The 272735-nt window shown below is 34.9% G+C and overlaps 1 protein-coding gene across 1 annotated transcript; it reads right to left on the reverse strand.

The window, feature by feature from the left end:
• Window positions 1-23424: 23424 nt before the first annotated feature.
• On the reverse strand, window positions 23425-215212 carry AGMO (alkylglycerol monooxygenase). The gene is made up of 13 exons (XM_042927345.1): window positions 215014-215212; window positions 213001-213131; window positions 201809-201960; window positions 94071-94174; window positions 79359-79454; window positions 59664-59730; window positions 56729-56794; window positions 56558-56637; window positions 53186-53320; window positions 51137-51253; window positions 41661-41743; window positions 31065-31170; window positions 23425-23601 (listed from the first exon to the last, which is right to left on the reverse strand). The coding sequence occupies exons 1-13, from the start codon at window positions 215134-215136 to the stop codon at window positions 23425-23427; spliced, it is 1437 nt and encodes a 478-aa protein (XP_042783279.1). The 5' UTR covers window positions 215137-215212.
• Between the last annotated feature and the right edge of the window lie 57523 nt (window positions 215213-272735).

Consider the following 272735-nt stretch of genomic DNA (forward strand, 5'->3'; position numbering starts at 1 on the left):
AGCTGAGCAAATCACTTCGGAAAAGGGGCAGATGAGAAGCCTGATTAAATCCACCCTTACCTGCAAAATAAGCATCACCTCCTTGGAGGAGAGCTCTTTATAGTTCTGCCAGGGGAAAGGGGAGGGCCAATTGCAACCCACCTGCTTACCCAGCACAATCTGAAATTTTGCTAGCAAGCACTGTGAAATCTCTTTAGCAGTCTCTGTCCACCTGTCTCTGAGTGCAGCGACTGGCTGAGTCCTACCAGCTGTTTCTTACATTTACCAGATTGCTGGCCCTTTTGACCGCGGGCAGATAAATTAAGGCACCTGGGCTCCACCTTCCCTGCTTTGAATAGCAAAAGGAAGCTACTCTCCAGTGGATACTTTGCTCCAGCAATTAACTGAAGAAACCGATTAAAGGCTCCAAAGCAGACATAATAGAGGATCTGGGGTTGTAATTAAACAACCAAGTGACTTGGGATGGCTACAGGGAATATATCATGAAAATTTTATCTCCCGTGGAGAGGACTGTTTTCTACGTGCTTTAGAAATACTTTGATATATGTGAACTTTTTTTTTAATCATTCACAGAAATTTTAATCTGATTTCATCTTTCCTTCTCTATGCAGCATTTTTTTTTAACTGAGTGAAATTCACATAACACAAAATTGATCATTTTAAAGTATACAATTCAGAGGTGTTTAGTGGACTATCATACAACCAACACCTCTAGCAAGTTTGAAAACATTTTGATCATTATAAAAAAACAGGTCAATTTTTGTACATTCATAAGATAGGCAAATATTTAAATTATATCAAATTATTTTTAATTGTAGATAAGAATAACATAATTACATTTTAAACATTCAAATGAATAGTTACACAAAATATTTTGTTGTTACATCTCTGCTTTTCAGATTTGGTAGCTGTGAAGCTCTGACCTTCTTAGATTATCTATTTTGAAGGTCAACACTAATGGATATGTACTTTCAAAACTCTTCCACATATATATATACCTCTTCCCCACTGTGGTCCCTACTCAGGAACCAGAAGACCTAGAACTTCCACGCATCCTCAAAATTAAACCAGCTTGATTTTTTTAAATTATTTATATTAATTTATTTATAAAATAAATTTATCATTGAGTGTGTAGATGAAAGAAAAAAATGAAGAGATGAATGAAGGTTAATTTCAAAAAAGAGTAGATTTCATGAGCACCTACACCAAATCTTTCATTGAAAATGTAGTGTACAAAATGAATCATTTTCACCTACTTGCACTGCCTTTAAGTATTCACATCCATTAGATCTTTAATACAGATCAATGTTTGAGATAGGAAGTTGAAAACCAACTGCCAGATAAAGCATTGAAGGACTTATAATGATGCCAAGTTATTATCTAATCTGTTCTCTTATATGTAAATTGGTTAGAGTGCAGTTTTTAAGAAGTCGATGGTAACTGGTGGTTCTCAAATAGAAACTGTTTCAATCAGAAATAATCATTATAGGGGTACCTGAGTGGCTCAGTGGGTTGAGTGTCTGACTTTTGATTTCAGCTCAGGTCATAATCTCACAGTTCCTGCGTTTGAGCCTTGCGTCGGGCTCTGAGCCAGCGATACAGAGCCTGCTTGGGATCCTCTCTCTTCCTCTCTTTCTGCCCCTCCCCTGCTCGGGTGCTGTCTCTCTCTTTTCCCCTCGCTCAAATTAAATAAATTAATTAAAAAAAGAAATAATCATTATAGAGATTAATTATATTCAAATAAATTCAAATAAAGTAATATGGATTAGTGCTGAAATTATTTCAAGTTTGCATATTTGTGGTGAGAAAGGAAACCAATCCTATTTCTCCAAACTCATCAACTCCCATGGATCTTTAAATGATGTCTCCCAAATTTATGTCTTCAGTTTAGACAACTCCTATTATTTCCAAACTTGCTTTCCACACATAGATATAAAGCCGACAATTAGATGTAGAAGTCTGAAGTTCAACAGAGAAACAAGGGAAGGTTACAAAAATGTTATATAAATAGTATTCAGGAGGCATTTAAACCTGTGAAACTGAGTTGAGATTATGTAACACAATGAAAGCAGGAAAGAAGACTGAGCCCCAGGGAACTAACTACAGGAGTTGAGGTTTGGAAAAACAGTTGTTTCTAGCAGCTGCAAAGGAGTGGCTAGTAAGGCAGGAATAAAACTTGTAAGAATGCATTGCTGTGGAAAATAGAAAAAAAAATGAGGGAGAAGGGAAAGGTCAAGGTTGTTGCCTTGAAATTAAACTGAAGTGAATTCATAAATGCCTACACTGTCCACCTAAGGAATGTTTATTCACCTTAAAATCCAATATTAATGACTTTACTGGCAAACTCTCCTCATCCCGTATCATCCCCCACCCTTGTCATTTAATCAGACCAGGCTTTACGTCAACCTTATCATATTTCCTTCAAGGTTTTATGCAGTTTCATCTATAAAAGTGCTGAAAATGGGTGTGTTTTAAGGCAGGCAAGAGATCTGGTCTTGCAGTCCTGATCAGACTTAAAAAGAAAAAAAAAAGTTTATTTCGTGAATGTATGTGTTTAGAAAGGAATTGTGATATGTGCTAATATTCTCAACATAGTTGTCATTTTTTTTTTCCTTTATTTGGGAGTGTAGTATAGAGGCAACAGTGCAGACAGAAAAGAGGTTTGAATTCTACCCTTATACCTTAAATAATAAGACCCTGGACAAGTTAATTAACTTTCTAGACCTCTATTTCCTCATCTGAAAAGTGTGGATATATGACCTAAAAGGCATTGTGAAGAGTAAGTAAAAATGCACACTTAGAGTGGTGTAGACATTTGATAAATATAAGTGGCCTTCTCTTTCATGGATGTTTTGCTTTTGTGGAATCTCACAGGACACCTAATAATAATTATAGAAATAGAAATTTACAAGAAATTTCATATTTTCCTACAGCAATTACTAGAACCTAAGTTATATATGATATTCAGTCAATGAGAACTTAAAGACTCTTTCCTTCACTACTATTTCGTCCAAATTGGGGTTTAAATATCAAATTATAATAACTATAGATATATATATTGTATCAATATTTAACTCATTTCCCATCCGAAAACCAGTATACATATGATATGAAATGTAAGGCAGACAGTCCCAAATTTTTGGTTTAGAAAATTTTTAAGTGAAAAAGGGCAGGGAGTGAGCTAAAAGAATCTTCAGTAGAGTCAGGTTTACTTTTTGGCATTTATGATATCTTAGTCCTTCAGGGCTTCTTACTATCAAGGAAAGAAATAAATTCAAAGGATCAGATTACAAAAGTATCACAAAAATTTAGAGTCATATACACACTTTCTTACGAACTTCTTGCTTCACCTCACTGCTGTTAGATTTTTGTTTGTATATGGTTGCAAATGACATGAGTTTCAGTTTCTGCTTGCATTTGGCGGTAATATTAACCACAAAACCTCTGCAAAACTTGTATTTCATGTTAGTGCTTGCCTTTCAAATCACAAAAAGGGAAAAGAGAAATCCATTTATTATTTAGTACCAAAATAGCAGAAAAATTTGTTCTGGTAACAAGTCCTAAATATAGTTTAAAAGTTGAAATTCATACTCATTCATGCACACATGGGAAATGTAATTTAGAAAATAATCTTTCCTTCAGCTATTCTTAAAATTCACTGAAAGATACTGGCTATCATTTTCTTCTTACAGATTTGGGGATTAAAAAAAGAAACAAGTTGGCAGTCACTGGGGTTGATACAAATAAAGATACAATTCCAGGCTTAAGGATAAATCAAGAATTTCTTGATAACTCATTTAAAATATAATACATATTTTTGATCATTGAGATATCTAAAGCACGTATAGCAGTATGTGACACAGAGTAGTAGCTCAATGTTTATTAAATAAACAAATGCACATATATAATTTATAATTATATAATTAAAATATTTATTATAAATATTTACAAATAGTTATATTACAATATCGTGTATGTATGTATGTGTGTATACACACACACACACACACACACACAAATATTTATGCCCTACTTTCCTTAAAGAGCTTGGGCTTTCTCCAACACTAAGTTGCAAGAATGGCTTATTTTGCAGTGGATTAAAGTTTCAGATCTAGAATTAATGTGCATAGTAAAAATATCTTACAATCTGAAATTAGGAATATTAATAAATATTTTCTTTGCTTTTGAAAAAAAAAAAAAAAAACCTTTGTATTAGCAATACTGTAGGGTTTCCTAAATGATATGATGCTTTTTCATGGGTTGAATAAATCTCTAAACTTAAACCATCTCTCTTGGGGCGCTTGGGTGGTTCAGTCAGTTGAGCATCCAACTCTTCATTTTGGCCCAGGTCATGATCCCAAGGTCATGGGATGAAACCCTACTTTGGGCTCTGTGCTGTGTGGAGCCTGTTTAGGATTCTCTCTCCCTCTCTCTCCCCAACTTATGCTCTCTCTCTTTTTAATAAAATAAAATAAAATAAAATAAAATAAAATAAAATAAAATAAAATAAAATAAAATAAAATAATAAAATAAAATAAAATAAAATAAAAAACTTTCTCATCTTTGTATCTGAATTGAATAGTTCTTACTCTTTTAAATCTTAAGTTTCTCTGGTGAGACTGTCATTTTCTTGAGATGCACAGAGATAAATTACCCTAAAATTCTCAGTTTCCTGATTCTATGCCTCTATCCTTAGACTGACTATCCTAGTTGAAGTAACTGTCATATCTTACCAAGATTATTAAGTAATCCCTAATGTGTTTCCTGTCACTCACCCATTCCCCACCAATTTCTTCTTTTCAAAATCATTTCTGTGATCATATCAAAACATGAATCTAATGAAAAGGCTCCTATGCCTAAACTCTTCTATGGTATGCTCGTAATGCCCTGATGACAAAATCACAAACTCTTTAATGCGCATTCTCTACACATCTTATTCTGCTGCTGCCCTTCTGCATTTTTCTAATACTCTCCCTTGCCTTCCTTCACACTCAGGTAACACTACAGCCATTAAGAACCATTGCTGATTATGCAACACAACAGGCATTTGTTTTATCTACTGGCCTTTGCCCAAACTGCTTGGTCCACTTGAAAGGTGTTCACTCACAGTCCTTCAGTTGGTAAACTTCTACTCATGCTCAAGATACACATCACCACCTTGGATAATCTTATCACACACCATACCTGTATTATGTATGTTATTCTTCTATGTTCCCTCAGAGCACAAGGTGTATAACTTTAACATAGTATTTATTGGGGCTCCTGGGTGGCTCAGTGGGTTAAGCATCCAACTTTGGCTCAGATCATTATCTCACGGTTCATGAATTTGAGCCCCATGTCTGCCTGGATCCTGCTTCAGATTCTGTGTCTCCCTCTCTCTCTCTGCCTCTCCTCCACTCACACCCTGCTTCTCTTCGTCTCTCAAAAATAAGTTAAAAACATTAAAAGCAAAATAACATAGAATTTATTAAACTCTACTAGAATTACTAGTTTACTTGTTCACTTCTTCCAAAGACATTTTAAAAACTAGAATAATGTCTCATTTGTCATTTCCCCTAGTATCTGCCTCAGTACTTGGTAGTGATGATGCTGTTATTGTTTTCATCACCAACAACAGGTAGCATTTGTTATCTGTCATATAGCAGAAATCACCCTAAGCACTTTACATACAATATTTCATTTAATTCCTGCAACAATGCTATTATTATCTCTAGAAAACTTGAAAACTTGCTTACCAATATACACACAGCTGGTAAATATCAAAGCCAAGACCCCAACCAAGATTTGTATGAGTCCAAACTTTCTGCTCCTAACCATTGTTAATAATTCCATCACAAAGTTGGATATTTAATATATTTGTTGAGTATGTAACTGATGGATTTATTAAATCAAAGTGAGGTGAATGAAACATAAAAGTTTTAATAATAAAATAATAATTCTCTTAAAAGTGCTAATATAATTCTTGTTGAATATAGCTAAATGTTATTCTTATAAATCAAAGACAGTATCATTCAAATAGATTTTGTTGTCAATAGGAAGAAAAACAATAATCATTTTTTGGTAGATGTAGTAAAAAAATATGTTAAATTCAAGTAAATTTCAAAACCCATCAATAGTATTCTTTGCCATATAAAAACTGTACATTTCAAACTGGAAACAGACATCTCCAACTGCATATACTGTATATTAGCTTTCAATCAGCAATGTAAACAATGTAATATAAGCATTACATAGACTCTACATTAAGATAAACCAAACCACTTTTGCCATGACATGTAATCACTCAAATTCCATAGGGAAAGAGGTAACAGCATTATTTGGTCTAGGTCTCAAGTACTTTATTTAGTAAATAACTTAGGTTTTGTATATTCATTTTTTCATAACACCTATTTCCAACATTTAAACCTTACAAAGTGTTTCAAGCATTCTGGGCTGAGTATTCAATGCTAAAACATGACATTTGTTAATCTTCCTTCATCAGGCAATTTTTATTTGACAGTTATGGGGAAAATTTAATTACTCAATCTTGCTTAACACCTAAATAATACGAGAAATATTGTATTGTTAACCTTCCTTATATTTCAAGCCTCCTCATTTCTTTTAATCACAGTTATAAAAATAAAATAAAAAATAATTTTACAAAGTTATATTCAGAAAAATTCAACAATTTGATTTTAGCCAAGATGCTAATTTGTAAAGTTATTCAAGGGTTAAACTCAGAAAAATGAGTTGACCATATGCAGCATATGGCTTTGGAAAATAGTTATTTTAGTGTTGATCGTAAGCAAAAAAACAAAGTTGTCTGAACTGAACTGCACCTTATTATTTTTTTAATTAGATCCACTTGTTTAAATTAAAAGTGCATTTTCAAGCAACTTTAAATTTACACACTTTTATGCATTATACTTTTTTCTTATACATTTACAGAAAAAAATACTCTTTGGAGTGTCAATACAGGTACTTCTAAAAACATAGCTAGTACATTCACATGAATAACACTTTAAAACTTTAAATCACTTTAAAAGATTCTATGAAAAGCTCCTTTTCACATCTGTGCTCCTGCCATGCAAATCTTCTCCTCAGAAGATTCCAATGTTACTGTTTTTGCGTGTGTGCATGTGTATGTGCATACTTCCTGACAAATTTTATGCACATACAACCACATATATATGAATATTAAAAGACCTAGATCCAGGCCCTGATTCTTCTGTAACCATGTAACTCTGGACAAGTCATTTAATCTTTTAGATGCAGTGCAAATGATGATGAGATTCCAATTCTAAAATGGCTCAAATGATGGAAGCCAACGACAGCAGTTTTTCCCGTTAGTTATTTTCATTCCAAGCTTAAACATCCTTCTTTAATAATAGGAATTCTAGTCATTTTCTTCTATGATACAAAGTTATAGGGACTTGCATGCTATCTGTAACTTCTATTTGCCTATCCCACTCAATATCTATGAACAGAAAGAATCTAAATCCCGCCTAGATGATCCTTCATGGACTCAATCTCTTCCTCGTCTCCAATTCATTAATGTCCTAAGGGAATGCAGGCTCAGGATGGCCAAATCTTTGAATTTTTCAAGAGACACCATCAATCCAGGTCCTTAAAGTCTCCTGATTTAAAAATCTTTGTAACTTATCAAATCTTAAATTAAAAACAAATACCTCTGTGCAGGACAAACTAAATCTAATCCAAGGGTTGGATTTAGCTTATGAACCCTGAGTTTCCTGCCTGGTAGGCACCTAAAATAAATAAAGTCCTTTATTGACACCACTGTGATACACGAGGGAGAATATTGGTGGGATATTAGGTCTATCTCTATATAAAAAGTGACTCCTTATAACTTCTCCTGTCTTTAGTCTTAAAAAGTAAAGTTCATTCACTCATAGTTCTTGCTCTCAATAGTATTTCCCAAGGTTAACTATTGCTCTTTGTGACTTTTGTTATTCCAGGATACCTTTGATCTTCATCATGATGTTTTCATAATAATTTTTATTATATATATGTTTACATATTCTATTATATAATATTAACCACATTATATGATATATGCTATTATATAACAATAGAATATTCTGTGCTAATGTTTGATCACAAGTGGGAGTAAATAGAATTCCCCTTTCCCTATAATCCAAAGAGAATAAGTAACCATTTCAAAATCTAATATTTCAGCAAACATCCAGTGACACAACCCCATTTCTGAAGGATACCTAAGCTCATTCATCTACGCTTTGTCTTTTGACAGAATTCCCATCATCAACACACACTTATATACAATTAAGGTTAAATACATGCTACCTGGAATGATTTTGGCCAGGAAAAAAGCAAGTGAAATTCCACTGAATGATAGATAAAACTGCCACTGTCAGAATAAAAAAAAATGAGGATCAGATGACAGAAGGTTTTATGAAGAGAGTAACAAGAATTTCAAAATTCTACATAAAATTAATTGCACTGGAATACATTCTATGGTTATTTGGGAACAAGTATTCACACATATGTTATTCCACTACAGGCTTGACTAGATTTCCTTCCAATTGCTGCTTTGTAACACTTGTGCACTTGTACAGAGAATCTACTATTTTAGGGCCATTATTACTTGAGTTAAATATGAGTCAGCATCTCCCTGCTTTTCACTTGAAGATTTTCCTCCGGAATAATGGAATAAGCCAGAGCTAACAGTACCACTACAGTTGGAAATAAGTCCACCATTTTAGTTGGGGTAGGGTTGAATTGAAAGTAAATGGAGGGGCGCCTGGGTGGTTCAGTTAGTTGAGCATCCCACTTCGGCTCAGGTCATGATCTCACAGTTCCTGAGCTCGAGCCCCACATCAAGCTCTGTGCTGACAGCTTGGAGCCTGGAGCCTGCTTCGGATTCTGTGTCTCCCTCTCTTTCTGCCCCTCCCCTGCTCATGCTCTGTTCTCTTTCTCTCTCTCAAAAATAAATAAACATTAAAAAAAAGAAGAAAGTAAATGGAAAGCGCATGCAAATTTACCCAGGCCTTCAGAAATCATCTGAAGATTATTTAGCAAGCAGCAAAATAATTTTTAGTGTCAGTAACAAAATGGAAGAGCAAACCTTAAAGTTTCTCTAAATTATCTGCCTAATGCATTTTGATGAAATACTTCCACATGCTTACTGTAAATCACTAATGTGTCTCACACTAAGTCTTATTTCTGTGATACCCTTCCAAGGTGGATTTATAATTAACACTTTATGAGAACAAACTGAAAGATATATATGTCTCTGGTTGCTTTTCCTCTAGACACATTGACAATAACTTAATCTTGCTGAAGGTTGCTAACATCTCCTATTCAGAGCTACTATCAGTTTTTGGCACAAGGATTTTTAGCATTCTTCAAGCTTTCTATCACTCACATCAAAGGTACTGGCATTAGTATTTCAATGTCTAATGCTTTCCCAGTCACAGATTTGTTCCAGGCTCCACTCTGATGATCTGACTCTGTCACTGGCCTAGAAGCCCTGTGATCTTCATCTTTACCTGTAAGGAACCTTGTATGGAACATGGATTCACAGCAAGTAAACTGTTTTTTGTTTGTTTGTTTGTTTTTTAATCTACTTTGGAGTTTGGAGTGATTTTGTAGGTTGAAAAGGGCATGGTGGTGATTACATGGGGGTTCATTTGAAGTCCCACAAAACACAATGAGGATGTCTACTGTCCCATTCCCATCTTTTATGTTCTCATATACTGTGCACTAAAACATCTTATAGATTTAACTCTTCATTTCTCAAAGATCCTTTGGCATCCGCTCTTCTTAGTAAATTAATTATGACTATAAAACAATACCAACTATCTAATGTTTTTTAATCACACAACTAGTATGAAACCTTACACAGTGAAGTAACTTTAGAAATCTACTTAATTCCCTCGACATAACAGATGGTGAAACTGAGAACCAAGTGACTTCCCTCATGTTAATTCGTAACAGCCATGTGTCTGGAATCTGTGTACATTTTTTTTCTCCAACTCATCACAATAATTTAAGTACTTGTACAAAGTTAGGCCAAGTCACTGCCTTTGTACCACAAACACAATTTAAGAGATACTACGTTCTTGTGCTACATACTAGATCAAAATCCTTGTAAGTATTGAATTTTGGTAAAAATAATACAAAAGACAGCCAAAACTGTATGGAAAAATCCATATTCACTTTTAATCTGCATCAGCCAATTTCTCTGGATCCATTATGACAGCATGTAGAGAAGATGATATGACTTAAACATAGACTTAGGAGTGACAACTGAGGGTGTCAGGCAGTAATTCTCTACCAGCTAGTTGCTTCTCTGAGATTGTATGTGCAAATCCTTGAACGTGTAGTCTCACTTGATATCTACAAGGAAGCCTCATATTTGAGAGTCAGAAAGTGTACATTGCTGCTGCTTCCCTGGAGAGAATGTTTCAACTGTCAACGCATTTAATACCAAGCAGTTGGATTTTTCTCTTAAATCTGAACATATTTAGGAAAAGCTGGCACACAGGATGGTTCGTGTCAGTGAAAAGGAATGAACAAATTAAAATTAATCAACTTGTCCTTTCTATAAAAATTTGATCACAGGAAAGTAACTTCCAGAATTTTGTTAAAGACTGCACATACTTTTTTTTTTGGTTTTACTCAACAAAAGGACGTTTGGCTCACCAAAGACATGCAGAGCATATGAAGGGCATGGAGAAATATAAATGAGGCATTATATTTTAAAGATGGCAATTAAAAATTGTTCAGCATTGTTTTTGGCCTAGTTGCTGGTATGCTACTTTACTAAGGAAACTAGCAGGCAAAATATGTCTTTTTAACCTTTATCACATGAAGCATGCATGAGACATCAGATATTCAAAGTAATGAAAATTGTCAGCCTACTTAGAGTTATTCCATGCATAAAATAAATTGTAGTATATTTTAGGCACATTGATAATACAGTAATCTATTCACTTAGTTTTGCTACCTAATAAATTTCAATCTAGAACCCATACTGATTAATGGGTAAATGTCTGCACATGTAGAAAGAGCTCTAATAAAAATGGAAATTTGAACTTATCTGTATTTCCTTTAAATATGCAGATACTACCAGAGAGACACAAAATTCTCTCTTCATACCTTTCCACCACCACCATATAAGTAGAAATGACAACACTTTAAGGGGAAGGAACAATGATTACATAAGTAAGAGGTATTTCTGGGAAATAAAATTCTATATTTAATGGTCACCCTCTGGGGAAAAACAAATTTGATAATATTTCTTGAGAGCTGGAGTGAAAATTTTAATGATAAAAATATTCCTTGAAATTGTCTCTGTCTGCTTCCGAATCAGCAGGAGAAACAAAAGCAGACTTCCAGGAAGCATATGACACATTCAAGGAAAGAAAAGGCCATGTGCTTGAAAGTGCCAGGTGATAATTTGAATACCTGGGTTGTTACTATACTTTTCAAGGTGGCTTCAGGAAAATCATGTCATTTCTATGCTACAATACAACTGTATTTTAATAGGACACATAAACATAAAAATAAATTTATGGCATATTATCAAATAAACATTAATAACAGCTTACCAGACAGCTATATTTAAAAAGAAAAAAATATATTCTTATTGTAATTTGTGATTAAAATCTTATACACATATAAAGCTAGAGAGAAAGAGTAGGCAAACATATTACACAATATTAATTCACATTATTTTCAGAAGATGGGTCTGATTCCTATTAATCTTCACTATCATTACTTGTCAGGAAATGAATATGACAGAAAAAATAACAGATGCTTTTTTACCATTAACCTCTGATATGGAGACCCTATTTCCAGTATTTATAACCATTTGACACAATCTATTAAGGCAATGGTGCAATTCTCCCAATCAGAGCTCTCCAGTGTGGATAAAATATCTATCACTGTGGATAAAATAAATATATAATCCAAATTTAACCTCATGTTCAAAGGCATCTAAGAGGGTCTCCCAACATGTCTTTCCTATTTTTAAAACTTTTTATGATGGTAAATAAACCCTGGAAAATTCCTTCTTAGATTTTACCACCTGAAACCGCAGCTGTGGGCTGACACTATCAAAGCCTCACAACTCCAAACTCACGTGCAAACCTCATCAAGGGCAGACATTTCTAATTGATTCCAGAAGTATTTCTTTTGCTGAGATCAGGGGGCAAAGGAAGAATAATGAGCAGCTTTTTAGAGGGAATTGGGGGTTAGGGTGTTGAGGGGAGGAGGAGGGGAGCTTTTAAAATCTCAGGCTTGGCCAGAAATGCATAGCAATTTTACGGTCAATTGGCAAGAGCATCTGGAACCAGGCATTCTGGCCTCGTAGTTGATGGTAGTGAAACCAGCTTACAGGCAACAGCAAGCCCATAATGAGTCCCTGTCATGTCCTAGTGGAAACCACCTTGACGTTCTGCCAAATATCCCTGCGCCTTTTTCTCAAGGTCAGGATTCCCCTTAGAGCTCTCGTCTAGTATGTGAAATCCTGTCCACCCATGGATCTTAACCTATTTTAGCCATTCCTAAAGGCAACGCAAAAACAAAGTCTAAAAATTATAAATTGCACGTGTTTAATTCCTTGCGTGCTGACAAGGCTTTATATCACAAGGCTGTGTTTGCTTTCATTTGGGGGATATATTTCAAACGCAGCGGGCCATCTTGTTAGTGCATGGAGAGTGTCGGATGCTCAGGTCATAAATCATAGCACAACGCGTGGCACACTCAGACTACAGCAGGCAAAATGCGAGGCTCTTTGTTATTTCAAATGTAGGACAGGTGATTATAAAAAGGGGCAGAGTTTCTTTTTTTTTTTTAATGCCAAGCAGAATACCGAGGTGATGTGGAAACAATTTCTTAGGAGTAAATGATGTTTACCTTAAGCTGCTGCTCGTAATTCACCATGCTGGCCCTGGTAGATTACACCCACAAATAAAGTCTGAGAGGACACCCGTGAAAAATGCAGAGCGATATGAGTGGACAGGATGGAAACTGGTTCAGTGGTCAGAAATGGGCCATGCAAAGAGCTGGATTTCTAATATTCCTAAATTTCTATTTTTATACAAACAATATAATCAATAAAGATTGTATCCATTTTAGATCTCACTGAAAATTACAAAATTCGCAATGTTAAACTAACATGTTCAACCTGCTTGGTCTTCTAGCTAAACTACTCTTGGCAAAGAATCGCTTCCGGTTTTCAAACAAGAAGAGCCAAACAAACAAAAAAAGACAAAGAACAAAAAGCAAAAACTAAACTGCCAGAAATGTATTTATTTAAAATATTTTTTAAAAACTTAGTATTTTCAATGTAAAATTCTCCTTGAAACACCTGTATTGATGATTTCAGGATAGACTAATCAGAAATATATACAATTTTATATATTTATATAAAATATATAATAAATTTTATTATATACATAATTTTAATAAAATAAATAATTTTTATTATAAAATAAAATAAGTTTATAAAATAAAATTTTGTATATTTATATATTTATATAATAAATTTTATTTATTTACATAAAATATATAAAATACATATAATATTAAAATGCAGAAAACAGCTCCTGATGGTGAATATGTCCTTCAATCTAAAGTATTTGCTAAAGCAATTTCACTTAGTGGATGTCCATGCAAGGGCTTTTCAAATAAGGACACAGGAAAAGAGATGGATGGGTACAAATATAAGATATAGCTATGTCTCATAATTTTAACCATTTTAATAGGAAAAGATGATACATAAGAAACTATCATAGATTAACAGTTTCTTCTATGTAGATTCAATATTTTAAAATCCTAAAGAAGAGACAATACATTTCAGGAATTGTATTATATATAATACATTATACAATATAATGTATTATATATAATACATAATACATATACATATATATACACATACATATAATACAATAAAATGTATTATATATATACATACATATATGTACATGTATGTATGTATATATATATATGCTGTATTAAAATAGTATTTAATACAGATACTATATTAAAACAAAAAAGCAGTACTATATTCTAATATTGCTTCATTTTGGCTACTACATATTGTGTTGCTCATAGCAAGAGAAAGTAGTTATTTTTAGAAGAGTAATGGGAAGTGGACAGTATTTTTTTTAAAGGGCCATGTATAAATCACCTCAAAGAGGTTATTTTCACCTGTTACTTAGCGTGCTCCTCACCTAATACATTAGTTATTTTCCTGTCTTATAGGATAGTACATGGTATGAAATAGAAGATATGTGCGATTATGAATCAGATTACACACATAAAGCTCTTTGCACAGAACTTGGAACAGAGTAAACATTTGTTAATTTTATGTGATGATAACCCCTGAAAAAATATCTTTAGATACTAAGAATACTTACAAGGATGCCAGGGAGAGTGAAAGAATGAAAATATTTTAAAAGCGGCAATGAGAATTGTTGAGTTTAAGGTGAAGGAAAAAAGTGACAAAGCTTTATTACATGAACACATGACAAAATCTCAACAGGAATTTGCTAAAAATTTCTAGTATTTGTGTCTTTTATGCTATACCATGAATTTTGCATTGGTTTTGCTCAAAATAAAAATCTCTTATGTCATATAAAAATATATTCTCAGTAAGATGGAATCATGTATATAGGAGAATTTCAATGCATTTTAGAAGTTTTGCTATACTGTACAGATTTTGGATAACTCTTAAATTTGAATATTCTTCCCTACAAAAGGATAGGGGAAATCCTGCTCTATGTATTTAAAATTGATGTAGTCCATAACCTTGCTAAAGAAGCCATGATTGTGGAATGAATCTTCAAATTTTATGTTAGCTTTATATTTCTACATAAGTATAGCCTTGATTCATAGCCCTGTTCAGGAGTTATGTACATATATAATGATGGTTCTAGGAGGAATTAGAGCTAGATGTATCTATAGAAGATAGTAGATATAGATACATCTATAGAAAAATGTTCACGCTTTTCTGAATTGCTAATAACAAATTATTTAGTAGTACCATCTTCGTATGTGGAAGTCATATACTATTATTTGCCATTACTCTATGAAATGAAATCCACTTGTGTTCAATTTGGGACAATGACACAAACTACAAACTGGGAGAATATCCATTTTACAAATATAAATGAAAAAGGATTGGTATCTTCACGTATAGAATTTCTAAAGAGTGGGAGAAGAAAATAACAAAATAGAAAAATGGGTAAATGACATGACAAGACATATTACAGGAAAAGAAACACAAATGGCCAATAAAGATGAAGTAATGATTCACTTTAGTGGAAAACAGGAAAATGATAATTAGAAATACAATGAGATACTTAATCCACAGAAGAACAAGAGTTAAGATAATGCTGGCTTTGGTAAGGGAGTGTATATGTTGGTAGTGGTGAATTTTATAACCACATTGGAAAACTTGACATTCTCTTAATGTAATCATGCCCATTTCCTGTAATCCAGCCATCTACACCTACTGTGTAACCCAGAGAAACACCGTAAATGCCATGTGCACTAGAAGATGCCTGTATGAGTTTTCAGTATAGCATTGTAAAAATAAAAGCTAGGAACAAACACTAGAGAATGGGTATTTTAATATAGTTGTACAATGAAATACTTTATAGCAATAAAAGTGAAGGAATTACAACTATATGCAAAAAAAGGATACATTTTAGAAACAAAACATTCAGTAAATTAAAGGAAGTAGCAGGAAATGATATACAGGATGATACCATCTTATTGCACTCATTTTATAAGACTAAATCAAATACTGCTTGGTGATAAATTTAGAAATACATGAAAAAAATAGGGTTTGTTTAGAAAACACATGGAAATGATAAGAACTAAGTATAACATAAGAGTTTTGCCTGTGGGGTGTGAAATAGGGGGAGAATCATACAGTATTAATAATACTTCACTGACATTGTAATATTGAGTTTTAATTGAGTGGTTTTAATTTCATTATCTTTTAAAACTATTTTCTATAATTATAAGAAATGCTAGAAAATAGAAAAATAATTATGAGTTGATATGAAGTATTATTTAAAACTGATGTAACTACTGCCCATAAACACAAACTATGTACAGTTGATAAAAATATTTGACGTCTGAATAATTTTAAAATAGGTAAGTCAAAAATGCTGTATATCATGAATATTCATAGGTCAGTATGTGTGTGTGTGTGTGTGTATGTGTGTGCACGTGTGTGTGTGTGTGTGATTTTCCCCTTTAATCCATAAATATGTTTATGACAGTTACCACATATTTCATGAAAAAAATGGGTGCAGTCTGTTCTTTGCATTCATAATGTGACCCGAAATAAAACCGAAATGAATCATCTGAGATGACCTCAGACGAATATGTTTACACTCTGTGATATACTAGTCACCATGAATTTAAGTCATATAAAACCCATATGTGGTAGGTTGAATAATGGCCATAAGTTCACATGTGCCCTTTTACAATTGACTTGACTGTTCTTCAATCAAGAGATGGAGTCTATTTCTCTACCTTTGAACATTGGCTAGACGGGTCCAATGCTGTGACCAATGGAATGTGGCAGAGTGACTTATTTTGAGTTCCAGAGCCTTGGCTTCAAAAGGTCATGCAATTTCACGTTCCTGAAATTGCCATGTAAGGACCTGGTCTGGCCCACTGGAGACTGTAAGCTTGTGTGGAAGGAAAATAAAGGTGCTATTGCCAGCCCAAACTGAGTGTCTTCAGGTGACCCATGTGACTGTCCAATCCAGCTGCCTCCTCCCCTAAACATATAGCCCAATAAGTGAGCCCAGGATAAAGAAACAGTGGAGTTGACATATATTGGTGAGAAATAATAAGTAAGCCATTAATTTTGTGTTGGTTGGTTATGCACCAAAGATAAACACCAAGGAAAGCTGAATTTTATCAAAAACAGAAAGAAGAATCCATGACTTGGATTCTAAACCTTCCTTCACTTTCTGATTCAAGTATTCTGACCAAATATTTAGGTAGCAAGGGGCATCTGATTATACATGCTTTGTCATCTGAAGTCAAAACATATTTAATTCAGCATTCTATGTAAGGTTAAAATTCCAGCAATTTGCTCTCCTCCATTTTGGTGAGTAACAGCTATGTAACAGGTGCTACCAGTGTTTCTTTAACATTTACTGAATAAATAATAAATGTTGAAAAGTCTTACTCTTGTTGCTGGCTGAGTATTGGCTTCCAATTCTATACAGAAAATGCCTCAGGTGGCAAACAGTCAAACTTGGTTAATGTTTTTCCTTTTTTTTTTTTTTTTCCCCAAAAGATCTGTCCAGGCAAGATAATAATATTGAAAAGGTAACTAAAAAGAAGGCATGACAAATTAGATTCCAGAGTTCAACAACAAGGAGGATGTTTCCTAAAGGTCAAGATACATTCTAATGGTGGTACTTGATATGATTTCAGTTCGAACCCTGGAGAAGGTTGCTAAGGATCCGTCCAAAGATATTCTCTTTGGATGCAAGTGGGATTTTCTGCACTCCAAACTGAGTCCCCACCCAAGGTCCCTCCGATCTAAAGCATTGCTCCCATCACTTAGCAGGGCCTTTTGGTGCTTTGAAAAGAATGCACACTATTCCCAGCTCCTGAATGGCTCAAGTCTATGTGTCCTCTGACACTGAATGTGTCCCTAAGGTTGATCTCTAGGACCCACAATCAGTGACTATGAGACAAAAGAGTACCTCTCTGTGAGTTTTCAGGTTATTTATTTACCTTAATTTCACTTGTTTGTTTTGACCTTACACTTCAATATGACACTTAATATGACACTTAAAATAAAACAGGAGTTGGGATGGAAACATGAATATCAGACATGATTTTGACAAGAGCATTAAGCCAAATATTCCCATATTGCTGAATAATCACATTTAATGGCATTTTTATCAGGATTTAGTTTTCAGATATGACTTTTGTGAATTAGGCTTATTATTTTTACTAGTATTTTTATTTCCAAAATTTATGACCTTTTAAATTGGGTATGTCAGTGCCCGGGTGGCTCGATCAGTTTAGCATCTGACTTTGGCTCAGGTCATGATCTCGCAGTTTGTGAGTTCCAGCCCCATGTTGGGCTCTATGCCCATAGCCCAGAGCCTGAAGCCTGCTTCAGATTCTGTGTCTCCTTCTCTCTCTGACCCTCCCCCACTCATGCTCTGTCTCTCTCTCTCTCTCTCAAAAATAAACATTAAACAAAATAAAAAATAAATAATAAATTGGGTATTTCTCTTTCTGGGTATTTTTAATTTTATGGTTTTCTATTACTATTGTGAAAATTTTTCCATTTACAATGAATGTATTTAAATTTTAAAAGATGAGATAATTAAAGAAAAATATTGAGATGAATCAAAGTGACTTGCAGATATATCATTAGTTGTTTTTTTTTCTTTTCTACAGAAGTAGGTTCTTTCCAAGAAGTTCCTAATCCTAATGAAAAAGGTTACACAATCTTTCTCATGACTCTATCAGAAATAAAGTAAGCTGCTGTATATTACAGCCATAATTTTATTTATCCATATATTCTTTTTAATAGCTTGACTTCCCAGATTGAGGAATGAGCCAGCTATGGGAAGTGAGTATGTCTATGAATGCTTCACTTAGGGCCTTGGAGGTTATGGGAAACGGTTTAGATTTTATTCTACGTGCATTTAAACCTATTTAGCAGTTTAAATTAAATTTGATCATGGTGTTATACATATAAAATATATTGGAAAGTATCAAGAATAAAGTGATGAATATTTAGGAGTGCACTGTAGTAGACCTAACAAGATAAGCTAGCACTTTCAATTAGGATTGTGACAAGGGGGATGAAGTTGAATTAGTATCTTAGTGTAGAAGCAACAGAAATTGCTGAGTGTATGTGGGTAGCAAAAGAGAGGGTTAAAACAAGAATGACTCCTGGATTTATGAAATGAGCAAACGTGTCTATGGCACCTATTTATTCAGATGTAGATCTACTGAGATGGAAAAAGATGTAGGAAAAGGCATGAAGAGCTCACTTTCACACATGCAATTGTATGATGTGCCTATGCCATTCAAGAGAAGATCTTAAATAGGTAATAGAATTGTGAGTCTACAGATGAGGTTAGAGGTCTGGTCCAGGCATGAAAATGTGGGAGTCAACACAACATCCCTAGTGTCCAAAGAAGTAGAAATGAGCAAGGGTGGATAGAGAAGAAAGCAGGATCCAGGCCCTAAAGAATGCCAACAGTGAGGTGTGCCTGGGTGGTTCAGTCAGTTAAGCATCTGACTCTTGACTTCTGCTCAGGTCATTGTCTTGCAGTTTGCAGGTTCGAGTTCCAGATGGGTTTGAATCCTGTCTCTCTTATATACAGGATCGTGGCCTTGGGCCACTTACTTGTCTTCTTAATGTCTCAATTTCCTCATCTGTTAAATGTGACTTAAAGTAGCATTTTCAGTATAAAGTTGTTGTATTTAAGGAAATAATATTTACAAACCACTTAGAATACTAACTGCAGCATTTTAAAACTAAAATTACCTATGATATTTATTGGTAAAAATTTAAATAAATGATGACATAACCAAAAAGCTTATATATGGATGTAGTTTAACTGAAGCTTTCTGATTATTTTAGTAATAAATCTATAAACAAAAAATCAGCAACTAAACTCCTAGTTCTGTTCCTTTCTTGCTAAGCTAGGCAGATGACATGATTATCTATGCAGAAAATTGGAAAGGATCAACAAAACACTCTTAGAACTAATAAGTGATTAGGGCAAGTTTACAGTATACAGCATTAATATAAAAAGTCTATCATTCTCCTACATACCAGGAATGAATGGAACTTGAAATTTAAAAGTGCAATGCCATTCATATTACAACTAAATAATAATAATAATAATAATAATAATAATAATAATAACAACTCAGGTAATAAATCTAACAAAATACTGTATGTACAAGATCTATATGAGGAAAGTTATAAAACTGCAAGAATGAAATAAAAAACTAAATAAATGGATAGATACTCCCTATTCATGGATATGAATCCATACTGTCAACATGTTAAGATATCAATATTGTCAAGATGTCAGTTCTTCCAACTAGATTCAATGCAATCAACATCAAAATCCCAGCAAATTATTTTGTGATATCAACATACTGATTCTAGTTTACATGAAGAGGCAGAAGACCCAGAATAGCCAACACAATTTTGAAGGAGAAGGAAAATGCTGGTGGACTGATACTACCTGACTTCAAGACTTACTGTAAAGCAACGTTGATCAAGGCAGTGTGGTATTGGTGAAGGAAGAGGCAGTTATATCAATGGAACAGAATAAACAGCCAGGAAATTGATGCACATACATATAGTCAACTGATCTTTGACAAGGGAGCAAGTACAATGCAGTGGAGCAGAGTCTTTTCAACAAATGGTGCTGAAAGAAATGGACACACACACACACACACACACACACACACACAAATGAATCTAGACAGACATTACACACTTCATTAAAAAAATACTCAAAATTTACTAAAAAAATCACAGATTTAAATTAAAAAATGCAGAAGTATAAAATTCCTAGAAGATAATATAGGAGAAAACATAGATGATCTTGGGAATAGTGGAGCGTTTTTGTACATAACACCAAAGACACAATCCAAAGAAATAATTTATAAGTTGAATTTTTTAAATTAAAAACTTCCACTTTGCAAAAGACGGTGTCAAAAGAATGACAAGACAAGCCACAGACTAACAGAAGAGATTTCCTAAAAACACATATGAGGGACTATTATCCATAATACACAAAGAACTCTTAAAACTCAACAATAAGAAACCTACCCAATTTTTTCAAATGGGCCAAAGATCTTAACAGACACCTCACCAAAGAGCATATGCAAATGGAAAATAATCCTAGGAAAAGATTCTCCACATCATCTGTCAACAGGGAAATGCAAATGAAAACAATGATGTATCACTACACACCCATTAGAATGGCCAAAATCTGGAACACTGCCAACACCAAATGCTGGTGAGGATAGGAAGCAAAAGGAAATCTCATTCAGGGATGCAAAAGGGTATGGCCATTTTGGAAGACAGTTTGAGGATTTCTTACAAAACTAAACATACTCTTATCATATGATCCTGCAATTGTGCTCCTTCATATTTGCCCAGATGAACTGAAATTTATGACTACACAAAAACCTATACAGGAGTGTTTATAGCATTGCTATTCATAATTGCCAAAAGCAACCAAAATTTCCTTACATAGGTTAATGAATAAACTGGTATACACAAAAAAAATGGAAAAAAATAAACTGGTATGCACAAAAAACAAAATAAAAGGGCTGTGCATCCATAAAAAGACATGGAGAAAGCTTAAATGCATACTACTAAGTAAAAGAAGACAATCTGAAAATATTTCATACTATCTGATTCCAACTATATGATTTTCTGAAAAGGCAGAACTATGAACACAGTAAAAAGATGAGTGGATGTTAGGGACTAAGGAGCACACAGATAACAAGCAGAGCACAGAGGAGTTTTAGGACAGTGGAAATACCCGGTATGATACCATAATAATAGATATTTGTTACTATACATGTGTCCACACCATAAATTTTCAACACCAGTAGAAAACCATAAGGTAAATTATGGACTTTGGGTGACTATGACGTGTCAACCTAGGTTCATTGATTATAACAAATGCACCACTCTGGTAGAGGATGTTGGTAATGGAAGAGGCTATCCAGGTGTAGGGGCAGGAGGAATATGAGAAATCTCTTTCTTCCCCTCAGTTTTGCTGGAAAACTTCAATTGCTCTAAAAAAATAGTTTTAATTTTTAAAACCTCATGGTTTCATGACATCAGTTCCATTACTTTATAGTGACACCTCAAATAAATAGAAGCCCCTGGACTCTGACAGCACAGCTGGGGGAAGCATCTCTCCCATCCATGGTGTGCTGCTCCCTGTCACTGCCAACAGCATTCAAGTGTCTTTAACTGAAGCTTTGACCTCTCTCTGGTTGTCCAGACCTATCTCTTACATATTTTTTTTTTCTCAGTTTCTATTACAAAGCTGTGAACAGGTAATCTTGGCTTAAAGAACAAAAAGACTTCATGATATAGGATTAAAAATAATATATGTTCACGAAGGAATGCATTAATCACAAAGAAAAAAAAAATCAAGTCACAACACATAAACATAACCAGTAATAAACGGTGGGTGTATTTTCTGAAAGGAACAGCTTTGAATCCAAATGACAGCCCTGCCTTAGTTTAAGCTAGGTTCTCTTTTCTGCTTATTATGGATCTTTGATAAGAAATACAATTGCTGAGAAGTCTGTTTTGCTTGCTGTTTGCTATGAGCATTGTGAGACCTTTCCTGATTGTAACCCGCTGTGTAGTAGAATGGGCTGTAAAACTTCCTAAATGTAGTCTGATATGTAATGGAATGAGTGATTGTACATAAACTAACTGGCATTTCTCGCTTCTGTAAACCTGCTTGCTCAGCACATTCCTCACCTACCCCCTTCCCCCTTTCTTCCTCCGGCCACAAGTAAGGGACAAAGCCTTCCCGCCAAAGGACAGACAAAGGACGCCCAATCAGAGAACAACAAATGTCCTTACTTTAAAATCAACTAATCAGGCCCCTCATAATTTGAAACCTCCCCTGTGCTATTTGTCTCTGTCTATAAAAACGCTATACCAACCCTGATCGTGGCCTCTTGCGTCACCGGCGACGAGTGCGCAGAGGACCAGGTTCGAACCTGCAATAAACGACCCTTGCCGCTTGGCTTTGACTTATGACTCTGGTGGTCTTTTGTGGGAGGTTTTGGAACTTCAGGCATTACATTTTCTTACCATCTACTTTCTCTGCTTTGAATTGTGTGTTTGTGCAGAACAGATTAATAACTCTACCAGCAAGAAGATAACTATGAAATCAATAAACATAATCCTATCAAATAAAACTGAACCCGGTGATCTATCCCCATTTCCGGCTTTTCCTACCAGATTCTTCCCATGTCAGTTCATGCGTAACTCCATTCTTTTATTTCCTCACACCAAAACCACTGGAGTCTTTCGTTTTTTTTGTTGTTGTTTTCCCATTCTTCTCATTTGACCTGTCAGCAAAACTTACCTTTTCTACTTTAAAATTCCTTCCTGAATCTGACCACTTCTCACTTTCTTTGGGATGCCAGCTTCTCTCACTTGCATGTTTACAATAGCATCCTAACTGCTATCCTTAGTCCTCTTGCTACCCCCTTTCATTTGTCTTCAACTGAGCCATCAAAGTGATCTTAAAATGTAAGTCAGCTGATACACTTCCTGTGCTCAAACTCTCTGGGTGGAATCATTTCAGCTGGAGTAAAATGGATAATAACAAGACCAAAAGGAGCTATGTGGTCTGACCTCTGCTACTGCTCTGACCACATCTTCTACCACTTTCCTTCTTGCTTATTCAATTCGAAACATGTGCGGTATTCTAAGAACATGCTAGGTACATCCCGCCTCAGCATCTTTGCACTTGATGTTGCCTTTATCTGCTCTTCCCCAGGAATCCACATGGCTTTTGCCCTCATATCAGGTCTTAACTGAAATGCCACCAGCTTTTGCTAGGTGCCATGTTTTAGAAAAATTTTGCCTTCTCCATCTCTAATTTTTCACCATAGTACTTAGCATTATCTAATAAACCATATACATGAATATAAATATATGTGTATATGTATATAAATGTTTGTCTGAGTTACTGTCTGCACCCTCCTCAATTATCGCAGACAGAAAGTAGGGAGGCCCATAGTCCCTACCCTGGCTGTATATGACCTGTCAGCCTGTACAATCCCCTCCCCTGGAGTGTAGGAGAAGCCTCTGACTTGCTTCTAGTCAACAGAATGTGGCATAGATGAAGATATGGCAGATGTAATTAAGGTCCTAAATCAGTTGTTTTTCATTTGATAAAACATAAGATTATCCTGGAGGAGCCTAGGTTGACCAGCTGAAAGCTCTTAAAAGAGGAGTTGAGCTCTTCCTGAAACAAGTTCCTCCTTGCTGGCTTATGAAGTACACAGCCATGTTGAGGAAGCCCATGTGGCATGGACGTACAGGCAGCCTCTGGGACCTGAGGGCAGTCTCCAGTCAAAAGCCAGCAAAAAGCTGGCGCCCTAAGTCATACACCTGCAAGGAAATGAGTTCTGTCAACAACGTGAATGAGTTTGAAAGTGGATTTTTCCGTAGTTGAGCCTCCAGATGAGAACACAATCTGGCCAATACTTACCTTAGATGCAGTCTCTTGAGACGCTGAGCAGAGTTCTGAGCAAAACTACTCCTGACCTCCTGACCCATGGGAACTATTAGATAATAAATGTGTGTTGTTTTAAGCCACTAAATTTGTGGTAATTTGTTACACAGCAATCAAAAATTAATACACTGATTAAAATCTAATCTCCACAAAGACAGGGCTTTTGCTCTGTTTTTACTGGGGCAGGTGTTCAGTAAGTGTTGAATAAACGTTTCTGCCTGCCATTTAAAGCATTAGGCAAGCTGGTTCTATCTTCTGTGGGCATTTTTTTTTTTACCTCCTATCAGGATCCACACGTTGGGCTGTTGTTACTAGGCTCCTCTCATCACTTAAACAGTCCATGGTCTCCCCTGCTTCCAGACTTTTCACTGTAGTCTCCCTTTAGTCAAGGTACATTCCCTCCATCTTCCTCCCTACTTGTCCAAATTCTACCCAGCTCTTGCACACATCTTCAGCAGATACAAATTGGTTTACCAAGCAGCAGTGATGTGTTTCTATTTTAATGATTTAAACTAAAAACTGGAAATTAGATTTTACGTTTTTTCCAAAGTCTTAATTCAAAGTTTGGGGTGCCTTGGTGGCTCAGTTGGTTAAGTGTGGGACTCTGGCTCAGGTGATGGTCTCACGGTTCGTGAGTTCAAGCCCTGCATTGAGCTCTGTGATGACAGCTCAGAGTCTGGAGCCTGCTTCAGATTCTGTGTCTCCCTCTCTCTCTGCTCCTGCCCTGCTCTCACCCTGTCTCTCTCTTTCTCTCAAAAATAAAGATTAAAAAAAAATTTAACAAAGTCATTGCACGTTCTTTTGGAATCAACTCAAATTATTTGGCCAATAATAACCAGATATTCTCAGGTTTATTTTTTTTCATTTTTTGTAATGATCTTGTTTTAAAAACATTATTTTAAATTTGTGTGTGTAGTTTGTGTATGAATGCATGTGTATAATACACATGTATACAATTATTATTGATAAGATTCATTACTTAAATACCAAGTATTATGCTAGATTCTATTGACTCTATTGCCTTTACTCCTTGAATACCAAAACAATCCCCATAGGATGTTTATTCTCCTTTTTGCTGAGGGAGCTAAGCTAAGAGAGCTAAGATGTGGTTGTTCTAGAAAAGTTCCCGAAAGCCGCATAACCATTTGGCAGAGCTGGGAATGACACTTAGGTTATTTGACTTCAAAGCCAATGCTTCTTCTAGTACCTTAACTATCTCTTCAATTAAGTAAGAAGTTATATGAAACAAAATACACATAGGATCAAAATATCTGTAAACAGCATTTGCTATTATCTTATAGACCTATACACTTACTAAAAATAGCTACTCATCTTTGACTTTGCAATCTTCCTTTTAAAGGCTCATCAAGTTTATACATTTTTAAAGCTACTGATGGAAGACAATTAAACAACCACAAATTCACAGGCATATATTAGAACAAATTACACTTGGCTACTAGAAAAAAAAATGTGTGTGCTGTATGTTAGTGAGAAATGCATGAATAAAATAATGTTTTCTGTCAGATTTCCTGTGAATGAAAAAGTTAAAAAAAAAGCATATGAGTTGGTGCTCAAAATATTAACCAACCTAGCTAAAGAAATGTACAAGGATATGGACTAACCACTGCACACACTAAATAAACCACTATGCATTTGTATAGCAGTTAGTTATATTTATAAATAGCCACAGCACCCCTCCCTTACTTCATATTCTTGCAGATAGAAGCTAAAGAGAATAGTAGGATCATTCTCATTTTAGTTTTTCGATGAACCCCCATACTGTTCTCCAGAGTGGCCGCACCAGTTTTCATTCCCACCAACAGTGCAAGAGGGTTCCCCTTTTCTCTTCATCATTGCCAACACCTGTTGTTTCTTGTATTGTTAATTTTAGCCATTCTGACAAGTGTGTGGTGTTATTTCATCATAGTTTTCATTTGTGTTTCCCTGATGATGGGTGAGGTTGAACATTATTCATGTATCTGTTGGCCACCTGGATGTCTTCTTTGGAAAAGTGTCTATTCATGTCTTCTACCCTGTTATCCAGCAATTGCACTATTAGGTATTTATCCAAAGGATACAAAACTACAGATTCTACAGATTCAAAGGTGCATGCACTCCAACGTGTATAGCAGCATTATCAACAATAGCCAAACTATGGAGAGAGCTCAAATGTCCATCGACTGATGAATGGATAAAGAAGATGTGGTATACACATAAAATGGAATATTGGTCAGCCATCAAAAAGAATGAAATCTTGCCATTTGCAACAATGCAGGTGGAGTGAGAATGTATTATTCTAAGCGAGATAAGTAAGTCAGAGAAAGACAAATATCATTTGATTTCACTCATATGTGGAATTTAAGAAACAAAACAGATGAATATATGGGAAGGGGTGAGGAAGAGGAGAGAGGAAAATAAAGCATAATAGATTCTTAATGATAGAGAACAAACTATGGGTTGATGGAGGGAGGTGGGTGGGAGATGGTCTAGATCCATGATGGGTGTTAAGAAGGGCCCTTAACAACAAGCCCCCCTTGTTGTGACAAGCACTGGATGTTGTATGTAAGTGATAAATTATTCAATTCTACTCCTGAAACCAATAACACACTGTATGTTGGTTAACTAAAATTCAAATTAAAAAAAAAAAAGCTAAAGGGAGTAAATCTTCCACAAACAGGTCACAAGATCAAATTTAAATTCTACTTTGTACTTCTGCTCAGAATTATAACTACCTAAGCACTGTTTTATAACCTAAGTACAAAATAACATAAGGTTCAATTTTCCATTCTGTGTGTCCTTGTGTGTATGTGATTAAAGTTGTAAGTATAGCCAGCAGCGTGTTTGCTTAGTGTAGAAGGATTGTTATCATGCAAATCTATGGCATTTGACTTACTTAATGAAGCAGTATAACAGAAAGCCTCCAACCAGCCTTCTAGATAAAGAGAAGAGTCACAGGGCTACAAGTTGATGTTGCCAATAAATGCAACATTAATTTATAAAAGAAGGGATTAATTGCTTCAATGACACTGATTCTAAAGATAGCTTCAAAGAAAAATGATGAGAACATTGTATCCCCATAGTATAATCACTGCAAGTCAGTAACCCCTGATTCCTATTGAATGGAGTCACTCAGGCCATTTATTAGGCTTCTAAACTCCTTATGTGGGCAAAGAATAGTTTTATTAATACTATGATAAATGGTAAAAATTCATGTAAAGTTCTAAGAAATGTGAGGAAAACACAAATTTAAAATTAATAATTAAGAATATAAAAACTGGGGTGCCTGGGTGGCTCGGCTGATTAAGCGACCAACTCTTGATTTTGGCTCAGATCATGATTTTACAGTTCAGGAATTCAAGTCCCACATCAGGCTCCTCACTGACCACGCAGAGACTGCTTGGGATTATCTCTCTCCCCTCTCTCTCTGCCCCTGCTGTGCTCTCTTTCTCTCTCTCAAAATAAGTGAAATAAACTTAAAAAAATTATTAAGAATGTAAGAGCTGATAACTAGTTTTTTAAATTTTGAATTTAAATTAAAAAGTAAAAGAATTGATAACTAGTCTTTTTTTTTTAACTTTAGAAAACGTGGAAGAAAAGGCTGCTTCACAAGTGAAATGCTGATCATAAAATACTTGCCCAGTCTTTACCATATAGTTATTGACCTCCAGTCAGAGAAGACTTATTCAGTGTTAACCATGGAAATTCAATCATTAATAATAAAAATGATGATAATACCTTAATAATAATAGCAGTACTAATATTTTAAATGATAATTATAGAATAATCATATTAATATGAACAATGATAATAACTAAATTGTATCAAGGACTTGCTATGTGGTACCCTTCGTGCCATTGAATTTATCCACAAACCATAAGAAATAGATAGTATTAGTACACCATTTTAAAGAAATGTTTAATAGGCATATCACAGTCAATGTTTACTCTTGAAGAGTGTACATGTGTACCTAGATGGGCAGGAATGGGTTCTGTAAAGAGTAGGTGAATAGACTGAAACATTTTGCCATTATGTCTTCCCTCCTCTTCATTTTACTTTTAAATCACAGATAATTCAGAGGTAAAGTATTGAAACCATTAGTCTTTTCAAAACATTTTTGTAGTCAAATTAGTAAGACCTTTTATTTTGGTCTTCACATTTCTCAAAGTACTTTTGCTTCATTGTAAAAATATCTTTTATCTAAATTCCTTGAGGTGAATAAGTATTGCTATCATTACATGGAAGGAAATGTTGCTAGATAATTAAGAGCTACAATGTCAGACTGTCTGAGTTTGTATCCTGACTTGTTCAATGCTTAATTATATTAATTCAAACTAGTTTCCAACCTCTCTGTAGCTCAAAATTTTTTCATTATACAAATAATAATAGTAACCAGATCATGAGTCACACTGATATATAGATCAAATGAAGTGATAGGAGTAGGGCATTTAGAACATAGTAAAATCTCAGTGTATGTTAACTCTCATTTGGCAAGTAAACAACCTGAAGAACAGAGTCCAATGTCATAGAGTCAGAACTAAAAATTCATAATCATGACTTTTAGATTCCACATTACTGCTCCTCTATATCCACCATGCCAATTGTTCCCAAACTTGACTTTTGGATCCTGAGGCAAACCAAAGAATTATTCCAAGGGATCTTCAATTTCATAAAAGTGATAATAATAATAGGATATAATATATATTAAGCTTGTACTGTATGTTAACTACTATGCCAAATCTCTTATACAGATTTTCATTTAATCCTCAAAATCCTATTAGAAATGTATTATTACTTATCCATTTATAGATAAGGAAAGTAAGTCTAAGAATATTTAAGTTGATAAATAACTGTCCAAGGACACAGTAATAATTTCCTGGGTTAGAAATCAAATTCAGTCAATGTGGCTTAAAAGCTCAAATCTTAACCACTCACTTTTACCTACTGACTTAACATAAATAAATAAATGGACAGCATCTCACCACTAAAATTCATCATATTCAAAAGTTGGACACACCACACTGTCCTCCACTATCCCATCACCAAAGAACCTCAAATGCAGTGTGGTTCTCCAAGCATATATTCCACTTGTTTATACCATGGCTGCCTTAAAGAACCCACATTTTCTATTTGTTTCTGGAGCATTTAAGATAAACTACTACAATATACCCAAGAGTAGATTCACTAAATGGTACTGATTTCTTTCATACCTATAATATCTGTCCTCATGCAGAGTGTGAAAATATATACATATTTTTGGCATGTATATTTCCAAATTTCATTGAATAAGTGTAATTTAAGCTTCATCATTTTGCTTGAAGTTGTATTCTCAAGAAAAGTACATAATACATAAACTTTATTTAGTGCCTATTTAGATGCACAATTTATTCAATTAGATGATATCTAGTATCCTGATACTAAGATTTTATGTTTCATTTTTTAAATTTGCATGACTTTTAAAGTAGAAAATATATTCAGGTGGTGCAGAAATTTTAAAGGTAGTAAAGAATATGAACTTAATGGAAAATCTTCCTCATATTTCTTAATCCTAGTCATATAATTCACCCTCCCACAGGCAACCATACAGTAAGTTCTTATTATCTTTCCAGATATATTTACATATATTTACATTATATATATATAAACTTACATATATATATACATATATACACATACATATATATGTGTATATATGTATATATATATGTATACATATATACACATGTATATATGTATATATATGTATATACGTATGTGTATGTATATATATATAAACTTATATATATAAACATATAACGTGTATATATAAACTTATATATATAAACTTTTATAAAGTGTATATATAAACTTATATATATGCACATATATACATATACATATACATACAGATATATATGTATATGTATATATGTATATATAAATTTCCCCTTCCTCATTTTTATATTCATATGCCTTCTGTGGTGGTGCCAAATTGTTTTCCAAAGAGCTTGTTCCAATTTACGGTCATTACTAATTTATAAAACTGCCTGTTTTAGTTTTTCCATCAATACTGGGAGAATATTTGCATTTATGTTTCATGCTTAAATAAGGTTACATATGCTGGGCATGTTGGCAGGCTGATCAGCACCAAAGTTAAACAATATAAACCTTAATTTAAAATAATAAAGTTATGTGCATTAACTCTTTAGTGATAAGAATAAAGATTTTGTTAACACGCATCTAAGATCTGAAACAATAAATATATACCCAAAAGCTTTTGGAAGTTCTTGGAAGAGAAGTTTTAATCATCACAGAAGGTTAAATTATAACTTAAATTTTTCAGTTGTAGAAAAATCTCAGTGACATCAGTGATTTTATTTCTATAGAATCATTATCTTTTGTGGGCAATTGATAAGATGCTTTAATCACCTTAAAAACCTAAGAAGAAAAAATCTCAAATGGCAGGATCTCTGCCGAAAACTTTTTAAAAAATTATTTGTTTCCTTGTTGAAAGCCAACTATGTGACTGAATTTTTCCTCATAAACATCACGTAATATAATTTGTCCAACAAGTCTATGAGGTTAATGATATCACTACGTATTTAAACACCAGAAAAATGAAACTCCACAATATTAACTAGCTCCAGGTGACACAATTAATATGGTATGATAAGTAAATGAATAGGTAAATGTTTCCCATAAGTACTAGTCACAAGATAAATAGACAAAACACTGTTGAATGAAAAGATTAAACATATGATAGCTGTATAATTGTGCTAAGCCACCTAAAAAAATATGTCTTACCTCAAAAGCAAATGACAAAGAAGGAGTGAAAGGCTTCAGATGACCAAATCTACACAACATTAAGAACACCAAGCAACGGAAAGTTTCCAGTACAGCTGCCTTAGGTCTGAAATAAATATCATTGACATGTATTAGCTTTAATATGTTCTTTGTAGGTTTACATGTTATAATTCATATGATGAAACACATTTTTTTCTAATTTTCAAGAAATACACAGTATGTTAATGTATTTAAGGAGCATGTGCCTCTGAAGTTGTTTGAAAACGGCCATCACACTAAGAAATAAAATGCATTTTCTTTTTAAAGAAAATCAGCTCCTAATCAATCTATTGCTTAGTTTGAGCACTGATGAGTTAGGATGAAGCATACACTCAATTAATAAATAAAATATCAAAGAACTAAATTTCTAGGATCCAAAGTAAATGAGACTCCTGCCACTCACTAAATACTTTTATACTTCATTCATTTCATTTCATTTTTATTTTTTTTTTAAATAATGTCGATTATTTATTATTGAGAGAGAGAGAGAGACTGCACAAGCAGGAGAGGGTTAGAGAGAGAGGGAGACACAGAATCTGAAGCAGGCTCCAGGCTCTGAGCTGTCAGCACAGAGCCCGACGCGGGGCTCGAACTCACGGACCGTGAGATCATGACCTGAGCAGAAGTCGGCCGCTTAACCGACTGAGCCACCCAGGCGCCCCATACTTCATTTTATTTATTTATTTATTTATTTATTCATTCATTCATTCATTCATTCATTCATTCATTTTTTACTTCATTCGTTTTAAAAATGACTTGCAGGGGTGCTTAGGTGGCTCAGTGGGTTAGGCTTCCAACTCTTGGTTTCGGTTCAGGTCATGATCTCACGATTTGTGAGATGGAGCCGCATGTCGGCCTCTGACCTGACAGCATGGAGCCTGCTTGGGATTCTTTCCCTCTCTCTCTGTTCCTCAGCCCACCCCCCTCTCTCTCTCAAAATAAAAAAATATTTTAAAAAAGAGAAAAAAAATGACTTGTAAGGAAGATTTTAACTCTTCTAAAATAATGAACTGTCAATTTCTGACATATTGGGAAAACGGATAATGTACGATTGTGCCTAATATGATAGGTAGCACAATTATAGTCCTTTGTTATCTATTTTGTGATGTTCATTTTTTGTATGCATGGTATTCTTAAAATTCAAACTCTAAAATAAGTGAACTAAGCATGTTTATGTATGTGAAACAGCATCAAATATCAAGCACAGGTAAGTGTTTACAAATTATCTTGTAATGATTGGAATGAACAGCTTTTTTTATTAGCATAAAATAAGCTTCTTATGATATTCATTTGTTGGATAAATATTTTTTGTAACAGGTAAATAGTATTGTTATGACAAGTGAATTTTTTGACTAAAATATTCTTGAATTAATCTCATAATACAGACATATTGTTTAGTTAATTTAGATTATAATGGTATAAAGAAAAAAAGTGAAGAAAATATAAAGTAGTATATTTATTTAACTTAAATATTTCTTCTGCATCTATTTTTAATTTTTTTAATGTTTATTTATTTTTGAGAAAGAGAGAGAGAGAGGGAGAGAGAGTGTGAGCAGGGGAGGGGCAGAGAGAGAGGGAGACACAGAATCCAAAGCAGGCTCTAGGCTATGAGGTGTCAGCACAGAGCCCAATGTGGGTCTCAAACTCATGAACCATGAGATCATGACATGAGCCGAAGTTGGACTCTTAACTTACTGAGCCACCCAGGCACCTCTGTTCTGCATCTATTAATTATGACTGTTTCTGTAAAACGGAATACAAATTTTTATACAAAAGAAGATAACATTTTTTCAAGTTTTTAAACTCAGTTAAAACAGGGTAACAATTTTTGATTTTTTGTATTCAAGTAATGTGACTTATCTTTTTGTGAATAAGATATAAAATCAAATTAAAATTTTTCTCCTTGTAAAATAATGCTATATAATTGGTATAAGCTATTTTTTAAAATTGGTATCTGGGTAGGTTCCAAGGGAAAGAAAAGGAAATTTCTATTTTATCTTATTTACTTTTTTAAAGTTCATTTATTTACTTTGAGAAAGAGAGAGAGAAGGCACAAGCAGGGGAGGAATAGAGAGAAAGAGAGAGAGAATCCCAAGCAGGCTCTGCACTGCCAGTGCAGATCCTGACTCGGGGCTGGTCCCACAACCATGAGATCATGACCTGACTGAAATCAAGAGTTGGATGTTCAACCGACTGAGCCACCAAGGTAGTCCATAAAATTTCTATTGTAAAACACAATTAATTTCTATTAATTATATTCTATTATTTGCTTTTTAATCTTTTATATTGTGAGAAGAAATCTACATATAAAGAAATATATAAAACAGAAATGTGCAATTTGATAATTTTTAACAAATCAAGAACCTTGTAACCACCACTCAATATCAGCACCCCCAAAGAGAACTCTTACCTCCTCAGTACTTCTACCTTCCCTCTATCTCAGAAAGAATCAGTACCCTTTTATGATAATCATATTCTCTTTGCTCTGTTTTAAATTTATATTTTTACCACATTAGCATAAATTTTTAAAAGTTCCTGTATAGGTGTTTCTTTTTACTTTTAATAAATGGGATTGTATTGTATGCACTGTGTGTATCTAGCATCTTTCACTTAGTGTTAATGAGATGCATCTTTGACGTTGCATATAGCAGCAGGTCATGCTTTTCACTCTTGTATACTGTTCATTGCGTGAATATACTGATATTCATGCATCGATCTGCCTTGTAAAGGACATCAGGACTGTCGGCTACACTTGTTTATTATGAAAAATGTTGTCTGAACATTCTTTTCCGTGCCTTTAGACTTCCAGGTAATATTGTTTATATGTTGAAATTTAGTAAAATCTTCAGTATTTCAAGTTAGTTATCACAATATAAACTCTCCCCTCAGTGTGTGAGCCCTTCATCAGTAGGGACTGTCAATACTTTTAATGATAGTCATGTGGGATAAAAGGTGTTTTCTACTCATAAAATTTGCAAACAGCATCTCTGATTTGAAGATTTTATTTTTTACTATCTTAATGAGGGTTAATTATTGAAGAACTGACTTTCTTAATGTTATTATAGTCTAAGTAATCAATTTTATCTTTAGGAATAGGGATTTTTGTGTACCATTTAACATTTTTACCTACTTTAAGGTTATAGAGATACATTACTATGCTATTTTCTGGAATATTGGTTTTCCATTCACTTGTAAATCTACAATCCCCTGGCCCCAGGATTAACTTTTTATGGTGTGAAATATTTGTCAAGTTTATTTTTCTTATTCCTATGTGGAAATCCAATGTTTCCAAGACCATTTATTGAAAAGACAGCCTTTTCCCATAGCTCTGCAGGGACACCTTTGTCACAAATCAAGTATGTATGTATATATATATAGATATTTCCTAGGTTCTCTGTTTTAATCTTTGTGCCAATAAAGCATGTCTAATTACTGTAGCTTTATAATAAATCTTGATAGCCAGTAGTGCAACTATTGCCATTTTGTTAAATCTCAAGACTGTGTTGACTATTACAGGTCCTTTTCATTCCCATATACGTATGTCTTAGAAATGCCTACCCAATTCCAGAAAAAGCCTTTTTACAATTTTAATTCCAACTGTATTAAATATGTAAGTCAATTTGGTGAGAATTGTAATGTTTATGAGACTGAGCATTCCAATCTTTGAATATTGTTATCTCTCCATTTATTTAGTTTAATTATTTTTCATAATATTTCAATAGTTTTACAATGTTCTATAGAGATATTTTACTCATTTTTTAAGTTTTTATTTTAATTTCGGTTAGTTAACGTGCAGTGTTATATTAGTTTCATGGGTACCATAGAGTGATTCAACACTTCCATACATCACCCAGTGCTCATCACAAGTACACTCTTTAACCCGCAGAACCTATTTCACCCATCCCCACTTTCCACTCCTCTCAGGAAACCATCAGTTTGTTCTCTATAGTTAAGAGTCTGTTTCTTGGTTTGTCTCTCTCCCTCTTTCTTTTTTTCCCTTTGCTCATTTGTTTTGTTTCTTAAATTCCACATATGAGTGAAATCATATGGTATTTGTCTTTCTCTGACTGACTTATTTCTCTTGGCATTATATTCTCTAGCTCCATCCATGTCATTGCAAATAGTAAGACTTCACTCTTTTTTGTGGCTAAATAATATTCCATTATATGCATATAAAATATATCATTATATATAATATATCATCATATGGAATATGTATTATTACATATATAATATATGTCATTACATATATGTAATACATATCATATCTTCTTTACCCATTCATCAATTGATAGATTGCTTTAATCCATTTTGAATTTATTTGGTGTATGGTGTATGTTTCATTCTTTTGCATGCGGCTGACCAGTTTTTCCAACACCATCTATAGAACAGATGAGTTTTTCCCAATGAATATTCTTTCCTGCTTTGTTGAAGATCAATTGACCATATAATTATAGGTTTATTTTTGGGTTTCCTATTCTGTTCTATTGATCTATGTGTCTATTTTTGTGCCAGTACCATACTGCTTTGATCACTACAGCTTTGTAATATAACTTGAAGTCCAGAGCTGTGATGCCTCTAGCTTTGTTTTTCAAAATTGCTTTGGTTACTCAAGGCCTTTTGTGGTTCCATATAAATTTTAGAATTGTTTGTTCTAGTTCTATAAAAAAAAGAGTTACTGGTATTTTTATAGGGATTGCAATGAATGTGTAGATTGCTTTAGATAATATACACATTTTAATAATATTTGTTCTTCCAAAGCATGAACCTAAAATATCTTTCCATTTCTTTGTGTCATCTTCAATTTATTTCATCAGCATACAGTTTTCAGAATACAGGTCTGTGTCACCTCTTCGATTAGGTTTATTACTAGGTACCTTATTATTGTTGCTGTAATTATAAACGGGAATGTTTTCTTAATTTCTCTCTCTGCTGCTTCATTATTGGTGTATAAAAATGCAACAGATTTCTATACATAGATTTTGTATTCTGTGACTTTACTGAATTTATCAGTTCTAGCAGTTTTTTTGTTGGAGTCTTTCAGGTTTTCTATATGGAGTATTAGGTCATCTGCAAATACGGGAAGTTTTACTTCTTCGTTACTAATGTGGGTGCATTTTATACCTTTTTGTGTCTGATTGCTATGGACTTCCAGTACTATATTGAATACAAGTGGTGAGGGTGAACATCCTTGTCTTGTTTCCGACCTTAGAAGGAAAGCTCCTAGTTTTTCCCCATTGAAGATTATATGAGCTGCAGGTCTTTTGTAGGTTGCCTTAATGATGTTGAGGTATGTTCCCTCTATTTTTATCACTTTACGACACTTTTTTTAAAGTCTATTTCTTTATTTTGAGTGAGAGAGAGAACGTATGCAGGAGGGACAAAGAGAGAGGGAGAGAGAGAGAATCCCAAGCAAGCTCTGCACTGTCAGCATGAACCATGAGATCATGCTCTGAGCTGAAACCAAGAGTCAGACACTTAACCAGCTGAGCCACCCAGGCACCTGTGAGGGTTTTTATCATGAATGGATGCTGTACTTTGTCAAATGCTTTTTCTGAATTTATTGAAATGATCATATGTTCTTATCCTTTCTCTTACTGAGATGATATGTCATGTTGATTGATTTGTGAATACTAAACCACCCTTGCAATCCAGGAATAAATCTCAGTTCATCGTGGTGAACATTTTTTTAATGTATTGTTGGATTCTGTTTCCAGTATTTTCTTGAATATTTTTGAATCTTTATTCACCAGAGACATTGGCCTGTAGTTCTCTTTTTTGGTGGAGTATTTATCTGGTTTTGCTATCAAAATACTACTGGCCTCATAGAATGAATTGGAAGCTTTCCTTCCTTTTTTTTTTTTTTTTTTTTTTTTGAATAGTTTGAAAAGAATAGGGATTAGTTCTTTAAATGATTGGTAGAATTCCCTGGGAAGCTTAGACCTGAACTTTTGTTTGTTGGAATTTTTTTATTATTGATTTGATTTCTTTGCTGGTTATTAGTTTGTTCAAATTTTCTATTTCTTCCTCATTCAGTTTCAGGAAGTTATATGTTTCTAGGAATTTATTTACTTCCTTTTGGTTGGTCAATTTGTTGGCATATACTTTTTCATAATATTCTTTCATAATTGTTTGTATTTCTGTGGTATTGTTGTTATTTCTCCTCTCCCATTTGTGATTTTATTTGAGTCCTTTCTTTTTTCTTGATAAATCTGGCTAGAGGTTTATCAATTTTATTGGTTTTTCAAAAACCAGCACCTGGCTTCAATGATCGGTTCTATTGATTTTAAGTTTCTGTATTATTTATTTTAGCCCTAATCTTTATTATTTTCTTCCTTCTGCTGGTTTTAGGTTTGTTTATAGTTGTTTTCCTAACTCCTTCAGGTACAAGGTTAAGTTGTTTAGTTAAGATTTTTCTTGCTTCCTTAGGTAAACCTGTATTGCTGTAATTTCCCTCTAAGAACTACTTTTGCTGCATCCCAAAGGTTTTTGAACCATTGAGTTTTGATATTTATTTCTTTCCATCCACTTTTTTCATTCCTTTGTTATTTATTTTTTTAATTTTTTAATTTTATTTTTTTAAATTTACATCCAAGTTAGTTAGCATATAGTGCAACAATGATTTCAGGAGTAGATTCCTTAATGCCCCTTGCCCATTTAGCCCATCCTCCCTCCCCCAACCCCTCCAGTAACCCGCTGTTTGTTCTCCCAATTTAAAAGTCTCTTATGTTTTGTCCCCCTCCCTGTTTTTATGTTATTTTTGCTTCCCTTCCCTGATGTTAATCTGTTCTGTGTCTTAAAGTCCTCATATGAGTGAAGTCATATGATATTTGTCTTTCTCTGACTAATTTCGCTTAGCACAATACCTCTTGTTCCATCCACGTAGTTGCAAATGGCAAGATTTCATTCTTTTTGATTGCCTAGTAATACTCCATTGTGTGTGTGTGTGTGTGTGTATGTGTGTGTGTGTGTGTGTGTGTGTGTGTGTGTGTATCCTATATATATCCATCCCATCTTCTTTATCCATTCATCCATCTATGGACACTTGGGCTCTTTCCATACTTTGGCTATTGTTGATAGTGCTGCTATAAACACTGGGGTGCATGTGTCTCTTTGAAACAGCATACCTGTATCCCTTGGATAAATACCTAGCAGTGCAATTGCTGGGTCGTAGGGTAATTCTATTTTTAATTTTTTGAGGAACCTCCATAGTGTTTTCCACAGTGGCTGCACCAGCTTACATTCCCACCAGCAATGCAATAGAGATTCTCTTTCTTAGCAACCTCGCCAACACCTGCTTTTGCCTGAGTTGTTAATGTTAGCTATTCTGACATGTGTGAGGTGGTATCTCATTGTGGTTTTGATTTGTATTTCCCTGATGATGAGTGATGTTGAGCATTTTTTCATGTGTCAGTTGGCCATCTGGATGTCTTCTTTGGAGAAGTGTCTATTCATGTCGTTTGCCCATGTCTTCAACTGGATTGTTTTTTGGGTGTGGAGTTTGATATGTTCCTTATAGATTTTGGATACTAACCCTTAATCTGATATGTCGTTTGCCAATATCTTTTCCCATTCTGTCGATTGCCTTTTAGTTTTGCTCATTGTTTCCTTCACTGTGCAGAAGCTTTTTATTTTAATGAGGTCCCAGTAGTTCATTTTTGCTTTTGTTTCCCTTGCCGCTAGAGATGTGTTGAGTAAGAAGTTGCTGTGGCCAAGTTCAAAGAGGTTTTTGCCTGCTTTCTCCTCGAGAATTTTGATGGCTTCCTGTCTTACATTGAGGTCTTTCATCCATTTTGAGTTTATTTTTGTGTATGATGTAAGAAAGTGGTCTAGGTTCATTCTTCTGCATGTCGCTGTCAAGTTTTCCCAGCACCACTTGCTGAAGAGACTGTCTTTATTCCATTGGATATTCATTCCTTCTTTGTCAAAGATTAGTTGGCCATACATTTGTGGGTCCATTTCTGGGTTCTCTATTCGGTTCCAATGATCTGAGTGTCTGTTTTTGTGCCATCTATGCACTTTTTGATTTCTTCTTTTATTTCTTTACCTATTCATTGTTTATAGCATATTATTTCACCTCCATGTATTTGTGTTTTTTGCAGATTTTTTCTTGTGGTTGACTTCTAGTTCCATACCATTGTGGTCAGAATGGGTACATAGTATGAGTTCAATTTTTTTCAATTTATTGTTGCTTGTTTTGTAGCCTAATATATGATCTATTCCGGAAAGTGCTCCATGTGCACTTGAAAAGGATGTGTATTCTGTTCTTTTTTTTTTTTTCAACGTTTTTTATTTATTTTTGGGACAGAGAGAGACAGAGCATGAACGGGGGAGGGGCAGAGAGAGAGGGAGACACAGAATCGGAAACAGGCTCCAGGCTCCGAGCCATCAGCCCAGAGCCTGACGCGGGGCTCAAACTCACAGACTGCGAGATCGTGACCTGGCTGAAGTCGGACGCTTAACCGACTGCGCCACCCAGGCGCCCCTGTATTCTGTTCTTTTAAGATGGAATGTTCTGAATACATTTGTAAAATCTATCTGTCCCAGTGTGTCATTCAAAGCCATTGTTTCCTTGTTGATTTTCCATTTATATGATCTATTGATGTAATAGGGGTATTAACATTCCCTACTATTATTGTATTATTAGCAACTAATTCCTTTATTAACTATTTTTTGTAATTTTTTAAAAAGCTTATTTATTTTGAGAGAGAGAGAGAGAGAGAGAGAGAGAGAGCATGAGTGGAGGAGGGGAGAGAGAGAGGGAAAGAGAAAGAATCCCAAGCAGGCTCTGCATTGTCTGCACAGGATCCAATGCGGGGCTCAACCCCATGAACTGTAAGATCATGACTGAGCCAAAGTAAAAAGTCAGATGCTTAAACAACTGAATCACCCAGGCACCCTTGTTTTATGTATTTGAATGTTCTCCTGTTGGGTCCATAAATATTTACATTTGTTACATCTTATTGTTCAATTGTCCTCTTTATTGTCTCCTTTATTATTATATGCTGCCCTTCCTTGTTTCCTGTTACAGTCTTGATTTAAAGTCTCTTTTCTTGGAGTGCTTGTGTGGCTCAGCTGGTTAAGTGTTTGACTCTTGGTTTCAGCACAGGTCATGATCCCAGGGTCATGGGATCAAGCCCCATATCAGGCTCCAGACTGAGTGTGGATCCTGCTTAAGATTTTCTCTCTCTCCCTGTGTCCCTCTCCCCAACACATACTCTCTCTAAAACAAAACAAAACAAAACAAAAAAAAACAAAACAAAATAAAACAAAACAAAACAAAAAACTATACTATTGGTATTAGCTTATTGCTACCTCTCATAAGTATATGCAACCAATAGAATTATAATCTTTAAAATGTGAGATCCTGATTCTTCGGATCTGGGTTAATTATTTCAGAGGAAACTGTGACCTATTTTTCCATTTTATTAGTTCATGGCTCTGTAGGTACTTTACTTCTAGTCTAGAAAAGTAGGGATAGAGAGCCCCCCAAAAATAAATTATAAACACAAGTGTTTATAGGTGCATGTTCTAAACCATCCCATTAACCAGTATGTTCATTTTGATCTTGATGATTTGGTGATTGATAAAACTCCAGAATCTGCTGTTATTCCAGAACACCAATTAAGCATTCCTTGGGAAAGTAACATAATATTTAATATAAATTAAGCATGTGTTTCCTGGACTTTTATTTTTACAATTTCCTGAAAGTAATGGTATTGGTTACCTACTTAAACAATTACACTACAACAAAGATAAGATCTCAAGAATGACTGAGTTTGTTTTGTTTTGTTTTGTTTTGCAGTTTTTCACCAAGTTACAGTATATGTAAACTGTAGAATACGTGAATTTGGGAGTCACATTGCTTGGGTTTCTACTGTGTTCTATCTCTTACTATCTGTCTGTCTGACTTTCTTAGCCTATAAAATGGGCTTTATAGTAATTCTTATCTCAGGGCATTGTTGTAAGAATTAATAACATATTCCATGGCACATATTAAGTGCATAAAAATAGGTATTAGTGTTAGTATTAATATTTGATAAATTCTAAGTAATAATGAATAGGTATTTTTCTACATACTTCCTACCATAAATGCATTTTAAAATTGTGCAAGTGAATGCATTTTCTCACTAGGGTAGTATTTAAAGCAAGATTCTTTAAATATGCTGTGTGAGGGAAAGGACATACACTTTAAGTACATAGCACACACATTCTGGCATATATGTGAACTATTCAATGGCAAAGGAAAAGTACCCAATATGTTTCATATTTTATTAATTACTCAGAGTTATGGTCTATGTTTTGCCAAATTACTCATTACACTTATAAGTTTTCTTTAATAACCTTAAAAAACCTAAATCTCATTTAAAAGGCTTAGATTGTAAATGCATTCTTGATTTTAAAAATTGGATAAACTACACTGTTTAACAACATACTGTGAAATTATAGTTTCAACTTTATTTTTTAATAACAAATGTTTGATAAATATTGAAGTTTCACATATATTTTTAAGACAACATTATAAACTACACAAAAGGAAAGAATCTCACTTCTTACCTTTGATCCAGAAGAAATCCAATGGAGGTCAATGTCAGAATAATGAAGCAAACCCTCAGAAGGAGGGTAACTTGTGATAGTGCCTGTCAAGAAAATACAGAGACCAAAGATTCTTTAGGAGAGTTATCAAAAAGAACATTAGAACTTAAAGCTGTCAAGAAAACCAGCCTCAAATTTTATTTTATATTACACCATTTGTCACTGGCATTTTTCAAAAAGGCTAATTATGCAGCAGACATTTTGGTTTACTTAATGTCATTTAATTATCTTGCTGAACGCTTGGGAGAATCAAGTGGACACTTCCACAGAACTATTTTGTTTAAAATATTCTTTCTAAAAATTCTCCTTTAAAGGTATGACTGTCATAATTCTTTGAAACACCTGTGCCCCACATATGGAGAAATCACTTACATTTTTATGAATAAATAGCACAGTCCAATAGTTATTTTTATTATCACAAATTCTTTGTGGTTTCAAACCCAACACTGTTTTTAATACAGAAAATATTTAAAGCAGAACGTGTTTATGCGTGCCAACATAAATGAAACGTATTGCACAAATATATATTCATATTGATGAAATCTACAGACTTCCTATGTACATGCCAAGGGTTATCTTTTCAATTATTGTAATAAAACATTTTAATCATAATTATAAATGAATTATGCATTTTGTTTACATGTCAAAATTTAATAATAATGTTTATTGAGCATCTACTATTTTATAGCTTCTATGTTATATGTTTCATATATTTCAATTCTTTTCTTTAGTCCCAACAACCTTACAGATAAGGTATCATTATATCTGCTTCATATAAGAATAAGGTAACTTTTCCATCATCACATAGAAATAAATGACACCTCTGAAATTCAAAATACATTTCCCTGACCTCAAAGTATGACAATGGTGGAATAAATATGAGCAACAAACCTAAACAGTAGGGGCAGAGAGGTTGCAGAGCTAATATTTAGGGTCAGATGAATACTGTTTTCATGTGAGAGTGGATATGTAAAAGCAACAAGTCGGATGCGCACCCCTTGAATGATTCCCCTACTCACTGATGGTGTTTATGTTGCATCTTAATGAGAACACCAGAAGTGTGACACAGCAAAGTGGCTAATAGAGTTATCAAAACATGCAAACACTCTTTCTCTGCTTTTTCATGAAATACCTAGAGGTAATTTCAACTCATTTATTAACTAATATATATACCTACAAAAACTGCATCTGTCCACAGTTTTAAACAGTAAGCAAAAGCCATCAATCACAAACACTGTTCACGTCCAATACCCCCTCTCCACACTGCCTTATACATCAAGCCTGACCTCACAGCCAACTTATAACACCTCTCTATTCAGTATCGTATGCTTGGATGGTACCCGGAATTGAAAGGGATTTAAAAGCTTCCAAAGCAATAGTTTCCTAGACGAGTATTGATGAGTAATCAAAAATATGAATAAAAAATATCGATTTGTTTTGGAGTATGGGGACTAGGTAGGTATCAAATATAAGAGGGAAAGCTCAGTGGACACCAGAATGTTTTAGTGGAGAGCTATAGAGTGCTATTTGGATATGTGGAATTCAGCAATGACTGCTTTGGGACAATGCAGCAAAAGTGCCAGGAAATTATTTTCAGGGTGGTAGAAGTAACTAGGTCTGTTTAAGTAAATTAATGGCTGTTTAAGGGATATGTTCTAAATGCTCCAAGAGCTTCAATTTCTACTTAGAATAAAACTCAAAAGTCCTTACTCTGGCCCATACATAACACATCCCCTTACCATATTGTCCCCTAGTAATCTCTCTGCCTTTCATATCACAAATTTTGTTCTTCTTTCAACATGGCAAGCATCCTTCCCACTCAAGTCTGTTTTATTTACTGTTGCTTCTATTGGAACAACTTCCCCCAGGGATCCTTAGGATTCTTCATTCCTTCATTTCACTGAGGTACTATTCAAATGGACATCCTTGTTTGTCATATATAAAATAGCACTTTTTCATAATCATCTATAACCTTATTTGTTATATTGTTCTCCATACAACACTTTTGTACAATTATACATTTATACACTTATCATTTCTATACAATTGTAGGTTTGTCCATTCTTTTGTTTTTGTTGTCTGTCCTACCCCACTAGAATGTAAGCTCCATTAGAGGTTATGTTTTGTTATTCACTGTTATATCTCAAGCATCTAGAACATTTCCTGGCACATAGTCAGTACTCAAATATTTTTCTTGAATGACTGACCAAATGAATGAATATTTTATTATATTTTTGTTTTAATGTCCATGTCTTTGATATTAATAATTTCTTAAATTATCAATTGGTTTAGTCAATACTTTAATACTTTATAACATTAAATATATAATTTCCTATCAGTGTTTTAGTTTATTAAAATTAAATTATATTAAATGAGTTAAAATTTGGTATTTCATAAATTAATATTAATAATTTAATATCATATGTTAAGTGTTTCAAAGTGTTAAATATGTTAAATATTAAATCCTTTAATATTTATTTCATTCCTTAAAGAACAGAATTGTCCTAAAGACAAGAGTCCACTTCTTTATTTAACTTCTAAGGTTTTCCATAGAGCATCATTTGATAAGCTAATTAAGGCATATAATCAATTAGTTATATCTAATTTCTACATATTCATTTCATAAATGTTTATTGAGCATGTGCTAGCCATCATAGTAGGTATGAGTTTAAGAAAGTGATCAAGATGGACAAAATCTCTACCCTAGAAAACATACTGCTTTAATCCCTGATTATATGATCATAGGCCAGCTATACTAGAGCAAAAAGGGAAAAAAACTAACAAACACATAAAATAGGATGGATAGGCTTTGACCATAAACAGTTAGACTCCGGTGTTTTAAACAATATGTGAAATGACTTAAAGACTGTTAGTTTTTTATAACAAATAAAACTTTATTTTTCATTGGGTTAAATCTCATTTCACACATTCCACTACTGGTAAATCTTTTATGTAAAATATTGCTGTCCTAAAATGCTAAGATGGAATTATTCTAAATTAACCTTTGAATGCATTATAAGTTTTTATCACACACACAAACACAAAAACATACGAAGAAGACCATAACTATGAAAGTTTTATCAAGCAAGGAATTATTTTTCCTCTTTAAAAGTTATCTTTCAAATCAGCAGTTCAGTTGCCCTTATTTCCATTGAAGTTTCCTAGTGCAGCAATCACTGTACAAATTTGTATGCCTGAAAAACTCTACTTCTGTGCAACTTACTTTTAAGGAAAAAACAAAACAAAACAAAACAAAAACAAGAAAACACCTCAGAAGCAGCATTAATTACATAGGAATTCTAGTAGAATTACATGTTTGATTCAAACTGCATAATCAATGAGCTGTGGGAATCCTTCCTCTGCTCACAAATATAAAGAAGAAAGCTTTTTGCTTGTTGACTGGGGATATCACCCTGTTAACATTACATGGAAAAACACTGTTGATCAACATAACTACCTTTCATACTTCCCCACCTGACAAATCTCACAGAGGGAGGTATCAGCTCCATACACTGTGTCATAAAATACTCCTATGCCTCTATGTAAACAAACTCTTTTTTAAAACTTTGTTGTTTCGTCAAAAATGCTTTGATAATATTTTCTATGATTTTTTTTTCAAAGTACTTCAAAATGAAGATGTCTGGATTTTGTGATTCTAACAAGGTAGTACGCTTTTAGGAGTTTGTCTAAAAGGTGTCTGAGAAGAACCACTAAAGTAATTATTTTGATTCAAAATGCTTCTCTTCCTAAACGTTGTTATAATGAGGTCAGAATCGCCTAATACTTAAACCTTTGTGACTTGTGATGTGAAGGCAGCAGACTGGGTTTGCTGGCACAGCTGCTAGTCTGCCTCACCCAATCTGTGACTGTGGGCTCCACCTTCTAGATGCTGTAGAAATCCACAGAAAGTGCCAGTCAAGTCCAGTATACCAGACCATGCATGGGAGAAAACCATGGAGGTGAGAGAAGGATTAGTAGGGCTTGTAATATTAGAGCTTACTAAGGACTGGCAATAGTTCATGGCCAGGCTGGATAACCTCACTGGGCACTGGGTAGAGAAGACAGAAGGGTCTTGACTGAATATTGGTTAATCATTAATCCCAGGGTGAGCAACCTCAGAATGAAAGGTCACACAACAGTTGCTGGAAGTAGATCTATTTTGACACGATATCTTTCTTAGTTGTTCAGTAAAACTATTTGGGGGATCATTGAAACTACTCTAAATTATCAGTGTTTGCTTCAAGATCTCACTGAAATCTGTACACCAACTTTTGCTATACTTGTGATAGAAAACTCTTATTATTTTTTTCACTAAGAAATAAATGGAAATATAAGCTATATTTCTTTCAGTTATTCCCCAAAACACAAAAGAAAACAGGAAATGTTAAAGGATAGTCTCAGAAAGACAAATTTTCTTTTCATGAGGATTTCTTTTATTAAGAAAATATGACTCCTCAGAACTGTGTATTTAGACTTTGAGTTTCCAAAGTTAAGTTAAAATGTCTAATTTTTACACATTTTTCATAAATAAAACTAGGATCTTAATTCAAATTATAAGAAGCTTATGATTGGATTTATTATTAGTATTAAAGGAGCTACCTGATAGTGATCAAATTTTGGGACAATACTAATAACATGAAGATATGTTCAATTTCATAGTTAATATTGCATTATTTAATGTAAATTATGTTTTTAATGTGTGATTTCTCACTTAATTATAATTCAATTTAGTGTACAAAAATTATATTTTTCATTGGAACTCACAATGAGCACTTTTCTAAGTTCCTGAAGCTTATGTTCATCAGACAGGTAGTTTTTTAAAATATCCTTCCTTTAATACACACATATTACATTATTTCATAGCTTTCAGTTATAACTGATGCTCATTTTGGCTCACATTTCTTTTTTTCACATTACTTCAGTTACCACCTAAAAACTTTAGGAAATTAAATTAAATCTCAGTGGACTGCACTGGAAGAAGAAATTAGACACTGGATACTGACCTGAGAGATTTCATGTAAGACCTAAGCTAGATCTAATTTGTGCAAGTGACACTGTAATACAAGAGTACAATTAGATATATCGACTTTATTCAAAGAGTCTCTTAAAATATGTCAACATGAAAACTTTAGTTACAAAACTGTAGTCCCCATAATATTTTACAGAATACAGCATACAGGGGAATTCAAAACTATAAAAATCTGTTTCCAAATTTATATTGGATATTCTCAGATGCCTCATTAACTTGAAATATATCATCAAATAATCTGTTAAAACCTATATGCAGTAACTTTATTACACATTCTATTATAAGACTGTTAAATATTCAAATTCTTTTGAGTGTGTCTATTATTTGAAAGGATAGCATTGCTTTTACAGTTTTACTTTGGAAACATGCTAGTGTGTCCATATTTTCATTTCAAACGTGTATTCATGATATCACCCCATGAACTGGACCCTGGCAGCTAAGGAATTGATTTCCCAAGCATTACTAAACCAAAATCAACAGAGAAGTCTGTGGGTCATATCACTAAACTAAACACTATATATTTAAATGTATGCATTTCAAGTTTCAGCAAGAAAGGAATGTGCCTTTTACACCTTTGTGGTGGCCATCAAATTGCTTTTTTGACTCCCAAAGTTATTTATACAGAACTTGCACACATAAAACAAGTAAGTATTTATCTACTCTGGTATATGCATAAACAGAAAAGGCTGTGGGACCACAGCAGGGCCCCCAATTACAAGTCAGCCACAACTTTTCTATGTGATTATTGGCTACAGTGAATCTGGAAAAAAAATATTGCTGTTGGATGTTAATGTCTTCATATGCTTTTAAACATCCCTGAGACGAGAATGGCACTACAGAATCTTGCAAATAAGCAACCTTTTTTTCCTAGTTGCACAGCATGTTTTTAGCAAAGAAAAACATGTGTGGGAAACAAGCAAATACACCTTTCAAAATTAATTTGTGTCAGGAATGAAGCTATTTCCAACTCTAATTTCAGTCTGAAAAGGATTTCAACACTTGGCATTTCTCTTTGTCAATATATCTATACGAGTTTCTGTTTTTTATGGCAGCAGAAAAATCTTGTGATGCCTTGTTATAAGTTGCATCTTTTAATATACACCGGGGCTAGCCTCATTTCTGCCCAGGAAGTACTCACTCATGCATATACCCTGAAATCTCTTGGTGAATTTAAGAGTTTCTATTTAAAAATCAAAATGGATAAATTTATTTTTTAATTGTTTTCAATGTTTACTTATTTTTGAGAGACAGAGAGAGAGATAGAGTGCAAGTGAGGGAGGGACAGAGAGAGAGAGGGAGACAAAAATTCTGAAGCAGGCTCCAGGCTCCGAGCTGACAGCACAGAGCCTGAACCCAAGAACCTCAAGATCATGACCTGAGACGAAGTCAGACCTTAACCGACTGAGCCACTCATGTGCCCTCAAAATGGGTAAATTCCTAATTGTGTTTCTATGAATTGGTATAATTTATTTTGGGACTTTGTTTAGTGCAACTAAAAAAAGTTCAATTAACACAAACTATGCTCGACATACATCAAGAGTTAGATATTTAGATATTTAGATGTGGATGATGTAGCTTTTCTTCTGGTTTCATTCAACCATGGAAAACTCTATGAATACATACATATTTCAGTAATTATTTAGGTAAAAAAACTAAGATAACAAAATGGAAACTAGAATTCACTGTTTTTTTTTGTTATAATCAGTAAAGTCTATTAAATATTTTCCTGTAGGTTTTTAAAAGTCATTGTTTTTGTACAGAGAGTACATATGAACTTAATCTATTGTCACTACTTGTAACAATGTTTGGTTATTAATTTTAAATGCAAAAAAACACAAACATGTATGAATAATACCAATTAGTAAATTCTTTCAATAATGATAAAAGGTAAAATGGGCCTTCCTTAATATATAATCTAGTAATGGCTATAATTACTTTTGGTAAATCTATTTTATTAGCAGAATACCCAGACACACACTATTGGATGCTCAGCCAGAAAATATCTGCCATTTCTTCTGTTCTAATACCATGCTGATTTTGTGCAGATATAAGGAAGTAATGTGCTCAAGGGGAAAGTGAGCGCTTTATCCCCAGGGAATTAATTATGCTTGGTATAATTCATTCATGGTTAATTCATGAGCTGGTATTAGTTATTGGTTCAGTGTGGACATGTGAATTAGTCTTAAATAATGAGACATGAAAGAATATTTGCTGGGAAATATTCTGGGGCTTTTTTTCCTCCTTCCTCAATAAAATGAAATTTACAAGATGTTCTAGAAGAAGTGAACTTGCTGCCTGTGAATACAGGATGCCTGAAGTTTCTGTAATTATCTTATGATGATGAAAGTCAAGCGAATTATAGAGAAGACTTTTTGGAAGCTCTACATGTTTGAACTGATGAACTAACAAATCCCAGGAACACTTGCCTCTAAATTTCCAGTTATATTTAAGACATATTTAATTGGATATTCTGTTTCTCAGAGCAGCAGATATCTAAAAGACATTCATGCCATAGACAATTTAAGTGAAGGTATCCTGCAAGAAAGTTTATATATTATCATGTATTTTATAAGTGTTTAAAGCACATTTTTTTGAAAACCATTTTAAATCATATATTTATATTTATCAGTGAGAAGGATTTATAGATATCTAACATTTGTTACTTTTGTCTACTCAATTTTATTTCCTTTTTCCTATATACTATCATCTAGTTCTTTCTTCTTCACTGACCATGAGGATCCTGTGGAGTAGACCCTGTTCTCCCATTAATGGAATGATAACACTGACTGGTTCAGGGACAACCAGATGAACCAAACCATAACATCAGACTCCAACTTGTGTCCTTAATTTCTGCAGTTCTTTGTTTGGTGGCATTTAAAGCTAGAGCTGCTGGTAGCCATCTTGTCACCATGAAGGCTGAGTCTATAGGAGAATCTGCACTGAGAAAAGTACAGCTACAAAGAAAATGAGAAAGTTCCTGGTAACATTATTTGACTCATTGCATCAGCACTGCCTGAAGAAGAAATAGTCCGAACTCTTCCGTTACAGGAGTTAATAAATTTACCCTGGGTTGAGCATCTGTCACATACAACCAGTGAGTCCCACCTAACACACTCAATAACCTACTTCAAGTAGACTTCTTTCTTGTAATTCACTGTAGAAGATGTATGGAGTATTTGTAATTGTTCCAGTGGCATTACTATACTAGGAATAATAAAATGGTGTGTAATTATTAAGAATGATTCCGTAGGGTTTTATATTAAATTATTAAAAATAACCCTCTAGTGTACCCATTTTTTCCACATATATTATTTGATAATTTCTATTACATGTAGCATTTTAAAAACTGATATCTGTAAATAGCACAAATTTGTTCTTTGAAAAAAAGTAATTTATTTTTCTTGAATTCATGGTCTACTGATCCAATTTATAGTCATTTAAAGTTTTTTCTGGATTTTTGCATCTTTTTTGGACTTTTCCACACTATTCTTTATGTATGAAGATAACTTGTCATGTTTTATTTTTATCTCATTGTCTTTAATCACTATATAATGGTTTTTTTTTTTTTTAAATAACGGATGACTCTATTAATACACTAACTTTCTCTTGATTTGGCTTCAAATTCTTAAATAGATCATTGACTTTCTCATATCTGTTATCACATCTTTGTGTTCTAGAAGTTTAATGTGATTATTAAATGTGCCTTATCATTTTGATAGTCTTGCTTTTTAGATTTTCATAATTTTAATTTCTTTTTAATTTCATCTTCTGTATCTTCAAACATACTAAATTTACTAAATTTATATTCTCCTTCAATTTCTAACATCTGTTATTTTTGAGAGTTTGGGTCTGTTGTTTGTTGTTTCTGCTAATGCTTTGTCATGATGGCTTGCTTTCTCCCAGAATGTTCCTGTGCTTTTTAACTGAGTTCATAATCAATGGAACTTTATCTGTGGGAATACTCTGACACTTGGGTTTAAAGGGATTGCTCCAAGCATGCTTTGAACATGGGTCTTTTAGACACATGAGACCTAATCTGAGAACACTTTAAATTAAACTCTTAGTTTAGGTTTATAAATTGATGGTTAGTATAAATCCCAGACCCATATCTGAATGAGAGTTGGTTTGTGGTTAAAAATTCTCAAGGAAGACTTTTTATTCTGCCTCCCCAAAGCCAAGTCAATATCAATAGCATATAATTTGATAGACAGTCTACACAAGAACATTTTGGGTATAACTAATTTATACTTAATAGTCTAGAAAAAAATAATTTACCTGTTTAAACAGGAGATAGTACCAACATTAAAGTAGAAATTACAGAAAATAATAGAGCACAACTATAAAATGGGGAGTTAATTTTCATTTTCAGATAAAGTGACAGATAATATTCTCACAAAATTTTACTTACAGCTTTATCTGCAAAGGTCTCTTCATAAAATGCTAGCATCAAAGCAAACTGTACAACTGCATATATCCTCAATAGATGAGACACCGATGATGAAAAGGGAACTTCTTTCCCGGTGACCTAGGAAGACAAGAAAGAAGCTTTATTTTGCTCCCTGGCTTATTCTACTCATTGACATTCACACCAAGTAAAGAGGAGATGTGTAAAAGAAAGGAAAAGCTTTGCTACTTTTTTTTCCCAAAATTACTCACATTCTTTTTCATTTTGATAGAAAAACATAAAAGTTCAGAAACTTGTTTTTCATTTCAGAAGCATCATGATTATGATTTAGTCTACTTTATAACAAACTGGTATAATAATTGATTCAGCAACATGTACTGATGACAAATACAACTAAAATGAACATAAAAATATGAATACAGAAATATGTCTAGAATTATACATGAAAGTAAAGAAAAAGAAAAAAATGGAAGGTGATTTTTAGTAGTGGAGATAATCATGCCTGAAAGGGAAATATTACATTATTGGAAACAACTTTCCTAAATTACGGAGTTTCCAAAAAATACCACAACTCTACTTTTATAATGCAAATTTAGGCATAAATATGACTTCAGAGTATTCACTTTGGATTATCTATTGAAAAACAGAAAAAATAATAAATGGATCACAGCAAACTAAACTTTTTAGAGCTAAAATAAAGCAAATTATTTTCATCTATATCAGATTAGCTCATTGTTACATAACTGATTTTGAACATAACTAAAAATATCTGGGAAATTTCAGCAAAGCAGCTTCCATAACTGGATGAAAAAACATCCTCATTTGGATCAAGAGTTTTAAAAAATAACAATATTAAAATAAAAAAAAAGATATTTCCTTATAATATTGGCTAATTTTATACTTACAATTATCTTTGAAACCAACAATAGCTTACCCTTTCTGTTGCTTTCAGGTTACTATTAATGACAGTTATTTTAATAAGGAACCACAATATATATCCTGAAAGGTTGAAAAGAAAATCCTTTTTTTCATCTCTATAAGAATTCCAGATTGAAATTGAATTTTTCATTTGGTTTCCAGGGTTTTAAATCTCCACCTCACTTATTTTTGGGTTTTAATGTGATTTCTGAATTTAATGCTACTGCTGTACCTCAGAATGAATAAGGTTACGATCTAATCTAATAACCACATCATCTTGGTGTGGCTTTTGACCTTCCATTCTAGAGACTTCATTTATTTATTTTTTTTAATTTCAGTATAGTTGACACACAATGTGACATTAGTTTCAGGTATACAACTTAGTGATGTGACAAATTCATACATTATGCTATGTTTTCTACAAGTATAGCTACCATCTATCCTGGTATACTGTTATTACAATATCATTGACTATATTCTTTATGCTGTGACTTTTATTCCTGTGACTTATTCATTCCATAACTGTAAGTCTGTACCTCCTACTCCCCTTCATTCATTGGCTGTGCCAATTTAAATTCCCACCAACAGGATACGGGGATTCTTTTTCTCCACATCTTCACCAGGACTTGTTATTTCTTGTCTTTTTGATTTTAGCCACTCTAACAAGAGTAAGGTGATATCTCATTGTGGTTTTGATTTGCATTTCCCTGATGATTAGTGGTGTTGACCATCTTTTCATTCTTTCATGAACAAAATGAAAGCTAGACTGAAGCATCTTTAAGGCTCCATCTCTAATGTTTTAGGATTCTGTGACCCAGTAACATACGTTTGTGTAGTTTTTGCACTACATAAAGCTTCTTTGCTGTAGGTTTGAGTGGATCTGAAACCTAGCCTCTGCTGCCCTGCCTCCAAACCAGGCTCCCCAGTAAGAGGCAGTGTCATCCTGGGAGAAGGCCCTCCTCTTATCCGCCCCTAGGTGGTACCTACTCAGTAAGTTATGCACCACAGGGCTGTATCTGCCGAAGGGAACATCTTTTTTTTCAGATCTTCATGAAGTCGACATACATATAGGCTGGCTGTCGACCTGACGATATGATACTAATCTTTACCATCACCAACATGAACTCTATTTACCTCTGGGATTTCTTCACTTAGTCCAAGTCTTGGTTTACCTGGACTCCATCCTGGTCCTTTAAATAGGACAGAAAACTTATTGAAGAATCCAGGTGTGGCCCAGAATGTAGTCCATATGTAAACTAAATGGTGGCACTAGAAGAACAAACATAGAGCTTATTTAAAAAAGGAAAAACTCATAACAAAAATATTAAGTACAACTAATCATACATTTTATTTTCTTTATTTACTGTTCAATGACATTTGTATATTTTTTTCTGTAATATACAGGTTATGTGTAATGTGGTTAATGTCGATTAATGTGCAGTTGCATTCCAAATTGTAATTCATTCTATTCATTCTGTGTCCTTTAAGTGTGTTCTTGTCAACATTTCTGAAGTGCCACAAAATTATAATTTTGAAGTTAAAGAAGAGGACAATTATTTAGAAAACAGCACAATAGAAAAAAAAATGAGTTAACAGCTTTGCTTCCAATGGAATTAACCAGCACCTTGTGAACTCTACATCCGCATCTAATGATATTCTTTCTAGAGTCTTGCTAAATGGATATTAAAGTTGAACACAGAAACACACAAATATTAAAAATAGCCCTTTATTTGCTGTATTGAGTTATAGACAATCATATCATATTTAAGGAAACATATTCAAACCCATTTCTGCATCTTTTAGCAGGAATCCACATTCTTTAAGTAACACATTTGACATGTGCAGTACTTAAAAGTATGCTCACACATGAGAAGTACTCAGTAAATATCAGCAATTAGGGTAATTAGACATATATTCCATACATGTGATAATAATGCATCATAGGTTAAAAATAGTCCTAGAGGTTGTACATCAGCTACAGATGCTAGAAATGAGTTCTATTAGAAGTGAAGTAAAAAATTAATGTACAAAGAAGTTTTGGCTCTATGGGAATTTGTGGTCTCATTGGCATTTTCACTGTCTGTTAAAAAATTTAAACTGCTAGGATTATAAAACTGGTTTTAAAATTGCTTGAAACATTACAATAAGTAATGAAGCAATTAATGAACAATGTAGGGTTTAGTGGGGCAGATTTTAAAGTGAATAGAAATTCCAGATGGAAATTTACACTGGGGCTTAATAATAATAATAATAATAATAATAATAATAATGATAATGATAATAATACAAAACTTACTGTGCTTAGGAATTATAACATATATTAATATACTTATCTGATCTGTTATTTTGAAAACTGACAACATTTCATTGGTCTCATTGTAGACATAGCCATGAGAAATACACGGTGACTTTTTAAAATAAGGAGTACTTTCCCACTTATTTGCCTTCCAATGCCCTTAAAGTCCTGAACTCCAAATGAGAGCAAAGTGAATGTCCTATACCCAATATACAGGGGGGACAAATCTCTCTCCACCTAGTGGAGGTCATCCTCTGTTGCTTTTGATACGTCTGAGGGAAAGGTGAGAAATTTAGCTGAATATAAAGGAATACCAGCGAAAGTAAGTATACGTTTTTGTAGGTTCAAGAACTCCTATTTCACTCAACATTGGCAATATGACATTTTTGACAATGTGAGAGTCTAGAAGCCTAAGTCTTGTACACAGTTTTGATAAGGAAGTTTTTATATGAGGACAGAGGCCTGGGGAACTGAACCTGACACAGATTCAGCATCAGCTCATAAAAAGTCTAATCATCTGATTTTTGTTTCCCCCAAATCCTGTCATCTAACTCCTTGTGCTGCTAGTGTTGTGCGTTTTTCAGCCTCTCATCTGTCTCAGCGATGATCCCCTTGCCCTCATCAGGAGTGTATGCTCCCATATCCTTGCTACTTAAGGATCAGAAGGAAACAACAGGTTCTGCAGCTCCTGAGAGCTTGTTAGATATACAGAATCTTGGACACACCTCAGAGCCAGTGAACAGAATCTGGGCTAAATTTAGTAAGATTCTTGCATGATTCATACGCACATGAAGTTTCAAAGGCTCCTTTCCAGAGGACAAAGGCCAAGCTTTTAATGTCCTTATTACAGAGATAAGACTATACCAAGTGAAAAGGTAGTTCTCAATGTATTACTTTTAAATTAATTTCAATTCTATAAAGTTTATTAAGAAAGTACTCTGAAATATTTGCTAATGTTCTCCTGAGGATATAACTTTAGGAATGCCCAACACAGAGAGAGGGAAAGACAGAGAGACAGAGCTGGCCTATAGTTGAGAAGGAAGAAAATGAATAATCAGCTTTTCTCACTTGATAAAAACACCATTCATTTGAAAAGTGGAGGCAATCTGTGACGGCCTTTTCTATGAAGAGGCAGTACAGTGTAAAAGTTAAATTGAGTTAAGCAAGTCTTGGGCTTGGCCTGCAACACTCCTTGGTTATGTCTGAATCTGACAAGCTGTGTATGGCTGGTTGAATTATTTAAATCCTGGGAAATTCAGCCTCACCCACTAAAAAACGAGGATTAAAAAGTATCTCTATGTCATAAGGTTTGAGTAAGAGTTTCATTAAATATGCACGCTGAGCTGCTAGCAATATCCTGTACATAGTAAAAGCTCAAGAAATGTCCATTTATTTTGTTATTTTAACTTCCTTAAAAACTTTTAAGAAATAGGATCAGAGAGCAGACCTGACGGGAACCTGTAATTACCGCCCTTCCCGAATGCTATAATCCCAGTTCTATGTACAGAGCTGTCACTGCCTGACCTCTTCAGCTTCTCAAGCATTCTTATCTTTTTCTCATTTGCTAGTCCCTAACCCCAGGAGTGTTTGTGGTGCTCTGCTGCTGACGGATCGGAGCTTCACAGACATTCCTCATTTCTCTAGTGCCAGCCATTGAGATCAGTGAACAACCAATACCACATGTCTAACAGAAAACTGGTCTGGGGCTACAAGTCTTAGCAGGTGAGGTAATGTGCAGACCTAACCAACTCGTAATAGCTCCTGACATTTAGGTCCAAGTAGAATAGGGCAAAGGCCTCATGTTGAATTTCTAACCAGAGTCATGCGGCCTTGAAGCAAATATTTTTCTTACTGTGGTATCAGCCTTTATAATGCATTTACTACTGTTCCTTCTGAATCCATGAATATATTTCAGGTCTATTCTGAGAAAGAATATGTTTGCTTGAAGGGCTATTTTTGAAAAAAATTCTCTGTAGTAGGTATATTTAAAAGTTCTTAAAATGAGTTGTTTTCAAACACATTTTGCCCAAGTTAATTCAAGATTTTGCTTGAGTGTCAGAGTTACTTCTGGCTTCTTTTATGGTTAAAAAAAAAATTCTTTTCAGGATAGTGTGAGGTACTTTCACCTTTCAACAACTGATCTTTATTTTAGCTATAAAATTTGTGAAAGGATATAACCAATTCAGAAATAATAAAATCAATTACATTACCTGCACCATGAATGGTTCAAATGTATTAATGGGATGTGTTAGACCATATACAACTTTTTCATTTTCTGCCTCGAATGTCCCTGGAAGATAAACATTAAGGATATGATCTTTGACTTTCTATGAGCTTAGGAGGTAAGTTAATATTTTTATGTTCACATATATTTTACTTACCAAAAATTCTATCCCATATAATAAGAACGCCAGCATAATTTTTGTCAATGCAATAACGGTTTCTGCCTATGACACACAATATTAAAAGAAAAAAAAAGGTTTTGAAAAATGAAGTTATACTTTTGAAACATCTTATTGTATTTTAGAACCCATTCACAAAATTAAGACTTATGCAACAAAATGATTTTCCTAAGAATCTCTTTTCACTGACAACATCAGATTATTTGCTAAGTAAATTGCTTTTTTATTTTATTTTTTTCCTATTGAGTTAATTTTACCAAAATGACCAGAGAATTCCTTAAAACTACATATATTTGGAATTTCCCCAGATTTCTTTTTCAGAGAGTGAGAGAGAGAGAGAAAAAGAGAGAGAGAAACAATGTGTGTGTGCATACAGGGGAGGGGCAGGGGAGAGGGAGAGAGAGAATCTCGAGCAGGCTCCATACCCAGTGCCAAGTAGGATGCGGTCCTCAATCCCATAATTTTTTAAAAAATGTTTTTGCCCTTAATTTTCCAGTTGTTTAGAAATCTGGCATAATTCTGAGTAATTTTACTTTTTAAAATTTTACTTTTTACTATCAAAGAGTAGTGTGTCTGGTGGCTCAGTCAGTTAAGCTCCCAACTTCAGCTAAGGTCATCATTAAACTGTTCATGAGTTCAAGCCCTGCAGCAGGCTCTGTGCTGACAGCTCAGAGCCTGGAACCTGCTTCATATTCTGTGTCTCCCTCTCTCTCTGCCCCCTCCCCACTCCCGCATGCATAGTCTCTCTCTCTCTCTCTTAAAAATAATCATTAAAATTTTTTTAAAAAGACTATCAAAGAGTAATAATTAAAAATTAAATGGTCCAGAAAAAGGCAATAGGGAATAAGATAAATAATATATGTGTATTCACATTTGGTTGATTTTTTTTAATTTTGAAATGAGTTGCTATCTCTACCTCTTCTCTCTGAATCTTCTCCAGGAAAAAAAAATTTCTACTTAGACTGAGACTTTACTATTTATTTTAATCATGAAAGACATAAGTGAAAATTAAATTACCCTTAATTATTTTTATTAACTATTAACTCAAAACATATATATTTTTCTTCCAAAGTATTCAAATTATAATTTAAAATGTAATAGTTGGGCATTGTTTCTTTAATAATAAAAAATGCTTAAATATGTACCCCCGTATTCACATAAGTATAAATCAAAGGAAAAATATTAACCTATCAAGCCACTGCTCCAACAAATTCAACTGTCCTCATGTGTCATTTCTTTGTATGCCTTCTATATACGTTAATATATGTTTGAAAGTGAAGACACACAGGACAACCTCTCCAGTCCAAAAGTAGTGTGGGTCTGGCTACACAAACGCACAACCCATTGCTATATATGGGCTAAACAGTGGTTCTTAGTTGGAGGAGAGAACATCTTGCTTCTCAGGGGACATGTGGAAATGTCTGGAGAATTTGTTGAGAGTCACAACTGGGAGGGGATATTATCTGCACTTAGTATGCAGAAACCAAAATCCTACAATACAAAGGGTAGCCCCATTCCTAACCTCCCACCTCCAAGTGAAGAACTATCTGGCCCAAAACATTAATAATGCTGAGGGTAAGAGGTGCCTCGGTGGCTCAGCTGGTTAAGTGACCAACTTCGGCTCAGGTCATGATCTTGCAGTTCCTGGGTTGGAGCCCCACATAGGGCTCTTGCTGACAAAGCCTGAAGCCTGGTTTGGATTCTGTGTCTCCCCTCTCTCTCCTCCTCCCCTACTCAAGTTGTCTTTCTCAAAAATAAAGAAACATTAAAAAAAATAATAATAACACTGAGGGTAAGAGATGCGAACATGAAACAACAGGAGTGGGAATGTGCTCCAAAGCTAAACAGAGAACACTAGCAACTATGTCTTCTTCAGTATGGATTTATTCTTCTCCACTCCTTATGTTTCCTTTACTGTGAAGGGAGTCCCAAGAGTATAACACCCTTAGTCTCTCCAGCTTCTCGCTAACAATTCTCCTTGGGACCAGGAATGTATGTGGAGTTTGGAAGAGGAAACTGAGCATGTGCAGCCTGACCCCACCCACTTCTTTTCCTTTTGAAGGGAGATGATGGGACTTGTGTTTCTGCTCTTCTCCCTGCCAGGCAGAAAGGAACCCACCCCTTGGGAAGGCAGGTCTGCAGTTTTCCAGCGCTGCCTGTGATGCCTGCAAACTTATGAAAACAGAACAATAGTATTTATTATTTTATTACTGTCTTCCTTTTCTCAGCACTATGTATGTAAGATGTATTCAGGCCATCACAAGTTGCAACAGTTTGGACATGTTTTTTTTGGTATGTAATTCCCCATTATATGAAAAGTCTACAAATTTATCTGTTCTACTGCAATAAGCATTTGAATTTTATCTCTATTTTTTCCATTACGTAAAATGCTGCTATGCACATTCTTATACAGGTCTTTTGGTGCACACATGTAAACAATTCTATTATGTCTTATGCTGGTATCTTTAAACCTTAAGCACTAGTCACATGGGATTTTTTTTCTCTGTCATGCTAATGCAGTTCACAGAATTTAGGCAAAAAGTGAATTTCTGCCTATTAGGCTTTCCTGAAATCGCAACAATTTTCAAGACCAGAGACTTTCTGGTTGTATATAGGAATGACCCTCAACATTGGGTCAGGTGGTACCTTCAACATAGAAAGTGTGTATCCCCTCAGCTGGTTAAGTTGTTTTCCACTACAACTAAGGAGATCTAGACAAAAAGGAAAATCCAAACAAGATTTTTTTCCCCTCCAATCATTGCTTTGGAAAAGAGGCTTGTCCATGTACAATGGAAGACATGATACCTATTTATACACTGAATCGTGACTATGTTGAATAACTGGGATGAAAAGGTACAAAATAATAGTATTTTTAAAGAAATGAATAAGGAGAAAAAAGGTCAAATTTCCTTACCATGATGAACCCGATGATGGCTAGGAGTATTAAGAATCAGTTCCAAAGGACCAAGGTTATTAATGATCTGTTTAAAACAAAAGCAATATTTATACACAGTTATCGATAAATGTGTACGTATATTCACATTAAATTTCCATGTGGGTCAAGAGACATTTCAAGTTTCAAGGTTGACTTCAGAATCAGAAGAAGTTTCTCTGCTTCCTGGGGTTCCTATGAAAATAACAGTAATCTCCTAACTCTATTCTGGGAGGCAGTACAGTAAAAGTTAAGAGTGATGCTGCCTAAATTCAGCTCCAGGAGCCTCCGTTTATTGCTATGTGATCTTGGGAAAACAACTTAAGCTTTTTATATTCAGTTTCCTCATCTTTCAAATGGAAATATTAAACATATCCACATAATAACATTCTGAGGGTTACAAACAGTACGGTATTTATATACCAACACTGTCAAGGCACACTTCTCTCACGTCTCCTGTCATTTCATGCTCTTCACCCTTCAACTATGTCTTTGTTGATTAATGGTAACAGCGCATCACTAAAGAAGGGAAGACGTCATATTACATTTGCTTTGCGGTTAGTTGAGAGTTGGTTCACCCAATAATCAGCCATGTTACCTACTGCATTAGGGCGATTCTGCTTATTCAAATAGAATCCTTAATGGTCTTTTACCTGTAGATGTACCATCTTTAAGTCCAATTTACAGGCACAATTAAAAGACAAATGTAGTGGAGCTTTTCAGTCAGTTAAGTGTCTGACTTCAGCCTGGGTCATGATCTTACAGTTTGTGAGTTGAAGCCCTGTGTAGAGCTCTGTGCTAACAGCTCAGAGCCTGGAGCCTGTTTCAGATTCTGTGTCTCCCTCTCTCTCTGTCCCTCTCTGCTCACATTCTGTCTCTCTGTCTCTCTCTCAAAAATAAATAAAGATTAAAAAACATTTTAAGTCAAATATATAAAGGGGTATTTTTTTCTCAATTAAGGACCCTTCAGAATGTGGTCTATAACTCTTTAATGTTATCTCTCAAAATTTCCCAGTGAGAATCCCCATGCCAGGGTCTGCAGATTCCAAGCAGTGTAGGAACAAGGTAGGTGTCATAAAAAAGAGCAGGTCATATAAGACATTTGATATGCTACATTAACTGGAAGCAATATTGGGAACTCTTTTAATTTTGATTACATTATTCTTCCATCAATTATGGCAGATACTAGAATGTTTACTTGAATTATGACCTAGGTCAATTTGTTTAGAGCCTACTAATGACAAAATCAATACATTGTTATATTTTAAGAAATTACTCACCAATAGAGTTACTTTCCATTTATAGGATATATGAGGAAAAAGAGGTAAGTTAGATGATGCTTAGGGGAAAAACATTCACTGACAACGATGATACTTGAATTGGCAACGAGTCAGTGGTACGAGGAAAAAATAGAGAGATGCGACTGCTTAAGATAAAAAGATATTTAAGATACGTAACAACATACTAGATGTAGTATGATGATCTTGTGAGAATACCAATTTGAACAAACCAAACATAAAAGACATTTTATAGGCAATGCGGGATAAGAAAATGATTATATAGAGGGTATTACATAGTAAATAATACTGCTTTTATTGAAAATTATAATGGAGTTTTGTGTAGGGGGAAGTAACTGTTTTTTTAGAGTTGTATAACTGAAGTATACATGACATGAGATCTAAGTTTCGCTGAAAGATGTTTGGCAATGAAAAAAGAAAAAGAAGGATAACTAATGAAAATGAATCAAAATCATAATGATTTTTTGATTGAAGTGATGGATATACATAATGCACTCTATTTTCTACTCATCTAAACGTTTGAAAAAATTAAGATAAAATTCTAAATAAAAGAAATACTACTCTAGTAATACAAAGTAATGTTCAGTTACCCAGTTGAAAGTATTAATAGATCTCTAAAGTCCCAAACAGATTTCTAGATTGCAACTCTTTATATAGCAGGGTTTAATGACTTTTGGGCAATCTCTGACACTAAAACACCCAGTTTAAAGTTGCTGTGCAAATGTGAACAGCTGCAGTAGCCACACTGTCCGCAGCTTGTGGGGTCCTATACTCTTGAGGTAAAAGCTGCAGCAATGTTGCCACATGACAGTGCTGCATCTCTCCATAGGGCAGGTGCCACCATCATCTCCTTACTAAACCCATTGTATACACATCTGAACGCAGCAGCCCTTGATTTCCATCCTGTTGCCAGGCTTCTAAGGGATTGTCAGTTTTCATTATGCAACAGACAGAAATGTTTACATGCAAAGGATGTGTAATATTTCATGTCCTATATTGATTTAACCACCCTCCCTCCTTCTTTCTTTTCTTTCTCTCTCTTTCTCTTTTCCTTTCCTTTTCCTTCTCCTTTCCTTTTCTTTCTCTCCTTTCTTTCTTTCTTTCTTTCTTTCTTTCTTTCTTTCTTTCTTTCTTTCTTTCTTTCTTTTGTTCATTCGTTCTCTTCTAGCGTGGTGTTTTATCACCATTTTTAAAGTTATTTCCCTGAAAAATATATTATGAACCCGAAACAACAGAATTTTTGGATAACTCAGAACAGAATTCATTTATACGCAAAGAACTATCGGTATTTTTTTTAATTCCAGGAGTTCAAAATACTGTGAATATGTATAATATGTATAAGGATATCAGACTACATTCCTATCAAATCAGTCACAAAAGATATTATCCCACAAATACAGTACTAACAGCCAGGGATTGGGAAGGGAGTAAGTAGAAATAACCCTGTATTTTATTGGACTCCATTGCTTTGTACTTGGTGGAAAAATATTTGTTAAGAAGAAGGATGGTGATGGATAGAGAACAAGAAAGTGGGGTTTCTCAGCAGTCAGAACATTGAAATCTGATGCTCAGTTCAAGCTTTGTATCTCTGGCAGAATACCAGATGGGAAAGGAGAAAACCATTTTATCCTTGTTTGTCTCTTTGGTGCCTAACATATGTTACAAAAAGAGACAACAAAAGGGGGTGGAGGAGACTATGGTGACCAGCTTCTGCTACCCAGATGCATTTCTGATCCTTGGTCTTGGCGTGTGTGTAGCCAGATTTAAAGCCACACAAATGGTGAGTGCATTCAGATGGCTGGAGCCTTGGCTGAGTGCATTATTTTTTTAATGTCAAGCACTTTTCCTCAAAGAAAATCTTTTGCTCCTGCAGGCTAAAGCATGGTGATATCAATATTGAAAGTCCCCCCCGCCCACTTTTTTTTTTTTTTAAGTTAAAAGCCAAGTACAACACAGGCAACCACAGTCAAATTTCCTGGTAGTGCCTATGAGTACCTTGGAGCTGAGGAAGACCACCTCGGGTGGGAGATGATTCATCATTCAGACAGCCCAGTCAGAACCTCTCTTGTAGAAAACGCTTCTGACTCAGTCATGGAGAAGTCATCAATAATTAATAAGGTTTGAGCATAACGACTTAATTATCGCCCACTTTTGCAAATTCAGTCATTTAGCAATTCAACGACACCTAGCTTTGAACCACTTCCTGAAAATATGTTACTGTGGAAATAATTGCAACTATTCTCATTTTTAGGTAGTTATTTTTTATCTTGCTTTTTAATATTTAGATGAGTTAATTTAAATGATGGAATTTTCTAACATAGAAGACTTAAAAACAATATAGTCCAATAGTCTGTTATTTAAAAAAAATTGACATTTGGAAAATTTTAATTATCAGTCCAAGTCAAACAGCTTGGAAGAAGTGCTAAAGTCTTCTTCATTTCAACTCAGGGATTTTCTGTTTTCTATCAAATTGCTTTTAAGAGATACAGAAATAGTTCCATCAAATAAAAGCAATTTAAACTTTTAGAAGTGTCATGGAAAATAACTAAATGCTTTTTTCCCTCATTTCAGCCAAAAGAAATCCAGGTATTTATAAAGAACCCGACACTTCAGATTCTAAACTGTCCCCTCATGGGATTTTAGGCATTTCTGGTGTTTCTTAGATTTCCAAAACAATGATCTAAGTCTTGTATCCTTGTCGTTTTCTTTCAGAATTTTATAACCTGAGAAGCATGGATACCTAGAAAGGCCATCGATGGGCTTCAGAAGGTCAGGAACACCCTAAGTATTATACCAAATTTTATGAATATGTGCCAGTGGGTATTTTTTTCTGGGAGGAAATTGTTATTTTCATCATATACTCAGAGGGATAGATGAGTCCTAGGAGGTTATGAGCCCATGTTGCCAACAAAGGTCTTTAGATTATTTCCTTCACCCTTATTTATAGTGTTTTTAGTTTCCATATTAATAAAACTTGGATACTAATTTCTCATCCAAACTTCGGAAACAGTGACTTAAACATTTTTTCTGCCTATTTCTTGAAATAATTATTTCCCAAAAAACTCATTTCTTGGGCTGTTTTTACTTGTACAATAATAAGTTATTATAAATGAACCAATAATAAATAAAACAATTTTATAATAATAAGCTACTTCAATTCTATCAGTGAAATTTTATCCAGCAGAAGAGCTCTAGGTCATTTGCTAGACTGGTCACATATTCATTTTTCTCCCCACAGTTTATGGCAGGGGTGGGGAAACAGAGTTAAATATAAAATCAGGAGAATAGGAGCCATAAGACACCGTCATCTTTTCATTAAGTCATTTCCCCTCATCAAAAGTAAAATGAATTCAAATGAAAGGCCTCTTACAATGAACCAAATAAAGCCCAAAAGATGTGGAATTCAAAGCTGTTTAAACTCTTCATCAAGACCCATTTCCAATGTTCTCTTTCTTCCGCCTAAAAGACCTTAACCTCCTATCTCAACCTGCTGGAATCCTGATCTTCCTTTAAGACACACCTAGATTTTGAAACATTCTTCTTGATTTTTCCAATGAGAATTTTCTTTGTCTTTCTCTGAATACATATTGAGGCATCACTAATTTTTATGTCATGCTGTTCTGATATCTAGTTATTCATGTTCACTTCTTATACAATATTGAAAGTTCATTGAGGACAGAAACTCTAACTCAAGCCTCTTTGCTTCTCACAGCACATGCAACACTGCCTTGCATATAGTGACTGTCGAACAAGATTATATTGATAAATCCCCCTCACTGCCCTCCATGCCCTTTCACCTTTATATCAGTGGTTCTCAAATGGGGATGATTGTGCTTCCAGGGAACATTTGGCAATGTTTGGAGATACTTTGGGCTGTCGCAAATGGAGGAAGTGCTACTGTAATTTAGTGATTAGTGGATTTTAGTGCTGCTAAACATCCTACAATGCACAGGACAGTACTCCAAAATAAGAATGATCTGCCCCAAAGGTTGATAATCCCTTCTGCTTCATAGGTATACATGTCTTGCTGCACCTCAGTCTTTTTGTTATTCAGGAGGGAAGCATTGTATAATTTTTGTCTTCCAGTGTGGAAACTGGAGGGAAGGGTGCATTAGCGAATTCCCAATCTCTAGAGACCAAACATGAGTCTGGAGTGCCCTTGGCGATTAAAGCCCGGAGAGCGAGTCCAAACAGATCTTTGATCTAGTGAATTGGAAAATTAAGATAAATAGCTAAAATGAAAGGGCCAAAAACTAGTAATAACAACAAACAAACAAAAACTAAAAACATATACAATCAGAGAACGGATAATGGGAGAGTTGAATTCCGGTGATCATTGGCAGGTGAATTTCTTGAATTATTTTTATGTTCTCTCAGTACAGGTTTGTGAGGGCTTCAGTTTCAGTTGAAAGGACCCAGAGATAGAAAATTTAATTCCCATATCACCAAATGATTCTGAAATGTCTTTTTAGAGTTCTTACGACCTTCCTCCCCACTTGCCCTGCAGTCACATTTTGAGTGAGTTGAATAACTCAGAGGCCTAAAGGTTAATGAAACTTCCATTGTATCTAAGTTACCAGTGGGAATAATATTGCTTTAGAAATTGATAAAGTGACTACATGTGGTAAATCAAATAATTAAATGCCTGCTATGAACTGGTTGCAATTAATTCCTTCCACATTATAGCTCTCAGGAGTTTTTTGATTACCTTACATCCCCTGAAAAACATACATCTGTAGGTCTTTCCAAATGAAATTGATAAATCACTTAGAGTTGAACTCTGTAAAGCATCAAAGTAAATGTTCTAAATTAATGTCCTGTCTGAAATTATTTCTTATAAAATTAACGTATTCTATTCTATACATTTCTTAGGTGTTTTCACTGATTGTTCTGATAGGGGAACATTGACTGGTTAGGTTTTTGTAGTTCAATTAAGAGTGCAGAAATGATTAACTATTGCACAAGGTGGAGGGCAAGACTTGCTTTAAACAAAAATTCAGTTAATTCAAAACAAAATAATTTTCACTTTATGTATTGTGTGGAAAATTGCCTCTTCTCACCTCACTCTATTAATGTTGGAGAAGAGACTTTCAAAATCCATTTTAAAAAGAAACCTCTCAATTCTATTCTTTTGTCAAATTTTAGCATACTACTGGAAATGTCACATTATATTTCCAACTTACAGTTTTTCTATATGCTAATGGATACTAAAAATACTGGGATATATTATTGAAAGGCTAATGGAATATTTATAACCACTTACTTTTCAGAAAGAAACAATGAGCCTATAGTTAATTATAAATTTATTTCCAAATAAGACATGCTTACAAATATTCAGGCTTCCTGTCTGAGAGGGAAAAACCATAATAGGGAAAATATGTCCTAGGAAGCATATGTTTTACAGAATCCTCATTAACAGTGAATGTGCTAACAATATGATAGATGCTGAGGAGCGACTGGGTTGTGGGTGAAGTGAAATGAAATATCCATAGTAGGAAAATGCCTGTATTCAGATGAGCAGAGGTTAGAGTGACACCATTGACTCTAACTAGTCTTCTTTAGACCATCATACATGACTAATGCTTCATAGACCTATTCCACTGTGGCCTTCTGTATTTCACTGAAGTCAGTATTTAAGGGAAATACTAAGCCAGTTCCAAATACCTTTATTATCTGATGTACAAATCATTGTCATATTATATTTAACTAAGAATGATATACTTGACATGCAATCTGAAAATGGCAAAATTTCAGGTAAATTAGTCACAACGTTCAATGCAAACAGACACTAAAATTAAATAGACTAATAATTATACCATGATTAGTTGTTTATTTCATGGCAATTTTCCTTCCTTGCTCCCTCTCTTCCTCCCTCTATCCCTCCTTCCTTCCTTTATTTTTTTCTTCCTTCTTTTATCTATGTATCAACTAAGCATGTCTGCATGTACATTTAGGAATAAAAAATTTGAAAAATCTTTTATTTGGAAAGATCTTCACAATAACTATAGGCTCTTGCATATCTTTGTGAAAAGTAAGTGGTTATGAATATTTCTATGACCTTTCAATTATATATTCTAGTACTATAGCCCCATTTATAGAAAGAAAACCTGATGGACAAATATATTAATGCATACACATAAATTTATCTTTATTAAATGTTTATCATATATATTAAATATATATTTGAATGCCAATCAACAAGTATCTTAAGTACCAAATTACCAATAAAGATTTTGTATTAGCATTAGAAATAATGTTTCAGATTATTAAAATCTGTATGTATAAACCTTTTTCAAAGTTTCTTATTACGAGATAGTCACATAATAAGCCAACCAAGTAGAACCTTGTCAGCCAGTCCATTCATTCTGCAAAGATTTATTGAATTTCTATGGACCTTACTAGGTTTTAGAAGTAAAAATAAATGAACTGATGCACAGGCACTTCCTCCAGGAAGCTTACTTATAGTCCAGGGGACTCTTCAATGGAAAGGTAGAACTATTTCAGAAGAAAAGGTTTTGTTTTTTTTCCTTAAAAAAATTTTTTTAATGTTTATTTATTTTTGAGAGAGACAGAGTACGAGTGGGAGACAGCAGAGAGAGAGAGAGAGACAGAGACAGAGAGACAGAGAGACAGAGAGACAGAGAGACAGAATCCAAAGCAGGCTCCAGGCTCTGAGCTGTCAGCACAGAGCCCTATGTGGGGCTCAAACTCAAGAACTGTGAGATCATGACCTGAGCCAAAGTTTGACGGTTAACCCACTAAGCCACCCAGGCGCCCCGGGAGGAAAAGGTTTTATAGAAAGTTTTCTTTTTCAAAAATTCTGTATAATTTTGAGAAGGATGAGAAAAATCATTCATTTTTTTCCTTCCCAATTACCATTGCACAGTAAAAATATTTGAACTTCTAATCAATTTGAATTTATAATGGGCACAAGATTACCTAATAAGAAGCAAATTGAGTTCCTTTTCTAGGTTGGAAGCTAAAAATTACCTTTAGTAAAAACATATGCTTTTATATAGTTCCTACTGTGAAGCGTTGCCAAAAATCCCATTGATTGTTTGCTTCTGGAAAATGCTGTAGAGAGTTTTTACTTGTTCATAAGCTTCTTCAATTGACTATACAAAAATCAAAATAACCTATGTGAGGTACATTTATTTAATAGGTATTTATTCAGTACTTATTTTATGCAAAGTTTTGTGTTAAGATCCTTTGAGAGATCATAGGGTAGAAGAATGGAAATTACGACTGAGTGCCAGTAATTTAACTATTTTTTAACTTAAAGGTACAATGAGTAACAATGTCATTTTAGTGTTTGAATATATATAGGAATATGATTTTTGCTATCAAGAAATTTTATAATAATTCCTCACTGAAAGTTTTAGGAAAGAATAAAATCCATGAACTACATGAACTACAAGTTACCATGTCAAAATAATTTTACTTTTTGCTCTTAGTTGATTTTTAAACACTCATTATTCTCCTTGTTAAAAACTTAATCAATCTGAACATTTATGGATAAATTTATATTGTAGAGCATCTGGTGATGAAATGTAAAAATAAAATCTTAATTACCTCCCCCACTAGTTCTGCTATGTTAATTCAAGACAACACACTCAAGTATTTAGACAGATGGTGGTGGCGGCCATATTAACCTCTGATTTCTCTACAGGGAAGCAAGAGAAAGCAGAGCTCTTAGGATGTGTGCTTGTCTGCCTAGTTTCACACTTTGAAATCCTTGACAAATGCTGATTTATTCACAGCCAAATGTTTTCCTATCTGATTAGGCAGCTTTCTACTTCAGTAAGCATGTAATATGGAGGTAGCTGAATTTCCACACTAAGGAGTGAAAAAACAATATTTATAGTTTCGAAATAAAACAATCTGGAGGAATCAGGACTGTTGGGATCATAAAAAGCTTCATAGGGAGTAAATTTCTGATGAATCTATACCATAGGGTTAAAGAGTTAAAAACTTAGTGTTAAGAAGAATGAGAGTAGGCTATGTTTATACAATAAACAGCAGTTTTAAAGGACTGCATTTATAATAAATTATCTTGAAGGCTGAGTCTTGTCATTTATGATTGTATTATTCCTCAGACAAGAGGACAGGAGCTAGACAAGTCAGCATTTTATTTGAATTCATCTCAGCTTACATGTTAAATAACACATTTGACTTTTCCTTGGAAAAAAATAAATGCAACTAGCTACTGAAAGTGTTCCTTCAAAAAGAGGTGGATTGCAAGTGACTTTCTTTTTTTAACAAGACCAATTAAATTGACAGAGGGGAAATTGGAAACATTCATAAGCATAACCATATGAAACTTCACTCTAGTGTAACACAATTTTATATTTACCAGTTTGGATTCTCAGGGAAAAAGAACCACATTATTATCAATAGTAGTAACATTATGTTAAAAAAAAATGTTACTGACCATGTACCTGGAATTATCTAAGTACTAGATACTTCCATCAATAAAACTTATAAATCTGCACTGCAGAGTTTACAATCTCATATGACAGATTTCCTAACTATTACCCTTCATCCATTTTGGTCTGTTAAAAAATATTTGCAAGTATTAATCTTTTAAAGTTAAATGTAGAATGGATTTTCAGTCAGTAGATAGAAGCTATAAGTATCTGTCTTAAGTTCATTTGCCCTGTTTTCATGTGCATACTTTCCTTCTAAGAATAAGCTCTTCTTGTCCCTTCAGGATTATTATTATTTTTTTAAATTAGTACATCCTGTCTTAGTTCAGGATACTATAACTAAATACAATAGACTGGGTGGCTTCAAAAACAAACATTTACTTCTCACAGTGATGAAGTTTAGGAAGTCCAAGATCAAGGTGCCAGAAGATTCAGTGTTTGGTAAGAGCTATCTTTTTTACTGTATCCTCTCTCTCATGTCTCTTCTTACAAGGGTACTAATCTCATCATGAGGATTCCATTCTCATGACCTGATTGATTACCTCCTAAAATCCCCCTATCCAAATATCATTACATTGGGGATTACAGTTACAACACATGAATGTGAAGGAACAAAATCAGTCCTCTCTGATCTTTACTATGAGTACTTTTTTCTCCTCTCTTCTCCAATACTGTATATATTGCAAAATATCTAGTTAATAATATCAATTCATTTGTTAATAGGGTTCTAAAATCATCACCATAAAAGTCTATCATAACCATCTATGTAATTGATGGGAGGGACATAAGCTAATGTGAGATAACAGAATGGAAAGATTAAGAGAGACCAAAGAGCTGCTTAGGAGGAAAACAAGTGTATAATACATATTTTAAGAGAGTAAAAGAAAGAGCTATTAAAAACTGTACCAGAAAAAGGAGCACATATTAGGATTGTTTCAGGTAATCTGGGTCATCTCTAAGAAATGTAAAATCAGTGATACCAGATTTCAGAGGAGGAAGGGAGAAAATTGTTTACCAGGCTTTGAATCACATATCTACTACTAACTAGCTACAACACTAGGCAAGTTATTTAACCTCTAAAACTTCAATTCCCTCTCTTTGAATGGGGACAGTAGAATTACATGATGATTAAATCTTATGAAATACTTAGCATAGTGACTGACACATGGTCTGAGCTACATAGGTGCTTGATCTTAAAAGAGGGGACAGTTTATGAAGAAGGAATTTGATTTGGGCCTTAAAGAATGTATAGAATAGCAACATCTAGAAAATATGAAAGGAGAGAAACAGCAATGGTACTATATCAGATTCATTTAGAAAATGGAAAATAGTCTAGTTTGAATGAATTGCACAGAATGGAAAGCAATGAGATGTACACCAGGAAATCTATTTGGAAGGCAGTGCATGAGAAACATAAAATGAAAGCAATTTAGACTTGGCTCATCAAGCAACTGAACATCACCAAAGGTTTTTCAGTAGTACTAGCCTCTGAGGATAGATTAATTTGGTCCAGGAAAGATTACAACTGAGTTCTGTCTTGACTAACCAACAACTTCATCTTATTTCACTGTGCCATAAGAATTATTTGTAAAACCTGTTGCCATCCATCATGGTACACTGACAAAGAACCAAATAAATATATCGTTTGAGGAGGAAGTAATGGCCAAAACATAAGTAAGCTCTGAAGCCAGCTGTGTTGCCTTATATAAACTGTAGAATACCAATATTCTTAGCTTTTAAAAGGATAATGTTTGCTCACAAAGTTGGCAAGTATAAAAATTTCAGTTTTCTAAAATTGTCCATTAAATTTGGGATAGTTTCCTGCTGCATGTACTTCCACATGTCCCCTTAATATAAAGCCCCATTAACTGAATTTATTTGAACTTATATTCATTCTTTACAAGCTATAAAAATTGAATTGACGTTTAGTGATTCAAACTATTTTATGAAAATTAAATGAAACTTTTTGCGTGGCCTATATTGGATGTTTAATACATGGTGGCTATTATATTATGACGTTAAGATCAGAAATAGATGAGAACAAGGAATCTGGAGCCTGACTACTTGGTACAAAGCCCAGCTTTGACACTTACTAATCCTGTGACTCAGGACAAGTTACTTAGCATGCTTAGTTTGAGGAAATAGTATTACTTATTCCATAGACTTGTTATAAACATTTAATGAAATAATATCTGTTAAAATGCTTGAAATACTTTTTGAAAAAGTGAGTGCTGGATAAGCATATGATATACCAAATGAAATAAATAAAAAAGTCAAGCCAAAATTTTATCTCATCAAGTTTTTCCTTGGGACACATCAGACCAATGAAAAATATCAGTAACTGAGAATTCTTTACTTGGGATGACTATACCTGTTTATTCTTCTAAAATTCATTCATATAAAAAATATTTTTAAAGTTACTTTTCCTTCATCCAGAATATTGTATCTCATTGTCCCAGTCTTTAATTCTTTTTTGTCCTTGTTATTACATGGAAGATGAGGAATACAAATGGTACTCAATGAATGTCTGTGGGATATAATAATTGAAATATTTAAAAAGATACATTAAATTTGGCTAATTTCATGATTTTGCACGTTGATTAGTTTCTGAATTAGAAAAAAACCAGAAGATAACAAAAAACCTGAATAATACATTTCATCATCAGAAACTCAAACTCATAAAGATACATATTTTTCTACACTAATTTTTTGGCATTATTTCCTTAAATCTAAAATCCAACTGCATTAGTTTATATTAATAATTCATACTAACCAAAATATGGGCTGCATCAAAATTATGTTATAAAATGTGCATGAATAATCATGATGATGGCTAGGAATGATTAGTGAGTGACATACAATAAAATAGGTACCTAGAATGCACAAAAGATAACAACGTTAATAGTACTATAAACATCTAATTGATTTATTAGAACATGAATTATCTTTTTTTTTAACACTCACAATACTGTGCATTGTTATCTTAATTTTACATATGAGGGAACTGAGGCACAGGAAGGTAAAGTAAACTGTCCAAGGTCATAGTAATAGTAATGAATGAAGTTAGGACTTGAACTAAGGGACTCTAACCCCTGAGGCCTCAAAAGGAAAGCACAGTTTACATTATGCAAATACTTACTTTTAATTTTTTTATATTTTTTTAGGTAAGCTCTATGCTCAACATGGGGCTTGAACTCACGAACCTGCGATCAAGAATCACATGTTCTATGGACTGAGCCAGCCAGGTACCCCTACATTTATTATGTTTTAAGAAAAGCACTTAGGATGAATAACTTTGTGTTATAATTTTCACGTTTAGGTTTTAATAATTATAGTGTGTAAAATATTCAATAATATCTTCCCAAGTGTCATCTTTATGCAAAATAAATAGTAATTTGTTAATGAAAAAGCTTTGTCGTCTAGTTAAATAATTCCAACACGTTTCCTGCCTACTCAGTGGGCAAAATAACAGCTACGGAAACTTGAGATAAACTAAGCATGTTTCTCTATAACCAGGACTTAAAATTCATGTTATAAATAGTATACATTTTATTCTTCCTCAGTGATTTACTAAAATGATAGGATAAAACAGATATACCGACTTAGAATAAAACTACATTTTACACAACACTGGCTCTTGAGTAGATTCCGTAAGATTTTGAAGAACAGATAAATACTGCTAGACTTCCATGAAAAATCATAATGTGGGATACAAAAGGGCAATAAATAAACCACTCTATTAGTTGTATAAAGAAGTCAGATCTTCTAAATCTCTCTCCTCATGCTGCTACCAGTTTTTTGCTGCTATAAAGTTCCATTTTCCTATTCTTCTCTGTATCTCCAGGCTTCTGCAAACTTCTGATTCCTATTGTCTCTTCAGTTATGTTGCTTCATAATTCCACTACATATCTCTTAAGCTTTCTAATTTTTCACATTGCATTCTTGGAGTTCTCCTATATTCTAATTTCTATTGATGCTTATTCTCATAATTGTGTCATTCATATATATATGTGTGAGGAAAAAAAATTCTGATTGGGACAGTTATATGAGTATAGTGTTGCCAATGAGAAGAACTTGTTTTCCTCATACCTTACCAACCAAATCTCTGATGGCAGCATTTGTGCTTAGTGAATATAGTTGGCTTAGTAGGATTCTAATACATAACTGCCCTAAGGCATGTTCTGACTGCAAGGAGAAGGGGGTGGGAATGGGAGATGCTGAAAGAGAAAGTACCAGTCTCACCCAGCTAGGATCAGAAATCAAAATTTGAGACCACAAGAGTGACTGAAAACCCAAAGGTTTCTCTCCAATAAAGAAAGGACCTAGAGAGAGAGAAGCCACAATACTGGCACACAAGTCTCCTGACTCTTGAATTAAGACTCTTGGCTGATTCTTATAATATTCATGCAAATATTCATGCATAGGAAGAGGCTCTAAGGAACTTGCTGAAAAGCCAGGAAGGTAAAAAGCTAGAAAATTGCTGACAATGATTTAGACTGCTGCCTCATGCTGGTAAGAGAAAATGTAGAAAGCAAATCCTACTAAGTTAATGTGGCTTTGAAAACACCTTGGGGGGGCGCCTGGGTGGCTCAGTCAGTTAAGCGTCCAACTTCGGCTCAGGTCATGATCTCGCAGTCTGTGAGTTCAGGCCCCGCGTCAGGCTCTGTGCTGATTGCTCAGAGCCTGGAGCCTGTTTCACATTCTGTGTCTCCCTCTCTCTCTGCCCCTCCCCTGTTCATGCTCTGTCTCTCTCTGTCTCAAAAATAAATAAACGTTAAAAAAAATTAAAAAAAAAAAAAAGAAAACACCTTGGGCATTTCATTGATTACACACACACACACACACACACACACACACACAAAGATAGTTCTTGCCCTAAGATTAAAGGCCACCAAGGATAAAGAATATGCCTCATAACTAAAGACCATACTAAAAGACCCATGTCCTATCAAGTGGAAATCAAAACCTCCAAAAACACAGGATAATTAGTTAATTTTATTTCCCTGCCTCCTACAATAAAAATAAGAAAAGGTCAGAGGAATGTATCAGAATCGAACATCGCTACAACAAATGTGCCATGGAGATTGGCATGTAACAACAATAATAATATACTAGACATACAAAGAAGGCAGATGTGATCCATAACAAGAAAAATAACAGTCAATTGAAGTAGACTTGCACATGACTTGGATGTTGGAATTAGCAGATAAGAATTTTAAAATTATAATTATAATTAATACTTAAAGGAAAATACAGCCATAATGAATAACATAATTTCAGCAGAGAAAGAAAAACTATTTATAAACATAAATGGAAATTCTAAAACCTAAAGCATAATATCTGATGTGAGAAATCCACTGAATGGGCTTAAAAGTACATTAGAGGGAGCAGGTAAAAAGGTAATTAAACCTGAAGACAAATTAATAGAAATGAACCAATCTTAATAAGAAAGTGAAATTTTAAAAATTACAAAGCAGTACTGATATGAATCAATATCAAGTAATGTAATAAACATGTAGGTATTTTGAGTCCCAAGAGAGGAGAGAGAGAAAGGTATAGATATAATGTTTAAGGAAATAATAGCCATTTATTTTTTTCAAAATTTGACATAAAATATACTACCTGTGAACTCTAAAAGAGGCAAAAAAAAAAAAAAAGATACAGACTATATGACGTAAATAAAGGAAATAAAGAATAAAACTATCTACTCAAAAACTACATAATTGTCCATTAAAAAATCGTGGAGAATTTTTAAACAAATTGTTTTACAATTGTGCAAACAATACTTCCTATAAAGCTATAATACCCAATAATGTGAAGGATTGGTATAAGAGGAAACAAATCCATAGAAGAGAATAGAAGTCTAAAATTAAAGCTAACTAAAAAAAAAAAATAAATAAAAATAAAAAATAAAAAAAAAATAAAATAAAATTAAAGCTAACTATATATGGTCAATTTTCTTTTCTACAAAGGACTTAGGTAGTCCAATGGCTAAATGCAAGTATCTAAAGGGTGGTATATTAAGTGGGTATTTATAAAATAACATACCCCTACCAAATACCATATTCTTTTAGAAAAAAATTTTTAATGTTTATTTATTTTTGAGAGAGAGAGAGAGAGAGAGAGAGCATGAGTAGGGGAAGGGCAGAGAGAGAGGGACACACAGAATCCTAAGCTGTCAGCACAAAGCCTGACAAAGGGCTTAAACTCACAGACCAGGAGATCATGACCTAAGCTAAAGTCAGACACTTAACTGACTGAGTCACCCAGACACCCCCCAAAATACCACATTGTAAAGTTTATTCAAGTATATGAAAGGTCCAAAAATAAAATTAAAACTCAAAAGATTCCAAAAGAAACCTTAGGATAATTTCTTTGAAAGTTTATGATAATCAAAGACTTCTTAGAGAAAATACAAAAAGTAGACAAAAAAACACCTGAACTCACCATTAAAAAAAATAAATTAATCTTTTCAAATTAAAGCTTCAATATTTTTCAAAAGAATTCGTAAGAAAATGAAAAAGCATGCTACAAACTGAGGAAATACAATTGAAATACATGTATCTGACATTGCTTTATACCCAGAATTTATAAAGAATTCCAAGTCACTTAGGCAAACAACTCAAGAAAAAATAAAGGCCTGAGAGGTGGCTGGGTGGCTGAGTCAGTTAAGCATCTGACTCTAGATGTCAGCTAAGGTCATGATCACATGGTTCATGAGTTTGAGCCCCTCATAGGGTTCCATGCTGGCAGTGCGGAGCCTGCTTAGGATTCTCTCTCTCCCTCTCTCTGCCCCGCCCCAGCTCTTCCTCTCTCAAATAAATAAACTTAAAAGTAATAATAAAAATAAAGGCTTGAACAGGCATTTCATTAAAGCAAATTCATCAAAGTCCATCAAATACATGGAATGCCATACAACATCGTTGTTATTAGGGAAATAGTATCACAAAAAGAAAGTTCTCTGCCCACCTTAGAATGAGTAAAATTAATGCTTGTATTTCATTCTAATCCTTATCTCCTAGCCATCCCAAATATCTCTCCTCTAGGAAAAGAGTTGATTACTCATGTATACTTCAACAGACATTTTATGCATATGTGAACATATAAAACACATAGTTGTTTTCCCTTTTTTAATAAAAATAATATCCTTTGGTATGTGCCTCTGTTTTTTGGACATCTGTCCATATTAGTCCATAAAAAGATTGCTCATTTTATTTGTAACTGCATCATATTCCATTTAAGGGCTTCAGTTAAGCACGATAAAAATCCTTGAGTCGTATGGGTTCAAATATTTAATGCCAAAGAATTATTTCTCTTTTATATTTCTTTGCCCAAGGACCAACTGATGTGTACATGAACAATGATAATAAGTAAACATAATAAATAATGATAAGGTAATGGATAATGTTACTACTGCTATTATACTGTGTAGATCATCTAATATTCAAATATCATCTAAAACCTCAAAAAATTATAACATTCCACAGTTATTCACTTTAAAACATACATTAAATAATAAGTTTTTCTACTTGCCCTGAGTAAACTCAGAGGAAAAGAATATAACTGACTATGTACTTCGGACACTTTGGATGAAGGAACAATAAACAAAAATGTAGGCAAAAATTAAACAAGAGAGTACAGTTTGTAGCAGAAGGTTTTATAACTCTCAGAAAAGAGGAAGGGGATAAACAATATTATCTCTCCATCAGAGTAATCCAAAATTAAACAGAAAATTTCATCATAAACTCCTCATTTTGTTTTATGATCTTTTTATTCTCTCATATACAATATTTCAAAAGCATGTTGTCAGTCTTTTGTTTTTTGTTGTTGTTGTTTTTTACTTTCTCTTATCCTAACCTAATTGCTTGAAGTGAATGAATCTGTCCTCACTTTTAAAAAATCAGTACCTTTTTAAGACCAAATCTCCCTCCGAGTGAAAACTGATTTTATGGATGTCCGTAGCAGTGAAACAACTGAATGAATCAAACCTCCATTCAGGAATGTTCAGGGCTTTTTGGCCACCAGTGTCACGTCAACTATGGCTTCTGTATTGCTTATGTGAATGGACTATTGTTTCTGTGTATTGAACTTCCAAAAACTAGGGCAAGCATTTAATTTTTTTAAGTTAAGTCTTCTCCCCACTCCAGTTCTCCATGTCACTTGCCCCTCTGTCCAGAAACAGCCACTGTTACAAATCTCTTGCCTCTACTTCCTGTATGATTCTGTTATTTAAATAAATGGTAGTATGCTGTCTATAATAATAAATGGAATTAAATGCACAGCTGTAAGAAATCTTATAAATGTTTTCACACCTAATAATATAATTTAAAATTTCAAGACCCAAACCTTAATTTCAGAAAGTGTGTTCTTGTTGTCTGTGCAGCTCAACTGTAGAAATTATGCATTGTATACTACTTTCAAAACTTTGAAGTATAACACAAGTGAAAAGTTGTAATGCATTGCTTTTGAGTTTAGAAATGAAGCCACCTGGAGGCTCTGAGTGTAAAAGAAATGTTTCACCAGTGGCTTTCCACCACTGCCTCTTTACATTCTGAGATGGAACTCAAGCTCATAGACCTCTCAGAGGAACACAGGAAAAGGCGGAAGTTACTTAGGCACCAGTGTTCTGTATTCACAAACTAATACCTGACCCAATACGTGGCTTGACCTGGAGCAGAGCTGCTATAAAAATGTAATTCTCCTTTAACCCCTCCATGTAAATCATCAGAAAGCTTTCCTTTACTGATTTAAACAAATTTGGTCTTTGACCTCTACAGTCAGAATTGGCCTCAACAACTCTTTCAGACAGTTGTAGTATTTGACTATTTGATGTATGTCAACTGCCATAAAATGCAATGCTATTTCACCACAGATCTTCAAATAATGTCACATATGTCCAAAGCCATAATAACAGTCTCTTTACTCCAAGTAAATCAGTAGCATGAATACTGCAGATTAATGAAATAATGTACTTTGTGTATCAAGCTTTGGTATCTAATGCAGCTGTTATTTGCTGTATTGTTCAACCATCTGCAACACCTGTCAATGTGTTTCCTATGGAACTTCAAAACACACCCAACAAATACCAAATGCTTGAAAAGGTTCTCATGTACATAAGCAAAAATTTTTCTAGGTCTCTGATTTCTGGTATTTGACAACCAGCAGAGTACAATAGCTCATAAAACAATCAGTTGCTTAATGATCTATCTGCAAAAATTCAAATCTGACAATTTGAGATACCACAGACAATCCAAGAAATTATATATGCTACTTTTCTGGGGGGAGAAAAAGCTAAACGTACTAAACATTCTCTAAATAAATCCTAAACTCTAAAATAAAGCAGGATTTCCAATCAAAAGAGTTTTCATAATTTCTTTAAGAGTTAAACTTTTTTCAGAGCCCCTACTAACTGATATGTATGTGTGTAAGTATAAATATGTAAATAAAAATGTATCAATATTATATATTTTAAATAGTTAAATATTTTTATTATTATATAATAAATCATATTATAAAATAAATATTTTAAATAACAGTTACATTCAATAGATAAATTACATATATGTATATATTTATAAATATATAAAATTATATATATATATAAATTTATATATTTTAGTTGAAATGAATTTCAACATCTTTGGGTAAACAATGTTTAATAAACTGTAATACAGGAAGATACTGTATTGAATATAGTATTAGAATGTTTTGGTACTTAATAGTTCAAAAATTGTTTTATTTAATTGAGACCAACTGGCCTCATTGCTTCTTATAAACTTTGCAATATATATTCAATATAAAAGGAATAAAAATGAACAGATGTTTCTCCTTAAAGAAGGCAGACAAAGATTTTTCTTACACAATAAATCAGCTGCTAGTGGATTTCCAGGACATTGCTTCAGGCTAACTATTTAGGTATAGAACTTTAAAAACAAAAAAGAAAAAAAAGTCACCTCTGTGTGGATCCAAAATTGGTAGAGAAGATTGAATTGAAGATGAACAGCATATACTGAAGGTGGTATGAAGAGGGCCAAGGGAGAGTAGAATATCTGAAAAATTAAAAATTTAAAAATTTGCACATCTTATTTCTCAACATGAAATATACTTTTACTAATGATTGAATGTTATGAGTATAAACTTCATGAATACATCTTATTCTTTAGCAAATATGCCTTATTCTATATATTTTATTGCCACATTTGACTTTGCAACATTAATTTTCCACAAGGTGATAAAGTTACAGACAGGTAGAAGCTAAGTTCACCAGACTTTTAGTCCGTATTTAATACTAATTAAAATAGCATACATGGTGTGTTATTTCCTTAATCTTGAAAAGGTTGGATGTGTTTCCTGGGAGTAAAGAGGTTTTTCTTATACACAGAGATACTCACTTTAGTTGGAAAAAAAAAAGTATCCTGTGCCTTTATGCATTGATGGCTCCCAAACTGTATTATGGCCCAGCATGCTGAGTAATGAAATGAAATTCTATTTTGAAAAGGTAACTTCATATAAGAAGTTTTCTCTTTCAAATATGGTTTTATGTAGTTGATTGAGAGCACGATATGTCCTAAATTTTTTTAAGTGACTAAGGAAGAAGCTATGATATGATGCCATAGTGGAAATAAATTTTAAAGGTCCATATTTCCTAACAGACGGAAATGCCTTTGCCTTAGGAAAACAACTTATGCTTAAACCGCAGAACTGGTTAGAATCAACTAATAGGCACAGTCTGCTGTGTTCTGCTAATGACTTTGATCTCCAAGAGTGATTTCATGTTGTAAAAAAAAAAAAAACATTTAATTAAATGACATGCTAAACAAACAAATAAGAATAAAAAGAATTGTACTTTCACTTTACATTCCGGATTTTCTCGAGTTAATATTTCCAGACAACTAGCTATTTTAAAAACATTTCTTCTGATTATTACAATTTTATTTCTGTTAAAGCTTTTGTTCTCAATTAGGCCAATATCATTTCAACTGTGTTTAGTTTGATTGTGAATTTAAAACTGGACATTTACAAAAACCATTCCCAGTTTTGTTTTGAACCTTAAGTCATGAAAAATCTCAACTGTCATCACAACCAGGATCATTTTTATTATTTATAAATGTATTATTAAAGATGGATTGGATTGGTGAGCAACAAAAGAATATTGGGCTCTTTTTTAAGACATCCATTTTAAGTCTTGGATCTACTGCAGAATCTCTCCGTGATGTTCACATAGTTCTTAAACCTCTTTATACTTTAATTTTCTCATTCAAATGGTGAAGGAGAAAACCATTTGAAACTTAGCCATCGTTTTGGTTTCAAAAGATTTATGATAGTCTTTTTTGACTTATTAAAAATATATTCAAATAGATCTCTTACAGTAGGTTAATAAAAAATTTTTGAAACACATATATAATGCATGATTTAAGTATTCTTTTTTTTTAAAATAATGTTTATTTACTTTTGAGAGAGAGTGAGAGAGATAGAGGTGTGAGTGGGGGAGGGGCAGAGAGAGGGACACACAGAATCCCAAGCAGGCTCCAGACTCAGCTGTCAGCACAGAGCCCGCCCGCCCCAGGTGCCAAACTCACAGACTGCGAGATCATGACCTGAGCTGAAGTCAGATGCTTAACCGACTGAGCCAACCAAGCGCCCCTATGATTTACGTATTTTAGGTTAAAGACTATTTTGGAATCTTGGAGTTGTGAACAAAAATGTAAAACAACTTAGGTTGGATGTTTAATAAATAGTTTTATTCAGAAAGAGAGTGCATACCAGGTGAATATTTAGAGTCATTATAATTCCCCACAGTGTGAATAAATAGTCCTTTGAGATAACAGCTGCTGTGGAAAAAGGGATTCTAGGATCAAATAAGTTGTGAAGTGCTGAGTTAAACAAGTTAAATTTGTTTACCACAGGACTTCTCGGAGCCTTTACCATGCTAATGTGAATCACAAGTGTGTTAGCTCATTAAATACTTCTCTTATTTATTTATTGAGAGAGAGAGGAGAGAGAGAGAGAGGGAGAGGAAAGAGGAGAGAGAGAGGAAAAAGGAGAGAGAGAGGAAAGAGGAGAGAGAGAGGAAAGAGGAGAGAGAGAGGAAAGAGGAGAGAGAGAGAGAGGAAAGAGGAGAGAAAGGTGGAGAGAGACAGAGAATCCCAATCAGGCTTCACACTGTCAGCACAGAGCACAATGGAGGCTCCATGTCAAGAAATGTGAGATCACGACCTAAGCTGAAATCAAGAGTGGGACGCTTAACCACTGACTGAGCCACCCAGGTTGCCCCATTGAATGCTTTCTTAAGGAATTTCCCACAGGATTAGATTTCCTAAAAACACATTTGATGAACCAAGGTCTCAAATCTTACAAATCAGTATATATAATTATCAGAAAACTGGAAAAATGAGTTCAGCATGAATTCCAAAAAAGGAAACTTCTAATAAGAAATATAAATACATTAGGGCACCTGGGTGGCTAAGTTGGTTGAGCATGCGTGACTTTGGCTCAGGTCATGATCTCACAGTGTATGGGTTCAAGCCTCACTTCAGGCAGGCTCTGTGCTGACAGCTCAGAGCCTGAAGCTTGTTTTGGATTCTGCCCCTCCTCTGCCCCTCCCCTGCTCACTCTCTCTCTCTCTCTCTCAAAAATAAACAAACATTAACAACCAAAAGAAAGAAAGAAAGAAAGAAAGAAAGAAAGAAAGAAAGAGAAAGAAAGAAAGAAAGAAAGAAAAGAAAAGAAAAGAAAAGAAAAGAAAAGAAAAGAAAAGAAAAGAAAAGAAAGAGAGAGAGAGGAAGGAAGGAAGGAAGAAAAATACAGGACAGGGAGTAAGTCTCATGAACCACATGAAAGTTAATTTCGTTCTAATTTCTAAAATGAAAGCAGCCTAGCAAATGTCCAGGTCTGAAATCCCTCCCTCATCTTCTGTACCTCACATCTTCACATTCCCAAATCCTCTGTAGTTTTTAAAACCAACTTAAGTGTCAGTTCCATAGTAAAGCCTGAAATGATACTAATTTAGGAGAAGAAATTTCTCCTTCCTCAAAGTTAAACTCTCAGTACCTGGGTCAGGGAACATTATACCATTTACCAAAGAAATCCATTTCTGCCATGCGCTCACCATGTCACTCTGATTCCAAGTCTCGTTAGCTTTAAATTTGATTGTCTACCCTGGGTTATTTTATTACATTTTAGTGGAAGTCATATACAACAGGTTCTTAAAGGAGAAAAATAATCCATACTTATGTGTGTGTGGAAAGAATGAGGATAGTCCTACAGTTGACCTTTGGTTACTGGATGGAAAATGAGTGGGTTTTATTCTGCTCATCACGTGAACAGAGCAGCCTGGGATTGTGTGAAGGGTACCATGAAGTAGGACACTAAGGGGAACTGTAAGTATCTCTGCCTTGCTGAAAGTGTTGCAGAGTGTGTCCAGAGACTAGATTGGACAATGGGGTTCACTGACAGATCTAAGGGAGTCTGTGAACCCCTTTAATATCACTACAACAAAACATGAGCTTGTGTGCATGGGGGCAAATGTAATTTTCTGAAGAAACAATCTATGGCTTTCTTCAGAGAGTCTCTGGTCAATCTCTCTCACCATCACAGCCAAATGAAAGTAAAAACAAATGATAATTAGATGTTAGTCAAAACCAGGAGGCGAGGCTTTTAATTCCATTCCAAGGAGACTAGACTTATCCTAGATCGTGAGAGAGCAGTTACATTTTTTTTAAGCTTGTGAGAAATATAAAAATAATTTTGAAATCTAGTTCACTGGCCCAATGGAAAGTCACCCACATTTAACCACAACAGTAGCCATGGGGATTAAAGGGCATACAAGAAATCTAAGGCTTTGGTAACTATTTAAACATAGATGAGAGGGACAAAGGAGTATCAGAAGACCTCCAGATTTGTGGCTTGTGTGTGGCTTGTGTGTGATAACTGCTCACCAAGACAGCAGACAGGAGGAAAAAGAGGTTTATAAAGTTCAACTTAGGGAATGCTGTGTTGGAGTCTTTGAGATATATCCCAAGGAAGCTACTGAGTAAGCAAATATGTTCTGCAAATATCAACTGAATTGAAAAATGACACTGGATTGGACAGTGGAGAAGTAGGCTTGAAATCCAGACCTCAATAAGTTTAAAAATGATTCAAAGGAGTAGATGAAATAGAGGTAGGGATTATTTACTTCTCTTTTTCAGAAAACAAAGAAGGAGAGAGGTGGGGATATTCTTTCAGTAGAACATGGATGAGCGAGAAGATTTTATTTATTTTTTTAGTGTGAGAGATATGAATATATTTTTGGTATACTCAGAAGGAGTCAGTTAAGAGGAAGAGGGACACATGCCAAAAGTAGCTGGTCAGACAAAGTCCAGGACAGGAACTCAGACAGGAGCGATGTCACCAATCTGAGAATAAGACCTGTTCAAAACAGGTGAACATTTTCTATAAACCTAGAGACAAGAAAGTGTGTGCACTTGTGAATTCACAAATCTTAACAAGTATATCTAAAAGAAAGTAGAGTGAGGGAAAAACAGAAAAACTCACATTCTCTGTGAAGTTTTAAATATGGTCACTGGCTGAAAGCAAGGGGCATCAGTGGAAAAGAGACCTTGAGGAGACTGAAGAGTTCTGGAAGGTCTTCTTCCAGGTAAGGAGGAGGCTCATGTTTGGCGCTTGGTGAGCAGCACTCAACTGATAGCTCAGCTCTGTCTGGAAGCCATACGTGGAGGGCAACGAGCTGCCAGCTGGTGCTACAGGGCGCCCACAGGAGCTCAGCAAGCTGGGTGTGGGAATGAAGTACGTGGGCAACCGGATTCAAACACAGCTTGGGGATTTCAGGACAGATGCAACAGAAGGAGGCAGACTGTTTTCCAGAGTCAAAGAAATTACGCATTTCAGGTTGGATGAAGTTGGAAATAAAGTCGTGAGGCATGAAAAACTGCAAGAAAAAGCAAGGGTCAAGAGCGGAGAGCTGTCCACAAGTAAGCTGCTAAATCAAACGGTTAAAGTTAAGTGTATAATTACTTTGAAAGAAATGGAAAAAAAGAAATTGAGCTCCAGGATTCATGTCTATCTTATTTTAATAAAGTAGTTTGGATCGCCTGGGTGGCTCAGTCAGTTGAGCATCTGACTTCGGCTCAGGTAATGATCTCATGGTTCGTGGGTTCGAGCCCCATGTCAGGCTCTGCTGACAGCTCAGAGCCTGGAGCCTGCTTCAGATTCTGCTCTCTGCCCTCCCCTGCTTGCACTCTGTCTCTGTCTCTCAAAAATGAATTAACAACAACAACAAAAAAAATAAAGTAGTTTAACTTTATTAGTATCTGTACTTCTATAGTTGTCATTGATTTTTATAATGCTACTTTAGAGAAAAAATTTTCCTTCATAGTTGATGAACTAAAGATTGAATCATCAAGTACACTTGTCCCACATTCCCAAAATCTGGGATTAGTTATGATATAGAACCAAATCTTCTGGTTGCAGATAGAGAACACTGATCTCTTTCCTAAGACACATCCACTTAAATTGTATGTATGGAATAAGCACTTGTGTTTCTACATAGGAAGTCCTATTTTAAATAATCTAGGCCCATCTTTCTGTTTCCATCACTATCCTTTTACCCCTTTTGCCTTTCCCCATTCCACCTTCTTATACATCCTATATTTCAGCCATACTCAAACTTTATGGGTTGAATCGTGTTCCCCCAAAAGATATGTGAGACTTTATCCCCCAGTATATCAGAATGTGACCTTATTTGGAAATAGTTTCTTTACGGAGGTAATCAAGGTAAAATGAGGTAACTAGGGTGGGTTCTAATCTACTATGTCAGGTTTCCTTCTTAGGAGGAAATATGGACACAGAGACAGGCATGCACACAGGAAGAACGCAAGGTGAATATGAAGGCAGAGATCAATGTGATTCATCTTCCTGCCAAGGAACACCAAAAATCACCAGCAAACCACCCTAAAGTGAGAAGACAAGCATGGTACAGATTCTTCCTCACAGCCTTCAGAAGTAATCAACCCTATAGTACCTTGACCTCAGGTTTCGAGCCTTCACAAGTATGACCCAATAGATTTCTAAGCCACCCAGTCTTTGCTACTTTGTTAAGTCAGCTCTGGGAAACTAATACATATACCATGCATTTTACTTGCAATTCCCTAGGTTTATTATACTTTTTTCATAATTTTGTGTTTTCAGTGATGTGCTCCTTCTACATTATATTCCATTTACAACCTCATTCGTGGAAAAATTTTATTCTTCTTCCAGACTGAGCTCAGGCATTTCTTCAGTGATGCTCCCCTTGACCCACCATGGTTCTTAAAGCAGACACTTCTCTTTAAAACCTTAACAATTTGTATTTATAATGACTATTGCCTTACTGAAATCCCACCAAGGAAAGCAAGCACCTTAAGGACAGAGCTCATGTCTTACTTATGTCTCTTCATATGCTCAAACTTTGCCACCATGACCAGCTCTGCCAATCAAGAGTGTATATGGAAAAGAAAAACAAAACAAAAGAAACAAAAAAAGAGTGGATGCACATCTCAAAATAAGAACAATTATACCATGTAGAGGAAGTTGAATAGTTTGGCCAATTTTATATTTTTTTAAAGTAACAATGAGATAATGCTGCCTTTTGTAGAGCTTTCCACTATGAGTCTTCTTACTTATCCACGCTAAACCCTAAAATGACTATCAAATTTATGTAAAATGAAACGTCAAGTATCAGATAATAATTTTATCTTTACCAAATTTTAAAATGACTTTGGTAAACTACAGAATAATTCTCTTTTCCTGATGCATGCTAGAATCAAGACTCTAAAACTGGTCAAGACACAGAGAGCAAAGGGCTTAATTTATTGAATATGTGGACATGAACTTTGTCTTATATGCTGTCTTTGAATGGTGGTTGAGTGTGGGGAGAAATGTCTTGGAGTTCTGAGGCAAAGTCCTGAGACATGTTTTGTTTCTTTACTGCATGGGGGGTTCAAGGTATGCTTTCCATCTGTGACATATGAGTTATGAGAATTTTATCCCCTGTGTATTTGACTGCATTACATCAAAGTTGTTAGTTTCTTGTGTCTTTATTTCTTCACATTTGTCTTTATATAATTCCAGCTCTCACATATTGAAAAATAGCCTTTGTTTATGAAGTTTGGCAGAAAGTACGATGTAATAAAAGATTTGAGATTTCACTAACAGTTCCTCTGTAGTCTTATATGTAATATAAAAACAATATTATATATGTGAATCATACTGCTATAGTTCAGAGAATTTCCACACTCATCATTTAAGGTAATCTTCAAAATAACAATATAGGAAGCAGAGCAAATATTAATTACCCCATGTCTAAATATTTTTTAATGTTTATTTATTTTTGAGAGAGAGAGAGAGAGAGAGAGTATGAGGGTGGGGAGGGGCAGAGAGAGAAACAGACACAGAATCTGAAGCAGTCTCCAGGCTCTAAGCTGTCAGCAATGAACCCACTGTGGGGCTCAAACTCACGAACTGTGAGATCATGACCTGAGTTGAAGTTGGAAGCTCAACCACTGAGCCACCCAGGCACCGCTTAATTACCCTACTTCATGTACAAGATCACTGAAATGCAAACATTAATCAGTTGGTTCAGAGTGGCAAAGCTAGTTAATAACTGAGCTAAGACTGGGACTCAGAATTCCTTATTTCTGGTAAATTGTCCCCTAGTGTTTCTTAGATGTAAACAATATGTATTTTTAAATTATTGTGCTCAAAAATAATATCACCATATATTTACAGATTCCCTAACTTGTGGAAGAAAAGTTTTCATAAATGGATATTATAACTATATTTATTTCCTCTGATGGTGGATAAAATTTACCTCTTTTTAGATTTCTAATAAGCTATATTTTATAAATTCTTATTATATTGATTATAACACTAACCTAAAAATTAAAACAATTTAAATGATTGAGAGATACTACAGAGTTAAAAATAAATTACTCAACCTAGTCATTTAAACTACATGCATTTATCCTTTATTGACTATGCTTTTAAGAGAAATATTAAACTCATTAAACGCAGATGTTAGCCTTTCCCATGCTCTAGCTTCATATATGAAACAAATATGTCAAAATATATTTTATTCAAAAAAGTAAATAAGTTAATCTCCCTATCTATAATTTTTGGTGATCTTTTAAATACTTAAATTATTTCACTCATTTGACTTACTCTAGTTAATGTAGCAAAATAGTTCCTCTGACACATGTATTTTGACATCCATAAAACTTTTTTTTTAATTTTGTTCATTCACATAGTATACATTTATTATGCACTGACTGCAACAGGCACTTTAGAGATAGTAGGTATATAGCAGTAAAAAAAACCTTTTAAAGTTTACAGACTGGCATGAAAGGCAGTAATGCAAATAATAAGTGTTATAATAGAGATATGCAAGGGTTTTATGGACAAAACAAAACAAAACAAAACAAAAAACAGCAACCTAGGCAAAGTTAGAAAGGATCTAAGAAAGGAGTGAACTGAGTCCCGAAGGATGAAGGAATCAGGGGTAAAGGGGCAAAAATTTTCCCGAGAGACATAACTGCATGTGCAATGACATATCAAGACACTACGACATGGTATATTTAGAGAACTGAAAATTAATTGTTCATTGAAGATGAGGTGACAATAAGCGATTGTGGAAGATGAGATTGGAGACAGAAGTGGGACCAGGTTTTGACTCCATCTGCATGTGGTAGGAGTCTGTGAAATTCCTTTCTCAAACCTAGAGAGCAATTTAGCTTGTTCAGAGCTGGCATTCTGGAAAGCTAAGAATGGGTGATGTGTTGAGGGATTAAGAATTAAAAAATAAAGAATTACCTTAGAACCAATTTAAGATAGTATTGGCTGAATCATTGCTCTTTATGATGCTCTAGGGGTCCAGGAATCAATGGCTATTGCTGCTAGTTCTAGGGGGTTTTGTTTGGTTGGTTGGTTTTTGGTTTTTAAGAGTTGTTATATGATCCACAGTGGCTCTATGAGAACATAGGTACATACATATAATTATATTTTTAATAAACTATTCCATAATAGTTTCATCTTTCTTTTTAAAACTTTTAACGTTTATTTTTGAGACAGAGAGAGACACAGCATGAACAGGGGAGGGGCAGAGAGAGAGGGAGACACAGAATCGGAAGCAAGCTCCAGGCTCTGAGCTATCAGCCCAAAGCCCGACGCGGGGCTCGAACTCGCGGACTGCGAGATCGTGACCTGAGCTGAAGTCAGACGCTTAACCGATTTAGCCACCCAGGCGCCCCAATAGTTTTATATTGTACAAGAGTTGCAAAAATAGCACAGAGAGTTGTTACATACTCTCCACCAAGCCTCCCTCATTAACACATTACTGAGCTGCGTGGCCACAACTAAGAAACAAATTGGTACAATATTAATTAAATTCCACTAAACTGTACATCTTGCTTAGATTTTACTAGGTTTTTTCTACTTTTTTTTTTCTGACTTAATATCTTGTCCAGGAGGCAATATTACAAAGTATTAATATCTTATATTCTCTTCTGACCTGTGACAGTTTCTCAAATGTCCCCAGTGTCTCATTTTACACTTTTGAGGAGTACTGGTTAGGTATGTTGTAGAATGTCCTTCAATGTGGGTTCAACAATGGTCTTTTCTCATGATTACTCTTCGGCTATGGGTTTTGGTGACAAACACCAAAGGGATGAAGGGCCATTCAATAGGCCATTGTTATCACATCTTATCAAAGGGTACATGCTATCAACAAGATATCACCAACAAAATTAACTTTATCTGAGATTTTGTTTGCCAGGTGTCTCCATTTTAAAGTTACCTCCCACCCGTACTTCACCCTTTGTCTCTTTCTCTCTCTCTCTTTTATTTTTTGTTTTTGTTTTGGTGTTTTTACTTTTTGTTTGTTTGTTGTTTGTTTGAATATACCTGACACACAATGTCACCTTAGTTTCAAGTATACAACTGAGTCATTCAACAAGTTTATACATTATGCTATGCTCATCACAAGTGTAACTACCATCTGTCCCATTACATCCCAGTTGTCCATTATTAATTCTCTATTCATCGTACACGAAGTCCTCAGTACAGTCTGAACTCAAAAGGTCTGGGTAAGGGAGACATTAAGCACCATTTCCTAGAGGCAGGGGTTGGGGGGGTAGATATATCTATGTATATCATCTGTGATTCTTTTGGAATTCTTTAAAGGAATGTGTCTCCCATATATTTGTTCCCATTTATCTAGTTATTCCATCATTTATCTATATCAGTATGAGCTGATTTCAAAGATATTCATTTTATACTTTGGATTCTAACTCTATGCTCCATTATATATTTTACTGTTCAAGTTGTTCCAGATTTTGGCCATGAGGTGTTCCTTCAAGTTGGTTCCTATAACCCTTTGGCATAACCCATTTAATTTTTCTAGCACTTTTCTAGCTATGTTTTGAATATAAACTGTAGCATTCGGGTATTTTATCCAAATAAAGATGGAAGAAAATGAAGTGCTTTTCTTGACACTGTTGTATGTAAAATAATATCCATGGATCTAGACACATTTTATTATTTGAAGAGACTATCATGTTTAAGCCATTGTATCAATTCGGATACGTAGTAAGAGATGGAAGTAGCAGGCAAAATCACGTATTTCGGTGTGTAGTAAATAAGGTTCCCTTAAAATGGTCTCTATCCATTGCAGTTCTTTTTGGATGAGCAATGGTAAATCTGAGGTTAAAAATGGCTTTTAAAAAAGTGCAAAAAGTACAGCTAGAAATTCTTGAAAGTTGAATTCTCATCTTTAACTATTTTAAATGACAGGAGTGCCACCCTAACTTTTGTAGTAATGTAAACGAAAAGCACTCTAAGAATAACTATGCTTTACGTTTCACAAATTAATTTTCTCTTCAAAGACATTTATTACTTGTTCTAAAATATGTTGTTACCTTAGTAACTACCAAGTTACCTGCTGTATGCAGCAGCACTAATGAGAAGAATGTTACAAGACTCAAAGAAAATGAAAAAAAAAAAAACCCAACTAGTGGTATTCTTTGATTTTAATGTCTAGAAAGACCTCCTACATATCGTTGACCATCACAGACCCTTAAATCATCTATGCTATCTTCTAACAGACCTACAAACGCTAGACAAAACTCCAATCTGATTCACAATCTCTGCCTTTCATTTCCCACGTGGCAAATCTTCCAGCTTGCTCCCCTCCCCCAAGTTAGCAGCTTCTGATGCATTCCCAATGCTCATTTCCCCCCTCAGCATATTTTGTGTCCTTGGCAAGATGATATGAGGTTGTAAAAGGGATTTATACTGGCAATAAATAGGTGTGAACCTGTATTTTACTTAGGCTTTCACTAATCTGTAGCTTTGAATGCATTGACTTAATAAGGGGAATGTTGCAAATGAAACTAGGGTAAAGATTACCATAAACTTGGAGCCAAATGTCGGATTCAGATTCCAACCAGCAATGTTCAATACTGTATGAGGTAGTGGGCTCCTCTGAGATTCATTTTGTAGCTTTTAAAATAGATGATTTAAATATATTGTCTCCCAGATCTCCTCTAGTTCTGAAATCTATGGTGCTCTGATAAAAACTCTCCTTTGATAATTCCTCAGATAATCAATTTACACACTGCATTAATTTCCTGGACCAACTTCAAATACAGCTACATCTTTTCTTGGAGGCTTTATCCCCCCAAATGTAAACACTGGAGGCTTGACTTATCTTTATGCAAAGGGAAATACATAACTCAAGAGAGAATAAAGATTTTTGAGATCATTGTTTTAATCAGGGACATGTTTAGCCTATGTATAGGCCAATATGTTTATGTATAGGCTATGTTTAGCCTATGTACAGGATAATAAACGTTTGCATTATGAAGCTATTTCTTAAGAAGGGAGGATAGTCAGTATCCCTCGCCTCCATCAGAGGCCTGTTCCTTTTATTCACTGGAGCCCTAGACCAGTCTTGAGCTATCCAACTGTGACATAGGTCATAATTTCTTTCACAATGAATCATTCAGAGTTTCAGCACAAACTGTAAGGATATGGAAAAGATATATGCTCTTTCTTTTCCACCTATGTTGGTTAAAGCATGTTATATATTGAATTGTGTCCCCCACAAAATTCATGGGTTGAAATCCTATCCCCTACTTTAGAATGTGATCTTATTTGTAAATACAGCCCTTACAGATATAATTAGTTAAGATGTGCTCATAATGGAGTAGGTGGGGCTTAATCCAATATGACGTGTCCTTATATAAAAAGAAAAGGAGAAATCTCGATATAGACAGGGAGACCCCCATATGAAGACTAGCCTTATGCTCCCAAATGTCAAGGAACTATCAGAACCTAAAAAATTCAGAGACAGTAGTAGAACATATCCTTCCTTAGAGTCTTCAGGGAAGGGACCATGGCCCTGCCAACACCTTGATTTCAGACTTCTGGCTTCTAAAACTATGACACAACAGGTTTCTGATGTTCGAAGCTACTAAGCTTGTGAGACTGTATCATGACAGCCCTAGGAAATTAATACACACAGTAACACAGATATGTGATGTAGGGGGTGGGACCTGGATTTCTTTTAATATCTCTTTCAGCAAATGTATTTGTACCATCAGTGACTTATAGATTTGTTTTGCCTATGCTGCTGTTTGGATTAAAACATAGGCCAGTATATATATTTTTATGAAGCATCTGGTTTCAAATATGGGACTTTGTCACGTACTAGCTGTGTAATTAACCTCACTGATCTTTGGTTCCCTGATAATAGTAACACTTGATCTAGCATAGTAATATAAGTGAAAAATAATATAGAGGCAAATAAAAGAGTATTTGGTGTGGAGGATAAGATCAGGGACCCTGCATCCAGTTGAACTGAACTCAGTTGAATGAGTTCAAATTCAACACTCCCTTTTACTAGTTTTATAACTGAACTATGGACTCAGTGTCATTTTAAAATGAGCATTATATTAGTACCTGTCTCATAAAGTTGCCATGAAGATCAAAAAGTTAATGCATAAAGAAATCTTAGAAGTTTGTCTGGAACACAGAAAGTATTCAATAAATGGTATGTAAAAGTGCCTTGCAAACTATAAAGAACCATACAAGTGCTGTAACATTATAAGTTATAGTTAATAAATAGCTTATTGATGAATGCACTTACAGAGTGATAACACTTTCTCCTTTTTTAAAAATTTTTTAATGTTTATTTATTTTTGAGAGAGACAGTGTCAGAATGTGAGCGGGCAAGGAGCAAGGAGAGGGAGGCACAGAATCTGAACCAGGCTCTAGGTTACTAGCTGTCAGCACAGAGCCCGATGTGGGGCTCCAACCCACGAACCCTGAGATCATGACCTGAGCTGAAGTCCGACACTTAATGGACTGGGCCACCCAGGCGCTCCTCTCCTTTTTTTAAAGTAGTATCTATACCCAATGAGTGCTCGAACTCAAGACCTTGAAATCAAGAGTCAGACGCTCTACCGACTGAGCCAGACAGGTGTGTTGCTAACTCTGACCTTTTATTTATGTCAGTATGCCTCTTAGCAGCAGTCATTTGGATAGCTATGGAGACATAAAGAGTGACAATCACAGATGAGGGCTATTACCAAGTGGGTCAAGTATGCCAGGGAATCAGAAGAAACTTCAAAATAGAGGCTATTTTTGGTTTTCATTAGTCTGCTCATTTCCTTGTGTAAAAATATTTTAGAGCCAAAATTTTTATTGAGCATCATATTAACTGCTCTAATATGTATACAAAAAACAAAGAATTTACATAGATTTCACTTGGGCATGAAGAAATGGGAACTGAATTTTTTAAAACTGCTTTTAAAAGTTTCTAATGAAATCTTGGGGTGCCTCAGTGGCTCAGTTAGTTAGGCAGCTGACTCTTGATTTCAGCTCAGATCATGATTCATGGTTCATGGGATTGAGCCCTGGGTCAGGCTCCATGCTGACAGTGTGAAGCCTGATTGGGATTCTCTCTTTTCCTCTCTCTCTGCCCCTCTCCTGCTCACTTTCACTCTCTCTCTCTCAAACTAAATAAATAAACTTAAAAAAAGTTTCTCGTGAAATCTTTGCATATATATGAATTAAGATACATTGCCTATACATCACTGTCATTAGTTATAGTAAATAAAAAAAGTAGACAGCTAATCTCCCACCTTGCTGTATACCTCAAGGTGAAATTGTGTTTTTGTTGTTGTTGTTATTGTTTTGCTTTGTTTTGTTTTATCAAATAAAAGACTACCATTGCAAAATACCACTTGCTTCATATGTATCTTGCCTTATGAAAGGAGACAAAAGCATTAATAAAACACTTTATTTTAGATTACTTGGAAGAAATGGAAACAATTGAGACTTTAAAAAATGTATTATGGGGTGGCTGAGTGGCTCAGTCGGTTGAGCATCTGACTTCAGCTCAGGTCATGATCTCATGGTTCATGAGTTCGAGCCCCATGTCAGGCTTTGTGCTGACAGCTCATAGCCTGGAGCCTGCATAAGATTCTGTGTCTGTCTCTCTCCGTTTGCCCCTCCCACACTTGCACTCTGTCTCTCGCTCTGTCTCAAAAATAAACACTAAAAATTTTTTTTTAATTAAAAAATTAAAAATGTATTATATTATTATATGTATTCAATTTTATACAACTTACCCAGGAAGTATATATTTGGAAAACAGATTGCCTCAGTGCTGTGGATAAGTTGTAGTCTTCAGAACTGTGGTGGGTTTGGTGTCCAGCCCACATAATATTAACCTCTGCAAAACACATAATTTGAAATGAGCCATGAGAATAAGAACAAAGCAACTTACATTTTCAGTTATGTATGCTGCTCTTGTTAAGTGAGGAAGAAAAATCTGGAACATCTCTGAAAAACCTAGCCAATATAATTATAATTAAAATAAGCTGCTTCAAATGACTCTTGGAAACAGTGAGGGTACAAATTACAAACAAATAAGAAAACTGAAACATAGCCAATAAGTATGGATAGTGTATGTGAAATAATGAAATGCCTCCAGCAAGCTGAAATGACTTCCAAAATTTATACTTGCTAATGTATTATTATAATATGACAAATCATAAAAGCTGACCGTCAGTGTTGTAACAATGCAGTCAATGGATAGTGATGGTTTTTCAGTATGTGATAATATACTTATAATTAAAGAAGAATAATGTAATGGGAGAAACTGGTATAAATTTTGGAATTAAATAGTAAATAAAATTTCTTCCTGATGGCTTTTTACATGTCTCAAAATCTGTCTATTGGAATAAAAGGCAGAGCAGAGTAATATTTTGTCCTAAGATCTAACAATTCATTTTTATTTATAGAAATATATTAGTTAACATATATCTTTTCCAATACCTTACAAATATCCAGTATCTTACACTATCATTTTTAAAATTTCCACACATAATTGCTGTTTCATCCTTATAATAAAAAATTAAATGTAAGTTGTATATTTTCATCAAGTATTATGCAGACTGTTCACATACAGCCTTGAAATTCATTTACATCCCAAACGGATAGTTCCTTGTTTTTTTTCTACAACAATATGTCACTCTAGTGACCTCCTTAGTAGACAGAATAGAACAATCCCACATTTTTCACTCTGTGCATATTTTTTATTTCCTATCAAAATTACAGATACCACATTATAGTCTATTCAGTTAAAAGAAAGTATGTTCTTAGCTAAACTAACTATAATTAAGTTCTTTGCTACAAATATAGGAGATAGGAGGTATAGGAGACAAAATTAACCATGTGATATGATCACTGTATCCATGCCAGTATATATTAGAAATTAAATCCTTTAGTCTTGCACACATGGGGACCAAACAGACTAAGAATGGAAATATTGGGTATGGATGTTTACAGTAGCCCTATACTAGAAGTTAAAATACCTTGCATGTGGCGGAATAATTTGTTAGAAGATTTGATATATATATATATATATATATATATATATATATATATATATATATATATATATATATATATCCCTCCCTCACCAATCTGGGTGGACTTCTCTGCTACTCATTTAGGAAATGAAAAATCTCTGGACAATCTATATAGAGTTACCAAACAAAATTGCAAAAGAATTTTTGGTAAATAAATGACAGCTCAGATTTAAGAAGGACTTAACTCTCTGAAAATGGAAAGATTATGAACAGAATTATGAATACAATTCTCCATCAGAAGTCATTACTATTAAAGTTATATACTTTCAGGGGGGGCAAGTATTTTCATAAACCGTAAGTTTATGTGTAACTTAGGTCCTGATTGGTTGACATTTTTTAAGTGTATTTACTTATTTTGAGAGAGAGCAACAGAGCACATGAGTGGGGGCAGAGGGGGAGAGAGAAAGAGAGAGAGAGAGAGAGAGAGAGAGAGAGAGAGAATCCCAAACAAACTCCGTGATGTTAGTGCAGAGCCCAATGCAGGCCTCAAATCCATGAATCCTAAAATTTTGACCTGAGCCTAAGTCAAGACCCTGATGCTTAAGTGACTGAGCCACCCAGGCACCCCTGATTGGTTGACATTTTAATCATTCCTAGTAATTACCTTGTATGTCTATCCAACCAATTAAGGAAATTGCTCTTATGCAAATGAAAACTATTTCATCATAATGACCCCAAACTTCCCAAGCATAATCCTTGAAATAACCTAGAATCTTAATCTCTTGCTTATTGACTAGTTATACACTTCAAATAAGAGATTTACAAAGAATCCTGTGGCACTTGATATCTTCAAATGTTGTGTGAAATATTATCAAGAGGTAATAAACTTGATGAATCTACTAAGCCTTTTAAAACTCCTTGTAGAGTTAGGCTCTAAAATAATCCAAACACCATTTTCTCTTTAGAACATAACCATTATTAAACATTTTGGAACCTATTACTTAAAAGCTTTGTTACAAAAAAATCATTGTCCATTTTGTTGGACTTGTTGGGATTTACTTTAAAAACTCATCATAATGCATGCATGTTATGAATTCAGAAGGGGATGAGCTAATCAGATGAGGCCCAATTAGAGAGTAATAGGATATATTTAAACTATTTCCTATAACTTCCACAGAAGCTAAATGGTGGAACAAAGAATCCACAAAGGTGGAGGTTAAAGACCTATCTCTTTGGTTGTTTTAAAAGCATTTACTTCCTATCACAAACTGTGTGTAACACAAGACTTCGTTCAATGAAGTACAGCTGTATAAACAGGGTACAGTAACTGGATCCTACTGCCTTACCTCTGTCACTTTTCAGAACTAGGAAAAACAAGAAAAAAATATAAGATTTTTTCCCACAGTTTATATGCACCTTACTTGAAGTAAATCATTTAGAAAGTGGTTATAAAAATGCGTTTTATAGAAAATTATTTCAGTAGTTCTTTTATAAGCAAAATAACAGATTAATAGTACACTTTCAAATATATTCATTTTCACTAATATGTGAATTGATGAATTATCTGTTCTAAGGAATAAAAACAAATATTAAAGAGGAAAGATGATATTTTAAGAATAAACTTCTTTCTATCAATGAACTAACGTAATTATAAGTTATAGTCCATAACAATTTTCTTTTCCTATTAGCGAATTACTGATTATACAAGCATACAGGATGTTGTTATGGCTTTTAAATAATATAGCTAGAAACATTATGTTACTTTCCAGTATTAAAATATAGACTTGTATAAATATATTTTATTAATACATTGACCAATCATTTGATTTGGCCAAAATCTAATGCAATATGTGTGTTTATGTGTATGTTATATTCTTGAGTTTGTTAACATTTTTTTTTAATTGAAGTATAGCTTACATATGGTGAAATCCATCCCTTTTAGTACTCGGTAATATGAGTTTTTACCAAGCAAATACAGCTGTGTAATCGCAATCAAGATACAGGACAGTTTTGACCAGCCCAAAAAATTCCTCATTGCACTTTGTGCTTGTGGCAAGTAAACTTGAACATGGCTCCCTGATCAGATGATGATATTCCGAACTGTGAACTGATAACGTAATGGGATGAAACTCTTGGGACCTTGGGGAAGGTGAGGGTATTTTGAATTCAGGAAAAAAATGAATCACTGGGATCTAGAAGGCTGTCTATGGGAGGTAGCCTCTCAGAGAGCCCCCAGTGATCCTTGCCCTTGTGGATGTTCATCCCTTGTATAATCCCTCCCATTGAGTGTGGGCTGGATTTAATAATTCCCTTCTAATGAATATAATTTTGGCAAAGGTGATGGGATGTCAATTGTGATATTAGGTTGTAAAAAGACAGAGGCTTACATCTCGAGTGCTCTTATATTCTCAAATTCTCTAAGGAAAGTCAGTCACCATGTTGTGAACTGCCTTTTTGAAAAGCACATATGGTAGGGAATCAGGAGAGGCCCCAAGCTAACCAGTGAGGAACTAAGCACCTCAGCTCAAACTCCACAAGGAATTGAATCCTGCCAACGACCATGTAAGTAAATTTGGAAGCAGATCTTCCCCCAGCTGATCCTTCATGTAACATTGCAGCTAGCAGACAGTTTAACTGCTTAACTACAACCTCGTGAAAGACCTTGAGCCAGAAGCACTCAACTAATAAACTGTGCCCAGATTCCAGACCCACAGAGACTGTGAGCTAAGCCACTAATGTGTTACAAACAAGTGGATAATGTAGTGGTCAATCCCCCAGGCCTCATTCTCCAAGTCTTTCATATCCATTGATTACTATAGTTTTGCTTTTTGAGAATTTCATATAAATAAATTACATAGTATTTAGCCTTTTGAGTCTGGTTTCTTTTACTAAGCATAATGCATTACAGACTTCTCCATTTTATCTGTACTTTGTTTTTCCTTTTTTTTGCTGAGTAGTATTCCATTTTAATGGTTGAATCAAAATTTTTGTTTTGTTTTTATTCATTCAGTAGTTGAAGAACATTTTAGTTGCTTCCAGTTTGGGGCAATTACAAAGCATCTATAAACATTCTCATATAGTTTTTTTCTCAGAACCTAAGTTTCATTTCACTTGGGCAAATACTCAGGAGTGAGATTACTGAGCTGTATAGTATATTTACATTTAGGTTGTAAAGAAACAATCAAACCATTTTCCAGTGGCTGTGCATTTCCTTGTACTACCACCAGCAGTGTATGAGAGTTACATTTTCTCTACATGTCTAGCAACACTTGGCATTATTAATTTTGTTTTTAATTTATTTGTTTCTTTTTTTTTCAATATATGAAATTTATTGTCAAATTGGTTTCCATATAACACCCAGTGCTCATCCCAAAAGGTGCCCTCCTCAATACCCATCACCCACCCTCCCCTTCCTCCCACCCCCCATCAACCCTCAGTTTGTTCTCAGTTTTTAACAGTCTCTTAGGCTTTGGCTCTCTCCCACTCTAACCTCTTTTTTTTTTTTCCTTCCTCTCCCCTATGGGTTTCTGTTAAGTTTCTCAGGATCCACATAAGAGTGAAAACATATGGTATCTGTCTTTCTCTGTATGGCTTATTTCACTTAGCATCACACTCTCCAGTTCCATCCACGTTGCTACAAAGGGCCATATTTCATTCTTTCTCATTGCCACGTAGTACTCCATTGTGTTTCATAGCATTCTAAGACTTGTATAATTGTATCACATTGAGGTTTTACTTTCCATTGCCATAATAGCTAATGACTATGATTATCTCTCCATGTGGTTATTTGCCATCTATACATGTTCTTTGAACTATCTAACCAAAATTTGTGCCCCCATTTTAATGGAGTTGTAGTCTTATTATTGAGTTTTCAGAAATCTTATATATTCATTATACAATGAATATATATTGTATACATTATACAATGTATACATTATACATTTAGATATGTGATTTGCAAACATTTTCTCCTCTGCTATGGCTTGACTTTTCATTTCTAAGTGTCTTAAGAACATAAGTTTCAATTTTGATGAAACCCAATTTAGATATCTGAGAGTTTTATTAAAATATATTTTTAGCATATATAACAAAGAATGGGGTTACTTCGGAGAAAGTTTTCAGAATGATGAGACATTTGTGTCTATAAGCAAAAGAGTCTATTTTACATATCTAAAATATATCTAAGTAAGTCTACTGAAGTGTCTTCTCACCTGTGGATGGAGAGAATAACCCTCTTGCCTTTGACAAGAAATCTAACACTATAAAACACTGACCTTTTCCAATTCTAACCTCTCTTGGAATCACAATTTTAATAGATTTTTAAAACATGATATTCAAATGGAAGCTTTTAATTCTATCTTGTAGAATTTTAGAATGAGAGTTCTCCAATTATATGTTTATATGCTTTTAAAATTTGAAAAGAGCAAAAGAGAAGATACAACATTTTAGTATGAAGTAAAAAAAAAAATCCATTAGAATTTATTTAGTCATGGACCAAATCCAGCCCACAACCTGCTTTGTACAGCCAACAAGCTAAGAGTGGCTTTAACATATTTTAAATGATTGAGGTAAAATCCAAAGAGTAACAGTTTATGATACAGGAATATTACACTAAAAAATTATGCACCTTCCTCTTTCTCTTTGTTGCATACCCTCTATTCTCTGGGATTGAATACCCTCAGCACTTTCATGGTCCCCTGTCTTTGTGTGACCCGTCAAACTATTCTTCATCTTTCAAGGATCACTGCATATGTCATTTTCTAACCCTCCCAGTCACAATTATTATATAATGTTTATTATTCCTAGGCCTCTAGCATCACGAATACTCTACTATTTTGCATCTTCCTCTGTTTTATAGGCTTCTTAATTAAGGAGATTAACTTGTCTTTGTATTTTCTATAGTGCCTCATCATGTCTTTGCATGGTAGACATCAATATATTTTTCTTGATTAAACCTGTGTTTATTAAAAACTGGCTCATTTGAATAATCAATAACCATGTCACACTATTTTATTTGTTCAACTTTCTCATTAGTAAAAGCAATGTTTTTTTTTTAATTTCTCTTTACACTATTCCTTCTCTTTAATTTCAATCATAACCAAACACTCCACTTTGTAAAACATGATCCATTGACCTTCTGTTCCTTTAATTTTTTTTTCACCTTAAACATCTTAAAAGAGAAATTTATTTACTTTCTTAACTCCCATTCATTCTTAAGCTCATTCTTAATGGCACTTAATTCTCTCCCAAATCATTACTGGCCTCTTTATTGTCAAAGCTAAAGACTTCTTTTAGGTGATATTCTATTTGAACTTTCTAAAACATTTGTCTACTGAATCTATCTTGAAAACCTCTCCCTCTGGCTTTCCCTTTCCCTTGCTCCCAGTTCTCCTCATTTTTCAGGCCAGGTGCATTTTCCTAACCTCTTCCCCTTTTCTCACCTGTTTAAAGGGACTAATTTATTTTTCTTTGCTCCTTGCTTCTTGTTTTTCATGGTGTGCCATGACCTGCAATGACTTCAATAAATCCTTATCCAAAAAATGATGGTTCCCAAATACTTCAGTCTATAGGTGTCTGTTGACTTCTAGGTCTGAATTCCTTAGGGGAAATTCCATACATATTATGCCTTGAATCTATTTAATTGTCTTGCTTTCTGTCTTCTGTTGTCCTTTCCTTCTAAATCGCATCATGTCTTCTCAGTCCCCAGGCAAGGGAGAGAATAGACTGGGAAGACCTCAAAACAGAAGCAACCTCAGTGCTTTTTTGTATCCTCTGACCTCTCTTTAGATAGTTACGCAGGGCTTAGCATATAATCAGGACAAAAACCAGTATTTCTGTAAAATAATTTTTTGTACATTTTATTTATTTTTGAGAGAGAGAGAGAGGGCACAAGTGGAGGAGAGGCAGAGAGAGAGGGAGACACAGAATCCAAAGCAGGCTCCAGGCTCTGAGCTGTCAGCACAGAGGCCGATGTGGGGCTCGAACTCAAACCCTGAGATCATGACCTGAGCCAAAGTCAGACACTTAACAAACTGAGCCACCCATCCACCCCTATAAAAGTAAATTTTTAAAAATGACCTCACTGAAGCTTGTGATATTTTCTTCTAATACACTGCAGCAAACAGGCCCAAGAGTTGGTTTTATTAGTAATGGGAACATTAAAAAAATGAGAAAATATGAAGAAAAATGTTGAATGACAAAAGTAACATAGAGGAACATGATTATTTGTGAAGTCAAATAATAGAATTTAAGATATTCTTTCTTCAAAGATTTGACGTTTTAGAAAAATTATAGGGAAGAGGGCATGAAAAAACTCAAAAACTGTACTTGACATAGTCAAATTCTAGAGTAATAAGATAGCTTTCATACTGAAGAACATTCTCCTCTAATTCTTCAAAATATATTAAATATTATCATATGACCTATTGCAGCCCCTCTGGTCCTGAAGTTAGAATATCAAACTTGGAGCCTATCCTGGAGTGCTGTGTTTAGTTTTCGTAACCATTTGCAGAATGTCCCTACTAGAGCTATCCCACTTGCTCTTAATTAAACCTACCTCATCACACAATTAATCTTTACCTGGAGATATATATTTTTGATACACTTTTGAGGTTGGGAGAATACGAACATGACATATCACTTTGTCATATTTTCTTTTAAGAATCTCAAACAATAAAAACAAAGACAAATAACTAATATATCTACACAAAACTCCCTGATCATTTTTAGATTCCCATATAGAGGGGTGCCTGGGTGGCTCAGTCGGTTAAGCGTCCGACTTCAGCTCAGGTCACGATCTCGCGGTCTGTGAGTTTGAGCCCCGCGTCGGGCTCTGGGTTGATGGCTCAGAGCCTGGAGCCTGCCTCCGATTCTGTGTCTCCCTCTCTCTCTGCCCCTCCCCCGTTCATGCTCTGTCTCTCTCTGTCTCAAAAATAAATAAAACGTTAAAAAAATTAAAAAAAAATAATAAATTCCCATATAGAAAACAAAAACAAAAAAATTTTCAAAATACATAAGGCTTTCATGCATCCTCTTTCTCACTCTTTTCTGTTGTTCCAAATATTTGAGGTTGTACTGTGAACTGGTCTTAATCCTAATGGTCAAATACAAATAACCATATTTTTTATTGAAAAAAAAATGCTTTCCTCTTGCAGTAGCATTCTACTTAAATATAATTTCAAAAACAAGTTGTTAGAAATATTTTATAATGTCATTGGTATCAGAAACTATTATTTGTAGAGTTACTACGCATGCAATGAAGATCGCTTAAGCTGGTTAAAGTTTAAAAGACATGAAGCAACATATTATCAAAGTCCAAGGCTCCTATTAGCCATTTCTCAGTACAGTCTAACACTTAGGAGTCCACAATAACTTGCCTTGATCCCCGAGCTTTGCAGTGCAATGTGAATTTGAACAACCACACATTTATTAGTAGATAACACAACAAATTAGTGTAGGTCAAAACAATGATTTTAACACATCTCTCCTAATAATTTTCTTTTTCTTGTGGTCAATATGTCTAAAATCTTGTCAAATGACCAAAAACAAACAAAACAAAACAACAACAAAAAAACCCACCACATTCTGCTAGCATTGCAGAGTCGCATAACGTGATTTCTTATAATGATGTCACGTTTGATGCTGTAGACCATGTGAAACAGATTAGTTGTGACCAAATTAGTATTCTTTTGCAAGGCCAGCTGATGTGCACATGTAAAACATACAGCACATACTCTGAGATGCAATTAAATGATTCTCAAACACTATAGCATCAGTAATTCCAGCCTCATAAATATCTACCTTATAGAGATAGATTTTTATTTGTTTCTTGAAACAATCAACATGACAATTTAAGTAATTTTAATACATTTTCGTCCTTGAGAAACTTACTAAGAAAATGCTTTGGTGGCATTTTTTTTTTTTTTGGTTGGATAATGCCTCACTTGTTCTTTTTAAAGAGTTCTTATATTCATGTGTTCTCGGCTGTCTTTAGGAAAGATTGATGTCTGGTGTCACTGCTAGGAAGTGCAAACTGTTCAGCCTCACTGCAATCTATGTCCTCATCCTCTTGCTCCACAGGATACCACATACTTTGGCAGCCAACATTCAGAAGGGAAGTGCTTTAACGGCAATAAGTGATGCCAATGAAACCTTTCCCACAATGCTCAAAACTTAGTGGTTGGAGGCTGAGGCACCAAATGGTGGGACTAAGGAAGATAAATGGATCAATTAGCTGACAGGTTCTAATGCTGTTTACCTAACCAATGCTGAAAGAGTTTCAAAATTTCTGCTATCATTAAAATTTTCACCAAAATATCACCCTTATGATAGCCTAGTAGAATCTGGGTCTGGTTAGTAATGTCTTGACCCTCTCTTTTGAGACATAAGAACTTAGTGATCAATTGTGTTAATAATAACAATTGTCGGTGTGCTTTTCTAGAAGTAATTTCCACAGTATAACATGTTCCAGCTATACCTCCACCCCTGGAGAGTGGAGCAATAGGAGGGAACCCTTCGCAATGTAAGTAAAATGAAAGGAATTTATATAAAATGACATAAAACAGGTGTTAAAGAAACAGTGAGCTCCTTAGTGGGGGAACACATGATATTGTGGAAGCAAGACATTCAAAAGCTATATGATCATGGCAAAGTCATTTAGAGTTTCCAATGTTCCCATCAATATGAGCGAGTTATAGTATTGCTTTTCATGAAAAACAATGTGGCTACATTCACAATATCAAGCAGGAATAGAATGTGAGTTTTTCTTTTTTTATAGATGGAATTGGATTCTGATTGGGATAAATAAGTTACTCATTTGACTGCTTTAGGTTACAAATAGTGTCAAAGCCACCAAATCCAGTGAAACCAAGTAACCACATGTTGATTTGACCCACTACCTTGGTCTTCTTATATCCATGCTTTCAAAAAATTACCTAATTCTTCAAACTATTCCATGAAATAAACATTCAGTATTTTGCAAGTAAATCCATGAAGCATAAGATCTCAAACTGATCCTAACAACCATGAGTGATTTCTAAAATAAGTTGAAGTTGTGTTTTTGTTTTTTGCTTTTGTTTTTGCCTACTTCAATGCCAAGACTTTTTCAAATGTAAGTAAAATTCTACCAGGTCTCTCATATAGCTTTTGAATTAGGGACACCAAAAAAGCAACCATTAAAAAAAAGGAGTGGGGGAGTCAGGAGAAGTAAAGACAAAAAAAAAAAAAAAAAAAGAGACTCTTGCCAGCAGTTGTGAAGAGAGGTGAAAATAGGAGAATAAAAGATAACATACATTGAAGAACAAAACTGTTTAGAGGGCTAGGCATGATTTTGAGATTGTCTTGGCTAATCTTAATAGTGAGGTAACTCTTATTTTCTTGCTATCTTAAAGAAGAGGAAACTGAGGAAAAACTTTTTCCAGATCATAATTATAAAGTGGCAGAGCCAGAATCGAAATCCAAACCTATCTGGTCCCAAAGCCCACACTCTTCCCTGAAGTCTGAAATTGATAAGTGCTCACAGCTCTGCATGAGATGAAACAGCCAGGTGACTGACGCATAGTGCCTGCTTTAAAGAGTGAGTTCTTGGGGCACCTGGGTGGCTCAGTCAGTTAAGCGTCTGACATCAGCTCAGGTCATGATCTCGTGGTTTGTGAGCCCAAGCCTCGAGTTGGGTTCTGTGCTGACAGCTCAGAGCCTGGAGACTGCTTAGGATTCTGTGTCTCCCTCTCTCTCTACCCCTGGCCTTCTCTCTCTCTCTCTCTCTCAAATAAACATGAAAAAAAAATTTAATTAATAAAAAATAGTAAAGACTGTTCTTTACACATAAAAAGAAGATGAAGACATCATATGAAGAAAAGTATGGGGGCGCCTGGGTGGCTCAGTCGGTTAAGCGGCTGACTTCGGCTCAGGTCATGATCTCGCGGTCCGTGAGTTCGAGCCCCGCCTCGGGCTCTGTGCTGACAGCTCAGAGCCTGGAGCCTGTTTCAGATTCTGTGTCTCCCTCTCTCTGACCTTCCCCCGTTCATGCTCTGTCTCTCTCTGTCTCAAAAATAAATAAACGTTAAAAAAAAAAAAGAAAAGTAAATGGAAAATAAGAAACCACAAGTACCAGATTAGTTGTGTAAATACTGCTTGTAATGCAGATCAGGGAAAGAATGTAGCTGGGGCCAGGTTAGTCAGGTTAAATCCTCAGAAGAGGCTAGGTTTGACACTCTCAATGTGAAGATATTAATTTCCTAGAAAGATGGTATCTAGTATATTAAGAGAGTAACTTTTTCTAAACAAAACAAAACATATAAACAATGCAAAATAATTGTTACAGGATGCCTTTATTTAAAAAAATTCAAAACAGGGACATTGAGATTAGCCTTATTAATATATATTTTTTACTTTTACAAAGTACTAGTTGGTTTTAAAAAAGGTGATGCAGGACATAGTTTAAAATAGTACTTCATTTAAAAGTTATGTTCTATTGGTTTAAAAATTCATTTTATGTGCATTTTTAGGAACTATTACTATTGATCAAAGTGAAGCTTACAAAATATAAACAATTTAATAATGTTCCATTTAAGGAAGGAAAATGGAATTCAAATATCACTTGTTTTGAATAAAAAAGGACCACTTAACACTTCATCACAAATTAAAAGTTCCTTTCCCCAAATTTTACAACAAATGGTTCTAAGACACAGGCATGTAAATAAATTTCAGCTCAACTCTTTTTCCAAGTTAATTTACATAATCAGGAAGCTTAATTTTTCTCAAAAGCCTTCCAGAAATTTTAGTAAAGTATCACAAATATTCTCTAGTGTGTCAACTGAACACTAAATTTCTACTTCAGCTAATTAAATTTACTGAAAATATTAATTTTTCCTCAAAGTACTTGTGTTACTGTCTTAAAAATTTCACCAAAAATATTTATTTAAATGCGTTTTTTTAAAAAAGAAAGAAACAAGTCTTTCTGTGGATTTCAGAGTGAATATTTACATAAACTAGATTATTAATCTTGGCTATTCTATTCACAATCACACACACATACACACACACACACACACACACACACACAAGCAAATACAGTGTCTGATATTATTATCAATGCATTAAGCCCTTGCCCTTGTACCTTTTTAGCAATAAAATGTGCTCTTAGCAATAAAATGCACATGAATGTATATTACTTCCTTTGGTTTTACTAAAAGGCCTGTTGCTGATAGCTTCTCCTTTAATAGAACCAACCCATTTGGCAAATTTCTTACTTTTATTTGAAATATATACTTAGGAATCAAAACATGGAATACTGACAAGAAAAATTAAATAAACACTTTTATGCAATACTTTGGAAGAGGCATAAATAAAATTAGAAGTGAAATAAAGGAAAAAAAACTTGAATAATGTTAATTGTTATGTTGTTCAATTACAATGTTTCCTTTCAGTGATAAATTAAGCTAAATATGTTAGAAAAATTGTCTAGCACCATATTTTACTAAAACGAAATAAAATTTTCAGCAGAAGATGTTTCAGTCAAACCCCTCATCTCTTTTTATCTATAAATTTAGCAGGGTTTCTGTAGTCTCTTCAATGGGGAAAGAAACCAAGAAATTCTGTAGAGAGTTATACATAATCTTTAATGGAAAAGAAGACTGATATGACATAAAATTATTTTCACTGTAATGGAAACTATAAATTTCAAAGAAGACAATGTTTATAATTTATTTTCTGTATTTTAAAAAGGTAAGAGTAATTAAAATAATCTTTCTAAATAGGTGATGAGGAGTCTGGATACTTACATATTCTGGTTAATAGAGAAATGCAAGTCATATGAAGTATCAAATTTCAAAGAATTAAACTAACATTGGCTACATGAAACAACACAGATAATTTAAATATTCCTGTTTCAAAAAATTCCTTCTTTCGTTCCTTCCTTCCTTCTTTCCTTTCTTCCTTTATTCTTTCCTTCCTTTCTTCCTTCCTTTTCTCCCAAGGACTTCCTGGGGACTTTTTCTCCTACAGTAACCACTGACCTTTTGGTGCTATGTTCTTAGAGATGATTATAAAGTACTATTTTCACTTTCAAAGAGGATTTGTGGACATAGTAACACTAATCAGAATGAGGAAATGAGGATTTTTCTAATAATGCAAAAGGCACAAGATTTTAAGTGCCTTGAGTTGTAGTATAAACATAAGTAATTGCATTTCATATATATATGAAATATGAAATATATATGAATATGTATTTATATATTAGTTCATTTCTTTTGGATTCATTTTCTTCATTAGAGGGACAAGGGCATTTTGGCAAATGTTCGTAGAAGGGCATTGTATCAGGAGGACTTCCCATTCAGTTGCACAAATACTCTCAAGCCTAGGAATAGGCTGGCTCCAATTTGGTATGGGACAAACATTGGCTCCTATAGCATTACCCAGTAAAATGGATATTGCTTTAAGAAATTGAAAATCTGAACAAAGGAAAAAGGAGAAAGACAGAAAGAAAGAAAGACAGACAGACAGACAGACAGACAGAAAGAAAGAAAGAAAGAAAGAAAGATGAGAGAAGAAGAATGAAGGAAAGAAAGGAAAGAGAGAGAGAGAAATGTAACTGGATAGTAACCATGTATTAAATGTTACAGGGTTATTATAATGTTATTATCTAAGAGTTCATACCTTTATTCCTAATTTTCACTATCAGTTAAAGGTTAATATCCTACTTAATTGTGTACATGGACCTCATTGCTTATTTTTAATGTATCAAAAACAAAAATCAAATTATGACCCTTTGCATTTGATATGTATTACATAATTTGCATAAAACTTGTTCTTAATATCGTCTTCTTTTCTTCTCCCAGTTACTACATATTCTGGTCCTCCAGCCCCTTATCTCACCTGGATGACAGTTCTAGGGTATTCTTATTTCTTGTGTACGTTCTCCTTATGTGCTTTCTTTGGAGTACCAATATGACATATTTCTATGTCACCCAGGATTCACACTTGTTTCTTCATTCTTCTCACTACAATATATGTAATCCCTGGGCATTATCAAATTTTCACAGGGAGAAGAAAAGAGAGATTGAGAAAGAAGGAGTAACTTGCCCCAGGGCACAAAGCAACTTGACTAATAGTACAAATAAAATTAGATGACTGGTACAAACAATCTTCTCTTATTAAGGTGTAACCATTCACAGTGAGCCACATGTTTCACCATTGTTTGTGTATTATAATTACACTCTCAATAAATCAACTATAATCTCAAGTCTCCAGAATTTTATCTTTTACCTCTCTGCCCGGACAATACTAGCTCGATACTTACCCAGTAGAATAAAATTCTTTTAGAAGGCAACATTCTAATCATCTCATTCTCAATTCAATTTGTTTCAATAAACATTTTCTGTGCACCTTCTATTTACAAAGCACTGTGTTCATTCTACACTAAAAATAAATCTAAACGGATCAAAGACTTAAATGTAAAAGCTAAAACTATAAGACTCTTGAAAGAAAACAGAGCTGTTATTTGTCTGTGACCTTGGATTAGTCTCTTAGATATGATACCATAGTCTAAGCAAACAGAAATAATAGATATATTGCCCATAATTAAAATTAAAAAGTTTTGTGCAGTAAAGGATACTATTAACAAAATAAAGACAATGTTTCATTGTCTAGAATGAAGATAGAATGAAGGGAAATGTTTTCAAATTTTATCTGACAAAGCCCTTGCATCTAGAATGTACAAAGAACTCATAACAATAAAAAGATAAATTATCTGATTTAAATATAGGCAAAATGTTTAAAAGGACATTCTTTTTATTTATTTATTTTGAGAGAGACAGAAACAGTGCAAGTGCGGGAGGGGCAGAGAGAAAGGGAGTGAGAAAGAATCTCAAGCAGGCTCCACTCTGTCAGTGCAGAGCCCAGTGTGGGGCTCGAACCCACAAAACTGTGAAATCATGACCTACGCTGAAACCAAGAGTTGTATGCTTAACCAACTGAGCCACCCAGGTGTCCCTAAAGAAACACTTCTTTAAAGAAGATACACAGATGACCAATAAGCATATGGAAAGATGCTCAACGTCATCAGTCATCAGTGAAATGCCAATCAAAACATTAATAAGATGCCATTTTTCATCTACTAAGATTTTTATAATAAAAAATGGACAATAACAAATGTGAATGAGGATGTGTAGAGATTAGCACATATACAGTACTGGCAGAAATATAAAATGGTGCAGCTGTTTTGGAAAACAGTTTACAATTCCTCAAAAAGTTAAATAAAGAGTACCTCATGCCTCTGGAATGCCACTCCTAGGTATGTACTCAAGAGAATGGATAATATGTGTCTATATATATCTAAAACGTGGAAATAACCCAAATATCTACCAGCTAATAAGCAGGTAAGTAAAATTTTGTGTATCCATACAATGAAATATTACTGAGCCATGAAAGAAATCAATTATTGACACATGCTACACTGTAGAGGAACCTAAAAACATCAGGCTAAGTGAAAGACACAAAAGATACTGTTTACATAAAATGCCCAAAATATGCAACCCCATAGAAACAAGGTAGATTAGTGCTTGCCAGGGTCTGAAGGGAAGGGGAATGGGGAGTCATTGCTAATGTATATGAGATTTCTTTTAGGGTGATGAAAATGTTCTGGAATTAGTGGTGATAGTTACATAATCTTGAGAATATGCCAAAAACCATTAAATCATACACTTTGAAATAAAATTTTATTTTATTTTTTAATTATTTGAGAGAGTATGAGAAAGGGAGAGGGGCAGAGGGAGGGAGGGAGGGAGGGAGAGGGAGAGGGAGAGGGAGAGAGAGAGAGAGAGAGAGAGAGAGAGAGAATCTCAAGCAGGCTCCACGCACAGCACGGAGCTCAATGGAGTTTGATCCCACGACCCTGATGAGAACCATGACCCAACCCAAAATTCAAGTTGGACACTAAGGGCGTTTCGGTGTCTCAGTTGGTTAATTGACCAGCTTCAGTGCCGGTCACGATCTTGCGGTTCATGGGTTCCAACTCATCGGGATCTGTGCTGACAGAACTTGGAGCCTGCTTTGGATTCTGTATCTCCCTCTCTCTCTGCCCCTCCCCTGCTCATGCTCTCTCTCTCTGTGTCTCAAAAATAAACTTAAAAAAAAAAAAGTCAGACCCTCAACTGACTGAGCTGCCCAGGCACCCCTGAAAGGGTAAATTTTATATTAAAGGGTATAGAAATTACATCGTAATAACTTAAAACAAAAAGTACACTGGGAGAGAGGATGGTGGAAGGTGAGAGAAGAAAATTTTATGAATGGGCTAGTTATACACCATTCCACTTAAAAGTGAAACAAAACTAAACTATGTGCTAAATAGTGTGGATCAAAAGATGAATGACTCCTGTGTTTGAAACATTCATAGTGTGGAGAAAGCAGACACAGCCTAACAGAATACAATGAGAGGCAGGCTGGAACTAAGGGCTGCTTCCACAAATGGTTGGAATATGAAGAGAGAAGAGGAAGCAATTAGAGATTCTTTTGTAGGGTAGGGAAAAATCAAACTAAGTCTTGAAGGATGTCTCCCAGTAAAAAGGGCATTTCAGGCAACTGAAAACAAGCAAAGGTGGAAAGACTTAAATGTGGATAGAGTATCTGGAAAACAAAAAGCACTCCTGTAGGCTAGAGCTCAAGCTTGTGGAAGGAAGAGCTGCAGGCAGGTCACTACAGGAAGTTTCTGGCAGTAGTGACCATTGAAGAGTCTGCCAAATGGTTTGGGTCACACAAACCTGGCTTCTCATCTCACTTCCACTACCTATATTGCAGAGAGACCATCCTCAAAAGATAGGGATTATATTTGAGACCTTCCTCAAAACAGGGATTATACACAACAGTATACTGAGAGAACTTAAAGGCGATGACACAAGTAGACTGTTGTATTAGGTACACAGCAAAATCATACTTTTCTCATCACAAAAGTAAATATATGTTTATTTCAGTAAACTGGAAAAATAGAAGAGTAAATGGAAAAAAAAATACTGGCCTCTGTACTCCCTCTACTCAGACATGGTCATTGTTAACATCTTAGTGTGTATCCTTCCAGTCTTTTTTAGTGTCTGATTAGTTTATAATTATACAAAATATGAGATGATAAACTTTTCCATTATCCTCAAACATTTTCAACAGTCCTATAATGCTTTGCTTTTTGTATATATTTACCCTAATTATATAAATAATTACCATCAGTTTGAGAGCTTTGATTCCTCTATTGCTATGAATATTCATGGCTTACGTATTTTTAAATATTCACCAAAGTACTACGTGTTCTATAGTTTTAAAAGTTATACATTCCAATATGCATATAAAGAAGAACATCAATGCATGAGCCATCTTTCCCTTTTCTGATTCTTAATTCCCATAGGTAACCATTTTCAACTGCTTGAACTGTTTCCTTTGGTATTTACCTCTACATTTTTAAATAACATCCTTTTAATTTTTTTACCGTTTACTTATTTTTGAGAGAGAGAGACAGTGTGTGTGCAGGGGTGGGGCAGAGAGAGAGGAAGATACAGAATCCGAAGCAGGCTCCAGTCTCTGAACTGTCAGAACAGAGCCTGATGCGGGGCTCGAACCCACGAACTATGAGATCATGACCTGAACTGAAGTCAAATGCTTAACCAACTGAAACACCCAGGCGTCCCTTAAATAACATTCTTACATTAATATTTTTTAAAAATTTGAGACATTAACTACTGACTGCCTGCTACAATAGACATAAATTTAGCTCTTTACGCTGGCACTTATACACACACACACACACCTCACAAACTTCTTGTCTTCACTTCTTCCCAAAAGATCTATCATCTTTTTTTTTTTGTTAAATTTAAATGTGTTCATTTTGTGACTTTGAAAATGTTATATGCTGCTGAGTGATGCAGCATATTATGAAATTTTCTTCTTCCATTTTGTTTACATGGTTTTTTTCTTACATATCAATGATTTATTTCCAAAGTCTGCTGATGAAAGTTTCTTTAGTAATACTTTCAAATATAACGAGTATTCTAAGAAAGTTTCCTTTTCTTTTTATTTTTGGAAAAAGTTTGTGGGGACTTTGGCTTCTCTGTTCTCAGGTTGGCCCCATAGTTGTCCTAGAGTTGGCCTTTTACCATCAATTGAGGATTTTCTTTAATGTCTCTATCATAGGATTTCCTGTTTCCTAAATACCATTTCTATCTACTTCCTTAACTTTTTTTCTTAATAAATAAATCCTCTGGTCTACAGAAGGTAAGGTTTGATATTAGGCACATATGAATATATTTTTATTTTATTTACATGCTTGATTTCTGGTTTTCTTAGATATATGATTTCAGACTGGGAATAAATTCCATTCAGAATTTTGATTGCATTGAAACATGGGCAACTAGAATCTAGTTGCTAGTGAAAAATCTCATGCCTTTATTATTCCATCACTTTTGGATATCTGACCTTATTATTTTCACCTTTCTAGAAGATGTTAGTCTATTTTTTTCCCAAATATTCCAAAATTTCATGATAACATGTTTGAACATGGGAATTGTTTTCATTTACTTGGTTAGAGCATGCTAAATTTGGAAAGTTCCATCCTTTCAGTCTCAAACATTTTATTTATACATTTGATAAGAACCTTATTTCCACTTTCTTTGTTCTTTTTTTTTTTTTTAGAGAAAAAAACAGTTGGATAACCAAAACACCCACAGATATTATAAGAAAACTACAGACTGATATTTTTAATGAACACCCATGCAAAATTCTTAACAAAATACCAACAAATTGAATCCAACAAAGTATAAAAGGAACTATACACCACAACCAAGTACGATTTACCCCAGGTATACAAGATTCAACATTCAAAAAATAATATAACTCATCATATTAATAGGCTAAAAAGAAAAATCAGATCTATAGATGCAGACAAAGCATTTATCAAAATCCAGTACTCCTTCATTGTAAAAATTCTCAGTAACCTAGGAATAGAGGAAATCTTCCTTAGCTTAGTGAAGACTATCTTCAAAGAACCTATAGCTAAGATCATACTTAATGGTGAAAAACCTGAAGCTTTCCCACTAAGACCAGGAATAAGGCAAGAATGTCTCCTCTTATAACTCCTTTTCAATATTGTAATGGAAGTTCTACCTGAAACATTAAGAAAAGGAAATAAAATTTGTACAGATAGAGAAGGAAGATATATAACTGTCTTTGTTTACAGATGACAAAATTGTCTACAGGAAAATTCCACTGAAATGACAAAAAAAGGTCCCGGAACTAATAAGAGATTATAGCAAGGTTGTAGGATACAAGGTCAACATACAAAAGTAAATCATTTTCAGATATACCAGCAATTAACAAGTAAAATTTGAAATTAAAAACACAATACCATTTACATTAGTATCCCCCCAAATGAAATACTTGGGTATAAATCTAATAAATTATGTACAAAACTTCTGTGAAGAATGCTTAATAACTCTACCTAACAAAATCAAATAATAACTAACTAAATGGAGAGACAGTACATGTTCATGGATAGGAAGACTCGGTATTGTCAAGATGTCAGTTTTTCCTCAACTGAATCTATAGAATCAATGCAATAACAACCAAAATCCCAGCAAGTTATTTTATGGATTTTGACAAATTCTAAAGTTTTTATGCAGAAGCAAAGGACTCAGAACAGCCAACACAATATTAAAAGTCACTATTTGAAAACTGGCCCTACCCGACTTCAAGACTTACTACAAACTATAGTACTTGAAACAGTGTGGTATTGGTGAAAGAGACAATTAGATGAATGCAATGAAATATCCCAGAAATGGGCTCACATAAATATAGAGAACTTTGTCCTATGACAAAGGAGCAAAGGTAATACAGTGGAGCAAATAATCGTTTTCTTCAAGCAACAGCGCTGGGAAACAGGACATCTACATGAAAAAAAAAAAAAAAAAAGAATCTAGACTCAAACATTACAACTCTTCACAAAAATTAATTCAAAATGCATCACAGACCTAAATGTAAAATACAAAATATAAAACTCCTAAAAAAATAAAATAGGAGAAAATCTAGATAACTTTGGGTATTGCAATGACTTTTTAGATACAACACCAAAGGCATGATCCACGAAAAAATGGATAGGCTGCACTTCATTAAAATTAAAAAAAAACTTTGCTCAATGTTAAGACGATGACAAGACGAATCACACTGGGAGAAAATGTTTACAAAACACACATGTGATAAATGACAGTTGTCCAAAATATACAAAAAAAACACAAAAACAAAAACAAAAACCTCTTAACACTCAGCAATAAGAAAACAATGGGCCCAAGATCTTAAAGGACACCTCATCCGAGAACATATTCAAATGGCAAATAAGCACATGAGAACATACTCCACATTACATGTCATCAGGGAAATGCAAATTCAAACAACAGTGAGATACCACCACACACCCAGTAGAATGGCCAAAATCCAGAACATTGCCAACTCCAAATGCTGGTGAGGATGTGGAAAACCAGGAAATTTCATTATTGCTGATGGGAATACAAAATTGTACAGCCACTTACAAGACAGTTGAGTAGTTTCTTACAAAGCTAAACATACTCTTACCATATGATCCAGTAATTGCATTCATTGGTATTTACCCAAAACAAATGAAAACATATCCACACAAAATTTTGCACATGGATGCTCACAGCAGATGGATTCATAATTATAAAACTTTGAAAGCAACCAAAATGTCATTCGATAGGTAAATGGGTACACTGTAGTGTAGCCAGAGAATGGAATATTATTATTGAGCAATACAAGATGAGCGGTGAAGCCATGAAAATATATGAAGCAAGCTTAAATGCATATTAATAAGTGAATAAGCCACTTAATAAGTGAATTATTAATAATTGGCTTATTAATAAGCCAATTAATAAGTGAATGTAGGCTGAAAAGCCTACATTAGTTATAATTTCAATTATATGACTTTTGGGAAAAGGAAAAATTATTTAAAGTAAAAGGATCAGTGGTGGCCATGGATTGGAGTAGGGAGAGGAATAAATAGGTGGAGCTCAGAGGATTTCTAGGGCAATGAAAAATACTTTGCATGATATTATAATGATGGATAAGTGTCATTATACAGTCTTCCAAACCCACAGAATAAGGGAAGTCTCTGTCCCTTTGTCTTAATTTTCTTGTGAACCTAAAACTTCTCTATAAAAATAAGCCTTGAAAGAAAGTTGATTACACTTCAGACCTTCTGGACTAATCCTCTATTTTTTTAACCTTATTTATTTATTTATTTATTTATTTATTTATTTTTAAGTTTATTTATTTTTGAGACAGAGAGAGACAGAGCATGAACGGGGGAGGTTCAGAGAGAGAGGGAGACACAGAATCGGAAGCAGGCTCCAGGCTCTGAGCCATCAGCCCAGAGCCCGACGCGGGGCTCAAACTCACGGACCGCGAGATAGTGACCTGAGCTGAAGTCGGATGCTTAACCGACTGAGCCACCCAGGCACCCCATTTTTTAACCTTATTTATAGTTTGTTTGTTTGCTTTTTATTCTATGCTTTGGAAAATTTTCTCGGCGCGCCTGGGTGGCTCAGTCAGTTAAGCATCTGACTCAGGTCATGATCTCGCGGTCCGTGAGTTCGAGCGCCGCCTCGGGCTCTGTGCTGACCGCTCAGAGCCTGGAGCCTGTTTCAGATTCTGTGTCTCCCTTTCTCTCTGACCCTCCCCCGTGCATGCTCTGTCTCTCCCTGTCTCAAAAATAAATAAACGTTAAAAAAAATTAAAAAAAAAAAGAAAATTTTCTCAAGTTTCTGTTTCAACCCATATTTGAGTATCTTATTTGTTTTCATGTATTTAATTTGTAAGAATTCACTTTGTTCTTGTGTATTTCTTTTATACACTTTGTTCTTGTGTATTTCTATTTTTGTTGAATAAATGCAATATCTACTCTTCCTTCTCTAAAGCCATTAATCATGATAGGATTTAAAACCTTTTTTTTCTGCTCCTTGCATGTCTCTGTTTCCCTAATTTTCTTTTGTTGCTATTGCTGTTTTGCTTTTTAATTTGACCTCTATCCTTCTCTCACACTTTAAATATCTATAGGCCAGGGAGAAATCCTTTTATTGTTGGCCTGGAGGTTAGAAGATTACTCCAGAAATATTGAATCCAGTGGGGAAAGATAACCTCTGTTTTCCTGTGTTCAGTTACTTTCTTGCCTTCAGCTCCACCCGCTATTCCCATGTCTAAGAACCTTCCAGTTCATTGCACTCAGAAAGTAAGCTGTCTTTTCCTGAATAAGGGAATGGAATTTTCCCAGGTCTTCTGGAGTTCTGGGGATCACAAAATGCTTATACAGAATTTCAACTGATCCTGTAGCTTTCAACGCCAACTATACACCCTCTTCTGATGCTCTTACTGTCTCTAATTCTTGGCACTTTCTAGGGTTCTCCAGTACAGATTATCTTTGTTCTTGGCTCCATACTTTGTAACTTGACTTTCATCCATCTTGGTTCAGCTATTTTGTTTAATTCTTGCCCATCAAATTTCAGCTTTCAAAGTTTGTTGCAGTACATCCCACTTATTGCTCAATATTCTTAGGGCTTATAGCTTTCTTTGTCGTGTTACTATAATTTTTTTGAGGCTTCTTGAAGAAGCAGAGATGAATGCAATTGGTCAAGCAGTCCTATTGAAGTGGAAGTAAGTATCTATGTTTTTGTACTATAAACTGACACTGGTAATCTATGATCTTTTAATAATACTTAATGCTATAAAACAATATTCAGTCATTTTAAAAATGAACTTGGGGGCACCTGGGTGGCTCAGTCGGTTGAGCGTCCAACTTCAGCTCAGGTCATGATCTCGCGGTTGTGGGTTCAGGCCCGTGTCGGGCTCTATGCTGATGGCTCGGAGCCTGGAGCCTGGAGCCTGGAGCCTGCTTCGGATTCTACGTCTCCCTCTCTCTCTGCCTCTCTGCCGCTCATGCTTTGACTCTCTCTCTCAAAAATAAACATTTTTTAAAAATTAAAAAAAAAAATGAATTTGAATGTTACAATGAAAGTTTTGGGATTTTTATTTCACTATCAATTTTTCCAACAAAGAATTTGAAATATTGATTCCTTCTGCATATTATGCTTCAAAAGCAGTGTTTTCTGAAATCTACCAGCCATTCAGTGGTCAGATAATTTTAAGAAATGTATATTCCCCATAGAGATACATGATGCTTATTAAGATAACAAAGGTTCAGAGTGAATAAACACATTTAACTTAGTTTAAACTTGAGTTCCCTAAACTGATTTCACAATTTGACAACGTTGCTACAAAATTCCAAGAAGCAGAATTGTAAAAAGTAGAATATTTATTCTGTGAAACACATTCTAAGAAATTCTGTTATAAGTTTAATATTTACCATGGCACGGTTTGTACAAACATACTGTGTAATTAATGTTTATTGGGATTACTATCAATTCTTTTGAATGTGTCAGAAAAAGAACTATAGTGGACAAGTTTACCATGGATATATGATTTGGCAAGTATCCTTAATATTTGGACTCCAAGTGGCAAGCATGACAGTTACATTTAATGCAGAATACACAAATATGAAGAATAAATTATTCCTGCCACCTATGCACTTGAACCTAGCTCTAGAGCTGAAATAGAAAACATAATTTTGCTGTTTTACTTTTTAGCACAGACATACAAATGTTGAAAATCCAACCCTCCATGACACTCAAAGTTGTTATTTAATTATGTAGTATATAATTGGGTTAAATTAACATAAAAACTATTCAGAAGTAGGAAAAGAAAGAAAGAACAGTTATTTAGTTCACAGGACTGCTAACTCTCTCACTTGCCTACAAGGAAGCGTCACTTGAATTACCAAAGTAGCTATTTTTCTGCTGTTAGCTCTTAACCAAATATTGGCACCTAAGAGCACCGTCTCTCCTTCAGTGGATCAAGCCAAATACAACTACAGCCCAAAAAAGACATCCTGTCCCTCCTTTAATAGCCAGCAGTCTCCTCTCTCAGTTCCAAAGAAAAACAAGAGCAAATATTTGTAAAGATTTTTTTGTCTTGTACCAAAATGAGCATTAATAAAATCATGCTTGGAGAAAAGCACTGAGAGGGTATATAAAAATGATACTGTAATGTCAAAGTGGGAAGCATTAATTCATAATATGCAGAAGTATTTTTAGATGGTACTGACAGTTTGCATGAAGCTTGGGATTGGTGTGACTTGCCTTCATAGGAAAGGAATGGCCTAGCCTGGGAATTTTATTGGCAGACATCATAGCTTAAAAATGCACATGGGATGTCTGTCTTACAAAGCAATAAGCTTAATATTTTACTTTTTTTCATTTTATAAAAGGAATCAGTTATTATACAAGCGAAGAGTTTTCTTGCTTTTCTCATTATTCATCTTACTTTTGCTAGACAGTATTAAACAGAAGTCTGAATATTATCTTGGATTTTATGGTTCTCTATGGTTTGCAAAGTACTTTCACATACGTCACCTCCTTTAATCCTTGCAACAACTGTTGAGGGTGTTATTAATATCTCTGCTTTATCTAAAAGAAAATTGAAGACCAAAAGGGATTAGTGAATTGCCTGAGACTACACGACCACTAAATAATAGAGCCAAATGTGGAACCGTGAACTTCTGCTTTCAAATCCAAAGAGGACATTCCCCTCTACCACCTTTGTGACATGCTCTTCCTTTTTTTAATTCACTTAACATAACTCCAGATTTTATGAAACATCAGCCCACATTAGGGAGTTATTTTGCATCATATGCCAGATTGAAGCAGACAAAATTACTTTTTTTTTTCAGGTCATAAGCAGGTGAATATCAGCAATATCACATAGTTCAATCTAATACATAAAGAATTCCTGTAATGATATATGATAATTTGCAATACTGCTGAAGTATAAATGTCCTGTTTTAAAGCTACACCATTAAAATTTAATGTTTCTTAAAACAAAAACAAAAACATATAATATCAGTTCTAGCAATCTAAGCCATATCTTACGCACACACTGATTTTGCCAATTTGATTGACTTAGTTAAGCTAATACAAATAAAATTATCCAATTGGTTGTTCTGACTGAGAACTATTTGTTTTCATATTTCAATGAATAAATCTATAAATTTAGTTGAATGAGTTCATTTGTGTAAAAACAGTATACGTGATGCACTGAGAAAAGGTGCTTGTGGGGAGGGGTTCGAGGGAGTTCTCAGATGTCAGAGGCCCTGTGCGTGGCCTCAGGATACTGAGAGGAAGGGAAGAGTGGTCATGTAAGGAATGCTCTCATTTCCTGCCCTCTCCCCAGGGAGGCATAGATATCATAAAAGGTCCCGGAATGAACTCTTCTGAATCCTAAAATAATTCTTTTTCAACTTTTAAGGGATGGGTAAAATTTAGGTTTCATCTTGCTTTTTTTTAAAAAAAATGTGACTGTCAGTCATTAAAAAAAAAAAAAAATCATACTCCCCAAGGCATGAAATTAATAACTTGTGTTCATAGATTTTATAACGGTTCTAAACAAAGTTATATTTTTAAAAAATGTATAATTTTCCTCAGCTTAGATCAGAAAAATATCAGTAAGAAGAGTAAAGATGCCTATATGTCAATCTCCTTGACATGGCAGCCTGTAACAATTACTGTTAAAAAGCAAGGTGGCCTCTTCTGTCATTCCAGAGTCTATCAGATGGATAGGGTGATCTCTAAGGCATGGCCAATATTGAATTTGAAACTGTGATTAGTGATTAGCATTTGTTAAGAATTTTCACTCATTATTTAACTCATTTATTGACTTAAGTTTATTTGTTCACAAATAAATACCTACTAAGTGCTCACTGTGAGCATAGCAAGATTTTCAGGTACTTTGTAGCCTTGGGGATACAACAGTGAGCAAAAGTATTATATAAGGTTTTAAAGTAACTATTTATCCAATTTCACTATTTCTTTTAATGAAACTTTGTCAGCCTTAGATGCCAGTCCCTGTTTTTAATTTTTTTCATAGACAATAGCTACAACCACACTTTCTCCAGTTTTCTTTATGAAGAGCCTCTGAAAAGTACAGTCACAATGATTGTGGAAAATTTGTTATCTTATTTAAATTAGATTGTGTTCAATTATACTTACTATATTAATTAATGTTTATGATGTAAATAGCTTTAAAAAAAGACTTTCAATTTTAATGAATTATTTAGTAAGATCTGAGAAATTAAATATTGACCTAGGCTTTATGCCAATTTAAACATAAGATTTTCAACTCACATTGACACGATTTAAAAATAAGGTATTAGTGAAAAAGTAACAAACATACATAACTAGGAACTTTTCTCCAGGAAACTGGAGAAATTTGGAACAAAAACAAGTTCTATAAGAAAATATTTTAGATAAAATATGGAATAAAAAGAAACTATAATTTCTGAACTGGAAATTAAACTGAGTGAGAAAGTTAAGGTAATTGACATTACAATTAAATATAGATTGTGATATATTGGTGTGTAATATTGTAGGCCTATTGTGTTATACAACGAGTGTTGAAGAAGATAGAGGTGGTCCCTGCTCTACAAGGCCTATTATTGAACAATGGAAATGAAGGTTGTTTAAGTACCCAGAGATCAGGGGATATGTCCAGCTAAAGCATAGGCCATCAAAGAAAAAGTCATTGCTTCGAAGTAATTGGAATTTTCTGCTACCCCATTTACAGTCTCATTATTACAGTGGTATATACTTTTGAGATCATCATAGGGTTTCTTCAAAACTTTTTATCTGAAGATAACAATAAATATCCCATTTTAACCCCATTTTTTAAAAAATATCTAGGGGCGCCTGGGTGGCGCAGTCGGTTAAGCGTCCGACTTCAGCCAGGTCACGATCTCGCGGTCCGTGAGTTCGAGCCCCGTGTCAGGCTCTGGGCTGATGGCTCGGAGCCTGTTTCCGATTCTGTGTCTCCCTCTCTCTCTGCCCCTCCCCCGTTCATGCTCTGTCTCTCTCTGTCCCAAAAATAAAAAAAAAAAAAAAGTTGGAAAAAAAAAATTAAAAAAAAAAAAATATCTTGATTGCCACTTCCTGTGTTCTTGGAATACGTGTTAAATAAAGGTTGTAGAGGAACAGCATTACTCATATTTCCTCTCAGTGTTACAACTTCATCTTTACCACCTCTAGATAGTAATAACAACCATAATGGGTTATACTCAAGGTCAAGCACAATGAGCTTCAGTAAAAAGCTATAGGACGTGGTGATTTACTTCGATATTAGGATAGCCACGGAGGGCCTATTTTACTGGAGCTCTAACTTGTCTATATCTGAGCGGTAGGGGTTTTCATTAACATTCATCAAATCCTCCTGCAGAGAGACCTGGGCTGCTGGTCTCTCTAGAATGAGCATGTCTTTTGGCACTTTGTTGATCAGACTTCTGGGATAAGAGAAGGAAAGCATACTCAGTAAATGATTCAGGATCTTAGAATTCACTTCCTTTGCCAAGAAAGGAAAACCAGAGTCTTTGGGGGGCTGAGAAACTCAGATATTTACACATGTATTTACTTGAAGAAGTGTGGTACAAATTCCCAGTACTCCCAGGAAAATAAGAATATTGTTTTGCGGTTATATTTGGCATAAGGACTAGAGATTCAATGTCATGATAGACAAATATTACAAACATTGAAAAAAATGACATAAGACCTTTCCCTTATTTATGCACCACAAATGTTTCAAATAATTCACAATAGTTCTGCAAATGACCACAGGTCCACAAACTTAAGGCTGAGTGATATTAAGTTGGACTCAAAAGAATCCTACTTGGAAAAGGTAAAAAGTTTTCTAATGCAAAAACAAGACACAAAATATGTATGATACCGTAGATCAATTTTATCACCGACATCAACATAGAATTTCTAAGTAAGGTAAGTTTTAGAGAATATCAGAAAGCTAATTTCATTGCACGTATTCCCCAGTACCCTAAATTATTCTTTTCACTATTTTTTGAGCTACGTAAACTCAATAAATATTAGTCGACATTGATGTATTATAAAATTTTTGTCAAATGAAATTATTCTTTTCTAATTTATTTGATGTTCTGAAAAAGATGGGAGGTTTCAAGACTGTAAAAATGAAACAAATGTTTTATACAATTGTTCCATCAAAGGTAAACCTTCAAGATTATTAGTCTGCTGGAAAATCAATCCTAATGTCATAGATGTTTTTCTTTCTATGGTACACTATCATTGGGAAAGTCCTACAAATTAAAATATCCGATTAAGTGCTAAAATATACAAGGCGATAACTTAAACAAAACCCTACTTCTTTTAGCAGAATGGTATGTCTTGACAACTGGACACTAAACATAAAAATTAACAGGCATAGCTAAGTCACAGTTACGTGAATTGCATGACAATACAGGAACTATAGATTTTTACCAACATTATCTTACTTTGTGGTTCCCTAACTGCTAAATACTATACGTTTCTCATTCTAGAACTCTATCACAGGTACAAGGAGAAATTAAGCTGTATCATGTGATTGGCCAAAGCGATCTATATGAACATTTTACATATCCAATCAATGTAACAGAATGATAGTGATTTATAAAGGAGTACATGCAAAATAGGGAGAAAAGAAAAAAAATGAATTACTTTACAAACTGTACTTAATTCTATCTCCTCCAAAGGCATCTTCTAACACTCACTGAGCCAAATTTCCTAGAGGGTAGAATGCAGCAGGCATAAATTGCAGGATGATAGGCTGTCAGATTCCCTGAAAAGGTCCACTTTCACAGAGTTTTACCACAGGATGTGAAAGAAATTAACTGGATGTAAACATCTGGAGTGTCAGACTACTATGAGTTAGATAATTGGAATAAGATATAAAAAGGAAGAACATTCCATTGTCCTTTACTTCTGAATTGCCGGATACAATTTTGGTGTGCCTGTTAGGGATGAAATTATTTAACAGTGTACAAGAACTGTTTAAAATATACAAAGAGAATAAATACAAAAGACTAGATTGCAAGTAGGGGCACTCTTTTTTTCTAAGTAGAAGGAATGGACATGACCCAAATAGGAGGCATCTTAGAAGCAATGAGAACATAGAAGAAATTTGTTCACTACTAGCAAATGACACACTCCTACTTTATATTTACTTATCTCTTTTTCCTAATGTAGTCCAGTAAATTGAACTGTATTCACCTCACTTATACTTGCTTGAAGGCAAAGAACAGAGCTGTCTCTCCACTACCTACCTTCTACACTACTCCTACTGGCAACACACACATACACACACACACACAATAATAATAATAATAAATTGGGTTGTCCTTAGGATTCTATAATTTTATTTTAACTCTATTTATTTTGAAAACAAGCATTAATAAGCATTTATTGAATACATAATAGGTTCAAGAAGAGAGGGAAGGAAGATATTCTAGATGAGAAGAAAAAAACTGAGCAGTTAAGACACAAACTAAAGAAACATTGGGGAAAACAAGAATAATTGCATTTGTCTAAAGGATACAGAAATGTTAAAGTAATGGAGAAACCATACTTTGAATGTTCAGGTATAGGAACAGTATGACCATTTCAAATAATTGTGGCTGTAACAATGGAAGAAATGCCTTGAAGTTTCATTTGCATGTTTTTAGTTCTAAGTCTGGATGAACTCTTTGATGCAAGATTAAAAAATCATCCACAGAGTATTTCAGCAGAGCTGACTGAATTTTAGAGCACAATTTGGCATAATGAGCCATGAGAAAACTGTTGACCAATTTCTTTCAAAAATATGCTCCAATAATAGCAAAGGGGATTCCTTAACCTTTCTGCTTGTTGTTTGAAGAAGAAAAGATACAATCCTAGTCACTTACTGAAGGCCTTTTTCATAGGTTCTTCAAGCAAAACTGAGATAAACGTAGACCCATTAGAGTTCATATTTGTACATTGTTGTGACTGAACTGGAATGGAAACTGGAGTTTACCAGAGGCTTTCTGCTCCTCCCTCCATAAAAACATGTAATCTTAGCCAGACCTACTTGGTCACTTGCCATAAATAAATTATTAACTTGGCCACTGGTGGTCTTTTAAATATTAAAATAATTCTACAGCTTAAAATATAGACTTCAGCTAATCCTTTTAGGCCAAATTAATATCTAATGTGCTGCATGTGACATGGTACTTCAGGAAATTAAAAAAAAATCCTTGTAAAATTTTTTTAAGTAGGTAAGTCATACCAATGTTTGTGAATTACTTAATTCCTCTGGTAGTTTCTCTATTACTGTACTTCCTCAACAACCCATGAAATATACTGGACAACAAAGTCTCAAAAAGTGTTGATTAATGTAAGGTGAATGTCTTCAAATATAAAATCATTCAGAGAAATGGACCTAGAAAATGAAAGTGAGATTCATGGTGGTCTCAGATGGTGGTATTGATTGTATCTTTATCAGACGGTGGTACTGATTGTAGACAAGAGACTAATTTTAAGTATTGTGCATTGAGTCGTATTTATAATCACAGACTTTTTTCTTGAAAAAGAATCACCAAATGGGATGCCTGGGTGGCTCTGGCAATTAAGCATCCAATTCTTTATTTTGGCTCAGGTCATGATCTCATGCCCGAAGTCAGGCTCTGCATTGACAGTACAGAGCCTGTTTGGGATTCTCTCTCTGTCCCTCCCTCTTTCTTTCCCTCTCTCTCTCTCTCTCTCTCTTAAAATAAATAAATTTGAAAAGAATAATAATAAAAAAGAGAGTCATCACGTATGATTACAAAAGAACAAATACTAAAGACTAACCTAAAAGAATTAACTATGGAACTTGTTGATCCCTAGGACAAAAGCACCTAAATAGGAAAAACAAAAACAAAACAAAACAAAACAAAAAAACAACAAAAAAACAACTCAACATTTTGTAATCACTATCATAAAATGAGGCAACTTTGGCAAGAAGTAGTGCCCTATGTTTGTTGCAAATTTCAAGCACAGACCAGAAGTCAAAGGACTGTTTTCCACATCACTGAATCCACATCGTCATGTCTTTTTATTTTATTTTTTAAGTTTATTTATTTCTGACAGAGAGAGAGAGGGAGAGAGAGAGAGAGAGAGCAAGCATAAGCTAGGGAGGGGCAGAGAGAGAGGGAGACACAGAATCCAAAGCAGGCTTCGAGTTCTGAGCTGTCAGCACAGAGCCCAACACAGGGCTCAAACTCACTAACCTTGAGATCCTGACCTGGGCCAAAGTCAGACGCCTAACTGATTGAGCCACCCAGGTACCCCACGTCATGTCTTTTTTTATATATAATTAGATAAAGTAGCTCAGGAAACATTGCCTTTTGTTGTATTGTGAAAAACTGTCTTAACTTTTGAGTTTCTTGGGGAATAAATTTAACAGGTAACTTTGTATAAGTTAAAGTGTACAGCATGCTTCTTTGATGTTTACATATTGTAATACCATTGTTAATGTAGCAATATTTATCCATTACATAATTATAATACAATATTAATTTCCTTATTCATTATACTGTGCATTAGATCTCTGTGGCTTATTTACTTCTCATTACAAGTTTCTACCCTTATTACAAGTGTATTATCACTCTTACTCCCCTCACCAATCTCCATCCCCTGGTAACCATCATTTCTTTCTCTATTTTACAGGTTGAACTTTTTTAGATTCTACCTATCAGTGATATCAGACAGTACTTGTCTTTCTTTGTTTTATTTTGCTTACCTTAATTTTCTCAAGGTCCAACCATGTTGTCATAAACTAGAGGATATCTTCCATTCTCATGGCTGAATAGTATTCCATTGTGTATTTGTACGATATCTTTTTTAATCCATTCACTTCAAATCTCTCATTTTGATGGGTTGAGTACAGGCCTTCGTGAGCCAAATCTACTAGGCATGGGCCCACTAGGACTAACCTAACCTATACTGCTCCCTGTTCTTGAGGTGTCTTTCCCTTCTGTTTTCACCACTGCTTTACAGAAACAAACAAAAAACCCTGCTTTGGATATTAAATCAGAATAAGGACATAAATATTCTCATATTAATTAGAGGTTGGTATGTTGGATCTGATGTCACGTAGGTAAAATATTTTATTTCATTTAAAAGTCAAAATATCACCATGGGATTAATGGCGGTGACCTTATTTTACAGAAGAGTAAGTTGCGTTTCAAAGAATAAAATAAACGTGCAAAGATTTCCCAGCTAAAAAATGGCACTATCAAAAACCATTTCCAAGACCTGTAGTTACACTATCTTTTTGGACTGGATCCTTTGTCAGGTTCTTGGCAATATTCAATTTGATTCAGTCAGGGGCCTTTTTTTGTGAGTACCCATCATTTGGTGATGAAGTGCTCAACAGCATGACAGAAAAGAATCTATGTGTGAAATGTAAGCCTCTCACCATGATTTAAATGCTCATGGAAAAGTCATAATCAATAAAGGGCACAATGGTTTATCTAAAAAACTTAACTACATGGCTTAGTACTAGATTAAATAGCAGTAATTTGATGTTATTGAGGCACAAATTAATGTTGGAAAATACCACACTTCAATTTGTCTAAGTATTCAAGACAGACAAAAGTTTTCCATCTTTTTAATTCAAAGAGGGGACTTAGTAACACTAATCTTTATAATTTGCTCCAAAGCATTCATTTTTAGCACAGGAACTACTCAGTCTCACATATTTGGGAGCTAATCTATGCTGCCAATATTGTTTTATCTTTTTTACTTAAGGATGTATCCTAGAGTGCAAGCAAAACAACTATAATGAAAAATTAGTGGTTTGTTGTAAAAATTACTCTGGACTACTGTAAAACCTCTAAGTCAGTATAAGATACACTTGCAAAAACACAAATGGAACAGACTCATTGGCATTTATTCTCTCATTTACCTAATGAAACTGAACATACAGAAACACCCAGTCTGGCTATAATTTTCCTTTATGAGTTGGAGGTACAACAGGGAGTGGAAAAGACTGCATGTCAGTCCTCTCTGATCTCATGCTCTATTATTCCAGACCCTATTCTGTAGGCGCTGTGCTAATTACTGCAGGTGCAATGATAATGATGATGGCTATGACAAGAGCCAACAGTTATTGATCTTGTCTCTTTTAATATTTGTAGCACTTCCATCTTTATCCTGATGTACAAGTGCAGAAATGGGGCACAAAGAAGTGAAGTGATTTGCCCAAAAACACAGATTTAGTAATTGGTGGGGCCAGGATTCAAATCTGGGTAATCTGAAACTTTTGCAACGTTCTTACTCTTAAGGACTCTTTCAGTTTATTGGAGGAGACAATAATTAATGTAAATAACCTCCTAAATAAATACGCAATTTTAAACTATGATAAACACTGTAAATTCAGAGACATGAATTTATAAAAGTGGACAATAGGGCATAGTGGCTTGAATTTTGTACCTCCTCACTCAGTTTCCACACAGGGCTTTCTTTATATTCTGTGATATCCTATCTGTGCTCTTCCCGAATTCCTGAGGCCAAACCGCGGCTACTGCCAAACACCTATAGGGCCCTAACACAATCAGGGACTGCGCTGGTGGCCGTTTCAGTTGTCATGTGACTCAAGGGCATGGATGAACTGTGTCTTACCTCCAGGTTTTGCAAAATACCTCTGATCTTCCACCATGTGAATCTGATGTTGCCTTTAAAGCAAGAGTCGTGGCAGATCCACTTGGCATCCAGACATGTGCACGAAAGTGTGGAGGAGTTAAAGCCTCGTGGAGCACCTTTGACTAATGGGAAACAAGAGCCAGCAGAATAAATTCTTTTCCCTTCCTAACCCTGATGGACAGCTCAGGGAGCTTATCAGAGCTCTTGGAAGTTGCAGTGGGGGAAGGAGCAATTAGCTTGTCAAGAAACTGGGGCCAGCTGAGCAATGTACTCCTTAGCATTTACTATCTCTTTCTTTAATGCCTGGCTTTCATTTTCCTCACTCCCACTTCCCTAGGATTGTACTTCCTGGGAAAATGTCCAGCCAAAGTGAAAAAGCATATGTTTTTGCCTCAGGCTCTATTTCCTATGGAGCCAAGGCAGAGGGATAGGAGTGCTCACCTAGTGTGAGGGTCAGCAAAGGTCCCCTGAGAAAGCTACCTTTGAACTGACATTATCAGTACATAGACTGATTGGAGATGGCGGGGCTGGGGGTGGGGGGTTGGGGAGAGCTCCACCTTACATGCAAAGTTCTGATTAGGGCAAAGGCATAGTGCTTCTGAAGAAATAAAAGGTCAGAAGGGAAAATCATATGGAAAAAACAATAGTTAACACTCAAGGCAAGTACTGCTCTAAGCATATTACAGCTATTATAACATCCAATCATCACAAGTCTCTGAACTAGGTATCGGGAGTAGTCCCATTTTCTTTCTCGCTTTTCTTTTCTTTTCCTTTCCTTTCTCTTCTTTTCTTATTTTTAATTTTCTTTTATTATTTTTGAGTGAGAGAGACAGAGACAGAGACAGAGAGAGGGAGCATGAGTAGGGGAGGGGCAAAGAGAGAGGGACACACAGTATGTGAAGCAGGCTCCAGGCTCTGAGTTGTAAGCACAGAGCCTGACACGGGGCTCAAACTCATGAACCACGAGATCATGCCCAGAGCCGAAGTCGAACACTTAACTGATTGAACCAGCTAGGTGTCCCCACGTAGTCCCATTTTATAGATGAAGAAAGACTGAGAGAGTTTAAGGAAATTACCCAAAGTAGTAAAAATAGAGAGGCTATATAGAATAATTTAAGAATGCAGACTTTACAACTAAACTGCTTGACTTTAAATTCCTGCTCTGCTACTGAACTCTCTGTGATGCAATTTTTAATCTGCGAAATGGACTAATCTGTCTTTAATATGCAAATAGTGGTAGATAAAATTAACTAGGAAACGGAAAGGAAGACAATGATCATTAATGATCTGGCAAGATATGTACAAAGTAGAGGTATACAATTGTATTTAATGGCATGAATCTGTTGATTCTTTTTTTTTTCTAATTTAAAATATTTTTAAAGTCTATTTATTTTTGAGAGAGAGAGAGACAGAGCGAGAGTGGGGGGAGGAGCAGAGAGAGAGGGAGACACAGAATCTGAAGGAGGCTCCAGGCTTTGAGCTGTCAGCACAGAGTCCAATGTGGGGCTGGAACCCACAAACCGTGAGATCGTGACCTGAGCTGAAGTCGGATGCTCAACTCACTGAGCCACCCAGGCACTCCAGATCTGTTGATTCTTAAATACTGTTATATTTTCAAATATGGACAATACAGTTTATAGTCCTACTAAAAAAAAACAAAAACTTATAACAAAAGGTGGATGAATATAAATCCTATTCAATGTAATAGTCTCTCGGGGGATTTTACATGGAAAGCATGATCCAGACAACAATGAAATGTTGTATTCCTACTTGCCTAATAGATGGATTGGATTTACTATGGCTCCACAATTTCATGTGGACATGTGGAACACAGTGAGCAGCAAAAGGTACATTTAGGGAATGTTAAAGGCCTAAAAGCATGGGAATTGTGTTGGAGACAAACTTGGCCAGACACATTAGGCTTAATTCATGGCAGCTACAGCATCTGTCCTGATGATATAAATAGTTACAGTATTTTTACTTGTTTGACCATAGGTGTTTCTTAAATAAACTTGATTTAATTGAAGGCACTGTAAGTGCTCTTCCCTTTCCAAGCAGACAAAACAAAACAACAAAAAACAGAATTAAAAAAAAACAACATTTTACATATATACAAAAGGAATAAAACTTCACAACAGTGCATGGAAATTTAATAATAGCAGGATTCCTGAAAATATTTACACCCCAACACTGTGTCTGTAATGGCTCTTCCAGGCAAATAGAGAATCCAGAATTTTACACAAGGTATTTGCACCATATTAAATGACAGGTATCTGTAGTTTTGGATATTATTTCTGAGACAGTGTGGGATTTGTTAAATAAATCTATATTTGAATTCACTAAGTCTTATTCATAATTTTATAATTTTAAGAAAACATAATTGAAGATAAAGATATTTAATTTTTTAGGAGATTTTATGTGTCCCTGTTCTAGGAAAATGTTCATCGTTCGCTACAGTATGACCCTGAGATGCTAGGTAAAGGATGTGTCCCACCTCTGACCCCTGCAGAGCCCCATCACCTCCCACACAAACTCAGCTTCTCCTTTGACCTCAGCAGATCTACTAGACTGTTTCTCACTTGTAATTCTTTCTCTGCCTCACTTAACAAGATGTTCTAACAGATCTGCTCACAACAGCTCTCCTCCCGCTTCCTGACTGAACAAAGTGGGCAATTCATTAAATTCTCATATACTTTAGGGTTAACTCATCAAGAAGAATCTGAACTTAAGTACTGGCTAGAGTCATTAATCCAAAATGGTGATGGTAAAAATACTGTTAACTGTTAAACCCTTTGTAAATATTCTTGTCAGTGGTGATGCTATACAAGGATACTTCTATTTTTATTTTTATTGTTGCCCTGAATGATGACAGACATCAGTATCAAAATGATCACTCCAAGGATGTATTTTCCATGTAAGAATTATTTTTATGAATATTCAAAGGCAAACTTATTCGTTTTTGAAATTTCCTATATGGCCTAACAATTTCACTGTAGGGAAAATGTGTAGTGTTGTCAATTGTATAATAATGTGTACATGCATGACATACATATTAAACACACATAACATTTATACATATGCATTCAATATTTGATTTGTGTTTATGTATACAAATTATATATATGTATAATTTATATATGTGTGTGTTATTTTATTCTACACTTGATAAGAAAGTTTCTCAGAAGGGTAAACTCATATTATCTTTGAGCATATACCTATATATATTTACATACTACATATGTAGATATAATTATATACATCTTATATAAATAATATATGTATATGTGTAACTATTTATGTGAATTCTTATCGACAGGAGGTTATATTTGATTTGCTTGTCAAATATTACCTGAAGCTATATAGGTTTGTAGATTGTGTTAAATGGATAGAGGTGAGTGGTTTTAATATACAAATTTTTTTTCTAATATCTCAGTACTTTTACTGTGAATTGAGGAAAAAAAATCACTAAAATGCTGCTTTGTTGATATATCCAATATCAAATTTTAAATCAATAAAATATCACAATACCTGAATAAATTAAGAATTCCATTTGCATTACAGGCTGCTTTCTGCTTTCTTTTTCTTCTCAATTTATGTAAATGTAAATACAGAACATACTTAAACTTTTCAAGTAGGAACTTACAGGTTTTCTTTGCATGTAACAATATGAGGAATAAAAACTTGATTGTTTTGATAAATTACCACAACATAAAATCATGATGACCTAGACCCAAGTCTCACAAAAGCTCTGGAACTTCTCTGTGTTTCTGGAAAGTACTCTTGGCAGTAACAGGGCTATAGTTGTTGTGCAAAATTACGTTTTCTTTCAACTTTATTCTCCATTGCATCTCAATGAGAACTTTTACGAGTCCCCTTTAATTAGCTACTTTAATATCTTATGATTTTGGCTGTATCTATATGAAGACTGGTTTGAAAATCTCATATATGAACGTGTAGTTAAATTTTCTTGTAAAAAACTAGGGAGATTAAACTTATGGTAAAATAATAAATTGATATCACATTATCTTCATTTATGATAGCTGAGGACAGTTAAAATTTTATCTATAATGTCTAACTCAATTATTAATCAAGTAAAGGCATATGTAAAGACAACAGCAACACAAAACTAATTTTAACAAAATAAATGAATGGATTACACTATTCATTATCTGACTAAATAATTAAGAGTCAGAGACTCACAGGAGTTTGGTCACCTTCTGAGACACTTACTGATTATGTACACTTGAAATGAGCTCCTCATGTTTATGGCAAGAAATGGACTCTGAATAGGGCAGTAGGAATGAAAAGGAATGGGGAAACTCAAGATCATCATAGTAGTAAATTGACAGGATTTTGTGACTGGATGAATGTGAAAGGGAATTAGTGAAAAGAGTCAATGCTCATTATTAGATGCTTACGAGATAGCTTTGAGAGAGTGGTATCATTAAAGGAATTACAGAACACATGAGGAGAGCCAGGATGGGATAGAATTTCATCTTAACACAGGTTAATTTTGAACAAACCAGGGGGTATCCAGGAAGAAATACCTAGTAGATACAGTTGGAAATAGAAACCTGGATTTTAGAAGAGAAAGGTCAGGTGAGGATCTGGACGACTGCCATGTCCACCATACTTGAAAGGGTATCTAGAGAAAACCAAAAGAACAGATGATCTCATTTGGGAATAACTGATTTATTGGTTTTCCACAAACACCTAGTGGAAACCATAGTTAAGGTCTAAACTAAAAAAGAGGAATGGGTGAATGACCGAGAAAGGATGGTCAAGATGTAGAGAATCAGAAGAGGTATCATGAAATAGAAGGCAGACATTCAAGAAAGATGGAATAGCATGTAAAAAGGTAAAATAAAATAAGGTCTGGAAATATGCTAATTTATTTAATTGTTAGGGGATTACATTTAATGTTCATAAGAAGAGTTCTTGTAGAGCTTTGGAAACAGAACCTATATGGAACATCTCTGAACAGTAAATAGAAAGAAAATTGAAATTGAGGGGAAGACAACATTAATAGTCTACAATTCTTTGTATTGTGTAGTCAACATAGTCATATTACAGTATTACAAGTTCATTTTTTTCAACATTTTTTTCATTTTACTTATTACATGTGTTTCTTATTTTTTTAAACAAAAGGAAATACTAGATTCAACCTATTTCTAAAATTTTACAAATATGGGTATCAATAATTAGAATCTTAATAGATTGACTTTCACAAATTGAATCTCAATGTAAAGTCATAGTAAATTAAAGATGGAAAAAGTCCAGAATAGTCTCATGTGATCTAAGTGGAGCTTTTCTTCTCAAACCCAAGTAATTCCAAAATTAAACTGTGTATGATCTTAGGTCACTTAAAGACTTTGCTATTTTTTTTTCATAATTGTTTTTTATTTTTTTAATTCTCAAGGACAGCAAACTACAGGAATATAAACATTTACTCTCATATGCTTAAAGAGCTTGAAAAAAACGAGCCAAATTTCACACCCTTTTTTAAAATGTACATAGATACAAATATTTCTTTGTGGGGAGTGAATGTATAACAACACATTTCTTTTTTCTCTATAGTATGTCATGTATACTTTTTATGAATAATTAAATATATCCATAATCTTAGACCTAAATTATATATTTAAAAAAATAACTAGGGCCCTCTGGGACAATTGGCTGCCTGTGAGTAAAAATTAAGTACTCATGGAGATAAATTTTCTCTCTGGATTTAATGATATATTGCAACTCCAACACATTATGATGAACACATTTCCCTAAGTGGTTTATTTATACCTCTAGAATAGTGTGCACATAAATCAGAATTGTACCCAATTGTCATCATTATCATTTCTCCATTTCCTTCATAATTCTTTGTATTGATATCACACACTGGTATGATCTCACAACTTTGCAAGCTAGACATGAGATATTAAATGTCATGGCCATTAGTAAACAGAGATAATACACTGAAAGTACAGAGCTTTAAATTTAATATTTTCTGACTTCACTGTATAGCTAGCAATAAACCGTGATGCAAATAGTAAAAAAAAAATAAAAGGCAAAATAATATTTATGGGTCTACATGGAACCTCTTACGAGCATATTCCATTCTGTATAACTATAAGAATGAGATCATTGTCCAGGATCCGTCTTTCTGCTTTAATTATCAATGAATAATGTCATGATTGTCATTTCTCTGCCATACTTGGCAGGGCATGGAGAAGAATCTGGACTTTTGAATATTGTTTAGTAGCTCTAAGTATAAATGAGGATTACCCCACAATAAAGCAGCATTGTTTCAGAGACAATGTTAACTTTGTGATTAATGAGGTGATGGATGAGGAACATATGACTATTTCCAGGTTCATTCCAGCATTTTTCTTAACTTCAACCTCAGCCAAAACTGTCAGCACTAATGACAAGATGACCAGATAATGTTTCACCTGCAAGTGGGGATCTTGACTGCAATTTAAAATTTCCAAAACTTTCACAAGGCGCAGCTCTTATGTAAAGCCAAGATTTTTTTTTTCTTTCAAAAAGCCTAAAAACAAATGGGACAGCAAATCTCTGAGGAGGAAAAGAAGCAGTTCAGTTTGCACTTTTGGAAGTTCTGGAAGTATAGACTGATTAGCAGGGTGACTTGGCTGCCCAGAGGCTAGAATATAAAAACAAGTAATTTTGTAGTACGAAGAATTCTAACAATAAATAAGAGCCTAATTCTGAGCGATCTAGTTATTCAAAATGCTGGAGTCTACAAGTTTTGATGAAAAGTTTTTGAAAGATGGATTGAATTTTAGCAGCTTGCACAAGATTTTCAGCTCTTTGAGGTTAAGGATTATGACCACTCAAATCTCTAAACTTAAGTAAATCTCAAATACCCTAACACTACTAGTCAGTGCTGTAAGCCGTCGTCAGCCTTTTGGGGTGAAGTTCTGGCTCAGAGAAAACACATTAATGTCAACAATGATCATAGTGTCAAAAAATCTCATACTATGGTCAACTTTCTCATTAATTCATTATGAAGAATAATTTAGTATACGTCCCAAAACCCAAAAACATTTTCAAAAAGCTGAATGGAAATGTGTTTCCTAACAGGAAGGATCTGTGCCTAAATTCAGATGTATGCAATTAGCAAATTATTGTAACCCATTTTCCCTCTGTGAAATGAACATACAGAACTAAATATGGGTGGTCCTTTCTAACACACTGAAACAGTCTAAAATCATAATATTTTAGAAATGAAAGAAATGTTAGATGTCACCCAGTCTAAACCCTCAACTTTATTTTATTTATTTTATTATTTTTTAACGTTTATTTATTTTTTAGAGAGAGTGAGACAGGTCGGGGGTGGGGGGAGGGACAGAGAGAGGAAGACAGATACCAGCAGGCTCTGATAGGGCTCAAACACATGAACCACAAGATCATGACCTTAGCCGAAGTTGGATGCTTAACTGACTGAACCATCCAAGCACCCCTTATTTTATTTTTTAAAAAAATGTTTATTTATTTATTTTTGGGAGAGAGAGAGAGAGAGCAAGCAGGGGAGGCGCAGAGAGAGAGGGAGAGAGAGAATCCCAAATAGGTTCTGTGCTGTTATCCCCAACGCAGGGCTTGATCTGATGAACTATGAGATATGACCTGAACTATGAGATATGAGCTGAAATCAAGAGTTGGATGCTCAACCAACTGAGCCATGCAGGTGCCCCAATCATTCAATTTTATACACAACAAAGTAAAATATAGTGCTGACTTGAGAAAGGTCACACAGTCCTGTTGTAAAATCACAGTGAGAACCCGATGTCAGGATTGTATTAAAAATATTTTTATTCTGAAAAATGTATTTGTTTGATGCTTTAATAATTCAAATGTGACTATATTTCTTGACACATTTAAAGGGACTTTGTCATGGTGATATCGGCCTTGCCTTCGCATATGTCAAAAAACATGAATGTTTTCACGCTGTAAAAATATATTGTCAAATCAAAATATTTCATCTTTTTATGAATGAATTCTTTCATAAAATAATTAGGCACACTCAATATGATTAAGGGTAGACCTAAAAGTCATGTGTGACCGTACATTTAGAATAAACATGAATAGGAGACTAAGCAACAGGAAATCTACCAACCTATCTTTACAGCTTCACAGTGAACTCTTTCCGTTTGTTAGGTATTTCATTAACGTAGCCAAACCCAATTTCCTTCAATGTAAAATATCGAGAATCTGTAAATCTACAATTATACTACACTGACCAAGAAAGAATTTAGATTTATTAAATGTAAATCTAATAATGCCTTTCCACCTTATTTAGAATTTCTAATATAACTCAGCTAGACACAAGTAAGGGGTAAAAACATAAAAAGTAAAATGATTCAAGGAGCAGAATTTAAAGAGGACTTAAATGAGTAGTAATTAAAATGGTTGCATTTTTCACGGGTGCCTAAATTTTCAAACACTGCGGAAGAAATGCTTCCAAATCATCATCACATAATAGAGCATTAGCGATGAACTAGTGTTTAATAACCAAGGTAAGTGAAAAATTGACTGTGATTCAAACTGGACTCATGAAAAACTTTTGGGCGAGTAAACAAAAGAGTGTCACGTGAAGTAGAAGTTTATTGATACAAGTACGTGCAAAGTGGTAATACATTTTGAAGTAGAAATCTAATTTCACTTTGGGTTTGCCTTTATCCTTAAGGAATGAAGGATGACCTCAACTATCAAAAATAATTGCTGTTTGAATAAGCAGATGATAGGAAGAAAGAATTGTGGAAACCAAGGTAACAGTTTTCCAAAACAGCATCTCGGATTTCAAAGATTTTTGTGAGGTTACATTAATCCACATATGGATTATATCATTCTTGACATTTTACTGAAAGTAGTAAACTACAACATCCGTGAAAAATTCGGTCCCTGAAGATATTCTTTCCATGGAACGCTTCTTTATACACCAACGTGTGTTTACTTGACAAGAAATTCTAAGGGGATCAAGACATGGATAAGGGAGACTGCTGTCTTGCCTTCATCTTCCCCTGGGTATAAAGTCAGTTATTATCTCTATAGCTCTCTACTTCAAATTATAGTCTCTTCACAATTGGGAAACATACAAACCTGGATTTGTAGCAGTGGTGGTTTTATCCTTCTTTTCTCTCTCTTTTTTTTTTTAATTTTTTTGAAGTTTATTTATTTTTGAGAGAGAGAGAGCACACGTGGGGAAGGGGCAGAGAGAGAAGGAGACCTGGAATCTGACGCAGGTTCCAGGCTCCAAGCTGTCAGCACAGACCCCGATGCAGGGCTCGAACCCATGTACCACAAGCTCATGACCTGAGCTGAAGTCGGACGCTTAACTGACTGAGCCACCCAGATGCCCCCTTCTTTTCTCTTTTGTGAAGCGGTCTTTCTGTCTCCAAGACTAGGTAAAGTGTGAAATAGCCAAAGAACCCTTTTTCCTTTTATCAAGCTTTGAAAGTTGCTGATAAAGTTGTGTCTGTTGGACTTTAAAACATTTGAAACACATCTCCAAATATTGTGAAACACGTATAAAACAAAATGGGTGGAATTTGTACCCTTTGAAGTACTTTACATGTCATGGAATTTAATTCTTAAAATAGCTTTTCAAAGCTAACTTTATAGTCACCGACTCAATATTATGGATGAGGGAATGGAAGTAGGGACAGTTAAAGTACCTTACCGGTTGAGCTGGAATTTGAACTCCTACATTCAGAGTCTAGAGACTACCACTTAACGCCTATGATCTACTTCTTACCTGAAGGGATACCTACACAGAGGACACCCTCCCACCCTAATAATCTGGGAGTGATTTTATTTTTCACTGAGCAGGAAAATCATTATTCTGTCAATAAACATTCATTCCAGAAAATGCCTTTTTATTAAAAAAAAAAAAAGACAAGTTCTCAAAACTGCTAAATGTGCTAAACAAAATTGATACCCTCAGATTGAAGGAAAGAATGAAACTTTGAAATAAAGCACTAAAGAAAAAAGACAACATCTAGCAGTATATAAATAAGAAAGTTTATCTTAATTTCAGTAACTGGATACCAGTGAAACAGGTAACTGAATTGGATTATAGAATTTGCCCCATAGACAATGCATATGTCTTCCTCAAATAACTGTCACCTATACATTCACTGGGTCTTGTATAAACCTACCATGTTTCCAGGTGCAACTATGTTTAGGAAAGCAGCATACAATGAATGTAAAAGAATGAGAGCATGGGGCAGGGAAACATGAAAATATTATATATTTTCCAGAAGAATAAAAAAGAGGTTTTTGTTTGTTTGTTTGTTTGTTTAGTTTACAAACTTTGAAAGAAAAAAAAATAAGGCAATTCTTGTGGGTGGGCTACCTAATATTTTTATGTAGCTTATATCTAAAACACCAAGTACAAACCATTCCCCAATGCTCAGTGAGCCAGTAAAAAATAAGTTCTTTATCTTTTTGGATTCCAAATTTGGTAACAAATTTGGCACTCCAAATTGATTCATTATCACAAGCGAAAGTATCGTCCTGATACTCCACACACTCAAAAGTAATGCTTCCATTTGTTTCTAATGTTGTATCTCTGCAGAATCATTGCTATGAGATAGGCTTTCTCATACAGGAAAGCAATAGAATGATTCAGTCAATTTTCTATTTTTAAGTCAAAAGTCTAAAGAGTGAAAAGGCAACTATGCCTACAGTTACAGATTTTAAAGTAATTGTTTTACATTGTTTACCCATTCTTCCACTGTCACTATCTTTTTAAAAATAATATACATTTATTTAATCAGAATTTTAACCTGAAGCCTGTGCTCGTAACTGTGGTGAAAGGTAGGAATTATCATGAATGGAATGTAAAGACATGTTTTTATAGATGATGACCTAAAGCTTTGTTTCTCTAAAATTTCTGTGTAACACTTCAAAGTTTGAAATTATTCATCTACATACCTTTAAACTGTTAAAACAGTTCTAATTGATGTTGCTGCCCTCAGGTTAGGGCAAGAAGGCCAGCAGAGAAAAGGAGATTCTCTACACTTCTAAGGCATGATTCAGTCCTAAAATACACTTGTCTATTTCTTGTTGCTGTTTAGCTGCATATTATAGAGATAATAATACTTTATGAATAAGCCAGGAAAACTTTACTGTCTGAGTGTATGGACTCGTCCATGTAGAGCAAATGTTCCAAACTTTATTGAAAGGTGCTTCATGACCTAAACATTTTCAATTGTGTGCAGAGTTAGAGAGGCTTATGCTAGAGCATAAAACCACAGACTGCTGAGACCTCCTTCCCTGACAGCTGTAGTGTAAAACCTGAATACAAGTCAGACTCAGCTCAGAACACTAAATCTGATTCCCCAATATCACCAATAGGAGTTTTGATGCTGTTGTTCCATTATAATACTTGAGAATCATTATGAGAATGTAAATTAAGACATAAGAGAAAAATAAATAATCATATAATGCTTGGTGGTTCTTACAGCCAAATTTCAGAAAGACTTCTATGCTGGACATTTGTTTTATTTTCAGTCACCCTGCAACCAAACACTTTTCTTATTTGCAGGAAATCCAAAATATGAGAAGGTGAACCTTTGTGCCTTTCCCCAGTGCATATTAAAGAGACATATAGTCTCCAGAGAAATGCTCTATATTTGACCAGCTACCATCCGTTCTTGGGTACAGAAAAATAAAGTCTGTTTGCACCAATGGTTTAGTCATACTTAACGATATAATATAGCTCCAGTCTGAATTGGAAAATAAGCATGGAAGAGTGGGAAATTCCTTGACCAGGAATAAGGAAAAGTTGAATTCATGTACCTAACACATTCCCTAATTTGACAAATAACCTTGAGCATGTCATTTAATTCCACCAGCCTTTAATTCCCTTGTCCACAAAATGAGAAGATATGATTTGGTAATCTCCAAGGATGATTCTTGGAAAAGAAGGACCATATCTCTCAAGTATCACTGAAAATATACTGGAAATATAGGAGACATGTTTAACTGCTTTTCCTTCCCAATCTCACTGTGGGTCAGACTGTAAAGCGATCACTGAAGCAAACCAGCCAATACTTTACAAAAACCAGGAGAGTGAATGCAGCACATGCACACAACACGGTTGTGACTTTCCTGTCTGCTGACAGATATCAGATCTTGTCACTAGTACAGTCAATGGGGTGCAAAATCCTGTGGAATTTGCTGAGCTGAACAGGACACCACACATAATGATGGAAACCTCAGACACCAGCCATGTCATGTATTGTCATCACTGATCGTGTTCCTGTTCTCACTCCAGGGCCAGCCAGAGAGTCTGTTATTTACATTAAAGTAAAGGCTCTTCAGATCACCTCAGATAAGATCTTAAGCAATTATTTTGACTTCATCAAGACTGTGTCTTTTATCTTCAAGTTAATGATTTGGTTTATGAAAAAAATACACTCCAGATAACCAGCTTTATCCTAAATTTGGTGCCCTAGAACCCTAATCTATCATGCCATTCATCATCTGGGATAGGTACTGGAAACGTAATCTTGCACAGTAACTTTATATCGTGTTATGTCAGACAAATGAGCTAATAAACATTGCACCTGCGAGTGATACAGCTTTGAGGCTGACGAAGCTAGACACATAATTGTTCATGCATCATTTTCATTAGAATCAATATAAGCATCTGCACAAAGAAAAGATGCAAGATTTCACTTAATTATTTGCTGTGCAGAAATGATAGACATTAAAACAATATGTCATTAGTATGAAAAAGAGGGGCCATCTCAAAATAAGAAGCCCTTTTATGTTTGTGATAGCAGAGTTTACAGTAACAAAAGTAAGATGAGGCTGAGCCCAAAAAGGGAAGAAGCCAATGAGAGTGCAGAAAGATACAATGAATCTAACACAAACATAGGTGATGTGAAGATCAGTTTATGTCCAAAGAATTCTACAGTTGACAAGACCCAAGAAATAAGACCTGAAAGGAATTAGTCACTGAGAAATGAGGTGACTTTCCTGAATTTCATAGTGGAACTAAGATCTCCAGACTCCTGATCCAACGTTTTTCCACTGTATCCCATAACTACAGTTTCAGGTGATTTAAATATTGCCCTAATTCAGACGCTTTAAATTTGAAAGAGAGGATGATCTTTTTTTTTTTTTTTTCCCAGCATCTTCCATAGGATGAAAATAAGAAGCTGTGGTGGTTTGGGTTAACACTTGCAAACATAATTTAGTAAGAATCCTGTAAATAAACATTGATTTTCCTTCTCATGCATCATGCAATCCTGCATTCCATCTATACTGAAGGCCTACCCAGGGTGTTTCCCCCCTGTAAGGGAGTCAAGCATATAAATAGATGGTTGGGAAAAAAATATATATACAAATATATATACATATATATATATGTATATATATATATAAAATATATACATACATACATATGTGTGCATATATATATATATATATATATGGTATAATTGGCAATGAGAGATTTAGAAATAGGGCTGGTACTGTAAAGTGCAGTCAAATTATAAGGAATATGTCCTTGGTAAGGATTTTAAACTATATACTGGCAACCAAGAGTCTATAGATGATTTTTAGCAAAAAGGCGACATGAACGAGTTTATTTTGGAAAATTACTCTAGTGTGTTGAGGTAAATGAGTAAGACAAGGGGAGATAGCAGGGTGACTAAATCAAACAGTTGCCATAATTTGGGAAGATGGTGAGTCCGAAATAACACAGACACAGAAGGATTTGAGTCACTAGTTATTTCTGAGATAGAAATATTAGTCTCAAATAGTAATTAGAAAGTGATTATAAATTGTGGGTGCATGTATTAAAGGATTACTCAGTTTTCCACATTAAAGTATGGGGGCTTCAGTCATGTGGGATAAATAGATAAATCCCCATTTTATAGGAAACCTAACATACCTCTCAACTTCAGTTTGAAGTTCTATGAGAAAGGTAACGATGTTTTGTGTCAGTTTGACTCTAATTTCCTAAAGTTTAAAATAGAGGATGGAGTAGAAATGGGGGTTGAGTAGCCCCCAGCATGTAGTTGATGCCATGGTAGGGCAGAGGAAGGGAGAGTACTAAAAGCAAGATAGATAAGGATAAAATCATATAACTACATGGAAAAAGGACTTGTAGCGTTTCCTACCACTAAGAGGAAAATCAGTAACAGCATATCACAGGCAGGGTAAGATTAGATTAGTTTCTAAATTGCCCTAATTTTGGCTGGAATTCTCCTTCTGGTTCCATACTAATTCAAACACTTATCAAAATTAGCTGACATCTTTAGCATCAAAGTGTAAGACATTCTGGGATGGATTTTTCTTTATCTGCCCTCCCATTCCTCCCATCTCATAAGAAAATTTATAGTTTGGATTTATGGTTCACAGTTGTCTGTCTTTGCTATTATATACAGAAAATTTCTGGAAAGTCGCCTGTTATTGCCACAGGAAAGTGATGATGATTGGTTGAAGCACCACCTAAGGTTAAAATAAGTGAGAATTAAGTGTGTGTTGGCCATGAGGACTGAGTAATGAGTAAGAAACACTCACAGCTATAGGTTTTTAGGTGTGAAAATGAAATGAAAGAGCTATAGAACTAGTATTTATTACCACATAATTATAGGACTGTGGGGTCAAAACTATTATTTCTAAATTACAGCAGTCTCTCATCACTGCTTTAAAGGGAAATGGTGACACATAAAAGACAACAAAATAGAAAAATGTAAGACATAATGATTCTTAATAAAAAACATTTTATTGCATGAATCCTATCCCCAGTTCCTAATAATGGGCTCTGGAAAAGTGCAGTGGAATCTTGTCATTAGGAAAGGACTTTGGGAACACTTGGAGAGTGACATAAGTGTTGGGAGTTACCACCCAGTCCTTGAATCTCTGCCAAAAACATCATAGTTTAACGTGAAGAAGAGCTAGACAGTTTCATTCTAGAAAGGCACAAAGCATCTCTAACAATGAAGAGGAATATTTCTTAATGAAAAACATATCAATCTGAAAGAAAACTATAAGAGTATTAATTATATATACCTAATAACATACCTTCAACAGTTTTAAGCAAAAAGAATATGATAGAACTAAAGGATAAATAGATAAATCCACATTCTGAGGAAGCCTAAGATACTTCTCAATAGCTGATAAGTAGATTAACAAAGCTAATAAGGATGTATAAATTAGGTCAAATTTGTTCATTGTGTGGTTTACAGAATACAATTTTTGGCAAATGTTTCTGTCATAATTTTTGGGCTAAGTGCTGGACCATAATCAAGTTTAATAAATTTCAATATATTGAAATACTTCAGAATATGTTCTGTGAACATAATGCAATTAAGCTAGCAATCAGTAAGAAAAATATAACTAGAAAATTCCTACATGTTTGGAAATGAAGTGATACATTTGTAAATAACACAGTGACCCAAGAAGAAATCACAACAAATTAAATGATAATGAAAACATGATATATCACAAATTGTGGGATGCATATAAAGCTGTGCTTTGAGGGTAGTTTATAGTCTTAGTACACATACTAAAAAAGAAGTTTGGAAAATAAATTATATAAATATGAATATTAAAAAGTTAGAAAATAAAACTAAATCCAAAGGAAAGATAATGAAGGAAATAATAAAAGAGCAAAAATAAAAGAAACAGAAAACAGATGTACAAGAGAGACACTCAACTAAAGTAAAAGATGTTTCTTTGAAAGAAACAAAAACGCTGATATACCACCAGTAAGACTGATCAAGAAAAATATAAGGAAGGCATGCATTGCCTATATAGGAAATAAAATATAGATATCATTATAAATCCAACAGACTTTAAAAAACTTAATAGAATGACATTATAAATAATTTCATGCCAAAATATTTGAAAATTTAGGTAAATCAGGTAAGTACCTATAAAAAAAATTACAGAAAAGTAAACAATAATTAGAAAATTTATATAGGGTTTATTTCCTAAATAAATTAAATGAGAAACTGTCCTAAACTAAATATCTACTCCCGGATGTTTTCTTGGATGACTACTTCCAACCAGTGAGAAAGAAAGAGTGACATATTTAAACACTTTCATATACTAGAAAAAGCAGAGACATTTCTCATCTCTATGTTGGGGTTAGCATTTCTGTTCTACCAAATCATGAAAATGAAATTATAAACAAGGAAAATGATAGGGCAGTGTCCATTGTAAAAAAAAAAATGAGATTTCTCAGAGCTGGAGAAAAGAAATAATATCACATACTTAAAAATGTTATTGAAGACTGACCTATTTAAAAGGTCTTATGATTTCAGCTCAGCTAGATTTACACCTGAATGAAATATACACAGGGTGAATAAGAAGTTGTAAAAATTGGCAAGTCAAATCAAGTGAGCTGCGGATATAAGATAAAGTAAGATAAGCCTGAGAAGCATGAAAAATAGCGATATAAAAGATGTTTTGTATTTAAGTATGAGAAAATGAGAGAAAAGTTGTTTAAAAAAAAAAGAGAGATAAGAGTAATAGTCAAAGTGTTGGCTCAGAATATAGAAACAAAACCAAGAACCCCAGATTACTTATATCTGTGGTCATGAGCCCATGAGCAGGCTTCAATTTTCCCATGTTCAGCTGAGGTCTCCGGGGTGGTGTGGACTTTGGTGGTCAGGGAACTCTGTTCAGTATTAACAAATGCACATTGTAACTCATTTCTTAAAGCATAACAGAGACATTTCTCCCAATTTGGTGGGGGGTATGCAAGAAGTTGGGGCCTGATGGAGATTGATGGCAGCCTTGGAAGAAAACGTAGATGACGGATTACAGGCTTCACCCTCTTCACACGGTGCCCTTGTGATCATTACCAGGACTGAATTACCTCTTCTCACTATTATAATCAAGGAGGAGTAATTCTTTGCTTACAAACAAGGTTATCTTCTCAAGGAAATGTGCTTTATTCCTCTGTATCAGTTTCTTTTTTATACATAGACTTATCTGGGGCTCTTGGGTCTGAAATATGCTAAGGCTAGTAATTTAGTTACAGAGACATTTTTTTGGTAGTCTTATTAAGTGAAGTTCTATTCTATTTGACTGCATTTGTACAATTTCTGTGTTTTGGGGGCTGAGGAATGCTTGTCAGGGGCAGTTCTGGATTTACATTCAGAAGAGACGATTGCAATCAACTGCTTTTTCTACTATACAATACAAACCACGTACTGGATTCTTGCTAAGTCATTTGTAGAAAACAAAAAGTGCCCTTCATGTGTACAGAGGGATTACTATTAGATGTTTGCAAGCAGACATGGGGTGCAAGAGTGCTGTTTGGTATCTAGCTTATGGTACCTAAGCTCAGTGGTCTCTAGGACCACGTCAACACAAAATCTCCATGAAGCCTGGGGTATAATTTGGATTCAGGAGGCAGAATATTGTTTCTAGGAAGTGATGTGGCCTCTATGAAGCTCAACCCTATGACCTTGGTCTTGTGAAAAATACTTTCTAATGAATTGAAATAAACAAGCCTGAGAAAGTGACAACACCTAGTAAACATGAACAAATGGAGATTTTGCTTGACAGAACAAAATATTAAAATGATTCCTGATCTTTTGTAAACCATCCTAATACATAAAGAGAAAAAACAAGTTTTGTAAAAAGGAAAAGCTAAATATAGACAGACTGACAAACTGTGGTAGTTGAAAAGAAATAGTACTGCAAATAATTTAAGGAAACTTAAGTTAAATTATAGGACCCCAGTCACAATACACCCTGCACTGCAATAGTGATTTTATTATCATGGCAAATAAAACTAACAATGTTGACTTAGGATTTCTGAAAAAATGTAATAATATTTCTTTGTATTTTATTTCAAAAAATTATGATTATTTTGACTAAATATGTTCTTTATAGGGAAACTTCTTACTCACTGGGGGAAAATGGGCAAAATTATTTTGCTGTAAGTAACTTGTTTATGTTTCACAAAAAATATGCAAATGAGACAAAAACAAGAACCACCAACAAAAGGTGGCACCTCCCCTATCCCTCCCATCCTCTACAAAAGACCTATCAAATCCCATTCTACCTTTAAATAGATGAAGAAAAATAATTAATGACACAGACACGGAATTACTTATTCCAAAATTGACTCTAATCTATTATATTTAAAATAATGGTGGATGGGGCGCCTGGGTGGCTCAGTCGGTTAAGCGTCTGACTTCGGCTCAGGTCACGATCTCACGGTCTGTGAGTTCGAGCCCCGCGTCGGACTCTGTGCTGACTGCTCAGAGCCTGGAGCCTGTTTCAGATTCTTTGTCTCCCTCTCGCTCTGACCCTCCCTCATTCATGCTCTGTCTCTCTCTGCCTCAAAAATAAATAAACGTTAAAAAAATTAAAATTAAAATTAAAAAAAATAATGGTGGATGAAAAATTTTTTACAAAGATTTTAAATAAAAGCTGTACTTTAGGCTTCAACCTGGTTTTAAGAAAAGTTCAAAGTAAAATGTAAGAAATAATTAAAATGGAAAAATAGAAGTGTGGAACAAAACAGAATGACTGAAAATGTAAAGTATAATAGGAGTTAGAGACTGAAAATGTAAATTATAATAGGAGTTAGAGACTAGTCATGGAATGGATACACAGATAAGCAGGTTAAAAGCCAGATAGAGTCATAAGCTTAGTGACTGAAGCATGTTATATTCTTTTGTGCTAGCAAATTTAATTTAGGGGATAAGTGAATATATTAGATAAAATTAAATAACATACTTCAATTGATAAAGATGAAGGTTATAATTTTGCTTTCATAATAATTTTGGTATCTGATCAAACTGGACCGCGATTCTGTTTATACAGCATGCTCTCAATTTACTTAGATGATTGTTTTCAAAAATATGGGGGCCCTTGGGTGGCTCAGTCGGTTAAGGATCCCGACTTCGGCCGAGGTCATGATCTCACTGCTCCTGAGCTGAAGCCCCACATCACGCTCTGTGTTGACAGCTCAGAGCCTGGAGGCTGCTTCAGATTCTGTCTCTGTCTCTCTCTCTCTGCCCCTCCCCTGCTTGCACATTATCTCTCTCTCTCTGTCTCAAATATAAATAAACATTAAAAAATTTTAAAAATTAAAAATTAAAATATATTTAAATTGCTAACTTCCTAAATACACGAGTCCATTCTTGCCCTGAAAACTATGAAAACCAATTAGAAAATTCAGTATTTTATTTAAACATGTTTCATAAACACATTTTTATTTTACATTCATGCTCTTTTGACAAATGATGTCAGACATTTTGAGCAAAAGGTAGGTAAAAGGGCATGGCTTTCGAAAGCAATATTTAGAGCCCTTAAAAATATTTGAAAACATTTAGAAATTCTTGGAATGTCAGTAACAACTAAATTATATTTTCACCTACAATATGATTAGAACAGACACAGGAAATGGTACTTCAGCTTCTGGGAATGACCTAACAAATTAAAAATCTTAAAAAAAGTAAACAAGAATTCAGAGTTAAGTCTTCCATAGTTTCTCTCTTCAATGATACATGTATAATTTTTCCCTACATATATTTAGAATGAAGCTCTGTTTCTAAAAAGGAAAGGAAATGGCATCTTTTATTACTGGCCCAGAAGCAGAGAGAGCAAGGTATAAAAGCCATTAAGTTTATTGAAATGTGCAACGTATTTTCCCAAACTTTTCAAAAGCTATTCAACCTGATCTTTAGCTTAACAAAAAACAGAATGTAGTTTTTGAATATTATATTCCTAGTGAATCTCTTTAGCTTTGGTTATTAAAAATGTGCTTTGGAATTGTAGTTTCCCAGGGAAATTATTTAAAAAAAAATAGTTTTGACGCTTTGATCATTACAATGTGTACTGAGAGCCAGAAACCATATTGCAAAAGAAGAATTTTGCTTTGTTTTGTTTTGCTTTTCCAGGGAAACATATTAGGGGACAGTTGACCTGTGTCATACTCTCTATCTTCATGGTAATATTTGAAAATGACTTGAAGCAATCAGACTCAATAAATTTTAAATAGGCCAATTCTTGACATTAGCACTGGTCATATAACATAGACCTTGTTTTATCATCTATGTGGCAAATCATGGGAAAATATTGGGCTTTTATCTAACCCTAGAAAATCATTAAGTTTCATATCACATATTTCATTTAAGTCACAAAGCGCCTAATAGTGTTGAACAATTAGTAGGTACTTAGTACATATTTAAAGATCATTTAAAGAATCATAAATTCTCGCAAGACAGTTTAGAACTACCAGAAAGACAATATCTTTGACCTAATTGTGCCCAACAGTAGATAAACAGAAACATTCTATTGTCACCTTTATACTATATGTAAACAATAGAAATATAATTTGCACTAATAACTTGTTATTTAAAAAAATCAATAGAAAAAATGACAATATTTGATAAACTACGTGTTGAGTGGTTTTATTAAAGATAAAGATTTCTATTCAAATAGAATAGTTTAGAAAATGAAACATAAACAATTTATCCTTCTTTTAATTTGTAATAACTAATAAAAAGATTCCAACAAATTACATACTATGTACTATGTCCTCACATTGTGAAATTGTGAACTCTGCTATAAAAAGTGTGGTCTCTAATTTTTAATGATTGTTTTTGAGTAGGAGAGGCCCTTGAACATATTCAACATAAATAACTGAAAAACATTACTTTCATAATGGCCATAACAATAAAGTAATCAATATTTATTACAAGATTTGTAAAATCATGAGGAAACTTTTATTGGTTAAAGAAAACCCTAAATAATGATAAAAATTGGTATAACTTTAAGAATTTTCTTTAATGCTGTAGAAAAAGACGACTCTCAAATTAAAACTGTTATTAGAAGCAGTTGAAAGCAAGCAGGAACTGAGGCTGTGCCTTGCAGTCTTGGCTATTGTTGTATTATTGCAAAGTCCCATAGGCAATCCTCACATGTTCAGTACATCCTGGATCTTTTGATTCTTTTGTCCACCCTCCAACCTGCACGGCCAGAAACCTTCAGCCAGGAAAGATTTATGGAGCTCCCACTAACAAGGTCAACCCTGTTTTATCACCAGAGGCCTTCTTCATAAAAATAATAACATCCATCTACAGCTCTGTTGGGCCAATTCTCTTGGCACTAACATTTTGTGTTTATCTTAACAACGAGTGCACACTCAAAGCCCCTAGTTGCAATGAGCACCGTCATCAATTCTACTGGGCACAGTAGCCCAGACTCCTGTGGTCTGTCAACCTGATGTCATCTAAGGTAACGAATCGGTCAATGTGTCTGTACACTTCAAAAGGTTGATAGGGTTTGCATTTTGAGGTTAAGATAGTGAATTTTAAGGAGAATAATTTGCAACAAAGGTAAACATATTCCAACAGAATCATGAGTAAATAACTCCAAAACACAATGGAGATCAATTAAAATACTACAAAACTCTGAATTGAAAAAAGGTCTAATTTGAGAACACCTATCTATAAGTTATTAAAATGTAATATTTGTTCTGTTTTTAGGAGTCTTCCCAAAGCTATTTAAAAATATCAGATTGATATAAAAACAGACTCCTGAGTTGTAAACATTACATAATTTTATTCTCCTTTTACCAATTTAGACTTTAGGATATTTTATGAATGAACTAAATTATTGTTCCTGAAATTTTGATAATTTATTTAAATCATTAATTTTATTTTCTGGTCATATAAATTTGTAAGGTTTTACAAAATGTTTTGGGATTTCCTTTTGGAAAGGAATGTGCATAAAATCCAAAGAAATGCTCAATATTTTATTGTAATTGCATAAAGTAGTTCTCTCATAAAGATCATTCTTAACAATCTTAGTCCCCTGTGCTGTGATGAGAGAGGCTTTTCATGGGTATTTGGCCAAAGGTTTTTTTTCTAGAGTTAATACTCCCACTCTTCTTCCTTAGGTGTCTTGGGATTTTTAACATCCGCAATACAGACAGGAACTTGGTTTTATGCCTCAAGAAAAGAATGGATCTTTTTTCATATAATAATCTGCAGTGCAATTACCAATGAAAAAGTAATATTGTGCACCATAAACTGAACAATCTGCAAGGAACATTTTAGTAATAGACAATTCTAAATGCAGAGGCCATAAGGAATTTAAATCAAGTGAAGAAGGAAATCAATACAAGAAAATAAAAAAAAATAACTCACCATTTCACATACAAAATAAGTTACAGGGGGAAATACAGAATACCTATTGTCTACCATAAACCTTGAGCTCATCAGAAACCCGTGTTTTAAAAAAGTCTTATAATTTAAAAATTGAATATTCTAAAATGCTTGAGGTCATTAAGTAACCAGCTATACAGGTGAAATTGGTCATCAATATAGCCTAGCTCAAGAATCAATATTTTGGTAAGAATATCATTTACCATTAGGATTTTGTTAGGTGAAGGCATAGAAGAGAGTCCTAATGGTTTATCATCTATAATTCTGAGGATTCTAATCTGCTCAATCTTATAATTAGGGGGTATTGCATTTATTTGCCGCTTTATTAATTTCTCAGTCCATTAATCAACAAAGATATGTCAAACAATGCCTGTATGTTTGATGCCTGTATGAAAATACAGGGATGATGGATAAAACATCCCTACCAACCAGCACCTTGTGGTTTAGTGGGGAACAAACATATGAGCAAGCAATAATTATTCAAAGTCATTTGTACATATATATATATATATATATATATATATATATACATACATATGTATATATATATTTGTATATACATACATATGTATGTATATATATTTGTGTGTATACATATATGTATATATATTTTTGTATATATATATATATGTATATATATATATATATATATAAAAAACTACAGAGGGAAGTAGGAGATAAGCAGTGCTTAGGAATAGTGTTGACCCCATGATGATCTTAACACAAATTGTTGAATTAATCTCATACTGGTATTTATTCTGTCTTTATATTTATTAAACACTTAAATATAGTACTTATTGTGTGCCATACTACAAAGTAAACACTACATAGAATGTTCCAAAAACTTTAACAATATGAACTCATTTAAGTCACCTCATCATACTGGTAACAAAAACTAAAGTACCATGTCCTAAGGCTACATACGGCAATGCCCAGGATGATATCCCAAAAACAAAATAGATTACCATATAACACATTTTAAAGATGTGGCATTGATTAGTTCATACAAAATTTACACTTCTGTATTTTTGAGGCTCACAGGACATACCAAAGGAAATCTATAAGATGCAGACAAAAGACTTTTCTCAGGGTAATTATTTTTTATATATTTGTAGTAAATAGACAATATATAGACCTTCACGCAGGACTAACTAGCCATTTTCTAAATCCTAAAATAGGAGAGACTGAAGTCCATTACCTTTCAACTACTTGGGAGAAGGAGAGACACTGTCCTGGCTTCACACTATTTACTCTGGTTAGACCAAAGCTAGAAATACTGGCAGCACAATTCTGGACTAAAGGCTTCATCCCACCAAGACTTTACAAAGTGGCAATAGCAGCAGTGATGGCAGTATTAAAATATACTTATGGAGCATTTCCTGTGTTTTTAAGTGATTTCAAATATGACATCTTATTTGTTTTCATTCTAAGATTGCAAATGGAGCAAGATGTGTTTTTCGTTTCAAGGAAACTGAAACTGTGAACTGAAGTGACTTGCTTAATATACAGCCAGAACCCGACTGTCAAAGAAGTGTAGTCCTTGTTTTACACTCTAGTCCCTGCCAGGTCCTTCTGCTGGGCTACTAAATGCAGATAAATGCAACTTACTGCAAATCATATAGCAGGTCCTTCCGAGGCTCAATATTACGACTACCATTACTCTACTGCCTACCTGTCACCACTATTACTATGACTGAATTCACTTGCTAGTGATGGAAATGACTGGATTTTCCACAGAAGTTTGGTGGAAGCCAGAAACAAAATCTAGAATTTTCGGTTCCCAAATTGTGTTTTTAGGTATCCCCAGTGTCCTTCGCAGCTATACCTGATGTCTAATACTACACAAATTACTAGCTCAGCGTTCCTAATTCCAACATTACAAAGCTCTACGTTTATTTCTCTGACATCCTGTCCTTGTGAAGTGGGGGTTTCATAAAACACCATGGTTAATTCAATGCAGGAGAAGAAATGAGAGTACTGGTATACAATCTGATTTCCAGATTTGAGCAACCGTGCAGTGCGCAACACGCACAATAGCCCATTAGGAAGTAATTGTGGTTGTTTAAGAATGAAATAAATGTTTTCAATTTATATGTCTTATTTTTTCAAATAGATACTAAGTTGTTAGGACATAAATACTTTTAAGTTGACTTGACCGAACTGCCTAATAAACAGAACTGATGGATATTTCTCCTAGCCTAGGGATGTTATGAGAAAGCACTGAGACACTAAGCATCATAAGCCAAGAAAGTTTGAGAATTTCTGTTCTAGAATAAATGTCTAAATGTCTCAGTAAATGACTTCTTCAGATTCCTTTATTAAGGAAGGGAAATACCTTCACAAAATGAAGAACAGAGGTTATCTTGACTTGATGACATTATTTCTTATTCTTCCATAAAGTAGTAGATGTTGGACTTATGAAAAGCAAAATTATTTTTTTTTCTTTTTACAAAAACAGAATATATTCACATGGTAAAACTTCAATACACATGAAGTTGCATTGAAGAACAGTCCTTCATTTTTAGTCCCCCATCCTGCCTGAATTTGTTTAAACATGAATACTTCTGGGATTCTTTATATTCTTTCATATTCAAAGTTTTATAAAATTAAACAATCTTCATAACCTTCTCCTTTCGTTGTTGTCCTTATTGTTTTTAACTAAACCATAAGTTCACTAAAGGCAGGGATTTTCTATACTTACTTCATCATTATTTGCCCAATACTTATAAAGTGCTTGGGACTTAGTAGGCATGCAATAAATTCATGTTGAATTCATAGGTGAAGGAAGGAAGGGAGGGAGGGAGGGAGAAAGAAAGGGAGGGAGGAAAGGAGGTAAGAAGAAGAGATTGCTGCCATAACTTGCCACAACCTGGTCCTTTTGTAAGTTTTCCTTCTGTTCTTGCTTTGGTTTTGTTTTGGTTTTGTTTTGCCAGCACCTTTACTTTCTATATCTTAAATTTTAGTTTGCTATGTCTTTTTAAGTTTGAAATTTTTGACCTCATCACTTTCTTTTCTTTTAAAAAAATTTTTGTTAACGTTTATTTATTTTTGAGAGAGAGAGGGAGAGCACGAGCAGAGGAGGGGAAGAGAGAGAAGGAGACACAGAATCTGCAGCAGGCTCCAGGCTCTGAGCTGTCAGCACAGAGCCTGATGTGGGCCTCAAACCCACAATCCATAAGATTATGACCTGAGCTGAAGTTGGTCATTTAACCAATTTAGCCACCCAGGTGCCCCATCACTTATTATGAGTTATTTAGGATGTTTTAGAAGTGCTTGCTATTATAGGCAATGCTGCAATAAATAATTTTCCAATTATTTTTCTAGGACAGATTCTTTTTAAAAATATATATTATTTATTTATTTATTTATTTATTTATTTATTTATTTATTTAGAGCAAGAGTGTGCATGCACAAGCAGGGGATGGTAAAGAGAGAATCTCAAGGAGGCTCAGCACTGTCAATGCAGAGCACGACGTGGGGCTCCATCTCACGAACTGTGAGATCATGACCTGAGCTGAGATCAAGAGTCAGATGCTTAACCCACTGAGCCACTCAGGCGCCCCTTCCTAAGATAGATGCTTAAGAGTGAAAATTTTGTTTTAGATTTCATGTATAAACATCTGAAGGATCTAGCTTAAGATATTGCTGAATTGTTCTAATACAGGTTTATATCAGAGTTTTATTTACTTTTGGTTCTATGTAACTTCAAGCTTCCTTAAAAATGCAGACAAGGTACATGGAACTCCCATATAAATCTTATCCAAATTCACCATATTTTTTGCATTTTGTCCCATTTTTTTTATTATTCCCTTTTTCTCTCTCTCTCTTCTATACACACACACACACACACACACATTAGAGAATATTTTTTGACCATTTGTTAGTAACTTGGAGGCCTCAGGTGCCTTTATTCCTAAATCCTTTCCTGTGTATTTCCTAAGGAAATATTTACTTACATAATCCCAGTACAATGATCAAGATCAGGACGTGATTTTTCAGATATTAATTTGTAATGTATATTTCTTATTTCCTCTTCAGCACTGCACTAAAGCTCTTAAGTTCAATGAATAAGTCCCACAGCACTATATACCTTCAGAATCTGGCCCAGTATATCACGCATAATGGAGACTAAGTAGATATTTCCTGATAACTTAAGACAAGGAGGATAGGGTTTTCAGGAGGCACTCCTCAACTAGGTTTTATTTGAAAATAGAAGTGTATCAAAATTAAAACATAAGTTCAAGATATTTGAGCACAGCTATTCACAGTCTGAAGCATGTACTAAAACTGAATTTAGTACTAGATCTAGTGCATTAATGGTTGATTACATTCATGCCGTACAATTAAAGTAATTACTTCATTTTAAAATTAATGCACTCTAAATATGTTTAATGACTGAAATTAAAATGTGCAATTATAGTATAAATACATGAAATGATGTTGTAGTGTGTTTATACTAATCATCTTGTGTCAGCTGAGACAGCTGTAGTGAACGTTTGCACCAGTGCCCAAGGAAGCTGTTCACAGTCCACCTAGCAGACATGCTCCTGGACCAAGGGCCATGACCAAGAAACCACTCGCTGTGGTTCAGGGTTTGAGCAGAGAAAAGGCTGCCTTTTTCCTCATTACTCTTGATAATTAAGATAAATGAGTAGCTCGTTTATAGAAAAAGCCTAATCCAGGAATATCCTCTTAAGTATTACGTAAAAGATCTTAAGAGCTGCGTTTTATACAGGCATAGACTTACAGCCACAACTAGCCAGATCAAATAGTGTCCTGAAAACACTGTCCTACTGATACAGTCATTCTTACAAGTCTATTAACCAATATTGGCAAGTTGGATGAACAGGGGGCCTGTGCTTGAGACTTTTAAGACTATCACCTTAAATTCCAGGACTCAGAAGGTTCTGGTTACCCACCTAGATTTGCAAATGCCCCTCTTCTTCTCAGACTTACTTAGGTTTGGCAGTACCAATAGGATTTGGCACTCTTCCAAGTACTACCCCTTCTCCTTCATGTTTACGCTCTAACGTATTTTAGAGATAACGTAGCCCATATGTTTCTGATAACTTTGGCCTTATGTCATCAAAATTTTGTTTGCTTAGAATTATTTGAAGCCCAAGATGTCTTAGCAAACAAGATCTTACAGCATTTCTCTTTAAATGGAAGAGTGGATTTTTGTAGGCCTCACAACAGCCACTGAGGGGGAAAATGGTTTTGATTTGAACTTCCTATAGCTCATAGCTTCCCATGCTTCTACTTTTAAATGCATCTAGTCGGCTTGGGATGCTATAAGAAAGTACCATAGACTGGGCATCTTAAACAAGAGAGATTTATTTCTCATAATCCCAGAGGCTGGGAAGTCCAAGATCAAGGTCCTGGCAGATTCAGAGATTCATGAAGACCTTCTTCCTTGCTTGTAGACAGCTTTCTTCTCACTTTGTGCTCACATGGTTTTTCCTGGGTGCATGTACATGGAGGAGGAGAAAGAGAAGGGTCCCTCTCTACCTCTTACAGACTTTAATCCCATGATAAGTTCCCTACCCTTGAGACTTAATATAAATCTAATTACCTCCCAAAGGTTCCACCTCAAAATACTATCACATTAGGTCTTAGAGTTTCAGCATATAAATTTGGGGCGGAGCAACAACATTCAGTCCATGATATCCACAATGCACTAAAAACGCACTGAAGAATCAATACTATTAGATATTGTCTTGCACAGCCCAGGCAACAATGCAAATATCATTACACTCATCCTAAGGGTGAGTGGAAGGACTTCAGCTCCCATGTGATCATGCTGCTATCTCAAGAGGGTAATAACATGGGCAGTGAGAAAAACATTTGACAAAGAAAAACTGAGATATGCCTGATCAGCATTCCCTCAGTGCTACCACTGGAGAAATGATTGGCTTTGCACATCAGCCTTATAGGACATATTGAGAGTCAAAGTCAACAAAATGACAAATTAACATGTTTCAGATAGAGATTCTCTTAAGAGCAAAGGAAAGGAATGTTTACTGTCTGTTATAAAAGACATGGGTGTGGGGCACCTGGGTGGCTCAGTTGGTAGAGTCTCTGGCTTTTGGTTTTGGCTCAGGCCATGATCTCATGGTTCGTGAGTTCAAGCCCCGCATCGGACTCTGCGCTAGCTATCCATGTGGAGCCTGCTTGGGATTTTCTCACTCCCTTGTCTCTCTGTCCCTATCCTGCTCATGCTCTCTCTCTCTCAAGATAAATATAAAAATTAATTAATTAATTAATTAATTAGAAAAAAAGACATGGGTGTCCTAAGATCAAGGAGTTTGTCCTATAATGGAACCCACTGTTAGGTCTGATGTCACCCTACTCAATCTTCCTGTTGCCTTGCAGGAATAGAGGCTCAAGAAACCAGTGAAAATGCTGGTATTATGCTTAATGCAATTGCAGTGAGAAGGATGAACAAATGGGTGGATATGTGATCAAGCAAATTGTAACAAGAAGTCAATTGTAGGAACTAGGTGGTGGCTGAAAGGTTATGTGGATGTTCACTGAAATTCTTTCAATTTTTTCAGTTGACTGAAAATATGCTTAATCAAATATTTGTTAAATATTTTTTTAATCCCACTTCAAAATCAGTAGTAGCTTGAGAATTCAATGAACTTAGCAAGACACATTTCAGTTACCTTGGCCTTTGTGTAATACTCATTATTTACAGTCACTCTCTTTTATCATGTTCCCAGTTACCCCAAACCTCACTAGGATTTCTTTAAGGCCTTCTGTCCTGCATAATGTCCCTAGCCATAAACCTATCTATTTCTCTACTCTCAAACCTTATCTCTGTTATATTCCATTTTTGCCCAGCTCTTTGCTAGCTGTAGTATCTGGAATGAACCTGAGAGAAAGCATCTAACCTGTACTCAAGAGGAAAGGATAACAAACTCTATGTCAGAGAACCTTAGTAATCCTGCTTATTTGGCAAATAGCCCCTGTTTATTGAGCACAGAGTTGTTTAGTAAAATAATTTTAACACATTTATTCCTCACAACAACCCTATTATTCCTATTTTAGGGATGAGAAAAGGTGAATCAGAAAAGTTAAGTATCTTGCTCATGGCTGCATGACATAGCAAGATTTGAACCATGACCTGTCAGACTTCAAAGCCTCAAACTGTAACTGCTTGTTTGTATTGTCTTCCAACCCTCTTTACATCTTTGAGTCTTTGTTTGTACAACTATTCTATTTTACATGGATTTGTTTTTAACATCAAATAAAAACAGAGTTAAGTAAGTTCATTTAAAATATTAAAGGACTCTATAAATGCAGGTATAAATATTACCAAGATGTAAAGAATCTCTGAACTGGTTTTGACAAGTGAAATAAGGCCTCATATCTCATGAAAGGAAAGCCTCAGAAAATGTATCCTTATTTAACCATTAGACATCCATTCCTTTGGCAATTCCAAATAGTGGGAGCACACACACACACTGAGTTATAATAACTCTAAAGCTCACAACTATTAGATTCTTTTTAAAACCATGTCTTGATAATGCAGAGAAATCATGAAGACACAGAACACTTATAATAATACAGAGAAGCCAGAAGAATTGCAATAAAAACATCTTTGCCCCAGTCATAATAACACTGTCTTGTGACTCATCTTACTTGTGAATCCCAATATATTCTGCTTCCAACCATGGGGCAAATTCAATTTAACAGAGGAATATAAAGATTATAGTTACTTAACTCAGTGCTACCCCAAATTTAAAGTCTATCAGAGTCAGCATTTAAGACAAACAAAAAAATATTCTTAGGTTTTGGATCCATCTCTAGGAGATTCTTACAGAGGGAACTGGTGGCACATGAGCAGCCATCTTTAGAAACTTTACAAAGAGATTTTGATAAATAGTATATTTAAAGACCAGTGCCTTAATCAAAGGGAACACGTTTCAAAACAATTTTTTTTTCTGGATACCATATCATATTTGGTAGGAGAAGTACTTGGTGGTAAGAAGATGCTTCGAGTTATACTATGTATGCTGTTTTCCCCTCCACCACACATACTTAGTCTAGGTAGAAAACGTACTTGGTTACCCTCAGTGAATTAGATCACGCTAATTAAACATAATATATTAAAAGCTTATAGAGACTATTAATTTGGCCATCTAAATGTTAATTTTTCCTACTGTTACAAATACATGTGTGTGTGTATGTATATATATATATGTATACATATATATATGTGTATATATGTATACATATATATATATATGTATATATATGTATACATATATATATATATACTGTCCAGAAAAGGTCATTTAAAAAAAATAGCTAAGATTTCTTAGCAGTCAAAAAATAAGTTGTTATAACTTCTTCCTTGCACAAGTTTTTCTCTGGTGGAAAAATGTAATAGTGATAATTTACTTTGTATATTAACAAAAAAGGGTATTCAATGGTTTTGAGTGTAACTAATTTTTGCATCAGAAAACTGATGAATGCCTGTTTTTGGAGACATTATTCTGCTTATTTATATTGTTTAAGTCACTTGTATACATAGAGGAAGCAAAGAATGACTTTTCCATGCTTATGTTTCTGCAGTTTGTTACAGATGAAAAATAGTTTAATTTTGTGTGCTCAGAATAAAAGAGGTTAGAAGGTTACAAATCATGTTTGTATAAGGTATTACAGCATCTCTCCAGTCAATTGGAAAATTAAACTTACTGATGCATTGACCAAATCAAAACAATGTGCTTATATTTTTTCCTCTAGAAGACTTCCAGCCCAAATAACAATTTGGCTTCCTATTCCTTCACTTAGAAAATACATTTTGATTTACCACAAGTGTCTAATTTAATCAGGGGTACAAACATGTAAAGGGTGTCTGGTTCTTATTTCATTGTGTTTTTGGAATATAAATGAGAAACAGTGAGAAATGTACTTTTTGAAGACATCTACTGTATATTTTCCCAGCACTGTTTATAAATTTCAAACTCTTTTGCCACAGTTATCTAAATGGTAAAGTTTTATTTGATAACTAAATAAAAAATCTGGTTGATAAAAAAGTCACATCATCCTCAAAGAAGATATGAAGTTATATGACTCATGAAGTGTTTAGAGTACAAAACATGACAGTACACAGAGTCACAAACATTGTCCTATTCTTGTGCATAAATATGAGTAACACAAAAGCTTTAAGTCATGGTTCTTAGATCTTCTCAAAAAGGATTATTATTCAGTGATCACTTAGGAAGTGATCAATAAAAACTTCAGTGTAACACAGTTGGACCCTTTTTTCTAATCTAGTGGTAAGTTTGAAAACAATGTAAACGAGGCTTCTATTCCACTGCAGCTCTTTTCTATAACAGAGTTTACTCCAGGATCTCCCTTTACGTGTGTCCTGTGTCCTCTGTGTTGCAAACATAAAGTGAATGCTGGCAAGTACATGTGCTTAAAAAAAAAAAAAGTCACAGTATACAGAATTGCTTATTCTATCAACAAGAGCTGCTCCAAATAGGTTTCTATGCCATTAAAATTACACTTAAATACTATTTCCACTACCAGATGGACTAATATTTAGAAGTTTGACAATGCACTCTTTTTGGAGAAGCTATGGAGAACTGGTGTTCTCAGACGAGGCAGATGAGTATACAGAATGAATCAACGACACTGTAATGGAATTTTGCAATAACCATCAAACACACATATTCTTTTTCCCTTTGTGGTCCCTTTAAAAAAACTATCTTAGATATATACTGCCAAAAAATAACAAAGAATATATGGACAAGGCTATTTATTGTTGCCAAAGACTGAGATAATCCAAATGTCCAACAATAGTGAACTGCCTGAATAAACCATGATACACACCACAATGTATTATGCAACTATAATTGAACAAATCAAATCTCCATAAGCTTCTTCAAACTGATCTCCACGATATACTATTAAATGAAAAACTTTACAAAATTATATCTATTGTACACAATTTTTACGAAGAAAAAGGGAAGAGATTATGATTACATGTGCACATATATATATTGTGTGTATACACACATGCACAATTTTTCCCAAAAAGGAGCAACTGACTTTTGAAATAAGAATCAATAAAAATGCTTAGGTACATGGAGAAGGTAAACATGGGGTGTATGCACGCAAATTCCCTCAGAATATATGCCTTATAGTTTTGATTTTAGATGCAAATGTTTTATCTAAGTAAGAAACGTGTTGAAAATTTAAAAAAACAAAGCTTAGAAATTGAAAATAATTAACAATAATGAACTGAATTTCCTGTGAATGGAATATCAAAAAAGCCTTATTTCTAGTTATCCTAAACAAAATATTTTTAGAGTCTATCCCCAGTAGGACATATCCAAAGGACAAAAAAGAGCCACAAAGTAGTTTAAAACTGCTAAAGATTAAATTACTTTGTTTCTACAGAGAATATAGTAGGTAAGTAATTACTTTAATGTCATTAAGAATCAAAATTTTCATTATAAATAAAACATATTTTAAAAAACATAATCCAAGAAGTAAAAATGCTACATTTATTTTTATTTGCAAGTATAAGTTTATATATTTGTATATGTGTGTTACTTTTTATTTTAATAATATACCAAACTCATAGAAAATGGAAAGTATAGGACAAGGTAATCCCATAAACTTTTTACCATTCCCCATATTTCTTTTTTTAAAGAAAAAAGTATTTCATAGTTCTGTCCACTAAAATGGTCCCTAAGCAATGACACTCTTCTAGAAATGAATATCCTAGCACCTGGACTGTGTATGATACCTATATACCATTTCCTAAAATTAATCCGAACTTTTTAAAGAAATAGCTAATACCTAATTCCAGGTTTGGGTTAGAAAATGTACATGATGAAACTAGGACAGCTTATCTTGCCTAAAAACAAAAAGGTTGCCAGACTAATAAGCTCACATCAAAAGGTCATAGGGATATTCAAATATGAAAACAAATGATGAAGCTAGAGGATTTAACACAGCAAGTACATTTTTGAAAACTCATAAAGCCAAGATCTTATTATGATATTCCAAAAGCACAATATACTCATAGATCATCTTTGCTATCAATGCATTATTTTGAAAATTAACAGAAATGAAACAAGCCTTTACCCTGCCTTTCCTGAACTAACTAAGTAGCTGATTAACTAATTGAATATACAGTGAGGGGAGATTTTTCTTTATAAATATTAAATGCAGGAGAAAGAATATACTTGGAAAATTGCCATTTTTCACCGTGGATAAGATCATGAATTAAGAAAGATCTGTCACTAGGTGCTATAATCACTAGATAGACAGTTGGGATGGACCTTCATAATAGATGTGTCTACGTGATACCAGACATGATATGTTAATGTAAGCGCACTACCTTGGAAATATCTTTTTCCTTCTCACTCTGCCGAACCTGAACCTAATCAATTCTCTAGATCTAATCATGGCTTTATGAAATATTACAGTGATGGAAAATAAAAGTTAAATGTCATCAAGAGAATTAAATATGGGCAAGTCTTCAGATTAACAGATAACAGTCTTTTCAACAGATAAGTGAAAAGAAAAAGAGGGGATTGTTAGATGGATTTTAGAAGATTATAAGACATCTGATGCAAATCTACTATTTGACCTTGTTTAGATTCTAATTCAAACAATCAACTGTTAAAAACCAAAGTGTTCACTAGATGCTATGAAGGAATTATTATAAATTGTCATGTGATGACGGCATTGTCATTATGTTAAAATAAAAGTGTTGCAATTGCAAATAAATATTCACAGTTGAAATACAGTGTTTCAGATTGGTTTTACAATATTTCAGGCAAAAAGCATGTGCTTATGATGGGTGAGGTAACAATGGCAGAATGTTGGTAATTTTGAAACTTGGGAATGAGTTTATTGGTAATGGTATTTATTATAGTATCTTTCCATTTTTGCATATATTACAAATTTTCCATAAAATAAAATTAATAATAATAATGAAATTCTGTGACTAATAACTCAGTCATGTTAATGATGGATTTTAGGTCTAATTAAATTAATAAACAAGAACTCCATTACTGTATCCCACAGAGCAAGATGTGAGATGAAATCATGACACACACAGTGACACTCAGTGCTGTGAGCATTTAGTGGCAGACTTATTGGCATGGGGAGAAGGTATTGGTGACATCTGAGTTTTTAAAATCAAGAATAGACTTAAGACAGTAATTCTGTGTTTAGTAGAAGGGTGAGTGTAATTGGACAAAGTAGAAAGCATAAGAGAAGAAAAGACAGGAAAACTCTGTGAAAAGTGGAGTCTGTTAAAATGCAATAATCCAAGAGTAAATAATCCCAAGGGAATACATCAAAATGAACTACAGAAGAACCTAACTGGTTTCAGAAAGCTTTCTTTCCCTGTAAGGGGGTTGGGGGGTGGGGGAGGGTTAATTAAACCTATATTTGGTTACTATTGTAATTAAACTTTGCATTTAAAATAAATTTTGTGAACACTACCCAGCAAGTATAAAATGGGAAGAAAGAACAAATCAGAGGCAGTAGGATATTTCAAGTTTGTGAAGTTCGCAAATCTAAGCATTTATCAGAATTTGGGTGACAAATTAATCTACTTATCTTCTCTGGGCATTCATTTTCTCAACTGCCAAATGAGGATTTTTAAACCAAATGATCTCTTAAGTGTTTTAGAATTGACATTCTGTGTTAGATGACCAAGTTTATTTTTTCTCACCTCGCCAACATTCCCTGATCTTTTGCACAGTTTCAGACTAGAAGAGTCTGTATCCAGCCCTTGCCCCTCCTCCTTCATCTCTAAACATTCTTTCACTACTACCCACCCTCAACCCCGACTCACATTCTGGCAGCATGGGTGAATGCCAGAAGCAGGATGCTGGGAAGCAATTTATAATTATATATACTTCTGCTGTCACCCTGGAGAGAAAGACAATTTATAATAAACAATGGACCTCTTAAAATTATCAAAGCAGTGGTCCTCAGCTCACAGGGTCAGTTCTCCAGAGAGTCACTGATGGTTTCAAGGGTCTGGCTAACATTTACATCCTGTGTTGCCTCCTCATAAAGTTCCCTCTCATCTCTTCTCCTGGATTCTGTAAGGGCCACCCTAGGAAATGCCATGGCAAATTATTCTAACGAATAAATGATGAACTGCAGAAAGGAAGACTTCGGTTTGGCAAGTAAGATGAAAAACAATGGTCCAGATAAGTCGATGTTAGGCAGGTAGAAACAAAAATGTGGAGAGCAAATCAAGCTAATATATTGGGAGAAAGAGAGGACATCATTTTCTTTTTTCATTTAGTCACTACTGGACAGGACAAGGTAAGCGCGATAGAAAAAAAGAACACTAAATTTGATGCCTGAAGGTATGTGTTCAAATTGAAATTCTACCATGTGTTAGATTTCTGACTCTGTGCTAGTAATAGAGGCTTAAACGTAGGGACATAAAATGATGATAACAAGAGTAACTTGCCTCACAGGCCTTCCTTTTCCTATCCACACCAGTGTCTTATACCCACCATTGCTGCTGTTACTTTTGGAATTGAGGCACTGATTCAGAAACCCAGACAAATCACAGCCACAATGACCTCCTACTTCTGAGTCACTCATTTATTTTCTCAATTACTTTTTCATTCAGTTCTTTGAGGCAGGTTGGAAGGTGTATTTGTTAATCTGGGAAGGAGACCATTGACAAACAAATTGCTGGTGCTTGACATCCACTGGGTCATTTACTGCTCATATGACCTTGAAAGGAAGTTTTATCATCATGACTTTACAGATGAAGAAAGTAAGATAAAAGAAGTTAAATTACCCTTAGCACATAATTGTTAAGTGACAGAGCAGGGATTTGAAGCCAGACTCATTTATTCTATCTAATATTTACAGATTTAATAGTTAATATATTTTTCAAGAATTATGTCACTCAAATGTTGTATCTGAATATCAGTGAAATAGACTTGCAATTAGAAGAAAACCTTTTTGATTTATACATGAATCAGGGCAAGCAAGAAATGTAAACAGTGATTAGCAGTCTGACAACATCACAAAAATTTCTCTAAAATCAGCGATAGCAGATGAATCACATTTCTTGTCCCCATGTCAAAAAACTTTTTAAAAACTATATTACATTTTCCTTATTAATAAATAAAATAAGCATACTTTTATTTCCCACATTACAAAGGGAGACTGGCTCTTTGTAGTCTGAAAAATCATGCTTTCCTTCTGTTTTCCTCCCCCAAAGCAATCATAGAGGCAATTTACACAGTTTGTGTAAAAGCCGTCTTTTCTTTCTAGAAGAAATTTAGGCATCTATCTGAATACCAGCAGAGGGAGTGGGGATCTAAAAAGGGTAAGTTTCTGGGAGGAATATAAGAAAACATTTTAAAAGGCAATAGTTATTTTCTGACCCAGCACATAAACTGTAAAAATGATGCTTTTAATGCTTAAATTCTAATGTAAATATCATATCTTCTCCTTCCATAATCAGTTGAATGCATTAAAATTTAGAAAGTTTATAATGATGAATGCGAGAGGGAAAAATTAGTATTACTACTTTCCAAGGAACATATGATATGTTCTACCCTGGGCTTTTCTGATGGTTTCTACAGTGCCACGTGTTAAGAAGGAAGGCTTTAATCTGTAAAGATGAATTTCAACCTCAAAACCCCCACTGATTTTAATGGGAGTGACACAGCTAACATGTCACAACAGACTTTGGAAAGGTACCCCTGAGTGTCCAATTATTTTAAGTGCTTTTCCTATTCACTGTCGCTCAACTGATCATAGTGGATTTATTTGGCAATAACATTCCTCTGACATGAACTTCCGGAAGAATCGCTCCATAATTCAACCCTAGTTAATGTTGCCTTAAAAATTAAGTGTTTCCGTAAGTTTTAAATAGATAACAGTACTTTCTAACAACTACGTTCTTAGATACAATTTTATTACTTAGGGTGAAAAAAATCTGGCAAGAAAGATTTTCCTTTTTTAGTTAAAAAGGAAAAAAAAAAAAAAGGCTAAGAGAAAACATCCTGTCATAGGTCCCAGAAAAAAGTCCCCAACCTGGAACTGGAGATACAAGCATTTTCAAAATTACCTTAAAAAATGCAAAATACTCAGTTCAGTATTCATCTATTAAAAAAATTACTGAGTGTTTAGCATTAGTAAGCGTTCCTTCTTCTCTGAAGTGGCTTTTCTAGGATTATTGTGTGTTCCAAGTCCTCAATTTTATAATGCCAATTCTAATTTCAAGATTATTATATAAGACACTAATTCGGTTCCCCAAGTATGATCCCCAATGGGCACAGAGCTGTATCTGTTGGTTATCCATGCTTCACATCAAACCCCCTGCTGCTAAACTGCTACAGTGTGTCATGTCATAATGAAGATAACAGTGAATAGAATCCTTCATTATGCTCAGAGAGTAAGTGTTATTTAAAATAACTGGAGAAAGGGCTGTTTACTTTTATTTTTGTTCTTCTCAAGGTCATTAGGATTTATGAGCAGTGGAGAGAATAGGCCACACAATCAAGCTAGAGGAAGATACAGACCTGGCATTCATATAAGATAATATAAAGCTAACATGTGTTTTGTCTGATTGAAATGCAATCAACAATTTAGCAGAATTTGTAGGTATCTGTGCTTACCCAAGGCTATAGCTAAAACTACTCTCTGCCATTTCACCCAAGTGGGCAGATGTTATTTCTATATCGCCTGAATCAACCCCAGGACCATGTAATTCTTCCTTCAAATTAGCTTCTTATGGTACTAAAATAAACAAAAACAGGAATCAGGCAGCTACTTGTGCTACAGAGTTGTAAGAGGTCTTGAATTTTTGTTCCTGGGGATGAGGAGGAGTTCGTATAAATAGAATATAGCTACTTCTGTAAAAATTAACTAATGTTAAATCCCCATGAAGTTGTAACTTTAAAATATTTTGCATCATTCCCATCTCTTCATAATTTTTGGAAATATATTTCTTGGTTAGATAATAACAAAGAGAGTCTAAGAACTCCAAATAGACTCTTTATTTCTGTTTTTAAAATAGAAAAGTAAAATAAAAATGACTATCAGATGAGCTGTCTGATGACTTTTTAAAGCTTAATAACTTCAGCATGATACAAAATTCAGCATTTTAAAATGAAGTATCCACCTACATACTTGGCAAGTTGCCAAAGTCTAGACTACCACTATGGCAAATTTAGAAAAGAACAGGAAAACACAATTTTAATCTTGTAAAGATCTAAACTGCCTAGAAGGAATATTCATTTTCATTTTTAACTGAGGTTTATCTGATTTTTCTTAAATTAAAAAGTCAAATTAATAAATTTACTTGTAAAACCATTTTGAGTTCAATGACTTGAATTTACCTCAAAACCTCTAAAGAAGAAATGAGTGAAGTTTTAGTACTTGAACATTTACTAGGTGCCAGGAGCTTCATATAAGTGATACAGGTAATTACTGTTACTTTCTTTGTACAAATGAGGGAACGGAGTCATAAAGAGGTTCAGAAACTTGCCCAAGTGTAGATTCTAAGTGACAGAGCTGGAATTCTAATGCCAGAAGTCATTTTCTAGAGTCTGTGCTGGTAACCAGTCTTGCACTGGCGTTCTGTGGTAGTGTGTTTATGACACTACTGTCCCCAGTGGCCACACGACTGGAAAACATATGCGTTATCCCCCGAGAGTTGCTAGGGGATTACAGATAATACCAGGTGGTGTGTTTCCTCCTGTGTTTGTTCTGAAACTTAATTAACTATCTGCTCCTGAATCTTTGTTTGTGGAACAAATAAAAAACTAAAGAGAAGTTTCTCAAGTGATATTTAGTACGAATATCATACCTGAAATAGTTTCCTTCATCTGCGTATTTTTTAATTTTTTGAAAATCTTTATTTATTTTTGAGAGAGAAAAAGACAGAACAGGAGTAGGAGAGGAACAGAGAAACAGGGAGGTACAGAATCTGAAGCAGGCTCTAGGCTCTGAGCTGTCAGCACAAAGCCCGACACAGGTGTCAAACTCAGAAACCGCAAGTTCATGACCTGAGCTGAAGTTGGACGCTTAACCAACTGAGCCACCCAGGTGCCCTTCCTTCCTCTGCATATTATCTCCAATACCTTTGTAGATATAGGAAACTGCTGTAAGAGCATAGGAAATGAAAAATTCAGATAAAAGTGGGAGAAGAAAATAAAGCCAGGACATCTCAGAAAGTACAAAATTATATAATATATACACATATCATATATAATTATATGTAATATGTAATGTTAATATATTATATAAAAACATAACATATAATAAGCATATACTAACATTTAATAAAAAGAAAGAGAGAGTGCTATGAAGTTGAGACAGCTATTGTAGCAACCCCTTCCACCTAAATTTAAGGAAAACTAATTTCCCATAAAATGAGTAAAAGGACCATGGTCTCACATACCAGAGATTTGACCAGGTCAAAGGAAAGGAAAGGAAATCAAGTTTCTGTTCAGTTTATTAAAATGATGTCTTATTTAAAGAAAAAAAACAAAGAAAAAGGAAAGGAAAAACATATTTAAGACACTCAAAGAAAGAAAATGTGAGCCCAGGATATTATGTGATTTCCAAGTATGAAAGCCAAGGACACACTGTTATCAGCATGCAAAAAGTCAAGAAATATTGTTCCCAGAGGAATCTACTGAAGAACTTCAGAAAACTTTAATGAATGGGGAAACATTGATATAAGGACTGATTGCATGATTATCAGTGCTAACCTCACACAAGAAAAGAGAAAAAAAGCACAACAGTATGCTCCTCCTGACAATGGAAAACAATACCACTTATAAAACGATCTTGTTCCTAAAACCAAACTTGAATCTTATCCAGCCTTTAGATTCTACCAATAATTCACAGGAATTACAAAGACAAAGGAATATGGTGATCTATACCACTGGGATGCAATCAGCCAACGCAGACAGGCATATATGTGGGAAAGAGAAGCCCAATGCCTTCGACAAATAAATTGCAAGGAAAAAAAAAAGAAAGAAAGAAAGAAAAGAAAAAGAGAGATAAGAAGTGGAGCTTACAGTTAAATGAGATTTAACAAAGTAACTTCTGCAAGGTAAGAACTTCATTGCGTCTTTATGAAAAACTAAGCTACAAAAATGTTATCACATTTATAAGAAGATGTGAAGTTTGAAGATTGAAGAGATAGCCTGTGATATTAACCAATTCTTTTAAACCATTTTTTATATGTGGCATTGGCCCGGGAAATATACAAAAAAAAGGAGGGGGGGGGAGAGAAAGCATGTTCTTTAGATATTATACTAAATTATTAGCAGATCAAATGAATGCAATGATACAATGCCTGGGTCTTGCTTCACACTAATTTTGTGGGTGTGAAAGGGACAGGGTCAGTCAGTTGTAGGTGATGGTTGTTGGGGTGGAGGGTGGGTCCTAGATGCTTATTTTTATCATTCTTAAAAATTCATAATAAAATTAAATGGAAATAAAGACATTTTCAAACAAATAAAAGTTAGAAGAATTCATTACCTACAGGTCTGTGTGAAAAGTTTCACTGAAAGAGACTTTCAAGAAGGAAACTTAACCCAGATGAGCACACAATAATGCAGGAAGGAAAGAAAATCCTTGGGGAAGGTAAAAAGTGAGTAAATCTATATGAAAACTATTTAAAATAATACTAATTGTCTTATTGCATTGATACACGTAGAATTAAAACACCTGACAAAAGTGAAAAAAGATAGGAGAAGGCTTAATGGAAGTATTCTGTGTTTCTTGCATTATCTGGGAAGCAGTAAAAGCACTAATTTACATTCAGCTATAATGAATCAAGAATCCAAGCTGCCATCTGTAGATGAGGTAGAGTAACCTCCTCTTTGGAAGATATTATAGTAGTTATTTATTTATCTATTTTTATTTTTAAAAAATGGTGTAACTATTGAAATGCATTTAAGGCAGCTGCTTCTTGCAGTAAAAATCCTCTTTTGTCCTGCTAACACATCCCATTAGGAAGTGAGTGTTAACATACATAGGGAACTAAAACTGGATGAAGAGATAAAGAATAGGGAAACAAGACTGAATGCAACCCTGTCCCCAAGGGAAGAGATACAAAGGCCAAGGAAAGCCCACCACCAAGAAGGCCAACACAAGACAGCCTGTGAACATCTCATGCAATAGTAGATTCTTTACACTTCTCAGCCCCCTCCCATACTAGACTTGACTTAGTACAGTAATGTTTGTTTTTGTAATGGAAGAGCAAACAAAAATTGATCACATTTTTGGCATATTTCTATTTCCTTATGTCATGTAAATAATGCTTGAAAATTTAACATAAATATATGTCTCAATATGTACTTCCCAGATACATCAGCTTCTTTTAAGAGCAGAGAGGAATAACAAAAGGAAACTTAATCTATAATGCTAAAAATTGACATAACAACCTTTCTTATGAAAGAGTTTCAGTTCTGCATGGAACCAGTACTTATAATCGCACAGCCCTTGACAGTCTGACATTAATCACCTCATTTGTTGAGCCTCAGGATTATCTAATAAGGTAAAAGGAGACAGTTTTATCATTTCTGATTTTTGGATAAGGAAAAGGGGGATTTGAAAGAATAAGTAATTTACTTAAGGGCAAATAGATACTGCTGATTAAGAAAAGGAATTGAACATATAAAATAGGTTAAATAAGTTAAATGGAACTTATTCTGTTGTAGTTTGTGTCATCTATCAGAATGTTGCACATGAAAAAACACAGCAGTTAATGCTCTTTGAAATACTCTTATGCTATCTTCTAAAATAAAATTAGCCAAAGAAAATAGTCAACAAAACTAAAGGCAGCATACAGAATGGGGGAAAATATTTGCAAATGACATCAGATAAAGGGTTAGTATCCAAAATGTACAAAGAACTTATCAAACTCAACACCCAAAAACCAAATAATCCAGTGAAGAAATGGGCAGAAGACATGAACAGACACCTTTCCAAAGAAGACATCCAAATGGCTAACAGACATATGAAAAGATGCTCAACATCACTCATCACTAGGGAATCCAAATCAAAACCACAGGTGCCTCACACCTGTCAGAATAGCTAAAATCAACAACACAAGAAACAACAGGTATTGGCAAGGATGTGAAGAAAGGGGAACCCTCTTGCACTGTGGGTGAGAATACAAACTGGTGCAGCCACTCTGAAGAACAGTATGGAGGTTCCTCAAAAAACTAAGAACTATCCTATGATCCAGCAATTGCACTATTAGGTATTTACCCAAAGAATACAAAAATACAGATTTGAAGAGGTACATGCACTGTAATGTGTATAGCAGCATTATCAACAACAGACAAATTATGGAAAGAGCCCAAATGTCCCCTGACTGATGAATGGATAAAGAAGAGGTGGTATGTATGTATGTATGTATGTATGTATCATCTATCCATCCATCCATCCATCCATCCAATGGAATATTTCTCAGCCATCAAAAAGAATGAAATCTTGCCATTTGCAACAATGTGGATGGAGCTAGAATGTATTATGATAAATGAAATGAATCAGTCAGAGAAAGACAAATACCATATTATTTCATTCACATGTGGAATTTAAGAAAGAAAACCAGAGGCGCGCCTGGGTGGCTCAGTTGGTTAAGCTTCCGACTTCTGCTCAGGTCATGATATTGTGGCCCATGAATTTGAGTCCCACATTGGGCTGTGTTCTGACAGCTCAGATCGTGGAGCCTCCTTTGGATTCTGTGTCTCCCTCTCTTTCTGACCCTCCCCCTCTCATGCTCTGTCTCTCTCTCAAAAATAAACAAACATTAAAAAAAAATCAAATGAGCAAATGGGAAGAGGGGAAAGAGAAGAGTGGGAAACAAACCACAAGAGACTCTTAACAATAAACAACAAACTGAAGGCTGATGGAGGGAGATAGGTGGGAGATGGGCTAGATGGCTGTTGCGTAATGAAGAGCGCACTTGCTGTGATGATCACTGGGTATTGTATGTAAGTGATGAATCACTGAATTCTACTACTGAAACCAGTCTTGCACTGTATGTTAAAAATTAAATTTAAAAAAAAGAAAAAAATAAAATAAAATAAAAGAGGCATCAGTCTCTCTCATTATAAATTACTTATGATAATGTTTGCTATTTTTCACCTGAGAAATATGTAAACTAGAAGTTTGTCTATCCATTTAATAAGATTATACTGGGTCAGTGGTTTATAGGCCAATGTCCTCAGACAATATTTTCTAAGGCTTTTTCTACTTCAATAATGTTTTCATTTGTTCAGAAAATTTGGGAGTAATGCTAAGATTCACTCCAGGCACTAAAGAGTCTTGAAGAAATAGTATTCTTCAACATACATGAAACTTCACTCCTTTGCTCTGTTCTGGGTTATCTATCCTTTCTTCATTAATTTTCATCCTTTTCTTCCCCCTAGCCTTCATTCTGTGTAGTTTCTTTTGATCTACTATTGAGTAATTTTCTCTGCTGCTTTATGCAATCTGCTATCAAATCTAAGTACTCAGTTTTTAATTTCAACTTTTCTATTTTTCATTTCTGCAAATTATTATTTTGCAAATTTTCAATGTAACTTAAAATTATATTCCTAATATGTGTATTTATTTGCAAGATTTTCTTTTATTTCTTTAAATATATTAAGCATAATTGCTAAAATCTGTGTATGATACTACAGATGTCCAAAATCTCTGTAATGAAGTCTCATTTGTCTGTTGTTTTTGCTAGTTGTTAAATATAATTACTATTTCTTTGTGTGTCTGATTTTCTTGGATGTGTGCTGGTCATTGCTGTTGAAAACATAATTGAGGCATAGACAAGCATCACTATTTTTCCAGAGGCATTAATTGTCAGGTGACTAGATTACTACTTTAAACTATATTTACTTAAAATGTCTTGGACAAACTTGGCCATGCACATTTTGGCTATAATTATCTCTTTGAGCTAGTGTGTGATTTATAAACTCTTAGGGATTAATTTTATTTTCACATTTCTTTATTTCTTCTATTTCCCTGAATCAAGACAATTTCCCCACATTCTGGTGGTGTGTGAATGACAAAGTTGGTTTGTATCGGTTTGACCCTGACTTTTTGAGGTCTGAGCTTAACTTCTACCCTCTTGGTCCCAAAGATAACCAAAATCATCACTCATTTTCTCACTTTCTTCAGGATTACCAGATGCCCACACAATAAAAGTGGATTGGGATGCTACCTTAATTTTGTGTCCTCACTGTCTTCAAGATTTGGTGTAGTGATCCTTCACTATTTGGACATCTCTTTGAAAACATTAAGACAGCTTCTATACTCATCCAGAAGTTTTAGCTGCCCTCGGAAGGAACGTTTATCCCAGTCACCTGGCCTACTCTTTCTAATGCAGGAATCTCTCAGTAGTATTTGGCAGAGTTCATCATGAGTTTTTCCTTGAGAAACTTTCTTCACTTTCTTTTAGGACCCCCACACAACATGAATTGTCTGTTGCTTTTCTAGTATACTTTGCTGCTTCCTTCTAGAATCTTCAAATTAAAAAAAAAAAAAAAAGACCACTACAAGACTCAGCTTTTAGAGATTGTTCTTTCTCTAGACTCATTCCTTTGCATTTCAATGTCTCTCATAGTTTTAAATACCATCAATATGCTAAAGATGTGCTCATCTGTATCTCCAGCCTGGCCTCTTCCCTGAATGTCAATCTTCTATAAAATCTCCTCCCTGACATTTCCACTTGAGGGTGGAATAGGTATCTTAACTTTAACATGCCCAAAATGGAACTCATAAACTTGTGACTCATTAAATATACATGCCCTGCTTCTCTGGACTAATTATTCAGAAGTAAAAATATATTTAATTATTTTTATTGTAATGAAAATACCATTTCTTAAATTACTTTTAAAATACTTATGTATTATTTGATTTACATGATATCTTAAACCCAACAATTCAAGACTAATAGATGTAAGGGAAAAGTATTATTTTAATCTTTAAACAAAGACAAAACAGAAATGCAAAGTAGTATAATTATTAGTACTTGTATAGAATACCAATTCACAAAGTACTTGCAAACATATAGAATATACCAATTAGTACTTGATGTTGCCATTTCAAAGATGAGTAAGACCAGATCCCTTCTTTCATCTTCTTGAATTGTTATAAAGTGATAGAATATAAGTTCTAGCCTTAGAAGTGGTCATTTAGAGTACTCTGTTGAAAAAAATTCTGAACCTGTATGGTGTCAGTGAGACAAAGAATCTTAATCAATGAGCACTAATTTTTATAGTGTGGAATTCTGGAATTCCTGAAATGGTCACCACATTCTGCTTCTCTGTATAAGTAATAATAATTAAAGCAATGATCACAGCTATGGTATGTACTATGTGTCAGCCATTAAACACGTAATTATTTCATTTAACCTCACAACACTTTGAGAGGTACGTACTATTAATGTTTATTTTAAAAATTAATACATTGAGGGGCACCTGGGTGGCTCATTCGATTAAGCATCGACTTCAGCTCAGGTCACGATTTCACAGTCCGTGGGTTTGAGCCCTGTGTCTGGCTCTGTCTGACAGCTCAGAGCCCGGAGTCTGCTTCGGTTTCTGTCTCCCTTTCTATCTGCCCCTCCTCGCTCACACTCTGTCTCTCTCTCTCAAAAATAAACATTAATTTTTTTTATTTAAAATTTTTTTTTAAAAAATAAGAAATTGAGACTCAGAGAAATTAAGTAATTTGTACAAGGTCACAATAATTAATAGATGATTGAGTCAGAATTTGAAATCAGGTCCATCTGACTTTAAAATCTCTCATCTTATCCTCTTGATGAAACTGCCTATCTGAAAATTAAAGGTATCTAAAGATTAGGAAAGAAACTAAGTGAATGTCTTAAAAAAGCTTATGAATACATGAAAATGCTTTTGTATCTTGACCAATAAAACCCGCCACATGCATAGCTACTTGATGTCAGTGATGGAAGAAAAACAGTTGTAGTGGTATAATTTACAAGAATAACTAAATTAACCACCTCTACCTTATGGCCTTTGGAGGTATTGATTGAAATGTAGACACTTTTTTCAGAAGTAGATCAACTTTTTAGCAGCTTGCTCACTCTGTCACTGTCATCTCTGCACTCAAACACAACTAAGAGAAGCAATATATTTGTTAGATTGGGGGGCTGTTCTGTGAGACAGGAGATGTCAGTGAATCCCCTGATGCCTGAACATCTTATCCAGGGTTGGACTCTTTCCGCAGTTTCCCCTTAACTGTATCGTCCCACCACCTGCCTGTAATAGGAGGAAGTTAAACCCTAGAGAAGCAGCTCCTCCCTTGGCTGCATTTTCAAAGGATGAAGAGGAAATTCTGTTGAGTTTCTCTTCCAGTATGAAGAGTCACCTTCTGTAGGCTGAGGATCCTGAGACTACAACAAGGTAGCCAACTAATGGTCCAACTAGTCTAACTCTTCAGTGAATTTCCACCAACAACTTTCTCATTATTAAAGATTGCCTACTTAATTCATTTTGAATTAATATCTTTTTATCTGAGCAAGTTATCATACTTTTAACTTGGACATCATTTTTTTTTCCTCCAGAAGTACATGAGATCTAGGGAAACACAGAACCCAAATGGTTTCTTTCTTCTCCCCAGTTGAGTTGCGTGTTGGAGCTCAGCCAAAAAAGTGTCAACTTTAAGTCCCAGAGGCCTTTCAAATTCCCAAATTAGAATGTGCTTTCTTGTCATTCCCATGGATGTATGTTTTGGCTTCTAAAAAGCATGCAAGGCATGGTAGCCATGTAGAACATAAAAGAATATTTTGATGTATATGAATGAATATTTGAGTGGGGGCAGTATCTGCCCTATACTGGAACATTCCAGTGTAGTGCTACAATAGCTCTCTCATGTAGAAAATACTCCACTTTTCTTGCTTGATATTTTAAGACATTATTCATCTTGGTTCTTAAGAGAATTGAGAAATAAACCACAAAAAAATGGCACTGTTTTGGGATTTAAATAACATGGAGTAATTGTGCTATTTTTCTTCCACCGTCTTCCTTAGCCTGCAGCAATAGAATATTTGCAAGGTGTTTATAAAGATGTTTAATACTAAGAAGTAACAAGAAATTCCCAGGCAGAGATGAGTAAAGATTTTTTTAAAAAGCTTATTTACATTTTATGGTAAAAATAAATTCATCAAAAATTTTCAACCATATATTAAAGATGATAAAGCAAGAATTGTATTCTAAGTCTCCATTTGCTTTAATTCAATTTATGATCTTTTAAAACTGAGTTTATATATATAAGGACTTTTTTAAGCACTGCTAAATAAATCTTTAAAGAGATGAAAAAGTATTTGTTACTCTGAAAATCTTTAAAAATCAGACTACAGTTGATAGCTGAGTTATATGTTTACTATTTACAACTTCCTCTCTAAAGATATAGGTATTGCATTCCTTGCCTTTTCAAATGTAACTTTATACATCTGTTGAGCACACATCTGGACATTTAGCCCAACTCATCATTTCCTTCTGTATGTCCAAAAACTGTCAGTTATTTCAGCCAAGATTCAGCCCTTGGGAGAACTGAAAAAGTTACATCCTTCTTTTGTCCAGGTTTTATAAACTCCTCTTTACCTTTTTCCCCAAGATACCAGTAAGTATAAAAATAAGCAGTCTGAATTCCTTCTGGCTCTGGAGAAAGGAGCATGGGAGGATAACAGGCATTTGCTCCATTAACATTTGCTTCCATAGAATAAAGAACAAAGTCTTCATATGAAAAAATAGCCACCACACAATTATTAAGCAAATGTCTTTTTTTTTTGACAAAGTAAATACAATTTGAATATAGAAAAGGAGCTTGAGCACCAAAGAGGAATATCTGTACTTTCAAAAAGATAAGGATCTCATACTTCATAATGTTAAAATTTTCAAGTCATCCCGGATAAATAATGATTCTGAATGTGTGTACACCAAATCGCTCAGCCTCAATCGACAGAATCACAAGAATAATTTAAAATGTTATAATCACAGTGCAAGAATTTAATACATCTAGGGGCGCCTGGGTGGCTCAGTCGGTTAAGCATCTGACTTCGGCTCAGGTCATGATCTCGCGGTTCGTGAGTTCAAGCCCCGCGTCAGGCTCTGTGCTGATGGCTCAGAGCCTGGAGCCTGTTTCAGATTCTGTGTCTCCCTCTCTCTCTGATCCTCCCTCGTTCATGCTCTGTGTCTCTCTGTCTCAAAAATAAATAAACGTTAAAAAAATTTAAAAAAAAAAAAGAATTTAATACATCTATTAACAAAAGAGCAATAAAATACGTGTGACATTTGTGATTAAGAAATTTAATCGTGTGTATGTGTACTGTTATGTATGAGTTATACTTAATTATGTCTATAACTGTATAACTGTATGCATGTACCTGATTATTTTATATTTTAAAGTACTTATAAATGTTTTAAATGTTTATATATGTTTGTGTATGTTTATGTGCATGGGGGGGGGGATGGGTGGGGAATGGGCGTTTTACTAAAACGCACAGGAAGAATAAAGACAAGTTATAAAAATGGTTAACTATATAGTGTGATCTCAATAAGTAAGAGGGATGGGAATATTTCTGAGTGTACAGTCTTATGCTTTTGAATTGTTTTATGTATCTAACCATGAAAATAAAAGTAAATATAAACAACTGAACATAAAAGGAAAAAATTAACTATATACCAAATTGTTACCATAACCATTGAAAATGATTATTTTAAGTAATTTTTGAATAGGTCTCTGATTACATTCATAATAGAATATACTTTAAAGAAAAAACAAAACTGAAAACAAATCTTAAACTTCTACCGGTGGATTTTTAGTTTGATATTTTTATTATAAAACATTTACTGTCTACTATACAACAAAGCAAATAAGTAAACGCATTAGTATTATTATAAGTCAAGATTTTCAGTATAAAAGAATATTGATACAAATATGAAAGTTAAAAGCAAAATGCTAAAATATTAAAATTGAATTTGAGATATCAATATGAAATCATATGTACTATATATGCTAGGTCTGTCCACATATAAGACAAGAAAATTGCCAGCTAATGGTTGCAAAAAAAAGAGGACAATTTTTTAAATCATCATTTTGCAACCCCCATAATAGTAATAGTAATTCTGGCAATTTTCAAAACTGGAAGCTATAATCATAATATGAAAGATTTGGTGAGGATAGAACAGACTTGTGCCCAAGTATAGATAGATTAACTGTAAATTACATACAAAAACTGCTAATTTTTGACAACTGAATGAATTCTTAATGGTCAACAGGAAAATCTGTATTTTCCTTATGTTACTGAATCAGTTTGGATATGCAATTTTTTTTCTAGAAATTTGTTGTGTGTTTATTTCACAGGAATGCACACATATGTGATATATATAGAAATCTCTTTATTATTTATGTAGATATGATTTATTTATAGATTTCTATATCGATATTTACATATAAATATATACATATATAAATTTATTTATATATGGATTTCTTATTAAGGGGAAAATGTTCCTTTAAGGGTTTTGGCAAAAGCACACACAATCTTTCATTATCATACTTAATGGTGTAGCCACCTGCCTTATGCAGATCCTAATCTATTCTTGCCAAAAATATTTATCCTGAGTCTAATTGATCTGGAGTCTAAATATAACATTCAATTTGCAGATAGCTGAGAGGTCAGACGGTATAGGTAAGCAATTCTGGGAGAAAATAGATAAATCTAGAATGTAGATCAATTTACAATACAACTGGCCTAGACAATTCAGATATAAATGGCATTAAAAAATAGGGTGACAGTTGCAACTTAAAAGGCACATAAAAAGACACTAAAACTATTTGGTAAATATTGATTTGATTTCATAAAAATTTCATTAAAAATATTCTGGCATAATTGGGGGATTAAAAATGAACTGATTGAATATTAGACAATGTGATGGATTTATTGTTTAATTTCTTAGTGATAATAATGTTATTTTTAAAAATTTTCTTATAATGGATGATTCATGGTGAAGTATCTGGGGGTAGAATTACATTTCAACATACATGGTAATTATTCAACTATACATGTATACAATTCTATTTAGTAATATTTAAATACATATTATTGTCAATTCATCTTCACAAGAGCTAGCATGTTTCCTGTTCCCTCTCATATCTTCAATGAGAATTGGGGCTACCCATTAAAATGACTGAGTTGGGGTACCTGGGTGGCTCATTCAGTTGGGCCTCTGACTCTTGATCTTGGCTCAGGTTGTGATCCCAGGGTCATGGGATCTAGCCCCCTGCCAGGCTCCGTGCTGAGCGTGGAGCACACTCTCCGTGCTGAGAGAGGAGCATACTCTCTCTCTCCCTCTCTCCCTCTCCCCCTCTCTAAAATAAAAATAAATAAATAAAAATAAAAATAAAAATAAAATGACTGGATGGCTGAAAACAACATCAACAACAAAAAGTACAACTAAGCCCAGGCCCCACTCCTAGAGATTCTGATGTAAGAGGTTCTGTTTATAATCTAGGTATTAATTTTTTTAAAGCTTCCAAGGTGATTCTGATATACAGTGACAAAAAGCATCATAGCATAAGTCAATCAGCTCACAAACACTGTCTAGGCTGGAGGACTGCAATATGAATATAACACTGCATGGGGAGAGAAAAGGCGAGCCCCGCTCTATCTTATCCTAATACAGCTTAATCCTTATTTTCAGTAAAAATTTTGACACCTCAACAACCAAGTCACAAAATTTAAATTTGCCTTCCTATCAATATATTTGAGGACTTATATATGTCAACACAATCTAAAAGAGGTAGATTTGATATATTTTGATATTAGTATATGTTGTATTTAATGAAAAATTTTAATTTTATTAAGTGGCTAAAGAAATGACAAAGCCCACAGACTCTGAGATCAATGGCCTCAGGTCAAAATATTCATGTTCTGACACATTAACTCTGATAACTGGACACTCTTTGTTTTAGTTTCCCCTTTAGTGAAAGTGTTGTGATCAAAATCATCTCCTATTTTTTTTAATTAAATAAAAATATGTAAGAGGAACACTGAGAGAACTCAGTAAATGTTATTCACTGTTAACATTATTTCATAAAATGAGAGGTTTTCATTGCCTCCTAGGACAAAAAGTTGTGGTACTTCTTTGGCTCAGTATGTTCATAAATATTTTACTAGATCTAATTCCAGTGAAGAATCCGGAGTCCTGTAGGATTTGAAAATGGCAGGGGCTCCTAGGTTGCTCGGTTGGTTAAACAACCAGCTCTTGATTTCAGCTCTGGTCATGATGTCATGGTTCGTGAGATCCAGCCTGGCTTTCGGCTCTGCACTGACAGCCTGGAGCCTGCTGGGATTTTCTCTCTCCCTCTCTCTGCCCCTACCCAGCTTGTGCTCTCTCTCACTCTCTCTCTCAAAATAAAGTAGACTTAAAAAAAAAAAAAAGGAAGTGGCAAGAAGACTTCTTGTCACCTATAAAACAACCTCCTTACATTTAAATTTTAGTCAAATTACATTTCATTTAAATTTTAGTAACATTTAGTACTCATCCTTTACCCACAAACTTTTTTTTTAATGTTTTTTTTTTAATGTTTATTTATTTTTGAGACCGAGAGAGACAGAGCATGAATGGGGGAGGGGCAGAGAGAGAGGGAGATACAGCATCGGGAGTAGGCTCCAGGCTCTGAGCCATCAGAACCGTGAGATCGTGACCTGAGCTGAAGTCGGCCGCTTAACCGACTGAGCCACCCAGGCGCCCCTCACAAACTTTTAACAAAACCCTTCAGAATGATATTTGCTAGTTCTTCCTGTTGAAATTTTTGATGTGTTATACAGTGAAGTATGTGTTCAGGATCACTGAAAAGATGGTGATTAATGTTAATATCCAAGTAATATCTACTGCTACTCCACTGAGTTCCTGTTATGTTGTGGTTATGTATTTCATTACATTGAAATATTCTTATTTACCTCCATTCTCAAAATATTAATCAATCTCTTTTCTTGACATTGGAAATTATGTATCTCCTTTTCATATCCCAGTTTTCCACTAATATTTGTCAAAAACCCAAGCTATTATGGTAACTTAATATGCCTAGTTAATTATTATCTAGTGTTATTTAGATGATTATTTGCACTATTCCTTTGTTTTTAAAGAGAGAAGTATACTGAATCCGACACAAGGTTGTGGCAGGCAGGGGGCGCAGTGAGGCTGTATGCCATATTCCATTTTAGCAAAATTTTAAGTACAGATCTTGGCTATAGATATGATTTATATATGACTGCCACCACTGAAATATTTTCTATTCAAACTCATTTACATTCTTTGTTTTCTACTTTCTATTCATTTAGCTTTATGTTTTATGTGCAGGTCACTATGTCCTTACTTAGAATCAGTTTTTTTCCCTAAGCAATACTATCACTGTGGTACAGCCCATCAAAATTGTGCATAATTACATATCTTCCTATATTTCTAAAAACACAGAAATCACTGCTAATGAAATCTAGTACTTATGAAATAAGTACTGATTGAACTGACACTTGTATAGCTGGTGTTTTTCTGGGGCTCATCTATTTGTTTCACTCACAGTATAAGCACTTCACATTAGAGCACGTATCCTCTTTGATGCTTCAAATACTTCCAAAGCACAGAGCAAGCAATGAACATGATTTAAAAAATAATACTGAGGAGAGGGAAGATGGCGGCGTAGGAGGACACTGGGCTCACCACGCGTCCTGCTGATCACTTAGATTCCACCTACACCTGCCTAAATAACCCAGAAAACCGCCAGAGGATTAGCAGAACAGAGTCTCTGGAGCCAAGCGCAGACGAGAGGCCCACGGAAGAGGGTAGGAAGGGCGGCGAGGCGGTGCACGCTACACGGACTGGTGGGAGGGAGCCGGGGCGGAGGGGCAGCCTGCCGGCCAAGCAGAGCCCCCAAGTCTGGCTGGCAAAAGCCCAGGGGCCGGACGGAGTGTCTTCGGACAGCAAGAGCGACTTAGCGTTTGGGAGGTCATAAGTTAACAGCTCTGCTTGGAAAGCGGGAAGGCTGGAGGACAAAGGGAGGGAGACCTGCTGAGCCCCCGGACGGCAGAGCTCAGTTTGGTGGGGAACAAAGGCGCTCGCCAGCGCCATCTCCCTCGCCCATCCCCCAGCCAAAATCCCAAAGGGAACCAGTTCCTGCCAGGGAACTTGCTCGCTCCTCCACGCAAACACCCAACTCTGTGCTTCTGCGGAGCCAAACCTCCAGCAGTGGATCTGACTCCCTCCCGCTGCCACAGGGCCCCTCCTGAAGTGGATCACCTAAGGAGAAGGGAGCTAAGCCTGCCCCTCCTGCCCCCGTGCACCTTGCCTACCCACCCCAGCTAATACGCCAGATCCCCAGCACCACAAGCCTGGCACTGTGCAAGTAGCCCAGACGGGCCACGCCACCCCACAGTGAATCCCCCCCCTAGGAGAGGGGAAGAGAAGGCACACACCAGTCTGACTGTGGCCCCAGCGGTGGGCTGGGGGCAGACATCAGGTCGGACTGCGGCCCCGCCCACCAACTCCAGTTATACACCACAGCACAGGGGAAGTGCCCTGCAGGTCCTCACCACTCCAGGGACTATCCAAAATGACCAAACGGAAGAATTCCCCTCAGAAGAATCTCCAGGAAATAACAACAGCTAATGAACTGATCAAAAAGGATTTAAATAATATAACAGAAAGTGAATTTAGAATAATAGTCATAAAATTAATCGCTGGGCTTGAAAACAGTATAGAGGACAGCAGAGAATCTCTTGCTACAGAGATCAAGGGACTAAGGAACAGTCACGAGGAGCTGAAAAGCGCTTTAAACGAAATGCAAAACAAAATGGAAACGACGACGGCTCGGATTGAAGAGGCAGAGGAGAGAATAGGTGAACTAGAAGATAAAGTTATGGAAAAAGAGGAAGCTGAGAGAAAGAGAGATAAAAAAATCCAGGAGTATGAGGGGAAAATTAGAGAACTAAGTGATACACTAAAAAGAAATAATCTACGCATAATTGGTATCCCAGAGGAGGAAGAGAGAGGGAAAGGTGCTGAAGGGGTACTTGAAGAAATTATAGCTGAGAACTTCCCTGAACTGGGGAAGAAAAAAGGCATTGAAATCCAAGAGGCACAGAGAACTCCCTTCAGACGTAACTTGAATCGATCTTCTGCACGACATATCATGGTGAAACTGGCAAAATACAAGGATAAAGAGAAAATTCTGAAAGCAGCAAGGGATAAACGTGCCCTCACATATAAAGGGAGACCTATAAGACTCGTGACTGATCTCTCTTTTGAAACTTGTCAGGCCAGAAAGGCTTGGCACGATATCTTCAGTGTGCTAAACAGAAAAAATATGCAGCCGAGAATCCTTTATCCAGCAAGTCTGTCATTTAGAATAGAAGGAGAGATAAAGGCCTTCCCAAACAAACAAAAACTGAAGGAATTTGTCACCACGAAACCAGCCCTACAAGAGATCCTAAGGGGGATCCTGTGAGACAAAGTACCAGAGACATCACTACAAGCATAAAACATACAGACTTCACAATGACTCTAAACCCGTATCTTTCTATAATAACATTGAATGTAAATGGATTAAATGTGCCAACCAAAAGACATAGGGTATCAGAATGGATAAAAAAACAAGACCCATCTATTTGCTGTCTACAAGGGACTCATTTTAGATCTGAGGACACCTTTAGATTGAGAGTGAGGGGATGGAGAACTATTTATCATGCTACTAGAAGCCAAAAGAAAGCTGGAGTAGCCATACTTATATCAGACAAACTAGACTTTAAATTAAAGGCTGTAACAAGAGATGAAGAAGGGCATTATATAAGAATTACAGGGTCTATCCATCAGGAAGAGCTAACAATTATAAATGTATATGCGCCGAATACCGGAGCCCCCAAATATATAAAACAGTTACTCATAAACATAAGCAACCTTATTGATAAGAATGTGGTCATTGCAGGGGACTTTAACACCCCACTTACAGAAATGGATAGATCATCTAGACACACGGTCAATAAAGAAGCAGGGCCCTGAATGATACATTGGATCAGATGGACTTGACAGATATATTTAGAACTCTGCATCCCAAAGCAACAGAATATACTTTCTTCTTGAGTGCACATGGAACATTCTCCAAGATAGATCACATACTGGGTCACAAAACAGCCCTTCATAAGTTTACAAGAATTGAAATTATACCATGCATACTTTCAGACCACAATGCTATGAAGCTTGAAATCAACCACAGGAAAAAGTCTGGAAAACCTCCAAAAGCATGGAGGTTAAAGAACACCCTACTAACGAATGAGTGGGTCAACCAGGCAATTAGAGAAGAAATTAAAAAATATATGGAAACAAACGAAAATCAAAATACAACAATCCAAACGCTTTGGGATGCAGCAAAGGCAGTCCTGAGAGGAAAATACATTGCAATCCAGGTCTATCTCAAGAAACAAGAAAAATCCCAAATACAAAATCTAACAGCACCCCTAAAGGAAATAGAAGCAGAACAGCAAAGGCAGCCTAAACCCAGCAGAAGAAGAGAAATCATAAAGATCAGAGGAGAAATAAACAATATAGAATCTAAAAAAAACTGTAGAGCAGATCAACGAAACCAAGAGTTGGTTTTTTGAAAAAATAAACAAAATTGACAAACCTCTAGCCAGGCTTCTCAAAAAGAAAAGGGAGATGACCCAAATAGATAAAATCATGAATGAAAATGGAATGATTACAACCAATCCCTCAGAGATACAAACAAATATCAGGGAATACTAAGAAAACTTATATGCCAACAAATTGGACAACCTGGAAGAAATGGACAAATTCCTAAACACCCACACGCTTCCAAAACTCAATCAGGAGGAAACAGAAAGCTTGAACAGACCCATAACCAGCGAAGAAATTGAATCGGTTATCAAAAATCTGCCAACAAATAGTCCAGGACCAGATAGCTTCCCAGGGGAGTTCTACCAGACGTTTAAAGCAGAGATAATACCTATCCTTCTCAAGCTATTCCAAGAAATAGAAAGGGAAGGAAAACTTCCAGACTCATTCTATGAAGCCAGTATTACTTTGATTCCTAAACCAGACAGAGACCCAGTAAAAAAAGAGAACTACAGGCCAATATCCCTGATGAATATGGATGCAAAAATTCTCAATAAGATACTAGCAAATAGAATTCAACAGCATATAAAAAGAATTATTCACCATGATCAAGTGGAATTCATTCCTGGGATGCAGGGCTGGTTCAACATTCGCAAGTCAATCAACGTGATACATGACATTAACAAAAAAAAAAGAGAAGAACCATATGATTCTGTCAATCGATGCAGAAAAGGCCTTTGACAAAATCCAGCACCCTTTCTTAATAAAAACCCTTGAGAAAGTCGGGATAGAAGGAACATACTTAAAGATCATAAAAGCCATTTATGAAAAGCCCACAGCTAACATCATCCTCAATGGGGAAAAACTGAGAGCTTTTTCCCTGAGATCAGGAACACGACAGGGATGCCCACTCTCACCGCTGTTGTTTAACATAGTGCTGGAAGTTCTAGCATCAGCAATCAGACAACAAAAGGAAATCAAAGACATCAAAATCGGCAAAGATGAAGTCAGGCTTTCGCTTTTTGCAGATGACATGATATTATACATGGAAAATCCGATAGACTCCACCAAAAGTCTGCTAGAACTGATACATGAATTCAGCAAAGTTGCAGGATACAAAATCAATGTACAGAAATCAGTTGCATTCTTATACACTAACAATGAAGCAACAGAAAGACAAATAAAGAAACTGATCCCATTCACAATTGCACCAAGAAGCATAAAATACCTAGGAATAAATCTAACCAAAGATGTAAAAGATCTGTATGCTGAAAACTATAGAAAGCTTATGAAGGTAATTGAAGAAGATATAAAGAAATGGAAAGATATTCCCTGCTCATGGATTGGAAGAATAAATACTGTCAAAATGTCAATACTACCCAAAGCTATCTACACATTCAATGCAATCCCAATCAAAATTGCACCAGCATTCTTCTCGAAACTAGAACAAGCAATCCTAAAATTCATATGGAACCACAGAAGGCCCCGAATAGCCAAAGTAATTTTGAAGAAGAAGACCAAAGCAGGAGGCATCACAATCCCAGACTTTAGCCTCTACTACAAAGCTGTCATCATCAAGACAGCATGGTATTGGCAAAAAAACAGACACATAGACCAATGGAATAGAATAGAAACCCCAGAACTAGACCCACAAACGTATGGCCAACTCATCTTTGACAAAGCAGGAAAGAACATCCAATGGAAAAAAGACAGTCTCTTTAACAAATGGTGCTGGGAGAACTGGACAGCAACATGCAGAAGGTTGAAACTAGACCACTTTCTCACACCATTCACAAAAATAAACTCAAAATGGATAAAGGACCTGAATGTGAGACAGGAAACCATCAAAACCTTCGAGGAGAAAGCAGGAAAAGACCTCTCTGACCTCAGCCGTAGCAATCTCTTACTCGACACATCCCCAAAGGCAAGGGAATTAAAAGCAAAAGTGAATTACTGGGACCTTATGAAGATAAAAAGCTTCTGCACAGCAAAGGAAACAACCAACAAAACTAAAAGGCAACCAACGGAATGGGAAAAGATATTTGCAAATGACATATCGGACAAAGGGCTAGTATCCAAAATCTATAAAGAGCTCACCAAACTCCACACCCGAAAAACAAATAACCCAGTGAAGAAATGGGCAGAAAACATGAATAGACACTTCTCTAAAGAAGACATCCGGATGGCCAACAGGCACATGAAAAGATGTTCAACGTCGCTCCTTATCAGGGAAATACAAATCAAAACCACACTCAGATATCACTTCACGCCAGTCAGAGTGGCCAAAATGAACAAATCAGGAGACTATAGATGCTGGAGAGGATGTGGAGAAACGGCAACCCTCTTGCACTGTTGGTGGGAATGCAAATTGGTGCAGCTGCTCTGGAAAGCAGTGTGGAGGTTCCTCAGAAAATTAAAAATAGACCTACCCTATGACCCAGCACTAGCACTGCTAGGAATTTATCCAAGGGATACAGGAGTACTGATGCATAGGGGCACTTGTACCCCAATGTTTATAGCAGCACTCTCAACAATAGCCAAAGTATGGAAAGAGCCTAAATGTCCATCAACTGATGAATGGATAAAGAAATTGTGGTTTATATACACAATGGAATACTACGTGGCAATGAGAAAGAATGAAATATGGCCTTTTGTAGCAACGTGGATGGAACTGGAGAGTGTGATGCTAAGTGAAATAAGCCATACAGAGAAAGACAGATACCATATGGTTTCACTCTTATGTGGATCCTGAGAAACTTAACAGAAACCCATGGGGGAGGGGAATGAAAAAAAAAAAAGAAAGAGGTTAGAGTGGGAGAGAGCCAAAGCATAAGAGACTTAAAAACTGAGAACAAACTGAGGGTTGATGGGGGGTGGGAGGGAGGGGAGGGTGGGTGATGGGTATTGAGGAGGGTACCTTTTGGGATGAGCACTGGGTGTTGTATGGAAACCAATTTGACAATAAATTTCATATATTAATAAATAAATAAATAAATAAATAAATAATACTTCACAACCTATTGTGAAAATATACAGTTGTGGGTCTTTTTGTATTATCAAGATTTGTGAATTTGGAGAGACAAAAAAATACACATGATTTAAAAATACCTATGACACAAAATTACATTTTGCAAAGCATTCTACGAAGTATGAGCCCTCAAAATTTAAGAAAAAGGATGGTCAAATTACCTACTAGTGTGAAAGAATACAGAACAAATCTGTTTTAGTGATTTTTTTTCACATTTTACTTTCTAGTTGCTGGAAAAGAGATTGCAATCTCTAAGTTGGAAAACATATTGACAAATCAATATTCAAGCTCAGAGAGCAACAAAAGAAACTTTAAAATGTAGACAAAATGTACAAGTCCTAATGAATTTTGTTTCTTCCAAAAATTTCACTCTTTTCAAAAAGTGTAAGATAAGAAAACTGAAGTTTGAAGGAAAAAGGAATGTGGATAAGCCTGACCTACCAAAAACAAATTCAAATTATATGTATTCAAGTTTTAATTGATAAAGAAACATTTTTTAATGTTTATTCATCTTTTGAGAGAAAGAGGAAGACAGAGCATGAACAGGGAGGGGCAGATAGAGAGGGAGACACAGAATCTGAAGCAGGCTCTAGGCTCTGAGCTGTCAGCACAGAGCCCGACACGGGGCTCAAACTCGTGAACTGCAAGATCATGACTTGAGCTGAAGTTGGACCCTTAACCGACTGAGCCATCCAAGGTGACAGATAAAGAAACAATTTTAGGGACGCCTGGGTGGCTCAGTCGGTTAAGTGTCCAACTTTGGCTCAGGTCATGAACTTGTGGTCTGTGGGTTCAAGCGCTGGGTCAGGCTCTGTGCTGACAGCTCAGAGCCTGGAGCCTGCTTCAGTTTCTCTATCTCCCTCTCTCTCTGCCCCTCCTCCATGCATGCTCTGTCTCTCTCTGTCAAAAATAAACGTTAAAAAAAAGGAAACAATTTTAAAAGAAAAGCTCATTTTAATTTTATTTATTATAGTTGACAAATCTTTAAAAAGATCATTAATATCTTGTTTAAATGATTGCATGCCTAAAACACAGTCTTTCAGTGTTTTCCCTTGTCTATATATCTGTGTTGAGACCTAAGATCTTCTTTTTTCCTATGTATGTATCTTATTAAGCATAAAGACAATTTCATTAAAATGTAATAAATAGAAATCCACAAGGTATGTTTCATATAATCAGAGCTCTCTAGCTGTAGTTTATATCATATAATACACTTGTACATATGCCCAATGATATAGCTGTATAGTAAATCTTTACAAGATCCTTTATGAAGTTCTATTGCTATCTCCAAGTAACAATGAGAAAAAAATGTTTGTATAAGGATAAGAAAATTTAATGCTGCATTTTGACAAAGGTAATTATTCTAACAACTAATGTACATAAATTATCATTTAAGGAAAACATAATAATTTTCATATTGTTAGATTGCATATAATACATTATATAAACAAAGAGACCAGACAATATAACAGTTAATGTTTTTCTTTTTCTTTTTTACTTATTATGTGTCAGGCTCTGTACTGTTTTCTCAATCATAATTCATTTATACTTCATAATGATCTAACGTGGATTATGCTTTTGCTATTTGAATACTTCAAATAAGGAAAAACAAAGAGGAGGCATAACTTGTTCAACATTATGCAGAAAATGGTAAACTAGGGTCTTAACCCTGGCAATTCGATTCCAGGTTCCCTTCCATTACACTGTACTTATAGAAGCTATCTCTGGGGGATGGGTTTAGGTGCACATTTCATTTTCCATCTTTTGCTCCTCTGTGCTTTTTCCTACAATATTTTTTTCTTACAAATGTTTTGGAATAAGAAAGATAAATTATTAATTTTTATATGAATGTTTCATCAATTCTTATAGCAGTCTCTCTCTTTGTACCTTCAGAATAAAGAATTAAAAATTCCAAAAACTGCATAACAAAAACTTTTGTTACAAAGTGAGGTTAAAATGAGAAACCCATTTGGTTTTGAACAAATAGTAGAAAAATAACTTAGGAAATTAATCAAACTCCAAAAATCATACATTTTAAACTATTTTGACTTCTGTACATAATTTATAATTTCTAAAAACATGGAAAATATATTGTAATATTTTAGAAAGTTTTAGCAAAACAGTAAAAATATCTAGAGTACTTTAAATACGATCTTCAAAATTAGTGTAAGATTTTTAGTATGTAGTGTGGCTCTATGATGTATCACAATTAATTGTTTATTCAAGCTTGATCACCACATCAAAATGAAGAGATTATTATTCCCATTTCACAAACGAGGAAAATTAAGTGGATTAGAATCAGGTGTCTTTAACTCTAAATGTGTCCTTTTTTCCCCTGAGTAAACACTGCCTCTTCCTCAAGCCAATGAAGCTGCTCTCTGTATATTCATGAAATGAGAGCATTATTGTTTTCTCACTCAGCTAGTTTATTATTAGTGGACTGAATTGTGTCCTCCCAAAATTTATATGTTGAACTCCTAACCCCAGTACGTCAGAATGTGACTACTTTTGAAGCTTAGGGTTTTTTGTTATTTTGAGAGATGGGGGGGGGGGGGGGAAGGAGGAGGGAGCAGGGGGAGGGCAGAGGAATAGGGAGAAAGAGAATCTTAAGCAGGTCCCACGCCCAACATGGAGCCCAACTCAGGGCTAGATCTCACAACCATGAGACCATGACCTGAGCTGAAATCCAGAATCCCAAAGCTTAACGTACTAAGCCACCCAGGTGCCCCAAAGATAGAGTTTTTAAAGAGGTAATTAAGTTCAAAGGAGATTATTAGGGTGGGTCCTCACCCAGTATGACTGATATCTTTATAAAGGAGATTAGTACACAAACACCTACCAAGGGCACATGATACAAAAACACAGGGTCCACAAGATAGCCACCTATAAACCAAAAAGAGAGGCCTCAGAATAAACCAACCCTGCTTACCTCTTGAACTCAGACTTCTAGCCTTTAGAGTTGTGAGGAAATTTTCTGTTGGTTTTTCTTACTACTTGAAGCAGAAAAATCAGAGTCCAGGTCTTTCACCTCCTTGGTTATATTTACTCCTAGTTTTTAAATTATTTTTGGTACAATTATTAATGTGATTGTTTTCTTAATTTTTCTTTCTGCCACTTTATTATTAGTGTATAGAAATGAAAAGGATTTCCATATATTTATTTGGTATCCTGCAACTTCCCTAAATTCATTTATCAGTTCTATTTTTTTTTTTAGTGGAGTCTTTATGGTTTCTATATATAGTATCAAGTCATCTGAAACTAGTGAAAGGTTTACCTCTTCCATATAATTTGGATGCCTTTTATTTCTTTTTCTTGTCTGATGGCTGTGGCTAGGACTTCTAGTACTATGTTGAATAAAAGTGGTGACAGTGGATGTCCTTGTCTTTTTCCTAACCTTAGAGGAAAAGCTATCAGTTTTTCACCACTAGGTAGGCTATTAGCTGTAGATTTTTCATATATGGCCTTTATTCTGCTGAGATACGTTCCCTCTAAACCTAGTTTAGAGGGACTAAACCTACTTTGAGGACTTTTATCATGAATAGGTGTTGTACTTTATCAAATGTTTTTTCTCAGTCTATTGAAATGATCATGTTTTTTATCCTTTCTCTTGTTGATGTGATATATCATGTTCATTGATTTGTGCATGTAGAACCACCTTGCAATCCCAGGAATAAATCCCACTTTGTCATGGTGAATGATATTTTAATATATTAGTGGATTTGTTTGCTAATATTTTGTTGAGGATTTTTGCACATATATTCAGTAGAGATATTGGCCTGTAGTACTCTTTTTTTGTATTGTCTTTATCTGAGTTTTGTATCAAGGCGATACTGGTCTCCCAGTATGAATTTGGAAGCTTCCCTTCCTCTTCTATTTTTTGAAATAGTTTGAGGAGAATAGGTATTAACTCTTCTTTATATGTTTGGTCTAATTCACCTGTGAAGCCATCTGGTCCTGGATATTTGTTTTTTGGGAGTTTTTTGATTATTGATTCCATGTTATTGCTGCTAATGGGTTTGTTCAAATTTTCAATTTCTTCCTTATTCAGTTTTGGGAGTTTATATGTTTCTAGGAATTTATCTATTTCTTTTAGGTTGTCCAACTTGTTGGCATATAATTTTTCATAATATTCTCTTATAATCCTTTGTATTTCTGTGGGGTTGGTTTTTATTTCTTCTCCTTCATCTCTGGTCTTGTTTATTTGAGTTTCCTCTCTCTCTCTCTCTCTCTCTCTCTCTCTCTCTCTCTCTCTCTCTGAGTCCGGCTAAATGTTTATCAATTTTGTTGATCTTTTCAAAGAATGAGTTCCTGGTTCCAGTGATCTGTTCCATTGTTCTGGGTATTTTTGTTTTGTTTTCTATTTTGTTTATTTCTGTTCTAACATTTATTATTTATTTCCTTCCTTCTACTGTATTTGAGTTTTGTTTGTTCTTTTTCTGGCTCCTTTAGGTGTAAGGTTAGGTTGTTTATCTGAGGATTTTTTGCTTCTTGAGGGAGGCCCGTATTGCTGTAAACTTCTTAGAATAGTCTCTGCTGCATGCAAAAGATTTTGCACCATTGCGTTTTCATTTTCAATTGTCTCCATGTAGTTTTTTATTTCCTCTTTGATTTCTTGGTTGATCCATTCATTGTTTAGTAGCATGTTATTGAACCTCATGTATTTGTGTTTTTTCCAGACTTTTTCTTGTGGTTGATTTCTAGTTTCATAACATTGTGGTTGGAAAAGATTTATGGTATGACTTCAATTTTTTTGAACTTGTTGAGACTTGTTTTGTAGCCTAACATGTGACCTATTCTGAAGAATGTTCCAAGCATGCTTAAAAAGAATGTGTATTCTGCTGTTTTAGGATGGAATGGCCTGACTGTATCTGTTAGATCCATCTGGTCTAATGTGTCATTCAAAGCCACTGTTTCCTTGTTGATTTTCTGTTTGGATAATCTATCCACTTATGTAAGTGGTGTGTTAAAGTCCCCTATTATTATCATATTACTATCGATTATTTCCTTTACATTTGTTATTAGATGCTTTATGTTTTGGGGTGCTTTCACATGTTGGGTGCATAAATATTTACAATTGTTAAATTGTTGGATTCTTTACTTTATGATTATACAGTGTCCTTTGTCTCTTGTTACAGTCTTTATTTTAAAGTCAACGCTGTTATAATAGTTTGAGTTCTTGCACGGTATGCCCAAACTGCCTCACATTTATGATACCCCTCATCTAGTGCAACTTTAATCCTTTCCCCTTGTAGCTCCAGCCAGAATGATCCTCCTTGCATTTCCTCAAATGTGCCATGTATCCTCTGTCTCAGAGCCTTTGAACTTACTATATCCTCTCTGCCTGGTATTCCTTTTCCCCAGAAGCATATGACTCATTCTCTTAAAAAGCTTTAGGTCTGGGCTTAAAAGTCACATTATCAGACAAATATTCTGGGGAATTCTATGTAAAATTGTGATGCCCAAACCTATCTGGTACTTTTCTATTTTTCCAAAACTGCTTTATTAATTTTACTGCACATATCACATCCTGACATTATATTAGTAACTTTCATAAAAATGTTTTGGATTTTGAGTACTATATATGCCAATAAAAGTTAAAGCATACAGTAGGTATTCAATGAGTATTTGGTAAATAATAAATAAATGTCACTCCTCTCCTAAAAATCTTCCTGGCTTCATGTTACACCCCATAATAAATAGGCTGCAGGGTAAACTGGGGAGTGTTGCTAAGGTTTAATTTATCAGTTTTATTATTGCCAGTCTAGAGGATCCTGTATGACCAGAATCCTGTCATCCTCATTCTCTTTCTTCCAGTTCCCTAACGGTATTCTCCACAGATGGTTTCTTACTATTCCTCAAGTATGCCTAGCTGATTCCCTCCTTAGGTACTTTGCATTAACAGGTTTTTTGTGTAGAAAGCTCTTTCCTCAGATATCCCAAGGATGCCTTCTTCGGCTCATTTAAATTTCTACTAAAATGCCACCTATCACCTCTATGAATCCCAAGAGATGTCTTACTTGATTCCTGTATTCATCACCCTCTATCCCACAGCACTCCTCACTACCTGGCATTGTATTACATATGTTTTACATCTGGATTTCCTTCCCTATTAAAATGCAAACTTCATAAAGACAGTGGCATTTATTTGTTCACTACTATATTCCCAGAAATTAGAAATTACTAGAATATAGGTTCTCATCTAATATCTGATGAACAACTGAATGCCTACTTCATAGGGCTGTTCTGGGAATTGAACAATATAATATGCTGCTTTATAATGTAAAGCACCTAGTCAAGTACCTAGCAATGTAATAAAGATTAATCAATAATAATAGTAACACTTAACATTAACAATGTACAAGTCATTTTCCCCATTTAAACTTTATAAAATCCTATCATGGGAGCACCTAGGTGGTTCAGTTGATTAAGCTTCCCACTTTGGCTCAGGTCATGATCTTGCAGCTCGAGTTTGAGCCTGCATCAGGCTCTTTGCTGACAGCTCAGAGCCTGGAGCCTGCTTCAGTTTCTGTGTCTCCCTCTCTCTGCCCTCTTCCACTCCTATGCTCTGTCTCTTTCTCTCAAAACTAAATAAACATAAAAAAAAAACCCTATCATGTGTATAGTATTATTCACATTTAAGAGATGAAGAAATTAGAACAGATTAACCTGCTCCAAATCTCAGTTAATAAGTGGAAATACTAGGAATTGAACTCAGGCAACCTGATTCCACAATCTATGCTTTTTAAACATTCTCTAATGGCTTTCAATAATAGTTGACTTTTAATGATTGGTATTGCTATTAATACTATTACTATCATCATCATGAGGATTATGCATTTTAAACAGAATCTCATTTTTTTAATGCACGCTGCTTTGAGAAAAATTGATCAGTGCATTCAGAAATGTGCAAATTTAAGAGTAAGTAACAACAAGGACAATTTCTTTTGTCATTTTCTGTGTTTGTGCTATAATCATCATTGTACTTCACCTATTATAATTATTAAGTAATTATTAATACCTATCATCCATAGTAGAATGAACAATCAGTGACCAGATCTGTTATTAACAACACTATCTCTGGTACCTGGTATAGGGTTAATACAGAATAGGTGATCATTAAATATTTATTGAAAAAATTAATGTACAAATAGTTTATAATGGTAAAAAAAAGTCTCTAAGTTAGTTGATAATATTTCCAGACATCTTCACTTAGTTTTTTCTCTTCATAATTTTTTTCATAGTGCTATTTTCATATGGTAACAATAAATTCAGTCACAATTACAATTGTTTAATAAATGAAAGAGGATAGAATTGCAGTTGATTGGCTTCTTATGGTCTAGAATGGCTGGGATCAAATGTTTTGTTTGCTAATGTATCATATGCATTTGGTAAAAGACTTCTCCAAATTCTCCTTTTGAACAAAATTACTTGGGAAAAAATATGCTTTTCCCACATCATATTAAATGGAGTACCATTTCAGTTCAATCCTAAAGATTACCCTAACTTAAGTTTGTCTCTTTTCTGCCCATTTTAATCACCCCTAAATCTTCACATAAGTCTCCATCATGCGTTCTTAGTGTTGGCATATTAATTAATTAATTAATTCACTCATTCATTTTCACTTGGTTCATGCACTTTTAAAGCATTTTTAATTCAAACTCCACAAAACTTAGAGATTAATAATGCCAATAAAATCTATTTCAGAGAGGTTAATCCTAAGGTTATGTGTGTGGTAAATAGTTGCACAAATAGTTATACAACTAGATTTCTTGAAACAAATTCCAGTGCTCTGTCTGCTATGTGACAGGCAAGTGTACTAAGTCCTAGCACTAAAGGAAAAATAAGGCACATGTCTTAAGCAGTCACAAGCTGACTAAGGCTCATAAATTAATCTTTAATCCTTCTTTGCCTTCCAGTTTCATTTTGATTGCTCATTTCACAGCTTTTTTAATCCCTGGAAAATATTACCAGAGCCATCCTCAAATGCTCCCAACTATTCCTGGAAATATTTCCTGGAAATATTTCCACACTTTAGTATCAACATTCAAAAATAGGCTGATGGAGATTCCTGAAACTCTTACCCTTTATCATCAAGCGTATGATTTGCCTGTTTGATATCTCAGTGCATCCATACTTTCAACACCTGGATGATGGCTCAAATATTTGTTTCAGTTGTGCTTTTCATATAATACCTACATCTTGAATCTAACTACACTAAACGAAATTCAACTTGTAGCCTTGAGCATGACCACAACTACCCGTGATAAAAATAAGCTCTTTCTAAGAGGAAAGTTCCCTCAGAGGGGTTTTTCTGAGGGGCAATAATGGTAATCTTTCAGTTCATTTTAAGTACTCCTATGGACAAGTGTTTACCATCAGACGTAGTGTTGCTTCTGTCATTAAAATGAACTCAGAGGAAAACGGTTGATACAGATGACATGTTTTTTTAGTAGAAAGTAATACTGAGAAACTGGCAAAACTCCCTTCACTGATGTTCTGAATGATCACTACTCCAAGGATTGAGAGAAAGGAAGAAATGACAGAAAGAGGTGAGAGGAAGGGCTGCAACTTAGGCAAAAACAGGCTGGACTTCACCCTCACTGATCCAATGAGAATAAAATCACAGTATATTATAAAAATATAGTGAAACATATGGCTCAAGAATGGATCAATGGAACAGAATAGAAAACCCAGAAATGGACCCACAAACATATGGCCAACTAATCTTTGAAAAAGCAGAAAAGTATATCCAATGGAATAAAGACAGTCTCTTCAGCAAGTGGTGCTGGGAAAACTGGAGAGCGACATGCAGAAGAATGAACCTGGACCACTTTCTTACACCATACACAAGAATAAACTCAAAATGGATGAAAGACCTCAATGTAAGACAGGAAGCCATCAAAATCCTCGAGGAGAAAACAGGCAAAAACCTCTTTGATCTTGGCCACAGCAACTTCTTACTCAACACGTCTCAGGAGGCAAGGGAAACAAAAGCAAAAATGAACTATTGGGACCTCATCAAAATAAAACTCTTCTGCACAGCAAAGGAAACAAGCAGCAAAACTAAAAGGCAACCAACAGAATGGGAGAAGATATTGGCAAACAAAATATCAGATGAAGGATTAGTATCCAAAATCTAAAAAGAACTTATCAAACTCAACACCCAAGAAACAAATAACCCAGAGAAGAAATGGGCAAAATACACGAATAGACACTTCTCCAAAGAAGACATCCAGATAGCCAACTGACACATGAAAAAACGCTCAACATCACTCATCATCCGGGAAATACAAATCAAAACTACAATGAGATATCACCTCACACCTGTCAGAATGGCTAACATGAACAACTCAGGCAACAACAGGATGCAGAGAAAGAGGATCTCTTTTGCATTGTTGGTGGGAATGCAAGCTGGTGCAGCCACTCTGGAAAACAGTATGGAGGTTTCTCAAAAAACTAAAAAGGGAACTACCCTACAACCCAGCAATTGCACTACTAGGCATTTATCCATGGGATACAGGTGTGCTGTTTTGAAGGGACACATGCACCCCCATGTTTATAGCAGCACTATCCACAATAGCTAAAGTAATGGAAAGAGCCCAAATGTCCATCGAGGGATGAATGGATAAAGAAGATGTGGTATATATACATACAATGGAGTATTACTCGGCAATCAAAAAGAATGATATCTTGCCATTTGCAACTACGTGGATGGAACTGGAAGGTATTATGCTAAGTGAAATTAGTCACAGAAAGACAAATATCATATGACTTCACTCATATGAGGACTTTAAGAGACAAAACAGATGAACATAAGGGAAGGGAAACAAAACTAATAGAAAAACAGGGAGGGGGACAAAACAGAAGAGACTCATAAATATGGAGAACCAACTGAAGGTTACTAGAGGGGTTGTGGGAGGGGGGGGAAGGGATAAATGGGTAAGGGGCACTAAGGAATCTACTCCTGAAATCATTGTTGCACTATATGCTAACTAATTTGGATGTAAATTTTAAAAAATAAAAAAATTTTAAAAAAATATAGTGAAACATACAGCAAAGAGCTACCAAAAGTAGGTATATTCTGGTATTTTTATTTTTATTATTTAAAACAAAATTTTAATGTTTATTCATTTTTGAGAGACAGAGTGTAAGCGGGGAATGGGAAGAGATAGAGGGAGACACAGAATCCCAAGCAGGCTCCAGGCTCCAGCCTGTCAGCAAAGAGCCCAATACAGGGCTTGAACTCACGAACCGTGAGATCATGATCTGAATCAAAGTTGGATGCTTAACTGACTGAGCTATCCTGCCACCTCTATTCTGGTCTTTTTAAAAAAAGAAACACAAATGTAGCCAAATTGAGGTCACTTATTCTTCAATAGAGACCACAAACTTGGTACTACCACAAAATAAAATAATTTCTAAGCAATGAACACTTGCTTATTTTTATTTAAACAGTGATGGAAATTAAAATGGTCTAAATTCAACCCCTGTTAGAAGTCAGAAAAGAATGAAAACAAGTGAAATTTAATAAGTCATATAGAGAGGCCCACTTAATCATAATAAAATTGTAGGAATGACTAAATAATTACACAAAAATCATGATCACCCACCCTTTTTAACTACAGAAAGAGATAAATAGACAGTGAACTAATTTACTTGTTGAGTAAAAGAGTTGGAGTTTGAGGGGATTGTATAAAGTCTTATTATAACAATTTTACAGATGAACTTCTTTATTTCAGAAATGAACTAAACTGTATTATAGCCTAAATGTGTAATCAGTGCCACAGCATAGAATATTAAAGGTAGAGTCAGGATAAGCTTCAATTTACAACCTTATATACTATGTAGGGAAGCTGGCTTTATCAGTCAGAGTCTAATCAGGAGGAAAAAACACACCAGTAATTTGAGTAAGAAAAAGCTAATGTAAAGAACTATTAACTAATAAAAAAGCAGTTAGCTACTAAATGGTAAACGAGGAGTAGTTCAGTGGTACAGAAGTAGCAACTAGGGAACAAAACTATTGCCTAAGCACCTGAGGGAGAGTAAAAAATGCAGGCATGTATGAATTTAGAAAACCCCCTCCCATCCTCCAACAAGTCTGAGTCAGACATCTTTGGAGAAGCTATGGCTACTTCAGGAGCTCTGGTGGGAACAGAGGAACTTCCTAGAGCACACAGCCCCCAGAGGGTGTGTGTTACAGGCAATCCTCTGATGTGGTCCTTTGGAAGACAGAGGATCTTACCAAAAGGTATAGGCTACAGCTAAACCATGGTTACTACCAGGTTCCCTGGGCACCCATCTGCTAAGTACCTCATGGAAAAGAGCACTCTGAAAACTGGAAGCAAAGCCCCTTCTATTCTGGCCCTGGAGTATCCGTCCAATCTTTTAAACTGACAAAGTCTAATACCAAGTAAGCTTGCAAATATCTCTAGGGTCTACCTCTGGTAACACAAACGATACCAAAGAAGGATTTGGAGAAGAGGGGCAATAAAATTAATAACTGGTTTCTTGTTTTTCCGCCATCCTTGGTTGTGGAAACTGATACAGATAAAATCTGTGTAATGTCACATGTTTATGCTTATAGTTACAAATGATAATTTCTTGGTTCTTATTTTCTAAATTGGGTTGCCTTTTGTATCATTCTGACTTCAAGCTATTCACTAACAAATCATATAGGTAGCATTACTCATTAACTTTTTTTGAAGAATAATGTATGTAAACTTTAAGTACACAACTCAACATATTTCTTACAAACACATACACTCTTGCAACTATCACCCAAGATGAGATAAAATCTACTACCAGCACTCTGGAACACTCATTCTTACTCTTACTAAATAGTAATCATTTACACTGTAATGATTTTAATGTTCCCTTAAAAATCTTCACCCGATTTCTTACATGTTTAGCATAACTCATAGGAAATTCAAGGAAAAAATAATGCATCCTTTTGTATTGGAGACTAAGCATGCCAGAAGCTACTTTAAATTTGAGATGAATTTCATTTTGTCTTTTTACATTTCCTTCTTAAGATGTCAAGGCATTCCATAGGGGCACTTGTACCCCAATGTTTATAGCAGCACTCTCCACAATAGCCAAATTATGGAAAGAGCCTAAATGTCCATCAACTGATGAATGGATAAAGAAATTGTGGTTTATATACACAATGGAATACTACATGGCAATGAGAAAGAATGAAATATGGCCTTTTGTAGCAACGTGGATGGAACTGGAGAGTGTGATGCTAAGTGAAATAAGCCATACAGAGAAAGACAGATACCATATGGTTTCACTCTTATGTGGATCCTGAGAAACGTAACAGAAACCCATGGGGGAGGGGAAGGAAAAAAAAAAAAAAAGAGGTTAGAGTGGGAGAGAGCCAAAGCATAAGAGACTGTTAAAAACTGAGAACAAACTGAGGGTTGATGGGGGGTGGGAGGGAGGGGAGGGTGGGTGATGGGTATTGAGGAGGGCACCTTTTGGGATGAGCACTGGGTGTTGTATGGAAACCAATTTGACAATAAATTTCATGGAAAAAAAAAAAGATGTCAAGGCATTCTATAGAAATTACTGTGTTACTCTTGTTTTTCTCTAAGTTGACAATAATTAGCAATGAATTTCTAATGATCCCAGAGGAAAAGGGAATGAAATATAAATAACACAATAGACTCAAATATCCTCCTGTTCTTTTGTACAGGAATAGAGATCAAAATCAAGTTTTTGAGAATAAACTCCTTCCATAACTTTAATGTGAGAAAATTCTACATGGATGCAAACCAAACAAATAACAAGAAAACGACAGCAAAAAACCTAGCAGCAATTTGGGTTACTAAAGAAATAATTTAAGTATATGTAAAAACAAAAAGTATATATTGTTTCTTCAAAACTCATAGCATTTAACATATCAACAAATGTGGAATGTGTTTTTATTTTATTATTTAACTGCAAGTAGTGAAAGGAAAGTAACACATTAAGTAGGAAAAGAGGGTATTTTCCTTATTATATTTTAGGACAACATTAGGATTTTAGAACTGTTCAAACTTCTCAGTTAAATAAACTTGACTAATTAACTAACGTTGGTTCAGTAACCGAAGAGTCTCAAGAAATTTGATATTAAAAGTTTTTCTTACTCCTGTGTACTTCTAGATTTCTAAAATTCCATTTAATATTTTACATTATTATCACAAAAATTTAAAATTTGACTACCATACTGAAGGTTGACACTTTCAACTACTAATTTATTTTTTTTTCCTATGAGCTTTCCATCACAAGTCAAAGATCTTTGAACTTATGATTAGACTCCATAGCCTGAAGGTGGTGAGTGTTTTTCCAGAAGGTTTTTAGATTTTTTTTTTAATGCCTGCTTCCACTGGATTTGGTTCAAAATTTTCTAATGGGAAGCATACTTTACACAGCCTCGATTCTGTGTATTTAATATATTATTTTACTTTATTGCTCTTCCTTAACTGGAGCACTTAACATCAACATATTTTTAGAAGTTTTATATTTGGTAATATTTTGTTGGTTCTTTGTTTCCTGTTATAATGGGCTTTTAAAGATTAAGCGAATTTGCAGATTTCCCAAACAAACACATCTGTACAGGACAGTGTGATATTAGAAGGCTCCTGAAATTAAATAATACAATATAAATGCTTTCTGCATTACCCATTTGCTGCATAGAAAATGAGGAAGATTGCCAATGGGTTTATTTTAGGGAGAAAACTACTATTTTGAAATAAAATACAAAGATTACTACATGACCATATTTTATTCCTAGTCATGTTCAATTTGGGAGTATCCTCTTGCTTTATACACAAGGAAATGATGTCAGGCACTGACATATTATTTTCAAAGACAAAGGTTATCACACACAAAATAAATAATTTTTTCTAGTTTATTTGTTCCTTTCAAATTGTTTTAATGAATTAACATTCTTTATAGTTTCACTGTTTACGCATGGTTAATGTACCTAACAAAAATAATGCTGCATTTAAAATTTCGTGCCTTAAACATAATGCTAATCTATGTCACTCCTATTTCCTCATCCTTGCTTGGGAAGGATATTTGGTCACCATCCTCCTACACACATTGCTTGGTTATTCACCCTGATCTCAGGCCTCTTCTTGCCATCCCCCAATTAATTTTTATTATTATTCCAGGTTTCTTCCCCTTCCTTCCTTCCTCCCCACACACTCAACCCAACCACCCACTGAAATCCTCAGTTCTACTCTTCAGTAGGTTTTCAAAATTAGCACATTCCCCCATTTCCCTTCAGAAATACGTTTGCATGCCTTCTTCCTCCTTAAAGACTATTTGCTCACCTTAGCTCTACAATCATTCTCCAACCTCTACTTAGTCCTACAGAGTTTAAGACTGTTTCCTGTCCTTCCATTTCCCTTTCCATAACAAGACATTGTTTGGAAAGTTCAGCCAGTAATCCCAAAAACCAAATTCAGTGGGCCAGTGTGGTAAGAGGGCTTTGTATTAGATAAGAAATTTTACAAAACTGTGGTAATACTGAAATGCATTATGGTTAGTGCCTAGATGATTGCATTTTCATTTGCAGTGAGGAATTACTGCCAAGAACTTGAATCACTCTTATGTATGACAGCACACATTACCCAGGATTCCATGCTGTTTCAGAGCTTTTCTGAATGACCATTGATAATTGTGACATGAAGTCTGATACTGTGTGTAAGAGTCTCTAGACTCTACCAAGCATGTCATAATAAGAAAAATGTAAGGTGGTATATTAAAAAGTAATGCTACAGCCATCACATTCTCAACAGTTTTTTTGCAAGTTAGGTACAAGAGGTGTGAAAAATGTATCTCTAATAATTTCACCTTTTAAAAAAAATTCAGATTTTTTCCATTTAAATTTCAAACTAAACTTTCATCATTAATCTTTATATACTTTAAGACAAACCATGTTTTTCACTTATTCATTCATTCAATATTTATTGAATACCTGCTATGTGCCCAACACAGTTCAGCATAAATTATCCCTAAATTATCAATAAAACCTTGATTTGCAACTTACCATGGGCCATGCGATGGAACCAGTAGTAGCCAAAATCAACTCCTAAGAAAGTTAAATACCAAGTCCATGGAGAATCCCAAGGCAAAATGATGAGCCTGTAGTTCTCCCAGATATAAATGTATGTGGTCAGTTCGATGCTTCTGGAAAACAAACTGGAAAAATAAAATTTACAATGATTATACCACTTTTAAATGTAAAATTATAAAACATTTTAGGTAACATTTAAAAATTAATGTATTCATATATAAAAATAAAAGTCTTTCTCTCTTCTTTTTTTCTCACAGTTCTATCAGACCTTTTAAAAGGCTCAATTTCCTTCGTATCAAAATGTTCCATGAGATACTTCCTTTTGTTTCACAGTTATCATGGATGCCAGCTATTTGCACTCTCGATTTCATGGAATTTAGGATGCCATTCTTTTTTTCTTCTTTTTTTTTTTTTTTTGTCTCTTAAAATACTTTCATAGAAACCATACAACATAAATATGACAAAACTACAACTTATTTTCTGTGACTGTCATTTCCAAATCTTAATGAAGAGCACAAGAAGGGTGCTTTTTAAAGGAAGTTTAAAAGGTATAAAGTTTAAAGGGGACTGCAGAAATGCCTACTGCCTTAGATCAAAGTTGCTTCTGGCTAACTACTGTCTATTTCTCTTAATTCCCTTCTTCTCTCTTTTGCACACAGACTTATACACATACTCTTATGTTATTAGATGTTATACTTAGGATCACAAATTGGATTCTCAAAGAATTTCAATAATTCTTGTAGTAATATAAACTATAACTCTAAAGATGTAAGAGAATAATCTTTCCCTAGAAATAATGTATAAAAACTTAGATACTACAATGAGATGTCACATTACACCAGTCAGAAAGCTAGTATCAAAAAGACAAGAGATAACAGGTATTGGTGAGGATACAGAGAAAGTGAACCCTCATGCACTGTTGGTGAGAATATAAATTGGTGCAGCCACTGTAAAAAACAGTATGGAGTTTCCTCAAAAAATTGAAAATAGAAATGCCATACGATCTAGTACACCTACTGCTAGGTACTTACCAAAGAAAATGAAAACACTAACCTGAAAAGATATAAGTACCCCTTTGTTTATTACAGCATTATTTTCAATAGCTGAGATAAGGAAACAATCCAAGTGTCCATCAATAGATGAAAGGATAAAGGAGACGTGGTAAATACATACAATAGGATATTACAGTGTCATCTGAGATCTTGCCATTTATGCCAACACAGATGGACCTAGAGGGTATGATGCTTAATGAAATAAGTTATACAGAGAAAGAGAAATGCTACATGATTCCATTTATATGTGGAGTCCAAAAAACAAAATAAAAAAAAACAAAAACAAAAAAGGATTAATAAATACAGAAAACAAACTAGTGGTTGCCAGCAGCAGGGGGGGGGGGGGGGGGGAGGGGGAAGGGTGAAACTTCTAGTTATAAAATAAATAACTTGCAGGGATGAAGCTACAGCATAGGGAATATAGTCAATAATATTGTAAAACTTTACCTTACAACAGATAGTAACTGCATTCATCATGGTGAGTACTGCATAATGTATAAAACTATAGAATCACTATATTACACAACTAAAACTAACATGACACGGTAGGTCAACTGGAAAGCTACTAAAATTTTTTTTAAAAATCTAGTTAAAAGAAACAACTTTTTTTAAAAAACCCAGACACTGGAATATGGTTTGCCACCTATGCTACCAAGCTTCTATAAATTCTTACCAAGAACGTTCCAAAAAATATATAATATACTTCAATTTAATTAAGTGTAGCATTTTCTCTTGAAATTGTCTGTAATCAAATTTAAGTTTAGACTAAAGATAATCTTTCCTGTATCACTTCTATAAATTTGGTTGAAGTGACTTTTTCTTTTATATTTATTATTAATATGTAAAATGAATTGATCACTCTAATAAAAATTCACTTATAAACTATAAACAGATGAAGAAATTGTTAAACATTCTAATTTTAAATAAAAGCTGAAGAAGCAGCTCAAATTAGTATATTATTAAATTCACCATTTTAATAGTATTTCCCTCTACACAGTGAGCATCTATGAATTAGCATGTAACTGAGTCTTTTGAAGATATGGGCCTTTAAGTTTAATCTACTTTTGACTTTAATTATGATAGGATTATAACTATGATTTAATAACTTTAAAATTGTCTCCTGTTGAATACTTCAAATTATTAGTTAATCTGTAACATAGAACATTAGGTCACTTCACAACAGCATTAATATAAATAATGAAAAGAAATGTCAAATGCCTACATTTTTTACAAACTTTTTTTTTTTTTTTAAAGAGAGGGAGGGAGGGGGGCAGAGAACGGGAAACAGAGAATCCCAAGCAGGATCCATGCTATCAGCTCAGAGCCTGACATAGGGCTTGATCCCACAACCAAGAGATCATGACCTGAGCCAAAATCAATATTTGGCCGCTTAAGGGACTCAGCCACCCACATGTCCCAAAAGCCTACATTTTTGAAATGACTATACATTATCAGATCTTAAAACCCATTTTTTTCAATTTGAGATTATTGTTAGTTCTTTAATTGTCCCCTGTATGTGAAGAGTTAGGAGAAATCAAAAAAGTGGCAAATCACCCTATATTGGTGGGTGGTAGGTTTCTTTTTTTTTATTTTTTAAGTTTAAAAAAAATTATTTTTTCAAAGAGCAAAGAACCCGGGGAGGGGCACAGAGAGGGGGACAGAGGGTTCCAAGAAGGCTCTGCGCTGATAACCGTGAGCCAGATGTGGGGCTTGAACTCAGGAACCATGAGATCATGACATGCAATAGACTGAACCACCCAGATGTCCCAGTGGGTGGTAGTTTTCAAAAGCCAAGAAACTTACATAGAAGGCTTTGGCCAGCCTCAATATCAGCAGATCTCTATTCCTGCCTGCTAAAATCTTAAAAGTTTATATAGAGCTCTTTCTTTTTTTAATGTTTGTTTATTTTTGAGAGAGAGAAAGAAAGGGAGTGTGAGCAGGGGGGTGGGCAGAGACAGGGTGTGGAGGATCCGAAGCGGGCTCTGTGCTGACAGCAGAAAACCCAATGCGGGGCTTGAACTCACTAACCATGAGATCATGACCTGAGCCAAAGTCGGACGCTTACTTGATTGAGCCACCCAGGCACCCCTGCATCTCTTTCTTTTTTAATATAATTTATTGTCAAATTGGTTTCCATACAACTCCCAGTGCTCATCCCAACAAGTGCCCTCCTCAATGCCCATCACCCACGTCCCCCTCTCCCCCATGCCCCATGAACCCTCAGTTTGTTCTCAGTATTTAAGAGCTTATAGAGGTCTTAACAGGGTTCAGTCACGTATTCAGTCCAAATGGTCTCAACACCTTATTCTTCAAAGGTTTCATCCTTAAAACAGCTGCTAGTATGACAATAGTAGCAGATTATATATTCCAAGGACAGGGAGATGGTAAGGAGACTCTGATTGCCTTAGTCTAGCTCAAGAGTCATCCAGTGAAACATCCTCCCAATAACCTCCTCTAACAATTAATTATATGGCTAGAAAGAGCAGTTTTGTCCCTGAGGGTGAGTTCTTGATCCAAGGGAACTGCCTATGCAGAACTCCTGTCACACCCAGCCATGTCTTGCATATTTCAGAATCCCAATCAGAAAAGCTCTGAGACTACTTGCAGGACCTTCATGGGCCTTTTTCCTGGTCGGGTCCTCCAGAAGGCCAACCTATGCAGAGGTGTAGACTACTAGACATGACAAGGTAATCCAGAGTGACTTTTTCTAGATATGCAGACAGAGCTGGGACAAGCATTCTGGGATGGTCACATACAAGTGTTTGTCATCCATCATGAGAGAATAGGCCATGGGCCAGGGACTCCCACACTGTTCTGAAACTCTGAGGAATCCAAAATCTCAATATATAAAACTTGTCTTCCAATTTGTTACCCAGGTTATTTATTACGTTGTTCATGGCAAATTATGCTCAGAGACTAATCATTTATTTAAGGCAGGTTTACTGTGGGATTTATAATTTATAATAACAATATTTCACAAGCCAGTGGCATATAGGATCATGCCTCTTAATAAGCCGATAAAGAAATAAAAATTCCAAACCAATGGTAGATTAATTACACTCTTGTTTTAGGCAAAGGGGAGATGGAAGAAATGAAGCCCAGATTTAGTGAAGGTATGCATTTCTATGGGTTGGTTATCAGAAGAGTTAGCTTAGTCACCAAGAGCTGATGTGTAGCTGTCAGCACAAGTTGAAAGGCCCTTGTTGCTAGAGCACAATGCTGGCAGAGCAAAGGCACGAGTGTTGGTGGGCAAGATGATTTCTTTCATGGGGCTGCCACACTGTTTTCACCACTGCCAGCAAGAAGCAGCCTTGTCATGGCAGGAGGTATTGTCCCAGGGTCTTAAGTGAGCTATGTAGGTCAGCAAAGAACAGCTTTGCCAATTTGCAAGTAGCTTGAACAATTTTCTTTAAGTCCTCACAAAGTCTTGCTTTTTAAACTTTAAACATCCATTACATCATATGTTCCTATCAAAAGCATTTAGTAGCACATTATGATGGCATTGTCCTGACAAGCCTTCCTCAATGTAAAGAAATTCATTCCTTAGATCAAAGCAACTTTGCTTGAGCCATGTTGAAATCAAAACAAACTAATACACAATATTTATCAAGGTGGAGGATAGGATTCAACAAATCATTCAATAAATTTGAGAATCTACTAGGTGCCAGGTACAATAGGAGATTGGGAGGACACACTGGTGAACAGGGCAATCAAAATTACCTGCCTCATCAATGTCCCATCTATCCAGAATCTTCTTTTTTTTTTTTTTTTTTTAAAGGTGCTATCTCCCTAGTCAGTTCCACAGACAATTGAAATAGGCTTTGAAGATACTAAAATTTCAATACAAGAAAGAGGGTCCCTGGAAAACTTCCACTTGCAAAACAAAGAGAACCTGCCTATAATTGAAATACTTCTTTATTTCCTGTACAGGTGCCAGGTCTTGAGCAGACACCCAATTTATTACTCTGTCAACTTACTTATTAGGGTTGACACAAATCGAGCTGAAATATGCCTGACATTCTACAGTCAATACTTTTTTTTTTTTCACACTTTAGCAAGAAGCCAAACCTTTCCCAAAGCAAAGGCAAAGTGGGGAGAAGCTATGGGAGTTAAATTCCCTGCTTTCTATCAGCAAGATGAATATGATCCTCTTCCATCATAGATGGGGAAAAACAGCAATGGAGTGCCCACAACTAAAAACAATTCAGCAAAGGGATACAGCTGGGAAATGATTACCAAGCTCTGGAAAGCCCTTGATTGCAGGAAATAGCACCTACATTTTCAAAAATGTTCCCACCAGACCTTGAATCATAAACCAAAGCTCCTTCCTCTTTTTCTTCCCAACTCCTCAGTCCTCTCCCAGGCCTGACCCCCAGCGTATGACTCTGCACTGTGGAATTCAAAGCAACTCTCTAAACTCCATCCTGTGGGAAGAGACATATGTAACATGTATGAATGTAGTGAACTTACTTTATCAAGTGGAGATGAAATCTGGGGGTACCACAGGGGCTTTGCATAACCAAATAGGAGATTCCTTTTACTCAGTAAGTTTGAATGCAAGATGAAGTAAATGGTCTAAATACAAGAAGGCATTAGAATCCTCTAATCAACAACCTGCATTTACAGGGGCTTTCCTCTCAGTCTTTTTTCTTCACAATTTCTCCCCAAATAGTTATTTTCTCTTGCATCCGAGGTATGCCTTTAGTAAAAGAAAGTTAATGTTTATGCAACATTTCTCTTAAAACTAGAAATTTGCCCTGTCAATGTTTAGTTGCTGTAAAATCCAGCAAGTTACGAAATTGCTATCCCAGGACTGATCCTGAATTTTTTAAAGGATGAAATTCATTTAAAATATTGAGATTAAAAAAAAGTCAACACATTGGAATTAATATTAACTAAGGATTGCAAATTACAAAGCTGTGCAGTTCTCAAAGTGATCTCAATTCGAGAGTACCCATCATCAAAAGCAGAAAGGTAATGTTGAGCATGTTGTCCACCCGTCACTATCTCAGAGCTAATTTAAGATATGCGAAAATTTGGATCGATGGACCCTAAAATTATCTAATTTTCAAATACTCCCATGCTCTAATCATCGTTCAAGCAAGTGAAATTTGATGTAATGATCTTATTATAAACTTAAAATTTCATAAACGGGTTTCAGAGTAAGTGAAATTTTGTACTCAGGCCTTACAGACACCTGCCAATTTATACTAGTTCATTATTGCCATCAGAGCTGTGTGTAAGGTCTGATTTGGCCAGGTAATGCAAAATTGAAAGAAATCAATAAGGTATTTTTTGTTTCTAGTAATTTTGTCTTGTAAATCAGAAAATAAACTAACATTTGAGTGAGATCATTCTACATATCTTTACAAGCTTCAGGAAGTTAGAAACAAATATATTTAGACTATATATATTTTTTCCAAAAATAATTATTGTTTATTTATTTCAAAATCTCTTAAACCTAAGCCAGGACCTTTCCCTATCTGTAAAGCTACTGCCCCTTTTGCTCCATCTAGTGGAACATTGACTTTTGCTCAGTATTAACAGAATACATAATACAACCTCTGCCTCCTAAAGACAGATAAAATTTGTACTGCTAGTTCTTACTCTGAAGTGAAATTACATTTATGAAGCAGTCATTTCATCTCTTTCTACAACAACAAAACCATAGACTTTTATAAGCACAGTATAGTAAATTTGGAAGAAGCAAATTTGCTACATTCTTTACTTTGCAAGAAGTAAACTACTTGAAGTAATTCAATTTCTCTACTGAATAAGTAAAAGGAAGCTTGCTTGCATCATTAGGGAAGGTTAGTCTAATAGCAGTCTCTGAAGTTCCACAATTAATAACAAAGGCAAATTCTGTTCATAAAGTTTGAGGTAAAAGTTAAGAGGAAACGAGGCATTTTCTCTAGCAAATATAATTAACAAACCAACACATTTTAAAAATGTATTTTCTTCACCCAAAGTGTTTTTTTTAATAATTTTCAAGGTTGATAAGATACGTTAATATTAATAACAAAATAGCACTATTAACATTACATATATGCATTTATTTCTTATTCTGGGTAATGAGTAAATGCTTATTAAAGTCCTTATCCAAAATGACAGGCACTTATTTGTTAGAAGTCTGATGTCGCCAAAGGCAATATTGCTTCTGATACTATAGTCTAATATAAAAACCCAGTACACAATTTTCCTTTATTCTCCAATCCCACCCCAAGGAGTCAAAGTATTTTAAAGAAGTTTAATTTCCTCCTCATGAATTTTTTTTTTTTTTAATGAATTGAAACTTTCTTGTCAGGAATGGAAAATTCCATGGCAGTCATGGCCAGTAAAACTGTGCATATGTATGGTTGAATATTGTGGAGCTAGCTCCATAGTAAAAACTGGCAATGACCCATATGTATTAAAAGTGGAGTGTCCCCAACTTATTTGAAAATTTACCTACTTAAATTATCCTCCAACCTATTGCAATTTGATTTATAATCTGCTGTTTCAACAAACTAAATGAACCCATTAAAAACAAACATACTGTAGATATTTATATCGGGAATAAAATTTCTCCGGGGAGGATGCAATTTATGGAAGCAGAAACATTGGAAGGAAGTAACAAATTGAGGTCCTGGTTTTCTAATGAAGAATTGGAAATTGAGTTCTGCTCAAATAAGCAGGAAAAAAAAAAAAGAGATGTGATTATTTTTCACTCATTAGCATTTAGGTCAGTAGCAGGATATTTCACAAGTTTTAGATAGCTTTTTTTAAAAATAGATTTAGTAATTATTTTGTTAAGTTTAATTTTTATAGTCACATATGCAAGTCATTGATAGAAAGGCAGATTATCTACATATGCTACCCTGCATTTAATTATGATAAATACAAATTATCTGTCTATAACTTCAGAACTAGATTCTAATGAGGAAGAGTCTGCCTACTAGATTCCAGAAGAACAAAACAGATGCAGGTCTGCCCAGAATCTGGTTCTTAGGACAGATGGACTTTTATTGCACGTCATGGTCTGTCTGACAGGCTTATAAACAAGATATAATCTTGCCTATGATTAATATTTTCCCTTACATAAATATTTGAAAGACACAGCATGTATCTTTTCTATCAATATGTTAAGTATGCTACTACCTTCAAGATACTTTGAATTTTATGTAATAATGAAATTGACATCCTCAAACAAACGTTGTTTTTCCTCAAAGTCTGCAAACAGCATTTCCATTACATGAATGGCAAAGTGGAAAAACATGTTCATGGTTTCACTTTGATTTCCACAACCTTTTGTCAGAGGCCACATGCCTACTTGGAATTATTATCCAACATGTAATTACCTACAAGCAGATTAACGAATGGTATACTACCATTTTTTTCACAATAAGGTATTTTAAGGATGTGGCAAGCCCCTGTTGCTGGTGTAGAAAATGAAATTAGTCCCTTGGAGAGGATATAATCAATGCCGTGTTAATCTAACCTTCAGCTGTTAATGATTTGCACGAGGATTCCCCTTGACGCTGAAATATTGTTTTAAGAGTTTCTGTTAAATCCCCCTTCTTGTCTTTTGCCGAAAGGGGATTGAGTGGAGTGGATCCTGTGGATCAGCTTTTCTTCTCTGCTTGTGTGTGTGTGTGTGTGTGTGTGTGTGTGTGTGTGTGTGTTTAATAGGAACAAAATACGTGAAAATATTTTTACATTTCTTTTTCAAATAATCTGCTTTGCTGAAATGTTGTAAGTAGAAAGTTATGAAAAATAAAGTCCTTGAAAAACTTACAAAATTATCCACAATTTCATAATTTAGAATTGCTGTTCAAACCTACAGGAACAACAACAACAACAACCAATTTGCCATTCCTTTTCAAAATACAATTATGGAAAAATATGCTCCACATTCAAGTTCACAGCATTTCACCTTTCTTTCAAAGGGCACCAGGGCAAAGAACTAGTGTTAGCTTAAGGAGTGCTGTGGGGAGTGGGATGTGAAGGAAAAGAACTGTGTGTTCCATCCTGGAAGGACTGCATTGTTTTGGTCCTTCTCACTCTCTCTCTCCCGTTCTCTCCCTCTCTCATCTTCTCTCTTTCTTTCTCTCCCTGTCTGCCTCTCTCTCCTCCCCATCTCCCTCATCCTTTATAGATATAAAAATCTATATCATATATACATATATATATATGATACTTGTGTATCCTGTTAAAATTCCATACCCTAATCCTCAGTGTTGCTGAGCAGATTTATGCAGTATATATTTCTAGTGGTTATCATGTTATGATAAAAGAATAATCTAATTCCACTTGTGGCCACAGCCAAATGTGAAAAAGTAAAACTAATGCTGACGCGTTCATACAGCTCCCTGATGTCTCCCTGAGCTCTTAATAAATTCGTTCCAACTCAACAAAATATGTGATCCCCAATTGTACCTTCAGGGTACCTCTCAGTTATCAAGTTATTCTTAAAGTTCATTAGTTGTTGCATTTCCATGAACTCATACACTTAACTTCTTCAGAATGAACTACAGTAAACAACTGGCTTGTTTTCAATAATCAAATCTACATGTCCTTTGAGTATGTTGAATGTATTTCTTGTTCAGTTTTGTTCAAGGGAGACAGAAGATAGAGGAAATTATGTATAATGGTAAACTCTTATTTAGCGTATTCTGGGAATTAACTACAAAGAACTCGAGATATTTTCCTCTGACAACAACGTGCACACATAAGAGTAGTTTTTCAGACATTATTATGATGATTATGATAATGATGATTATTTTATACCCATTAGCCTACTTTTCCATAGTAACACTTATGAAAGAAATTTTACTTTTAGGTTCATTGTTATCTAAACAATTTTTACAATTACATGAAATTATTCTACCTTTTCTTGAATATCTTTGCATTTTCATTTTAAAAAATCCACCTTGGGGGATACCTAGGTGGCTCAGTTGTTAAGCATCTAACTCTTGGTCAGGATCTCAGGGTTTCGTGAGTGCAGGTCCTGCGTTTAGCTCTGTACTGACAGTGCAGAGTCTGCTTGGGATTCACCCTCCCCCCCTCTCTCTACCCCTCCCTGCTTGCATGCACACATCACTCTCTCTCTGTCTCTCAAAATAAATTAATAAACTTTAAAAAATATATTAAACTAAAAAAAAAATCTAGCATGTACCTGATAACATTCCAGGCAGAGGAGTTAAAATTATGAATAAAGATCCTTCTTGCTCTCAAGATGCATGCAAGTTATCAGGAAGGGCTGGGAAGAAAACAGGTGAGCATAATACCATGTGACAATTCTAATCTGGGGTAAGCACAAGGACACATGAGGCCATAGTGAAGTGGTGTCTAAAGCAGGCTTAGGAAGAAAGGGAAGATTTTCTGAACAGTGTGGCTCTTCAAGAAAAGTCTATGTTTAGACATAAGAAATGAATTAGAGTTAGCCATATGAATGGCTTTCCAAGCAGAGGGAAGCATGTGTGACATCTGGGCAATGGCAAATGACGAAGGATGGAAGGAACAAATATTGGAAAGAGGGAAGGAGAATGAAGAAAGCAAAAGCAAGGATAGATGGACAAAGGCTTCAATAGATCAGGAAAAAAATTCAGACATTATCCTTAGGCAATATGGAACCTATGAAGAATTTTCACCAGATCCACATCATGGAAATGTTTGGCTGAAAATGAGGTAGCACTAGAAACAGGACCAGAGGCCACTTAGGAGATCATGTAGTAATACAAAGCTTTGTGCAACCTTTAGTAGGGGGTGTCTATATCCCAGATTGCTAGAGCATGTGAACTTGCCAGAGGCAAATTAATTTTCCAGTAGAGAACTAGACCATAACTCAGGACTGGGACTAGGTGAAACACTTTGTGCACAAAATTTAAGGGGGGGGGGGGGGGGGGGCAAAAAAAAACCTCAGTAATCAAGATAAATAATATTTAGAACAATATCTTTTAAAATGAATATAAAAACAGATCTCTGGTGAACAAAATATAATACATTTAAATAATGACAGTAACTGAATTCTTTGGGGATATATGTGAAAACAGACAAACTCCCATACAATGGGTTCCTTTTCCATCTTATTTAGAGAATTTCAGTTTATTCACTCTATATGGCCAACCAACTCACCTTGGAAGCCGAGAAAGAATGCCGGCTGATATTGATGTTAATGCATCATCCAAACGACCTGGTGCCTTCCCTTTGAGAATCCAGCTGACAACCAGTTCAAGAAGCATTAAGGAAATGAAAAATGGAGTTGCCTGGAAAGGAAATGGCACAAAAAAAGATGCTATTGTGCTCGGTATGAAATTTTTCCACATTTCCTGATTAGTCATTCCCGAAGTAGGAGGCCCAGAGTGACATCTCGTAGGAGAAGGCATAAACCTATGCTAGAGGATCATTTCCTCCCAATAGGCAAAGAAATCTGATTATTTCGGACATATACTAAACAGGTGCTCAAAATCTATCATCCAGTTTGTAAATGAAATATAACCATCAATGTAGCCATGATAATTCTGCCAAAAAATAATAAGATTAGGAGGGATGGGTTTCAAGTTAGATCTAAAAAAATACATTTTAAAATAAGTACAATAATCAGAAGTCTATTATCTATAAGATGGACCTTCTTTTAAAGGCTTTACTTAGGATGCACATATTGCTAGTTTTTTTTATATCAGAATTATAGGAATGACAAAATTGAGACTGTAGGAACAAAGAATTTTCTTTTGAGTATTTGAGAGGATTTGATCATTTAAAATGTGTATTTATTTTTAATTTTTAAAATTTTTAACGTTTATTTATTTTTGAGAGAGAGACGAACACAATGTGAGCAGGGGAGGTGCAGAGAGAGAAGGAGACAGAGAATCCAAAGCAGGTTCCAGGCTCTGAGCTGTCACCACAGAGCCCGATGCGGGGCTCGAATTCATGGATAGTGGGATCAGGACCTGAGCTGAAGTCCGACGTTCAACCGACTGAGCCACAGAGGCGCCCCTAAAATGTGTATTTAAAATACAATTCAAGGGGTGCCTGGGTGGCTCAGTCGGTTGAGCGTCCGACTTTGGCTCAGGTCACGATCTCGCGGTCCGTGAGTTCGAGCCCCGCGTGGGGCTCTGGGCTGATGGCTCAGAGCCTGGAGCCTGCTTCCGATTCTGTGTCCCCTCTCTCTCTGCCCCTCCCCCGTTCATGCTCTGTCTCTCTCTGTCTCAAAAATAAACGTTAAAAAAATAAATAAATAAATAAATACAATTCAAGTTTTATTCATTCAAATATATTTTTGTGTTGTAATAGGTATTTTTAGGCTCTACCATGGATAACAAATATTAAACTAAGCTTGGTATTATAATACAAAAAAAATGATTTATGAAGATGTGAGTACCACATTTTTCGTCTTAAAAAACTCAGAAAGAAGGAATAATATCAAATCCTGAAAAAGTTATGGGTTTCACTCACTTGGAAGCTGATCATGAATTCTGAAGTTTCTAAACTGAACTCCCAAGAACATATTCTCTGATGTCATTTTTTTCCCCTTATTTCTGGTCTGAACTAGTAAGTGTTATAGGAACAACTTTGACAGGGTGGGGAACTTAGGTATTCAAGTTCTAATTCTGGATATTTCCACTTCCAATCATAGCCAGGAACCAGAAGTAAAAAGTGCCTCTGAACACTTCAGAATTTCAAAGAAAACTTGGTTCAAGTTCAAACTTAGGAAGTCAGAGTTGGACTCAGTCAGCTCTATATCCATTCTGCAGAACTACTCTACCAAATTAAAGAGGAAATAGTTTCCTGGGAGGTGGTTTGCCCTTTAAAACCAAAATTGTTACAAAGTTTACTGATGTCATATAACCATTGAGCTCTGAGCTTCTGACAGCTAAATTTGTAACACCACTGTGTCCAGGAAAACTTCATAAAGTTTTATCATATTCTGCCGTGACATATCCGAGGAGAGGAGGTTAATAGGAGAAACTGGCTATAGGTATTACATTCAAGTAGAAATTCTAATTTTGCTCCGTGCCTTTATGAAACTGAATTATTTTTTTAGAATTTAACAATTTGAAGAATGAAAGTGAACAAAACCCCAGGATGTGTTGAACTTACTTCTCATTAAGAAAAAAGTTACTATAGCCTCTTACCAGATAGTCTCACCTGTTTTACATAATCGGGTACCTCTTCCAGTGTTTGGAATGACGTTTCATTGGGCTTCATCATGTAAAACATCATGCGAACTCCCTGGGAAACTGAAACATCCTGTTGGGCTTCTGGGTTCATGTCTGCCCTTGCTTGATTCCCAGCTGGAGAATATTTGTGATTCAGTGGTTGAAGCCAGAGGCTGGACAAAGAGGACGAGCTGTGCTGCACAGAACAAGCCCTTTGTCAGAGAACAGCTAGAAACAAAGCTCCGTGGAGAACATAGCCAACAGCAGATTCTGTGTAGGGAGACAGGAAAACACAGAGATCAAGAAGGAGTTCAGAGTTCACTGGGTGCAGGACATGTGAGGGAGGGAAAGGGGAGTAATCAGACCCAAATCAAAGATAAACAGAGGAGTTTGACTGTAGGTGGAGTAACTAAACATTTAAAAATGAAAAGGAGACAAACAAACAAAACAAAGACAAGTGCTTAGAAAGGAGAAGAAAAAAGTGCTAACAGGTTCCTGCTGAAAAAGTAGGTGGTGATTCAAGATTCAAATCACAAAAGAAAAATTTTTTTGTTTTGTTTTGTTTTGTGTATTAATTCACATGGTATTCAGTTTGTTGTCTCTCCACGGATTCCTATTTCCTGAAAGGGCAGTGTGTTGTAATCTCAGTAAGACCAAGTTTCAAAGTCTATAAGTACTGAATATATCACACTGGCTATTGCCTATACGCTTCTGGATTTGTATGGTGTTAACTTCTGAATGTTTGCAAACCTATTTAGGGACATTTGGCTTATTACATGATCTCCCACATTTAATGGAACCTTGGCTAATCACATCTGTATTCTTCTTATGGGGCCTCTCTGAGGAAGCTGACAAGATGTTGCTGCAAGACCTTATCTGTGTTTTGCAGGAGGAGCATAAGTTGGTTTTGCCTTCCAGGGAGATGAGAGGACACCTTGTCAATTGGTCACCAGTGAATGAGTGGATGTTTCCTGAATAACTTCAGCTCTTTACCTAGAATGGCAGTGATCACTCATTAGCTACCAACTCATCTTTTAAACATGATTATGTACATTTTATTAAATTATCAATGCATGATTGTTTTAGGAAAAAAATAGGAACTACAGATAGACAATAAATAAATTAATACCCAGAGACACTATTAACTTTTTGGTGTATGAATAGTCAATTCTGCTGTTTTGTGATATACATGTTGCTAAATATCAGTATAATATGCAAAGTTGTCCAATAAAAACTATGAGGCTTATGAGAGAAATAGGATTAGGGTGCAATACTCAAAAACTCTGTAATGATCCATAAGGAGAAGAAGAAAAAGAAGAAGAAGAAGAAGAAGAAGAAGAAGAAGAAGAAGAAGAAGACGACGACCTGATGGCACTTCATCTTGAAAAAGACCTGACATTTGTTTGTGGAAGTGGGCATTGGAAAGGGGCAGAACTTGAGTTATTGTGGAGAATTGAAGGAGACTTATCTGAAATGAGACAGAAGGTTATAAAAACAGATACGGGTACTGTGGCTCATAACGTAGAGGTGAAGTGAAGATGATGGTAGTTGCTTAAGATGTGTGAATATGTGTGCGTGTTGTGTATTTTGAAGCCTTTCAGTTCAGTTGGGTGCAACATTTAATATTCGCCTGGCGTTTCTCACAGACAAAATCACGCATAGGTTTGGATGAAGAGTTCCAATTATTCCCTAATAGTATCAATACCCTGTTGGAACAAATTAGTACTTTAAAAATACTGCAGAAGTGACTGTGCTTTCAGACAGTCCCATTACAAATGAATACATGTATATATCCCATTACAAATGAATACACATACATGTTTAATAAAACTGATCATCCGAAGCAGTACTTTATTACCTGCTTTGAACATTGCTGAAATTACAAATGTAATGCAGTATGGGGCAAAAACTCCAAACACAACTGTTTAACAAGTAAAAATTAGCACCACTCCTTCCCCTCAACACACACACACATAACTTCTCTTCAGCTTCATAAATACAATTTCTTTCAGTGGATATTTTGCCATATTTGTGGTTTCCTACAAAAATTTAGTTGTAGTCACCATTATTATTTTCATGATGTAAGTGTGTTCAAACATATGCATATTGCTTGACTTTATGTAATGGACCATATTAAACATAAGAGATAGCAGCTTTCCTTCCTGGAGTCAACAACTTATCTGGAACATTGTTCCACTCGTACCTGGTTAGACAGGATTGTTTTGTTTTGTTTTGTTTTGTTTTGTTTTGTTTTGTTTTACTGACTGCAGAGATATATGTGTGTGTATTTGCCTATATTCCAAGCAGGAATACAAAAATACAATATTATTTTAAGTATTTAAAATAGCAGAACATGAATACAAAGAATTAGTTACAGAAATGACAGAAGAAGTGAAAAGTCAAATAGGAGCACAGAAGCAATCTAGAGATTAAGATCAATAGGAAGTCACTAGCGTCTCTAATCTACAGGGACAAAAAAAAGGTGGGTGTGTTGATACTGCTCAGAGACTCAGTCACCCTTGGGAGGTTTGAACCACGATGGGCCTAATATGATGGTCCACCATGGAGCAAACCCAAAAAACAATACCCAAAGCAAAGAGGAATTGGAAAAATGTATGCTGGCTACTGGCTCCTTCCAGCCAACCAAACTCCAAGCACTACTTTTCATTGGCCTCAGTGAGTGGGAACCAGTTAAAAGAAAAGCCTAGGAAAAGAAGTCTGCAGGGCCTAGTCCCTGGAGATACACAGTAGGGAAGCAGAAGGGGAGGGAATGCATCTGAGGGAAAAGCCAACCAAGGATGAGCACACCATCATAACTTACTTAACTGTTTCTCCACTGCTGTGCAGTTAAATGCAGGGTTCCAGTTTTAGCTAATAAATTTAATGCATCAATGGACATCATGGTATAAATATCTTGTCTACTTGTGTACATTTTTGTGTCAAATAGATTCCTAGCAGTGGAATTATGTTGTCGAAGGGTATGTAAAATTTATGCTTTGATAGTTGCTGCCAAATTCACCTCCAAAACTGTGTTTGACTCTTGCTAAGACTGGATACTATCAATCTTTTATAGTTTTAAGCCAATTGGGGAAAATGACATCTTGTTTTAATTTGTATTTCCCTAGTGATTTTGAAAATCTTTGCAATACATTTATTAGTCATTTATTTTTCTTCATGTGTGATTTATTTTTAAATATATATTGCCCATGATTTTATATTATCTTTCTGTATTTATTTATAGGCTATTTGTATTCTCTATATATTTGTGTTTTGCTCATGTATGTGGCAAATGTTCTCTCAGTTTTTATTTTTATTTTAACTTTGTTATACACGTTGTCATACAGTAATTGTAACTTTATGTTATTTATTTATTTTTATTTTATTACTTCTGCTTTTGAGTCTTGTTTATGTTTTTCTCACCAGAACTCTACAAAAATAACCTTCTATGTCTTCTTCTAGAATTTTCACAGGATTTTTCAGTTCTTCCACACTATTCTACATATCTGAAATGTTTCCATGCTCTCCACCCAATGTATGTGCCTATTCTGTACTGGTATCATGTTGCCTTGATTACTGTCATATTGTAATAAATTTTGGTAACTTGTGGAACAACTTTTCACTTGTGAATTTTATTTTTCAAAAATTTTAAACTATTTTTCACTATTTATTCAAATGGATCTATTTAAACTAAACTTGAAAAAATTCTATTGGCATTTTATGTGGAACTTCATTAAATTCATGGATTGATTTGGAAGAACTGACATCATACTCAATACACACGACAATCATTTAAACCTAGTTTTGTATTTAAGTGATGCCAGTGCTAACTACCAATCCTTGTATTTCTTATCCTCTCCATTTTTTTTTAAGATTTATTTTTACATAATCTGTCCCCTCAATGTGGGACTCAAATCCACAACCCCAACCAAGTTCAAGAGTAATATGCTCTACCGACTGAGCCAGCCAGGCACCCCATCCTCTTCATTCTTGATTTTTTTTTTTTTTGTACTGACACAGGTAGCAAAGTTTTCCCTCTCCTTTTTTCCAGAAGGTTATATAATTGTATATCTTAACGTAATTTTTTTCTCACTTATATATGTGAAGAACACCTTGGCTAAATACAAAATCATCGGAAACAAGATGTATAGAATAGATAGTTGAACTCTATACTAGAACCAGAAAAAGGAAACCTGAAATAGTTCTAGGTGCTTTTCTGTCAGGTTTCTATCCAAAGCCTCTTAGTCAATAGGGCCCTGCTGGCGGTCCCTCCTTTTACTTAATTAAAGGGGAAATGCTTAGGAAGAGCCTGGTACCAGGGATAAGCATCCCATGAGAATACAAGACATGAAAACTGGCCCCACTAGTGTTCTCATTTGCAAATAAATCTGAATGAAAAGACATCAGAAGTTTTTTGTATTGAACAGACATTTAAAAAAAAACAAAACTGATTTGGAACTTCTAAGTGATACTGATAACTGTCCAGTTAGGAAAGAGAAATCACAGTAATGTGAACAGGGAAAATTTAATATTTATAATTGTCAGTTTTAACAATAGAAATGCTTTTCTAGATATGTCTCCTCAAGCAAGGGAAACAGAAGCAAAAATAAACTATTGGGACTACTTCAGAATAAAAAGCTTTTTCAGAGTGAAGGAAATCAACAAAATGACAAGGTGACCTACTAAATGGGAGATGATACTTGGAAATTATATATACGATAAGGGGTTAATATTATATATTTGTACAATTCAACACCAAGAAATACAAATAATTCCATTGAAAATGGTCAGAGAACTTGAACATTTTTTCCAAGGAAGACATATAGATCGCCAACAGACACATGAAAAGATGCTCAATATCACCAATCATCAGGAAAATGGAAGTCAAAACCTAATGAGATACCACCTCACACCTGTCAGAATGGCTGAAATCAAAAAGATAAGAAATAACAAGAGTTGCTGAGGATGTGGTGAAAAAGGGAATCTTGTACACTCTTGGTGGAATGAAAATTGGCACAGTCACTATGGAAAACAGTGTGGAGTGTCCTCAAAAAATTAAAAATAGAGTTACCGTATAACCTGGTAATTCTACTACTAGATATTTGCCCAAAGAAAATGAAAAAACTAATTTGAAAAGATATATTCACCCCTATGTTTACTGCAGCCCTATTTACAACAGCCAAAATATTGAAGCAACCCAAATGTCCATCCATAAATGAATGGATAAAGATATGGTATACACACACAATGGAACACTACTCAGACATAAAAAAGAATGAGATCTTGTCATTTGCAACAGCATGGATGTGCCAAGAGGGCATAAAGATAAGTGAAGTAAGTCAGACAAAGACAAATACCATATTATTTCACTAATATGTGGAATTTAAGAAACAAAACCAAAGAAACAGAAGAAAAAGACAAAACAAACAGACTCTAATACAGAGAACAAGCTGGTGGTTGTAAGAGGGGAGATGGTTGGTGAGATAAAACAAATAAAGGGGCTTGAGAGTACATTTTTCGTGATGAGCACTAAGTAACGTATAAAATTACTGAATCACTATATTATACACCTTTGACTAACATAACACTGTATATTAATTATACTTCACATAAACAGATAAGAAAATAAAAAAGAATTATCAGCTATAAAAGGGAACTGGAGTAATGAGCAGTGCCTAATAAAAAATGGGGAACTCTAAAAACTAGAGGAGTAGCAGAAGTAAGGAGCAGCCACCACCCTCAGGGCTGGACTGAGAAGCTCATGGGAAATCATGCTGGAGGAGGTCCTTGAGAGGACCATGTTCAGTAGTTGACCCTCGGGCTAAGACCCTGCACAGTCTGCCTAATGTGCCCACAGCATTACGCCTTCAACAATGACTGTCCAGGGCCTGCTTCTGACAGAGCTTAACATCATCTCAGCTAGCATGAAAAAATATTTAAAAGACTCAGATCCATTCTCACAATCAGACAACGAAGTGTGAATTTGGAGATGAGAAGCAATAAACTTCTAACACAAGACATGACCGTCTTTAGTAATTATAGAAAGTCTTTGTTGTTGTCTCTTCTGCAAATTGTACTTAGTTTCAATGTTTATGAAATTATAAATCAGTTAAAAAAATTGATGGGATGCTCATTGTAAGAAGGGGTGTGAGAGAATATATATATTTCTACATTTTCTTTTAGCATTTAACATTTCAGACTAATGTTAAGTCTGAGTTCAATGTGACTTTTTTTCCCCCTTAACTTACCCATTTCTGCCTCTTGGATGCTTGTAGTAAAGTCTTCCTTTACTTCAAGGAAATTTTTTGCTATTTTGACTGCTATTTCTGTTCCATTTATTTTTTATACTTTTCCAAAAATTTATCTCTTTATCACATCCCATTTGTCTTTCATATGTATATATTATCTCTGGGCATCCTCATCTTTGGTTTTCTAATGCTCTCTGATTTGCTCAAACCATACTTGTGACATTTTTTTTTTCACTGCCTCTTTCTTCCTTCTGCTTCTACTTTAAAATCTACAATGACATTATTTGTTTTCTTAAACTCTTTCCTTAACTCTCTTAGTTCCCCTGTTGTGTCTATTTCTTATATAATCTCACTTCTCTTCAAATTTACTTCCTATTTAACTTCTTTATGTGCATAAAACAGTTCTGCCTAAAATTATCCTTAATTTCCTAGGGAATCATACTCAAAAGGAAGTCTTTCATCTACTTTTGGCAATCTCCTTCCCTGCCCTCATCCCTATTTAACCTTGAATGGATACAGGTCTTCTAATGCTTCCTCTCATCCTCAGAAGATGTAGATAACCTTTGTAATACACCCTTAGGTATTTGTAGCACTTCTGAGTTTAGGTTTATCTTATCAGTTCAACCTAAGGACATGGAGGAGGGGCTGTGAATGTGGTCTCCACCCATCTCTGCAAACTTTTTAGTGGCTTGGAACTGATGTATTTTTGGCCAGCTTTGCTTACCTTGGTTCTCACTCTTTGGCCTTCTCTACTCTAGTCATACAAAAAGGCCATTTAAGATATTCTTTCTGTAATTTCTATTTATTGAGGCTGGGGAGGATTGATGGTCTATTATGGAGAGCTTCCAGTCAGAAAATTTGCCTTGTGATTTTAGACTATTTGACAATTGGGGAAAATGAGAATTTGTTTACAAAAAGACTTCTCAGCCTCTGGGTTTTCTGTTTTGTGAGAAAGTCTATACTCCCTTCCACCCCAGATGATCCCATCCTCCTCAGCTGTCATGGATCCTAAAGGCCAAAATGACTCCAATTAGAGTGGGCCAGTCCTGACAACCTGTCACATTTCTCACCAGCAGTCCTGACAACCTGCAGATTACAGGGTTTATCCAATACAGCAGAGGGATAAAACTCTGCTTCTGAAAAAGTGTGTTGGAGAAGTTGTTCACTGTAGTCATCTTTCTACTAAGTGTTAAGAATAACACATCAAGGTGAATCTCAAGGTGGATGCAAGAAAGCGACCCTTGCAGGCATTCCTGTTGTTTCTCTTTTTCCTATAAGGACACCAGTCATATCAGATTAGGACCCTACCCTTATGACTGCATTTAACCTTAGTTATCTCTATAAAGGGACATCACCAAACAGTCATATCAGGGGTCAGGGCTTTAATATATGAATTGGGGGGACTCATAATTCAGTCCATAACACTTCTCCATATACCATTCTCTTTAAGCTCTTGAGACAATTTCTGGGAATTAGACTGGAAAACTTCTTTAACATTACCATCTTTAAAAGTTTATTTTTCTGAGATTATAAAAACAATGTATGTTCACTATAGAAATGAAGAAAAATGCTGAACATACTTAAGGAAAAAAGTCATCAAAATCCCACCTATCAGATTAGTGTCTAATTAATATATATTTCTAAAATATTTATTTATTTATTTATTTTGATAGAGAGAGAGAGAGCACATGAGTGAGTGGGGGCAGGAGCAGAGAGAGAGAGGACAGAGAGAATCCCAAGCAGGATCCATGCTCAGCATGGAGCTCGACAAGGCACTTAATCTCATGAACCATGAAATCATGACCTGAGATGAAACCAAGAGATGGACGTTTAGCCACTGAGTCACCCAGGTGCCCCATGCCTCATTAATATTTTAATGTACATCGATGTTTAAGGCTTCTTCAGAGACATTATTTTACATAAACGAGTCCATACTCTATGTGTAACTTTAGGTCCACTTTTTTACAATTTGGAAGCCTCATGATGAATGACAAAGCCTAAAAATTGAAGATGGTGTGGTCTCTGAATCACTACTTGGAGAGGTATTCATCAATTAGAACATGATATAAGCAAAGTTTAAACTCAGAATGTGTTTGGTGTTTCAGTTATTATTATTTGAGGCTAACGGTGTCCTACTGTACACAAAAAAGCACTGGAGAGTTTTAAACAGAAGCATCCATAAACTGATATAGGGATTAAAGCCATCAGCCTGATTTCCTTGTGAAGAATAGCTTTTAGAGGGGGAGGGGACAAGTAGAGGCCAGTACAGAAGTGACTGACACAGTCCAGGTGCTGCATGTCGGTGACTTTGACCAGGATGGTTTCAGTGGATGTAGTGAGAAGTGAAAACATTCAACATACATTTTGATGGTAAATCTGAAAGGCTTACTAACAGACTGGATGAGGAAACATGCACAGTTTCAAAAGTCTGGTTTAAGCCAACGGAAGAAGAGTTGTTACTTATTACAACAAACAAAAAGAGGAATTTCACTTTAAACATGATATGAGATGTCTGTAGTCATCTACGTGGAGATGGGTCCAGCAGTTGGATATATAAATCTGGAGTTGAAGGCTCAAAGTAAGGAGAATTATCTATGAATAGAAAGAAGTGCTGACAAGAATAGAATAGCTACAGGCCAAACATGAAAATGATTTCCATATATAGACTCTTCAATCATGTCTGTATGCATAAACACTACTCATTTTAATTCGAAAACCATTTTTGTTATTTTGATTTTCTTTGCATGACAAAATTTTTTGTAGTTCAAATACATAAAACATAAAACATACTTTTCACGTCACTATGTATAATCTCATTATAGAAGTAATTGAAATGGTCTAGCCTATTCCAATTTTAAGATACAATATACAGAAAACATCTATTTTAAGAAACTGCCAAACTGTTTTCCAAAGTGTATGCACTAATTTAGCATCCCAACCAGTATGAGAATTCCAGTTACTCTGCAGGCTTTCTAGCCCTTGGTATATGTAGGCTTATTTTTATTCTTCATAATCTAAATGGTGGCATATTCTTCATCAGATCTAAATGGTGGCATAGTTTGTGGAGAATATTACTGTCATAACACAAAGATCATTATTTTTATTCTTATATATTTCAAAGACAATTGTTTTAAAGAATATAGCTATTTGTTGCCAAAATTTTAATATTGTCTCTAAGAGTCTTTAAATCCTTTGTATTAATACTTTTCATTAGAAAATGGCACCATATGAAACTTAAATCAATCTCTCTATTTTCTTAGATCAGATTTTATTACTTTTGGCCAAAGTCCTTTCCACGACTTAGAAGGCAAAGATCAGGTAGAACATGATCTTTAAAGAAATTTATGGCATACACTTGAGTTCATAGCATAAAAAACAAATAGTATTTCAGAAGTTATTTCTTAAAAATCCCATCAAGCTAATACATCTCATTGTTATTTTAACAGTAGTCAGTGCCAAAAGAGCAACTCAAAGTGCTGTACACATATCAGTGTCAGAATGGATGTAACTCGTCCTTTACAGGATTGATTTTGAGTCAGTGTTGGAATTAACCCAAATGCACAGTGCAGAATAAAAGAATGTGGAAGATCTCAAGAGTATTTCTTGAAACAGCTCATGAGGTTCTCTGCGAAGAGAAGAATTTCTTTTGGAAAATACAAAATAATGCATACGCCACTTGGAGATTAATCTTGTATGTAATAAAATATTTTAAAGGTTCTGACAAGTCCAGCAGCAAATAAATTTATTTTAATTTGCTTGACTTGCAGTTTCTCAATTATCATTTACTGCAGAATTCCTGTTATTCTCCCACTTGCGAATATCTTATAGAATGTATATCACATGGTACATGGTTTGGGGATCGCTATCTAAATCAGGGTCTCTGTATGACTGTTTCTCTTTTAGGGAAAGAAGGGACACCTATCTCTGATAATGGTGATTACGGCACATAATCTGAGAGAACAGTCACTATGAAAGCCTTGTATGTGCTTGAAAATAAATAAAAAGGCAAGATTAGTTCGTGTTCTCCACTATCGACAAAAGTGTGTTTCTAATAACACCAGCAGATCAGACAAAGTCCTTTACTTAAATATCCATCATAGGCATTGCTGCCTGCTGATGAAAGGGCCAGTGAACCTTCTTTTATGAAGCAGAGTTGAAGCAATTCATCGTGGACATAAATCCAGGTCTTATCATTCTCTAGGACGTGTGGTTAGGAATTTCTCCCTAGTTTCAGTACCAAGAATAATGTGTTTCTCCTGAACAGCACTGGTGCTATTTAATTTTATGGATGCCATGAATCACCTAACTAATCATGTTTCCCACTTCAGATGGTTTAATATGCAGCTTAGTGCCAAATTTATGGCATAAATCTAGCAAGTGTATAGGACTCAAGTGGCAGCATACGAAACTCACCACTGGATCCATCTTGATTCCTGTCTGTATTTTCTTTGTTTAATTTTTATCACCTATTTTACTCTGTTCGTTTAAGCTTTATTGAGTGTATTGGTGTAAGATGTTTTAATTTCTTCTTGTCATGAGGTAAAGAAAAGTTAATAGATTATTTAAAAGTTAATAGATTATTTAATGACTAAAAAGAGCAATTCTCTAGTTAGATAATGCCTCATTTTGACAGGCGTATCTCAGGAGGCACCTGTAAATTTTTATTATCCTCACAAAAGCACATAGTGTAATTAAGAAGAGCTAGTATCCACTGGGACCAGGCTACTGGTGATGCCAATGGAAAAAACTAAAGATATTTAGGAGCCAATTCAAGATCCAAATCCAAATTAGATACATTTTCATTGTATTTAATTTTTATCTCAATCTTTACCTCCCCAAATAAACAGATATCAATACTTTTGAATCACAGTTGACTTTTACTTCAGACTTTTTCTTAGTGGAAGGGGATTAAACGTATTCTGTGTTTTATATAAGGACATTGCTGTTTTGTATCTTAAATATCTAATGGGGATATCTGAATCCTCAGTTTGAGGTATAGCAAATAAAGGTCTATTATGGCATTAGAAAAAACAGTTGATTACACATGCTTCCAAATAGTCTCCCATGCCCTCCTTCTCCAGGAAGCTCAAGATTCTTCCTCTGGGGAGGAGATTCTTGTTAGAAAAGGACAGTCCCAACTTGCTGATGTAACTCGAATGTACAACTTTGCTCTTAAAGCTAGATGACTCCACCACACTACTAGAATTTGTTTGAACTATAATGAGTCACTGTGATGTTGCTTTAACTAGTAAAGAATCCTTGTGTCCCAGTTGAAATCAGAATTATTCAAAAGATACCTGTTCAATTTTACTGCCACTACTGGAACATTAACTGATCTCTTCAGAGGAATGAATTGTTTGCCTCATGATCTGATTGCTGCTTTTTTTCATTCATGGGGAAAAAAACAACAACAAACCTCCTAAGTGATAGAGATTTTTCAAAATAAAGGACAAGACACCTCACACAAACATATCCAAAGCCACATACTTTCTATACCTTCTCCACTCCCTCAGAACTACACTGAAATTTAAAATTTCTACTCCTCGGGGCACCTGGATGGCTCTGTGAGTCGAGCATCCGACTTCAGTTCAGGTCATGATCTCGATGTTTGTAAGTTGGAGCCTGCGTTGGGCTCTGAGCTGACAGTTGAGAGCCTGGAGCCTGCTTCTGATTCTGTGTTTCCCTCTCTCTCTGCCTGTCCCCTGCTCTCACTCTGTCTCTCTTTCTCTCTCTGTCTCTCTCTCTCAAAAATAAATAAGCACTTAAAATAAATAAAATAAATTTCTATTCTTCAAAAGCCAGTGTTAAGAAAAGGAAAAGATGACCACAGACTGAGAACATTTTTTTTTACAAATCTTATATTTAACAAAAGACTTGGATCCAGGATCAACAATTAACTGAAAACTCAAAAGCAACCTACTTTAAAAAGAGATTTGAATAGACACTTCACAAAAGATGATTCAGATGGCAAATCAGCACCTAAATAATCAATGTCATTAGTCACTAGGGAAATGCAAATTAAAACCACTACACATCTATTAGAATGGACAACCTTAAAAACAAACTGGTGATATTGAGTATGAGGATGTGGAAGGAATGAGACCCTCATTAACTACTGATGGGAATGGAAAATGATACAAATCATGACGGAAAGCTGTCAGACAGGTTCTTTAAACATTTAAAAATCCACTTACCTTATGGTCTATGCCTTTAACTCCTAGAAATGTACCTGCTGAGGAAGGAAATTACCTACCCTTGCAAATACTTGCACATACATGTTCTCAGCACATGTGTTTGTATTTAAAACAGATACACTAATCCAGAGGTTCATTATATAACACGGTAAATGTCACAAATGCCACATTGGGTTTCCAGGGAATATTCAGTAGTTCCTGTCAAATTTCACTCCACAGCCTATAGCTGGGAGTTTGCCTTGATGCTTCTACTTCTTTCTTCGCACATTCAGTTTAACATCAATTCCTGTAGGTTCTACTAGTAAACCACTGTAGTATCACAACCTACTTGTGAGGTGTGAAATCAGACAGTGGGTCACAAATAGAATTTTTGAAAGATAATTTCAAAGATAATTAAAATATTTCCAAATGTCAACATTGCTTACCAGTTATATAATTAAGTATAATTGCATGAAATTTTGTTACAGTTACAAAAATACCACTCAATGACACACATGTAGTACCAGCTGAAATTTTATTTTTGTTTAAATTTAAATTGCAGTTTAAAAAAAAATTGAAAACCATACCTCCAAATCTGACTCCTTTCCTTTGCTACTGTTCTCATCCATCAAGCCTCCTTTATGACTCTCCCGCACCACGATAATTACCTTCTACCCTGGATGCTTTGTCTCCGACACACTTTGAATACACCACCTCCACAACAATTAGAAGAATCTTTTTAGTATGTTAATGATATCAATCATTTTTCACTTTGAAATTTTACATTCCCTTTCATTGCTTTTGGAACAAAGTCACAACAAATTCCCACATGCAGCTTACCTGGATTTGAGTATACAACATGAACTAGCTTGAGGTTATCTCAGCAACAACCTTGCTGCATGCCTCCACCTCTTTCATTGTATTCCTTGTGTTTTTTCCATTAGTATATCAAATGCACCTCAGCACTTTTAAGCTTATTTTTGCTTCTTCCTGAAATACTTTCCATGGCCTCTTAGTAGCCTTAGATCCCTCTCACTCTTCATGGATATTCTAATATTCCCTCCTTAGACTTGTCTTCTTTGAATACAAACTGACTCTTGGATATCTCACTTGAATACTGTATACATATTTAGAATGTGACATGTCAATAATGAGCTCATTGTTGTTTATTACTGCCCCATTACTCTTATCACCATCATTAAAGCTGTGAATCTTTCCTATGTACTTACCTCTGTGAAACTTGCTACTTTTTCCAGTATAGATGTTTCTATAGAGTTTAGATATATCACAACCCCTCCCACTCTCCCATCACTTCAATCTTCAAGTCTTGTCGATTCTTCTCCTGACACTGGCCAGGTAGATGTCTATTTTCAACTAAAGGGTTTAGCATATCAGCTTTTCATTCATGACAGATTGAGAGAGAGAGAGAGAGAGAGAGAGAGAGAGAGAGAATGTTTGAAATACACCATTTCATGGGGTTATCTAACCTCACAGATCTTATTATCATACTATGACATAATTTTTGGCATCCATTCTTATCTCTAGGACTGTGCAATGTCCTACTTTGTGCATTCATAGCAGGGAGTGGATTAGGAACCTAGATGATTCCTGCATTAGGGTAAAGGCCTCTCAGCCCAACAGCAAAGGGAGCATAGCTGGTAAGTTCTGGTTCCAAATTAGTTCCAAATGCAGCAGAATCTCCTAAAGGTACACAGCAATGCTGGACTTTTAATTTTTTTAAATTAATTAATACATTAATAACCCTAAAGACTTACTAAAAACTACTAGAACTGATAAATGAATTCAGTAAAGTTGCAGGATAAAAAATTAATACATAAAAATCAGATGCATTTGTATATACTAATAATGAAGTAGCGGAAAGAGAAATTAAGAAAGTCTTCCTATTTATAACACACCAAAAACAATAAAATACCTAGGAATAAATTTAACTAAGGAGTTATACCCCAAATACTATAAAACACTGAAGAAAGAAACTGAAGATAACACAAATAAATACAAAGATATTCCATGCTCATGGGTTGGAAAAACAAATATTGTTAAAAAGTTTAGATTACCCAAAGCAGTCTACAGATTTAATGCAGTCTCTGCCAAAATACCAACAGCATTTTTCACAGAACTGGAAAAACTAATCCTAAAATTTGTATGGAACTACAAAGTCCCCAAATAGTCAAAGCAATCTTGAGAAAAAAGAACAAAGCTGGAGGCATCTCAAGCCCAGATTCCAAGATATACTACAAAGCTGTAGTAATCAAAACAGTATGGTACTGGCACATAAATAGACACATAGATCAATGAAACAGAATAGAGTCCAGAAATAAACCTACAATTACATCGTTAATCTATGACAAAAGAGGCAAGACTATACAATGGGTAAAAGACAGTCTCTTCAACACACGGTGTTGGGAAATTTGGATAACTACCTGACAAAGAATGAAACTGAACCACTTTCTTACACCATAATCAAAGACACACTCAAAAGGGATTAAAGACCTAAATATGACACCTGAAATCATAAAATTCCTAAAAGAAAACATAGGCACTACTTTCTTTGACATCAGCTGTGGAAACATTTTTCTAGATATCCCTCCTCAGGCAAGGGAAACAAAAGCAAAATTAAACTGCTTTTGCACAGGAAAGAAAATCATCAACAAAATAAGGCATCCTACTGAATGGAAGAAGATAATTGCAAATTATATATACAAAAAGTGGTTAATATCCAAAATGTGTAAAAAACATAAACAACTCCATACCCCCCAAAATAATAATCTATTTAAAATGGGCAGAGGACCTAAATAGACATTTTTCCAAAGAAGACATACAAATGGCCAGCAGACACATGAAAAGATGTTCAACATTACTCATCATCAGGGAAATGTAAATCAAAACCACAATGAGATTTCACCTCACACTGGTCCGAATAGCTAGAATATAAAAGACAATAAATAACAAGTGTTGCCAAGGATATGGAGAAAAGGGAACCCACTGCTGATGGGAATGCAACCCAATGCTGAATGGTACAGCTACTATGGAAACAGTATGGAGTTCCTCCAAAAAATTCATTAAAAATTAAAAATTACTATATGATTAAGTCTTTTCACTACTGGGTATTAACCTAAAGAAAGGAAAGCACTAATTTGAAAAGATATGGGCACTTCTATGTTTATTGCAGCATTATTTACAATATCCAACATATGGAAGCACCCAAGGGTCCATCAACAGAAGAAAGGATAAGGATGATGTGGCATATATACACAATGGAATGTTACTCAGCCATTAAAAAAGTATGAGATCTTGCAATGTGCAGCAACATGGTTGGACCTGTAGGGTATAAAGCTAAGTGAAATAAGTCAGACAGGGGTGCCTGCTGGCCCAGTCGGTTGAGAGTCTGACTTTGGCCTAGGTCATGATCTCACAGTTCATGGTTCAAGCCCCACATCAGGCTTTCTGCTGTCAACACAAAGCCTGCTTAGGATCCTCTGTCCCCCTCTCTCTCTGCCCCTCCTCTGCTCACACGTGCTCGCTCTCTCACTCCCTTTCTCTCTCTCTCAAAAATAAATAAACGTTAAAAAAAAGTCAGGCAGAGAAAGACAAATACCAAATGATTTCACTCATATGGATAATTCAAAAAACAAAAATGAACAAATAAAAAAAGAGACAAAGCTAGTGGTTGCTAGAGGGGAGGTGGGGGGCAGGATGGGTGAAATACATAAAGGTGATTAGTACACTTACCTTGATTAGCTCTGAGTATTGTAAAGAATTGTTAAATCATTTTACACCTGAAAGTAATATGGCACTCTTATATAATTACACATCAACAAAGAATGATAAAATTCATTAATACATGATTTGTACTAGTCTTTTTCTGTCCTCAATCTGCCTTTTTTGATATTCTTTTAAGATAAGAAAGATTTGACATCTTTGCTTAAACTATCAGTCTATTTAAGTATCGTTTTCTTAAATTTATTTGTAATATTCCTTGGAAAAAATTTTTGAATTTTCTTAGATGTCCTGCTTCTCAGAAAGCATATTTGTCAATTTGGGTACTTAATACTTTACCTCTAAAACACTGAATCTTTCTGAAAGTCTTCAAATAGATAGGTGGTGTCTTTCTTATAAATAAACATATCTTGAGGTAAAAGAATAAACATTGTGCCTCACCTACATCGACAGTAAGCCTATCCACCTCTATTAATATTTTAAATGACAATCTGAGTCATGATACAATATTTGTGCCTGCTGCATATACATATTGTTTGGTATTCCTTTTGAAGTTTGTTTATTTATTTCAATTTTTTTTTTAACGTTTATTTATTTTTGAGACAGAGAGAGACAGAGCATGAACAGGGGAGGGGCAGAGAGAGAGGGAGACACAGAATCTGAAACAGGCTCCAGGCTCTGAGCGGTCAGCACAGAGCCCGACGCGGGGCTCGAACTCACGGACCGTGAGATCATGACCTGAGCCGAAGTCGGACGCTTAACTGACCAAGCCACCCAGGCGCCCCTGTTTATTTATTTCAAGTGAGAAAGAGACAGAGCAGGCGCATAAGTGGCAGACGGGCAGAGAGAGAGGGAGAGAGAGAATCCTAAGCAGGTTCTGGCTGTCAGTACAGAGCCTGACTCGGGATCTCATTAATTGTGAGATCATGACCTGAGCAGAAACTAAGAGTCAGATACTAAACAGAGTGAACCACCCAGGTGCCCGTCATTTGGTATTCCTATGCTAAATGATATCAAAGAGTGAAAAAACAGTGAAATCTCTTAGAGATGAAGAACCTCATATTCATCCTACAGAAAGTAATATTGAGTCCAAGGCTGAGTTCACTAAGCTCATTGCCAACTGATTTTTAATAGTTTTCCTTTATTCATTAAGGAAATTTTCTCAGTCATGCATTTTATAAATAAATTTTTACTATTTGTATTTAAGCCCTTATTTTTGTTAAATGTTAAATATTTAATGACAGTTATTTTTGTTATTAGTTTTTAAATTACTCATTATAGAAAATATTACTGAGTATTCATTTATATTTATAATATAAGGTTTCTTCTTTAAAAATCATATTAATTTTTAAGTGACATTAATGACATTTAATAAATAATTGATCTAACAAAAAATTTTCAAAACTGATACTCACATGACTAAAGTTTGACTAATACTGTATTATTTTATTTAATCTTCATCTTATGAGACATATATTATCCCACTTTACAAATGAGAGAATTGGTTATCAGAAAAAATACCTAAATTATTCAAGGTCATATTTATAATTTGAAAAGTAACCAAAGTCAAAGATAATTATGCTGAAGGTAAACACAACTTGGGTTTTTTTGACTATCATTCTGCATTAAAGATGACAAAGATAAAAGGTCTAACTCTGAGAAGACTGCACTTGTGTTAATGACAATCATGTGAGCCCATCCTTGGGCTATGATATGTTCTGTGCCTTAGCAAAAATGTAAAAAAGGGCAACAAGGAGGAGGAAGAATGTAGTTTACTGAACAGGTGAGGAGGGTGTGAACAATGAAATAGTGAAGTATGATTCAAACAGTAGGAATATTTTAAAATGTAAGTTGCAAAGTAAAAAAAAAAATCAAAATTTTCCTACATACTAACTTCAGAATGCTTTACGTTAAATACCTTTTACTTTTGGGGTGCCTGGGTGGCTCAGTCGGTTTAGCATCTGGCCTCAGCTCAATTCATGATCTCGCGGTTCATGAGTTCCAGCCCGACATCAGGCTCTGTGCTGACAGCTCGAGACTGGAGCCTGCTTCAGATTCTGGGTCTCCTCTCTCTGCTCCTCCCCCTCTCAGAGTCTGTCTGTCTGTCTGTCTGTCTCTCTCTCTCTCTCAAAAATAAATAAACATTAAAAAAGTTAAATACCTTTTACATTCTATTTGGTGGTAATTATTGAAATATCTATAAGACTTAATGATCCATTAGACTTGAGTGGCATCAGCAACTTAACCTACTTTAAAAGCGGACTTTTTCTTTCTTCTCTAGGTTATTCCTGATCCACACACACTTCAAACCAGAAAATACCCACATGCTTTTGGTTTGACTTTCTAAATACTGGACCTGAACTAAACACAACTCATACAGTATAAGTCGGAAAGAAGCTAGACAGAACAATGTGAAATCAGCAGCCACTTATTGGGTTTGAAATGCTTTTCAGAACTGAGCCAATGCAATTTATTTCTATCATCTAACATTATCTTGGAATATTAAAACAAGCTAACAAAAAAGAGAACATCCTTGAAAGACTGACTAATATTGTTTTTCCAACCATTTGCAGACTATATCAAAACTGGCAGTGGTCTATTTTTAGGGATTTATGTGACATTTATTATTAGTCTGGTTACTGAGTACAACACAGACTCTTGGTACAGAGAATGCCAAATCAAAAGCTGCATTTTGGCCAGCATCCATAGGTTAGGTGTGGTTTTTCTCTTGGTTTTTGTGTTTTACTTTTTTAAAAAATGGCATGGACATATTTAACAGAAAATGGAATATGTCTGGATTAGGACATCATGACTGAACTCAGTTGCTTGGTAAAGCTTCTAAGTCAATGATAAATCAAGGCTTAATTTAATCTCATTCCTTAACATGCTACATGATAAAATTTAGGCAGTCAGATTCATAGACATTGTAAGAATGTTAAATATAATAGCTACTATCACTTGTACCTCAATTTCCTGGAAGTTTCTTTATGGGAAAATCAGGTACTCAATGCCAATAGCTTTCCACCCATAAAACTGTAGTGGAGTCTAGGAAAGTAGCTACTAGGAATTAGCCTGTTAATCACTGGTGGAACTGACATCGTCATTCTCATGCTAAACGATCATTTAAGGATCAGACACAAAGTCTTTTCCTTGAAAGCAAATAAAACTAGATAATTTAAAAAGCAAAACCCACAATATTGAACTATCACACAGAGTTGGCAGTCTGTTTCTAGTGTCAGACTAGGACATAACATGGATCCGCAGGTTTCGTGCTTGGCCACATGAACATTTCGAACAATATACTAGTTCCAGTGTTAACTCTAAAAAAGTTGCTTAACCTTTCTGATGCTTTGCTTCCTCTATTTCTCACTAACATAATTTTAACTTCCAATGAATTTCTTCAATGACTGTTTATTGAGATTCTTCCATCTGTCCAGCACTGGTCAAGAAGGGGAGGCAAGATAACTGCAATTTGTCTTGCTATCATAATTCATACGTATGGATGTGGTAAAGATTAAATAAAATGATACATGAGGCTAAGAATTGGAACTCAAAAAACATCGTTTTACTCCCTTCTAATTCTTCTCTAATTCTAATTCTTCTACAGACTTACCACCAGACTAGAGTCTTATTTTACACTAGAATTACCTAGAACAGTAGGTGAGGAAAAGTTAAGTTGTATCAGATGAAATTATTTAAAGTACAAAACACAGTATTCTTTGGGACTACCACAATATCATGGCATCTATACACTTACTCAGTACTTACTGAGCACCTACCATATGCTAGATACTGTATTATGCATTAAAATATAGAGAATAAACAAAGCCTATAAATTCAAGATCAAACTTTCATGTGTCATTATGAGGGATGAGCAACACATAGGAATTAAACCACAAGTAAGGTATTTATTTACTTATTTACTTTAACTAATTTAATAATCATATACTTTGTAATTATATTTCTATACCATATAAATATATTTTAAATGTAAAGAATTTACATGACTACATATCAAGCACACATTAATGTATAACATAGACATTATCTATATAATTATTTATTTAATCAATGCTTTTATTTGAAGAAAACACTACAGATGACATGATATTGAAAAGCATTATTCTGGGGTGCCTGGGTGGCTCAGTTGGTTAAGCGTCCAACTCTTGATTTCAGCTCAAGCCATGATCTCACCGTTTGTGGAATCAAGCCCCATGTCTGCTCTGCAGAGATAATGCAGAGCCTGCTTGGGGTTCTCGCTCTCCTTTCTCTCTCTGCCCCTCCCTCTCTCTCTTTCCTTCTCTCAAAATAAAGAAAATAAACATTTAAAAAAATAAAAGCATTATTCTTCCTCCTTAGTTCAGTCCAATTTTCCTAGAAACAGAATTCTACTCTGTGTAATTTTAAATCTGTTAGAGGCTACTTTCATGACTATTCTACTCTAATATTGATTTATCAGTTTCAACAGTTAATTATTGATCAACTCCCCTGAAAGCTGAAGATTTAGTTTATTCATGCCATCAAACTCCTTCAGAGTCTTCTCCTTTAAATGCCACCATTTATAGGCTTATACTGCATTGCAACTGTAACTTTAAGTAATTTATTTAAATCTGTGTTCCTTGTTCAATTGTATCTCTTGCCTCTTAATTTTTAGCAGCCTTGATCTTGCCTCCACCTTTCCTGCCAATGTACTTCTGTCGACACATCCCGTCCTTGGTGAGCTCTTCTCTCACACAGTGTTAAAACATGAATCGAGTTTGTAATCCCAACCAAGTACCACATGATTTGTCTATTCTAAAGGTTGGAAATAAATAAACAAGATCTGAATTGTACAACTATATAAGTATTATTCACTCCTGGCTAAAAAATATATAAGAATTATATTTCCTTTGCATATGTTCCAATGTCAGAAACTTTGGACTCCGAAAGAAAAATGTTATTGGCATACAGTATCATACACATATCAAACAGTTGTGACACTCTCTCAACTGTTTAAAATCTTTCCACATTTTAGTTTGCTTCATATTAGAACATAATTTACTCCTTTCCTTTTTTTTCCTCCCAGGTGTTTTTAATTGTTCTTTTTGTTTGTTTGTTTCTTATACAAAAAACAAAGTCTTTATAGGACCTCAATTTTTTTTTCTATCTTTAGTCTATGAAATCATTTTCAACATTTTTCAAAATGTGGTCTGCAAAACCTCGTGATTCTTAAAGACCTTTTCAGGAGCTGAAAAGTCAGAACTATATCACAGTAGCTCTGAGGCATGATTTGTCTTTTTCACTGTGTGCAAAACAATGGTGGGTAAAACTGCTGGCAAAAATTGTGCTAGGTAGGGACGTGCCCACTCGGGACTTCGGTTGAGCAGCCAGTTTCCTCCTTGTGGTGACTCGCCTGTGGATAAAAAAGTATTCCCTTTGCCTTGTCTTCACGTAAGAAATATCTTTCTTGAGAGGGAGCCAAGATGGCAGAACAGCATGGAAGTTTTTTGTGTGTCTCCCATCCATGAAATACAGCCAGGCCAACACTAAACCATCCTACACACCTAGAAAACTGCTCTGAGGATTAACACAACAATTTGCACAACCTGAACCACAGAATTCAGCAGAAAGAGAAAAAAATCATTTTTATTTTCAATTTTTATTAAAAATATTTTTAATTTTTTTACTATATTTTTTACTTTTGTGTAAATTTTTTTCAAATTCTATTTTACTTCCATCATTTTATTTTAGTCTACTTCAGTGTATTCACTTTTTCAAATTTTCAGATTATTTCGTTTTTTTCTTTTTTCTCTTTTTTGTTTCTTTTTCTTGAATACAGAAAGAGAAAAAATTCATTTTATTTTTAATTTTTATAAAACATATTTTTTCTTTAATTTTTTCTACTATATACTTTACTTTTGTGTAAATTTTTTCAAATTCTATTTTACTTCCATCATTTCATTTTAGTCTGCTTTAGTGTATTCATTTTTTCAAATTTTCAAACAATTTCCTTTTTTTCTTTTTCCCCCTTTTTTCTCTAATCTATCAAGCCACTTTCAGCACCCAGACCAAAACACACCTAGGATCTAGCATCATTTACTTGATTTTGTGTGTGTGTGTGTGTGTGTGTGTGTAGTTTTTTATTTTAATTTTTTATATTTTAATATTTTTAATTTTAATTTTTTCTACCTCATTAATTCCTTTGCTCCTTCAAAAATGATGAAATGAAGGAATTCACCCCAAAAGAAAGAGCAGGAAGAAACCACAGCCAGGGACTTAACCAACACAGATACAAGAAAGATATCTGAATCAGAATTTAGAATCACGATAATAAGAATACTAGCTGGAGTTGAAAATAGATTAGAATCCCTTTCTGTGGAGATAAAAGAAGTAAAAAATAGCCAGAATGAAATTAAAAATGTTGTAACTGAGCTGCAATCACGAATGGATGCCGCAGCAGCAAAGATGGATGAGGCAGAACAGAGAATCGACGATATAAAGGAAAAATTTATGGAGAATAATGAAGCAGAAAAAAAGAGGGAAATTAAGGCAAAAGAGCACAATTTAAGAATTAGAGAAATCAGTGACTCATTAAAAAGAAACAACATCAGAATCATAGGGGGTCCCAGAAGAGGAAGAGAGAGAAATAGGGGCAGAAGCGTTATGTGATCAAATCATAGCGGAAAACTCTCCTAACCTGGGGAAAGATACAGACATCAAAATCCAGGAAGCACAGAGAACTCCCATTAGATTCACAAAAACTGACCATCAACAAGGCATATCATAGTCAAATTCACAAAATACTCAAGCAAGGAGAGAATCATGAAAGCAGCAAGGGAAAAAAAGTCCTTAACCTACTAGGGAAGACAGATCAGGTTTGCAGCAGACCTATCCACAGAAATTTGGCAGACCAGAAATGAGTGGCAAGATATATTCAATGTGCTGAATCAGAAAAATATTCAGCCAATGATTTTTTATCCAGCAAGGTTGTCATTCAAAATAAAAGGAGAGATAAAAATCTTCCCAAACAAACAAAATTTAAAGGAGTTTGTGACCACTAAACTAGCCCTATAAGAAATTTTAAGGGGGATTATCTGAGGGGAGAAAAAAATGAAAATACATACATACATACATACCAAAAGGAACAAAGATTAGAAAGGATCAGAGAACACCACCAGAAACTCCAACTCTGCAAGCAACATAATGGCAATAAATTCATATCTTTCAGTACTCACTCTAAACATCAATGGACTCAATGCTCAAAAGACATAGGGTAACAGAATGGATAAGAAAACAAGATCCATATATATACTGTTTACAAGATACCCACTTTAGACCTAAAGACATCTTCAGATTGAAAGTAAGGGGATGGAGAACCATCTATCATGCTAATGGTCAATAAAAGAAAGCCAGAGTAACCATGCTTATATCAGACAATCTAGACTTCAAAATAAAAACTGTATCCAGAGATGCAGAAGGGCATTATATCATAATCAAGGGGTCTATCCGCCAAGAAGACCCAACAATTGTAAACATTTATGCACCAAATGTGAAAGCACCCGAATATATAAATCAATTAATCACAAACATAAAGAAACCCATTGATAGTAACACCATAATAGTGGGGGACTTCAACCCCCCACTCATAGCAATGGACAGATCATCTAATCAAAAAATCAACAAGGGAACAATGGCTTTGAATGACACCCTGGGCCAGATGGACTTAACAGATACATTCAGAACATTTCATCCTAAAGCAGCAGAATATACATTTTTCTCCAGTACACATGGAACGTTCTTCAGAATAGACCACATACTGGGACACAAATCATCCCTCAACAAGTACAAAAAGATCGAGATCATATCATGCATATTTTCAGACCACAACGCTATGAAACTTGAAATCAACCACAAGAAAAAATTTAGAAAGATAACAAATACTTGGAGACTAAAGAACATCCTACTAAAGAATGAATGGGCTAATCAAGAAGTTAAAGAGGAAATTAAAAAGTACATGGAAGCCAATGAAAATGATAACACCACAACCCAAAATCTGCAGACTGCAGCAAAGGCAGTCATGAGAGGAAAGTATGTATGTAGCAATCCAGACCTTCCTAAAAAAGAAAGAAATATCTCAGATACACAACCTAACCTTATCCCTTAAAGATATGGAAAAAGAACAGAAAATAAAATCCAAAACCAGCAGAAGACAGGGAATAATAAAGACTGGAGAAGAAATTAATGTTATTGAAATTAAAAAAAAAAAAAAAACAGAACAGATCAATGAAACCAGAAGCTGGTTCTTTGAAAGAATTAACAAAATTGATAAACCCCTAGCCAGTTTGATCAAAAAGAAAAAGGAAAGGACCTAAATAAATAAAATCAAGAATGAAAGAGGAGACATCACAACCAACACAGCAGAAATAAAAACAATAATAAGGGAATATTATGAGCAATTATATGCCAATTACATGGGCAGTCTGGAAGAAATGGACAAAGTCCTAGAAACATATACACTACCTAAACTGAAACAGGAAGAAATAGAAAATTTTAACAGACCTATAACCAGTAAGGAAATCAAATTAGTAATCAAAAATCTCCCAAAAACCAAGAGTCAAGGGCCAGATGGCTTTCCAGGGGAATTCTACCAAAAATTTAAGGAAGAATTAATATCTATTCTCTTGAAGCTGTTCCAAAAGATAGAAATGGAAGGAAAACGTCCAAACTCATTCTATGAAGCCAGCATTACCTTGATTCCAAAACCAGAGACCACAGTAAAAAGGAGAACTATAGACCAATTTCCCTGATGAACATGGATGCAAAAATCCTCAACAAGATATTAGCCAACTGGATCCAACAACACATTAAAAAATTATTCACCACAACCAAGTGGGATTTATACGTGGGATGCAGGGCTGGTTCAATATCCACAAAACAAATAATGTGATCCATCACATCAATAAAAGAAAGGACAAGAATCATATGATCCTCTCAACAGATGCAGAGAAAGCATTTGACAAAATACAGCATCCTTTCTTGATAAAAACCCTCAAGAAAGTAGGGATAGAAGGATCATACCTCGAGATCATAAAAGCCATATACGAGTGACCCAACGCTAATATCATCCTCAATGGGGAAAAACTGAGAGCTTTCCCCCTAAGGTCAGGAACAAGACAGGGATGTCCACTCTCACCACTGTTATTCAACATAGTATTGGAAGTCTTAGCTTCTGCAATCACACAACACAAAGAAATAAAAGGCATCCAAATCAGCCAGGAGGAGGTCAAACTTTCACTCTTTGAAGATGACATGATACTCTATATGGAAAACCCTAAAGATTCCACCAAAAAACTGCTAGAACTGATTCATGAATTCAGGAAATTTGCAGCATATAAAATCAACACACAGAAATCTGTTGCATACCTATACACCAACAATGAAGCAACAGAAAGAGAAATCAAGGAATCGACCCCATTTACACTTTCAACAAAAATCATAAAATACCTAGGAATAAATCTAACCAAAGAGGTGAAAAGTCTTTACACTGAAAACTTTAGAAAGCTTATGAAAGAAATTGAAAAAGACACACACACAAAAATGGAAAAAGATTCCATGCTCCTGGATAGGAAGAACAAATACTGTTAAAATGTCGATAATACCCAAAGCAATCTACATATTCAATGCAGCCCCTAACAAAATAACACCAGCATTCTTCACAGAGCTACAACAAACATTCCTAAAATTTTATGGAACCAGAAAAGACCCCAAATAGCCAAAGCGATGTTGAAAAAAAAAAAACAAACCACAAAGCAGGAGGCATCACAATTCTGAACTTCAAGCCACACTACAGAGCTGTAATCAAGACAGTATGGTACTGGCACAAAAACAGACACTCAGATCAATGAAACAGAATACAGAGCCCGGAAATGGACCCATGAAGGTATGGCCAACTAATCTTTGACAAAGCAGGAAAAAATATCCAATGGAATATGGACATTCTCTTCAGCAAGTGGTGCTGGGAAAACTGGACAGTGACATGCAGAGGAATGAACCTGGACCACTTTATTACACCATGCACAAAAATAAACTCAAAATGAATGAAAGACCTCAATGTAAGATAGGAAGCCATTAAAATCCCCAAGGAGAAAGCAGGCAAAAACTTCTTTGATCTTGGCCACAGCAACTTCTTACTCAACACATCTCAGGAGGCAAGGGAAACAAAAGTAAAAATGAACTACTGGGACCTCATCAAAATAAAACTCTTCTGCACAGCAAAGGAAACAAGCAGCAAAACTAAAAGGCAAGTGACAGAATGGGAGAAGATATTGGCAAATGACATATTAGATAAATGGTTAGTATCCAAAATCTAAAAAGAACTTCTCAAACTCAACACCCAAAAAACAAATAGTCCAGTGAAGAAATGGGCAAAAGACATGAATAGACACTTCTCCAAAGAAGACATCCAGATGGCCAACCGACACATGAAAAAACGTTCAACATCACTCATCATCAGGGAAATACAAATCAAAACTACAATGAGATACCACCTCACACTTGTCAGAATGGCTAACATTAACAATTCAGGCAACAACAGGTGTTGGCGAGGATGTGGAGAAAGAGGATCTCTTTTGCATTGTTGGTGGGAATGCAAGCTGGCACAGCCACTCTGGAAAACAGTATGGAGTTTCCTCAAAAAACTAAAAAGGGAACTACCCTAGAACCCAGCAATTTCACTACTAGGTATTTATCCAAGGGATACAGGTGTGCTGTTTTGAAGGGACACATGCACCCCAATGTTTACACCAGTGCTATCAACATTAGCCAAAGTATGGAAAGAGCCCAATGTCCATCAGTGGGTGAATGGATAAAGAAGATGTAATACACACACACACACACACACATACACACACAAACACATGCACGCACACACACACACACACACACAATGTAGTATTACTCAGCAATCTAAAAGAATGAAATCTTGACTTTTGAAACTGCGTGGAGGGAACTGGAGGGTATTATGCTAAGTGTAATTGGTCAGAGAAAGACAAATACTATATAACTTCACTCATATGAAGACTTTTAGAGACAAAACAGATGAACATAATGGAAGGGAACAAAAATAATAGAAAAACAGGGAGGGGGACGAGACAGAAGAGACTCATAAATCATTGACTGCACTATATGCTAACTGAAATCATTGTTGCACTATATGCTAACTAATTTGGGTGTAAAATAAAAAAAATAAAATAAAATAAATTGTACTAGGTAGGAGTCACTGTATTCTTCAGCACCATAAACTGGCAATGCAAAACAACAAGAAAAAAAAAATAGTTACACTGAAAACGTTCTTTATGAAGCAGTTAAAAATGTTAATTTTATTCATCTGAATCTTGGAGTGCATATCTTTATAATATTCCATGTGACAAGATGGGAACGCTCACAATACACCTCTGTAGCATAATGAAATATAGTGGATGTCTCACGAAAAATCACTTTTATGATTGATTTGTAAGCCTAACTACCATTTTTTTCCTGGAAATCTTTCGACATAAAAGAATAGTGGTCAAATTATAGTTATTCAAGTTTTAGTACCTAGAAACATTTTCAAGAAACTGAACTAAGTAAGCCAGCTACTTCAACAGTAATTCTAGCTTCCAAATGGAAATTATCATCTTAGAAATTTTTTATAGGCCATCAGCTTGACAATGTAATTCTGTGACAGATATTTTCCAATAACTAACTAATGCATGTCATTACAAAATCATGCATAGACAAGTGACTCATTCAAAGTGCAATGTGGATCAACATAATTTAAGCATTATCTAAAATGTTCTTTGAATGGAATAATAAAGTAGGAACTATATTCTTTCCTTTTGGCTTTTTTCACTCTGCATTTGTGAGTCATCCAACCTGTTGCATGCACCAAGTTTACCCACTTTTATTGTTGAAAAAATCCATTATGTGGATATTCTACAATTTGTTAATACATTCATCTGTTGATGGACATTGAGTATTTTGCAGTTTTTTACTATAACTAGTAAAGCTGCTGTGAACATTCCCGTGAACATTCACGTACACATCTTCAATTCCTCCTGAGAAAATACCTAGGAGCAGAACGTATGGATCATATGGTAAATGTGTATTTCATTTTTTAAGCACAGCCAAAACGTTTTCCAAAGTGTACTAAGTTAAAACTCTACCAACAGTGTACAAGAGTATGAGTCCCTATCTTTTGCAATATTTAATATAGTCAGTCTTCTTAACTTTAGCCCTTTAAAATAGGTGTGTAGTGATAGCACATTGTGGTCTTATTTCACATTTTCTTGATGAATATTAATGTTGAATATGGTTTCATGTGCTTATTTCCCACCTGTGTAACTTCTTTGGTGAGTTGTCTGTTCAAATCTTTTGCCCATCTTGCTACTGAGTTGTTTTATTTTAGTATAGTTGTTCCTGTTTTGTTTTTTATTGAGTTTTGAGAGTTTAGTACATATTTTGACATGAGTAGTTTATCAAAATGTGATTTGAATTTATTTTATCCCAGTCTTTGTCTTGTCTTTATATTCTCTTAATAGTGTCTCTTGAAAAATAGAAGTCCAGCTTATCAACATTTTTAGGTGTTGTGCTTTTGGTATTATATTTAGAAAAATCTTACTTAAAATCTTTGTCTAACCCATGGAAACAAATATTTTCTCCCATGTTCTACAAGTTTTATAGTTTTAGGTTTTACATTAGGTTTATGAAATGTTTTAAGTTATTTCTGCTTATCATACAAGGTATGGATCAAAGTTCATTTTTCTTTTGTATTTGGATAACCAATTGTTGCAGCATGATATACTGTGAAGACTATACTTGTCTTAAAGCAAAAACAATGCAGTAGAGAAAATAAAGTCTTGTCAGTGGTGAAAACATAGTCTTCTTTGTTAAACACCAGTTGTCCATAGATGTGTGAAACTATTTCTGATCCTGTATTCTGTTCCACTAATGTACTTTTCTAATTTTACAACATATTTTCTTGATTATTGTAGACTTATAGTAAGCATTGAAATCAGGTAGTATTAATTCTCAAACTTTGTTCTTCTTATTCAAACGTACTTTACTATGCTAGATTATTTGAATTTCATTATGAATTTTAGAATTTGTATGTCAATTTCTATAAAAAACTAATAAGATTTGAATTGATATTATATGGATCCTATCAATTTGGATAGGATTGCCATCATAAAAATCTTCTGCCTTCTGATCTATGAATTTGATACATTGTTCTACTTATTTAGGACTTTTTTTCACACTGTGTATTAGAGCCTTTTGCATATAGTTGTTGCATAAATTTTGTTATAATTTTTCATGCTATTATAAATGGTATTCCTTTTTTACTTTGTTTCTAAATGCTGTTGCTAGCATATAAAAATACAATTAGTCTTAGTTTTGCACCCCATAACCTTGCTAAACTCACTGATTAGTTCTAGTAGGCATTTTGTAGACACAGATATTCCATATATATGTATGAAAAAATCATCTAAGAATAAAGATAAATTTTGATGTCATGTTTCTGTTTTAATTTAGTTTAAAATATTTATTACTTTTATGATTTATTCTTTGATATATGGTTGTTGTTGTGTGTTATTTATTTTCCAAATACTTGAGTGTTTTCTAGAGATCTATTACTGACTTCTAATTTAGTTCCATTGTATTCAAAGGATGCATTTTGTAAGACTTGAAACCTTTTACATTTATTGAGACTTGTTTTATAGCTCCAAAGATCTTCAATCTAAAGTTTCCCTATGCACTAGAAAAAATTTAAAAGAAGTATATTCTGTTTTTCATGAAATGTTGTATAAATGCTAAACTAAATTAGTTGACAGTATTTAAGTTTTATATCCTTACTGATTGCTACATGTTCATTTTTGAGAGGGCTGGTATTGCAATTTATGACTATAATTGTGGATTTCTTTACTTCCTTATAATTCGATTAAGTTTTTCCTTCATGTATGTTGGCACTCTATTATTAGGTGATAAATATTTAGAATTTCTATGCCATCTTAATGTAGACTCTTTACCATTAAGAGATCGCTTTCTTCAGAAGTGGTTAGTGATATTTTGGCTCTGAAATCTACTTTGCCTAATATTAATATAACCATTCCAGATTTCTTTTGGTTAATGCTAGCATTGGATATCTTTTTCTACCCATTTACTTTTAATTTATTTGCATCTTTATATTTTAAGTGTATTTACTATAGGCATACACTGCTATTTGGCTTTGCTGTTACATTAGAGCTGACAAATGCTTCCTGATAAGTGTGCTACAGAGAACATTACTGTAATTACTCATATAGATTTAAGTCTGTCATATTGATATATATTTTCTGTATGTTCTGTCTATTCTTTGATGTGTTTTTTTTTTTCTTCTTTTTCTCCCTACTTCTGTAGTTATGTTTGATATAACTGTGGTTCTAGTGATTATTAGCAGAGGCTGATATTACCATCTTTGGATTTAATGATCCCATGTAATTATTAAGGTTGCCAATCAACCTTAATTTAGAATGAATTTAGAGGATTTAGAAGGAATTCATTCTGAACTTTTGCAATCTTTATTAAATTACCAGGGTGCAGGTAGTGATATAAAAAATCCAAAATTAACAAATTTCTAATTTTCAACAAAAACCTAAAGGGTATGTTTTTTCTAAGTCTTGCTGAAAAGAAGTACTGTACTCTGTTGCATAACCAGTTTCTGGTTGATGCAAATGTAAAAATCCCAAGAAATTTCAGATGAACTGAAACAATGGAGTATGATTTATACATAATTCATTATTTTTAGTATCATTCATTAATCATAATTATAATTCATTAATCACCAAAAAGTGCAAACTTATTTCAAAGTAAGTTAGAAAAAGCAGAAAGAAATATTGACATTATGACCTCCGAAAATGGAGATAATTGGATGACTTCTATCCTCATGGCTTATAAATTTGTAACATAGGAAGACCTGTTCTCTAGATTTCACTGTGGCCAATTTAGCATAGCCTGTGGTCTGCCTGGAAAAAACTTCTTTGTGTTGATGTATAAAACAGAGTTAAAGACCTATCTCCTTGGCATAATATGGCCACAAAGGGAAGGACACATATGGCTCTGGTTTAAGTATTTTTTTTTTTCCCTAATGAATGTTCTTTCTGTTTTAAGGTACTAGGATCCGGCCCCCGACCATGCAAATATTTACAAAGCATATGCCTGATATTTTTTTTAAGGCATAGGTCCCAGGAAATTGAAAATGCATAATGCAGTATGCCTAGAATATTAATTAATAAAAGCTTCAAAGTGTTTTCTTCATTGTCGGTATCTTGAGACTTAGTCCTGGTTCTTACAAAGAGTAAGATATCAATAAGCATTTTTGAATAAACAAATGTCAAAACATTCCACATTTCCTTCAGAAGAGAAAACTCTTTCGTGGTATTTTCCCTTATTGACTTTTTCTGGGTTCAAGTTTACCATTCAATGTAGAAAACACTGAACCCCAGGATATAAATTATAGCCATTATCTGGGCTGGGAACAATAAACCCCCACCATCCCAGACAAGAACTTGCAATCGTGTTGTGGGGAAAGGACATAAAAAGATGATCCACAGTAAAATGTAAGAGTAAAATCATAAAAGCTATAGAAATTGAGAAAAGTGAGCAGATAAAAGGTAAGATATGAGTGGGATGCTGACATTTGGGTGAAAGTAAGAATGGGAACAAAATACATTAAACGGGAATGTGTACCTTAAACTCCTATAGGCAAGTTCTGTGAACAAATCAATAGTTCTGTTTTGCTGTGTGGGGCTGGTGCATTTGTGTACTGAGAGCTAAATCTGAAGAGGTATCTAAGTGTTGAGTTATAAAAGACTATGAATGCCAGCCTATGACAAATGAATTTTGTGTTTTTGAAGCAAAACTGATGTGTGAAAATGGTATTAACAGATAATCAATTCACCAGAATTTGACAGATGGGTTGGAAGGAATAAATGGTAGAAGCAGAGTGACAATTAGCAGGCTTTAGCAATGGCCTCAGTTATGAGGTGGTCAGAACCTGGTAGAGATGATGGGAATCAGATGAAAGAAATGGATAAAAGAGCTAAAACAATGGGAGTTTAGCTATGGGGAAAAAGGGAATTTGAAATAATTACTCTAACAATTCAAACCCAAGTTCTTACAACAATGAGAGCACATTTCAGTGGAATTAGAAGGTAACCATTTTGGAAAATGATGACAAATTCATCATTTTTAAATGTTAATTTTAAATATGCTGAATTTTGAGGTGAAAGATCACATAGGAAGAATTTTATAGCAAGTTTTCAAATATCCAAGTCAGTAATTTAAATATAAGACAATGATGAACATTCAACTACATAGAATTGTCAAATAAAGTCACAAAAGTGACTTTTGTGATAGAGAAAATGAGCATGAGATAAGGGCAGGGCTCCATTTATGTGGGCAGGGACCAAGCAGAGACCATGGGGAATATATTGGAGAGATAAGTGGAAAACTAGAGCACTTTCATATAATTTAAAGCAAATAATGGTGCCCAAATTGCTGCACTATATTTACAGTTACAGAGTGTCAGAGGAAAATAAAAATTGAGATAGAGCATGAGATTGGTGATTAGTGGGACATTGGTAAACAAACACAGGAGAAAGGTACAAATATTAGATTAGAAATAGGGCTTAATTAAATGCACAAAATAATTGAAAACAAAATTCTATGAATATTGATTAGTACTAATGCAAAATTATATCTGGCTTTATTTTATTTAGTATTCATTTATGTTTAGTTAACATATCCATAGTTTATATTAAAATTCACTTTGTGTTCTATAGCTCTAGTTTTAAAAACATGTAATGTTATAAATCCACCATTAATTACAGCATCATAGAAAATAGCTTCATAGCCCTACAAACCCCATTCTTTTACTATAGTGATGCACCCCTCCTTCCTCCCCCCTTCTTGTGGCAACCCCTGATCATTTTGCTGCATCTATGGTTTTGCCTTTTGGAGGATATAGTATGGTTGGAATCTTACAGTATATAGTCTTTTTAGATAGGCTTCTTTCACTTACTAATATGAATTTAAGTTTCCTCCATTTCTTTTTGTGTGTGTCTTGATAGCTAATTTTTTTTTTGTCACTGAATAACATACTATATGGATGAGCCACTATTTATTCATTCAGCTATTGAAGAACACCTTAGTTACTTCTAAGTTTTAGCAACTATGAATAAAGCTGCTATAAACATTTATATGCAGCTTTTTGTGTAGACATAAATTTTCAACTCGATTGGATAAATATGTAGGAGCATGACTGCAGGGTCATACAGTAAGGCCATGTTAAGATTTTTCAGAAATTGACAAACAACCTTTCAAAATGGTTATTGATAATTTTGCATTTTACAAGCAATAAGCGACAATTCCTGTTTCTCCGTATTCTTGTCAACATTTATTGTGAGTGTTTTTGGATTTTAGTCATTCTAATAAGTGTATACAATATCTGATAGTAGTATCTCACTGTCACAATTTTCAATTTCCTAATGACAAATTATGTTGAGCATCTTTTCATATGCTTATTTGTCATCTGTATATCTTGTTGGTTAGGTATCTGTTCAGGTCTTCTATCCATATTTAATTCAGTTGTTTGTTTTCTTATTATTGAATTGTATGATTTATTTGTATATTTTAGATACAAGTCCTTCATCAGATAGGTGTTTTGCAAATATTTTCTCTCCATCTTTGGCTTGCATTTTCATTCTGTTAACAGTGTCTTTTGAAGAGCAGAAGGTTTTAATTTTTTATAAAAACAGCCTATCACATTTATGTCCTATGTCCTTTAAAAGGAGAACAAGTAAATCAATTGTGATTCATGAAAAGACATGGAAGAAACTTAAACACATATTACCAAGTGAAAGAAGGCAGTATTAAAAGGCTACAAACTGTATGATTTCAACTATGTGACATTCTGGTAAAGGAAAAATGGAGAAAACTATGGAGGTAATAAAAAGATCAGTAGTTGCCAGGGATTTGGGGAGAAAAAGGGATGAATGGGCAGAACACAGCGGCAGTGAGAATACTCTGTATGATACTATAAAAATGGATATAGATCATTATATATTTGTCAAAACCCACAGAATGTACACCACCAAAAGTGGGCCTTAATGTAAGTTATGGACTTTAAATGGTAATAATATGACAATTTAAACTCATCCATTGTAACAAATGTACCACTATGGTGGCCAATGTTAATAGTGGGGATTTTAAGGTGGGGTGAGGGGGGAGAGGCATGCCCTATATGGGAACTCTTTGTACTTTCTTCTCAGTTTTATGGTGACCTTAAACCTGCTCTAAAGTAATAAAGTTTATTCAAAACAACTCTATTTGAGAAAACTGTGTTTCTGAAAAGATATTTCTGAAAAAATAATAAAAAAAACCGAAATATAGAGTAACACATCCCATGTTCATGAATTAGAAGACAATATTATTAAGATTGCAAAACTACTCAAAGTGGTCTACAAATATATCATTATTCATATTAAATTCATATGGAATTACAAAGACCCTGAAGACCTAAAACAATAGAGAAAAACAAGGAGAAAAGTTGGAGAACCTATATTCCAATTAGTAACACTTACTACAAAGCTACAGTAATCAAAACAGTGTAGTACTGACATAGGCTAGAAATCTAGACCAATGGAAGATAATTGAGAGTCCAGAAATAAACCCATGCATCTGTATCTGAATGATTTTTGACAAGACTGCCAAGATCTTTCAATAGGAAAAGAACTGTCTTTTCAAAAACTGTGCTGATGTAAGTGATGAATCATTAAATTCTACTCCTGAAACTAATATTACATTATATGTTAACTAACTGAAATTTAATAAACTTTGAAACTATAAAAAAAAACTGTGTTGAAATAACCAGATATCTACATATAAAAGAATAGTTGAATCCCTACCTTACAGCATATTTAAAAAATAACTCAAAATGAACTAACAACCTAAACATATGAACTAAAACCTTAAGACTCTTAGAGGAAAACATAAGATTGTTTCTTCATGACCTTGAATTTGGCAGTGGATTCTTAGATATGACACCAAAAGCATGACCAAAGGAGAAAAACAAGAGGTAAATTGGACTTTATCAAAATTGAAAACTTTCATTCATCAAAGGACACTGCAAAGAAATGAAAAGGTGACTTACAGAATGTAATAAAATATTTGCAAATCCTATTATATTAGAAGTGTAGAATATCCAGAATATACAAAGAACTCTTACAACTCAACAACAACAAAAAGTCAAACTGCCCAATTTAAAGAGGTCAAAGACTTGAAGAGCTGTTTCTCCAAATAAGATACACAAATGACTAAGAATCACATGAAAAGTAGCACAAAATTAGTCATCAGAGAAATGCAAATCAAAACCAGAGGGAGATATTACTTCACACCCATTAGAATGGCTACTATTTGAAAAAAAAACAATAAAAACAAAACAGCATATAATAACTATTAGCAAGGATGTAGAGAAATCAGAATCCTCATGTATTGCTGTAAGGATGTAAAATTGTAAAGCTACTGTAAAAAACACCTTGATAATTCTTCAAAAAGTTAAACATAGAATTACCACATGACCCAGCAATTCCACTTCTATGTATATACCCCAAAGAACTGAAAACAGGTACTTAACAAATACTTGGACATACATGTTCAAAGCAACACTATTTGCAATAGCCAAAAGGTCAAAACAGCCCAAATGTCTATCAATAGATGACTAGATCAACAAAATGGATCTATACATACAATGGAATAGTATCCAGCCAAAAAAATGAAGTATGAGTACATACTACAACATAAATGACTCTTGGAAACATATTAAGTGAAAGAAGCCAGACCAAAAGTTTGCATATTATACGATTCCATTCATATGAAATACCCAGAATAGGTAAATTGAAAGAGACAGAAAAGTGATGGTTTTCAGGAGCTGGAGGGTGAGAGCAGTAATGGAAAGTAATTGCTTTATGGTTATAGGATTTTCTGTGGGGATTATAAAATATTTGGGAACAAGGTAGAAGGAGTAGCTGCACAATTTTATGAATGTACTAAATGACCCTGTATTGTTCACTTTAAAAAGAGTAAATTCTATGTTATGTGCACTTACATTAAAAATTTTCTTTTAAGTTTGAAGACATTAGAGAGTGAGAAAGGTAGGACTTGATCAGCCTCAGTCCTTAGGAGGAGGAAAGTGAACATGAATAATTCTGGTATTTACTGGTTCTTTAATATTAAACCATTTGCTGAGTCTAAGCATTAGCTCAAAGGCTAGATGAGCTGAATGAGTAACTGACAGGATCAGAAGCTCAGCAAACTCTCTATAAACTGAAGAGGCTAAAAGTAGGTGTGGAATATGGGGGAAGAAATCAGAGTTCTGTTTCCAATAATGAAGAGAGGCTCAGAGATTCACACCCTGCAATAGGGTTGAATTAGAAATAGATCAGCCTCAAATGGATAAACTCAGCTACAAATATCTCATTCCTAACTGGATTAAGGTTATGTGCTCCTACCCTAAAAGAAGGCCAGAAACAAACTTGAATTCTTTCTGGAGGAAGCAAAAATCACCCAGATGTCTAACAATAATGAATGTCTCTGTCAAAGTAATAAGAAGAAAGATAGGGTAGCAGAAGTGGAATGGCAGAGCAAAGATTACAGTGGGGTTAATCGAATCATCTACCAACAATGTGAGTGTGAAGGTAGGGAAGGAGTCAGAAGGAAGAGGCAATTTTGACTAAGAATTATAACATGCAGTGGTATAATTTGAGGAGGACATAACACAGGAGAAGTAAGTCTAGGAAATGAAAGAGCTAATAAGTTTGGATGGGATTTATTACACTTTGAAGTATGTGTGGATTTGTTCCAGGTGGAGATGTGTCCTATTACAGGAAAAGTGTCTAGGAAAACAATATTTTTTATATGTCTGGACCTGACTCTTTGCATTTGCCATCACTGGGAAGCCTGAATATGCATGATGTGAATGCCACCTGTTAAAGTTCATCTGAAACAGCTATCCCATGAAAGTCTAAAATGCACAAATAGTCAGTTTGGTAATGAATTCTCCTAAGTACTTAAAGGAAAAACAAATTTTTAAGAGTGAAATGGAAGCATAACTTTACACATTTGAAGTAGTATTAATAAAACTCACAGTCAATTCTTTTTTAAAATTTCTATCTCACTTACACAAAGTTTTAACAATATTTGAAAACTGAATATAACCCAAAATTTATATTTTCAATTGTTTGCATGATTTTATCTAATTTATATTTATCTGAACACACTAAGTTCTGTTATTTTCTCTTTTTTCTGTCTCAGCATATTTACATAAAAATCCCTTTCCAAGTACTTTTTGCTCTTTCCACTGAGAAAAACTGGTTTATGAATCAGTCCTGAACCATATAAGGAAGCAAACAATTGGCTAAAATAATTAATTCGCTTAGAAACAGATTATCTAAAGTAAAACATTCATTTTTCACATTCAATACAAACATATACCTTATAAATATATTATTTCATTCAATGCAATAAACAAAGTATGGCAAAGATCTAAAAATAGTGTTTATGTTGAATACACTGAAGAATGAATAAGAACAGCGTTTATAAGGCATTTCATAAGGGGAAAAGTTTACACTTTGGTTTTGGTAGAAAAGCCAATTTTTTTTTCTAATTGAAATGTATCCATTTTCAGAAAAGTGGTGAAAAGAGTAGAAGTCAAGCAAAAATAACTGTTCCCGAATCTCAGCCTACCTACTTAGATTTTAGCCCATACACATGGCCTTCTTTCAGAAAGCTAGCTCCTTAATTAGGAACAAAACCCGTGAAGATCACCAGACCCTGAGTGAGAATCGCAACCAAGACCAGATGTAGTCTAGCAAAACAATGATAGGAAAGGGAGGTCAAGCAAAAGAAGGAATGAATTCTGCCAGGAAGGTGTTCCTGAAAGGTACAAAAACAAACAAACAAACCCCACTGTGATATAGGAGTAAAATGTTAGCAAGGGAGCAAAAGCATAACCCAAGGTTTAAAGATATGGATGTACCACACGGAAAAAGTAGAGCATGCTCCAATGTCTGGTGCCGCTGCAGAAAAGCCACCCTGATACATTAATATCTTATATATGGCAATTTAATTAGAAAGAAGAGGAAATCATTTTCCTACAAAAATTCATTGAGACATTTAAGACGGGTAGCATAAACAACCATGTTGGTATATCCTAGATTGGTAAAATTAATCTTTTAAGTGTCTTATATAAAACCAATTAATGGGAAATGTACATTGGATTGTATTTTGAATTACATAAAAGAATCATAATATAGGGCCATCATAATTATATATGACTACGTTGTGAAATGTCACTTTGTGAAAGAGATACAATTTTAGTTGGCAATTTCTGCACGAGTATTTTCCGGATAAGACTAAAAATACTTAACATCATACACAATTTTCAGGAACTGGATTTATAGACATTTTAGAAAAAGAGCTACTACCAACAACAAAAGGCAACCCATTGATAGTAAGGTAGTAGCAACTGACATATAAACACCAGATAGAAGGAGAAATGGAAAGCAAATACTTCCCCAGGAAAAGGAAACCTAGTATTAAAGGCAGAGTAAGGCATATTATGAATTTTTAGTGGAAAGCCACTATTGAAAAATAAGAAATTATGCTAACTAAACTAAAAATATGTCAGGTGGAATTATGTGTTTATAAAACACTTTTATTGGTCTTATTCAGCCACTAAGGCAAAATTACAAGGTATATCTTAATAATTTTCATCATCTGTCTTTATTCTAATCCTCTCCCTCTCTTGCCATGTTTCCCATACATATGAAAAAAAATTGTATTTCCATCTCTTATTTCCTGTTTCAGGAAGAAAAAATTTGAGTGATATATAATATGGTAATATCCTAGAAAAAAAAAGGTGCTCCCAAAGGTTAGAACTCAAAGTGATAGTTTTGAAATAGAGCAATTTAAATACTTAGGAAGATAAGTAAACAGGGCCAATCTCCCTGTTTCCCTCCAATTTCATTCAATGCTCCAACATCAAGGATTTGTTAACAACTGTCTTATGATTTTCAGCAGATTCTGGTTCCTTCAGTCTCACCAGACTCTCTGGGTCAGAGAATATATACACCAATATTGACATTTGGAAAACATACCTCACACCTTTTCATCCATCTAGATTTCACAAGGATGAGGCAGAGTGAAGTTTAGATGCAGTCACAACATCAAGTTCAGGGAACTGTTTCAGAATAGAATACCAGGATGAAAGTGCATAAAATTTCATAATTTACTATTGAGCCTAAAAATGAGAAAATGCTACTCAACTGGCATATTTGTATTTAGATTTTTATACACTGCCTTGCTGCAGAAAGATTTTTAGCCAAAATGAATTCTGAATGGAAGAGTCACCAAAATGAAAAATAAAATCGAATAATAATGTAGGTCCTTTATTCCTAAGGGTCTTTAAGAGAATTCAAAACACAAAGATTAAAAAAAAAAGTCTAATAAAAGGCAAAGGAAGAAATAACATTTTTTGCTATTGACAGCAAATGAGTCCATGATTATATTCCTTTATATTCTATATATTCATAAGGTTTGCTACATTCTACGTTGTAGGCCTCCCGGAGTCCCTCATTACCGTGGGGAATCTGTAATACTAACCGTGCTGGGATTAGCCAATACTTTAGCATCTGCCATTCTGCACTTACAATACTACAGTGCTCCGTTTCCTTCTTTCAGATTTGGTCTTATTTTCTTAATTTTTTTTTTTCTTTTCCTCTATTGGATACATAAGGATAGAGATTATATATGGTGTTGAAATTTACTGGGACATGAAATCTTCTCTTCATATATGTAAAATGTCACAAATTGCCAAATGTTTATAAGGAGATTGGGCAGGGTTCCCAGACAAAGGGTGAGGATTTCAGTAGAGACTGATTGAATCTGTCTCTCTTGAAAATGTTCTTTCCAGTCTCCTGTCATGTGATGTGGATGATAAAAATGTGGGGAGGAGGAGGGCATCTAAAAATGTGGAAAATAACTATTAACACTCTCCTAGGGGAAACTGTTTTATAACTACGTAGGTCTAGACAAAAGCTTAGAACTTTGACACAGGTTTCAGGCACTGTATTACCTCCTTGGATACAGAAGAATGATAAATTAAATTATAAATCGAATTAGCCTTTTTAAAGGCTTATCCAAAGCATTAAAAGGCTTGGATAACTGTAAGTAGTCCCTGCAACAACTTGCTCTAACGTCATAAGCAGCAATGCTCCTAAATCATACACTCAGAAGCCTTGGTAAATCTGTTGGCAATCGGAATCAATTGAACCTGTAAAAGCAGGAACCTGGGGTACTGTATTTGACCCAAACTTCTAGAAGAAACTAAAAAAAATTTAAAAGCCTATTATTTATCAGTGAGCAAAAGTAGATAATATAAATTGATTTAAATATTCAGTTATAAGGCAAGGAACACACACAAAATAAGTCATTAAACTAGAGTCTCTAGACAATCACATGACAGAGTCTAGACAAGAAAATAGCCCTGTGCTATCATAAAAGAAATTATTCATGAATGAATGTTGGTAAAATCCAATGTTTTTTATCCTACATACATTTGTTGAGTTACATATTTTAATGGTGATGTTAGTTAAAATGTATTATGGTTTGTTTGCTACTGAATCACTCACTATAAATATACATCTATACAACAGTTTCATTTTGCTATTAAATTTTTAAATTACATATAAAGGTATTTGAAAACATTATGAAATAATACTTAACTTTCTATTTAACCAAAATGACAATAGGAGATGTGAAAGACAAATACAGAAGATTACATGGTTGTGAATGAAACTTAGCTCTTTAAATATGGAAAAGACTGGGCTTTTTTTCTTTTTTTTTTTTTAAGTAATTGAAAGCATGATAAAAAACAATGGGAAATATAGTAAATTGTTTTGATAAAACACAAAACCTTTACTGCCCAGATTATTTAAAAAATAAAGAAAAATCTTTGTTTACAATTTCTTATCAAGGGCCAGCCAATAATCTAAGAAAATGTTGTTCTTTTAACTGAGAGAAAACCAAATTCTAGTATTACACTGGCATACTTTTGATATTAAAACTCATTTTTTAAAACCTTAAATAAGTCCATTCCAATCTTAGCCAGCTTGACCAAACATAAATTTTCTTTCCTAAGATTCCTTTTCCACAAACCTTCTATAACTTTTTATATATCCGTTCAGTTTTTGTCCTAATTTTTTTTTTTTTTCCTTTTTGTCTTTCTGGAAGAACTAGTCATTTTATTCTCCTTATCTACTTTTTTTAAAATTTTTTTTTAACGTTTATTTATTTTTGAGACAGAGACAGAGCATGAACGGGGGAGGGTCAGAGAGAGGGAGACACAGAATCGGAAACAGGCTCCAGGCTGTGAGCTGTCAGCACAGAGCCCGACGCGGGGCTCAAACTCACGTACCGCGAGATCATGACCTGAGCCAAAGTTGGCCGCTTAACCGACTGAGCCACCCAGGAGCCCCTCTCCTTATCTACTTTTTATTCACAGTTGTTTCCTTTCACACTTATTATTTCTAAATAGCTTTACTTATATATACTGATTAGAATTTTAACCCTTAGAAACATAATTCCGAATGAAAACTAAGAAGTAAGCAACTGTGGATTGTCTGGTATGCTAACATTCTGGGGATTTTATAAATACATTTCATAATTTCTAGAAGTATATCCTTCTTCATAGTAAATTTTTCAATGTGGCACAAAACATGGGTTTATTAGGAGACTCATGTGTCTTTAGTTCCTTAGTAAAAGGAAGTCCAAAGTGTATAAACCTGCATTCAGTAATTAATGTTTCAACATTTTATCTTTTTTGGAAATGATCTAGATATTCAATGAATATTCATCATTTAACTTATCTCAGTATAACTGCAAGGTTTCAAGTTAGCAAGAAGGTTCTGGAAACTATTTTTAAGTACACATACCATAAAACATAATTATTATCAAAAGGCTCATTAATAAACTTTTATCTTAATTATATCCACTTAACTTACTTGTTCTTAACACTATGTTTAGATTACACATGAAAATTTTATGAAGATATTAAATACTAACCATTATCTTAAGTTCCCTTTCTTGCTGAGAAATTCTGCAAGGGAGATAAGGTGAGCTTACTTGACTTGCAATAAACTTAAAGAGAATTGGGGCGCCTGGGTGGCTCAGTCGGTTAAGCGTCCGACTTCAGCCTGGGTCACAATCTCCTGGTCCGTGAGTTCGAGCCCCGCGTCGGGCTCTGGGCTGATGGCTCAGAGCCTGGAGCCTGCTTCCGATTCTGTGTCTCCCTCTCTCTCTGCCCCTCCCCCGTTCAAGCTTTGTCTCTCTCTGTCTCAAAAATAAATAAACGTTAAAAAAAAAAAACTTAAAGAGAATAAATGTTGTATGCCTGCATTACATTTAATATTGATAGTTCTTTTTTTTGAGAGAGAGAGACAGAGAGAGAGACCAGCAGAGTAGGGACAGAGAGAGAGAGAGAGAGAGAGAGAATCTTAGGCAGACTCCATGCCCAATATAGAGCCTAAGGGCTCAATCTCACAACTGTGAGACCATGACCTGAGCCAAAATCAAGAGTGAGACACTCAACTGACTGAGCCATCCAAGTGTCTCTTAATAATGATGGTTCTAAAAATATGCTTGTTTTAATTAAAATAACAAACTTAAACTAGTATTTGTTTACTGAAGATAATCCTGGATCATGTGAACTTGAAAACTATTTGGCTTAGTGTTTCTACACTTCTGAGAGTATTTTTTTTAATTTTTTAATGTTTATTTTTTGAGAAAGAGGGAGAGGGAGAGGGAGAGGGAGAGAGAGAGAGAGAGAGAAAGATGAGTGAGGGAAGAACAGAGAGAGGGAGACACAGAATCTGAAGCAGGCTTCAGGTTCTGAGCTATCAGCACAGAGCCCAATGCAGACTCGAACTCACAAACTGCGAGATCATGGATCACAAACCTGAGCTGAAGTTGGATGCTTAACCAACTAAGCCACCCAAGGCGCCCCAAGAGTATTCTCAATTACTTTCTTTATTCCAATGAAATAAAGATTTTTACAAATTACATTTGGTAATACCATCCGGAGGTAGGAAAAAAAACACATGTTTATTACATACATACATAGACATATGCACATAAACACACAGATGGACACAAAGAGAGATCTTATGGCTCTGGCTTCCTAGAGGAGACGGCATCTCAAAGGCATAGAGAAAGGATGCAAGTTTCTCCACGAAGGGCTTTTGTTATCATCTAAAATCAGATCTTTCATAATACCTGCAAGCTTTTATCTCAGGGAAAAGACCTTCAACTAAGATGGATATTAAAAGACTCCTATATTCTGGATTTAGAACTCCGTGTCTTTGTTTTAGTAAATCCTACCACAAAGGCTTCAAAATGTTTTGTTTTTTTCACTGTGTGCATAGTTTCATTGATGTTTAGGGGAGAACTGAAAAAAAAAAGTTTCTATCATTTTCTGAATATCAGCTCCAATTTGGCCAACTTCGGACCATAGAGCCACATTAAAAAATTCTTCCAAATATTTTGTCAGGTTTCGGCTGAGACAAACACTAATATTCCTGTCAGTATTGAAAAATTTGACAGACACAAGAGGCATCCCCAAAGAGGTGCAAATGATGCTTCCAATATCCAGAGCCATTCCCAAAGATAGCCACAAAAAAGAAAGAAAGAAAGAAAGAAAGAAAGACTGACTTAGACAATTGCTCCCCAGGTGGCAGCAGCTAGTAGGACCCTAGCCACAAATGGAGTACAACCCAAAATCCTCTCTGGCTATATTTTGAGTGCCACTACCCTGTTGGGTGATCTGCATACACACACACAAGTCCACATGTGCTAATCAGGCAGCAAGATAAGTCAAGTTCTTAGGACACCAAATGAGACAAACAAGAAGGCAGAGAAAGGACTGACAACCAAGTGTTTCCCGAAAGCAAAATGCACAAGCCACAATTCAAAGATCTAATTCTTACAAATGGTTTTTTTAGCTGCCAGTCTGAAAGGAGCAATGTAAAATTTTCTTTCTCTCTTGACCTGGCACCATAGACAGAGATTTGGGAGAAGTGACTTTGACAAGAATTCTTATCGTTTGCTGACTTCTACAGTTTTCCCAGGATGCCCTCTGCAGGCTCTGGAGCAAGTTGGGTGTCTCAGTGGATCTCATCCTGGTCACTAAAAACTGTAGAGAAGGAAAAGCAATTTCCCCTCTACTCTATATACTGGGTGCTTGGCTAAGACCCCTTTTTCTCTAAGGGTACCTTATAAATGGATAAGTATATCTAGGTGAAAAGTTCTCTGCTGTGGACACCTTAATTCAAGATTACCTTTGTTAAAACAAAAATTTAAAACAAAATTTTACTTACCTAAGGCTTCAATTCCAGCTTAAGTTGGACTTAGTTTGACGCTACACCTGGGGCAGTTTCTAAGTGGAACCCAGATTGACTATGGCCAGTTTCTGGACCCAGTCCAGAAAAAAGAAATACTTGAAGTCTGAAAGCACATAATGCAAAATGTGGAGAGGCAGGATCTGAGAGAGACCTACGCACAACCTTGAGGCTGAGAGAAAAGCATCAAGCTCAAGGGGCCCAACAGCTACCTGTGTCTAGCTGCTCACCGTTCCTAGAAGCCCAAGGGGGTCTCCTTAGGTTCCCTCCTCTGACTGTGGAGCTATTAAAAAATAAGCTGAGCACATTAAAAAACTTAAGAGTTTACCTGATCAAAATTCAACTCAAATTTGGCAACATTCAATCAAGCAGATAGGAAAGAACTCTGAGGAGCCATATAAAAAGAAAGACTTTTATAGACAGAAGGGAGCCAGAACAAGAAAGTGATAGGGGGACGAAAAGTAGGTTGGTTATTGCAACATTACTTTCCTTCAGGGGATGGCAGGGATCTATCAGGCAGATGACCTAACTTAGGCCCATCTGGCGATTCCTTCTTGACTGGTTTTAGATTTCATTTCTGAGAGAACTGAAACTGTAATTAAGTCTCAGTTTGGTGACAGAGGGCTTAGCATAAGTGACTTCATTTGGGGCCTAAGTCTTGTTTTTAACACTTCTTAACCAAATCATACTATAATACAGATTTTTTAATGCAAAGGCAATTAGCTATGTTAAATTAATTAAACATCTAGAGGCCATTAAACTGATGGGGCTCTAATGCTATGGTGGCCTGCATAAGTAAGCACACAAAAACCTAGGCCTATCCATAAATGCCTCCGGGTTTGCAAAATCAAAATCCTAAATCCATCCATTCACAAAGAGCCAACTAGGCTTTAATCTGTAACTACTCAATAATTTCCTTCCTTTGTTTCCTTCTTTTCTCTATAAAAATGTCTCCCCCTAGCTCCTGTAAGTGGAGTGCTCCTAACTACTTCCAGTTGGGCAATGCCCCATTTGAATCCCTTCTTGCTCAAACAAATCCCTATAATTCTTAATATGCCTCAGTGTATCTTTTAACAGCTCCAAATTACTTTTTATTATTTTTTCATATTGTCCTTTGATATTTAAGCTTCCAGTTCTGTGCATAGCCCTGTGCTTGGCACGTCTGATTTGATAATTCTAATCCACTGTGGGATGAGAAACAAGTTAACTGAGCAACTGAATAATGTATAAGAATAAGCTTCTTAGGGGCGCCTGGGTGGCGCAGTCGGTTAAGCGTCCGACTTCAGCCAGGTCACGATCTCGCGGTCTGTGAGTTCGAGCCCCGCGTCAGGCTCTGGGCTGATGGCTCGGAGCCTGGAGCTTGTTTCTGATTCTGTGTCTCCCTCTCTCTCTGCCCCTTCCCCGTTCATGCTCTGTCTCTCTCTGTCCCAAAAAAAAAAAAAAAAAAAAAAAAAGTTGAAAAAAAAAATTAAAAAAAAAAAAGAATAAGCTTCTTGCATTTAGTTCCTTGGCTTTAACAGGTCCATGAAATTCATGAAGAAGAAGGTTTTAAACTTCCTGTTTGTGGCTCCGTTTGCCTTGACTATTGTGGCTGAAGTACTAACTGAGACCAAGCAGTATGTAAATTATGATATTTTACTATGCTAATTGCATTTCTTTTGAGATTAGATGTGCTAATAAAGGAAATCCTTCTACCTAATATACTTGTTTTGGGAAGAGGCTGTTTTTGAAATAGTTAAAACACAGGCTTTAGGGTGCAAAAGACTTGCTTATGAGCCCCGGTTCTGTCAGTGGCATGTGAGTTTAGACAAGACACTTAACATTTACTGAACAAAATTATCTCACCTGTAGCCTAGGGCTATACTGGACTCTAAAAGAGCTGCTGTAAGGCTTAAACAATATAATGTATTAATTATATTGCAAATAGCAGTAGGTCACACACAATAAGCAACAACAAATCTAGATTCTTATAATGATAATGAAGACTTTTTATTGTAGTAGACATGTCTATACTCTTTAAAAATTGAGAAGTTTTTCTGTCTTGCTTTATATGAGTTAGCACCATATCAAATGAGTGTTATCAAAAATCAGTGGTAAAACTATGAGGGCCTGCAATACTTCCTTTGAATTGATATATATATATATAAAGATATAAAGGAAATAAATTGGTCGTTTGACTCTGGAGGGAGCTAAACAACTCCAATGAGGTCTATTTACTCTGATAATAGAACGGGTTCCATTTAGTAGTAGTTAAACATAATTTTGCAAAAATTAATTTATGTACTTTGGAATTGGTGGTTACATTTTTCATCTCACTATTCTTCCTTCATGGACGTTTCAGAAAAGAAAATACAATTGGGAAGATATTTTAGTAGGAAATATAGAACTTTGATGTAGCCTATGTCCCTGACTTAAGGTAAAGCTTTATTCCATTGTTGATAGAAGTAGTTTGAAAATCTTAAAGTTTTCTGTGCAATCTGAACTTTGCAACACCCCAAAAATGGAACGCTTACCTGCCATGCTTAAATTCCATTTTACATAATTATGCCTTTTTTTTTTTTTTCAACAAAATGTAGTCATTTTAGACCATGGTAAGCTTGACACCTGATTTTACTTTAACAGCACCTGCCCAGAGCATAATTAGCAATCCACTCTTGAAAAAGGACTTCCATACTGCACAGATGGCATTCCTCATACCAGACAAGCAACGATGAATGTTTGGAAACCAGCCAAACTGTCTGCAAAAATTGTGAGAATTTCAAGACTGACATCTGAGCAAAAGGAAAAAATTCCCTTTTCTCTCAAACCATAAGTGAACATCTGTTAAAGCCTATTCTCCTTAACTTTTCTATTTAGTCTCATCCGACTTGATATGTTTTTAGTGCAATTTCAAAGGCTGTAACCAAATTTTTTTTATCTTGTGACACCCATATAATGGCCATTAAAAAAATGTTCCAGAGCTACATTTTACAACTAATTTAGATTTACAGGTATTTCTTTGAAAAGATCATGTCATTTCATTCATGCATTAATTCAACAAATATTTATTGATTACAACATGTCAAGAGCAGAATCGGTGTTTATAATTGTGCAAATCACGCATTGCACAACTCCAGGGGATGACATTCACATCATAATTACTATGTCGTTTTACAATGATCATTATCATCACCAGGTGTTGGCATTCTAATAATTTGAGGCAGAAGTGACCTTTTCTAATTCATAAAAATCCAAGATATAGGCTGGTGGTGGAGCTTCTAGGGACTGTTTAAGATGCTAGAGACATGGCAATGAACACAGCGAAGTTCTTGCTCTCATGAAGGCTGAAATCAATAATGGGAGGAACTAAACAGATATTTACCTAAAACTAACAGGGAAAACAATATGACTTAAAGGGGTAGAATGTGACAAGTGGTGCCATTTTATTTAAGATCAAGGATTGTCTAGGAGGAAGTAGAGACTTAAAAGGGATGAGGGAATAAGTTCAAGATATATGTGATGGAAAAGTATTCCAGGCAAGGAACTAGGGAATGCAAGACTGAAATGAAAGAATACTCAGGGTAGACAAGGGTAGGCAGGAAGTAAGACTGATTGGAGCTGAGGCCATGCAGAGGAAGTGCTGGCAGACAAGTGAGTCACCAATTTGTGGTCAGATCTGACTACCTCGAGGCCCAGGTAAAGGTTTTAGTGTTTATTCTCAGCCCCTGGAGTGTTTTGTGTAAAGGAGGGACATGATCTGATTTACTTTTTAAAAATGTCTACAAGTGTTTCATTATGGACTACAGCTTTCAGTTGAAATTTTACATTTGCAAAGTCACCATGAACCACTTATTAATCTGATTTGCATTTTAAAAGAATGACTTTGGCTGCAGTGTGGAGAATTAATCAATTAATCAATTCCAGCAGATTAATCAATTAATTAATGAATTACAGCAGAAGAATGGAAACAAGGACAGCTGTTTTCATGAGTCAGGTTTCCCTACATGGTTTAAGTAGCTTCAATACAAGACCAATTCTTCTGTGCCCCTGCCTAGGGAACCACCTAGAATGTCAAATGCTGTTTGACAAAGAGTCACTGTTTCATATGGCTTTGTTCATGAAATTATTATTTTTTTAATTGCAGATGAACTTTCTTTAACTTTGAACATGTTAATCAAAATTATTTGAACTTCTTTAAAAGTCACTTTAAAAATATATTTTATAATTGGATTATTGATTAGCAAGAATGACAGAGAAAATGATAGGTGTACTCAAATTTCTAAAAGAATGACTTACTGGAAAGTTTCTATATAATCTAATAAAATTCCATGTAATACTCTAACACACTTCTAAAATATATATAATTTCAAGGAAACAGCAATAAAACAGTAATTGGTGATCAAAATAAATATCCAAATATGGAGTGTAAATGATTAGAATCATTACTGGTTTTGCCACAGTACCTTGAAAATCTGCTGGCAGAAATAAAATGATAGTTGAAAATACAGAAAGTGTGGCTCATAAATGTCAGCCAGTCCTTGTCAAGTGCTTCCTCTCTTAAAGATTCTCCAAGAGCAGCTTTACCAGACTCATTTTTAAAATGCTTTTATGGGGACACCTGGGTAGCTCAGTCAGGTTAAGCATCCGACTTCAGCTCAGTCATGATCTCTTGGCTTGCGAGTTCAAGCCCCGCATCTTGCTCTGTGCTGACGGCTCAGAGTCTGGAGCCTGCTTGAACTCTATGCCTCATTCTCGCTCTGCCCCTCCGCTGCTCATGGTCTGTCTGTCTCTCTCTGTCTCTCAAAAATAAATTAAAAAAAAAAAAAAAAAAAAAAAAGAGAAAGCCATGCAAATAATTTACAAGGATTAGTAGTTTGATTTTAAATGTATAATGTACGTGTGACATTGCAGCAAAAAAACTGGACAAGTAGTGATAGATTTTCAAAATTAACATTTGTAATAAATTTAAAAAAATAACATTTGTAGTAAATACAAAAAATAAAATAATATTTAATGTTTTCAACTATCAATATCACTTACACATATGAAGAAACACAATATATGTTTAAATAACTTTAGGATAACCAAATTATTCCTAAACCATGTGATTTTTCATTTGAATCAAAAACATTTTTATAGTAGTTAATTTTGTTCATAAATGGCAGAAATATACAGTACAGCCCAAGCTTGATATTACTATATACTCAAATCACTGTATCACATCTTATATGAAGTGGATGTGATAATAATTTCTATTTGCAAATACACTGGGTTTTGGAATTTTTTTCTGGAAACCATCCTTAATAAAAGCAAACATTAAATGGGGATTTACTGAGTTGGTTCAATACAATATGATGCAATGAAAAATTTTGGGTGGCTGGTGGGGGGTCTGGGTGTCTCAGTCAGTTTAGTGTCTGATTCTTGATTTTGGCTCAGGTCATGATCTCATGGTAGTGATATGGGGCCCTATGTGGGGCTCTGTGCTAAACCTGGAACCTGCTTAGGATTAGTTCTCTGGCCCTCCCCTGCTCAAGCACGTGCATACATGTCTCTCTGTCCCTCAAAATTTATAAATAAGCTTTAAAAAACAATTTTTTTCTTTATTGTTTTCTTGACTCTGGTTTCAAGCTGGATTTGAATAAAACCTAGCTATTAAGGAGAAAAATGAGATACAAAAGAAAACACCTTTACCTCTGAAATGTACCCTTAAAATATTTAACCATTTTAAATGTCAAGAATATTGTAAAAAATATATGATAATAGAGAATCACTTAAAGAAAAGCCATGTTTAAGTCCCAAAACACATTTTTTATAGGTTTTCAGGGTTTGCTATAGCAATATTTTTTTCTGGAGCTGTTTTATTCCTTTGTCTACTACCTCTAGCATTATTTTGCAAGAACTGAAAGCAGAAACGAAGTACCCATGGAGAAGGACTGTTCTTCAATATTCTGCTCAACTTTAGGTAGGGAATATAAAACGTAACAAAAAAGTGCACTCTTAAAACCCTTTCTTAGTTTTTTGCAGATCAATGTTGCAGATTCCTAATGTGCTTAAGATTCGAAAAGTTTAGAATATCAAACTAAATGTTAAGTTCTAAATAGTCATAAACTTTTATAAATAGATTGCATTTTGCTGAAAACAAAACAAAAGGAGGTTCCAAGAAAATATAATTACAGTATCACCCAAATGGTTCAAAGAACTATACCAATTGAGTATTTGTGTTTGATAGTTTAAACACTGCATTGTAATCTAAATATCACTCACTCCAATATTTAGCTGATTTATCTTAATGACATTTTATTAGAAAATAGGTTATGGAATAAATGACATATTCTTAAAAATCACCAGCCTAAGTATATTTAGAAATCAAGGTGAAAACATATTACAGTAAATATTTCTAATCACTAACTTGATACTCTACTGTCTTGTTACTGATTTTATTTTAGTTACATAGTTTCCTCTAAACTTCCCTAAGAAGAAAATTAGCATTTGTCATTACAATTATGCTAGTAATTTTTTAAAGGTTAGGAAACCAGTAGCATTAAAAACATAAAGGGAGGGGCCAAGATGGCTGAACAGCATGGAAATGCTGTTCTCCTCCCTGAAATGCAGCCAGATCATTACCAAACCATTTTGCACACCTAGAAAACTGATCTGAGGATTAACACAACAATCTGCACAACATGAACCACAGAACTTGGCAGGTACACGGCACAGAGAAATGAACTGGAGGAGAGAGAAGCTGTGTGGGGCAGGGAGCTATTTTATTTTTACCTGAGGAGAGAGGACAGAGATGGGGAAGCGGGGGCGGGGGGCGGGGGGGGGGGGGGGAGGGAAGAGTATGGGAAAAGCACCCCCCACCGAAAGTAGCTGGAGAGAAAGAGGAGTGGAAACAGCCGCAAGGGAATGGACAAAAAAGGGAGAAAGGAGAGGGTTTAAATTCTGTTAAGATACTATAAGCAGGGGAGCACAGAGTCTGAAACTTCACAGCTCTATACCTGGTGGTGCTCTGGTGGGAAGGACGAATCCTCAGCAGAGAGCGCGGTCCGAGGGGTCCTTGGGCCACATGGGGAGAGGTGGATACCCTGCTGGGAGGCTATGTGGCCTCCTCACAGCAAAGGTCCCGGTGGACCCCGGAGAATGGCTACATTCGCTGGCGCTGGAACAAGGATGTTAAGGGTGAAGCCTGGTGCCAGGAGTGTTGCGATTTACCAGAATCCCCGAAAAACTGCTGCTACAAGATTGTGCAAACTTTTTCTGGGGCGAGCTGACACCAGCGCGCAGTCTCTGGGCATCCGCAGCAGCACAGTCTCACAAATGTACCTGCAGGCAGGCGGGCACCTGGCCTTTTCTTGGGGAGACCCTCCCCCAGAGGGTCTGAGCGGGTCAAAGCCACAGTCCCTCAAAAGTGAGGGATTGGGAAACACAGCCCCATCTGAGATAAAACTCAGGAGGAGATGCTGCCGGGCAGCCTGACGGCTTGGTCACTGACAGTGTAGAAGCGGAGAGTGGATGGAAGCCGGAGACAAAGGAGGGGTGCTTGATTGCTGGTCGGGGGTGAAAGCACAAACTTCTGATACTAGAGACTGGCTGACGCCATTTTCACCCGTCCCACGCGTACACGCACACGCCTACACGCGCCATGATCCACCCCAGTAAGCTAAGCAGCGCCATCTAGTGGAGAACAGAGACATTACACTAAGCCCCGCCCAACTGGGCCCTGCTCTTGAGGAACACAAGTCTCTCTGCCTGATTAATTTATGGACTATAAAGTGCTTCATAGTTTGACTTCTAAGGGAAATTAGATATAAATTCAATCATATTTCACTGTTTGCTTCTCCATCTATTCGATTTTCTTTCTTTTCTTATTCTTGAATACAGAAAGAGAAAAAAATTATTTTTATTTTCCGTTTTTATAAAAAAAGATTTTTATTCATTTTTAACTATACTTTTTACTATTTTGTTAATTTTAAAATTCTATTTTACTTTCATCATTTCATTTTATTCTATCTTATCATAATCATTTTTTTCAAATTTTTAAACGTTTCCCTTTTTTTTGTCCTTTTTTCCCTTTTCTTTCCTTTCCTTTTTTTCTCTATTCTGTCAAGCTCATTTCAACAACCAGACCAAAACACACCAAGGTTCTAGCATCATTTATTTTATTTTTTTGTGTTGTTTTAAATTTTTATTTTATTTAGTTTTTTACTTTATTAGTTCCTTTTCTTCCTTCAAAATGATGAAATGAAGGAATTAACCCCAAAAGGAAAGAACAGGAAGAAGTGACAGCCAGGGACTCAATCAACACAGATAGAAGCAAGATGTCTGAACCAGAATTTAGAATCATGATATTAAAAATACTAGCTTGAGTTGAAAATAGCATAGAATCCCTTTCTGCAGAGATAAAAGAAGTAAAACCTTGTCAGGATGAAATTAAAATGCTATAACTGAGCTGCAATCTCAAATATATGCCATGGCAGTAAAGAAGGATGAAGCAGAACAGCAAAACAGTGATATAGAGGACAAACTTATGAAGAATAATATAGCAGAATTAAAAGAGGTAGACTAAGTCAAAAGAGCATGACATAAGAATTAGAGAACTCAGTGAATCATTACAAAGGAATAACATCAACATATGGGTCCCAGAAGATGAAGAGAGAGAAAGAGGGATAGAAGGATTTTGTGAGCAAATCATGGTGGGAAACTTTCCTAACCTGGGGAAAGACACAGACATCAAAATCCAGGAAGCACAGAGGACGCCCATCAGATTCAACAAAAACCGACCATCAACAAGGCATATCATAGTCATATTCACAAAATACTCAGGCAAGGAAAGAATCATGAAAGCAGCAAGAGAAAAAAGTCCCTAACCTACAAGAGAAGACAGATCAGGTTCACAGCAAACCTATCCACAGAAATTTGGCAGGCCAGAAAGGAGCAGCAGGATATATTCAATGTGCTGAATCAGAAAAATATGCAGCCAAGAATTCTGTATCCAGCAAGGCTGTCATTCAAAATAAAAGGAGAGATAAAAAGTTTCCCATACAAACAAAAACTAAAGGAGTTCATGACCACTAAATGAGCCCTGAAAGAAATTTTAAGGGGGACTCTCTGAAGGGAGAAAACAAAAACAGAAACAAAAACAAAAACAAACAAACAAAACCAGAAAGACTAAAAGCAACAAAGACTAGAAAGGACCAGAGAATACCACCAGAAACTCTATAGGCAATATAATGCCAATGAGTTCATATCCTTCAGCACTCACTGGAAACGCTCACTCTAAATGTCAATAGACTAAATGCTCCAATCAAGACATAGGGTAACAGATGGGTAAGAAAACAAAATCCATCTATATGCTCTTTACAACAGACCCATTTGAGACCTAAAGACACCTTCAGGTTGTAAATAAGGGGATGAAGATCCATCTATTATGCTAATGGATGCCAAAAGAAAGCCAGAGTAGCCATACTTATATCGGATAATCTAGATTTTAAAATAAAGACTGTAGCAAGAAATGAAGAGGGCATTATATCATAATTAAGGGGTCTATTCACCAAAACAATCTAACAATTGTGAACATTTATGCTCCAAATGTAGAACACCCAAATATATAAGTCAGTTAATCATAAACATAAAGAAACTCATTGATAATATTAGCATAACAGTAGGGGATTTCAACATCCCACTTACAGCCACAGAAATATCATCTAAACAGAAAATCAACAAGGAAAAATGGCTTTGAATGACACACTGAACCGGATGGACTTAACAGATATATTCAGAACATTTCATCCTAAAGCAGCAGGATACACATTCTTCTATAGTGCACATGGAACGTTCTCCAGAATAGATCACATACTAGGATACAAATCAGCCCCCAACAAGTACAAAAAAATTGAGATCATATGGTGCATATTTTCAGACCACAATGCTATGAAACTCAAAATCAACCACAAGAAAAAAAATGGATACATAACAAATATTTGGAGACTAAAGAACATCCTACTAAATAATGAATGGGCTAATCAAGAAGTTAAAGGGGAAGTTAAAAAGTACATGGAAGCCAATGAAAATGATAACACCACTTTGCTGCTCTGGGATGCAGCAAAGGCAGTCATAAGAGAGAAGTATATAGCAATCCAGGCCTTCTTAAAGAAGGAAGAAAGGTCTCAGATACACACCCTAACCTTACACCTTAAAGAGCTTTAAAAAGTAAAGCAAATAAAACCCAAAACTAGCAGAGGACAGGAAATAATAAAGATTAGAGATCAATGAAATTGAATCAAAACAAACAAACAAACAAACAAACAAAAAACAGTACAAAAGATCAATAAAACCAGGAGCTGGTTCTTTGAAAGAATTAACAAAATTGATAAACCCCTAGCCAGTTTGATCAAAAAGAAAAAGGGAAGGATCCAAGTAAATAAAATCAAGAATGAAAGAGGAGCGATCACAACCAACACAGCAGAAATACACAGTAATAAGAGAATAATATTATGAGCAATTATACACCAATGAAATGGGCAATCTGGAAGAAATGGACAAACTCCTAGAAACACATAAACTACTAAAACCAAAACAAGAAGAAATAGAAAATTTGAACAGACCCATAATTGGTAAATAAATATAATTAGTAATCAATAATCTCCCAAAAATCAAGAGTCCAGAGCCAGATGTCTTTCCAAGGGAATTCTACCAAACATTTAAAGAAGAGTTAACACGTATTCTTTTGAAGCTTTTTTTAAAAGTAGAAATGAAAGGAAAACTTCCAAACCATTCTATGAAGCCAGAATTACCTCAATTCCAAAACCAAAGACCCAACTAAAAAGGAGAACTACAGACCGATTTCCCTGATGAACGTGGATGCAAAAATCCTCAACAAGATACTAGCCAACCGGATCCAGTAACACTAAAAAGAGTTATTTACCACGAGCAAGTGGAATTTATACCTGGGATGCAGGGCTGGTTCAATATCCACAAAAACAATCAATGTGATACATTACATCAATAAAAGAAAGGACAAAAAACACATGATCCTCTCAATAGATGCAGAGAAAGCATTTGAAAAAAATACAGCATCCTTTCTTTATAAACACCCTCAAGACAGTAGGGATAGAAGGCTAATACCTCAAGATCATAAAAGCCATATATAAAGACCCACCGCTAATATCATCCTCAATGGTGCAAAACTGAGAGCTTTCCCCTGAGGTCAGAAACATGACAGTGATGTACACTCTCGCCACTGTTATTCAATAGTTTTGGAAGTCTTAGCCTCATCAATCAGACAACACAAAGGAATAAAAAGCATCCAAATGAGCCGGAAGGAAGTCAAACTTTCACTCTTCGCAGATGACATGATACTTTATATAGAAAACCCAAAAGATTCCACCAAAGAGCTGCTAGAACTGATTCATGAATTCAGCAAAGTCGCAGTATATAAAATCAATACACAGAGATCGGTTTCATTCCTATACACCAATAATGAAGCAACAGAAAGAGAAATCAAGGAATCGATCCCATTTACGATTGCACCAAAAACCATAAAATAACCTAGGAATACACCTAACCAAAGAGGAGAAAAATCTATACACTGAAAATTATAGAAAGGTTATGAAAGAAATGGAAGAAGACATTAAAAAATGGAAAAAATATTCCATGCTCCTGGATTGGAAGAAAAAAAATATTTTTAAAATGTCAACACTACCCAAATAAATCTACATATTTAACCCATTACCTATCAAAATAACACCAGAATTCTTCACAGAGCTATAACAAACAATCCTAAAATTTGTATGGAATCAGAAAATACCCCAAATAGCCAAAGCAATCCTGAAAAAGAAAACCAATGCTGGAGGCATCACAATCGTGGATTTCAAGATGAATTACTAAGCTGTAATCATCAAGACAGTATGGTACTGGCACAAAAACAGACACTCAGATCGATAGAACAGAATGGAGAACCCAGAAATGGACCCACAAACATATGGCCAACTAATCTTTGACAAATCAGGAAAGACTATCCAAATGGAATAAAGACAATCTCTTCAGCAAGTGGTGCTGGGAAAACTGGACAGCAACATGCAGAAGAATGAACCTGGACCACTTTCTTACACCACACACAAAAATAAACTCAAAATGGATATAAGACCTAAATGTAAGATAGGAAGGCATGAAAATCCTAGAGGAGAAAGCAGGCAAAAACCTCTTTGACTTCGGCTGTAGCAACTTCTTACTCAACAAGTCTCCAGAGGCAAGGGAACCCAAAGCAAAAATTAACTATTGGGACCTCATCAAAATAAAACTCTTCTGCACAACCAAGGAAATAATCAGCTAACCTAAAAGTCAACCAATGGAATGGGAAAAGATATTTCCAAAGACCTATCAGATAAAGGTTTAGTATTGAAAACCTAGAAAGAACTTATCAAACTCAACACCCCAAAAGCAAATAGCCCAGTGAAGAAATGGGCAAAAGACATGAATAGACACTTCTCCAAACCATACATCCAAATGGCTAACAGACACATGAGAAAATGCTCAACATCACTCATCATCAGGGAAATACAAATCAAACCACAATGAGATACCACCTCACACCTATCAGAATGGCTAACATTAACAACTCAGGCAACAACAGATGTTCACGAGGATGAGGAGAAAGAGGATCTCTTGTGCACTGCTGGTGGGCATGCAAACTAGTGTAGCCACTCTGGAAAACAGTATGGAGGTTCCTCAAAAAATTAAAAATAGAACTACCCTATGATCCAGCAACTTCAGTATAGGTATTTATCCAAGGGATACAGGTGTGCTGTTTCGAAGGGACACATGTACCCCAATGTTTATAGTAGTGCTATTGACAATAGTCAAAGTATGAAAAGAGCTCAAATGTCCATCAACGGATGAATGGATAAAGAAGAGGTAAATATATATACAATGGAGTATTACTCGGCAATCAAAAAGAATGAAATCTTGCCATTTGCAACTATGTGGATGGAACTGGAGGGTATTATGCTAAGTGAAATTAGTCACAGAAAGACAAATAATATATGACTTCACTCACATGAGGACTTTAAGATACAA

Source organism: Panthera leo, chromosome A2, assembly GCF_018350215.1.
Source record: "Panthera leo isolate Ple1 chromosome A2, P.leo_Ple1_pat1.1, whole genome shotgun sequence".
Classification (NCBI taxonomy): domain Eukaryota; kingdom Metazoa; phylum Chordata; class Mammalia; order Carnivora; family Felidae; genus Panthera; species Panthera leo.

What these genes read in the sequence shown, in the direction of transcription:
- AGMO (XM_042927345.1), bottom strand. Translation starts at nt 215,136, where the DNA reads ATGAACCCAGAAGCCCAACAGGATGTTTCAGTTTCCCAGGGAGTTCGC. An exon ending in TCCAAATATATACTTCCTGG is followed by an intron (nt 79,455 to 94,070) that starts GTAAGTTGTATA and finishes TTAATTTTTCAG; the next exon opens with ATATTCTACTCTCCCTTGGC. An exon ending in CCATCATCGGGTTCATCATG is followed by an intron (nt 56,795 to 59,663) that starts GTAAGGAAATTT and finishes TGTGTGTCATAG; the next exon opens with GCAGAAACCGTTATTGCATT.